The sequence below is a fragment of the Cydia strobilella genome, chromosome 1 (genome assembly GCF_947568885.1).
Source record: "Cydia strobilella chromosome 1, ilCydStro3.1, whole genome shotgun sequence".
NCBI classification, from domain to species: Eukaryota; Metazoa; Arthropoda; class Insecta; order Lepidoptera; family Tortricidae; genus Cydia; species Cydia strobilella.
The window spans coordinates 24,853,208-25,141,565 of record NC_086041.1 but is presented as its reverse complement, the minus strand read 5'-3'; the positions used below and the strand labels follow the sequence as shown (position 1 = coordinate 25,141,565).

The following is a 288,358-nucleotide window of genomic DNA, read 5'->3' as shown; positions in this document are numbered from 1 at the left end:
ACTTATTCATTGTCGTGATAAGGCTATTTTAATGGACGCATTGCAGATAAGGCTATTTTAATGGAGGTCGTAATAAAAATATAACAATTTATATTAATATCAATTGAATATAAATGATTACAAATACAAATAATAATGTAGAACTACTTACAGCTACAGAAAACGTGTAGGTACTTACTTGAGTAGGTAAACGTCCTCACGGGTAGACAGAGATTTGCCATGGCCCATGCCATAAGTGCTATAACCTCGTTTTTATAGCATTAGAAAAATGGTAAACATTCTTGACGTCTTTTTGATGAAATGAAATGAAAAATGAGTAACTATATATTACTTATGATATATATACATATATACATATAATCACGCCTATTTCCCGGAGGGGTAGGCAGAGACCACGGATTTCCACTTGCTGCGATCCTGACATACCTCTTTCGCTTCCTTCACTTTCATAACATTCCTCATACACGCTCGCCGGTTACTTATGAAACCAAAATAATATAAATATATAATTATCCTTGCTATACATATAATGAGTACAGGTTGGACGTGCTATAGTACAGGTTGGAGTGCGGGGTGAGACAGGGCGGGGGGGGGGGGGGGGGGGGTTGACTTCACCTACGCTCTTCAACCTGTATGTTAATGGACTAATCGAGGCGCTCAGTAGAACCCATGTCGGCTGTCATGTCAGATGGAGTTTGTGTCAACAACATAAGTTATGCAGACGACATGGTGCTGCTGAGCGCGTCGGTGTGTGGACTGCGTAAGCTGTTGAGAATTTGCGAAACGTATGTCTCAAATCATGGCCTTAAATATAACGCATCCAAGAGCCAGTTCATGGTGTTTGAGTGCGGTCGCAAAAAGTCAATGGATATTCCTGCTATTTGCCTCAATGGTGCCCCCATAGATAGAGTGGACCATTTTAAGTACTTAGGCCATGTTATCGCGACCGACCTTAAAGCCGACCTGGATATGGAAAGGGAACGAAGGGTCCTGTCGGTTCGGGCGAATATGATCGCCTGCAGATTTGCAAGGTGCTCTAAAGAGGTGGAAGTCACACTGTTTAGGGCGTTTTGCACTTCCCTCTACACCTGCAATCTGTGGGCGCAGTATACGCAACGGGCATACAGGGCTCTTAGGGTCCAGTACAATAATGCGTTCCGGGTGCTGATGGGGCTGCCTCGGTTCTGTAGCGCATCGGGGATGTTCGCGACGGCTCGCGTGGAATGTTTCTATACTACCATGCGTGCGCGCGTAGCATCCCTGGTGCGCCGGGTGCGACAGCATCCTACGAATGATAGCGGACAGGGTTGACTGTCCCTACTTGTCGCACTGTGAGGGATTGCATTCCCCCATCAAGTGTTGTTTTATTTTAAATCTAAGTTCGTTGTATATACTAACCCCTTAGTTTGTAAGTCCTACTAATAAAAATATGTGTCCATGTGTTACACGCAATAAAAATATTCATTCATTCGTTCATAATTGTTACACATTTGCTGTATGTAATTTCTTTTTCAAAAGTATTTTTCAATAAAAAGACACGGCAAGATTGTTTATACTTTTTCTAATGCTAAAAAATGAGGTATAGAGTCAGACCAAGATAACCGGCAGCGATCTTGATAGCACAGACTGTGCAAGTGTTATTTTAAACGTAAAACATCTATGAAATTATGACGTTTAAAAAAATTAATTCGTTGCCGAGTTAGCCTGGGACCGAGGACTTGCTGCTTGTTAGTCTTTTGTATCTCGACCAAAGACTTGTATACAAAATAATTCGTGTGAATAATGCAGGTACAACTCGAAATTAAAATTATTTTGACTCGTGTTTTATAATTTGTATCATAAATATCAGCACCTATACAGACCCATATGACCTGAACTACGAATTAAATATGCGTATAAGGAGTAATTGGCATAGGTGTTTAATTGTTTATAGCTTGTGGTTTTCCGCAAGGATAGCTGGCATTGTTAATGGTATAAAAATTTAAAATGATTCAAGTTATAAATTTAAAAGTGGAAAAATTACTGCCTTGGGTGAGACTTGAACTCACGGCCTCTGGTCTGGCTTTATACTCCAGAGTTCAAGTTTCACCCAAGGCAGTAATTTTTCCACTTTTAAATGTATTCTTAGCAAATAGAATCGTTCGCAGACGTTTCTGCTTGTTTAAAATTAATTTTGATTCAAGTTACTTATGTTTTACGTTTACAATGGTATTAAGTAGTTCAAAAATAATGAAAATCTAATTGGGTTACAATAAAATGCGGTGTTCATTTTGGGATTTCTTGTAAAATCATGCAGACTAATATTTAAATTTGCAATTTATCAGAACAAAACATTCAACAAAGTAAGCTATTGAAATTTATGATCGCCCATGAAATTGAATAAACCACAATGAGGTCCTGATACCTATAGCTATACGAGTTTAAATGATTTATTACAATTAATGAGTCTCATTGTAATGTGGTAGGTAAATTAATAGAATGTTTATCAATTACACAATTACAATAAATCGTAATTTATTACGCAAATGCGAATTGAAATACCTATGCAAAGGTGTTAATAGAGATGCTCAATGGCATATGCAGCGTGCAGAACAACATGTAACATATGTCTAATAGTGGACCTACTAAATATTATTATTATCATCAGTTGCATAGCATTTGCATCATGTATCGATTGGTTTAATTTTTCGTATATTAACTAATTTTTAGTGATATTTTTTAAAACAGTACAAGACTAATTAACAAAATATAGGTATATACATACATGATAGGTAAGTTCTTCATGGGAACATGGCAAAATTGCTACAGTTAGGTATATTAACAAAAGGCCATGTTATATTAACAAAGAATTTTCTATATACAAGCGGTAGTATCAAGGCGGAAAAGCAATAAACCGTTAGAGCTATTGGAAAATTACTACCATAACACTATAAAATTCAAAACACGCATAAAGGAATGAACACTGTTTACTCTACTCTAAGTATTCCTACAATGTGTCATCTCAATGCTATATATTCATAGGCAAGTACATATATCAAATCGGGCCTCGGGCATCGAAATAATAAATACACATTGCTTAATCTAGTATGCGCGCTCATTCATCGTCGACCTTTCAAACGACACAGAATCCCAAGTTAAAACATCGTTATCACTGTTCCCACTCCAAACTCGAGGTAATAAAATTTCGATGGCCCAAGAAAAACGAGGCAGCGCGATAACCATAAATTTAGGCCGAAACGGATGGGACAAATTTTTATAATGGGCCTCCCCCATTTGGTTCCCGAGTCGCGTTAATGATAGCCTAACAGTTTGTTTTAACATCATTATAGAAGCGTATCAGGCATTCCATCGCAGGTAGGTACCTGCGCGTACACATGTCGGGTCGACACGGTCGCTGTGATACGCTCTCGATACCTCCGGTGAGCTGCTGATAACAATCGCACAGATCCTTCACTTGTCGATAAATAGATAAATACCTCCCTCGATTCTCAGCGTGCCGCACATAATTACCTATATCGCGACGATATCATTTATGTAATTGGTATTAGAAAATATACTGTCGGGTTTAAAACTCCACTACAATAGTCAGTCATTTCGATGCTAGTGCGGAAAGTATGTCATTACCGCACGAGTACCGAGATATCTTGCCACGAGCCGCAGGCGAGTGGCAAGACTCGGGACGAGTGAAGAATGACATTTCCGCAAGTGTATCGAACGACGTTTTTTAATACAGTTGCGAAAAATTATAAAACGACAAGTAAGGAATAAAAACAATCCCATCAAAAACATTACATGTAAAAAGATGCCCGTCTCGCATCGCAAAGCAATACTTCTACTACAAAAAATTTAGAGATGTAATATGATACCAAGTCGGTTATTTTAGTCAGTGCCAGGGGGTGTTAAAACCGCATCAATATTAGATATCATTAATTTAAAATACGTTTAATGACTTGGCCATCGTACGGCTGCATAATGACATAAGGATCATCGTCAACTATTAAAAATAATTCTAATTGAACATATATAATAGGCCTTTTCATCTGTGCCAGATGTTTTAAGGAGCATCCCGGTAACGACACTTGCGTTGGTGGCTGTGTAGCCCTATGCGGGAGAGGATCCCTCGTCCACACACGCGGCAGGTGTATGCTCCCCCAGGTGGGTGGGGGTTGGAGGCCTGCTCGTGGCGCCCCAAGCGTTTCTCTTTCAAATAGGTAAACCAGACATCGTCGTGCTTGGATTGGCCATCATGGACAACACGACGCCACATGGGTCAGTCTTCGGCCAGTTTCTGCTATTGGTTGCATGGGATATTAAAGGCAACCATATCACGCTTGACACAATCTTTAAAGCGGAGCATTGGCCGCCCGACCGGTCTTTTTGCGTCTGCAATCTCTCCTAGCAGGATTGGAAACAAAACTTTCAAAAGCGACAATAATTCTTCCTTCATGCGCTACGCGACATGGAATGTCCGAACAATGAGGACAGGTTTTCCGAACACCTGCGAAAACTTTGATTGCGCGCAAGATCTGCGCAAAACTTAGAATATTGACGCGGAACTCAACAGGTTAAACGTCGATATTGCAGCTTAACAGGAAACCAGGATTGAAGATGAGGGCTCTTTGCGCGAAGCTAATTACACTTTTTACTGGAAGGGCAAAAGTTCTTCGGAAACACGGGAGCATGGGGTAGGATTTGCGGTCCGTAATCATCTTCTTGATGCAATTGAGACACCTGTAGGTGTGTCTGAGCGCATCATGGTCTTGGGTCTTAATACGAAAAGCGGCTACGTCACTTTTTGATCTCCGCTTACGCACCGACGCTCAACTCCCAACCCGAGGCCAAGGACCAATTTTATGACCAGCTCGATGAACTAGTTCCCGGGGTGCGTTCATCCGATAGGCTTCAGATTATGGGTGACTTTAACGCTAGGGTCGGCCAGGATAATACTGACTGGCCTGATTGCCTAGGTGCGCATGCTATAGGTACGCTAAACGACAACGGACAAGGACTGTTGGAGTTCTGTTCAAAATATCAACTTTGCGTCACCAATACATTTTTCAAGGGAAAATTGATGCGAATAGTCTCCTGGATGCACCCTCGCTCAAAACACTGGCATCAGTTAGACCTTGCTCTTACCAGAAGGAGGGACCTGCGGGAAACGCTCCATACACAGACGTTCCATAGCGCCGATTGCGACACTGACCATAGTTTTGTTTCCACCAAAGTCCGATTAGTCCCAAGAAAGATTCATTCTTCTAAGCCTCTTGGTCGAAGGAAGATCAATATTTTTAAGACCCGGGACTTGGAGGCATTGGAGTTGTTTGGGGCTACGGTCCGCGACGAAATATCGGCATGGGACAGTTCCGTATCAGCGCAAGTCGAATGGGAAAAAATAAAGTCCCTTCTCACAGACGCCGCAGGAAAAGTTTTTGGGTACCAGAAGGCAAAGTCAATTGAACATAATTAACGCTAGCGCTAATCACATGCAGCTTGAGCATTAAATATATTTAGGACTACGGTACGAGTAAAGCATTATGTGCTTATTATGTGCGATTGCCAAGTATGTATTAAGAATTAAGCATATCTAATATTAATGCGGTTTTAACACCCCCTGGCACTGACTAAAATTACCGACTTGGTATCATATTAAATCTCTAAACTTTTTTGTAGTAGAAGTATTGCGTTTCGAGACGGACATCTTTTTACATGTAATGTTTTTGATGAGATCTCATCTCTTTTTGTAGGCAATGCTTCTTTTCGGGTACTACTTCTTGTACGTCAGCTACCACTTTTCTCAAAGCTCATACTCATACCCGTCCCACACTATACTCGTACTCATACCTGTACAATACTCATGGCCATACCAAGCTATACTTGTATTCATCCAATACTCATACCCAAGTCCCCATCCCACACCATATCCGCACATGAGTGCCATAATGTATGGTATGAACCTATACCATATTCATATCCTTACCATACTCATATGCATACCATACTCATACTATACACATCTTTATACTCATCACATCGTACATCTTAGACCTTTACTTTACCTATTATTTGTTGGAACTGCAAAAGTAACTTTGCAATAGCATATATTCATATGGGACTACAAACTTACTTATGCAGTTCTTAAATCTTTAAAACGTGACTGATATGGCAATATTTTTAGGTTTTTTATAGCTTGTTAAGCTAAAAACTAATTATGTTTAAAATTTGAAGCTTGTTGGTTTGCTAAAAGTAGCTTAGAATTATGATGATCGGTGAGTGAGTGAGTGTGTCAGTGACAAAAGTAAGGAACTTTGACGTGCAATAATTCTTAAATTACAAGTTTAAATTGAATGTTCTTGGGAATATATGTAAGCCATATTATGCCCTATATGTCACTGAAAATTCAGAGCTCTAGCTTTAGCCAGCACAAAATTACAGGACGTCCAAAATGGCCTGAATGGCTTCGAGAAAAGGATGGTACGGCCGTGCCTCTTTGTTTTGCTCGACTTGGCGGGGGCACTGCCGTGGCCCCAGATATCGAATGTTGCCTTTGGAAACTTAAAACATGCTTGCACTTGCAGTAAGAATAAACGCCTCTTCTTTGACAGGCGTTTTGGCAGCTATTCCTACCTCTACCTTCCATAGCTATTCCGTTTCATTCAGATAACTTATTAAGAACGATTTTTCAATATTCAATATTAAAAAATAAACGTGTTATAATGATGAAGAGGTAAGTAATAAAATATATGTCATATGTATACATATTTTTACATTAGCAGTAGGTTTTTATGTTGATAACGCTGTTTAAAGGAAACTTATTTAACACTCATCAATAAGTAGTCATGAATTGGAACAAGCATAAATTTAAAAAAAATGGAAAAGTAAAAAGCACTAGTTCGCGAAAACCAACTTTCCGCACGCTAAACAGCTACGCAAAGTAGCACTTTCTGAGCAACTGTATTAAATACTTACTTTTTGGCTATCAGTCCTAAGAATCAATAGGCAACAACATCAGATTAAACATATTTCGACTATTATTATAAAGTAGTAATTAATACTACTATCGAACAAGTAAGTTTAGTTGATGAAAGTAGAAATAACTTTGTATAACAAAATTGTTTCAAATGTTGGTTAACATTCTCCCACTTGTTGAGTTAGAGTGAAGTGGTCGCAGGGCGGTCGCGGCGAGCGGCGAGCGGCGCGCGCGCAGGCACTTCCCGCGCCCATATATTCGAGGGACAGCTGACACGCATTTACAATTACCTTATCTCGCTTAAGGTTGGCTCCTGACATCACGCGACAAATATTCGTGACCATTGCTGATCGGCTCTGATTCAAAATTTGAATACCTACTTTTGTCTTACCTGTTAAAGAAAATTGAATTTACAGATTGTTTATACAGAAAAGTCTGATTTTAATTTACTATTGTCATCCTAAAACAAAATATAATTATTTTAACATACACATATAATTTTATACACATATATTTTAATAAGCATAGATTTAGAAAGTACTCACTCACATTAGAGTGGAGCGAAACAGCCCATTTTTTTTCTTTTTCCTGTGTTACCAGTCGTTGGCCGTGTATTAGTGGTGGCGTGTGTGGCAATTATGTGTGCAAAAATAAAACTTTTAGAGTTTTATCTTGAGGTGGCGGCGCACCACACTTAAGCTCTGGTTTCCAAGGATAGCGGTGCTGTCATATAGCGACCGTCTTCATACAAAATACTACCTACGCCATCAATATATTTTGTATTTGTATTTTGTAAAACAGAGCTTTACAGTCTTTCTGACTTGCCATTTTTTTGGTTTTAATGCAACCATGTCTTGCTTCCGGGCTACAAACTTTCGATGAGAATCTGTAACAAGTTTGACAAATCATTCTACTGCCTGCATGTCACAAGGACACCTTTCAAAACACATCAATTTTGTCCTGAAGAAGTCGTATCGGCTATATCTGCGACACTCTGTACCTCTGTGTGATTGGCCTGATTGATTGGTTCTGTGATGTTTTCTTTTGAACCAGTCTAATCATAATATCTTGTCGCGTTACAGTTGCAGACCCAGCAATGCTGGATTTGCATGTTTGCATGTAGCAAGCACACGAACCTTTACAATGGTCGTTGTGAATATTTTTCCAATAGAGCATTAACTCTAATCTCTTAATACTTTTGCATGTCGTGTACCTGGTAGGAAACTAACCTTACAACTACTTGCTGATGACTGACCGTGGGAATGGGAATAGATGCTAATTCCCATATTTTTTCAATATCAGTTGACACAATTTCACTAGTTTCGTAGATGCCCGGATCTTTCCCATTTGATTTCGTATCCACAAATAATATTTTTTAATACAGTTGCTCAAAAAGTGCTACTTTACGTAGCTGTTTAGCGTGCGGAAAGTTGGTTTTTACTTTCCAATTTTTTTAAATTTATACCTACTTGTTAAAATTCATGACTACTTATTGATGAGTATATATATTAGTTTCCTTTAAACGTCGTAATCAACATAAAAACCTACTGTTAATGTAAGAATACGAAAAATATATACATATTTCATTACTTACCTCTTCATCATTATAACACGTTTATTTTTTAATATTGACTATTGAAAAACCGTTCTTAATAAGCTGTCTGAATGGAACGGAACGCCTGTCAAAGAAGAGGCGTTTTTCTTACTGCAAGCATGTTTTAAGTTTCCAAAGGCAACATTCGATATTGTTTTTATAAATATACGATACACAAATAATCGTCAATAACGATATTTAGGTAATAATAGTACAATGTTTTAATATTTACAATTGTTTCTATCTTATAGAACATTCATTTGAAAAAAAAAACATTCATTGAAGTGGGTTCAATAATAATATCAAAATCTATTCTAGTCGAATAAAAGCTAGAAAAACACCTCTTCATAATGTCAATGTCAATGATGTCAGTGTCACAGAATTAATAATATAAAAGTTTCGAATTCCATTCCTTACTTGTTGCTTTTCTCATTTTTTCGCAACTGTATTAAAAAACGCCGTTCGATACACGTGCGGATATGTCATTCTTCACTCGTCCCGAGTCTTGATATCTCGGTACTCGTGAACTAATGACATACTTTCCGCACTAGCATCGAAATGTACTATTGTTCTTAAAAACAAATAATTACGTAAATAGGTACAATATTAACACTCATCAATAAGTAGTTATGAATTGATGAGTGATAACATAAGGTTCCTTTAAACGTCGTAATCAACATAAAAACCTACTGTTAATGTAAGAATACGAAAAATATACATAGGTATTTCATATTTTATTACTTACCTCTTCATCATTATAACACGTCTATTTTTTTTATATTGAATATTGAAAAACCGTTCTTAATAAGTTGTCTGAATGGAACGGAACGCCTGTCAAAGAAGAGGCGTATTTTCTTTCTGCTTTAAGTTTCCAAAGGCAACATTCGATATTGTTTTTAAAAATGTACGATACACAAATAATCGTAATTAACGATATTTGGGTAATAATAGTATAATGTTTTATATTTACAATTGTTTCTGTCTTATAGAACATGCATTAAAAAAAACTTTCATTGAAGTGGGTTCAATAATAATAACACCCAGCTAAAAACACCTCTTCATAATGTCAATGTCAATGATGTCACAAAATTAATAATATAAAAGTTTCGGATTCCTTACTTGTTGTTTTTCTTATTTTTTCGCAACTGTGTTAAAAAACGTCGTTCGATACACGTGCGGAAATGTCATTCTTCACTCGTCCCGAGTCTTGCCACTCGCCTGCGGCTCGTGGCAAGATATCTCTGTACTCGAGAAGTAATGACATACTTTCCGCACTAGCATCGAAATGTACTATTGTATGCCTAGACAAAATAACGGGTTGGATCTTAAAATAAGTTGCCTTGTTTGAGGATAACTGACGCTGTGGGGGGCTTTTTTGGGTTGTTTTTAAATGATTTAAAGCAATTTTAGCCGCTGGAAATAAGATTTTATTTTCTGCATCTTCATTCTGCTCTCTGCATTACAATCTTTGGCACTGTTATAACCTTAAATTATAACTATGAATAATTCAGAAATCAAGCATCTCCGCGGGGGGCAAATTGGAGGGGGGGACCACCCTCCCCCATCCCCCCACACCACTCCCGCCCTTCTATGGGCGACTTGTTTTAAGATTTTTACCAAAATAACCTAAACGTCTTGAAGCTTATCTTATTCGTATTAAGGTAAGACCAGTTTTGTTTTTGCTAATAACGCACCGAAAGTTTAGGTCCGAGTAATGAACCGCATCAGAAAGCAAGTCATGCATTAACTTAGCTGTGTGCTGTGTGGTGTTCATTAGCTGCAATTTCGTTTCGTGTCAACCTGATTATCGTATTTTTCCTATGGGAATCGTTCTTAATTCATTAATATAAGGTTCTCTACAAACATTTCCCAAACTTTTAGCACGCTGAACGCCGCCGCCGCGGCTTGGTACGAGAACGCCGCAAAAGAAATTGACATTTCAATAGCAAAAAAGAAAAGCGGGAGATGCACTCGCAACACGAGTGATTTAGCAGCCTCCTGGAGGGCCGCGGGGGGCAGTGGCGGGAGGGGGCGCGACGAGTTCCCATGGGAAAGCGTCTGCAAATATTGACACTACAGAAACATGTTTATATGCACTTAATGCATCGCTCACCTTTTTACATTTATTTGTTTTGAGCGCGCGAGGCAGACCGAACGTCGGCCTCTTGTTTAAGTTGTTTTTGTAGTAATTCTGTTTAACAGGTAGAGTCTAATGGCGGTTATGAAATGATGATGCTGAGATTATAACGGACGTACTTACAAGTACGTGTGATGTAAAATTAAAATGGATATGGCTGCCATTTCTAAATTAATTGCATTCTAAAATGATAAACGTTTGAATTTTTACTTTGTATATAAGTTTTAAATAACAAAAATAGGGGTGGTCCGTTTAAGGGCATATTCAGTGTCGTGTTCTGCTTAGAAATAAGTAGAAGAAAAACTTTTTGGACGCGAAAAATTTTTGGCCTTGGTATAGAGGATTGGCCAATTTGGACGACCTGACCCATAGAAAAAAAATATGGTGAGTGTCGTGGAACACTCGGTTGGAACGAAGTTAAGAAAGGCTGGTGACGTGTTCATGTTCATGCTCATGCTCATCATGCTCATGGTCATGTTTTTGTCTTGTCTTGTGTCTTGGGTTTTGTATTGTGTCTTGTCTATTGTGTCTTGTGTCTTGAGACTCTTTGAGTCTTGTATCTTGTCCTGTCCTGTCCTGTTCGGTTCTGTTCTGTTCTGTTCTCATTATTCTCATTAAATATTTCGCAGTTTTAGTTCTGTTTAGTTAAGTCTAGTCTCGTCTAGGCTTGTAACGCCAATATTTAACATTTGCATCTATCGCACTAGTATGGTATGTGACGCCAATATAAAACATTTGCACCTATCGCAGTTATAAATATTGTATGTGACGCCAATCTCAAACATTTGCATCTATCGCGGTAATATGGTATGTGACGCCAATATCAAACATTTGCATCTATCGCAGTAATATGGTCTGTGACGGCAAAATCTAATACTTTTTTTTCGCCTAGCCCCATCCGCAAACCGTCCGATAAGGAACTTCGTTCCAAAAATGTTTTTTTGCGTGCAATTTTTTTGTTCTTTTTCATAATCAGAACATCACACCGGTTATGCCCTTAAACGGACCCCCATCATTTTTGTTACACCTTGTATAAAGTTTTTTGTATACAGGGTGACCTTAGCCATTGGACAAACCCTGAAATGCCATGTAGGGTTACTTCTCAGGAATGCTCTAACATTAATATTTTTTTAATAAGAACAAAAAATTTAAATAATTATTTTCTAACAAAAGTTATTTCCAATAATCGACAACAAAAAGAAACATACTGTATTAAACATTGGCAGTGCTTTTGACAATCTGTTCGAACATTTAGACATTTGTCAAAAGTCAGAATCTTATTAGTGTCATAAATAAAAAGATAATTAACAAAGTCTATGAAGGTTTCATACTATGTATAACCTCAGGAGCTACTAACACATACAGGCTGCTCCAAAGTAATAAAATCGTAACTAGTTAATTTCTTAGTAACCGCTACAGCGGTTGTTATGATACTTTGTATACTGGTTCTAAATACCCTAATGGATATGTATATTTCGGCTTTGTCCAATGGCTAGGGACATCCTGTATATCTATTACCTATAAGAATTGTAGTATTATAGTTTAAAAAAAAGTGACCAAGCTCTCCGTTGGCTGATGCCGGAATCAAACCGGCGTCTTCAGCCTACGTAGCTGATGATATTGATAACTAGACCATTAGGTATACTACACTTGGCAATTAGCAACAGCAGCAAGAAATGCATGTTGTGCATGATATTAAATATTGTACACCATAAATTTAATATGGTAGACTGCGGAAAATGACTTGTCACCATTAGCATCTTTTATATTTTTACCTGTGTGAAAATAAATTATTTATATTCCTATTTGAAATAGAATGGCAATTTAGCCAATATTAAACGGAAGTAGCCCGCCGCCCGCGCTGATCCCATCATATTGGACAACATCTTACACCGACCTACCTAATGTGTTTGCGGGATAATTAACATCAAAATAGGATGTGGTTCACAATCATGATTCCATATAAAATAAATAAGGTCAGTACGGGTAAGTGTAGCTACGAGGCAAGTGTAACTGACCTTCATATAACGTAAAATAATTGAGATTTTGATACTGCTATAATCTGTTGTCATGAGTAAATAAACTATCAATTGTAATTTATTACTAAAGGTGACGTTGTCAAGCAATTTTGAGATTATCGTCATTTTGAAATCTCACAATTTTCTAAATACGAGTTGGAGCCTACACGTGGCATACAATGAGTGACTGGGAAAGTGTGTCTATCTCACTCCCGTATCAGAGATCGTAAACAATCATTTTTTTGTATCATCAATGACTAATAGCTTTCTTTTACCCGCGACTTCGTCTGCGTGGAATTATTAATTAAGGTACCTACCTTATTTTTTATCTCACTGGTATGTATTACCTATGTTTCATCTTCATCTAATAAGTCTAATAACCGTAATTCGCTGGCTGGGACAACAAGCGCCACAGCGTTATGAAGTGTGTTTATTCCTATAAATAGAAGGTCATTTTTGTTTTGTTCACATTTTTTTTCAGTCGTAAATATTTTTTTCTTAAAAGTGCATTTTTCATTAAAAAAATCCCATGTTGGAACATATATGACACAGTTACCCCGGATTATATTTTATATATTTTATCATAAATGATGATAACTAACTAAGTATATAGTATAGATCAAAATTTATAAATTATCATCGTTTAGTATCATGGTTAATTGCGTTTTAATATTAAAAATTGTTGTCTAGCGTGCACTAACAAAGTAGTCACACTTACCTCATTTTGCTGGAGAAGTGTGACCCAGACTCTACTTTCATTAAAGACCTTAAATACCATCTTTAAACCATACCATATTGTACCTTAGGGCACAGTTCGAAATCCAACTTTATGATATTGATTTATGTGTTCAAAGTAAACTTTTACAAAAGTATGTCACACACCCATATTGACATTAAAAAATAAAATAAATAAAAATATAAAGCTTGTTATTTCGTTGCAGATTACAAAAAAAGAGTAAAGAAAAAAAAATTCTACTAAGTTAGTAGTATCCATTTTTAGTCAAGTTATTAGTGTTTAAAATTAATTGTTATTTAGATAATTTTTACATTAATATAATTGATATTAACGTATGCGGAGTGAAATCTGGACAAAGTTTTGAACATGAAAAAAGTAAACAAAAACTACACTGAAATTATATCCAACTTCCAGTTTAAAGTCTATATATCTGTCAATTAATCAGGTAAGTTTCATGGGCATTGGATTCTTTCTCTTGAAATTGTGGTCAATCTAGAAGAACACCATCGCGAAACTGTATGTAATTTCTCCAGTACTATTTCCCTATGGCCGAAAGCGAAGATAGTGGAACATTTTGTGGAAGCGAGTTAGAGGTAACGATATGTTTATAATTTTTTTCCCCTCACTAGCTCGGAAAGCCGTCTATTATCCTTTAAAACAAGCGGGGAAAAACGCATTTTATCCACTAGTGGGGAAAGTAATTTGACCTTGGATGGAGCGTGTTTAAGTAGCTCGACAGATAACAAAACGTAAAACGCTCATAATAATGGTTCGTTCGATATTAATTATCATTAAATAAATGGTTTGAGAATCTAATAAAAATACCAAATTTAGCTTTATTTAATAATTTCAAGTCATAAACCTTAAAATTCCATAAGAAACGTTATATTTTTTATAATGATGTTAATATAATTCTGAACGCACAAGTTGAGTCGATGCAATTTCAAAACGCATCGTTGACATTTTATACGTCAGAACAGAAATGTCAACATTGTCAACAAAATTTTTACTGTTCTTCTCACCGACTCACGTAAAAATCAGAATTTTCGATATAGTGAGGGGAAAAGTTTTGTGTTACACACGGGTGCAAATGTATTTTACTTCTCGTGTGTTGAAACACTCGCTGGTAAAATACAACTTTGCACCCTTGTATAACAAATAACTATTACATCCTTGTTCTTTAAAAAAAACTACGGCTATAAAGTCTGGTTCAGGTAAACCTTCCAGCATTAGCCAGTTTCCTGGGAGAGATCGATTGAAGAAAATGACGGCCCGCTGAGACACAAAATCTTACAGAGAGGTTATGAGATTATTCAAATGTGGCAGTAAAACTGTTTAAAAATATCTTGAAGATATGGGCATCGGCAAACATACAAGAAAAATTAAGGTCACCGTATCCGAAAATAAAAATAAATAACTTGTGGGTCCGTCATACCGACCAAAATGTGTAAAAAACAGCTGTTTTTGCGTAATGGGATTTTTGGGGGACTAATCATATGTCACTTAAAATGGAAATTTATGGCAAGGTTACTATTATTTTGAGAACACCAATAGTCCAACGATGAGAATGAGAAATATGTCGAGCATGCGAAGTTAACTAAATAAGTTTTCCCAAGGAAGATAAAATTTTAACTAAAAAAATGCCAACATGTGTGTTTTCGACACCGATGACGTAAAAGTACCACAACTTCCGTTAAATATCTCGTATTTGAGTAAACTTTATCTTGCATTTAACGTTGTTAAATACATTATTAAAATACATGAAAATTTATGAAAAGTAACCACGTTGTTTTATTTAATACGACATTGAAACTATAAGGGTTCGCCATTGCCATTTTGGCTACGGAACCCTAATAAAACAGTCATTGGAAAAATCCAGATGTGAACCATTAGAACACAACGGGGCCATATTACGGGGTCTAAATTTAAGACCAGATCGAATTGGTTATAAGCAGGCATCGTAAACTGCGAGCGAAATCCATTTAAATGACGTATGACAACCATCAGTTATACGTATGAAAACCCTAGTACTTTAATGGATTTCGCTCGCAGTTTACGATGCCTGGTTATAAGTTTGAGAAAGCGATTGACATTTAATAGGCATTATCAGTATCTTGCTAGGTAATTAGTCTAGTCGGCATCGCGGTGTGAGAAGCGCTATTGCGGTCAAAATAATGGGTCAAAATTACGTGTTCTGTCCTTGCCGTGACCATGTGGGAATGTGCAAGCTATTGCGTCACGCGCCCCCTAATTATGTGTCGATGTGGATGCACAAATTATAGCCTGTTGAGCAGACCCGAGCCGCTCGAAACAAGGGCCCGCCGAATGACTTTGATACTTTTTGCTCCAATTATTTTGTGTAGGTACCTACTATGTTGAGCGGAAATCGAAGTGTATAAAACATAAATGATGTTTAATTGAATATAATATACCTAATAGGTATCTATATTAGTATATTGTATGCTGTCATAGGTTTTTAGGTTTCCGTACCCAAAGGGTAAAAACGGGACCCTATTACTAAGACTCCTCTGTCCGTCTGCCGTCTGTCTGTCTGTCATCAGGCTGTATCTCATGAACCGTGATAGCTAGACAGTTGAAATTTTCACCGAAGTCGAGCGAATTACATAACAATTTGTTTAACTTAACCCTTAAATCGACAAGGGAAAAAAAATCTCAAGTTTTTTTTTGTGTTAGTATGTGGTTGTATAATGTAGAAAAATCATGAAAAAAATCTATTTATGATAGTTCCGACATAAACATGTCAAGTATGTTGGACGTTGCCAGGTTCGGCGTAAAGTAATGAAATAGCCGCAAAAGAAAAAAGACGTACAGTATTTTGGACGTTGCCGAGTAGTTATAATGCAGCACTTTATGTTTATTAGTCAATTTCATGTTTTTTTTAAATAAATATAGAATAATTGCATTTTTTATTAGAAATATACTTACCGATAATGTCAACTTATGTAATGAATTTAAGTAAAACCTATTATTTTTTATATTTTTGTTGTTTCAACAATAACTTTATAGCTCGTAAGTGTTCAAAATTTACCAGTCATTAACGTCATTATTTAACATTAAATAAACTTACCGGGATATCGTAGGATGCAGTAACATCTGAGCAATGGTTTCCACAATAATGCAAGAGCTTTTATCGAAATTTTCGTAAGAAATTTCTCAATTGAAATCGGCTCTTTCTCTTGATGAACGAAAGGGAAAAAAAATCCGTAAAAAATATATTTTTATTGATTTGGTTCATGAAGTTGCCACACGGCTAGTAGGTAATGACTTTTTAAAACGTTTTGAATACCTAACATCCCTAGCTCTGTTTAATTTATTTACCACAAAACTACCAGAAAATTTAATCATTTTACTCTTCGCACTTGGCAACGTCCAACATACTGGACTTAGCAAAAGTGCCGAATAATCGACAACGGGAAAAATACTAGACATTACACTTTTTATGTGTGTTTTACCAATAAATACAACACATTTTTATGTAAATTATACTGCAACGTAAGAAATAGTTAGGAACCTATTACATGTTTTAACGCTGCATAATACTGTCATATAAAAAATGTATTATAAAAAAATGTCAGTCTGTCGGATGCTTCCTTGCAAGCTCTGCGTTCTGTAGGACTTTAACAAAAATATTATGTTCACACTGGTTCCCAATATTTTTTTATTTACTTAAAAACACCACATTATTTACTTACGCTACCAGAAATGTATCGCTATGCTTTAATATTTGGTGCAAAAAAAAATTCTTGGGATGTCCAGTACATTGGACGTGACAATATTTTATCTTTCGAGTCTGTGCAATACTTTAAGCAAGCAACTTGCTAGACTTTTTTAGTCATGTATGTTTATTATGGGTTCTAAAAACTGGACAAGTGACAGTCGGACTCGCCCACCGAGGGTTCCGTACTTTTTAGTATTTGTTGTTATAGCGGCAAGACAAATACATCATCTGTGAAAATTTCAACTGTCTAGCTATCACTGTTCATGAGGGACTCGCCCACTGAGGGAAATTGTGACAGATAGACGGACAGACAGACAGACGGATAGACGGACAGAGGAGTCTTAGTAATAGGGTCCCGTTTTTACCCTTTGGGTACGGAACCCTAAAAATCGATCTTCACGCGAAGATATGTGATGTTTAAGACATCAAAAACAATTATTATTGTCCAACTGGGCTTATCCTTTGAGTTATTTATCATTATGATGCTGATCACAAAACAAGAACCGGACGGAATAACTTATTTAAAGAGAACATGGAAAACTAGCCCTTGTACTGTAAGAGCGAGAGGTATTTTTTCTGTGATAGAGGGGTGCGTGTAGCTTGAAGCGATTTCGATTTGGGTTACATGAATGCATGCAAGTTTTAGACTGTTTATGGCTTCGTGGGTGGCTGTGGGCGTGGCAGCTGCCTTCCCTGTCTCTCCCGGGGCTCATCCCTATACGCTCACTCACCCCGGCCGCTCCCACAGGATAATTCTTGTTATTTTTGTTCCTAACTTGCTTTAAGGAATGGTCAGACGAGCAAATATTTACTCACGATTTCGAAATAGTTACTAGGAGCTCTTATCTTACTGTAAGCGACAATAATGAGTGGTGAATAAAGCTTCCGTTAGCTAGGTAGTAAGCTTCGATTTACCCACATGCTTAACTCCTACCGAAATGCTGATATGCCTATAAGCTTTTTACACAAGTTTGACCCAGAATTCTTGGAAATACTCGGCCATGTGTTAAGTGCGCCTACATCTAGCTAGACTTTAGATCTTTATTACATTATAATTATTAATGACATGATTATGAGGAGGAAGTGTCTACTCTTTACTACATGAACAGTTTTTATTCCCACGCGACATTCACATTATCCATAGGTCTGTAAGAACAAGAGAGTTAGCACAATTCTATCTAAACGCAAGTATTTCACAATCCACCCCCTCATTCCTATCTTTTACAAGACTTTAATGCATAATTCATAATCAATTTACAAATGCGTTTTAGAGTCCCGTAACAAAAGTGGCAGAAACGAAACCCTCCCAGGAATTTCATTTACCCGTAGTAACTACTGACTCTAGGATATTGATGAAATTTGGAGTGCATATCCTCCCATCCTGTTTCTCAATGTTGAGGGTCGTGAGCTCTACGGACTATTTCTCAGGAGTCTTCTCAGATCCGTCGAAAAGTAATAGGTATAAAAATAATCCAACAACACAACATATGATATACATATCTATGTTTTGATCGTTTTTGTACCGTATCGTAACAAAAGTACGGAACCCTCGCCGTTTTTATTCTTGTTTGCTTTATCTTCAAATTAGACTATTTAATTTTTTTATGACATAGTGGGCACACACACGGGCACACAAATTGCCTGATGGTAAGCGATTCCCGTCGCCCACGGATACTTGCAATTGCAACACCATGCAGAAAGGTCCAAGTGCGTTGCACTAAGATGGGATTAAGCTGTTTACTTGAAGGTTTGAAGGTCGTATCGGTTCGGAAATACCGCTGGCGACAGTTTCTTCCACAGATTAGCTGTGCGAGGCAAGAAGTTTCTGATCTAAGTGGTGAAGATGGAAATGTTGTCAGGTTGTCACGTCGTAAAGCGATGACGGAAAGAAGCAATAGGGATTAATCCGAACCTCGGAGCACTCCCCGTTATAAATGCGATAGAAAATGCAGAGCGGGTCTACAACTCTACGCAGCTCCAAGGAGTCAAGCTGATCTGAATCTGAAATAGGTGCTGGCAGCCCACAATACGAGTTACTCTCCGTTTAGTGTAGGGTGGCGGGCCAGAGGGAGAAGCTGGTACAGTTGTGTACTCGTACCTCCAATAAGCGAACGGGTTTTGATTCTCATAATAAATTTGCACAATTTTTCCCCTCGTGTGGGTAAGTAGGTATCTATCGTTCTCCAGAGTTTATTCCACATTTACTTGCATGAACTTTTTAGCATACACAACACAACACCATGGTACTTACATATAAGATAATGAGAGTATTGTTGAGTTGTTGTCGTGACATTAATGCTTCAAGACCACGTCATCAAGGCGTGTTACGATTCTTTAACTTTAAAATTTGATGTCGCCTTTACTTCAGGTCGGGCACAGGTTAATAGATTCAAATATGTATGTCAATAAACAAAATGCAATAGATTAACAGAATTACATTTAAAAAACATTTCATTGTTCGATTGAATTTAACAGAAAAAAAAAGATCGTTGATACTCCGGGAGTTCGGGAAGCGGTAAAGGCAAAGGGAGGGACCTCACGCGGTCGATAAAGAAATTATCCACTTTCGGCTAACGAGCGGCGATTCCCGTAATGTTGGTAATTGGGGCCTGTCCCATACTTATTCATTCCGGGCCGAGGCATTCAATATGCAATCGATTTCGTGTCTCACGCTGGAGATGCACTGTCGTATTTATAAAAATGGTAGGTACCTACCTACCTACCTTCCTACAAAATTGTACCAAGTTACCAACACACAAATCGATCGAACGAAGGCCAATAATTTTCATTTATACTGATCGGTATAAGGATATTCAAATATTGGTAGTACTTATTAAATATATTAATAACGGGTCACTCACGTATTTTAAATCGAAAACGCTCGACATGTTTCACTCTGTACCGAGGAGCGTCATCAGGAGCTTGCGTCGACGGCGACGGACCGGCGCAGACTGCGCAGACATGTCGAGCGTTTTCGATTTAAAATACGTGAGTGACCCGTTATTAATATATTTAATATGCCTGTGTCTCACGGAAGTTTTGTTATTAAACTTGGTAGTACTTATTCATAACACTAGCTGTGTATCGTTTGATACTGATAAGCATCGCATGCAGAATAACCTGCGCAACTTCATGTACTTAAAAAGATCTATCTATACTCGAATCTATACTTCTATACTTCTTGTATCTTTTCTTGTGCTTATGCCTTGAGATAGAGCCCGCTGCCCGCTGACTAGACGGATGGACGGGCATCGTAAGGTTAGTTTTACTAAGGGATCCGATTTTCGGGTACGGAGACCTCTAAATTAGTTAAATACCTACCTGACGCCTAAACGCCAAAAATGGACAAATTTGTCAAATAAAGACTTAAACGCGTTCACCCCGCACACAAGCATTGTGTTTTTTTAAATCTGGGGGCACGGCCGTGCCCCCGCCAAGACGAGACAAAGGGCAAAAGGCAGTTCATATCTTTTCTCGGCACGTTTCGCCGTATTTTCGAACTCTCGTAGCTTCGTCTTGGACAATGCTAGAGAGCTGTAATTTTTTGTATACCATGTACTCAGAAGACTTATCAAAAACACCAAGTTTTATTAAGCTACCTATTATACTTAAAATTTTATAGTATCTTAATTTTCACTGTACGAAACACATGAAATTCGCGTCATAGAAAATACAGACTACTTCCTGAAGTCTTAGAAGGCTGAAATTTGGCATGTCTGCATACAGACCCATATGGTGACCAGAAATCTGTAACTTTCGCCCTGCAACCCCTTCAAATGGGGTACCTAAAAATACCTCTAATCCTGAAAACATTGGTTTCTGAAGTCCTAGAATCGTGAAATTTTGTGTGGTAGCAGTGATCGGAATGCTAATACAAAAACAACAGTAAAAAAAACCAATAGGTTTTCGAAGTACCGATTTGAACCAGGTTCACGTAAACCAGCCAAATAGCGCCCTCTATATTGGCACTGTTTCTTGTCGTAAACTTTTCAAAACCTTACTTCAAACACAAGCGCTGGTGGCGTAGCGGTAAGAGCGTGCGACTTTCAATCCGGAGGTCGCGGGTTCAAACCCCGGCCCAGCTTAATGTTAACAGAAGGCTGGTTGGAAAAAGTGATCGTATCTACATACATACACTACGGATTGGTAATGAACTATTACATATAATGACATAGCTAAACTAAGCTCATAGAGTACTTCTGCAAGTACACAAGAGTTTCGCTAGATGTCACCTTAATTAGTTTAATTATTATATCATAGAATTGAGAAACTTAATCTATCTAGATTAGGTAAGTATTAGGTATTTGCTTTGGTATTTATATGGATATTATTTGGTATTTATTTGGTATTAATACCTACTTATTGTACCTTGTTAAGAAGACTTTTACTCTGTAAGTCCTAACTTTATTAGCTCTAACTGTATAAAGCCAACATCTTGGTCAAACGTACAGTACGGCTTGGCCGTTTCGTTGCTGTCAAATGGACAAATTGGACAATCCCTTAATGACACTCAGAATTTGAAAGACTTGTGTAACTACTTTGTACAACAAGTCCACCGAGTGAGTGTTTATGTGACTGCAACGAAACGGCCAAGCCGTACTGTACGTTTGACCAAGATGTTGGCTTTATACAGTTAGAGCTAATAAAGTTAGGACTTACAGAGTAAAAGTCTTGGTACCTACTACGGGATCTGATTGCTTTTGAGTGTAAAAGCTTTATGCGCCTAGTCCTGGCAACACTTTACATGAAATGTTTTTGGTGGGATACTACTTTACTTAGTACATTTAGGTAGTACCTACAAGATATTTAGTACCCAATTACATATATGTAACAATGTGACAGTTATTGACTAACATATTTATTTTGTTTTATCTCCTACTAGCTGTTGCCCGCGACTTCGTACGCGTGGATTTGTATGTTGGTGGTTATATATTTTACATGAGCATAGAACATTATGCAGAAAACATATAAAAGAAACCAGTTATTCAACTATACGTCACAGCTATAATTTTTAATTTCCGATAAAAACTGTGGAAGTTGTACCAAAAAAAGAAAAAAACTAAAGCGCGCCAACAATTCTACCTTAATGCGCTCATGTTATGCAAAGAATAGTCCTAATTATTGGGTATTAAATGAAAGAACATTACATAAAACACATGAAAACGATATTTTGGAGTGGATCTATAATTTATAAATTCACACACACACAATTCAATTGAGACATCAGCTTTAAGTTTGTAGTACATTGCCTTAACGTCCGACTTTTGGTTTGGTTAAAAAACCCAAATAATCGTATTTTTTTTTTCATCATTTTGATTTATTTATAAATTTCTCTTACACTATTGTATATTTTGGTACATAGTGTATTAGTGAAATATATAATATTTTATTGGCTTTCGTTTAATACCCCACACGTGTATGTGCAATGCATAGTTTGGGTGCAAAATGCAATGTTCGCAACGAGGCGGGAGTCATTTAGATGACGTCATTCCGCTGAAGTAGATGGCCGGCGCCGCTGTCTCCCGGCAGTTTTGGAAACCCAGTACCATGCCCAACAGCATACTAAAATTTGGTAGCGGTTTCCGGATCTGAAGTATCTCTTCGACCGTTTCCCATAAGGCGTAGTACTATTAGATTTTCAAGTCAACTATTCAAAAAAATGTTTGCTTCCGATGCAAACTTTATTAATACAAACTTTTCAAATACGGCGCAATCAGTTTCTGTCTATTTTAATATAATGCCCTTTTACAAAGTTTCATGTTCTTAGCTTAAACGAAAACTTGTACTGCATATAAACTTACATCCCCTTTTTAACCCCCTTAGGGGTAATTATTAAGAACGTTAAAATAACTCTTTTTTGTAATATTATATACAATGCCTTTCTAAGAAGTTTCAAAGCATTTGTAATGTATTCAAACTTTCAACCCCTTTTTAACCCTTTTAGGAGATGAATGTTTAAAAACACTTAAATTACTTTTCTTGTATTCTAATAATATGCCTTTATACAAAGACTGAAGTCCTGTACTAAAAAATTGGTTTGATCTCCATACAAACTATCAACCTCTTTTTTACCACCTTGGGGGATGAATTTTCAAAAATGCTGAAATAAGTTTACTTCCCTTTCAATTGAATATCTTTCTACGGAGTTTCAAGTTCCCTGTTTCTAGATTAAAATAAAATTAGGACCCCTACAAACTTTCAACCCCTTTTTAACCACTTTACGGAATGAATTTTTAAAAACGCTGAACTTACTTTCTTGTATTCTAATAATTTGCCTTTATACAAAGATTCAAGTCCCGCACTCAAAGAAATGTTTGATCTCCATACAAACTTTCAACCCCCTTTTCACCACCTTGGGGAATGAATTTTCAAAAACGCTAAAATTAGTTTTTTACTCTTAACGATAATATACCTATTTACGAAGTTTCTTATTCCTATCTTAAAATAAAATTTATACCCTATACAAATAAAATTTTTGATCTCCATACAAAGTATCAACCCCTTTTTCACCACCTTAGGGGAATAATTTTCAAAAACGCTGAAATTAGTTTTCTTGTTTTTTAATAGTATATCTTTTACCCAAGGTTCGAATATAAAGCTTAAAATAAAACTTGAACCCCATTCAAACTTTGGATCCTCATTTCATCCCCGTAGGGGATGAATTTTGAAAAACCCCTTCTGAGTGGATACTAACGTTATAAAAACTACCTATTGTGAAAAATTCAGCTCTCTAGGTCCAACGGTTTAAGCTGCGCGTTGATTTAAGTGAGTCAGTCAGTCGGGAGTTTTAAGTTTATATATGTGACGTTTTCAACCAAAAGGTACCACATTGTCGCTTGTCGATAAGGTTGATTTCTAATTGAAGCTATATGGAAATAGCGCGAAAATGGCACATATATAGATTAACATTTTTTATGAGCTGGTTTTTTTTCTAGGTTCCGAAATTAACCGTAATATGATAATTTAAGTAAGTATTGCGTGGTAAAAATAAGTACCCACTTAATAAAATTAGAAGAAGCCGTTTTAAGGGTTATATTTTTCTTACCCAGCTTAATTTTCAAATAGTCAATTTCTTGCCTCTTATTTGGTAGGATCACGGAGGCGTTCGCCTATCGTTACGTGTATATACAGCGGGCGAGGAAGGAAGAGTTTTTTTTATTTTTTTATTCTTCATTAAAGGGCTTTTTCGAGAAGAGTTGGTGATGACGACTGCCCGTTTTCGCATAAGTAGGTGTAGGTACCTATATACCCTAAATCCTCTCAGGGGCTTTTCACTGGGAGGCAATACTGATGATGCCGCCTCAACAAAGTCCGAGCAGGCCACGGCAGAGTATGCGAAATGCGATACAAATGGGGATGGAGTAAAAGTCAGTTGTGTGACTGATGCCTAGAAGACCAAAGTACCTGGTCTACGCAATTAACGCAAACGTCTATTTAAAAAATCACAAACAGACCTTATAATCATGGATACAATGAAAATCCATTAGCACTTTTTTCAACAACCAGAGCTTCAAACTAGTGATTTCATTTTATTCAGTTTCATTTTCAGAATGGGTTTTCACCTCTAAAACCTTTTAACGTATGAGTCACCTAATGAGGAACTGAATCATACATTAACCGCTACCTTCTAACGTTTCACTTAAACCCTGATAACGGCTATTGTGAGGACCATAGCGCCGGGATTCTGTATAAAAAATGATACAATTATCCTGCATAAAGAATGCCACAGAAATATGAACCGTAGAAAGTGATAATTAAGGGTGCTATTTTATTTTTCGAATGGCAAATAATAGTTGGCATTATCAAGTACCTGAGGTGTAGCGCTTCTACAGAAAGTTAAATAAGTGCTTCGTGTTTGAGGCACTTACACCCTATTGGAACGTAGTGTATCTAGAGCGTCCTTTTTGATGCCGATGGCGCTAGGAGACAATGGCGGTAATCTTCTCAGCGCAAACAAACAGAATGGACATTACACCGCGGCGAAAAATGGCTGCCAATGGAAAGTTAACAAAGGCGCTTTGAGATAATGCAAACACGTACCTTGAAAAGTATGCGATTTACGGTACCTTATTTTATTATGCACCTTATGTCATCCATAGGGCTGACAATAAACATAAGTGACGCACTGTTTACGTTTTATGTTTTTAATACTTAAAGATATTACAACAATTACAGTTTTTAAAGTTAAAACTGGTATCGTGCATAGGTAGGTATAATTTTGAAAAATGCAAAGCATGTACACTATGTACAAATTATACAATACGAGAATTCCACCAAATTATAGTACATATGTACACTAAATACATGTTTCAGAATCAGAATGCTTTATTTGTAATATATACCTAATTTGTTTCCTACGTGCTTCTCTGCACAATACACACAAACACACAGGACATAGGACAGCTCTACCGCAAAAATCGAGATTCAAAGAAAGTCTATCTCTTTCTCTATCGCCCTTGCAATATTCGAGTGACAGGTAACAGGTAAGTAAGTACGTTAGATATACCTACAATTGCCTAATTTCGATTGTTGCGGTAGTCCGTAGTCCCCCACTTCCCCCAGGGGTCCACCCTATTATGAAACGAGTCGCAGTTAGTTAGGTAATTCCATTTTTAGGGTTCCGTACCTTAAAAGGAAAAAACGGAACCCTTATAGGATCACTCGTGCGTCGTCTGTCTGTCCGTCTGTCACAGCCTATCTTCTCCGAAACTACTGGACCAATTAAGTTGAAATTTGGTACACATATGTAAGTTTGTGACCCAAAAACGGACATGTAACGTACACAAATGAATAAGTCAAGCGTGAGTCGGACTTAATTACTTAGTTTTTGGTCCGACCCCTACGGGTTTTTAAAGACATTTCACTCACGTTTCACATAAAATAGTTATTTATTATATAAGGGTGCAAAGTTGTATTTTACCAGCGAGTGTTTCAACACACGAGAAGTAAAATACATTTGCACCCGTGTGTAACACAAAACTTTTCACCTCACTATAGCGAGGAAAGTGCAACATCCACAGGCGTTAGATCATCTTCATCACTGGAATCACTAATTTTTTTACGATATTATAACAATAAACTCTGGAAGTTATGTATTTTTACGTGAGAAGTTTTAAAGTAAAAATTTTGTTGACAATGTTGACATTTCTGACGTATGAAATGTCAATGATGCGTTTTGAAATTGCGTGGACTCAACTTGTGCGTTCAGAATTTGCGCGTTATTTAACATCATTATTAGAAAACAAACGTTTCTTATGGAATTTTAAGGTTTATGACTTAAAATCAGTAAATAAAGCTAAATTTGGTATTTTTTATTAAATTCTCAAACCATTTATTTAATATTAAATCATTTTACGGTTTAGACTCACTTGTTTTAGTCACTCGCGCGACATGCTCGCACTATTAGTGCTTGAGAAAGGAGACCTAGGCTCTCCGAAACATGTCGCGCGAGTGACTAAAACAAGTGAGTCTAAACCGTAAAATGATTTAATATTAGTATGTCTCACAACAGTTTAAATTCGATCATTTATTTAATGATAATTAATATCGAACGAACCATTATTATGAGCGTTTTACGTTTTGTTATCTGTCAAGCTACTTAAACACGCTCCATCCAAGGTCAAATTACTTTCCCCACTAGTGGATAAAATGCGTTTTTCCCCGCTTGTTTTAAAGGATAAAAGACGGCTTTCCGAGCTAGTGAGGGGAAAAATACATTGTTAAAATTGTGTAATGTACGGAACCCTTGGAACGCGAGTCCGACTCGCACTTGGCCGGTTTTTCTACAGGTATAGAGTGAATTGTTAAGTGGTGATCTATTGTTGAAATAATAAATTCGCCTTTATTACGATTTTTTTACATATTTTTATGCAAATAAGCTAAAACATAAAAGGGCATTTCCAAATTTCACTAATCACTAAAATATTGACGCTAAAACGAAGAATGTATTCCATTTCCTACCATTCGGAACAGCAACATTTCGTACCATTTGGGACAGCAACATTTCCTACCATTCGGGACAGCAACATTTCCTACCATTCGGGAGAGCAACATTTCCTACCATTCGGGACAGCAACATTTCCTACCATTCGGGAGAGCAACATTTCCTACCATTCGGGACAGCAACATTTCCTATAACGTTCGTATAAAAATACCCGTATCTGAAGGATACAATCTTGATATTTTGTGTCAAAAACAAAACAAATTATACCAACCGATGAAAAGGCGCAGTTAAAGGGTTAAAGAGGTATTTCCCGTTCGATATATGGATATTACGTATCATTTTATGATTAATATGTACCGTATCTGCAGTATAGTTCCATAAGTCTCGTGAAATAGGTATTGAAGTAGAACTGTGTTACTTTGTAAAATTGAAATATTAAAAAAAAATTGTTAATGATATTATTTTTAAAATTGCTTTCTTGGGGTTAGATATCAAGATATTACGTATCATTTGTGGTATATTGTACAAAAAAAATCAGTAAGGTATATCGTAGCTGGAGGATACTACCTTGATATTTTGTGTCAATAACTAAACAAATTATACCAACCGATGAAAAGGCGCAGTTAAAGGGTTAAAGAGGTATTTCCCGTTGGATATATGGATATTACGTATCATTTTATGATTAATATGTACCGTATTTGCAGTATAGTTCCATAAGCCTCGTGAAATATGTATTGAAGTAGAACTGTGTTACTTTGTAAAATTGAAAAATTAAAAAAAATATGTTAATGATATTCTTTCAAAATTGCTTTCTTGGGGTTCGATATCAAAATATTACGTATCATTTGTGGTATATTGTACAAAAAAAATCAGTAAGGTATATCGTAGCTGGAGGATACAACCTTGATATTTTGTATCAATAACTAAACAAATTATACCAACTGATGAAAAGGCGCAGTTAAAGGGTTAAAGAGGTATTTCCCGTTGGATATATGGATATTACGTATCATTTTATGATTAATACGTACCGTATCTGCAGTATAGTTCCATAAGTCTCGTGAAATAGGTATTGAAGTAGAACTGTGTCACTTTGTAAAATTGAAAAATTAAAAAAAATTGTTAATGATATTATTTTCAAAATTGCTTTCTTGGGGTTAGATATCAAGATATTACGTATCATTTGTGATATATTGTACAAAAAAAATCAGTAAGGTATATCGTAGCTGGAGGATACTACCTTGATATTTTGTGTCAATAACTAAACAAATTATACCAACCGATGAAAAGGCGCAGTTAAAGGGTTAAAGAGGTATTTCCCGTTGGATATATGGATATTACGTATCATTTTATGATTAATATGTACCGTATTTGCAGTATAGTTCCATAAGCCTCGTGAAATATGTATTGAAGTAGAACTGTGTTACTTTGTAAAATTGAAAAATTAAAAAAAATATGTTAATGATATTCTTTCAAAATTGCTTTCTTGGGGTTCGATATCAAAATATTACGTATCATTTGAGGTATATTGTACAAAAAAAATCAGTAAGGTATATCGTAGCTGGAGGATACAACCTTGATATTTTGTGTCAATAACTAAACAAATTATACCAACTGATGAAAAGGCGCAGTTAAAGGGTTAAAGAGGTATTTCCCGTTGGATATATGGATATTACGTATCATTTTATGATTAATATGTACCGTATCTGCAGTATAGTTCCATAAGTCTCGTGAAATAGGTATTGAAGTAGAACTGTGTCACTTTGTAAAATTGAAAAATTAAAAAAAATTGTTAATGATATTATTTTCAAAATTGCTTTCTTTGGGTTAGACATGAGGATATCACGTATCATTTGTGGTATATTGTACAAAAAAAAGTCAGCCATATCGTGTCTGGAGGAGCCCAAACTTGGTATGTTTCGAAAATTCTTTTAGTTTCAATTTAAAAAAATGCCCGAAATGTAATGATGTGATATATTTTTACAATCGGCTCAAAAAGCCCTTTCGTATGATACCACACTCGATAGGTTTTGGATTTTTTTCCACACAAAAAAAAATGTTCTACCACTCCCCCCCCCCCCCCCAGTAAAATTCTTTTAGGAACTGCGGGTCAAAATTTTTGTTTCGACCTCTAGTATGCGTGTGCCAAACGGCTAACCTGTACATCGATTTGCGGTATTCCTTTGAAATTGGGGTCGAGCGGCTTCCGCTACTACCATTCGGGACAGCAACATTTGTACGCGCGTGCGTTAAAGATAAGAACAGGCAGGTCAATGTACGAAATTTTTCGCACTTAGCTTCCATACTTTAGTATATTTTTATATTAGCCTGAAAAACTCGTGAATTTAATCCGTTTAACATATAAATATAATTTGCGCCATAATAAACCAGCATTTACTTAGTCTTTCAGTGCATAGCATGCCTCATCAATAAATCATATTTCGATATTATACCAAATCCTACACAAAACTAAAGGTATTTGAATGGAAAACAAAAATCGGCCACATGGAATGCCAATATGGTGACGCATAGAAGGTAACATATTTGGGGGCACTTGTCCACCGCGATGTCAGCACTGCAGGCGCAGCCAACGGCGCTACGTGCGCTTCGCCTTTGTCCAGCTTAGCGCCATCACAAAAAAAAACACATTGACGGAAGTAAACTCACAAAGCAAATGCCAACGAGCAAAAACTGAACAAAAAAACTGCATAATGCGGTTGAGTTTGAGAGGCTGTGTGGCCCGACCGCTCTTGTAAAATTTATAACAGCTCTATTTTGTTTACCTGCTTGACTTCGCTTTTATTTTGTCCCGTAATTAGGGGCACTTGACGATGAGTTATTAATTTATGGGCCGCAGTTTCGCCTAAGTTTTTATAGAGGTGCTAAAACGTTCGTCACGATAGCTTTGTTTATAGCCAGGTACGTGGAATTTGTCGGCCGGGCCGGCCGGAGCGCGTTTAATTGTGGCACGAATAGCGTTAAATTCAACAAGTACTTATGTTGGCTAAGGTTACAAGATTCCTACAATTTTTTTTGTTTAAGATCGAAATCGCCTTATTTCATCGTAAAACTATAATTATCTAGCACAGCCAGGGCCAGGATATAACAGAAACTATGTAGGTTTGTATGTATGTATAAAGTATGTTAGGTACTATCTGAAGCTGCCTTGTTGCTTGCGACTCTCTTGCATCTCTTATGTCATAATATAAAATGCATACTAAGTAAGTACCCGTTATCTATCCGAAACATTAGGTGTCGAGAAACCAATTGTCATTTCACGCTGCAATTACGAGTATTATGTCGTTTTGGGATATTCATTAGATATTCATTGGATATCTAAGTAATATCTTAAGAAAATCTTAAAGGGATCGTTCAAATTTGACATGACCTTCTTAAATATATCGTTTTCGTTTCTTTTTCATATCTAGTGCCCGCTAGTAAGGTTTTGCTAGGAGTCTGTCCTTGTACAGATGTAGTGCATAAGTAATTGTTTTCCATCGTCTTTTCACATCGTATCTGTAAATATTAATCTAGATTCCGTGTTTTTTTTTTTCATTTGCCTTTGTAAAAACGTGTAACAATTCCATATAAAAAACTACAATTTTGAGTTGCCCCCTATTAAATGTTTTTTGGTTTAGCCATAGAATGGGTGACTTAATAATACGAATTTATTTTGAAAGTTAAGTTTTTTTGTAAATCATAGCCTATACATATATGTAGGTATACTAACGATCATTTTTGTAACACTTTTCTTACAAAATCAGTTTTACAGATTCCGAATTGCTTGAACGTTGATATTTATAACTCCCATAGGTTTACAGTTTCCTATAGGTGCACATAGTTTAAAAAAATCCGATTTTATTAGAAGCTTATTATTATACCCATTTTAAGGTACTTACATAACTACATCATTTTTATAAAGATTAAAAGATTGACAAAGTTTAACAATTTCATATCCTTACCTACAAGCTACTTAATCTTAAAAAAATCTAAACAAAATAAGGACTGTTTCTGTTTAGCCCAATGGTGAAGCAGTATGGAATGCCTGTAGGCGTTAAGTCCGCCATTTGTACTCCTTTTTTGTTAAATTGTACAATAAAGTAAAAAAATAAATAAGAAAAGCTATATGGAAGCTTCCTAAGGTTTGAATTTTCCAAAGATATAATCTAACCATCCAATGAGAATTTATATAAATAGTAGATTTTGTTAACCAAGGGATGAAATAAATTAAATAAATAAATAAATTCACCCGAATTAAACACTATACTTTTCATTTCGAATACGAGGAAAGTAAAATATATATATATATATGCATTCAAAAAAACCATCAAAAAATAATATAATATAATAAATAATAAATAAATAATATAATCTAACCATCCAATGAGAATTTATATAAATAGTAGATTTTGTTAACCAAGGGATGAAATAAAATAAATAAATAAATAAATTCACCCGAATTAAACACTATACTTTTCATTTCGAATACGAGGAAAGTAAAATATATATATATGCATTCAAAAAAACCATCAAAAAACACTAAGAAAAAAAGTCTAAGTATAAACTACAGTAGTATTTCTAGAGCAGCGGTTCTCAAACCTTTTTGGCGACGGAACCCTTTTGAAAAGCAAAATATTTGACGGAGACCAAAAAAAAAATAGTTTGACAAATTAACTGTGGACCAGAGATATAGGTGAGCTGATTATTGATTTGTTTTCACTTTTTCTCGCGGAGCCCCCACAGAGGCTTTGCGAAGCCCTAGGGGTCCGCGGAGCACACTTTGAGAATGGCTGTTCTAGAGGGTACTTTGAATTAACAATTTAGATAAAAATATTGTTATTTATGGAATGGGGAGTTTAATTATCAGAATATAAATTGTACAAAAAAATCAATTTTAAACCAAAACTTCAATTGCTTACAGGGGTCGAATACAGGTATATTTTTCATACAAATTAACCGGTATTCAATTTCGGTATCTCGGTTGTTTGTGTATATGTTTCCATTTCATTTAGGTGATCTGATAACTCATTGTCCTTACCTAAATACCATTCTACAATATCAAAGAAATATTTCGAATGCTACGTGATATTTTGATTTAAAGTTATATCTGTAACGATCCCTGATTGCTTATCGTAAAAAAAAGAAAAAAAAACATATTTAAAAACTACAGTGCCATAGAGCAGAAACGTATCATTTTCTGCACACTTTTTAGAAAAACAACGACCCACTGGCCAGTGGCCACTTTCAGAGCATGAGAAATTAAAAATACATTAAAAGCTGCTAGTCAAAACTATTAAATTTATCAAACTTCAAAAAAGGTACAAAGTAATTCGCATCGGTATAAAAAGTAATGAACGTTGCTCGGGACGGTTCAAGTTCATCTAGAAATAGTACGCAAAGGAACTGAAAGACGAATAGTAATTTAAAACTAATTATAAAGTTATTAAAGAGAATACATTCTTCAGAACGGCTATGGAGAGTTGGTTTATGTTAGAATTCGAGCCCCAGTAAATGATTACTGCCTTTTTTCTTTTTGGTCGGCCGTCTAATAGAATAGAAACGTTAAAACATTTTGACTCAAAGCTATGTTCCAGAAATAAAAGGTCGATGAAGTCAACACCGTCCTATAACGTAGGTATGAATGGTATAATAGAACATTATCTATTTACAGATAGATAGATAGATAAACCATTTATTCGTTTGCCACAATACACACATATATGTTAAAACAGAAGAAACACAGGAGATACAAAAAAGTAACATTAAGATAAATTAAAAAACAAAACTTAAAAAAATAAACCGTAGAATTGCTGTGTGCGTTGCAGCAAAACAAAAGGGTTCTGGCTCAGTTATACACTCCGCTCTTTCGAGCGAAGCACTGGTAATTCTGCTATCAATGTAGAAATTATAATGTTATAATAGTAATGAATAATTGGCCTATTTCTAATAAAATTTAATAAATTTAATTGGTCGTTAATGTTGACCCTCGAAATACCAGGTCGAAAATAATTTACAGTTTACTTGCATAGTTTGGTTACTTATCAGAATACCGAAAATTGATTTACCTAATGTCGAATGACCTATGCTCGATACACCTATTTTTTAAGATACCTAATGGTCAATTAACCTAAGTTCATAACACCTAATGAACGAAATACCTAATGCACGTTGCACCTAATATTGTTTTTCCTAAGCTCTGATTACCTATAGTCGATTTATCTAAAAATGACACACCTAATGCTTGAAATACGCCGATTACATAAAATAGCCGATTCACCGAATACACGAAATACCTAATGTTGATATACCTAATGCACGAATTACCTAAAGCTAATATACCTATTGCTCGAAACACCTAAAGCTGATATACCGAATGCATGAATAGCTATAGCTGTTATACCTAACGAACCAAACACCTAAAGTCGATATACCTAATGCACGGAATACCTAAAGTCAATATACCTAATCCACGTAAAACCGAAAGTCGATATACCTAATAGTCGATACCCCTAAACTTGATTTACCTATTGAACAAAATACCTAATGCACGTATATTGGTCGTTAATGTTGACCCTCGAAATACCAGGTCGAAAATACTATTGTGAATGAATCTATTGTTGTCGAGCAATGTGTAATAATTTGTCATTTTTATATTTTTTTCCTTATTTTGAGGATATATTCGTAGGAATACAAAAAGTATTTTTCAATACAGTTGCTCAAAAAGTGCTACTTTACGTAGCTGTTTAGCGTTTGCAAAGTTGGTTTTTGCGAACTAGTGCTTTTTACTTTTCCAACTTTATTAAATTTAATTCCGGCCGTAATCCATACGTCCATGTCAAGGAGTATGGATGTTCAAAAACTTTATATATTTTCTATTTCGGCCTTAGACATATTAGTATTATTACACAATATAAAGGAAATATTTATTAAAGTGAAGCTTTTATTCAATCGCCCAAATTTTTTGGGCTGTCTTTAGCATGTCGCGTTACAGCGCGTTACATTATTAGAGCATTAGTAAAATTCTACTTTATTAAATAAAGTAAATTTCTACAATATTTCACTAAAAACACCTTTTAATAAAAATTAATAAAAAAATAAAGAAAACGGTTCATATTTCGTTCATTAATAGGTAAAGCAGCCTTTCGTGCATTAGGTAATTAGGTATAACTTTAGGTGTTACGTGCATTAGGTATTTCGTTTAATAGGTAAATCAAGTTTAGGGGTATCGTCTATTAGGTATATCGACTTTCGGTACTTCGTCCTTTAGGTATATCGACTTTAGGTATTTCGTTAGTTATGCAGCTTTAGGTAGTTTATCCATTAGGTAAATCAAGTTTAGGTATATCGTTCATTAGGTATATCAGCTTTAGGTGTATCGTCCATTAGGTATATCAGCTTTAGGTGCTTCGTGCATTAGGTATAATAGCTTTAGGTGAAACGTGCGTTAGGTAAAACGTGCATTAGGTATATCGTGAATTAGGTGTTTCGTCCATTAGGTTAATTGAGATTAGGTATTATAAACTTAGGTCATTCAATGTTTAGGTAAAATGATCGTTAGGTAATTTAAAAATAGGTGAATCGAGCATAGGTGATTCGTCATTAGGTAAATCAATTTTCGGTATACTGATATGTAACCCATAGTTTAACTGATAACGGCCGTATTTTTTCCGTTTATACACTGCAGACAGCAGGTAGGTAGGTATACCTACTAAAAGTATTAATAACAAATATTTTTCTGATTTTTAGGGTTCCGTAGGAACCCGAAGGGTGAAAAACGTATTACTACATTTAGGGACTGCCTATGCCTACGCTGTCCGTTCGGTCGTTAGACCGTCTGTCTGCCAGCTGCTCTTGCCACTAGCTAAGTAGCTAGGTATAACAATAATTAATAAAAATTAAAAATTAATAGAACTTATTCGAAGATATGTTTTATATTGAATTTTTACACGTTTTACTCAAGGGCAAATGCCATGAAAAAGTTCACTCGGAAACTAGATTATAGTTGCGAGGACAGATTCTAAGCAAAACCGTAAAAGGTAAAGGATCGATAGAAAAAAATAACGAAATAGAATAGGTAATGATTAGTCCAATTACTTTGGTCCCATTGGACTAACTAAACTATAACTTTCCAAGTGACTGATAAAAGATAAAACTTCGTTCTTTTATTGATTAATCTAGAAATAAACTTTACCCATGCATTTGGTCAAATTGTTATAAAGTGCGTCATTACTTGGTTTAAATACTCATTTACATTTTTTTAAGGTAAATTAGATATTTGAGCGACAGACAGACTTAAAATTTACACATTTTTTCACTTTCTAAAAAATATTTATATAATTTTCGGACTCCCGCCCCAAGGGTTCCGTACCAGTGGGTATACTGGTACGGAACCCTTGTATTGGGGCGCGTGTCCGACTCGCACTATGCCAGCTTTTTTTCTACGATAAAATCTGGAGATAAATATGGTTTGTTATATTGACAGTGGCGATCATGTATGGGTACTTCCACTGGAAAGTCGTTTTATGCAACAGGTATTCCCCGAAAAGGCTAAAATTTGAGCATAGATCACGGTCTTACGGTACGATACTGGACTTGAAATGCACTACATACCATGTTTATTAAACGTTTTTGTATATATTTACCTAGGTAGATACGGTAGATAATAATATGAAAATGTCTTAGATAATGCTTATTTGCCCACGTATGACGATATATTATATTCAACCAATGCAACAGTTATGCACGTATGTACATTATCAATTTCCACATCGCCGAAGCACGATGTCGCCCGCTTGTCTCGGCCAGCGTGCACCTGTGACCCCAGCCGCGAGCAGCCACATCGCGCAGTTCCGTCACTAAACAAAGACCCGGTGTACAACGGCGCACTATCAACAAGACTATTATTGCTTCAATGTATCGACACAGCAATGTAACCACGACACACGTTATGCGTCGTAAAAAACGAATCTACCATACATGTACACGAGATTCAGGTTCTCCACGGCACCTGTAGACGAATGTGCCATTTACATCGTAATGCACGCTTTACTGCCTCCAACCTGTTCGATTAGGAGGAGAATGCTGTTCATATTCTGGCTCGGCTCACAGATAACTATAGTCATTGTACCAAACAACGTACGTGGTTTGCACAATGCGCCGAATTTAAACATTCTACAAGCGTGCTATACTACTTACTTTTAAGGCGCTTCGCGGAGTTTTTGGCCAAAAACTGTTACTTTTTAGAGCTTATAACTTCTAAATGAGTCACCAAAAAATTATGAAAAAATATATATATGCATCTTCACTCTATGCACAACAATTGTAACATATGAGTTTTTTCCTGAAATTTGTAGTTTCACCGAAAAAAAAATAACACGACAGGCCGTTTTGCGGCTAACTTGGCTTATAACTTACTAAACGGCTTAATCGATTAAAATTATTTTCAAACTAACAAAAATGTTTTAACAGGTTCTACAAATGCAACATAGCTTTTGTTAATCAAAAAATATTTTCTTAAGAAATCGAACGTTTTTCCACATTTCATGCGTATGCAGCCTGAAAATGGCGTGGCCGGCAGTCGTGTGCCAGCTTTGAGACGAGGAGGCTGTGTGGCTCATCGCTCCGTGCCTTCCTTGCACTATGTTCGCTTATGCACAAGCAAAGTGCTATAATATCGGAGTTATTGTGGCCAAAGAATAAATAACTGCAGAGCGCTGATTTGGTCGCGACGCGCATTAGCGAGCGCAACACGGTATTTTGCGGTCTATTACAATGAATGTAATGATAATATCCGTATATATTATACTATAATATACGTATGTTTGAGAAAACTTCATTTGAAATAAATAAGTAAATGTTTTCTAACCGACATATTATAATGTCATTCAAGTTTTACGTTTTGAATAATGTTCCATTCCATCTCGAAACAATAAATAATTGATTTTACATAAGCTACCTATTACCTATTACGTTGTATGTATGTATAGTACCTGTTAAAAAAATTGTTTTTGTAGTTTAAAAATAATTTTAATCGATTAATAACTAGCAAAACGGCCTATCGTATTTTTATTTACGGAAAAACTTACTATTAAGCTCGTCACAGACGGAGCGATAATCTGTCGCGCGTGTAAAGCGCCAAGTCGAGCTAAAACAAAGAGGCACGGCCGTACCATCCTTTTCTCAAAGCCACTCAGGCCATTTTCAACGTCCTGTAATTTTGTGTTGGCTAAAGCTAAAACCCTGAATTTAGTGACACATATGGCATAATATGGCTTAGATATATCCCCAAGAACATTCCATTTAAACTTGTAGTAAGTATAAGAATTATTGCACGTCAAAGTTGCTTACTTTGGTCACTGACACACTCACTCACTCACCAATCATCATCATTCTAAGGTATTTCTAGCAGACCCACAAGCTGTAATTTTTAGTTTTAATTTTAATTTTATTTATTTGGGAAACATACAGCACATAATAATACAATAAGGTAAAAGATATAGTAAGAACATAGGCCAAAAGAGTTTCCACTTATAGTTAATACAAAATTCCTTTGCTCCAAAAACATAAAAGTACAATTATTAGGTATTTTGAATTTAAAGTTGAATTTAACAATAACATTGAGTAATATTCCACGAGCACGATTAAAAATATAACAAGCATAATTTAGAATTTGGAAAATAACAAGCACAATTTTCAATTTAGAATTTGAAATCAAATAGGTACAATTACAATAACAATCAAAACAATACAACACAAGATTACAATTTTATTACTAGCTACGAGTTAACGAAATTTGCCATTTTTTATATTTTTTTATTTTGTTTGATGACAGAAACAAATCTATTACACCTATGCTGGAACAAATCAATGTGTGAATATTTCTTATTGTATATATTGCATGCTCTTGCTAAAAATTTGTTGTTTACATATTTTTTGTAAATTTCATAGTAAGTAGTTTTTAGCTTCTCAACCCATAAAAACCCTAAAAATATTGCAAGATCAGTCACGTTTTAAAGATTTGAGAAATGCATAAGTTATTTTGTAATCCCATATAAATATGCTACTACAAAGTTACTTTTGCAGTTCCTACAAATAGTAGGTGAAGGTCTACGATGTACAATGTGAGTATGAAGATGTGTATAGTTATAAAATGTGTATAGTATGAGTATCGTATGGCTATGAGTATGGTAAAGATATGAATATGGTATAGGTATGAGTGCGGGTATGGTGTGGGATGGGTAAGGGTATGAGTATTGTACGAGTTATAGTTTGGTATGCCCATGAGTATTGTATAGGTATGAGTACGAGTACCTATAGTGTGGGATGAGTATGAGCTTTGAGAAAAGTGGTAGCTGGCGTACAAGAAGTAGTACCCGAAAACAAGGACTGCCTACAAAAAGAGATGAGATCCCATCAAAAACATTACATGTAAAAGATGCAAGTCTCGCAACGCAATTCTTCAACTACAATAGTTATTTACGATACAAGTGCGGAAAAGAGGAAATTCGAAACAAGTGGCGATAAATTAAAACACGACCGCAGGGAGTGTTTTTAATCGACACGAGTTGCGAATTACCTATTCGCACGTGTATCGTACAACGTTTTACAGTACATATGGCCCTTTAAACTTTCGACATACGCACCAAACATGCTCATTTACGCACTAGTGCGAGAAAGCAGCACCATATGTACTGTAAAAAAGTTTTGAGATGTAATGTGAAACCAAGTCAGTATTTTAGTCAGTGCCAGGGGGTGTTAAAACATTGTATTTACAGAACTGTTAAAACATTTTTTAGTTTAAAGATAATTTTAATCGAATTGCCGTTTAGTAGAAATAGGCAAAAATACCTAGTAGCAAAACGGCATGTAGTAGTGTTTTTTACTAAAAAACTATAAGTCACAGGAAAAAAATAGTTCCGACTATAACTAATAGTTTGAAATTGAAGACCTATTTCATTTATCAACCAACTACTCGAAAAAAACAATAATTTAATAGTAAGGTAACGATTCTAAAAATGTAGTACTTAGTTTACAAGTTAACTATTAATGGCATTATTTATACTTATTAATTTATTAAAGAGATAAAAAACCTATAAACGCACTATTAATTAATATATTTTTCTTATAATTTTCGACCTCCACTTTCCTCCACGACAAAATAGCTGCAAAGCAGTCTTTGCAGTCAAAAGATACACAAATACGAGTATAGCGCCATCGGCGCGCCTCTGGACTGTCTTATTATTATATTCTTTGAACCTCGTTGCCGTGCCGCGAGTCAAAATTCACGTACAATCGCAGTGAGCGGAGTGCGGGGTGAAGCGGGTACATTTTGCCCAGACGCTCAAGGCCAAATCAGCGAGAATCGTCTTAAAGCATGCCGACCTATTTGGCATATGTTTGGACCCGCCATGCCAAGTTCAGTAGCCTGCATGGTTTTTAAATGACTGCATGTGAGTAAATAAAAACATGTTAGTTACCTATGCCATCAGTTGAAGGCAGTTATCTTGTGTAGTTACAAATTTCAAAGAGGTAGGTACATATACGTAAGGGGTGTTACGGACAGGAAACCTCCAAGAGTGCTGAGTCCCTTCTCATTGATCTTTATCAGCTGATCCGGGGGAAAGGGAAGGGCTGTAGGACGGTGTGTGTCTTCTCAATGAGGGAGAGTTCACCCGAGTGTGTGCTGGAGGGGCTTTTGGGCCGGACGGCTGCAGTCGCGGATGGGGCTTTCGGCTTTCGGGCCGGGCGCGTGAGGGCACAGGAATGCCGCTGACCTGTATAAAACTGCGGTCCCCGTAACTGTCTAGGCAGAGGGCCTATGATGATGGCCGAGGGGGTTGCCACTGCTGGCCGGTGTCGGCGTGTTGGCCACGAGGATGACCACCTCTATAAAAATCGCTAAGGCAACCTGAGGGGGTGGAACCCGGGGTATTTCCGTCTTCTCCCGGCGTGGAGGTTGTCATGAGGAAACTAGTGTGTGGTGTCGTCCTGCATACTACCTTCGAGAGGGGGAGCTTCGACTCCAGGGCCTTCGGGTCCAAGGAGGGGACAGCCTCGGCTGTCGCTAGCAGGCGGTGTTCGTGGAGGAATGCTCTGCGTCCGTTTCACCGCCACCATTGCTGCGAGACGGGCATATCGTGGAGGGTTTAGTCGGTATTTGGCCCCTTGGCCACGAGTCCGACCGACATATCCGTCTTAGTTCCGGCTAGGCGGAATGACTAAATGCATTACTCCACGTAATAAAAGGTACATAATATATAAGCATCGTTAGTATGTAAAATGGCTATGGCTCGGCTAGATAAGATTTGGAAGGATCGTAGTATATTAAGACAGACGAAGATTAGACTTGTGCGTTCTCTCGTTTTCCCAATTTTTCTGTATGGTATGGAGACATGGACCATCCGAGCCAATTTGACCAAGCGTATCAACGCGTTTGAGATGTGGTGTTGGCGCCGGCTTTTACGAATACCGTGGACGGCAATGCGTACCAATCAGTCCATACTGGAAGAGTTGCGCATAAAACGCCGGCTGTCAACGATATGCCAGGACCAAATGCTTACTTACTTCGGACACCTCTCACGTCGTTCTCCGGTAAGCCTGGAAAGAGTAATAATTACGGGCAAAGTTGAAGGCACGAGACCTCAGGGCCCTCCTCCCACTAGATGGTGTGCTCAAATTACGGCACCTATGCAACTAAAACTGCACGAGGCCATGCGCTTGCCGAGGAACAGAACCCTATGGAGGAACCTGGTCTTCAGCAGAAGGACATGATGTCACGATCCTCAGTATTGAGGGACCGACTGAAGAAGAAGTATGTAAAATAACTAAAAGTCACGTAGTTTCGTAGTATATATTTTTACCACTGTTTAATATAGTAATAGTACATTACGATACAAGTGGCGATACATTAAAACACGACCGAAGGGAGTCTATAGATAATCGGTGCCTATATTTAATTACATGTATGATTAACGATTTTTTTCGTTAGGTCCTAGGTTAGTCCCTAATCACTTTTTCGGATAATCTAGGCAGGCTTTGATGCTCACACTAGAACGTGCCCAACAAGTTCTCATTAGTGTATCCGTGCCTTTAGTCGTTTACGACGCGTACTTGTGACACAACACTCTGACACAAGTCTTGTGTCGTGTTTGTTGTTTGTGCGTGCATGTTAAATACACTTGTACAGCGTACTTACGTGATTGATCCCGGCAGGAGGGGGAAGCGGCAGTGACCGCCGCAGCCAGCTGCGAGCGGACATCGACACCATAAAATTAATAACCCGTCGAGCCTCCAACAAATGCACTCTTGAGGTTCCCATTCGCGGTGCATGTGCACAAGGTATGATTAGTGTAGATGCGATTTAACTTAAGAGGGGGCTAACGCAAAATTGCAGTTTTTATATTGAATTTTTACACGTTTTACTCAAGGGCAAATGCCATGAAAAAGTTCACTCGGACTATAGTTGCGAGGACAGATTCTAAGCAAAACCGTAAAAGGTAAAGGATCGATAGAAAAAAATAACGAAATAGAATAGGTAATGATTAGTCCAATTACTTTGGTCCCATTGGACTAACTAAACTATAACTTTCCAAGAGACTGAGACTTTCCAAGATAAAACTTCGTTCTTTTATTGATTAATCTAGAAATAAACTTTACCTATGCATTTGGTCAAATTGTTATAAAGTGCGTCATTACTTGGTTTAAATACTTATTTACATTTTTTTTTAAGGTAAATTAGGTATTTGAGCGATAACCATGGGTTGGCTAAACCCACGTCTTGAAGGATTTTACTTTCTCTTGGTGTCATTAGTTTGTCAGTAGTAGAAGCATTGCTATGGGTCATACCTACTTTACAAATTATTTACGAAACACTAAAAATTAATTGATTGTAATTAACTTTCTTCCTTTAATATCGTTTTAAATATTGATCCTAGAGAAAAGTGTTCAACTTGTTTTTTATAGAAAGATTTATGTAGTAGATTATTTATTTACAAGAACCTTTTTTGCTATGAGCCGCCGTTTACGAGTTATTTACGAAAAACAAAAAAAGGGACCTGGAAATTGAAATATGTTATACATGTGTTATTACACTGATGAACCGCACAACATTTATACACTTTGGTATTCATATTTAATAATACGAAATAAACAAATTATCTAATAAGCTCCTAAGGAACGCCTATAGCGTACGTTTTGTTTATATGACCTTGACGTCACTAGGGACGCCATGACACTTACAAGCGTTTTGGAGCGAATTTAAAATCTAAAAACTAAAATGTAGTTTTATCCTACTAAACCTTTATTAAATGCAGAAATATGTTATACATAGTAAATAATTTATGTTTCTTAACGTTATAGGACAGTTTTTTCAAAATCTGTCATCATGCCTATTTGCACTAAATAAACAATTGGACAATTTAGCCCATTAATTCCTTATTCTTCAAGTAGGCACTCATACATTTTATTGTAAAAAAAAATTTGCAGCGCGTTGCGATGACGACTTTCATATAAGGGACAAAATTAAATATTAATAATATTTTAAAAAAAACACTGAATATGGTATTTTAAAAGTATGAATACAATGTTTTAACGCTTGCTCCATACATTTTTGCCCTTTTTTGGTACAAATTTGTCGTTTTTTTTTTCATACAAACTTTCAATATCGCAAATATTATAAGGACAAATTGAGCATACTTTGAAAACTATAAATCTTAACAATATACTTCCGAAGACAAAATTGTAGAGAATTTTATGGAGAATATACTTCTCCTAGACATTTTTATTGTAGCTTTCACAGCTAGTTTTTCATGAAAATTTATAAGAACTGAAAATGGGGATATAAAAGTGGGGGGATGGAGGGAAAATAGTACATTTCGATGGTAGTGCAGAAAGTATGTCATTACTTGACGAGTACCGAGATATAAGACTCGGGACGAGTGAAGAATGACATTTCCGCACGTGTATCGAACGACGTTTTTTAATACACTTGAGAAAAAATAAGAAAAGCAACAAGTAAGGAATGGAATTCGGAACTTTTATATTATTAATTCTGTGACATCATTGACATTGACATTATGAAGGGGTGTTTTTCTTCTAGCTTTTATTCGACTAGAATATATTTTGTTTTTATTATTGAACCCACTTCAATGAAAGTTTTTTTTCAAATGCATGTTCTATAAGACAGAAACAATTGTAAATATTAAAACATTGTACTATTATTACCTAAATATCGTTATTTACGATTATTTGTGTATCGTATATTTATAAAAACAATATCTAATGTTGCCTTTGGAAACTTAAAACATTCCTGCAGTAAGAAAATACGCCTCTTCTTTGACAGGCGTTACGTTCCATTCAGACAACTTATTAAGAACGGTTTTTCAACATTAAAAAATAAACGTGTTATGATACTTCTAATGATGAAGAGGTAAGTAATAAAATATGGAATATGCATATTTTTCGTATTCTTACATTAACAGTAGGTTTTTATGTTGATTACGACGTTTAAAGGAAACTAATATTAACACTCATCAATAAGTAGTCATGAATTGGAACAAGTAAAAATTTAAAAAAATTGGAAAAGTAAAAAGCACTAGTTCGCGAAAACTAACTTTCCGCACGCTAAACAGCCACGAAAAGTAGCACTTTTTGAGCAACTGTATTAAAAAATAACTTCTCGGCGTGTTTCTACTTCTGTTTATTCTTATAAATCTAAAAGCTACATGCATGCCAAGTTTCGTGCTTTCTGCTTAATGGGACTATACCTCCATACTAAATCGAGCTAAGGAGCCGCAATAACTCAACTCAACTCAATGTATTTGCAACCGGTCGAGCCGCGCGAGATGAATGGAATTATACGTCACTTAAAGAACAAAAGTAGTCACGGCATCGACGAATTACCGCCTAAACTAATAAAGAGCTGCGCTGACGAATTGACATTGCCATATTACATGTTGGTTAATCAATCCTTTTCTATGGCCATGTGTAAACGCCTAAATTCATTTTGCGAAAAGTGCAACATCTATAACGAAAGTCAGAACGGTTTTCGAAGGAACCGATCTACTGTACTTGCCGTCTATAAATATATGCAGGACGTATACAATATTTTGAACGAAATAAAGGATGCAATTGGTATTCTTTTAGATATGTCGAAGGCTTATGATAGGGTGCAATATAAAATACTGCTTGACAAACTACATGAAATAGGAATTAGAGGTACCGCGCATAAATGGCTTACATCATACCTAGATAACCGGAAACAATACGTTGAAATACAACACAATGATATCAAAACAGGCATGATTAACTACGTAAGATCGGAGGTACGAGCAGTCGAACACTCAATTCCGCAAGGAAGCTGTTTTTTAATTTATATGTATAAACAATCTCCCAATGATCTTGAATGACTTGTGCGTACTTTTTGCGGATGATATCTCTGTTTTGATGTCATGCAAAAACGATCAAAACATTCAAAGCGACATATATAACATATTGACCAAACTTACAGACTGGCTCACTGACCACAATTTAGAGAGAAATTTCGCAAAAACTAAAATCATACAATTTAGGCCTTACCAAAAACAAGCATTAGATATAAATATATCATTTAACGGACAAACCCTAGAATGTGTAGATGCTTTTACCCTCCTTGGAATAGACATAGATTCTCATATCAACTGGAAATCACATCTAAATAAAATTAAAAACAAAATGTCCAGTTTTCGTCTTTTAAAGAGCAAGAGAATTTAAAAAATCTACCAACTTTCAATGCGCTTTGACTGTCTACTACGCCTATGCTTCCTCATGGCTCAGTTACGGGATAATTCTATGGGGAAACAGTACTGACATAAATGTTCTAAAAAAAAACAAAAAAAAAACAAAAAAAACATGTACATTTTAGAAATCTGCAAATTTGTCAGGAAACACCCGGAATTCTTTCCAAAAATTGCCGACCGTCCTCGACGTTTTGAAAGTAGATTTAAGAATAACCTGGCGCCACCGACAAGTTCTGTACTAAAGCTACATAAATGAAGCCCAAACATACTCGTAATGGCCATCGAAATTTATAATAAAATCAGGATGGAGTTTTTCCCACACCGCTTAAGAGATCTTTAGTTACACCGGTACATAAGAGTGGAGAGACGGATGATTATATTATATATATTAAGTTAACATTAACTTAAACACTAAAGTACCTACTTATCAGTTTTAATATAATAATTCTAAGAAAATATGACATTTTACTTTACAGTACCTATTGTATAAGAAAATACCTATTGTGTAAGAAAAGTACGATACATAGTTCTATGCTTTACAGTACCTATATATAAGAAGTGCCGATTAGTACATAACCTCACCACCTCATACGATCATTTTTTTTTATGTGATAGTCAGCAAACGAGCAGACGAGCCACCTAATGGGAAGCAGTCATCGTCGCCCATGGACGTAAGCAACATCACAGGAGCCACTTAAGCATTGCCGACCCTTGAGAACCCTAAATACCCGCTTCTTGAAGAAGCCCATGTCGTAGCACAAAGGACACCTATACCTCAGGAGACAACCATTCCACATTCTGCACGTTCTGGGAAGAAACGAGCGGGATGCTCGCTTATTCCTGGTGTGCCATGTGTCTAAAAAGTGAGGATGAGCTTTGCTCCTTTGGCGGGAGGTGCGGTGATAGAAACGAGACGATGGCACCAGATCAAAAAGTTCTTCGGAACATTCCCCATTGTACAGACGGTAGAACATGCAAAGAGAGCATTTCAGTCGTCACTGACGGAATATGCTCGGATTATAAGCCCATAAACGCTGGAGTACCCCAAGGATCTGTACTATCGCCTACCCTGTTCCTTCTGCATATCAATGATATGTTATTAACTAACAATATTCATTGCTATGCAGACGACAGCACTGGCGATAGCTGTTATACAGGTCGTGCAAACGCCCCCCCTGAGCAGGTGTCGGAGTGCAGGATGCGACTTGTGTCTGAGATCGAGACGTCCCTTGAACAGGTCTCCGAATGGGGTAGACGTAACCTCGTCCAGTTCAACCCCAGTAAGACACAAGCCTGCGCGTTCTCCGCCAAAAAAAAAACCCATTTGTCACGGCGCCAAAGTTTCAGGGCATTCCCCTTACCACCGCTAGAAGTATCGGGATACTTGGTGTCGACATTACGAACGAAGTCCAGTTTTGTAGTCATCTGGAACAAAAAGCCAAACTGGCCTCCAAAAAGCTTGGGGTGCTTAACAGAACCAAACAGTGCTTCACACCGGGCCACGATATGGAGTACTGTTCTCATCTCTGGTCTGGCGCTCCACAATACCAGCTCCTTCCCCTTGACTGACACACACACACACACACACACACACACACACACACACACACACACACACACACACACACACACACACACACACACACACACACACACACACACACACACACACACACACACACACACACACACACACACACACACACACACACACACACACACACACACACACACACACACACACACACACACACACACACACACACACACACACACACACACACACACACACACACACACACACACACACACACACACACACACACACACACACACACACACACACACACACATATATTATTAAATATATTGTATATTTAATTTTATAATTTTTGGTAAAATAAAATCAGTTATTGACTTTAGAAATAACTTTTTTAAATACATTTATTTACATACAAGATATATACAGTGGTACTACGTAAACGAAATTAATAACTAGCTTAAATCTAAAATAGGCCCTTGAGGCATTGTACCAAGGATGCTGGCGGCATTTCCCCGCTGTATCGCAATGCTGATACGTTGTGCGAGAAAGCCGCCAGCTCTTCGGTCACCAGTTACGTCAACCAGACGCTTCGCGATTTCTGCAAACAACTTATGCGCGCTGGGACCCCATGGACCTAGAGTTTCAACTCCAAATGGAACGAAATGATACTCTCTACCGAGGCTCTTATATTTATTACGTTTTAAAATTTCGGCGCTTTCCGCCGCTCCGCCCGCTTTTACATTAGTCCGTTGGAGGTGGGACGGTGCCAGTGTGTCTACGCAGGTAGCATCCCACACCAACATCCGTCCCAAGCTCCAAGGAACCAAGGACATCCCATCGGGCCTCTTTCCATCATCTCTGATAATGCCAGTCGGCTCAAGAAGAGCGGGTACATTGATGGTGGCAAGAGACCGACGGATTATGTCATTAAGCGACGCATGTCTTGAAAAACGGCCGGCACTTTTTTGACAAGATAATCCATGGTGTCCCAGTCGGTCCACGTCCGTGCCACAAGAGCATATGTGTGGCGTACACACCGAAACCCCGAGTCGCAAACCAGTCGCCAGTCTAAGGGAGGCCGGATCCAAGAAAGTACCAGTATTAGGCGAAGGATGGGCATGTAGCCAGTAACCCGCTTCCCGGGCTCCGACCGCCAAAAGCCTCGCGCGTTCTGGACCTGTACAGTTGTTTAGGAGAATATTGTAAGTTAAATCACAGTAAACATTATCCCAACTCCTTTGTGAATTTGGGTTGTCTGGAAATTGTTTTCCCGGGCAAGCAATTTTAAAAGCATTTTTGGCGTCCTCAAAGCCCGCAATCTCACAGTTTGTGGGCAAAGCCCTTAAAATATTTCCTATGAGACCAGACGTGCTATGAGTGGACGCCAAAAAGGCTGGGGAAGCCACACTGGAAATTTTGCGAATTCCTAAACCTCCAAACCGAATAGGGAGGGACGCTTGAGACCAGGAAGGCTCACTTAGCTGAATGTTTAGAATAGTCTCTAAACTAATTTTGATCAAATCATCTAAAGGCGACAATAAATTTTGATGTTTCCAAAAAGGACAGCAGCGGAGCACATATGTAAATTTAGGGACAAAAAGACAAAATTTAAGAATCACAAGAGCATAATGAGGGCTAATTTCGAGTAAGCGATTCGTGTGACTTTTGAATTTAGTTATAGAGTTAGAAATATAACCGGGAAAAGATTCTTCGTATATAGGAGATCCCAGGAGGCAAAGAGAATACTTGTCTACTGATTTGATATCAGGAGCCAGATCGTCAAATTTGGGTTGTAAGTCTGCCAAAGAACAAGAAGGTTTTTGAATAAAGAGTTCACATTTGCTGAAATTCAGTTCTAAACCAATATTTTCGAAACTACTCTTAATAAAAGACAAATCAGAGAGCACAGTATTCACGTCGCCTCCTAGAGTTCCGTCATCTAAATACCAGACATTGAATTTTGATTTTAAATTTTTAATAATTGGATTTATAGCCAAACTAAAAATTGCTGGCCCGAGAGGGTCACCCTGCTGACAGCCAACCTCAGAAGATAATTCATGTGACTTGTACATTAATTTAGATGAGTTTGAATAGCAAAAGAAAAGGTAATTGTATAGCTCTGGAATTTTGTCCTTTACTTCTGTCAGCAAAGTGTCCCTACTAACCGAATTAAAAGCATTTTTAACGTCAATTTTGACTACAATTTCGCAATCATTGAGTGAAAGGTAGGTCCTTAGGGCATGGACGGCTGCCTCGCACCCACCTTTCGTGCCGAAACCTAGCTGTATTGGTTCAAAAAGGGACTGCAATTTTGATCTAACGTGTCTAACCGCAATTTTTGATGCCAGACGTCTTAAAGTAGACCCCACAGCAATGGGTCTCACCCCTCCGTCCTTTTTGGTTAGGGCGATCAGGTTTGCACCGTATAGAATAGGGAGGATTTCAGTGTTAATTTTGCCTGAAAACATAAAATTTACTAATTTAGTAAGGGAACTGATAAGCTGCACACCTGCGTCGCCCACGGAATGAGAAATTAGATCCTTCAAATGTTGGGGCGAGATCCCATCCAGGCCGGCCGCCGACCCGTTTTTGAAAGAAAATATGGCGTCAATAACGTCTTTGTCTTCGATTTGGAGGCAGGCCCGGTCAGATGTAGGTGGGGCAAACAAGTGTGGTACTGAAGGAGCTGGGGGATGTTTAGAACGTAAAGCCGAGAGGGTATCAGGAGTATCTGGCGATAGCACGTCATTTGTGAAAAGAAGACGAGCGGCACCTTTAAGATCGCCGTCGCTAATTTTACTTTCAATTAATTTAGTTCTATTGAAAGTGGATGAGGCGCATCCAGAAGGTCGAGAAATGTGTGGAATTGTATTCGAAACGCAATTGTTTTTGATTTTTTGTGTTAAAGAAATTGTCTTATCCTTTTTGGCATGAAGGGTTTTGAATGAAAAAAGGAAAAGATTATGCCAATCATCAATTTGATTATTTTCCACACATTTTATAATTAGGCCTGAAAGGTGATTAGCGACTGTGATCCTGGCGCCGCGCGGAACTCTTTTAACAACGGGCACATTATTTTTAAGTTCGCTAAGGTATGAATGGAAAGGGATGGAATTTGGTTGGTCAGAAAGGGGGGTGGTCAAAAAGGGTTGGTCTAAATTTAAAACGGCATCATTTTGGCTGATACAAAGACGGTGTTTTTTGGAAATATGAATATTGAGGCCTCTCTGCGTTTTAAAAGAGTTGTCGCATTGTACACAATTAAAATTTAGATATGGTGTGCCATCGCCTGATTGAGTTGCGGCATGCATCCACTTACCGTAACAGTATCTACAATAACTAAAGCACAAAAAACTTAAACACAAAATAACAGTATTCACTAAAAATAAAATTTATAGTTCGTAATAGACGTTGACGTCGGCCGTCAGGACGACACGACGTAGCCGTACAAGGCCGCAACGTCTGAAACAAAAAGATATGTTATTATTTGTTCAGTATTGGGCCTGCCCACACTATTGCACAGTAATCTGATGTTTTTAGATAAGATAAAAGCAGTTTCAGGCATCTAGAGCCATGTATAATTTGAAAAATAAGCCAAAAATATCACTGTGCAAAGTGACAGACAGAAGGTTGACAGTTTCCATAATAACTATATATTATATAATACAACTATGAAATTATTAAAAGTTAAATAAGACACTGTCAAATACATTGTACATATATATAAATTAATCTTTAGATTTAAGATAATTGCCCTGCCCTACCAGGGCCCATGTGAAACAAACTATTATATATGTAACACCTGTGTCCCATGGATGCAATAAATAAATATGAAATATGAAATATACGAAATCTTTCTTGTAGGCAATTTTATGTAGATTATTTATGTATTAGAACATTTTTGCTACAGGCCATTGTTTACGAGGGACCTTCAAACCTACAAGGGTGTTTCACTCGGTAGCAAAGTATGTTTAACGCTCGTGCCTTGAAACCGCTTTTAGCTAAGTATGTAGTAATGTTATGATTATGACTTATGACACTGATGAAATTAGGATTTTACATTGCAATTTGACAATTTTTTACCATTAGACTACTTATTGTTATAACATAACCTACACAATAAGAAACGACATCAATAAATTAAAATAATAACTATTAATAATAAACTGACAAATCAATTCAATTAATCATTTACCAATATAATTATTGTTGACGATCTTAGATTTAGTTTTAAGATTTGCCGTCATTTATTTTATTTTATTTTTATTTTGTTTTTATTTAAATTGATTACTAATAAGTAAATGTAATTAGCCTAGAATAGAATAGAATAATATTACTATTGTGTGCCCTTACAGGGTGTCATGATTTGACTTTATATAATGTAACACCTATTATGTACATGGCAATACAATAAATAAATGATAACTACCTATTTAAACGACAGAGTAAAAGTATTAAGAGCTTAAAAGTTTAAAGGTGTTTTATATTTGAATAATGTAAGTAATCCCAATAAATGACAGAGAATGATATTGAATTATCAGTCATCGGTCCTTTGATTGAGGCGTAAAGCTGCGCGGTACCTATATACCTACGCTCATTCAGCGCGACGTTAGATTCGTATTTCATAGCGGCGCGCGGGAGACGAGCCGTCGAGGCGGCGGCGGCGCGGGCGCGGCGGCCGACGGTGAGTCTGTCTGATAAAGGAGCTTTTTATCCGCTCGATTTAGCATGAAATTGGAACACAAAGTGAATAAAGCCACAAGATTGTAAACATTATGAGGTTCCCCTTTTTTATACGCATTTGGCTTATTTACGGTGCTCTTTTTATTGGGCAGTGTCCGGTTTGAATACCTATTTATTACCTTGTTAAAGTATAGTTAACGAACAGATCGCTCAGTACGCGGTGCTGGCGATGTAGTTAATTGGATATTTATCGCTTTAGGTACGCGAACCTGTGTTCGGAGGTAAATTGATTTGCGCTGCGAACGCCTTCGGGAGGCGCGGCGGCGGCAGTGGCACGCACTCGATTGGATTCAAATAAGTGACAAAAAACCCATTGCAGATATCATCGTTTTATAACTAGTACCTATGTACAGAAAGGTACGGTCTTGTCTTGGTATTAGTAAATACTTATATACGGTCGGGCCAAGTCAAGCTAACTTAGCACGGCATTTGCAATGACAAAGTGTGGAATGTCGATCTTCTATGAGAATATAACGTTATAATCTGTCAAAGTCGGTGCAGAGCTTAGAAAGATTTTTATGCCTTTATGACAGCGTTAAATAATTATAATAAATCGACCCAGTTAAAGTACCTAGGTATAATGTAAATAAATTTTATGAGACAATTTTATGCAAAAATGTAGTATTATGTAGTATGGAGTTTCACAGTATAAATAATAAAACTTGTGAATTGGATACTAGATGTTAATATGTATATGTTATGGGCAACTTGATTAGACGGGCAGTATAAAAATGACCGGACATATTTAATATGACCGGTCATTGTGAATAATCCCCAAGAGCGACGGCCAAAGCGATAAATTTATTATTTTGGCCGGTCCATATTAATAATGCGCGACGGCCCGTGGTCCATTTAATAAATCAAGGTTTAAGATAGCTTGAATCACTTTTATCACTTGGACCGGGCAGTATGAATACTTCCCCATTTCTAGCCGGGCAATGAGATAAATTCGGTCGCGCCGTGGCGCTTTTCTAAAAACAGGTTTTTTCTGTGCAGGGATTCAATTGTAACCTAACCTAAACCTACTTTTCTATAAACAATTCTTTTCTGTGGGGGGTTGCAGTTCTAATTCTAACATTTCTAACCTTAACCTTCTTCTTCTTACCTAAACTAAACCTACACTACAGCTCATCTGTTTTATTACATTGCCCAAGGTAGGGTTGGTCATTATTCATACTGACCGGTCGAAGTGATTAATCATGCAGTTTTAATTACATTGCCTACTTGATGCTGGCGTTGTGCATACAGATCGCCCCATTATTCATAGTGACCGACTTATCAAGTTACCCGTAACATATATATGTCCATATAATATGTATATAAAATAGACATAATATTAAAATAGATACAAACACCACACAAATAAATGCCCTTACCGGTATACACACCGGTATGTACACGAGAAACACCAGCTTCGTAGGCAGCCACTATCAACCAGGCTTAACGTCATAGAACTTGCGTTCCAATTAGAACGCATTTAGGTCACGCTAATAAGTAATGGACACTAGTGGTATTAAACGAGAACCTATACTAGCCTTCAGCTCAGCTGGTCTGCTTTTACCGAATTCTATTTCTACAGTTCTTTCCATGTAGTTACTTACAGCTAAATTAATTTATAGTAGGAATCTAAGAAGATACTTTTAAGACAACCTACGCGTTAATTTGGGATTATTAGGGCAAATTACCTACATTGAAAACAAAATGCTTTTAAACTGGAGAAAAAACCCTCAGTCACGTATCGAGCTTGCGTTTAACTAGCTCCAGCTCGTAAAGCAGGACCGGGTGTAAATCATCAATGTTATGGGTTCCCACGAGTAGTGCGTTCCTTCAGAATGAATGACTCACTAAACCCGAAGCTCCATTTCCACAAGTCATAGTGCAATTAATAATATGCGGCATCCTGTCGAATTATCTCTCGTCGTGGCAGGGGTCCGAGCGGCTTTAATTTACCACAATGGAAGTTGGTTCTGAGAAGCGTTCGCCGGCGAGGCGGGCCGATTCTTCGACGAAAACAAACAGAAAATAATTATCATAAAGATGAAGAGCGGCCGCTCGAGCCTGGCCGCTGCTAATGGGAGCCCACCTGGCAGCCCGGGGCGCGCCCGCGCTTCGACCGCGCCGCGCACACTCGCGCACCTATTAGCTCTACACGCGCACCGGGGTTACCATCCTCGCTCGAGGATCGACCTGCCCGATTAACGGCTATATTCATCGGAACTAACTTAAATTTCAACAAATAATGGAGATAATATATCTTCGAGTGGCAGGCAGCCGGAAGTCAATCAAAATTGAATAGTACAGACCAGTTGTTAGGATGCAGAACGTTCCAAATATTAAACATTCTCTTCTTTTTTCGCACATATATAAAGTCTGTGCGAAAAAAGAAGAGTCCTGGAATATAAGGGAATCTATACATTAACTAGAATCTATATATGACTCTTTCCGCACAGACTCTAGTGAAAAACTTCTTCGGCCCTTTCCATAAATAAATATTGCTCAACCGACACCCTCCAAACGAACTTAAAAGACGAGAATCCCACTGATTACCAGTCCGCAGTTCCGGTTGTTCGGTACTGTCAACTTTTTGTTCTAACTGACAGGCTGATATCGTCCGGGCGGCGGACTGATAATCAGTGGGCCCCTTAACGCAGAACGTGAAAATCCAATGTCATTTTTGCTACTTTAAATGAGAGAGAAGCAAGAAGAGTCGTTAAGTTCCAAAGCCGTGTGAATGAGTGTACATATGAAAGGACTGAATAAAAACATAATATATATCTTTGAAAAATACTATGAGATAAAATAAGATAGACACGCATTTCATCTCATTAAGTGGTTTAATTACAAACCAAGCTTAACACATAACACAAATAAAACTTAATTGCGTTTTTAACAAATAAGTGGTGGTATCCCCACGCCGCACATTCCTTCGTGTGAATAAATATAACATCCGAACCAACTCATGCGCGCCGTGTAATAAAGACATGATTTGATTTTAATTATTCTCATTGTTAACCAGTTTCGACTCACTTTGTTTTTTTTTGTAATGGTGTAAGAAGTAGAAACTATTCATAAGGACTTATTAGAGACCGTGTGGTTCTTTGGATTAAACTTTATTTAAATAATTAAAATTGCTAGTATGCTATTGTTTATATAATAATGTTGACGGCAATGTTGAATACTTTTTCACGAAACGGCTTTCACATTTAAAATAAATACATATTATAGGACATTATTACACAAATTGACTAAGTTCCACGGTAAGCTCAATAAAGCTTGTGTTGTGGCCGGACTTGTGGGTACTTAGACAACGATATATATATATATATATATATATATCTACTTAAATACATAGAAAACACCCATGACGCAGGAACAAATATCCGTGCTCATCACTGAATAAATGCCCTTACCAGGATTTGAACCCAGTTGATATTACTGAGCTTCAGCTTTTGCCGATATTTTTCAACAAAGATAGTAAAAATATTACATGTAGTTATTATTTTGTGGTATAGTACGCAGAGGCAGTCCATATCACAGTTAATGTAGCCAATGTTGCCTACATTATTATGTGGCTTAAAGACACATATTATGGTAAAAAGAAGTGTGTGTACCTTCACTATGGTATATTTTTAATATTGTACCATTCGTCGTACGCTGTTTTTTTACTGAAAATTTAGGTAAAACCTGATTTTTGAAGGCAGTCCCGAAAGTACCGACAATACCGGGAAATCCCCGTTCCATTTTTGCCTGGTAGGTACCGAAAATCCCGGTTCTTTTAAACAGTACCGGTTCTGCAATCCCTAGTGGCGAGCGTCACAACCCGCAGCAGAATGAAACGCAAAATGAAATGTACCTAATGTGTAGGTAATTGAGGACCGCCGATTTTTTTAAACCAATTTGCCGGAGCCCGGAATTCACGAAAATTAAACATATATTTAGTATGAGTATATGAGTGAAACCCATCTAGAGGTAATCACCATTATGTAACCACAAATTAGCAAAGTTTTCGGAAAGCTTGAAGTTCCCATGTAATTCTTAGAACGCAACCGACGGTGATGAAAAAGACAGGCTAATGATCTCAATGTTATCAGTAGCTTATCCTATTCAACTTCTTGAGCCCTACCGTATTGTCTTTACTTTACCCCAGTTAAATGTGAATAGGACAGTTACGTTCATTGTGAAAACCGCCTATGACTTCTGTTTTTGTTTCACCAGCTTGCAGACGTCCGTCCTGTTCTGTTATATCTATTAGTCTTACGGTACCTTCTGCATAGAAAAGAAAGATTGTAAATGAGGGTGATATGAGAACGCATTATATTATAATATATCAATGGATTAGTTGTAAGGTTGTTTCAGAAGCTAGGAAATACATTAAAATAGTAGATTATTTGTAAATGAGGTATTGTGATAATATATTAACAATTAAACACATTAATGAATGAATGAATGAATGAATATTTTTATTGCGTGTAACACATGGACACATATTTTTATTAGTAGGACTTACAAACTAAGGGGTTAGTATTAGTATATACAACGAACTTAGATTTAAAATAAAACAACACTGATGGGGGAATGCAATCCCTCACAGTGCGACAAGTAGGGACAGTCAACCCTGTCCGCTATCATTCGTAGGATGCTGTTGGGACTGCCACGCACCCGGCGCACCAGGGATGCCGCGCGCGCACGTATGTTAGTATAGAAACATTCCACGCGAGCCGTCGCGAACATCCCCGATGCGCTACAGAACCGAGGCAGCCCCATCAGCACCCGGAACGCATTATTGTACTGGACCCTAAGAGCCCTGTATGCCCTGTGCGCCCACAGATTGCAGGTGTAGAGGGAAGTGCAAAACGCCCTAAACAGTGTGAATTTCACCTCTTTAGAGCACCTTGCAAATCTGCGGGCGATCATATTCGCCCGGACCGACAGGGCCCTTCGTTCCCTTTCCATATCCAGGTCGTCTTTGAGGTCGGTCGCGATAACGATAACATGGCCTAGGTACTTATAATGGCTTATATCAACAGATAAAAATAATAATACAATTAAAATACTTATTCTTAGGCACGAAGGCACGATACGAATATCTTTCTAGCCGTCATATATTTTAGAAAGAGCCCACAGTCATCGATTATAGATTACAGACCTTTTGTAAACCGCGACCCTGAAATGTCAAGTGAGAAGTAAAAGTAAGATAACAACCATACATTTTTTTTTTTTGACAAATTCACATCCGCAACGTAGGCTTCGTCATGGGTACAACCATAAATCGGCAACAGGCGTCGTCATTACACACAAACACTAAAGCTATCCGCAACAGGCTTCGTCAATATCCCTTATGATAATAATTATTACAAAGTCATTTTAAAGGACCGCCCCGAATCGCATCGGGCCCAAAAGTTCCCATCACGCTAGCAGCGTTTCCACGTTGTATAGCCAACGAAATCCCCTGTACCAGATACGACCCGGAGCGTGGATCGCAGCCCCTCTCTCTAAGCCGACGACCAAGTTCCTTAATGAACGCTTTAGCCTCCATTCCCCAGGGTCCCGCAGTCTCCACTGCAATCGGCACAAACTCGTACATTGGTTCCAGGGCATTATACTTAGTGTGCTTGAGTTTTGCCGCGTATTCAGCGGCTGACCCAGCAGACCTAAGCGTGAGGCTAAGGTGGGACGGTGCAAATGTACTGACACACGTGGCGTCCCACAAGAGGCACCGACCCTTCTGCCATGGAACCAATGTGAGACCGTCTGGCCTTTTGCCATCCGTACGAGACAACCCTGGAGGCTCTAAAACACAAGGAATATTGGCTGATATCAGAGCCCGGCGGACCGCATCATTGATTGAATGATGCCTCGAAAAACGCCCTGCACATCTCAGGCAACTAAGTCCATGGTGACCATCCTCCTCGACCATGGCTCCACAAACGCACCGGTGCGGCTCGCAGACTTTACTACCCAACCGCAAGGCAACCGCTATTCTCAGGGAGTCATTATCGAGCAGGGTACCCAACTGAGGGGAAGGCAAAGCCTGCAGCCACGCCCCCGATTCAGGCCTCGCTGCGGCCTTGAGACGCGCTAAGTCCGATCCGGCCGCGCTGCCTACTAAAGTTGCACAAATATCTTTGCACAAGATATCATCCCATGCTCTTTGGGAGCCGGGGTTGTCAGGACGCTCGTTACTCTGGCAAATCGTGGACCACCTAGAAAAAGCCTCAGCTACAAAAGGTATTTGGGTATTGTCACCATTACAGGACAAGATGCGAGCAACAAGCCCCAAAGTTCCATGAGCCGAGGCAAGGAATGCCACTACACCCACTTCCTGACAACGCCGTATGCCCAGCCCGCCATGGCGCACCGGAAGAGACGCCTGACACCACTGTGAATCGCTCAAATTCACATTTATAATGGTTTGCAAAGAGGATCTAAGAGTATCGTCCAACCTTAAAACATCATTTTCACATAGCCAAGTAGGAGATGTTCTTAGAACGTACAGCATACGTGGCATGCCAAAACAGCTCCGCAGCAGGACAAGCGACACGTGGGCTGACAAATTTTTTAAACCATACATTATGTGTTTTTTAGGTTTTGTATGTCAAATTGTCAATTTCTTTAGTGTGCCCCATGGGCTCACTGACCCTTACATTTGTTATATTATAATGCCTATGCAAAGAATTTAAAACATCTGAAGTAGATATGTACTTAGTTGTGATGACAATTTAGATACCTACTCTAGCATGCTCATACGTTTGCGAATTCTGACAAAATACCGCGAATAAGTGGTCCTTATCAACAGACAGCCTTCATCACAAGACTTCATAATGTCATCGACGGTCAATAACATAATCGGCGTCGACAGCTAGCATTCCAAGGCTTCGATCGGCCGCGATAACTCAGTTAAGGGCCCGCAATAATTTAACACTGTGACCGCCAACGAACTGTGAAACTTCCAGATAAATACCGACGAATTCCTCGGCTGTCTACCACAATGGCGGAATACGTTAGATTACGAATTCTTTTCGTCATTTTGTTTTTCGTATCCTTTTTTCGGTGCCGATATTTGGGAGCGGTCTGTGCCGCAGAGGCCGCGATCGGTCGGTGGTCCATTAGAACTGGAACAATGGCCCACTCAGTTTCTATTACCAGTTTTATCTTACTTGACACAGACTATGTGAATCCTGCCGGCTTTTTTAACTAAGCTACATGACGTGTCGTCATTCGGAGAACGATTGAAAAAGTCGGCTTGAGGAGTGCATATCTGCTTTTGTCTCTTAATGGCTTCTGCACTTATCAGTTCACAATCACTGTTCTTCTTGAGAAGAGAATTTGCGGCCTCCGTTAACTGAATGTTTTGTTTTAGAATAATTCTATTGTTGCGGCAATTACCTATTCAACTACACAATTAAGCTGCTCAAATATTGCCTCTGTTTATTTCTTAGCAGGGATTAGGTACATCTTTGTAAGTGATGAGCTTTTTAACGATGGTATTAAGCAATACTATTAGAAACATTTCGGTTAGAAAGATGTATTTTAGAACTAGGCAATTTCTTAAGAAATGCGGTAGGTGCTTAGAACAAAAGAAACTAATATTTGCTAGATTAAGTATGCCAAAGAATGCCGCCTAGGGGAATTACATGGAATAACTGTATGAGGAAAAGTAAAAAAAATGAAGATTGCGTTTCTAAAATATTAAGGAGAAAAGGCAATAACTACAATTGCTGGGAAAACAAATCGTGTCATCATCATGTATGTCAAATAAAAAATTGTAGCTGTTATGCCGCACGCGATGCCCATTTGCCTCCCCTCTATTAATATAATGTTTACACATTACACATACTTCTTTCCTAAATAACTTTTAAGTTAATCTCTAAGAGAATGTAACAAGAATGATGGTAAGTATGTATGAGCCTTTATTATCTACCGGGCCTAGCCGCGGGTGGCGCCCCCCTGTGCTCTTCTAGCGTTCAATTATGATAAGTTGATAAGTCCTTAAACGATGTCATAGTCATTTTTAATTAATTAATAATATTGTTTTACACTCGAAGCCGATTCAGGAATTTAATTAAATCTGATAGTCATTTCCATTACCTAGTTTAATTTCATTAAAACAAGTATTTTAACACACTTATATTAACTTCACTTGTAACAGAACTTTAGGTTCATAAAATTCTGTACAAAGCAATAGTTTTCGCGGATTTCCATTAACAAATTCATATAAAAAAACATCGAAATATATTCAGAGGGCCTAGCCAAGATGCCAATCGTTTGTGCCGTAGTGAACTAAACGGCAATTTCTCTATCACTGTTTCATATTAGTGGCAGAGAGACATTAGCATATCGTTCGCTATTACGGTGCAAACGATTGGCATCTTGGCTAGGCACCAAGTTAACATTTATAATACCACCTAGATTAGTTTATCTAAAACATCTACTGTTTATGTACAGTCGCCATCAGATATATCGGAGCGGCCGAGGTGCTCAAAAATATCTGAACACGCACTCTAGCGCCAAGGCGGAGGTTAAGGAGGTGGTTTTAGTGTTAGCAAATGTATGGAACAGTATGCACTTTAGTCTCAGGCGATGCCGCTTGGCACGATTGTTCCTTAGGTCAAACAAAGCTGATTTGGCCCGGTAGGCACGGTACGATCTCGTGTTTTTCTGATAGCATTTCGTTTCTGTAAGGGTCACAGCTCTAACCTAACCTAACCCACTTTTCTGATAGCAGTTCTGTTCTGTGAGAATCGCAGTTCAAAACCCACCCACCTAACCCACTTTTCTAGTAGCATCTCCGGGTCCGGGTCTGGGTCCGGATACGAGTCCGGGTCCGTGTCCGGCTGTCCGGGTCCAAGTTTGGGTCAGAGTTCGGTCCGGGTCCGGGTCCGAGTTGGGGTCCATGTCCAGACCCGGGTCCGGGTCCGAGTCCAGGTCCAAGTTTAGGTCTGGGTCCATAAGGAAGAGAACAAATCGCCAAACGTGAACTATGTATCATTGAAGATTTCCATTCTGATCAACATCAGCAGTTCCACTTCATCAAATGTCACTTTTTTTAATGTAAATGCTGGATTTGTTGATGAAAATACCAAAATCACTATATGTATGCCTTTCACATTTGAGGAGTTCCCTCGATTCCTCATGGATCCCATCATCAGAACTCGAGCTTGACAAAAATGTTTCTTGAAACCTAACTTGCTTAACAAACATAACGAAGAGGACAAATCGCCAAACGTGAACTATGCGTCATTGAAGAGTTCCGTTCTGATCATCATCAGCAGTTCCACTTCATCAAATGTCACTTTTTTAATGTAAGTGCTGGATTTGTTGATGAAAATACTAAAATCACTATATGTATGCCTTTAACATTTGAGGAGTTCCTTCGATTCCTCATGGATCCCATCATCAGAACTGCTTTTTGACAAAAACGGGACCAATCTGTATATATATACTGACAATCAAAAAAAGAATTTTCAAAATCGGTCCAGAAATAACGGAGTTATAGAGTAACAAACATTTACAAAAAAAAAAAAAAAAAACCCTACCGAATTGAGAAATATTTTTGTGCAAATAATGAAAATGTTATGTAACTTTTTGTAACGCTTTTGGCTGTTACAATCATAGTGTGGCGATTTACGTTATTTCCAAGGAGGCATTCCTACATTTTTTGTAGGAAAAAAATTATTTATAGCGCGTGGCGGTGACGATTTTCATACAAATGGAACTATGGCCAAAGTCAAAGATTAAAAATGTTTACAAAAACACTGAATTTTGCGTTTTTAATGTATGATTATAATGTTTTAACGCTTGTTTCATGTATTAAATCTCCACACTGTTGTTGTAATAACCAAAATCACAAAAAATTACATAACATTTTCATTTTTTGTACAAAAAACACTTTTTTTGTATGGAAAGATATAATTATTATTTCATACATGAATTCCTCGTCCCTAAATTATACGAAAATGATATATAACTTGCCCTAGTTGCTAAGAGCAGGTAGAAATATAGCATAGATTTGACCTGGGGAGCCGACCCTTTCACCCCCCCCCCTTTTTGGGGGGTATGCACGGTACGATATCGTGACTACCGGGCCAAATCAGTTTTGTTTGACCTAAGGAACAATCGTGCCAAGCGGCATCGCCTAAGACAAAAGTGCATAGATACTCAAGGCGCTTACTTGCCCTACTAAATAGTCTCTGGATTGTCAATTTAATCAATGAAATAAAGTCAAAAAAATTGCAGGTTCTCATATCCTAGGACATAACTATTAGATACTTGTAAACAAAATTACGCAAGTTAAATTTGAATCAAACAAACGAATATTCGTAGTAAAGAGAAGCGCGTAAAAAACGAATCAACTAAAACAAACCGTGATTCACTTTCTCAGGAAATTATTTAACGTTGTGTAAAATCAAAAACATATCGCGATGTTTGTAAACGAACGCGAAAACCTTGAGTCCGCTAACATGTTCCATCTGTAACCAACAAACCCACTTACGAATCCAAATAAACTTTGGCAAGGTGAAAACACCGCGCCGAGGAGAAAATCTTTAGCTACCTACCTACCTACTAGGTATACTTACGAAACATTCACTTTACGCACATCCAAAAAGAATCTTATCAGGTTTCATATAAGATTTAAATTAGATTGGCTAGATATCAGTTTGGAAGTTTCGGGATCCGGACACAGCAATTGTTTACACGTAAATCACGATCATTGTTTGAAGGGGCTATTTCGATGCATTTAGTTTGAAGCCGAGATTCGCGTGGTGTTCCCAGTAACGTAACCGTACTGCGCATTAGGTACCGAGAAAAGTTTTCCAATACTTGCTGTAATAATGTTGCAACACCACGTAACAACACGTAGCATTCAGCATATAATGTTTAATTCAAAAATAGAAGCATAGTAGGGCATAATAGTTACGTTTTTAGGGTTCCGTACCCAAAGGGTAAAAACAAGACCCTATTACTAAGACTCCGCTGTCCGCCTGTCACCCAGCTGTATCTCATGAACCGTGATGGTTAGACAGTTGAAAATTTTCACAGATGTATTTCTGATGCCTCTATAACAACAAATACTAAAAAGTACGGAACCCTCGGTGCGCGAGTCCGACTCGCACTTGGCCGGTTTTTATTGTAGTAACGGTTAATACGAAATGCATGGAAAGCATTGAAAATGTGTCGGAGAACGAAGATAGTATTAGCATGGATGAAATTATGAAAGCGTTGAAAGGAATGAAATCAGGGAAGGCTGCAGGGTATGATAGAATTTCTGTCGAGATGCTGAAAGCTGGACAAGGCATTGTAGCAAGTCAGTTGTACCGCCTTTTCAATATGTGCTTCAGAACCGGTCAAGTGCCCAGGGACTGGTGCAAGGCCGTCATTGTACCTCTTTACAAAGGAAAGGGATCACAACTGGATTGCAAAAACTACAGAGGCATTAGCTTACTCAGCGTCGTCGGCAAATTGTATGCAAAGATATTGATTGAAAGAGTAGTGAAAGAAACCGATGAGAAAGTATGGGATGCACAAGCGGGATTTCGAAAGGGTATGGGATGTACGGATCAAGTCTTTTCCTTGCGATGCATAGCCGAAAAGTATTTGGCCAAAGGTCAGAAGGTCTATTGCGCTTTCGTGGATTTGGAAAAGGCTTATGACAGAGTGGTGAGGAATGAACTTTGGTCGGTACTGTCGGTGTATGGATTGAGCGGCCGTCTCATTCAGGCACTGAAATCGCTCTATGAGGATTCCAGTGCTTGTGTGAGAGTAAACGGGTCGTACACTGAGTGGTTTAGCATCGAAAAGGGTGTTAGGCAGGGATGTGTAGCGTCACCGTGGCTGTTTAATCTGTTCATGGACAGTAGTTTGCATGATTTGAGAAATGATGAATGTGGGCTGAGAATGAGTGGGCTACCCATCAAATGTCTTCTTTACGCTGATGACCTGGTATTGCTAGCGTCAGCGGGTGAAGAGTTGCAGGAGATGGTAACTAGAATGCATGGATCTTTTGAAAGGAAAGGAATGAAAATAAATGTAAGTAAGACGAAAGTTATGGTATTTGAAAAGGAGGAATATATGACAAACTGTGGAATTTTGATTGGTCAAGAAAGAGTATAACAAGTGAAAGAGTTTGTGTATCTGGGAACATTATTCACTAGGGACGGTAAGCATGATAAAGATATTGAAAGGAGAGTGAGTGCTGGAAATCGCGTGAATGGGGCACTTAACGCTTTTATGAGCAGCCAGAAGGTGTCGCAAAAGGCACGTTTGGCTGTGCATAGAGGGGTGCTGGTGCCTACACTTATGTATGGTAGCGAAAGTTGGGTATGGCAGAAGAGGCATCAGAGCCAAGTGAATGCAATGGAAATGAGAGCGTTGAGAAGTGTGTGTGGTGTGAGATTACAAGATAGAATTAGGAACAGTGTGATAAGGGAAAAGTGTGGACTGAGCGAAGATGTAGTGACAAAAATTGAGAAAGGTATGTTGAGATGGTTTGGACACGTGGAAAGAATGAGTGAAAGAAGGCTAACAAAGAGAGTTTATATGGGAGAGGTAGAAACGGGAGTTGGAAGGGGCAGACCTCGGCGGACTTTCTCTGATCAGATCGGGGAAATCCTGAAGAAAGGCCAGGTCAAGAGCACCCTAAACCGGCGAGCGTGTATGAGGAATGTTATGAAAGTGAAGGAAGCGAAAGAGGTATGTCAGGATCGTAGCAAGTGGCTATCCGTGGTGTCTGCCTAAACCTCCGGGAAATAGGCGTGATTATATGTATGTATGTATGTATGCAATAATAAAAATATGGGGCGTGGTCGTGGCCAAATCTCTCCAATTGTCACAGGGACTGTTTAGTCATAGATACAAAAATATTACAGCACCTTTTCTTTATAAATCCAACGTAAGTTCAAGTTACCAATTTAAGCTTAGTGCCACCCCATGCACTAGCGTCTCCCGAGAGTCGACGTCTAATCAACTCTATGGCTGCATTGGCTGCTGCTTGACGCAACACGCAACTGCGCAGCGACGCCATTTTCCATAGCGCCTAGACTGACTAGACGCCGGCGCTCAAAAGACGCTAGTGTGGGGTGGTCCTGTAATAGGCCAATTATATTTTTAGAATGATTAAGGCATCTGTATCGATATTCGATATGTTTCATTACGTGACGAAACGTAATGGAAACTAAAATATAGTGCGGCTTTCAAAATGGAGGTCGAATGTCAGAATCCCGGCTCGTACAATGTGTTTGATATCAGGCAATATCGAAAGTGACCAACCCGCCGTATATCTCCTAAATACAGCTTTTCGTATTTTCAGTCACTAATAAACCTTACATTTTGGACTTTGGTCCAAGCAGCCGCTATGAATCTCAAAAATGGACACTTTTTAGGGTTCCGTAGCCAAATGGCAAAAAACGGAACCCTTATGGATTCGTCATGTCTGTCTGCTGTCTGTCTGTCTGTCGGTACGTATGTCACAGCCACTTTTTCCGAAACTATAAGAACTATACTGTTGAAACTTGGTAAGTAGTGTAGCATGACGCTACATCTGTCGTCATTCTTGGAAACTACTTGCTTGTCTGTCATGTCTAGTTTGCTTATTTGTTTAGTCGTGTCGTACAGTGTGAATTGATTCACGCAAGTACGGTTAGATGGAGCTTATATGGCGGTTGCCGAAGAAATTAGCCGTTTTGTGTTAAAGAGAGATGGCAGTTATAGATTTAAGAGAATGTTCGCGCTAATTTTGAATGAGAAATTTTGAGATGTTCGGGATTGTAAAAGACGTCAGATGGATCGGGGACTTAGAGAGAAAAGTCGGAACAGTGCAATTATCTTGTTCATTATTTTTGCTCCCTGGAATTGAGTGACTGAATCTGGGACTGCAGAGCGTTGTATTTTGTGCGCGCGCGATTTTTAAGTCGCGGAGTCAATATTTTTATTATATATTTTGATATCCAAAGTGATTACGAACGATTTTCATCTGCAAAAACATATGTGCTCATAGACCAGTTAGTTGCTGGAAAAGGTTTTGTGAAGCGTATCTGACGGAGTGCGTTTGAGCCTTCCGTTGGGAGGGCTCCGGTCTCCGGGAGGCGGTGCTAAGGAGAGCGTTTTAAGCCTTCCGTTGGGAGAGCCCCGGAGGGCGCTCGTGAGTGCCGATCTTGAGGGACGATCGGCAACCGTCATCAAAGGATTCGAGCCCGTGGTCCGCGCGGTTCGGTCAGGTAGAACTGAGGGTCTGGCGAGCTGCGGCTTGACGTGCTCTTATCGAACCCAAGTTTTTCAAGCTTCAAGATATTTTTTTTTATTTTAGTTTATTTTAATGTTATAAATCCGATACCTTTTTTTGTAACCAGTTAATTATTTTCCATAGTAATTTTCTTCTAGTTTTGCCAACCTTTGTCAATTAGAATTATAAAAAAAAAAACAATAAATTTTGGGGGTCCAATAAATGCTGACTGTACAATAAATCTTAGGACTGAATTTTTTTTATCAAACCCATACGTGTGGGCATAGAGTAACTTATACTAGAGCGGTACTATCATAGTAAATTTTGTAACCCCAGTAAATTCACTGCCATCTGTCGACACACTTTAAAACTAAAAATGAAGATTTATAAAAATACGATAGAATGTATTTAAATATAGATAAATGTTTTTTTTTATTTGCATTAATTATTTTTATGATTTTGACCCATGTTCTTTCACTGATATGCGTTAAAATTGTTAAATAACAAACGAAACCGTCAACGCCATCTATACGACTGTAGGCCAAAACTAGTAGCGCCCTCTGAACGAGAATCAAATTTTCTTGATTTTCGAGGCACGTTTTGTCCTTAGACTGTATCCATCTATTACGGAGTTATATCTATCTTTGGTGTGGGGTATAGTCTTAAAAAATGATATTGAGGTTTCTAATATCATTTTCAAGAGACACTTCCAAAGTGGTAAAATGTGTGTGTCCCCTGTAACTTCTAAAATAAGAGGGTGATAAAACAATGTACATTACAATGCAAACTTCCACCGAAAATTGGTTTGAACGAGGAGGTTTTTTATTTATTTGTAGTCCTCTATCGCACTCGTGAAATGTTCATGTGATATCTTCCCTTTTGCACCCTTTAATCAAAGATGTATGAAGTGTATAAGATAAATAAAGTCTAAGAAAAAAACGTAGGTACAGTCAAGGACATAAATATTTATATATACATTCCTAAAGTTTCAAAAATATGTGTACGCTCTTACACCTTAGACAATAAATAAATAAATAAAAATTTTAAAAAATTATACATGCTATTCATTATTTATTTATGCATCTATATTACATTTAACTAAAGTCGTGTTCACATATTTTTGAGCCATTTGTCTAGATCGATATTTCTGCCTTCAACTGTACCTCAGAAAATCTTAACTTCACAACTTAACTAGACTAGGCGGTTTGCCCTTCGGGCATCTGAAGCTACCTAACAAACCTAACCTGCCTATTAGTTTAGTGTGACGTCCGTGAAAACATTACACTTTGGGGAAAAAAGCGTACCGTAGAAAGTTACAACTTTGCCTTTTCAACATAGCTTTGCCCACCGCATCACATTTCAGTAGAAGCGAAATATCATAAAACTAGTAACAGATACACCTCCCTTTCAATCTGTGGTTTATAGCTAATTATATTGCTGGCAACACTGGCCTGTTAGTTGACGTGTGCCTAACTTCAGTCACGCGTGAGCCGGCTTCAAGTGTTTTTTAGCGGGCAAAAAAAAGTTAAAAAAACTTCGGTGAGATATCGATCCAGGAGAGTCCTACAGGGATGTAGTTTTAACTGTAAATAATATGCAGCTTAGAAACGATATAGACGAAGTTTCAACACGTTATATGCATTACTTTTGTAATTATGATCGTGGGCAATCTCATGATCGTATTTACGTATCACTTTTCACAACATTGCCCAGCACATTTTTACCGTTAGGGTTGTCACTAGTAGGTATGTTATTATTGACTTGCGAGGAGGCATTTACCATGCAACGTTGTTTAAAGTTTTTTTGCTAATTTTAAGAGGAAATATAAGCAACAACCGCTTTATTTATATTACTTTATACTTCCTTTGCAGTTTAAAAAAGTTTCTTGTTATGTTATCTGTAGTTACTTTTAATGCTTAGTAAAAATGGCAGTGCTTTTGAATAATTAATATTTTTGTTAATTTTTATATTATTGTATACTTCCTTTGCAGTTAAAAAAAATGTTGAATTTTGATTGTTTCTTTATAATTTGGGTAAAAATGAAAATTGACAACCCTAGCATATTTAGGATTTTGTATGAAGAATCGCAATTTTTTTTTATGACTGCCCACATAAGTTTGGAGGTGAATTACTGAACTTAGTGACTTAATACCTATACGACAAAACTATGCCATGTTTATTCTGGATTATAGGCTTTGAGTCATAACCATAAAGTTGATAATCGTGGAGTTAAGAGACTGTAAGTAAAAGTGGGCAATCTTGAATTTTTTTTATTTTTTTGGCCCGCGTGTTTAAGACCCATTTTCTACAGTACAGAAACTTATTTCGACTATGGTTAGCTCACTAACACAAAGAAGAGTATGTCAATATGTTATTGCCATAGATAAGTAATGCAATATGGACCAACCAACTTGAAAAAAAAAAGTAAAATACTGCAAAAAGCGGGCAAAGTGACGTCAACGACGTACAAGTGACGTCATTTATACGTCATAATGACGTAGCGGACGTCATAATGACGTATAAATGCTACCTGGGTGAGTAGGTTAGATGTTTCACGGACGTCACACTAAATCAATAGGTAGGTAGGTTCGTTAGGTAGCTTCAAATAAGCCCGAGGGGCAATCCGCCCGATTTGATGGACACCCCGTTTTAATAGCGCCACGAATGGTAAATTAAATTAAAGAACTAATTCGACCCAAAATGCCGCGGCAAAATGCAAACGGCGCCGTTAATGCCATAAGGTATTTTACATTATGCCGACGCTTCGCGTTTATAGTATGACGGCGCCGTTTGTAAGCGGCGGATTCTTACAAAATGCCTGCGACATATGTATATATATTTTAAGCATAAGCGTCATTCTAGATCTGTGCACAAAACATGGCGCCGAACAGCGCCATCTTTATCAACTGTCAAACCCGGGGGCACGATTTTTTTCTCAAACTTTAAACATTTTATACAATCAATTAATCTCTGGTGTAGGTATAAAATATATGTACACGAAATATCGAACAGGAATAGTAAATTGAATTAAATCCCATCAAACCCAACTCGGCCATTCGATTTCAACTGAAACTAAAAACCGTACTTAAATTAATCGAAACGATCAAAGAAACAACAGGCGAGTGATCAACTAACTTTATTACCTATAGAATTAATTACACTATTATGCACATTAAAACCTCTCTTCAATCAGGAATTCCTGGAGCGAGCTGTTGTAGCGCGGGGGGAGGGCCTGCCGCAGCTCGGCTCTTGTCAGCCAATTAGCTTTGGCTTTGCTGGGCGCCGTGCCGCTTTTGTAATTGGAGTAATAGAAGAACACCTGCAATTCGTTAAGTTTGGATAAATTATACCTACATAATGAAGAAGCTACATTTATTAAGAGAATAACGGAAAATACTTGTGGCACAGGATAATAGTACTACCATACAGAAAGGAAACTTCCTACAAATCCGAAGTTTGACAGCGGTTCAGGGTCGAATCATGCTGTCCCTTTCTAATATATGGCACTATCCCTTTCGACTATTTAGGGTTATCAAAATTCAAGTCATTAAAGTCATTATCTTATCTGTGGTCGTGTACGCAAAGGGACGTCAAATTGTGCCAACCCTAATAATTGCTCGGAGCAATCCTGAGCCGAACGGAGCCGAGTTTGCCCGAAGCGAGGAGTTTCGCACCCCTGCTTGTAGGTCTACTTACATTACCTTTAGTTAGTTAGGTATGTTGAAAAGAGTAAACATAGGTACTTATTTCAAAAAATGTTAGCTTTTGAACATGTGAGCCAGGAATGAAAGATATGGTCAAGAAAGTTGGGCTCGCGTAATAAAATAACACTATAAAGGAGTGTTGTGTTCCTGCCGGTGAGTAAGGTTGCCAGAGCTCAACGAGGGAGAGGAGTGTTAGGGTCGGCAACGCGCATGTAACTCCTCTGGAGTTGCAGGCGTACATAGGCTACGGAGACTGCTTAACATCAGGCGGGCCGTATGCTTGTTTGCCACCGACGTAGTATAAAAAAAAAAAAAGGTACGTTCGTTCGGAATAAATAAAGAATTAACAAGGAGAAAATTATTTCCATTTTTCCAATGCGTACCAGACCTACAGGAGAATTCATACCTACTATCTTTTAGCTAGTTAATTGTTTTTTTTATAGATTATTCCCTTCCATTCATATTCCAAATTAAAATGATTAAAAAAGAAGAAAATAAGGACTTACTACTTAGGGACATGCACAAAATAATCCTTTATCATCAGAGGCTCATGACAAAGCCTCATAAAAAACCCAAACAAAGGAATAAACTACATACACACTTCCAAACTTTAGTTTTTTAGGGTTCCGTACCCAAAGGGTAAAAACGGGACCCTATTACTAAGACTCCGCTGTCCGTCTGTCTGTCACCAGGCTGTATCTCATGAACCATGATAGCTAGACAATTGAAATTTTCACAGATGATGTATTTCTGTTGCCGCTATAACAACAAATACTAAAAACAGAATAATATAAATATTTAAATGGGGCTCCCATACAACAAACGTGATTTTTTTACTGTTTTTTTCCGTAATAGTACGGAACCCTTCGTGCGCGAGTCCGACTCGCACTTGGCCGGTTTTTTATAAGTCTTATCTTTATTTATATTTTGTTAATTTCAGTATACACATATTATTACAAATTATTTATTATTGATAATTAATTTGTAATAAATTATTTATAAAAAAATCTTTGTAGGTACCTTTGTGATATATTGATAATGAGAATATGATCTTAGCCTCAATTCTTTTTTTATTGCCACATAATAAATATTTGATTCGTTTTAGTGCAAATAATTGATTTTCTAAGTAGGTAGTATTAGCCATCATTACCGAGAATCGGAAAATACAATAATATTAAGACTACAATGGCGTCAATGCAGATTTTTTACTTAATAATACTATAAAGTTAAATTCATTTTACAGCTTGCTAAAATTGTGCCAGGGTAATTATAAATTCATAAACTTACCTTGGCGCCTACTTTCCCGTTGATTTCTGTGGGATATTTGTACTTGTAGAACCCACACGGTGCATTGGAAAGAAACTGTACTTTGAAGTCTGGCCCGCAGTGCTCGGCAATTATTCTTTCAGCAGTCTGAAATATTAAACAGTATAATTCTATTTACTGTTTTGTATCAGACAGTGCAAGTTGGTGTATTAAGTATACGCTCTTCATATAACTATTATATAATCTGTAGTCTTGTCGTTTAAAGTAAGCGTATTAGCGTATTTAGTTATAATAACAGAAAACACGAATAAACTTTATAACTCATAGTTGGAATCTGATGACAACTAGAGCTTAAAAAATATTATTGGCACAGAAAAAGGCAAATACAAAAAAAAACGGAAAAGTGGAAGAGGATTGACCAGATTCTACATATTGTCTTATTTATTCTAGATTCTAATCTTGTATTAAACCAACAAATAAGATCAAGTATAAGTTGTTCTAAAGAAACAAATTTAAACAAGTTGTGTGATTGTACAGAACTCTCAGAGCACATAAGTCTGACTCACACTTTGCTCATTTTATATATTTTCAACCCTGATACATAAAGAATTAAGTTGATATTTAAAGGATGCTGCTTGATATAATTATTCTTTTAATATACTTAAAATTAAACTGGCATACCAAACTTTCTCAAACCGTAGATTGTATATCTAATTGCCTAGTTACTATAATTCAACAAAGAATAACCTGTCTAAGAGTCTCTCCTTCTTTCCAAAGTCCTTGAGGTAGAATGTGTTTCTCATCTTTGCCTAATTTGTGATTAGTCACTAGAACCAAGTGCCTTTGAAGGCACCTGTCTAATGTAGTCTTGTCACCCTTATTGTCCGCTTCTAAAACAAATCAAATATAATTCATTTATTTGAAATTTTAAGAGGATGATGCGGCTCTTTGGACCTGCAATTATGACTCTTCAAGTTGCCCAAAAAATTAAAAGGTAGGGAAATTAGACCACTAAAATCACCTTTAGTACCTCTATGATACCTAAAACCGATGGTTTCTACTGTGGTTAGTTCTCTTATTCAAAAAGTTTACTAACCCCATGAGCATAATTTTAACTTTACTTCTTAAGGTGGTTCGATTTTCATACAAAATTCAATCTGCTTTAATTAAGGCACTACACACTATTACTACAGAAATATTTGCTCATTTATCTACTTTCGAATATTCGTTTGCGCTAAATTAATAGAAAAACTTTGTTTCATACAGAAATCATACATAAATCAACGTAATTTTTTCATCAATTTTACGTATGTGTGTGTCACAAATGTCGTGTACAAATACGTTGCGTGCGGCGTTGCCACTCTATGACGTTGGCGACGTTGCCTGGCCGACCTGGCAGGATTTGCAGTGCCGTCATGTTTAGTGCATTTTTATTTGACAGTGTTGACACTGACACATAGGGTCATGTGTATTGTGACATCAATTTGTTTATGAAATAAAACTATGAAAACGGATTATATCGCGTATATTGAATTTATAATACATCCCGACGTTTCGAACTCTTTACAGCGTTCGTGGTCAACGGGTGACTGAGGAAAAATTACAAAATGCAAAAATACCCACATACTAAAATAATGAACAATCATAGACTACAAACTTTAAGGCTGGTTGTACATGCGAAATCGGTTCATAAGGCTAGTTATACACTATAATTATTTTTCAAGTAAAGATATATATATATATACGCGATAAAAAACTATGCCGGCTCCAACCCTACACCACGGACCCGAGAAGATTTAATTCCCTCCTAAATTGTAGGAGGGTATCCCAATATGGGATATATCTTTACTTGAAAAATAATTATAGTGTATAACTAGCCTTATGAACCGATTTCGCATGTACAACCAGCCTTAAAGTTTGTAGTCTATGATTGTTCATTATTTTAGTATGTGGGTATTTTTGCATTTTGTAATTTTTCCTCAGTCACCCGTTGACCACGAACGCTGTAAAGAGTTCGAAACGTCGGGATGTATTATAAATTCAATATACGCGATATAATCCGTTTTCATAGTTTTATTTCATGAGTAACTATCGCGGTAACCGAAGACAATATTATCAATTTGTTTGTATAAATTGAAAATGATAGCAACGTCTAAATCAAGTTACAAAAATCATCGGTGTTCTGGTCCGCGAAAATCCAGAAAAATTCAGACTCAATTGAAGCGGAATTCATGATGGTAAAGTTTCGTAAGGTAGGTACAGTTTCATTCCTTCATTGTACATTGCAATTTTCTCGTGCCGATCTTTTTAGAAAATAATTCTCACTTCTTCCGTAATGGTAGATATAAGCAGTGAACAATACCTATATAATGTAATTATTACTGTTTTGGTTGCCGAATAGTCAATGTGTCACTAACTCTAGGTTTTTTTAAGGTATCGTGCAAAATGAAGAGGCATTCTTGGAAATAAAATGTTTTCCTTCATTAGCCAGAAAAAATCAGGACATCCTCACTGCAATAAAGTAAAATAAAACATTTCCTGGGGATGAAAATTATGGAATTTTGTCTATGAATGAAAAACACAATTATTACTAGGTAAGTAAATTATAACTTTATTAGAATCCATATTGTTGCATCATCTTTCTTCCTATAACATTAGAGATTTTGTGCTATCATGATATTATTTTTCTTTCAGGTACAGGGACAACTACGGATAACAAATATGAAAAAATGTTATTTCATTTGTTGTGTGAATCCATCTACACCAACAAGACATCCACTGCTGGACATAGGCCTCCCCAGGGATCTCCACAACGACTGGTCTTGCAAGACCGGCCAAAATATCGAGAAATAAATAATATAAATAAACATGATAAATATCCCGTTTACTATAATAGTTATAATTAGAAGGCCATGCAATGTTGTTACTCACTGTACCTACTTGAATCCAAAAAAAATATATATTTTTTTTTTGTTTATTTCACAATTACTACTTTATTATTAGTACATTACGATACAAGTTCGAAAAGTAGGAAATTGGCAACGAGTGGCGATAAATTGAAACACGACCGAAGGAAGTGTTTTAATCGACACGAGTTGCGAATTACCTTTTCGCACGTGTATTGTACAACGTTTTACATTACATAATTATGGCCCTTTACATTTTCGACATATGCACGTATTGTACTAATTGTAACGTATATGTAGCACCATATGTACTAAAAAGTATTTTACAGTACATATGGTGCAACTTTCTCGCCCTAGTGCGTAAAGAGCACTTTTCATGCATATGTCGAAAGTTTAAAGGGCCATATGTACTGTAAAACGTTGTACGATACACGTGCGAATAGGTAATTCGCAACTCGTGTTGATTTGAAACACTCTCTGCGGTCGTGTTTTAATCTGTGGCCACTCGTTTCGAATTTTCTCTTTTCCGCACTTGTATCGTAAATAACTATTTCAAACTGCAACATGATAGATCTCAATTCAATATAATTTTGCAACATTTGGCATTATTAGGTTATAAATTGTATGGAGATGAAATCTATCATCGTACCCTTCCTTATAATATATGTGGCGTTTTCAACCAAACGGGTACCTACTTATTGTTGTCATATTTCCATAAAGCTTCAAAGTGAAATCTACCTAATCGACAACCGACAATGTGGTACCTTTTAGTTCAAAATGTCACATATTTTTATAAAACGTTATAAACTAATTTATTAATAATACTGAATATCTGGGAGAAAAAGAAAACATAAGTAAAAACTCAAAAATGCTCGTTTTCCCAGAGATAAGACCGCTAGGTCGAACCCCTTACAGCAAATTTCATCGAAATCGTTAGAGCCGTTTCCGATATCACTGAAATATATTTCGGTTATATCGGAATCGGACAAAAATTCGAAGAATAAAAGGTATAAGAAACATAAGATAACACAAAAAGGACAAAAAAAAGTACCCCTGACGTACCAGTCTCGAACCCGAATCCATTGCAGCATACTTACACTGCATGAAATTGTCTACTACAAGCATCACGGAAACACTGTTTGCATGTGTGAGTAATAGTAGGAAATAGCATGACAGAAACACTCTGTCGACTTTAAAAGTGTTTTTTGCACTAATGAAGTATTCAATGATTATTATAATAGTTCAATATTTATGTAAAGAGTGCGCTAAACATACTTTTAAGTATACAGATACCAACACTATTCCACAAAAAAATAAAACCTGAAAATTTGCGAAAGTGACGCCATCTAGCGGGGTTTAAGCTTTGGGTAACCTAGTCGAACCACCTTAATAAGAATCATTCAATCCTCTTAGTAAATTCAGCTACGTGATCTGTCAAAATTTAAGAAAAGAAAACCATATGTATAATTTTTAGGGTTTCATTTCAGTTTTCAAGAATTTACCAAATGTACGAGATATTAGAAGTGCAGTCAGTGACATTATGCTGTTTAACTTTTGAAATTTTACACAACATGTGTACCTGTAACAATGTCAGCAAATTTGAATTTGGCATATTCTTCATTAGATGCATCCTCAAAGTCTTGCGCAGTTATCTTGCTCACTGCATCGGGGTCCACATCTGCAGACTCATTCTTCAGGAGTTCTGCTTGGATTCTAAAATGTACAGTACAATTATTATTATTAATACTTTATTTCAAGCAACATGGCTCATAAAAGCAGTAAAACATTAAAATTGAAATAAAAAATTAAGAAGAAAATTAAAATTAATTAAAATTAAAATACAAATTCTATTGACCTATGGGAAACATGTCAGAAAATATAATATAATTATTTCAATTTAATTTAATGTCAGAAGTAAAATCATTAACATACAAAAAAAAAATACAAAAATATTTATTGCCAGAAAATACATATATCTATTTATTATAAATATATCTCTTATTTCGCCCAATTTTGAGACACTGGTGCATGCAATGACAACCAGTGTCTCACAAAAGGAGAGTCAAGTCGGTCCGCGACAACCGCTAGTAGGGCGCTGCCACTGGTGCGCACGCGGCAGGCAGCTGACCAAGCCCTCTTGCGCATGGTGGCGTAAAAACAATCCACGCGCGCCTCCGCGAACATACCTGAGGCGCTGCAAAACCGCGGCAGCCGCAGCAGCGCCCTGAAGGCATCATTGTATTGGACACGGAGAGTGTTGTATGCCTTTTGTGTATACTTAACCCACAGGCTGCATGTGTAGAAAGATGTGCAAAATGCACGGAACAGTGTGACCTTCACGTTATTGCGGGCAATCATATTGGCACGAACTGACAATGCTCTCCGTTCCCTTTCAATATCAGAGTCGTCAATCAAATCATCAGTCAGCACATGACCCAAGTATTTAAATTTGTGGACGCGCTTCAAAGGTGTTCCGTTGAGATACACAGGAGGAACGCTAGACGGACAATTGGACCCCGCTTTGAAAATCATAATCTCACTTTTTATTGCATTATATTTTAGGCCATGACTGTTGGCAAATTGCTCACAGAGAGTTATGAGTTCTCGAAGGCCCCCCACGGACGCACTCAGCAGCGCCATGTCGTCTGCATAGCTGATATTTTTAAAGCAGTGATATTGTTAAAACAATAATGAATTAGTATTTTAAATTAATTAAATTACATAGCAATCATTATTGATTGTTTTATTATGAAATAAATAAATCAAAATTGTGCATCATTAAGGCCAATAACTCTAAATTGACATCAATATGTATATGTTACATAGGAATAAATTTATTTATTACAATAATTTAGCTGTTTGTATATCTTAAATAATAAAAATAACAATTTGATTGGCCAATTTACTACCCAATCAGCCTGCTTTTGTACCAATTCTGTGATAAAATTATAGAGTTGTTGGTGTGGGGTCATTGAACTGTCATTTTAGCATTCAGGATAAAAAACAAGGTTTAGATTAAAAACAAAAAAAAACAGCCAAGTGCGAGTCGGACTCGTGCACCGAGCACAGAAATACATCATCTGTGAAAATTTCAACTGTCTAGCCATCACAGTTCATGAGATACAGCCTGGTGACAGACAGACAGACGGACAGCGGAGTCTTAGTATTAGGGTCCCGTTTTACCCTTTGGGTATGGAACACTAAAAAAGGCATTCCATACAATATATATTGAAATATGTATGTATTATTAAAATCAAGTTATTTTAAAACAAAATTAATTTTGCATTAAACAGAAATGTCTGCAAACAATACCACAATGCTTGAAAATAAAGGAATAGTGGCAAAATTCACTCAGTCTTCTGCTTGTACGGACAGAGTCTAGGAGGAAACAAATAAGAATGTAACTTACTTATCAGTTTCGTGTCTCAATTCATGGTCCGATTTAAGGCTCTTCTCTATTTCTATAGTGTTAAGCAAAGACTTGTACTTTTTCTGGATTTCGTTGAGAGGTGGCGTGACCACTGGCAGCTTTTCCACACATACACTCGTAACTATATCCCATGACGAGTTAGACAAGCCTGGCAAAAATAGTTACTTTGTAAATAGATGAGTGCTCATCATTTTTAAGTCTGACTAGTGGCTAATTTTCCCATATAACTTAGGCAAACATCAAAATTATATCAAAGCCTACTTATTACTTAATTTAATAAGTAATAAAAACTAAGATTTAAAACTAACCTCTACCAAACAATCTTTGGCAAACTTTTAAATCGGGATGTAACAATGTTCTCATAAACATCCTGTGCTTTTTAGTTACACAAAAGTGTAAAATAAAATCTTATAATGAAACGAAACTATTAATATAATGTATATTTAATCTATCGCAACCGCAAAACCAAATCACAAATATCACAATTTATGTCACACTCACATCTCGCATCACAGTGACGGCCTGACGGCAAAGAATGAGTGTTTTTTTTTTTTTTCATTTATTTGGAGCATTGGCAACACGGCCATCAGCTCAAACATCAATACATCAGTACAAACTACAAACACATCCTTAACTACTTAGAAAAGAAATACACAAACAACTTAAAAACTACTAAAACACAAAACAAAAGGACAAAAAAAAGTGTCACCTATAAGGGGCCGAAAGTATTTTTAGCGAAATCAAATATTACTTTATACAATTCAAAATGTCTTAATAGTTCCTGTACGGATGCTGGACATGTTTTGTCTTTCAATATATCACTACAAGTACAAATAAACAACAATCTCTGTAAATTAAAATAGGGGCAATTAAAAAATAAATGGTCTAGATTACAATCTTCAGCGGGACAGAACTTACAGTGATTGATAATAAACATATTTTTCTAATATTTAGATAAGTTTATTCTATAGTTCGCTTCAGACTACGCGGCGCGAAGCCGCGATGCGCGCACGAGTGTGGAGGGGCCTTATTATATAGTGGGTCAAAACAAATTGTCAGTAAATAAGAACAAAAAGAAACTAAACGCATCCTTTTCTTTTGCGTGCTAGTACTAGTGTAAGACAAAGATAGTACGATTCTCTCTATGTTTGAAATTAGACAGTCCTTTGACAAACTATAAATAAAAGCTTGTCCAGACGAGGACAATTCCTAACCAATCAGATTCAATTATCCGATCATATCAGGCCGTGCGGACTCAAACGCCAATTTGGCTCGCCGAATTCGACCACCGATGCCGATTGTGACCGATATTTCCGATAAAATGGGGTGCGGACGCAATAAATAGAATTCGCGTTTGGGGGCATTTTTTTTAATTTAGTGCGCTCAAATATCACCATACATTTAAAATTAGTGAAGGTGGCTAAATTGGCGTTTGTGGACACACACGGCCTGATTTGATCGGACAATTTAATCAGATTGGCGAATAATTGTCCTCGTCTGGACAAACCTTTAATTATTTTTTCCGACAAGTTGAAGTATTTTCATTATGGATGGTATAGAAAGGATCGCAATCTCTTATGGCAGAATTGTTGTAAAAGTGACCGCGTTAAGCTTTAAATAATAGTTCCTAATCTCTCCGGAGGCGCTAGTTAGGCTCTGGGACATGAGTATAACATGAACCATATAAGGCAACAAATAACCCGACCAAATTACGTAGGTTGTTTTTGATAGTATTTCGGTGTATGGTGGCGCCGCCTAATTACTGTTTTTTGATGGACACTTTTCATACATAGAGATTTGGCTCCTAAAGGAGTCAAATAAATACAGTCTCCATGATTTTCATGATTTTCACAGAAATCGCGAAGCGTCTGGTTGACGTAAGGGTATGCACGCACGAGCAACTTTTGTCGCCGCGACTATTTTGTCACTCACATCAAGTCAAGGGCCTGACACTCTTTGATAGAGAAAGATAGTCTTATTGCGATTCCTATAAGAGGAAAGAGAAAATAGTGCCACGCTTTGTCCTTATCATTGACCGGGTTTTTTTTCGTGGTCGGGTTATGGCAGCATAGGTAGGAGGCGATGGCGAAATACCGAAATTTATAAGAGTGAAAGAGAAAAAGGATTATGCTGCCATACATTAACCTGTCAATACATGAATATGTCTTTCTCTTACCCCTGGTCGCTCGGTTTCATGTCTATAACTACTATACTATGTCTATGCATCAAGTCTATAAGCTAGTATGGAAGTGCGCACACGTAGCGACGTGACAAGCCCGCGACGAAACTGTCTCCTTCCCTATTGGTTTCAATGCAAGTGCGCGCACGGGGGACAAATAAGTCGCCGCCGCCGGTCGGCCAGAGGGCCTACCGCGAAGCAAGTTCGACGTGTTGCCTCTCTGTCGCACTTGTAAATTCGTATGTAAGTGTGACAGGGAGGCATAAGAAAGTCTCCCGTTTGTCACGTCGCTACATGCGCGCACTTTCATACTTACCCATAAGCCCCCTCCACACTCGTGCGCGATACGCGGCGCGAAGCGCGGAGCAGGCTATAGGCTTGATGTGAGAGACAAAATAGTTGCGGACACAAAAGTCGCTCTCGTGCGCGCATCACAAGCAACTAAGTCGCCAGGCGATTTATTTGTCGTAAAGAGCAGGTAAAGAGACAAATAAATCGCCTGGCGACTAAGTTGCTCGTGCGCATATCCTAACTGGTGATCCTAAAGTTCGCTCCAGACTACGCGGCGCGAAGCCGCGAACGAGAGTGTGGAGTCGATTTCGTTGATTAGCGAACTAGACTCCACATTCGCGTTCGCGGCTTCGCGCCGTGATTCGCGCACGAGTGTGGAGGGACCTTAAGAATATAATAGTAAGGACCCTTCACACTCACGGCGCATATTATTAATTTTAGTTTAGTAGTACCACTGTATATATCTTTTATGTAAATAAATGAAATTAATAAATACTATTAACCAACTATAATATTAACTATGGATGGTATAGAAAGGATGGCAATTTCTTATGGCAGAATTGTTGCAAAAGTGACCGCTTTCAGCTTTAAATAATAGTTCCTAATCTCTCCGGTGGCGCTAGTTAGGCTCTGGGACATGAGTATAACATGAACCATATAAGGCAACAAATAACCCGACCAAATTACGTAGGTTTTGTTTTTGGTAGTATTTTGGTGTATGGTGGCGCCGCCTTATTACTGTTTTTTGATGGACACTTTTCATATATAGAGATTCGGCTCCTTTATATAGTCTCGATGATATTAACATTAAGAATATGGATGGTATAGAAATGATGCCAATCTCTTATGGCAGAATTGTTGCAAAAGTGACCGCTTTCAGCTTTAAATAATAGTTCCTAATCTCGCCGGTGGCGCTAGTTAGGCTCTGGGACATGAGTATAACATGAACCATATAAGGCAACAAATAACCCGACCAAATTACGTAGGTTGTTTTTGGTAGTATTTCGGTGTATGGTGGCGCCGCCTAATTACTGTTTTTTGATGGACACTTTTCATACATAGAGATTTGGCTCCTTTATATAGTCTCCATGATTAAGAATTTTCGTCATGAAAGTACACCTCAGAAATGTCAGATAATTTGGCATGTTTGAGCTATTTCTAAAACTGTGTGATTTAAGTACCTATATTTTTAACGCATTCTGTGGATTTGACGTTTATACTATATTTATGACTGCTGGTAACACTCTTTAGCCCTTTTCCGGCTCTCTGTGTCAAAGAAAGTAAGCAATTTTATATTTTGCAGTGATAAATCCAATAAAATCTAGCAAAATATTAACAATTACTGATATACAGTGATTAATATTAGTGATATATTAAATTTCCAAGATGTTCCACACAATATTTATTTCACAAGTGACCCAAACGAGCGGACTCAGTTGTCAAACACTTACAGAGGTTAGGTTTATATTAAAACATAATTTTCGTTTTAGGCCTTCGTCATGAAGCAAATCGTTGCAAACCAGAAAGTGAAAATCCCTGAGGGGTTGACTGTTCACGTGAAGTCGCGGCTGGTGACAGTTAAGGGACCGCGAGGAGTTCTCAAGAGAAACTTCAAACACTTGGCTGTTGACATTCGCATGGTGAACCCACGACTCCTGAAGGTTGAAAAATGGTTCGGCTCCAAGAAGGAGCTTGCTGCCGTGAGGACAGTCTGCTCCCACGTTGAAAACATGATCAAAGGTAAATAAAGTTTGGTTTGTTTGATACTTACGCTAGTATACCTAATTAGTAGTCGATTTTTTTGTACCAACCACCTCCAGCACACAAGCTATTTAAAGTGAACAAAATTCTTACACTTCCTTCTAAGTGCATTTATGACGTAGCACGTAGCAAAACACGGCAATGAAAACATAACCACATTCCCTTGCAAACAGATCACTCGCACAAGACAGGGCTCAAAAAATCAACTCTGTACTCATCCTATTAGACTGACCGTCATCCAAAATCATGTCACATGTAGGACCTAGAATATACAATAAGCTCCCAGCGGAGATAAAAAACGCGGGTAGTACACAAATATTCTTGAAAAAATTAAGAAAATGGCTCTTAGGCTATTCTTTCTACGACATCAAAGATTTTTTTAACCTACCCAACAATTTATAAATTGAATTTAATAATGTGTGTAATTTTATAATGGAATTTAATTGTATAATTTAATCCTCATATTTTATTGAATTTTAATGTTATATACAAACTGAATAATGCTTGACATGTAATATTTAAAAATATTATGAATAAATGTCTATGTCTATGAACCTTGTCATGAAATAATTTACCACACCACCACCACTACTATGAAGTCCAACTCGGACACCAATTTTATAAAGTGGTTATTTTTCCAGTATTACTTATTTATGTAGTTTGTTGGCTTTAATTATCAGTTCGATCCAAAACTCTGATCAATCATTACCTTCCTGCTATGCTGAAGTGACAGCTTACTTACGTTGTTTTTTTTGTATTATAAATATTTTTAGTTTAGTGCAGTTATACCTGCACTACCTGCATCAAAAGGCACATTAATTGTAAGTTTTTATAATAATTAAGGACGTACAACAACAAGTAATTTAAGAAAGTGTTTTATATGTGTTATGGCCTCAGACAGCTAACTCTCGCCTGTATTGTTACAGGTGCCTTTTTATTTCAATAATAAATACCCATCGTCGTCCCTGGAACCTGCATTTTCATTACCACAACCTGTTGAGGGAGGCTTACCTACCTACCCCCTCACAAATACTAATCCAAACGTATCTTTATTCCAGGTGTCACCAAGGGATTCCAGTACAAGATGCGTGCTGTATATGCCCATTTCCCCATCAACTGTGTCACCACTGAAGGCAACAGCATCATTGAAATCCGTAATTTCCTTGGCGAGAAGTACATCCGGAGGGTAAAGATGGCACCAGGCGTCACTGTTGTCAACTCCCCCAAGCAGAAGGATGAGCTGATTATCGAAGGCAACTCACTCGAGGATGTCTCCAGCTCGGCTGCCCTCATCCAACAGTCTACCACTGTCAAAAACAAGGATATCCGAAAATTCTTAGATGGTCTTTACGTTTCTGAGAAGACTACGGTTGTACCCGATGAGATATAAGGACATTAAATAATAAAATACAGAATACAGAATTTTTATTACTAAAATATTTTTTTGTACAATAATTTGAATTTTTTTGATAAATTACTGAAAGGTAGGTAGACATTAAAAAAGAAACTTGCATGTCCCTTTCGTTTTTAGGGTTCCGTACTCAAAAGGGTAAAAACGGGACCCTATTACTAAGACTCCACTGTCTGTCACCAGGCTGTATCTCACAGTTGAAATTTTCACAGATGATTGTATTTCTGTAGAACTAGGGTCCTGTTTTTATCCTTCGGGTACGGAACCCTAAAAATAATATAATAAATATTTAAGTGGGGCTCCCATACAACAAACGTGATTTTTTTGCGTAATGGTACAGAACCCTTCGTGCGCGAGTCCGACTCACACTTGGCCGGTTTTTTTCGCACATCATAAAAAGAATAAGTATAATAATGAGTATGTAAACATACCTTTTAGCAATGAGCATATAATAGGATAGAGCGGTAGGGGTACCAGGGGGGTGTCACTTCGCAGTTTAGGTATATTATGGCAATGGGCTGCCGCTCGACTCGCGCAAAATTAAAAATTCATAATGCCTTCGATACCTAAATCTATAGATATTGTTCTGTTTACGGATGTCTGAATAAAAGGAAGAACAAGGAAGCAGAAATAAAAAAAAAAAAAATTCCTGACTATATTTACCGACATATTTTCAAAGGAAAATCAGACATACTATCTCCGGATAAAAAAATTATGTTTACAGATCTGATATACAAATCCACGCGTACGAAGTCGCGGGCAACGGCTCAGTGATGCCAGAGCACTGAAAACTAAAATACGACCCCGATCTAAAAAAGGTATGATTTTACCAAAAAAAGTACAATTTCAGTTTTTGTTCCAAAAAACAATATAAACAGCAAAAGAGTTTTAGAATGGTGATTTTTTTAAACTGATAATTCGCGAAAACTAGTAGTAAACTAGTAAACTAAACTAGTACGCAAAAAAGTTAGGTACAAAAATACCAAAACAAAAAGTCACAAATTTTTACGCAAATAAATCGTACTTTTTTGGTCTGTCACTATTATTTCTAAGCCATTTTGGCATATTTTTGAACCGCTCATACGAAAAGTACGTAAAATCGTACTAAAATGTACGGTTTAGCCAAAAAGTACGGTTTTGGGCGGGGTACGTTTTAAGTACGCATGCTGTTCAAAAAGTACGTAAAATCGTACTAAAAGGTACGATCTGGCAACACTGCAACAGCTAGTTTATACAAATATATGATGAATATTTCAATGAAATACTGTGAATTACAATAGGATACTGATCATATTACTAAAAAACCTCTAGTAAAAAAATGAAGTTAACAATACATAAAAAACAATCTCTATGAAAAAACAATTACATGAGACCAATTTTTCTCATCGCCCGTACAAAGGAATACTACTAGAGCAGTGGGGTGGAAGTGACTCACAAATATAAAAAAAAAGTTATGCCGTAAAAACATAAGAGGTGATATATTATTGGCCGGTACTGTATTTAAAACTTTGTGAATCCATTTTAAATGTAACACTAAACACCAACAGTCAAATGTCACACGCCTAAAAAGTATAAAAAATAAACAATTCAGTCAGCAAGCAACAGCACTGTCAAGTTCAACATCGAGAATTGTAGGCGGCTGAGATTAACCGTTATTATATCGTTCCACGAAAACAAAAACAAATCGTTCTCTCAGCTAACCGGTAAGAAGAAAGAACTAAATTTTAAAGTTCGCGTTCCATCAATTAACCGGTTTATTAATGAACGAAATGAAATAACGGTTTAGGAACGATATTAACCGATATTTCAATACCGGTTCCGAGCCCTATTTTGAAGGGAATAATGCAAGAATAACTGAATAAAAAAAATCTGCCGATTTGAGCAAGCAGAAGTGTCAAAAATCGTTTGTTAATCTGTCGCGCTCGAGTAAATCCCGTCTTGGGCTCCCTTACTATAAGTGTAATATAGTTGGTCAAACCAATTTGTCAGTCAATAACAACCAGGAATATACTCATCCCTTTCTTTTGGATGCTAGTACTAGTGTAAGACAAAGATAGTATGATTCTCTGTCTATGTTTAAAATGAGACAGTCCTTTGACAAACTATAATTATTTTTTCTACTCGTCGACTATAATCTGTGTATTACAACTTCATATGCAATAGACCAGCTATACGCGTGCGCCCGTAAGGGATAGACATAGATGACGTCATAAACGTGGGGATACCATATTGGTAAAAATTACCCCAATATTTGATATCACGTTGGGGCGATTACCCTGGAGGCAAAGTTAGCTTGTTTGACGGTATTAAAAAATTGTTAAATAAATGGCAATGGGCCGTTATTTTTAGGCGTATAAACAATGAAATACCTCCTATAATTCGCGCAGGTGGTACAAAACTAAACATGTTTAGTAAATAAAACGTAAAATAAAATGTATTATGGGTTTTAATTTAAAGAAATCACAAATCGCAATCACACCAATTAATGTACACCACATTTAATTTTCACAACATTTGTTTATTTATTTTTTAGAATTAGAAGTACGAAAAAACTTCCGAGGTCAAAATTACCCATAAAATTATGATATTTTCATCTGGTATCCCTAACATGATTGTTATGCAGCTAAATTAAGAAGAAGTTTAAAAATGGCTGACCTCAGACTCCTACCTACCTACGTAATTTGGGCGGATAATTTTACAAATAATGTTTTGTTAATTTGCGTAAATAATTGTGATATTTTTATTGAAATCGTTTGATTCTACATTGCTTTGAGTGTAACGTAATTTTACGATGTTATTCTCACATATTGCGTTAAGAGGAAGGTGTAAAATACCGTACTTACGTGTGAAAGGTTATGATCTCATATTTTTGCTCAGAGCGGCTATTACAGCCGATTACAGAACAATTCACCAGTATTTTATCAAAGTTCAAGCATTCAAAACGCTAACCATCACTATATTTCATAAGAGAAAGCACAATTTCATACAAAACAACGATAATTAAACAAGCAACGAACAAACATTACATGTCACGTACTTATTTGTTTGCCACAACCTCGGTTGTGGCAGCGGTGGAAAAGTGAAACTATGACAAGGACAAACAATAACAGCGCTTTCTCTGCTACTCCTACTGAAAGATACATAAGACTATCCCGTTCGGTCATTTTCCCCTCAGAATAATGACTAAAGCATAGAAGTCGGGCAAAAATGCTTCGCAAATATGTATACCCGTACTTTACTTCCTTACGAATTAGATAATGTGCCGAAAAGAGATGCATATATGCATGTTATTTCTCATTTACGTACGGTGTCATAAGTTTGATAATTTGCTAGGGATGTAACTGTGTCGACTTTTTATATCGATAAATTATGCATAAGTTTATGTGCCGTGTAAAATAATAATCACGAAATTGGAAAATTGATAATAGTCTGGCTAATGAAAGTTGAACCTGAAAAAACGCGGCAATTTCAAGAAATCTGTAGCAGGCGGCTCGTTGAAATGAAATGCGTGGAATACAAGGATTGCATAACTTTTACACTTTTTGTAATTTTCATATTCTAAAAATCATTAAAAAGTATAAAAATTATGCAATCCTTGGAATCAAAGAGCCGCCTGATATAAGGATTAATGCATGTACCTAATATAGCTTTTATCTCATTTGCAGTCTACCACTCAGAACCGTCTAACTATAACTCGTTTTTTATCAGTAGAAAGAAGGCGAGCGATCTTAACGTGTCGTTTTATCGAAAAACACTTTGAAAATAAGTCACAACAAATATAATATACGATCATTTACATACTTTTGCTTTCATAAGTAAAATATTGTTATATTTATAAAAAAACTTGTCAATAAAAAGACACGTGGAAATGGTTTACCGTTTTTTCTAATGCTAAAAGACTAAGTATAGTTTCTAGTCATGTACAGTCAGCTGCAGAGAAAAGGCATAGAAAAGACATACAAAGTTCTGTAAATTAGTATGGACGTGGGGTACCTTTTCTCTGCAGCTGACTGTACCAAATAGGAAATAATAAAAAAAAACGTTCGTGTAATTTTTTTTATATTTAATAATGGGGAATATTACGCGAAACTCGGCGTAGGTGGCGCCACTATCACAATCTGAGGTTCTATCGCGAAACAAGAAAATCGAACTTTCGTTATCTAACATCTCTGTCACTCTTGCGTATTCGAGCGATAAAGAGGCAGCTAGATAACGAAATTTCGGATTCGAGTTTTTCGGTAGGTCCCCTGAAAACTTGTCAAAAACCTGTTAAAGGTACAGTATGAATAAGTTACTCTACGGTGCACTAAAAAAGCTAGTGCTGCACTCTGGTGGCAGAACATTGCAGTAATATCCCCTATTCCTCGTCCTTTGGAAATCTGAAATAAAAAGTTGAGTTTTGTGACCAACAATATTAATAAAAGAAACATTCATCAATGATCATTAATGTCTTTTTTATTAGGGTTCCGTACCCAAAGGGTAAAAACGGGACCCTATTACTAATACTTCGCTATCCGTCTGTCTGTCACCAGGCTGTATCTCATGAACAGACAGTTGAAATTTTCACAGATGATGTATTTCTGTTGCCGCTATAACAACAAATACTAAAAAGTACGGTCCCCTTGGTGCGCGCGTCCGACCCGCACTTGACCGGTTTTTAGTATTAAACTATAGTCTGGCAAACACTATCTGTCAGTAAGTAAGAACAAAGAAAACTATAGGTACAGTCGAAGGCAAAAATATCGATCCAGACAAATGGCTTAAAAATATGTGAACACGATTTTATTGTCTGAGCGTACACATATTTTTGAGACTTTGGGAATGTGTATATATTTATGCCCTTGACTGTACTCACCAATTAAAATGAGACAGTCCTGGGCCAAACTATAAGAAAGCTGTAAATGTCGATAGGTTATTGATCTGAGGTCGATACATCACTATGCCAAAAATATAACCTTTCATACTTAGCAGAAAAGTTCGAAAATATATGCAAAAATCTATATAGACTTGAATGCAAGTAATAATTACATAAACAACATATCGATTTCTATGTTTAGGGTCAGGTCCTATAAATAAATTTCTTCAAAATTGAACAAAACTCACCGATTAAAGGTTATCGGTTCGTGCGTATTTTCTTTTCTTCCTGTATGCGATTTACAGCCCTCGATCACACAAGACATTATCACAAAAGGAACTTCAAACCATTACAAATAAAAACTCAGCACGTTTTCCAACAATCTTTCAGGAATAGCAAAAATATAAGTAAAATAAACCAAGATGACCGCTGAAACATCCCGAAATATTTCAACTAAAATAATACGACTATGTCAAGTTGTTACAGTTGACACCTACCTGTGAAATAACGAACATATATTTTATTTGGCTGGATTATATTATAGAACCACATAGGACCATTTGACATTTCCCTCAGTTTATCTTATGACAATACTAAAAAAAACGAAAGAACTTGCGGATTGTTGTCTCACTCACTCATAGACAAAAAGTAATAACGTGTTGTGAATACGATATCTTTTACCAAGCTTTTATTTTTGCCCGGCTTCTTTGCTTTAGTCATTATTCTAAGATTTTCCCCCTCCCCTCATGACCGATCCGTTATACTAGATTCATGTATGCAACACTACAACCTTACCCTTTTCAACGTTGTATAGTCTATGGCACTTCCGACTCGAGCATAAGAATTTTATCGATACGGTTTAGTCAATTATAAAAATTTTGAAAATAGAACTTCATACACAATTCAATGCAAATTAGCCTACTTAAACACGCTGCTGCGTCGCATCTGCTTTGTGATTGGTTGGCCAACACAAACATTTCATGTTGTAGTAGAAACAATTGCTTCATAGAACGCGTATGACACCCTTCATATAGCAACATACATACCCTACGAAAACCGCTTAGCGTTGCTTGTTGGTCTCCATAGGCTACGGTGGCCAAAATCGAGAAAAAAAACCGTCTTAAAATTGAATTTAGCGCGGAGCAGGTACCAGGGCCTCATGAGTTACGAAGAGGTGTCGTTGACCAACCCGCCGGGAGCGCCGGGCCCGGCGACCGGGGCGCGTACGAGTATGAAGGTATCGCGGGCCGCGGTAGCTCGCGTATCTTAGCTGTATACTTTTGGTTTGTTTACCTATATGAATATGATTCTAATAGTTGAAAGTATTATTTTTTGTCTCGTAGAAAAAGTATTGTATACAATAGTGATATAATCAAGCTTTTCAATCTCGTACCTTACTTAAGCAACTCAGCAAGCTTCGTTGCTTAAACACGGTACTCGACTGAAAAGCTCTCTTTTATATCAAGATTGTATAAAATACTATCCTGTAACTGATATGGAGGCCGAGTCTAGGCTAGCATAAGGATTCAACGCGGTTTTCTAATAGGTCTAGTCTAGTCTCTACGACGCTCGAGTTACTACACATTTAGCATCGTCGCCTCCCCTGCTATTATACTAGAACAGGGTAAATTAAACGAAGGGAGATCAGGTAAACTCAAATAGAATTTTCAACGTAAATAATTTTTATTCAAACTATTCTATTGAACATCACTAACTCATATACATTGTACATCTGCAAATATGGGTTCCTAATAAAATGTTAAGACCTCATTAATAATGACTAAATTAATAATTTACACAGGATAGCATGCTTCATTAATTCAATACCTACTTAACGCGATAAAATAAAATAAATACCTATTAAAATAAAACATTTCCATTATAATAATTGTTAATACAGTAGTCACATGTTAAAAATAAATTAAGATAGTTCTATTACATAGCATTGAACTGTTATATACATTATATCAAGATTTGATAATTATCAAGGAATCACGACTAGCTATCGCTAACTACCTAAATCTAAGTATGTATAATAAAACTTGAATTTTATTGATAGACCAATTACAATTTGAAAGACGATGTATTGCTAATTTATTGATATCTTTGGCAGGTAGCTATACAGGACCGACGAGGCGAATGCAGCGCATAATTACAATACAAGCTAGTCGCGATTCCTACCGTAAGTAACTGTCTTTAATATCAGTAGATAATATTTTGTCATGAAAAATAATAGCTATTTAACACATCAAACTTAAAACTAGTTTAAGTACGATGGGAATATTTATGGGATTCCCAGTATTCCATTACATTATGCAATAAAATGAAGCGACGTAAGTTGATATAACAGTAAAGTATTGCATCCTCAGAGTGCGCTTCGTGCCATATTTGCAGATGGTCATTCTATTATTCAGTAAGAAAATAAAATTCTCAATAAATAAATGTCAAATACTATTTAAATTGGTGAGACACTTCACACCAGATAACACAATTGCTTACTATAAAAATGATCAACAAACAACTTGCACCGCGCCTAATGTGTCGAGGAGGACATTAGTGCAGAATATGTCATGAGATTCAGTGGCTATAATATTTTGCCGCTTGAGCAAATAATCCTGATAATGCAACGACTTAGCCTAGCCATGGGCGCGTGAGGTGGGCGTGGGGCTACTCCTAGATTACACTAGAACACGACGGCCGACGTACCACCGGCCGTCCATAACACTAGCTTGTAATTATTACACTATGTCAACATCACCGGTGCACCGTGACTCGTCAAGTAATAGTAATAACTTCACTATTATTAAACTTTAATAACATGACGAAGATTCAAAATGTATCTAGCAACCTGAGTAAATTAACATGATAATACAATTTTAAATTTGTTTAATATACAATCAATTTACATAGGTAGTGGATCGAAGCGCATAATTATTAGTGGGATTCTCCGAGTAACTAAAATTAGTATAGAGATAAACAAGGGTACAACTCGATACAAACACCGCGTTTGGTCAACACCATCGCTAGTCAATAGATCCGCACGATAAACTTAAGCGTAGTGCACATGCTACAGCGATTAGCGAGTCATTGGTCAACTTTACGCACGAGTGATAATTTACATTAAGTAGATATTTAAAACGGTAACTTATGCTAAACGAACTCCGGGGGTGGGGTATCGACGAAGCGGCGGCTACTCGTTAAACTATAAAGGCGATTTTACCGAATGACGCTCGGGGCGGTCCTATTTCCTAATGATTGCTCATGTGGCCGGCGCCGGCTCGTGCGGTTGCGACTCGAACATTCATCTACCGCTGCAGGCAGGGAGCAGTCAGCAGGGGCCAGGGACACGTACTCGAGGCACACGGACGGCTACAGCGGCTCGCGGCGCGGCACCCACACGCTGGGGCCGCTCTCGGCCGTGATCACGGCCTTCACCTTCGAGTAGATCTCCTCCGGCGTGTCGCCCGTCACCACCGCTGCGAACCGACACTATGTTAGGCAAGCAGACTCGACACGGAACGGCGGTAAACGGGGGGGGACAATAATGTTTGGGGTTAGCGCTTATTTAATAAATCTTAACAACTCGTTTACTTACCAGTAAAGTATTCGGCGAACTCTTGTTCCATTTTCAGAGCGCGCTCAAAAGTTTTTTTTGCCTGTTCCTCAGTCATCCTCTTATTCATTTCCCTAAAAAAAAAGTATATTTAGCTCTCAATTTTTTCTTAGGACCTATTCCAACATTTTCTACAATATGATCATTTCATTAGATAGGTAGTGCATTTTAGTAAATAATGTCAAGTGACAAAAAAGATAGAAACGCGTGGGGAAGAATTTATTTATTACACGGTAATTCGTAACTTATTTCTATTCTAAGTATAAATAGCATAGTTAAGAAATACTCACATTATAGATTCTACACTCTTTGGTTTAATAAATATGGCTATTGGATAAAGTTGTGCCACTTGCAATCTCTTAATGGCATTTCCGCTCACGTCTAAAATGCAGTGTTTACCCTGGAACAAGTAAAATAAATAATTAGTATAAATACTTCTACTTGTAGAGCAAAACGACTGTTTTTCAAACCCATCCGAAATTAGACAAAGCTGCTACATTTGCCATCAATATGTGACTTATGTACGATTATTTATGGATTTGACCGACTATAATCGGCCATTCGAGTACCTTCTCGGCGACCTCCCTGACGGAAGCGACGGAGGTGCCGTACAGGTTGTCGTTGTACTGGCCCGCCTCGATGAACAGGTGGTTCTGTATGTCCCTCTCCATCTGCTCTCGGCTGCCTACGAAGTGGTAGTCCCGTCCGTCCACCTCGTAGTCGCGCCGTTGTCGCGTTGTGTCTGTAAACCAATATGCTTGTTGTATCAACACTGTACCGCAGATTCACTGTCATGGACCTTCTTTAGGAGATTTCTTCTCTAAAAACACTTACGGTGTTTGTAGTGTGTTAAATAAACTATTATACGAAAATCTCATACATACGCTGACATAAATTTATTACAAGAAAGCGATTATAAACCGCTTGCTTACTTGTGCTTGAGCGTATAAAAATTAAGTGTAGCAACTTAAGGCCTCATAGGCGTTCGAAAGATAAAAGTTCCGTCTTCTTTCAGATAACTTTAATAATAACTGGATACTAAGTTTTTGCTACTCGTACAGAGTGAGTAGTGTATTCGGGTAATGTCGAATGTAGGACAATGGTGTGCCAAGTCTGTCTTACGTTTTATTAATTTACTTACGCGGCACGCAGCTGCCGAACTTGTCCGGGAACTCCGATATGAGGTCGTCGTTGATGCGGTCCTTGAGCGGCCCCAGGATGATCACCGGCCGCGTGTACGAGATCGTCAGCTGCTGCACCGTCTCGTACGACAACACAGTCTCGTCTTGACCTGACACGCCAACCATCATCAATATAACTCGCAGACTAAACACTTAAATGACTGAAAACCATTCTAATCAATTAGTTTATGACTTGAATGAATTTAATTACGCACACTTGTAATTTAAGTGAATTTATTTATGTGAGGTTTATTCATTTATGAGAATTGTGACACAAATTGTCCAGGTTTTCGAGGGCCACATTTCGTGTTACTTAAATAAGCGGGTCTGTGGGTACGATTACCATCTTTCGATATCTTTGATGTTGCATATCCGACCACTTTCGATTAACAGGAAGCGATGAGCGAGTTTTCAACAGGTAAGATATTTGGGGGAAACATAGTCGATCGCTTTCTCGCTGTCGGTCAGACGGCGGCCTAATAAAGAAGATTGAAGTACCTACATTACATGTTTTCGTGTTTTAGGCACACCCATAGGTAACAAACTATCGTCCTCTCCGTGTGCGTACAAAATACAATCAAATTATTTCATTGATTGCAGACAACAATTATAGACCACGTAACCATAAAAGACTGGTAGTTAAAATAAAATTGACCGCTAGCAACAGTGTACATTTGAGCCTATTCTCCTATTATAGGTATTACTGCATATATCCTGACTGACGAACTTATCAACGCAGAGCCTAAACAACGAAATCTAGAAAGTTGATGTGATGTACAAACATCAGGTTTCACACACACACAAAATTTATTCCCTAAACAAACTTGAAACTTCGTAAAAAAACAATATTAGAACACAAGCAAAGTAGCTTTCAGCGTTTTGCAGCAATTTTAAACCAAAACCTAACGGTGTTGAAAGTTTGTATCGAATAAGACTATTTTTTTTGTTAGCGATTTGAAATTACGTTAAAAGAAGATAGAGTTAGACCAAGACAAGTCTGCAACGATTTTGATAGCACACGCAGTGCAAGTGTTATTTTAAACGTCAAACTTCTATGAAATTATGACGTACCTACCTATAAATTGTGTTGCATACGCTATCAAAATCATTGCAGACTTGTCTTGGTCTAACTCTAAGTCATTTTAGCATTATTAAAAATATGGGTCACGATTTTTTTTCTTTCAGAGCGATCACTTAATCATAAAATGGTTGTTGGAGACCCTTATTCATTTTGTATGGGTACCCTAAATAACGATTTTTTTTTAATATCCATGATTGGTTGATTTAATATCCATGCCAAATTTCAACTTTCTAGCACTAACGATCACGGAGCAAAGCTTCGGTCAAACAGACAGACGGACGAACATGGCGAAACTATAAGGGTTCCCAGTTGACTACGGAACCCTAAAAAGGTAAACAGAGTTAGGTACTGTACAGCTAAGGACATTAATTTATAGGTTACCGAAAGTATATACATTTATTATCCATAATCTTATAATCTGTTAGAGCCACTTGCACCATTCACTAACCCGGCCCGGGGATAAACGGTTAAACTTGGAGTTACCAAGGTTACCAGTACAATTTGACACTGGGTTAACGGGTTAGTGGGATGGTGCAAGTGGCGCCAACTGTATTAATAGTTATTTTTAGTCTGCTGAGGATTATTACTAATTGTTTAATTTTAGACGCCTTAAAACAGACATACCTAATACGTAAATATGGCCCTCACTAACCTTAACTTTATAGATCCGAAGCGTGCTGGATAACTATGTACGCAGTAACTCACAAACTATTTCAGGCGTGCAATACCTACTTCTACAAAAAAATTGGCTATTGGGAGTTTGCGATAGCGATATTACGATTCTTAAATGTTGACTTATGTCTAACAATGCCATGTAGACGCCGGTGGTACACAATGCTGTAAGTTATGGAATAGTTAAAATCGGATTATATTAGTTATTTACGATACAAGTGCGAAAAATAAGGAATTCGCAACGAATTACCTATTCGCACGTGTGTCGTACAACGTTTTACAGTACATAATATGGCCCTTTAAATTTTCGACGTAGTTACGTAATGTGCTTACCGGTGTCGTAAAGTAGCACCATCAGATGTACTGTAAAATTATTTTGAGTGTATGTTAGTATTATGTGTTTAGATGTAAATATATTACAGATATTGATTTTTAATGTTTTTGTTTGGTTGATATGCGTCTAGTTTTTATCAGTGAACATATTTTATACATAGTTTATAAGTACCTAATGGGTGTTAATTAATCGATCTGCAAAATATTCCTATTTTGAGCAACAAAAATATATATTTGGTCAGCCAAAATTTGTATTTGATCAGCAACTTAAGGTTAGCAAGTATTTCAAAATCAGTTCGCAATTAACGTCATAATGAGCTGCTCTAAATTGATTTGGTTGGCAAATTAATTATTTGATCGGCAGTAAGCGATCCACCATTAATCAAATTTTGTTAAGCAGTCAGTGGGTAAGCGGATTATTTTATTTTGGATTACAATTTAACTGATCCGCAAAAATTAGTTCTAACCTAACCCACTTTTCTAGTAGCAGTTGGTTTCTGTAAAGGTCGCAGTTCTAACCTAACCTAACCCACTTTTCTAGTAACAGTTTGTTTCTGTGAATCTCGCAGTTCTAACCTAACCTAACCCACTTTTCTAGTAGCAGTTGTTTTCTGTGAAGGTCGCAGTTCTAACCTAACCAAACCCACTTTTCTAGTAGCTAATATCTTCCATTTTACACCTATAATACTCTCAAAGTACCAAAACGGATAAATATCACCAACAAATACGTTAGAACACCGCAATGTGACTGCTAATAATCATCGAATTAAATGCACGCACACGATTCCGCTCCGCCTGCAACCCTGCCGATTTTTCAAATCAAACGCAACCCATCTTATTATATCAGATTACCATTTGTTTAATATGCATACATCTCAATTAAACTGCCAACCAATTTTTAAATCTTGCTGACTAAATAATAATTTTGGAGCTCAACTATTTATTAAGCAGATGGATATTGGTTTATAATGTTGACCGTTTGTGAATTATTTGCTGAACAAGAGTTGCAGCTCGATTTTTATTTATTGCCGGCAACATATTTGTATGCTGCCCAAATGATTTAATGGCTATTTTTTTTGCAGATCAGTTTTAAAAATCGGCCAAGTGCGAGCCGGACTCGCGCACGAAGGGTTCCGTACAATGGTACGGGAAAAAACAGCAAAAAAATCACGTTTGTTGTATGGGAGCCCCATTTAAATATTTATATTTTTCTGTTTTTAGACTTTTTAGTATTTGTTGTTATAGCGGCAACAGAAATACATCATCTGTGAAAATTTCAACTGTCTAGCTATCACGGTTCATGAGATACAGCCTGGTGACAGACAGACAGACAGACAGACGGACAGCGGAGTCTTAGTAATATGGTCCCGTTTTTACCCTTTGGGTACGGAACCCTAAAAATGGCTGACCATTTAATCACTTCCCGTACCTAATTACTTGTTTTCCTCATTGAACTGAAATAGAGTGAGTGCGCAAAAGTGTTGTAAAATGTATAAGAGCTTAGTTTACTTAATAAGCAGCAAAACTTACTTTTAACCCACACGGTTTCAGTCGGATGACGAATTGTCACTACCTACACTATTTCTATATCATGCTTGTAAATTTTTTCCAGAATACGTGACAATAAAATTCAGTCAGAATTAAGTAAAGCATACGGGAGGCGCTTTAGTTAATCCTCGCTGATAAAATACTACGAGACCGAGGTGCTCGAAGCGGTTGTGCACATCGTAATAGACACTTCGTTTGCTAAGCGAGTAAATAATTACAGCGGCCCTACTTCATAGAAGCGTATAACAAACTAAATCTAAAAACATCAGCACAGCATAATTTCTGAAAAACTAAAAAAATCAAGCTCGAATGGTATGTCGTGAAAGTCGATGTTTGGTCGGCATGCTGAGTGCGGTGCACGGTGGGCGTGACGCGTGGGTGCCATGCGTGCGGCGCCGTGCGCGCCTGCGTGCCGCGGTCCACGCGTGCTTCCAGTGGCCCCCCGCCCCCAATCCCCCCTCCCCCTCGCGACGAGCCGCGCCGGACCCTATCGGGCGCGGCGGGCCGATCGTTTATCACGTTGTATGATTGTAAAAATAACCCAACATAAAGAATGACAACATAATAAAAAAAACTGGAGTGTTATTGAAATGAAAACTACGTCTCTAATTGATGATCATAACCAGAATGCGGGAGGTAAGGTATCGGCTACGGCACTCGCAAGCTACGCCTCACTCCCAAAACTTACTCTCGTCCTCGAGATAAATGAGCGTTATCTCCTCCATCATGGGAAGTTCCACTCGGTACAAGATTTCCCCTACACGTAAAAAAATTAACGTTACATACATTAAAAAACTTTAAGAAGCGCCCGGGCCGCGCCGGAGGTGTAAACTCTAGGGGACTTTCTGGAGCGAGGTATCCCGGCCCGTAAGAGACCGACCGACTTAACGAGTCGGATGAGACAGAAAATTTGAAATCGTGTCATGAGTAGCTTTAGGAAAAAAAATGCAAAAGAATAATACGCGCGAGTAATTGAATGAACAGGTACGGCGGCGGTATACCTAGGTATATGCCGGCACGTAGGCAACTAGAAGCACGGGAAGGGTCCCGGCGCGCGCCGCTGACCCACATACACTACACGTGAACACATCGCATCGCCCACACTCTCACCACCCAACCCTGTTTATCTGTACTGTACCACTTGACGATTCTGCTCGATGTCATCATTGGGACCCAAATAAAAATAATATATATAATTATGCTCAATAACACATGGTTACTTTAATAATTGCGTGCACGAATTGTAATTTCGGTCGCAAAATAGATAAAAGTACGAAACGAAATATTGATTGTTATTCCATGATTTTGTGTTCCGAAAAATAGCCTAAGTATAATAAAAAAATGCGACGATTCATAAACCATATCTACATACGAACTATATGTTTAAACCATAGCATACGTAAGCACTAAACAAAGTTGTGTGGTAAAGAGGTGTTTGACAAAAAAAACTTAAATACTTTCTAACACGCAACGGTAATAAAGTACATAGCTTGTCGTCGGGTCGCTCACAACATCACAGTGTATTGGACAAGCGACTATGATGCCGGCACTGGAGTAACAACTAAAACCTATAATAATAAAGCACCGTCATGCTTTACCATAGACACTACAAGCGATAATTTACTCACACAGATCCAGGACAAATTTGAAATTCAATTTAATAGTAATAAGACCAAATGGACTACTTTAATGAAGTCTATTGAATCGTGTTTCAAATTACGCAACGAGCCCGAGCCGAGGCCTGACGAGACATCAATACCAGTGGAATACTTCGAGATATATGCACTATGAAAGTAATAATATACTTGGTAATATTTGGGATAAAATATAAATGAACATATATAAGTTTATTTCAAATATACATACACATTATATATAATTATAATCTTGTTAGAAGTTACTGCAGAATGCTAGCAAGTGTGGGGGAGTCAGATGATTCATAGCAACACAAGTCACATAATTAGTACGGTCTTGTAACATAGAGCCTATATAACTGTTATTCACGTTTAACTCGACGTGTGCGAAATATCTGTGGTTAGAATAAGCAAATAGCTTTTATAGAAAAACGTCCTATCTTTAATACAGTGGTTATTAGCCAGCCGCATGAAAAAAACTGCGTAAATGTCCTACGATACGATAAACAGCGAAATAGCGAATGTAATAATGTAGGGCGGTAACCATATGTGCACTTACCATCGGCGTTAGTGTCCTCTTGTGTATAACAAAGCATGAAAGCTGTAACAAAATGTTTTGATTGAGGTTTAGATAACAGGGGTGTAGGTAATATAACCCCGCTTCTCGATTTTATAGCACTACAAAAACTGTCCGCAAGACGTTTACGGTTTCTTATCAGACACATACCTACACAACAACTAGTGAACATAATTCAGTCGCATCAAAAGTTGTGACCTTACCAGTTTGGGTAGACATTCTTCATTATAACTGCGTGGATAAGCCAACACATACATTGAACAGCGTAATAGCTATTCCGCCCTAGAGGAATGCATAACTAAGTTATGAAAATTAACAACCCAACCCAAACTGGTTTACGGCGAGATATGTTGCATTTGTGATGGAACACAAAATGTAACCTACCCCGCAGGATTTCCGGATTCTCGTTTACGGAATTTGTAATGCTTTAAAATCGGGATATTTTAGTTTAATTTTAACTTTCCTAGACTCCTTCCAGAAGTTTCTCAGCAAACCCATTAGACAAGCCGTCAAGATTTTGAGAAATGTGCTACCAGACACGATTTGTGGAGATAGTTTCAAATTATATTGGGGAAAGGGAAACTGCATTTTTACATTAGGGGCAAAGCATACTTTGTGTGTTTAGTAACGAATATAAGCTTAAGTTTGTAACCGAGAATAGTACTTACGTTCCTGGTCGGATCCGTCTTCAGACTTGCCATCTTCTCTGCTTTTCATGAAGGGGAATCTCCTGCTAAAGGACAAGGTCCGTTTTTTTCTTTCTAAAGTTGACTGGCTCTGGAAATACGTATAAAAAATATTCTTAACTGCTGAACATGTACAGCTGCAGGACTGTACCTATACGAGATGTGTTCTCAGCCCATAGCCAAACTTTGTGAGGAGTATATGTAAGTTATACCGAGCAACATTTAGTACAGGACCAACCCCGAAATCACGAAAAGATATTAGTTATTAGATTTAGCTCTCTCAAAGGAAACATCGACTTCTTATCAACCGAAATGTAAGTATTAAACAGCCTTTTTTTTGGAAAAACGCTTTATATATTTCACATTTTTTTCAATACTGTGATTATTTAAATTAGTGAGCTGCGAAATTGCATGGACACATTATGAATGTATTTATTAAGTGGGCAAGTGGCCAAATTCCATAGAATCTGGGTCGCGAAGAGTAAGCGCAGGTATGGTCGTGCCCCACTGGCGGTGGCGGTGGTATAGTTGGGAGTCGGCTGCTGTACTCGTTTATAGGTTAGGTACTGACCGTGCTGACGGGCGTGCCCTGGCCCTGGAACTTGATCTGGCAGCCGCGGGCGCGCTGCTAGTTGGGAGTCGCCCGGTGTATATAGGTAGGTTAGGTACTGACCGTGCTGACGGGCGTGCCCTGGCCCTGGAACTTGACCTGGCGGTCGCGGGCGCGCTGCTAGTTGGGAGTCGCCCGGTGTATATAGGTAGGTTAGGTACTGACCGTGCTGACGGGCGTGCCCGGGCCCTGGATCTTGACCTGGCGGTCGCGGGCGCGCTGCTAGTTGGGAGTCGCCCGGTGTATATAGGTAGGTTAGGTACTGACCGTGCTGACGGGCGTGCCCTGGCCCTGGAACTTGATCTGGCAGCCGCGGGCGCGCTGCTAGTTGGGAGTCGCCCGGTGTATATAGGTAGGTTAGGTACTGACCGTGCTGACGGGCGTGCCCTGGCCCTGGAACTTGACCTGGCGGTCGCGGGCGCGCTGCTAGTTGGGAGTCGCCCGGTGTATATAGGTAGGTTAGGTACTGACCGTGCTGACGGGCGTGCCCGGGCCCTGGATCTTGACCTGGCGGTCGCGGGCGCGCTGCTAGTTGGGAGTCGCCCGGTGTATATAGGTAGGTTAGGTACTGACCGTGCTGACGGGCGTGCCCGGGCCCTGGATCTTGACCTGGCGGTCGCGGGCGCGCTGCTAGTTGGGAGTCGCCCGGTGTATATAGGTAGGTTAGGTACTGACCGTGCTGACGGGCGTGCCCGGGCCCTGGATCTTGACCTGGCGGTCGCGGGCGCGCTGCTAGTTGGGAGTCGCCCGGTGTATATAGGTAGGTTAGGTACTGACCGTGCTGACGGGCGTGCCCGGGCCCTGGATCTTGACCTGGCGGTCGCGGGCGCGCTGCTAGTTGGGAGTCGCCCGGTGTATATAGGTAGGTTAGGTACTGACCGTGCTGACGGGCGTGCCCTGGCCCTGGAACTTGACCTGGCGGTCGCGGGCGCGCTGCTTGCGCTCCCAGCGCTTCTTCGACGGAACGATGCCGATGGCGTCGGGGTCCGTCGTGTCTAGCCGTCTGCGAATATGGGAACGACGAGAGTTCAATCGACAACCGACAAAATAAAATCAACCGCAACTGTTATTGTGTAGGAGAAACTTGCCTATGTAATGTAGAGATGGGCTTTAGGTTAGGAGTTGGGACCATATGCATATAATGTTACTTCGGTTACCGCGATAGTTACTCAGGGAATAAATTTATTAAATTATTTTAAAACGGGTCACTCACGTATTTGTATGTTTTAAAGCTCAAGAAAAAGCTCATCGTTCGTTTTAAAATAAAAATAAACTATGAAAACGGATTATATCGCGTATATTGAATTTATAATACATCCCGACGTTTCAAACCCTTTACAGCGTTCGTGGTCAACGGGTGACTGAGGAAAAGCTACAAAGTGCAAAAATACCCACATACAAAAATTAAGGCTGGTTTCCCGTATTTTTTTTATAAAAAAAAATGTGATAAACACTAAAGAAACCAATAATACGAAAATATAAATTACCTGGCTTGCCACCATTCGTCGTCGGACGCGTTGGTTACGTGCAGAATGTCGCCGTATCGGAATGGAAGCCCCCGCGAGGGTAGGCCGTCGTCCTTTATCGGGTCGTAGTCGAAAAGTGCTCTGTACAAAATTAATGGCAAATTACTGTTAATTTACTCGACATCTAATTAATCCTTTTTATTCCATAGGTTCTTAACGCATTAACAAACTATATTCCGATTTACAGTGAAATGTTTCTTAACCACCTAATTTACACTTGAAGTCTTTGAACCATAGTCACCAAAGGATAGCATAGTAGGCAGAGCAGTTCAGAACACATCTAGGCGTCGATGGCATTTAAAGGGTTTGTTCAGGCCCTCGTGACGTATAAGCATCAAATCTAAAGACTCCAAAATTAGAAATCCCTAAATGATAGAGATCATTAGTTATTCTGATTCCTCACCTGACATACAAGGATCGTTTCTGTGACGTCCGCAAAAGAGTGTGATGCTGTTTCAGTTCATTGATTCGCGCTTCAAACTTGTTGTACTCTTGTGGTCTATATACAACTGTCAACTTTACATTCTGTCCCGTTCCCTAAAACCACATTCACATTGTTAATGTAAACATCACATTTAAAAACAAGCCACAAATATGAATGATCGTTTGTATATTAATCTATGGCCCATTCTTGACTGAACATTCATTATAAATATTATAATTTATTAATTCATTGCAGGATACAATTAAGAAGCTAAGTATTGAAGCACTATTTTCTTTATATAACTCGATGTACATGTATCGCGGACACCGGACAGGTTATGTTACCTTTAAAGCTTTAGCCGCCTGCTCGTGGGTGGCGTTGGTGATGTCGGTGTCGTTGACGGCCAGCAGACGGTCGCCGCGGCGCAGATGGCCGGAGCGCTCGGCGGGGCCGCCCGCGAGCAGGTAGGACACGTAGATGCCGTGCCCGTCCTCGCCGCCCACGATGTTGAACCCCAGCCCCTGCCCGCCCTTCTCCAGCTCCACCACGCGCGGCTCCTCCGCGCTGTCCGTCACGTCTTCCCGGCGGAGGGAGTTGGCGACGCTCGACGCTAAACATAGATACGATACATTATTGCGGGTGCGCCGGCAACTGACAGGATTGACAGGTGTGATAAGCGATGCGAGGTTATCGACAGAAGCGGCTGACGTTACTTCGACGATTACTTTATCGATCACATTCGGGTTTCCGGGTTAATCTTATTCGGATCCTTCCTAATCAAATAAAATGTTATCATATTACATAAAACTTCAATTTGTATGACTGATACATTTTCACTGTATAGTCTTATCAAAAATCGAGTTGACTCCAGCAGTTAGGCATTTGTTAGAAAACCAGCCAAGTGAGAGTCGGACTCGCGATCCAAGGGTTCCGTACATTTTTAAAAGTTGTATTTTTTTTTATGTGAAACGTGATTGAAATGTCTTAAAAAACCCGTAGGGGTCGGATCAAAAATCAAGTAATTAAGTCCGACTCACGCTTGACTGCACATTTCTAATAGGTTTTCCTGTCATCTATAGGTAAAGAACTATGGTGTGAATTTTCTTTAAAATTTTAGACCCAGTAGCTTCGGAGATAAAGGGAGGGGGGGGGGGCGTTGGTCATTTTTTGCGTCCTCGTGCGTCACGTTGGCAGGTTTACGTCCCCGCGCTGTATACAGAGGACACTCACGCGTGTTGGCGCGCGAGCTGCGTGGCGAGGGCTGGCCGGGCAGGTGCGAGTGGCGCGGGCCCGGCACTAGCACCAGCTGCACGCGCTCGCCGCACGCCTTCAGAGCGGCCACTGCGTCCTCGTGCGTCACGTTGTCCAGGTCCACGTCACCGCGCTGAAAACGACAATAGTGTTCATGTCCAACTGTTTATGAGCCAAACATAGGTAGCGAAAGCACAAAAGGCCTGAAATACATAATAATAATAATAAGCCCGCAGGGCAGCTTGTTGGCGAGCTTTTGGAGAGTGATGTCCCCACGGTGTTAAAGGGCATAACGCCGCGAGTAACTTCGGAGAAAGCGCAGCACACCTCTCGACACCCCTGAGCCGCTGACGCCGGTGTTGCGCCTGGCCGTCTTTACGATGGCGCATCAGGTGCCCATCTAACGAGTGGCGAGTCACCGCCTGCCTTGATAACTTGTGCAAGCAATGTTATGGCAGGTGTCCGGACTTCTTTGCAATAGCCCAGTCTTTTTTCCACCCAAACTTAAACCATAGACCAAGTACTCTGTCCATATTCTCTACAATAGCTTCCAATGCCTGCTGAAACCGGTTCAAGGGTATCTATTGATGTACCCGTGAATGGGTTCCAACAGGCGTTCTACATGGCATCAAATCTCTCCAAACGGTCTCTACGTGTTGGATCTATATCCCCACGCACGCCTTATAAATGACCGGGCTCGAAAGACCCGAGTTTTAAAACGGAGATACACATAATAATAATAATAATAAAATGCTTTATTGTGCACACTACATGAAAAAAGATACAGACATTGAGAAAAGATATAAATTGGTAGGTAACAACAGGCGGACTTATCGCTAAACAGCGCTCTCTTCCAGACAACCCTCAGATAGAGAGATGGCGAACGAAGCGGTAGCTCACATAGCTCAGATCGAACTTACGATGCAAGCGTTGTAACATAGTTCTTCGATTTTTTTGGTTACCTACGCCACAGTGTGCTCAAGTTATTTAAGGAAGCAGGAGCTAAATGTTTGCATTATTCTGTAGGCACATACATAGGTATATTAAAATGCAAGATTACCGGCAGCAACGGTCGTTTGTAAATCAGACATCACAGACCATGACCTGATTGTGACAGGTATAAGCACAAAAACTTCTAAACAAATCCAAAACAAACGATTTGTGAAGAAAATTGATACTGAAGGCGTTAAAAATGAACTTCGAAACTCTGATTGGTCCGGAGTCACTTCCGCACTCACAATGCAAGAAGCTGTTAAGGCCTTCAACCAACTGTTGCTTGACGTTATTTCCAGACACTCAGCATATGTAGCCACTAGCCGATCCAAGTTTACGATTAAGCCATGGATGACCCCTGGGCTCATCCGGTGCTCAAGGCATAGAGATCATCTCCACCAAAATTGTCGCAAAAATCCAAATGTTCAAATCCTGAAACAAATTTATATTCGCTACAAAAATTTCCACAACGGGCTTCTACGGAAACTAAAATATAACTACGAATCAGATGAGCTAGAAGAAAATAAGAATAACCCTAAAAAACTCTGGAACTCCATCAAGAACATCACTTACACGACGAAAAATGTACAAAAACCAACAGATCTAACGCAAATTAACAGTCTCCGGATCTCTCGATTACTGTAATCAGTTTTAAGCAAGAGTTAGCGAAACGGTGGCCAACGACGTGCTCAAAACCACTAACAAAACTCAAGAGGACCTTGCACGTGTAATGTCATCAAATATTTCTCCGCCTCAGTCTCTTTTCCTAATTGCAACTAGCGAATCAGAGGTTGAGTCGATAATAAATAGCCTGAAACCAGATAGCTCTCCTGGTCTTGACGGGATTACAAATCGTCTGATAAAGGCCATCAAAAGCTACATTATCACTCCCCTCACACACATTTTCAACCTTAGCTTGTCCGAGGGTATCTTTCCTGAAGTATGGAAAGAGGCGGCGGTCATATTACTACACAAAGCAGGGGACAAATCAAATCCTAGTAATTACAGACCAATTTCTTTGCTCGGGGCTCTTTCGAAAATCCTGGTCAGTAAGCGCCTGGTTAGTTTCCTGGAAAAAAAATAACATAATCTCAAAACGTCAGTTTGGCTTTCGCGAAAAAAGGTCGACTGAAGACGCGGTGGTACTTATGACAAAGTTAATATCAGGATACCTGGACAATAACGAAAGCTGCATTGGTGCCTTCCTTGACCTAACCAAGGCGTTCGACACTGTTTCATTCCCAATCCTACTAAAAAAACTAGAACTCGTAGGAGTGAGAGGGATCGCCTTGAAATGGTTTAGCAGCTATCTGTCAGGCCGAACACAACGAGTGAAGATAGACCAAGACATAAGTAATCCTATGGAAATCGGTTTCGGGGTCCCGCAGAATAGTGTTCTGGCTCCTATACTATTTAATGTTTACATTAATGACATAGCTTCAAGCAATTTACCAAACGCTGATATAATTTGCTATGCCGACGATACGGCAATTATCTTCCACGATTGCAGCTGGGCAAATGTTGCTGAAGCCGCAGAGAGAGGTCTGTGGGTTGTAGCTGACTGGCTAAATCGCAACTTGCTCACACTCAACACTACAAAAACAAAACTCATCTGTTTTCATAAAACAAAAGCCTCAGCTCCTACTTTTTCACCCAGTATCAAAATTCACACTTGCAACCGAACCCAATCACCAACATCTTCCTGTTATTGCCAGCCGATCGACAGGGCGACTTCCATAAAATATCTCGGGGTGGTAATTGACGAAAAGCTGGATTTCAAGAACCACGTAACAACCACAGCAAATCGCGTATACGCAAACTTATTTACGTTTTAAAATTTTTAAGAAACTGCAAACAAATCATTGCTTAGAACAGTCTACATTAGCATCTGCCAATCCGTACTTGCATACTGTATAACTGCTTGGGGTGGAGCATGCAAAACCCACATGCTTACACTTGAAAGGGCGCAACGAGCCGTTATCAAGGTCTCCCTTCGAAAACCAATTAGATATCCTACCAAACTAGTGTACAGCGATCTAGATGTCCTCAGCGTTCGTGGTATCTTTATCCTGCGTGTGGTGTCAAGGATTCACGGAGCAGTCTTGAAGTCCCCCAACTACGACTGCATGCTACAAAAACGCACGTTCAAAGTCCCAGTTCCCCCGACTGTATCAGCCTTCGCTCAACGTCTGCCTAACTTCACCCATCCTTTTGTCTATAACAAAGTCAATACTAAAGTCAGTTCAGAAACAAATATCCTCTTGGCTGAGCTCTCTTTCCTACGAGGACATAGAAGATCTTCTAAAAGTTGACAAATTAATAAATTTCTCTTTTCACATACACACACACACACATATACACACACACACACACACACACACACGCACGCACGCACGCACGCACGCACGCACGCACGCACGCACGCACGCACACACACACACACACACACACACACACACACACACACACACACACACACACACACACACACACTCACACACACACACACACACACACACACACACACACACATTCACTCGCAACAATTAACTTGATCGATTCGCACGCTGACAGATAACTAAAATTCCAATAAGTATAATTTAGTTAGTTTCAATATAATTTAAGATAGTTTTATAATGCTTGTTTCTTAATAATTTATTGTAAAAAATGTGAAATTAATTCTGTTTTCTATCTCCTCTTCTTATAGGCTTTAAGTTATGTTAATTAATTGTATAAACTCATTAGAGTCTGGGTTACCTACGAGACAGGCTAAGCCTAGTGTAGGAACCAGAGTAACCTGACTAGTACATTTCTATGCCAGGTACATTTTGTCAACTGTGTTTAATTAGGTTAATCTTAACAACCCTGTAAATATTTTTGTGTACCTATATCTATAATATACCAATATCTATAATACAAAATATTCAACGGGTTTCGTAGGTAGGTGGTACCTACGAGTATCTTTAACCAAGTGATACTTGTAAGGGCAACCCTAATAATAAATGCAAATGAAATCTTAAGTAGTAGGTACTTACCTATTCCTAATACAGTAGTCTCGACGTAGTTACATGTTGCCTTTTTTATTATCATAGCATGTATAACCTTGCGGCTTGCCTACACGCAAAAGTTTCTTTGACGATATCTAGATCCCCACTATGTAACAATAGCCCTTTCATTAACTTTCAAGGCACGCGACGTCGTACGTAGAGTACAACATGTTACATACAAATAACAAATTAAATACAATCGTACATGTATGCGTAATTGCGTATGAAATACTATTATGCTCTCTTACGAGTCGAAGATGGCGATAAACAATACAACATTTTTCTTAAAGTTAAAAGAGGTTTCTTACAGTTATTTTAGTGTCTGAGCAAGAGTGACCCAAATTCAAGCGAAGGCTTACGCCATTCTAAAAAGTACCTAAGCAGTTGTGGTCGGAACTGCTAAATAAATTAACGGTCGATTAACTAAAAAAAACCGGCCAAGTGCGAGTCGGGTTCGCGCATGAAGGGGTCCGTACCATTACGCTCAAAAACAGCACAAAAATCACGTTTGGTGTATGGGAGCCCCACTTAAATATTTATTTTATTCTGTTTCTAGTATTTGTTGTTATAGCGGCAACAGAAATACATCACCTGTGAAAATTTCAGCTGTCTAGCTATCACGGTTCATGAGATAGAGCCTGGTGACAGACGGACAGACAGACAGACAGCGGAGTCTTAGTAATAGAGTCCCGCCTTTCGTCGTTGTCGTTGCCTTTTGCCCGCTTGAGGATTTCACATTTATAGAAATAGAAATAGAAATGTTTATTTGCCAGAATACGTTACAATTAGGTCTTAATACAGTTTTAGAGTCAGTATTCAGTCGACATAAAGCCAACATGCAAAACGTTTGTAAATTACATTTACAAGTAGGGTACATCAGGTACATGCATATAATTTAAATAATCCTAATACAACAACGTAAATTCATTACAAATAAAATTAAAAATAGAAATACTTATAAATTGCACATTAAAAAATTAAGGTAAAATAAAATGGATTGATATGTCAGAGTTATGTCATGTAAAACTTTAATAGTACAATTGAAATTTAAATAGGCCTATTTGGTAAGTTCGCTGCGGTAATTAGTGTAACTCGTAATTAAGAGCCCATCAGCGTGCTCACTAGCGCCACTGCTAATTAATTGTGATTATTTAAATTTAACGATAGACTTTTTTAAAAGGGGGCCGGTACGTATTGTATTTTGTATTTAAGTACCTTTTGAATACATTAGGTATAATAGTTTTTACGTTGCTGGATTCGTCAATCTATGCGTCCAAAGTTAAAACGGCCGTTTTTGTTTTGAGTTCATAGTTCATAGATCGACGAATCCAGCAACATAAAAACTAGTTTGATGTATTCAAAAGGTACTTAAATACAAAATACAGTACGTACCGGCCCCCTTTTAAAAAAGTCTATCGTTAAATTTAAATAATCATAATTATTTAGCAGTGGCGCTAGTGAGCACGCTGATGGGCTCTTAATTACGAGTTACACTAATTACCGCAGCGAACTTACCAAATAGGCCTATTTAAATTTCAATTGTACTATTAAAGTTTTACATGACATAACTCTGACATATCAATCCATTTTATTTTACCTTAATTTTTTAATGTGCAATTTATAAGTATTTCTATTTTTAATTATATTTGTAATGAATTTACGTTGTTGTATTAGGATTATTTAAATTATATGCATGTACCTGATGTACCCTACTTGTAAATGTAATTTACAAACGTTTTGCATGTTGGCTTTATGTCGACTGAATACTGACTCTAAAACTGTATTAAGACCTAATTGTAACGTATTCTGGCAAATAAACATTTCTATTTCTATTTCTATAAATGTGAAATCCTCAAGCGGGCAAAAGGCAAGCATTTATCGCATCGCACGGCAGTAGCACTTTTGTTGTTGTGGGGGCGACAACACGAATACACTAACACTTCCAGATGTGTTCTTGACCATGAACAGCTTGTCGTTGAGCTGCACTTCTAATGCGATGATCCTTCCCCACGCCATGATCTTAGTGACACTCATAAATCTCGTAGCTCTGTCAAATTGCACGCCTCACGCCATTCATGTTGTTAAATGATACAAGCTTAAGTAGCAAGTGTTTAGATATGTACTCACAGAGGTGTTCTTGACCATGAGCAGTTTGTCGCCAACGCGCAACCGTCCGTCGCGGTGCGCCGCGCCACCGGCCATGATCTTTGTGACATAGATACCGTTGTCCCCGGGTATGTGTTGGTTACCCACGCCACCCGCTATGCTGAATCCTAACCCCGAACCTCCTTTTACTAGTTCTATTTCGACTGCATCCTCTTTATTACTTTGAGATGTGTTTGTAGTGTCTTCGGTGCCGGGCCGTTTTATTTTCTGTAAACAGTTATTAATATTAAAATTGTGGGATTATGTGATTCCATATATAAGTCTACCATAATCAACAAAGCTTGGTCTAACGTACCAGTCTCACAGTGTTCCCTGCCTTTTTCAGTGCGTCAACCGCTTCTGCATGTATCACATTTTCTACATTTGTTTCATTAACCTGTAAAAAAAATAAAGGCTAGTTCCGTAATAGGGTATTCTCCTACTAGTCAAATCAGTTTCTTTTTTAGAACTGTCAAAACGATTTGCTAATATGGAATTTATATGAAACATTACACAATGACGTCACGGTCAACTCAACTACTTTTTATACTTCAATCCGATTGATTAAATAGAAATTGTTTAAAAACAAGTTACTGTCAAAAAAATTGTGACACTTTTATTGCTGACTGAACTTCTTCCCATCAGCATGTCTATCAAAAACTTCTTGAGACCTTTCTAATGATCCCAAACTCGATGTGTTTGTATTTTTCCATCGAAGAGTTCTGTTTGCTACCTTCCGACTGCAAAGCTTTGGCTTTCCCACGAACTGTGATTTGGTTGAGTGCTAATATATATATATATTATTTATATATTATATATATATATATATTTATTTAATATTTATTTAGTACTATATATTTATGTATGCTAGTACATATTTATTTTATTGCATAATGCAATTGATGTATTTTAGTTATTCGTAGACGTTAATATTGTAGTTTTCCTTCTTAAATATTATTGTACGTTCTGTAAGTTTGTCTATCTATCTAATTCGAATTTTCCACTCATTTACTCTAAGGTTAGCTGGAAGAAATCCCTTATAGGGATAAGCTCGCCTTTGTACCTAAATTTATATGAATTTCATGTTATCAATTTTTGTTTTGTACAATAAAGTGATTTACTACTACTACTACTACTACTACTACTGCATTATCAGAATGTTAGCATATTATTGCATTGTCATCGGAATAACGGATGTGCTCCAAAATTCAACTGAATCAGACACCGGCAAGTGGTTCAAATTTAAGTTACAAGGTTTGAAGGACATAATATAATTATATACAAAGATAGTTTAAATATACGGGGTCAAGCTATAAATTAAAGTGTGTAATAACTGCTATCTATGTTTTTCTAATAATTATCTGGTGCTTTATTTCATGCATGGTGTGAAATAATTTATTTTAAATACAATGTAATACCATATTATTATTTAGCTAAATATGTTCATTTAGGTACATGAATTAATAATGTAATGGTTGTTAAAGTAAAAAAATATAATGATTTACTGATAATTACCTAGTAATACAAAGAAGACAACATTAATTTATGAAACCTATGTCAGAAGACAGATTGCTAAAGCGAAGAAAACAGAGGATCACCAGTGTCCGGCTAGCCGAAGCGATTACAGGCTTTTCCCGATTATTATGGTCCTTTCTTATATCTGTGTGAAAAATGTCCTTAGATTGGATAAGGTGGTTAACCACTTACTTGTAATATGGCGTCATTAATCTGCAACTGACTAGCGGCGGCTGCGCCCCCCGGTATTAACTTGGTGACGTAGATGTGCGGGTCGTCCCCGATGTGGGGATTGTCGGAGCCCCCGGCAATGCTGAACCCCAGCCCGGCGCCGCCCGCCCGGGACAACACTACAGTCAAGTATACATTCCCATCTTCACCTGTGGTACGCTCTGGACCACCACCTTCGATTCCATTTACCTGTAACTTTCAAGTTATCATTTGATTGGCATTGCATTGCAACATTTTAACAAATTAAACCTAGGTTACTTTTCTATAAGGACAATGAATTAAACAAATTAAATGATGTTTATTGGCATTTTATATTCATTTCCAATAACTGCAATCTTACAAAGGGACTGAATTCCAAGATTTCTATTTAGGTATATAATCAACCATTACTAAACTCTGGTATATTTCAGTGCCAACAGTACCAGTGAATCACTTGTTGTGTGATTTTTGTAAAAGTAAAAATAAGACACTAATGTGTAATGAGTGAATGCATTTGTTGTTGCAATATTTTCAGTTAACTTTAAATTAAATGATCACACCTGTACCTGCTGTAGCCAGTACTACAGTACAGTAATGTCAAAGTAATAGTTTTAATTTAAAAATATATGTTTCTATTACAAAAACCATCTAATTAGACTATATTGTGTCAGGATCCTTTTAACACCAAGTTACATTTATTAATAGTAGTTATGTAAGTCATGTAAGGGAAATAAGGGTAAGTGTGGCTGTGGGATAAGTTTGGCTATTTGCTACTTCAATTTAGTGGCAAATGTATGACACATGACCTTATTTAGTTCAGTAGATCTAGGTGAATTTGTAAAAATAAAGACATACACATTATTGTTGTACTATTTACCTGCTTCATTTCAGGTGTTGTAACATGAGCCTGTAAGCAAGAAAGAAGAAATGTATTTCAAACCAATGGTGTACTAACACTAAAAGAATTGTAAGTGATTTTAAACCACTTAAGATAAGAATGAATGCCTATGATTCATCTTGATTATTTTGAAATAAGTACCATAGTACCAGGACTAGATAGTACCTGTCATTAAAATTCTTAATTTTCTACTGGAACATAATAACAAGAGCCCGGAATTTTGTGTGCGACTACTGACACATGTATGGGAGAGAGCACCGCTTTTTATCGATATTATTAGTCTATCAATGCGGTTCATTTATTTAAATAAAATAACACTTGTATTGGCTCACCTACTTAGCTTATCAACTTGTTATAAAATATAAAGGTTTTTGTAAATATACTCATTACAATAAAGCAGATGAAACGGATAAAACTTTTTGATATTTCGATTTTTTTTTCATTATAGGTATTCCGTTGAGAAGTTATGTATCATCAGAAAGTTTGAGGTATTATTTAAGTAAGACAAAAAAAACTTGATTTATTAATACCACTGATAAACAGCAGTGTTCTCTCCCTAAGGCTTCTCAAAACCCGCACCCAAAATTCCGGGCCCTAATAATAACATCAACAAAACCTCTTCATGCAGTTGGTCCTTATACGTTTTAGTCTTTGGGGTCAACCAGAAACCATGGTGGAAATCATGTGATCGTTTAGGGGAAGGGGTTGTGGGGGTAAGAAAAATATCACGAATGATCACGATGGGGAGGGGGGGTCAGATAAGATATCACCTGTAATTTTTTTTAAAGCGGGAAAAATAGAACTGTCACAATTTGCGGGAGCTATGATACGTTTTTCCTCAATAATCCGCCATTGCTATCAAAACCGAATGAAAACATATGAAAGTAATGTATGTATATGTGATAAGCTGATTTTTACGATGCCTGTTTTTGAGAGATAGCATCTTTCAAAATATTTTGGTGAGAATGGTTTCACTCACTTGTATTTTAAAAAACAAGTGAGTGAAACTGTTCTCATCTAAATATTTTCAAATATGATCACATGATTTCTGGACAACCCCTTTAGTGAGACAGCAGCATGATTTTCACTCTCTTGTAATTGTTTGCTTAAATATTAATAATAACTACTAGAGATGAATTTGAAAATGGTTACAAAAGTTACAAAACCTATAGCTAAAGATCATATCATAACCAAACATGACCATTTGATCAAAAAGCCTGTACAGGAAAAAATGCAGTGATATTAAAGTAATAATTTGAAAATGTTAAATTTTAAAATGTTTTGATAGCAATGTCACACCAATAACAGTAAATATAAGGCTGTATGCAGCCACTATTGCTCTGTAAAGCTTGCCTGCATTGGCCTAAATGTAAATGTAGCCTATATGATAACAAATGAAAAGATTGATGACTTAAAACCTTATGAAAATAATCATATCAATCATCACATCAATTAACATATATGGATAGAATAATCTATAAATTAAACATTAATCACTTTCACAGTTAGAGCAGAACATAAATTAAACATTCATTTAATAATTTTTTGAACACATGTATGTATTTGGTAAAGGTGAAGGTCTTTTTATATAACTCAATAAAACTTGAGGGTTACTCACCGTGTCAAGATTGAAAAGGGAGGAAACCTTCCTTAGGAATCCATTATAAGATTTTTTCTTCCGTCTCTCAGTCATTTTGGAGGAAGTTATGCATAGCCTTTTGGTGTTCTCAGTTATACTATGTACACTGCATGCATTGTTAGTTACACACTCGAGTCCTCTTTCAGCACCTTATTTGAAGATCGTCGGCATGCACCATTCTCTACCTAAAACCCACATCTAACTTGCACCAAAAAAGTTTACATTTTGAATTCCTCATGTGGAAAGGTACCCATTTTGCATATAGTTGGCTTCAATGGCATCCTTAACAAGTAGATTGTAATTAGATTATTGAATATTGCAACCCTTATCTCATAATCCTCCAGGTCTTCGAGCCGAGCCCTTTCTGATAGTGATTTTTAGTAGATAATGTATGACTGTATGAGTGTGATTAAAAGCGTGTTACTAAACTAGCGTCCAATGACAGGATGGTATGAATGTCAAAGCGATGAACTTTAATTAGAATGTCCGTGTTACGTTATTAGTATGCGATTTATGTTTATTTCATAATATTATGAGCAGGTACAACAATCGGTGAGTAACACAGCGATTCGGAGCAAGCAAAACTAACTCGTAAGTCTCATTAGTCTCACCAAGAATCAGAAACGTTCCCAAGGTGTAAAGAAATTACTAAACGTTTAAAAATAGATCAGTGTTTATTAAATGGCCTTACTTGCGACGAATACGAAATATCAGCAGAATGAATGTCAAAATTTTGTTTGTAATATCATGTCACAATTCAATTACGACGAAGAGAATGCCTTCAGCTGATGCAAAGTTTATTAGGCATTGGCACAACGAAGAAATACAACGGCACTAATCCACACAACGACGAAACTTTAGCGTACATATCGCCGAAAACTTGTACTATATTTTAGGTTATAAATAGTACGTCGGGACGCGAAACAACCGTCCGCCATTACCGACCACTTGTATGTAGTTGTAGCGTTTGCAGACGTCACGTCATCACATCAAAAAGAAAAAATAAATAAAACGGAACGGAACCAGAAAGAACAATCGATTAAGTTCATCGTGTTACATAGATTCCACACTAGATGTCGCTTTTTTTCAAACCTACGATAACTATCTAGAACTAATAATAGTTAACAGACCCTAGTTACTGTAAATGCCCTTACCCTTACCCTAGTTACTGTAAATGCAGATACATAATTAGAAATTATGTTAAAACCTCTATCTATACTTAGTTGGTCATCGTAAAAAAGACTTTCACCTTTACCTTTACAAACAGGTTTCATTTATATTAAAAATGCAACTAGTTAACGCCTTAAAATATAAATAGGTACCTATCTAACGGCTATTATGAGTGTATCTTACAATTTTATACAGGCGTTCATAAAATTAAGCGCCCGCTACATTGGTCGGCAACGAGGCTTCCGACCACTGCGACCTTGGTAAATTCCGACTCATACCTCGGTCAGGGTGCCCTTGCCACTGTTGCCAGCCGTGTAGGTACTACGGGCTTTTTATTTATGTACCTACCTTTTTTTCTTGAATCTCTCCACTATCCGGGGCCATCGACTGCACGATTTCCATCTATAAAATTGGTTCATTAAGTAGGGTGCTAGCCTATTTTTAGGGTTTGGATGGGTAGGATCGGTAATTGATATAATAGGTACATGGCAGCATGGCACGTAGTACACATATATCTAATACATACATATATTATACATATATCTAATGAATATCTAGGCAATGGCGGAAATCAAAAAATGTGACCAACCCTGACCCCTGACCATAAAGCTGAATCCGCCTTTGTACCTAGGTAGGTATGTTTATTTAATTTTATAGCGTAGGTTTACAGGCAAAAACACAATTACTTATTACACTTGTCTATAAGTATGTGTAATGGTTTAACAACACTAGCCGGGCTAGCACATGATTGGCGCGCGAGTATCTCGCCGCGACATAGACTACCCGTCCCTCTATAATTCACACAGTTAGTAAAAGACGGGTAGTCTATCTCGCGGCGAGATGCTGTCTCGGCCTACTACTGGTTACCCTCATCTGGATTTGGATTCAATTGAAATTGTCAATGTGTCAACAAATCTACAATACTCTAATCTAACGTATTATGAAACGCAAAGGCACAAATTACCTTTGCTGAGTCCGGTGTATAGCTACTGCGATCTGATTTCCGGTTGCTGTCTTGAAGGAAGGCATTGGAGACTGATCTGTAATCGCTTTCTTCCGACTGAATCTGAAAAAATTAAAAAGATACATTCCATTGAATATGAATAATGTTGAGTAGGTACTTGGGTATCCGTCAAATAATTAGCTAATACATGAACGCCTTCCAAAATGGTATTTTCCCATTGTTGTGATTACTCATTATCATATAGATAGAGTAAATGGTTTTTGAACCGAAACTTCTAAACGATTCGATAATCAATAAGTAGGTGTACCTTCTAGTAGGTGCTGTAGCATGACGCTACATCTGTCGTCAATTTTGGAAACTACTTGCTTGTCTGTCATGTCTAGTTTGCTTGTTTGTTTAGTCGTGTCGTGATTCACGCAAGTAACGACACGACTAAACAAACAAGCAAACTAGACATGACAGACAAGCAAGTAGTTTCCAAAATTGACGACAGATGTAGCGTCATGCTACAGTACTTACTAGCAGCGAGTAAAAAAAAAGTTTAGGCAACTAGGCTGGAGCCAATTTGGCTTTCTTTTGCTTTATGAGCACCAAGACGAGCGCTCAACCGTCTGAAAATAGAGCAAGCCGGTAGGATTCAAGTTCCATCGACGCTCCGCCACTAGATGAGAATTGTGAGTGAAACTATAGGGCGAGTAATGTTTCAGCATAATATTTGTTACATGGAGACGAGAAGAAAGGTAATGACCCATAGAGAAGAGACAGACAAGGAGTGAGCGGTGCTATCTAGCTCAACCGGAACACACATAAATTATGAATGAATTCGAAAGCAACTGCTTATTTTTAAGAAGTCTCACTTTTATATTAAGCCAATAAAATTAGATTTTTCGAAAAAATAATTTCCAGCATGCTGGAAATCGTGCTCAATCCCAGGTGTGCATAATTTTCTGCTATATTTCAAGTTTTTTGCTTGTAGATCCAAAACGGTACGTCCGACTGTACATTTGTTCTAATCATGATGAAAATTGATATCTGAGGATCCGAAAGGTACCTTAATTTGAATTTGTAGTCTAAGTTGTAAAAAATGGCCGCCATTTTGAATTTATTTATTTTTGGTCAAATCAAGTTAAAAATTCGAAAACGCCATTTTAGTTTTTACCAACGTCTCATCCACCAAACCTGCCACGGTAGTGCCATTGTAACTGATGGTGGGTTTCACAGTAACTTCTACATCGAGGAAAAAATTATCTCCCAAGGCTCCCAAAATTAATGCACACCTCCTGGGATTGCGCAAACTCGGATTACACGCATTTAGGACCAAATAAAATTAAAGCTATTTTCAGCTTGCTGGGAATTAATTCCTACAAACGCTATTTTTGGATGTACTTACTTAATTTGATTGGCCAATATACTATTTTATATTATATTTCTATGGTCTCAGAACCAAACTCAGAACTCGTCATTCAGTTTATTTATTAGTTTTTTTTTCTAATTTTTAAGCAACACGATAAAAAGGCTAAATAATATTAGGTACGATAACGTCCGGCCTGTAGCCAAGGTTTAACCATCTTCCAAGGATCGTAGCGTCATGAAAATTGGCAGCTGTATGTAGTTCTGATGACAATACAATAATATGATACTGTCGAACTGATCTGATGATGGAGCCGGAAGATATGAATCTTCATCGACCTGTATATAACTAACTATGTAATCGAATCTAAGGTAACTAATTTAACTATCTTCCAAGGATCGTAGCATCATGAAAATTGGCAGCTGTATGTAATTCTGATGACAATACAATAATATGGTACTGTCGAACTGATCTGATGATGGAGCCGGAAGATATGAATCTTCATCGACCTGTATGTAACTAACTATGTAATCGAATCTAAGGTAACTAATTTAACTATCTTCCAAGGATCGTAGCATCATGAAAATTGGCAGCTGTATGTAATTCTGATGACAATACAATAATATGGTACTGTCGAACTGATCTGATGATGGAGCCGGAAGATATGAACTGGCACTACATGATGGAACATCGTATCATAGCTGTGTTTGGATTTGTTAGAAAAGTCTTGGAATGAACTTTGACCACGATTAGGTTTCAAGGTCTGATGATGAAGTCGGAAGATAGGCACTGGCATTCCATGATGGAATATCGTATCATATATAGTCGTGTTTGCACTTGTGAGAAAGGTCACGAAATGGACTTTGAGCTCGATCAGGTTTCAAGGTTATAATTATAACAAACCTACTACTACTAGTAATTGGTAATAGGAATTCTGTGATAAAACAACGCAACCTAATTGTTTTTGGGGTTTTTAGAATTGTCTCGATAAGTATTAGTTGCCTGTGGAAAGAAAAGTACAGTCAGCGAAAAAAGCGTGTACCAAAAATGAAATTTTTGCCAAAAACTTATTTAAACTGATCGCAGGCAGATTTTGGCCGTAAAACGTTATCCATAAAACAGAACGATAGCTGGTATAATGTGATAATGAATGAAACATTGCTAACGATTTGCTTTTAGATGACGTAGAGTAGGTAACCAATTAGTGGGCACGGGTCGGTAAAATAAATAACAGTCAAGCAAAAATTAAATAAAACATTGTTAACCGAGGCTTGGAAGCGACTCGGCTATTTTCCTGATTTTTATAATAATCGGTACCTAAGTACCTACATTTCGACTATGACAAAATAATGGTACATTTCGATGCTAGTGCGGAAAGTATGTCATTACTCCACGAGAACCGAGATATCTTGCCACGAGCCGTGAGGCGAGTGGCAAGGCTCGGGACGAGTGAAGAATGACATTTCCCCACGTGTATCGAACGACGTTTTTTAATACAGTTGCGAAAAAATAAGAAAAGCAACAACATTGACATTGACATTATGAAGAAGTGTTTTTCTAGCTTTTATTCGACTAGAATAGATTTTGTTATTATTATTGAACCCACTTCAATGAAAGTTTTTTTCAAATGCATGTTCTATAAGACAGAAACAATTGTAAATATTAAAACATTGTACTATTATTACCTAAATATCGTTATTTATAATTATTTGTGTATCGTATATTTATAAAAACATTATCGAATGTTGCCTTTGGAAACTTAAAACATTCTTGCAGTAAGAAAATACGCCTCTTCTTTGACAGGCGTTCCGTTCCATTCAGACAACTTATTAAGAACGGTTTTTCAACATTAAAAAATAAACGTGTTATATTATAATACTTATAATGATGAAGAGGTAAGTAATAAAATATTAAATACGCATATTTTTCGTATTCATACATTAACAGTAGTCTTTTATGTTGATTACGACGTTTAAAAGAAACTAATATTAACATTAACACTCATCAATAAGTAGTCATGAATTGGAACAAGTAAATATTTAAAAAAATTGGAAAAGTAAAAAGCACTAGTTCGCGAAAACCAACTTTCCGCACGCTAAACAGCCACGAAAAGTAGCACTTTTTGAGCAACTGTATTAAAAAAGTCATTTTCTAGCCACCGTGTATGCATATTTATATAGGTATTCCGGGGATCTCGGAAATTCGGGGGCAAAAATTCGAACTAGCTAGGTCTTATCTCTGGTAAAACGCGTATTTTTGAGTTTTTATGTGTTTCCGAGCAAATCTCGGCTCCCAGATATTAGGTTCTTAACGGATCAATTCGCAAGTTGCTCAAATTTTGGCCTTTTAAAGTTCCGTACCGAAAGGTGACAAGATGCTTTGTTTATGCTATAGCTGCTATAATATAAATAGTTCCTACATTGTTAAAGAGGCTAGAAAGCAATCAATAGATGGGTGAGTTAGTTTGAGGGCCGGCCCGTGAGTGAGGAGGGTCCATCTAGTTATAGATAGCACTTCGGTCTAGTCATTACAAAGTGCTTTTAACGACTACCGTGAGGAAATTAAACAAGTAAGTATAATCGCTTTACGGGCGACAACAATTTCATAAATGCTTCCTTGTTTTAACTAAAGATTCAAAAAAACTACGCAGTTGCTTTTTTTTCGTCAGGCGTATGTTACTAACACTTAATTACTTGTATTATTCGTTTTTTAACTAATATTATTGTATTTATTGTTGTATCCACACAATAAAAAAAAAAAAAAAAACCGACTTCAATGGGGGATGCCGTTGAAAGTTCACTTATTGTTGATGGTGCACTCTTAGATTCCAGACAATGAAATGAAAAAGACAGCACCTTTTGCCTAATTATGTAGAAAAGGAGGTAAAACCACCCACTTTTTAACCGACTTCAAGATTTCAAAGGAGGAGGTTCTCAATTCGGTTGTATGTTTTTTTTTTATGTTTGTTACTCCATAACTCCGTCATTTCTGGACCGATTTTGAAAATTAATTTTTTGATTGTAAGTATATATATACAGATTGGTCCCGTTTTTGTCAGAAAGCAGTTCTGATGATGGGATCCATGAGGAATCGAAGGAACTCCTCAAATGTTAAAGGCATACATAGCACTTACATTTAAAAAAGTGACATTTGATGAAGTGGAACTACTGATGATGATCAGAATGGAACTCTTCAATGACGCATAGTTCACGTTTGGCGATTTGTTCTCTTCCTTATGGACCCAGACCCAAACTTGGACCTGGTCTCGGACCCGGACCCGGGTCTGGACATGGACCCCAACTCGGACCCGGACCCGGACCGAACTCTGACCCAAACTTGGACCCGGACAGCCGGACACGGACCCGGACTCGTATACGGACCCAGACCCGGACCCGGAAATGCTACTAGAAAAGTGGATTAGGTGGGTGGATGGCTTTTGAACTGCGATTCTCACAGAACAGAACTGCTATCAGAAAAGTAGGTTAGGTTAGGTTATGTTAGAACTGCGACGGCAGGATAGCCGCTGCGGGGTCGCGGACTCATTGCGTGAGCTTCCCCGTAACCCCGCAACCACAGCGGCGAGAGGACACCATGGGGTTTAGTGGGTAGTGGAGCCTCTATACAGCCCTGAGTCCCACATAACCATCCGGGCCCGGCGGTATGCGTAAAAGCATTCCCCATGTAAAAAAAAAAGGTTAGAACTGCGACCCTTACAAAAACGCGATTTGTGCACCAGCGAACTGGCCCACTTCATAGTGCCCGTAAGGCCCGTCTTTACGAAGTAATATATACAAACATTTGTTTTTTTATTTTCCTATATTTCAAAATACTAAAGGCCTTTTTCATGGGGCCGGAAGGTTCTGGAGTGGCGTCCGCGTACCGGAAGACGAACTGCCGGTAGGCCTCCAACGAGATGGAGCGACGACCTGGTGAAGGTCGCGGGAATTCGGTGGTTGCGAGCGGCACACGATCGGTCGGAGTGGCGAGCCTTGGGGGAGGCCTATGTCCAGCAGTGGACGTCTATCGGCTGACATGATGATGATAATGATATTTCAAAATTGTGTTAACAGGTTGTTTTGCTGGGTACAAAATAAAGACTCACTTCCCGACGCGTGCCATCTGCCTCCCACTTGTTTGCGATGCGGATGGTTTCCGCCGTCTTCTGCTGAATAGATTTGGTGTCATCGAGTAGTGTTAGCTCGTAGAATTCTTGAATATCTGAAAATTAATCAAGAGTTACCCAAATGAGCTATTCTTATATCCTAACTAGCTAACTTTAGCTATTCTCTAGAGCAGGCGGTCTAGCATAAGTTGCGTTCTTGCGCGCGAGTCCATACTTGAAGTCGCACGCGAGAACGCAACTCATGCTAGCAGGCCAGAGGACGGTAAACCGCGACTCACGTGCCGCATGCGGCTTTTTGAAGGTACAATTGCGGCTCTACAAGCCACCCTAAAACTTGCCTAAATCAACATTTGCTCCTCTTTGAGGTTGCTCGAACTTGTAATTTGAACTGCGGTTGGCACGCTTTAAAAGTTTGCCGACCTCTGCTCTGGAGTCTAGACCAGGAGGGACACTAGGAATCCAGACACGGGGTAGCGTGTCCAGCCAAGTTCAAAGAAAGAGGAACTGGTGACGCAGCAACCGTGTAATATTACACGAACCATTTCGAGCTACTTTTGACAACTTGAAACCTATTTAACCTACATACATGAAATTTTGCACATTTATTCAAGCCCTTTAGCTTGTCTAGAATACAAAATTTTATAATCGTAGCTCAAACAGTTATTGATAAATTAACGTTTAAAAACCAGCATTTTTGTGACTGACTGACTTATAGATCAAAAACCTAACCCACTTCCAGGTGCCCTAGGAACTTAAATTTGGCATCAAGGTGGACTATTAGGTATACAGAGGAAAAAATCCGAAAACTGAAAATTATTGATAGTTCGATGGAAAAAATCATATATTGATAATATATATTCATAATTATTAGATTAATTTAGACTTATAGGTAGGTCAAAAACCTAACCCACTTCTAGATGACCTAGAAACTTTATATTCGGCATCAAGGTAGACTATTATGTGTACATAGGGGAAAAATCTGAAAACTGAAAATTATTGTCAATTCGATTGATAAAAATCATATAGGTATTGATAATTGTTAGATTAATTAAGACATAGATCGAAAACCTAACCCACTTCCAAATAACCTAGAAACTTGATATTTGGCATCAAGGTAGACTATTAAATAGGTATATATTGAGAAAAAAATCTGAAAACTGAAAATTATTGATAATTCGATGGAAAAAAAACATATATTGATAATTATTAGATTAATTAAGACTTAAAGACCAAAAACTAACCCACTTCTAGATGACCTAGAAACTTGCTATTTGGCATGAAGGTAGAGACTATTAGGCGTATACAAAAGAAAGTACTGAAAACTGAAAATTTTTGACAATTGACCACGCGTTAGCGAGGGTCTCCCTTTTAGATTGGGCAAAACTGCTTTCATCAATTCAATTCAGTTTATTTATTTAAAACAAAATGCAACGTTATAGGACTAGCCTAAGTCATGATGAAAGCTAGTAGTTTCTGTGCAAAAAGTAATGACATCCCAACAAAAACATAAATGTGAAATGAGAGAATTGACTCCACGACAAAAAAAAATATCTATGGGTGCCAAGTTCTGTGCTGTGTAGAAAATCCTGAAATTATGAAGGTTTTTTCTTGGCTAGTTTTTACGTAATAAATAGCCTATTATTTATTATATTTGTTTATGTTACTTTTATAAAATTTGGTTTGTTGGTAAAAACTAGCCAAGTCAAATCCTTTATAATTTCAGGATTTTCTACACATTATAACACGTTTATTTTTTAATATTGAATATTGAAAAACCGTTCTTAATAAGTTGTCTGAATGGAACGGAATAGCTATGGAAGGTAGAGGTAGGAATAGCTGCCGAAACGCCTGTCATTTTTTAAAAAACATTTATGGCCTGGATGCGAGATTTTAAGCCAAAACGCCTGTCAAAGAAGAGGCGTCTTTTCTTACTTTTACTACTAAGAGGCGTTTTAAGTTTCCAAAGTTTTTATTCCTTACTTGTTGCAACAAGTATTAAAAAAGTCGTTCGAAACACGTGCGGAAATGTCATTCTTCACTCGCCCGAGTCTAGATATCTCGGTACTCGTGAAGTAATGACATGCTTTCCGCACTAGCATCGAAATGTACTATTATAAGTTCGAAAATTTAGCTATTTTTTTATTTTAATTGTTAGCTTATAACGAAATTGTAATTTTGTTCACGACAAACATTGCAAAAAATCGTGCGAGTTGATTCCGCCAGATTCCGCTAAAGACACGTGGGAGGAACTAGAGCGCATCTAAGGAGGTTACCTGCTTAGACAAGAGATAATACATAGGTATGCCTGAAAAATTTAGTAGACAACCCAGATCCTATTCTAAATTTCCCTAATCACCACACTTAATGACTAGCCAAGATGCCATACAAAGGTGCTTAATTTCGTTCAATTAAATATGTATTTTAGCTGGCGGCAATCGCGTGAGCAGCAGGATCGATAGGTGGGCGGCCCCCCGCGCCTGGATGTTAGGTGACCACTTTGTAGGGGTCGTTGTGATGATTCCTATATATTTTTAACCTCATTAAGACGAAGTGACCAACGGGTCTCTTTACGACTATCCAGCAGTGCCGGCCCGAGTCCTTGATTAGGGTAGAGCGAAATCGGGTTTTGGCGCCCTTCGTTGAAGCTTTTTACCCAAAAGCAAAACGAACCGTATTTTGGGCCCGCGACACACTCTTTTAAAACTTATATTTTTTTTCTCATTTGCCATTTTGGCCCCCCTCCTTGCCATCCGGCGCCTAGAGCGGCCGCTCCACTCGCTCTACCCTAGATCCGGCCCTGCTATCCAGTATATTTTTTACCTCTATAACTCGAAAAATGAAATTTTACCTCTCTATAACTCGATACCTATATAGGAGTGTTGTTTTATCACATCTATATCTCGAATAATTTAATTAATTTACTAACAAACCTCTGCATGCAACTCGATAAAGACAATAGGACTTTACGCATTTGTATAATCATTAATCAAGTACCTCTCTAATACGAATTTTTCATGCGATTTACCTCTGTAACTCGATACCTCTTTATGGTCGGGGAGCCCAAGAGGGGATTTTAGACCAAGATATGGGGGATACCTTGCATCCTGTTGAGTACCTCCACCAAGTATGCGTCCTTGACACCGAGCAGGGAGTCAAGGACAGCCCGACAGAATAGTAAAAAAGAAATTGCCACGACGAATCTGACGATTTTAGCAATCCGTAAGCGAGTGGCAGGGTCACAGTTGCAAAAAAAAATCGCGACCTTGACTTACTCGAGCGCGTTAGATTTTTATTTTATTTTGAAGGGAATAATGCAAGAATAAGTAAATAAAAAAAATCTGCCGATTTGAGCAAGCAGAAGTGTCAATTGTTAATTTTACAGCTTAAATTTTAATAAATCTTGAATAGCAACGCACAAACACACTTCTTGCTTAGTATTTTCGGACTAAAGGTACCTACGGCATTCATTTGTGTGAAAAACAATGTAAAACGTCTGTATATTAACCGTCAGCTTGTTTACATACGTTATTCAGCTATGCGGACAGTTAAATTGCTATTACTCAGATATTAATTTGCTCTTATTCACATTAAAGGATTTAAAAATGTGCCCAATTTGCTTGAATAACAGCTGAGTAGACGTTTATACAGTCTTAATTCAACAGCTGAGTAGACGTTTATACAGTCTTAATTCAGCCTATCTTCTTAGCTTATATTTCGGCGGACAGCTATTACTAAACGTTTATACAACACTTCTGTGTTACTTAGGACATATACATATACATATGTATATGTATGTAGGCGGCCGATCGGAATATCCGCCCGATCGTCAAGTCCCTGTGTAATGTTTTGACGGTATTAGTCACATTAAAGCAATGGATAGGTAGGAAAGGTTCGTTAGGTTACTTCAGATGCCCGAAGGGACTCAGGGAACGAGACAATGATTTTTACGATTCACGATATGCCTAGGAATTTCATGATCTGCCTGCTTTTACATTTTGTCAGCATGATTGATTTAACACGGAGTAAAACCTCAGAAAGACGAACATGGCAAAACTCTAAGTGTACAGTCAAGGGCATAAATATATATACATTCCCAGTTTCAAAAATATGTGTACGCTCTTACACCTTAGACAATAAAGTGCACATATTTTTGAGCCATTTGTCTGGAGCGATATTTTTGCCTTCGACTGTACCTAGTTGACTAATATTAACTACCTACTTGTGACATGAAAATTATAAAAACTTAACTAATTATGAACAGACAAAAATAGGCAAGAAAGGCGCTGACCCCTGTAATGTTGCATGGCTGAACACTGGAGCCTTTACCCCCCTTTACCTTATCCTCGTAAGTCCTGTGTTTTTTTAACAGCAGTAGTCATATCTGCCGGCTGTACTATACCAAGTACAAACCAAGAATAGTGCTTCAGACCGAGACAAAAAGATGTCGGTTTTAGAGATTTTTTGAAGTGAGGTATTGTTGTCTGCATTTTTTACGGTATGTTTATTATTTTTAGCACCTCTTTTAGAAGGAAACTATTGAAAATATTGTGTACTTGTGTGAGTACATTCGGTTTCTACACGGTATAATAAAAACAATTTAAAAAAGTTAAAGGTATTATTTATTATCAAAAATAAAACATATTTTTCCTTTAAACATCACCTAAGTACATATTTTACTTTATTACAACATAACCAATGTTCTTCTTATAAAAAAATATATATAACACAGTCTCGAAGACACAAATTTCATACCATTCTACATCTCCGGGGGTTGGGTTTGGGTGTTCAAAACCTGGACTAGATCTTAGACTTTGCCCACGTCGCGCCCTCGTACTTGTGCTTCTACCACGGCCACGTCCACCTTGTTGGCCACGAGCACTTTGAGATCGACAACTGAATGAACGTGGATCTGTCCATGTACTGCAATTTCTATTTCTCGATCTTCAGATTCCGAAGACGAAGAAGAGTCGCTATTTGATTCTTAGTCGGGTTCAGGTATAAACAGATCTTCATCATCCGAGTCCTCGGAAGTCAGAGTTATTGAGAAGTTGTGATATTTGAATGCTAGAATTAAAAAAACAACACGTAACATAGACCGAACGTATTACCATAAGTACCAATTATTAACAGTTTTTATGTAACAAACGCCTAACGTACCACCAAAGATTAACTCCGTAATAGATGGATACAGTCTAAGGAAAAAACGTGCCTCGAAAATCAAGAAAATTTGATTCTCGATCAGAGGGCGCTACTAGCTTTGGCCTACTGTCGTATAGATGGCGTTGACGGTTTTGTTTGTTATTTAACATTTTTAACGCATATCAGTGAAAGAACATGGGTCAAAATCATAAAAATAATTAATGCAAATAAAAAAAATCATTTTTCCCCTCACTAGCTCGGAAAGCCGTCTTTTATCCTTTAAAACAAGCGGGGAAAAACGCATTTTATCCACTAGTGGGGAAAGTAACTTGACCTTGGATGGAGCGTGTTTAAGTAGCTTGACAAAAATAAAACTTAAAACGCTCATAATAATGGTTCGTTCGTTAATTATCATTAAATAAATGGTTTGAGAATCTAATAAAAATTTAATTTAGCTTTATTTAATGATTTTAAGTCATAAACCTTCAAATTCCATAATAAACGTTTGTTTTTTAATAATTATGTTAAATATAATTCTGAACACACAAGTTAAGTCGATGCAATTTCAAAACGCATCACTGACATTTCATACGTCAGAAATGTCAACATTGTCAACAAAAATTTTACTTAAAAACTTCTCACGTAACAGTACAGAATTTCCAGAGTTTTTTGTTATAGTATCGTAATAAAATGAGTGATTCCAGTTGATGAAGATGATCTAACGCCTGTGGATGTTGCACTTTCCTCGCTATAGTGAGGGGAAAAGTTTTGTGTTACACACGGGTGCAAATGTATTTTACTTCTCGTGTGTTAAAACACTCGCGGGTAAAATACAACTTTGCACCCTTGTATAACAAATAACTATTTCACCTTGGGCGTTAACACTTGAATCCCTCACTACGCTCAGGATTCTATGTTAGAATCCCTCGCTACGCTCAGGATTCTATTGTAGAATCCTTCGCTTCATTTAGGATTCAATTGTACGCCCTCGCCGTAAATATGTCATTTTGCTCCCTTGTGACACAATCTACTAATTATCATTCAGTACGAAAATATAGTAGGCACTAGGTTGATGAGTCCGTAGTATTATTTTATGCAGTGGTAGCATACTATTTAGCTGTGTAGGTATACATCGATGTACTGCGCCCACTACCGCCACCGCCATAGCCCATCCCCGTCATATATGTATAATACTTATACAAATACTTAAATACATAGAAAACATCCATGACTCAGGAACAAATATCTGTGTTCATCACACAAATAAATGCCCTTACCGGGATTCGAACCCAGGACCATCGGCTTCACAGGCAGGGTCAAGTGACCCACTAGGTCAGACCGGTCGTCAAACAATAACAATGTAGGTGTGAATAATTTTCATAATAAATAACCTAGCATGTCCATGATTAACTGATGTATTATTTAAATTCCTGCCTTTATTATACTAATTAATTAATAGATAATTACTGTCATATTTGTAAAATAGAAAGTAGGTATTTCTTAAAAATGAGGATTTTGGCGCCATTAACAGTTCAGCTCTTAAGGCGAGCGCAAATGTGCTTGTAAAAGCTATCGTACTAAACATAAGTATTTTGTGATATTTATAATTTATAACTTTTTAAAATGTGTAAACACATCATTTCCTTGTACTCTCTGTACTTTATTAATTAAACATTTAAATTAAAATTGCAAACACCGGCTGCTCTCCTTTCTTAGCCGCTGCATACATTAAAGAATAATCAGCTACTTTGTCCTTTGTAGCATTCATTACTTATCCAAAATTGTCAATCAAATTGACAAACAACACAAAGTGAATTTTATATTTGTCGTGAAAACCTTAAAACGTAAAATACGCCATTGCCAATAGGATGAGTTAATTAGATAGTGTGAGCGATTAACGTGCCTACTTATGTGTGAGCACAGAGCCAAAGGGATCACTGAACATAATGTACTCGGTTGAACAGAAACCCTCACTACCGTGAACGTAATACACCAAGTTGCACCAAAATAAGTAAATGAATTGTGTTTAAAACTGAAGATGCAGCTAACTCAATGTTTCAAAGTTTCCTATTTTTGGCTGATATTAGGTGGAGTTTGGTATCCTCGGACTCTGGATAATACTCGTATGTTATATGCAGTTAATATTTACAGAGTATTTGCAACAATTTTTATTAATGTCGGGATGTTAGCTATTCAGTTTATATATTTTTTTACGGTAAGTGAGTATTTTTAATCAATTTTACTGGCCGCGCTAAGAATATTATTAGATACAGTAAAGGATGACTCACGTTAAACCGGGCCGTGTCCGGGCCGGAGCTTCCGGCGCTTCGTTTTCTATGGAAAACATCACGTGATCACCTGTCATGTCACACGGCCCGGTCTAACGTGTCATCCTTAACTTAGAAAGTAACTGTGTTTTCATTGAATTCAAGTACCAGCTGATATAGTTGAGTGTATGTATAGTTAGTTAAAAAATACTGATACTTATAATTTTGTTTTTTGATCCCTTGGTAGTTCCAAGTTGGTAGTTGGATTAACTTGCTCATGAAAAGTTCCCGAAGGCAAGACACTTAATTTTTTCTTTTCTAGGTCGCTGGCAAGGACTTGGACAAAACCGTTGACGCCACCGCCTTATTTACGTTTGTAGGATATCTGTTCAAAGTAATAACTGTAATCAAAAACAGACAAAGGATCAACAAGCTACTAGATATAATTGACAGTAAATAAAACATTTATTATATTTAATTTATAAGACATAAAACTTGCAGTGATGGCAGAGAAATATAAATATTAGTAAATTGTTAAACAAGGGATGAAATCCCATTTCTAACGAGATATTTTGGCGCTCGGTGTTTCTCTCATAAAGCCACTAAGTATGTTCTCGGAAATTCCTAAAAATAAAAGATTACTTGCAAAATTTTAGTAACTGAAGGTGATATTACTAAACTGACCTTAAACTAAAATATTGTGTGCATTGTTCTATCTAATGTTTAATAATTTCAGATGAAACCGATAAAGACGACTTGTTACGAAATATGGCGGCCAACATAAATTTTATATCTGGTTTCTACAACGGGTGGGCTTGTCTGACGGCGATAATGTGGAACTTAATTCCGTTTACCAAAGCTACGCTCACTTTACCACTTTACTATCCTGATTTACCACCGTCGTCGCCATGGTGAGCGTTTCGTTCATATTATGTTATTCCAGCTGGGATAGAAGATAGAATACTGTTTAATTAAATTAAAAGGGTAGATAATATGAAAAACCGTTTAAGCGCAAGTCGAACTATGTACGTACTCTTAATGTTTAAATAGTTACTAAATTAGTTTTGCAGAGCTAAGATGACATCGCGGTCTAGAGGTAGGTTCCGTAGAGATTACCTACAGTGTTCTGAACATTTGCAAAAATAAAATTAAAAATATCTAGCAGTTATTAAAAACGAAAATTATTTCGTAGAAAAAAAATTGTATGTTTATCTGGTACAAAACTATGTTATATTACTTACCTACTCAAAAAGAAACACCGTTTAACTGTAACATTTATTTGCCCTATTTGTGCATTTTTTTTTCTCTTTTTGATCTCAGGAAATGGGCAGTAGCTCCCCTTAGAAGCAGTGTTCATTTTAAGTAGGTATTCGTAAATACCTACATTTTACTTCCAGGTTTGTTAGATGGTATATCTATCAAGCTACAATGATAATAATCAACGCGGTAGCCCAAACGAGCGCAGATCATCTGTTCGGGGGTTTAATGGCGTTCGCGGCGACTCAACTAAAACTACTTCAACACAAGCTTGAGGCTATTGGAGCTAAAACTGACAGCACAGTGGATATAGATGGTAAATTAAACACATACACAATCGAGATGGGCGCTGGCGGGTAAATACCGGAAAAATACCCGAAACTACCCAATCTAACCGATATTTACCCGTATCTACCCAAATTGTTGGGTATTTATAATTTGTTCGTACAATTGAAAAGATTCATTATATAAATTAGATATATCATTATTATTATCGTATAAATATTAAAATAAATATTTTTTAAGAAAAAAAACCGACTTCAATGGGGGATGCCATTTGTTGATGGTGCACTCCAGACAATGAAATGAAAAAGACAACATCTTTTGCCTAACTAAAAGGAGGTAAAATCACCCACTTTCCTGGTAGTATTTCGCTTCTGTAAGGGTCATAGTTCTAACCTAACCTAACCCAATGTTCTGATAGCATTTCGTTTCTGTAAGGGTCACAATTCAAAAAAAAGTCCAGGGCCAAGTTTGGGTCTGGGTCCATAACAAAGAGAATAAATCGCCAAACGTGCACTATGTGTCGTTGAAGAGTTCCATTCTGATCATCATCAGCAGTTCCACTTCATCAAAAGTCACTTTTTTAAATGGAAATGCTGGATTTGTTGATGAAAATACAAAAATCACTATATGTATGCCTTTCACATTTGAGGAGTTCCCCCGATTCCTCATGGATCCCATCATCAGAACTCGAGCTTGACAAAAATGTGTCTTGAAAACCTAACTTGCTTAACAAACATAACGAAGAGGACAAATCGCCAAACGTGAACTATGCGTCATTGAAGAGTTCCGTTCTGATCATCATCAGCAGTTCCACTTTATCAAATGTCACCTTTTTAAATGTAAATGCTTGATTTGTTGATGAAAATACTAAAATCACTATATATATATATATATACCTTTAACATTTGCGGAGTTCCCTCGATTCCTCATGGATCCCATCATCAGAACTGCGTTTTGACAAAAACGGGACCAATCTGTATGTATATACTTACAATAAAAAAAAAAGAATTTTCAAAATCAGTCCAGAAATGACGGAGTTATGGAGTAACAAACAAAATGGAGTAATAAAAAAAACAACCGAATTGAGAACCTCCTCCTTTTGAAATCTTGAAGTCGGTTAATTAAAATAAAGTATGTATAGAAATCACAATCACACGTCATTTTTAGAGAAAATTAATATTTTTTTTTCGATGAGTGCATTTTGTTCACTGTTTTGTGCTATAGGAATGTTAATTTGATAAAGCTATTTTATACCGTATTATTTACATTTCTTTGTTAATTAGTGCATAATTATTTGATATAGATATTTTTTTTACTTAAAATAGTATTTTATACAATCATGAAATAATAGAGAGCTTTCCATGTTTCCAGTCGAGTACCGTGTTTAGGCCACGAAGCTTGCTGAGTGCCCTAATGAAGGTACGAGCTTGAAAAGCTTGATTATATCAGTATTGTATACAATACTTTTTTTACGAGTCATCCAATTGAACTCGGAGTCTAGCAGAATAATATTTTTTTTTTTACAGCTCAAAGAGAACAGGAAGACTACGAGGAAATGGTTTCATGTGTTGAATATCACTTAAAAATAATATGGTAGATAATTCTATATACATTTTGCTAAATTAAGAAAGTTTTTGGGCAGGTATTTTGGTTGACTGCAGTGTAGTCACTGGCTTCTTTAGTTAATAAGTCTTTTTCATCCGTCCTATTTGGAAAATTCACCTTTCATAGGCTGATAGCCGGGTGGAAAATTGAATTGGATAGTATTTTTTTTTACTTTTCACTAACAGCCCTATATATGCCATCTTATTCAATTAAAAGCTCTCATATTAGCTTCCGCATTTTCAGACCAAGTATTATCGAAATTAAAAGCCTATTGCATTGCATTATTAAAAAAAAAATACTACTTGTATTTAATATTTAAATGTATGAAATAAACATAAAAATACTCGTATTTGTTCATAAATCAATATAAATAACGATGATTGTTTAAAATATTATCATTACATTATATTCATTCATTCAGTTTTACTTTTTTTAAGGCGCGTATATTAAGGCCGTTTTCAACACAACCCAATTTAAGATCGGATTGTCTATGGTTTTAGATTTTTTCCCGATCAAAATATAAATGGCGCTAATTCCAGTCCCTAATTCTCTTAACCGTCAAAACATTTTCTTGTGTTTGACTTTCCTTATAGTTGAAATGAAAAGTAGAGTGTTTAACTCGGGTAAAGGTAATCATCCCACCCTCAAACTATTGGCGCTCGAACGAAGTGAGAATGTCTCGGGTAATTTGGTTTACTTTCCACCCTTGGATCCAATCTACTATTTACTAGGTATTAGGTACTCTACATTGGCGAAGAGTCCGTTGATTTCCACCTCCTTGCTTAATTTGACACAGTTGAGCACCTTATCTTAAACGAAAAACCGGCCAAGTGCGAGTCGGACTCGCGTTCCAAGGGTTCCGTACATTACACAATTTAAACAATGTATTTTTTATGTGAAATGTCTTTACAAAACCCGTAGGTAGTGCACTGCCTTATGGGAATATAGTTCAGATCCGAAAACCGCTTTCAACTGGGTCTCCAAAACTGCCGGGAGACAGCGGCGCCGGCCATCTACTTCAGCGGAATGACGTCATCAAAATGACTCCCGTCTCGGTGCGTATATTGCATATTGCACCCAAACTATGCATTGCACATACACGTGTGGGGTATTAAACGAAAGCCAATAAAATATTATATATTTCACTAATACACTATGTACCAAAATATACAATAGTTTAAGAGAAATTTAAAAATAAATCAAAATGATGAAAAAAAAAAACGATTATTTGGGTTTTTCAACCAAACCAAAAGTCGGACGTTAAAGCAATGTACTACGAAATTAAAGCTGATGTCTCAAGCCATACACTGACATCAAAATAAAAACTTTTATAAAAAAACAGATAAACCGACTTCAAAAAGGATGAAATAAAATATTATCCTTTTTAGGGTTCCGTGTTTAAGTATATGCGTTACCAACTGATATGTTTGAAGTCGGTGCCAAGCCAAATTTTAAACCATATATTCATAGTGATTTTGGTGCAATTCGATAAAGATGCGGCTATATAAGTATGTACGTTGGATTACCTAACGCAGCGTACTACGTAGGTGAACAACACGCGAATGCGAAGCGGCGCGGCACGGCGCCTTAATTAATCCTTTGATACCTATATGTCCTATACAGAAGTGTCCTACGTGGGCGATCTCGTTGCGAACGCGAACGCCTTGGGGCGGCCGCGCCGTGCCGCGTCGCTTCGCTTCGCGTTCGCGAGTGTTCGCCTATGTAAGACGCAGCGTTACACGACGACAATAAACGAACTTTCTGTAGGTATTTAAGAACACACCTCAGAACAGAACACACGGTTGAACCTTCTCGGCGCAGTTCGTACCATGCTTGTCGGCACGTTAGTGTAAATCTAATACATTTTGTCGTCGTATTTTTTTAAAGAGCATTTCTTACTAATTCTTAAACAGTCATAGCACGCAAGTGTGGGATTGGGACTGAGTTATTTTCTGTCGCTTATCCAGAGGACTACATTTCAAAATATAAAACAATTCAAGGAACCTTCATTCAAAATTTCAGCTAAAGCGGTTCAGTTGTTTAGCCATGAAAAGGTAGCAAAGAGGCAGACATACTTGCTTTAACGTTTATAATATTTGTACAGTTGTAATGGGATTTATAGACATAAAGCTGATTATTTTTGACTGGTATTGTTACTACTTGGAGTACTTGGCTTGGCACCGACTTCAAACATATCAGTTGGTAACGCATATACTTAAACACGGAACCCTAAAAAGGATAATATTTTATTTCATCCTTTTTGAAGTCGGTTTATCTGTTTTTTTATAAAAGTTTTTATTTTTCCATTTTTAGTTTTAAGACATTGTTAAGAGCGTGACGCATGAATGAAAAACATAATCATGTTTATCTGTAAATTCGTAAACTTTATTAAATAATCAGAATTTTCCTCGAGTCCGTCTGGGAAATCATTCCTGTCAGTAAATCCATTCTCCGCCAAGCCACTGATCCAATCCCTCAAACCCCCGATCACTCAACCTCACAGCACATCAACCCCTGATCACTGAACCCCTCGACCCTAAACCACCAACCCTTCAACCGCCATTCCCCGACCTCTAACCCCAGACCCCTTAACTCCTAACCCTAACCCCCAATCCCTTAACTCCCAACCCCTCAGTCCCCGACCCATCAACTCACCTCCCCTCAACCCCCAACCTCAAACCCCCCAAACACTAATACCCTCTACCTTCACCTCTCAGTCTCTTTGGTTGTTTCCAACACTACCTACATCAAAAATCATAATACACATACGAGGGAAGTTATCAGTAGACTTACCACGAGTTTGACATTGATATATTCGCTATCATGTGCGTAACTTACTGTTTATGCATCTCGCTCGTACTGGCATATTAGTGTACAAAGTAAGTTACGAAGAATATTTAGTGCCAAACTCGTGGTTAGGCTACAGTTGCACTACATCAAATTGGTGGTTTTGGTGAGGAAATGCTTGAGTTACTTTAGAAAACACCGAAATTACCATACACGTGCCTTTAAAAATTGAGGAGTTCCCTCAATTCCTCGCGGATTCCATCATCAGATCAAAACCAAAAATATTACGGAAACACCTTGGAGAGGTAACTTCTTTAAAACAGAAAAAGAATAACTCAAATCGGATCATGGGTGCCGGAGTAATCGCTGAAATCATTATCATCAAAACAATCATCATCATCAGCTCCACTTCATCAAATTGATGGTTTTCGAGAAAAAATGATCAAGTTGCTTAAGAAAACGACCAAATCACCATACATGTGCCTTTAAAAATTGAGGAGTTCCCTCAATTCCTCAGGGATCCCATCATCAGATCAGAACCAGATTAATATGGGACCAACTTGGAAGTAGCTCCTTTCGAACAAAAAAAGAATTACTCAAATCGGACCACGGGTCTCGGAATAATAATAAATACCCGATAATTCGGACTATTCTTTGCATAATATGAGGGCATTAAGGTAGAATTGTTGGCGCGCTTTAGTTTTTTTTGTACAACTTCCACAGTTTTTGTCCGAAATTAAAAATTTAAGCTGTGACGTATAGTTGAATAACTGGTTTCTTTTATATTAGACGCAAAATTGTTATAACGTTTTTAGTTGAGCTATAAAATATATATACACGAACTTTTATCAAAAAAAGTGTTTTTTCTTTATTTGTAGCTCCTAAAATATACATTGTTTTTAATAAATAATGTATTAACGAATCATAATATATTTCATAACCTTTCGTTTGATATAGCACACGTGTATGTATGACTCATGGTATAGTTATAATTTAGATTTTGCAAATTTCGGTAGTGGTCACATGTATGACGCCATTATTTGTCACTCAGGCACTATAGAGATTGTCTCCCAGCAGTTTTATGATCCTTTTTATATTGCTAATAACATACTAGAAGCTTATAGACCTGTACCGCTGGCTATATTTTGACCCCTAGGTTATAAAAATATTAAAGTCAATTCTGTTTTCGCTTATGAATACTTTGTTAAGATGTAAATCTTACATTTTGTTTTGTGTCATATATATAATTTGCTTTTCTAGTAATTTGTTATTTTGTGGTAATTATTTTTTATTTTGAATTATCTTGGAGAAAAAAATATTCGAGAGAAAACATGTAACTGTGTTGCATTTAGGATAGTGTTTTTAGTGTGAAAACATAGTTTGTGTCAATTACGTCCACTGCAATCTGATACTATGTCATAATATTCTAAAAGACACAAAAAAAAATTAGAGTTAAAAAAAATTACTTAGGTCGAATTTAATCGTTTAAATAGGTCCATTAAATGATTTTGTGTCTTATTAAGGCATAGCTTCATAAGATATTTGATGATTTTGTTGTAACAGGCTGTCACCGTTACAAAAGAATATTAAAGATATTAGAGTTTACATCTTATTAATTTGAAATGCGGGATAAATAAGATGTATGAATTTGTGTCACTTTCATCCACTGCATAAACAAATATTACAAAAATATTATTTGCGTTCAAACGAAGCTAGCGGGCGGTCTGAATGGGCAACGGAGGCCGTGCAGGGTGGGGCCGCGGCGTGACCTTGCCGTACGCAACGCATGTTTACTTCGCCTGTGCGCCAAATTAACGCAACTTATTCAAAGAAGTTACGCAAACAACACAACAACAAGCAACAAGCAAGCAAAGAATGCGTCGAATTATCTTTTACCTATTTAAAACTCATAGATATTGTACAATGTCACCATTATGCAAAAGAACTGTAAGTACATGTTTGATTTGCGAGCGAGCTGGCAACATTGCGCAGGGAAATCTTAAAAATATCGCGTTTACGTGAACGCCACATACATTTGTGACAGTGATAGGGAAAAGGTACCACTAAAGTAAAATTTGGTTATTAATACCGTGACTTTCTTTCATTCTTTGATAAAAAAAATTGCTATTTATGCAACAAGTGCGGAAATTATCTTTACGCACGTGTATCATACAATGTTTTACTATGCATTGTGCGAGTAAATAAAAAAACATGTCATGGCAAATAAGTTTAATTATTAAAAGGAGTGTTTTAAATCGACACGAGTTGCGAATTACCTATTCGCACGTGTATCGTACGTTTTACAGTACATATGGCCCTTTAAACTTTCGACATATGCACGGTAAGTGCTCTTTTCCGCACTAGTGCGAGAAAGTAGCACCATATGTACTGTAAAAAAAAATTGAAAACAAAAAGCACTAGTGCGGAAAAGCAGTACTTTCCGCACGATATGGCTCCGTAGGAAACGCACTTTTCGAGCACATGCATTGTAAAAAAAAATATAGGACTGTATCTCCTAAACCATGCGTCGTAGCGCAAAAATAATAAAATTTTCGTTCCCCTTTATGTAACCCAAAAGTAATACATGAAAAATACAATGAAAAAAAAAAGAAACAAAATCTTTATAGGGCTGTATTAGCTGTATCTCCTATATCGTGCATCGTAGCGCAAAAATAATCAAATTTTCGCTCCCCTTTAAGAAGCCCCTAATTAAGATTTAAAAACGCAAAAAAGAAAAAAAAAGAGGAAAAAATCTTTATAGGGCTGCATCTCCTAAACCGTGCATCGTAGCACAAAAATAATCAAATTTTCGTTCCCCTTAAGAAATCCTTAATTAAAACTTTTAAAAAAACCAGGAAAAAAACTTTATAGAGCTATTATAGCTATATATATAGATATAATATCTCCTAAACCGTGCGTGGTGGCGCAAAAATAATAAAAATTTCGTTCCCCTTTATGAAGCCCCAAAGTAATATAATAAAAACACAATGAAAAAAAAGAAAAAAAAATAACAAAAAAACTTTATAGGGCTGTATCTCCTACACCGTGCATCGTAGCGCAAAAATAATTAAAAAAAAATCCCTTTAAGAAACCCCTAATTAAGATTGAAAAACGCAAAAAAGAAAGTGGAAAAAAAATCATTTTAGGGCTGTATCTCCTAAACCGTGCGTCGTAGCGCAAAAATAATAAAATTTTCGTTCCCCTTTACGGAACCCCAAAGTAATATACAAAAAAACCCAATGAAAAAAAAAAACTTTATAGGGCTGCATATCCTAAATCGTGCATCGTAGCGCAAAAATAATCAATTTTTCGTTCCCCTTTAAGGATCCCTTAATTAATACTTAAAAAAAAAAACAAAAAAAAAACAGGAAAAAATCTTTATAGAGCTATATCTCCTAAACCGTGCGTGGTAGCGCAAAAAGAACAAAATTTTCGTTCCCCTTTACGGAACCCCAAAATAATATACAAAAAACACAATGAAAAAAAAAACAACAAAAAAAATCTTTATAGGGCTGCATCTCCTAAACCGTGCATCGTAGCACAAAAATAATCAAATTTTCGTTCCCCTTTAAGAAACCCTTAATTAAAACTTAAAAAAAAACCAGGCAAAAAAACTTTATAGAGCTATTATAGCTATATATTAGAGATCCACGCCGCAGCCAAAAAACCCAGCGGCGGCGCGCTGGGTTTTGAACCCGGCGCGGCGCGGCGTCGCCGGCGTGAGGACATTTTTTAGGAGGAATAATAATAAAGGTGAATAAAAAATATTTTGTTCACCTTTGCCGGATTTAAGCGCGATCGCTTAGCAGTCAAAACCATCCCAGCTACAGAAAACACCCTTTCACTGGGTGTACTTGTAGCTGGAATGCTTAAAAGTGACCGCGCCAACCCTGCAAGCTAAGGAAACATTTTTTTTTGTTCCCAATACAATATCGCCTACCCTGTTCGTTCTGCATATCAATGATATGTTATTTACTAACAATATTCATTGCTATGCGGATGACAGCACTGGTGATAGCTGTTATACAGGTCGTGCAAACGCCCCCCCCTGAGCAGGTGTCGGAGTGCAGGATGCGACTTGTGTCTGAGATCGAGACGTCCCTTGAATAGGTCTCCAAATGAGGTAGACGTAACCTCGTCCAGTTCAACCCTAGTAAGACACAAGTCTGCGCGTTTTCCGCCAAAAAAAACCCCATTTGTCACGGCGCCAAAGTTTCAGGGCATTCCCCTTACCACGGCTAAAAGTATCGCGATACTTGGTGTCGACATTACGAACGAAGTCCAGTTTCGTAGTCATCTGGAACAAAAAGCCAAACTGGCCTCCAAAAAACAGAGCCAAACAGTACTTCACACCGGGTCACCGACTTTTGTTATATAAAGTGCAGGTTCGACCTCATATGGAGTACTGTTCTCATCTCATCACTGGTCTGGCGCTCCACAATACCAGCTCCTTCCCCTTGACTCCATCCAACGGCGGGCAGTTCGTATTGTCGGCGATCCCGAACTTACTGTACAATGGGGAATGTTCCGAAGAACTTTTTGATCTGGTGTCATCGTCTCGTTTCTATCACCGCACGCACCTCCCGCCAAAGGAGCAAAACTCATCCTCACTTCTTAGACACATGGCACACCAAGAATAAGCGGGCATCTCGCTCGTTTCTTCCCAGAACGTGCAAAATGTGGAATGAGTTGCCTCCTGAGGCAATGAGGTATTTCCTTTGCGCTTCGACATGGGATTCTTCAAGAAGCGGGTATTTAGGGTTCTCAAGGGTCGGCAATGCTTAAGGGCTCCTGTGTTGTTGCTTATGTCCATGGGCGACGATGACTGCTTCCCATCAGCCGGCTCGTCTGCTCGTTTGCTGACTATCACATAAAAAAACTAGTCAAGCCAAGCACTGCAATGAAGTGAGTGAGCCAGCGTTCGTTCTTTCACTTCACTCACGCGGCGTGATGGATAGATGATGCGGTGGGGATGGGGGTCAGTGGAGCGGGCGGGAGTGATGCATGCAGCGACCAGTCGCTAGCGCACGGAATGGCGACAGCGCATTGTTTGTTTTGGTCGGTTTGTTCATCATATTTATTCGAATTTCGAGGTCGGCGCGAAATTTTGAACGAATATAATATCTCCTAAACCGTACGTGGTGGCGCAAAAATAATAAAATTTTCGTTCCCCTTTATGCAACCCATAATTTATATTTAAAAAAAAAACGCAAAATTTAAAAAAAAAATCATTATAGGGCTGTATCTCTTAAACCATGCGTCGTAGCGCAAAAATAATTTAAAAAAACCCCTTTAAGAAACCCGTAATTAATACTTAAAAAAAAAAAAACAAAAAAAACCAGGAAAAAAAACTTTATAGAGCTGTATCTCCTAAACCGTGTGTGGTACCGCAAAAACAATAAAATTTTCGTTCCCCTTTATGCAACCCATAATTTATATTTAAAAAAACGCAAAATTTAAAAAATAAATCTTTATAGGGCTGTATCTCCTAAACCATGCGTCGTAGCGCAAAAATAATAAAATTTTCTTTCCCCTTTATGCAACCCATAATTTATATTTAAAAAAAAACGCAAAATTAAAAAAAAAACATTATAGGGCTGTATCTCTTAAACCATGCGTCGTAGCGCAAAAATAATTTAAAAAACCCCTTTAAGAAACCCGTAATTAATACTTTTAAAAAAAAAAAAAAAAACCAGGAAAAAAAACTTTATAGAGCTGTATCTCCTAAACCGTGCGTGGTACCGCAAAAATAATAAAATTTTCGTTCCCCTTTATGAAACCCGAAAGTAATATACAAAAAACACAATGTAAAAAAGAAAAAAAGAAAAAAAAAAACAATAAAAAAATCTTTATAGGGCTGTATCTCTTAAACCATGCGTCGTAGCGCAAAAATAATTTAAAAAACCTCTTTAAGAAACCCGTAATTAATACTTTAAAAAAAAACAAAAAAAAAACCAGGAAAAAAAACTTTATAGAGCTGTATCTCCTAAACCGTGCGTGGTACCGCAAAAATAATAAAATTTTCGTTCCCCTTTATGAAACCCCAAAGTAATATACAAAAAACACAATGTAAAAAAGAAAAAAAGAAAAAAAAAACAATAAAAAAATATTTATAGGGCTGTATCTCTTAAACCATGCGTCGTAGCGCAAAAATAATTTAAAAAACCCCTTTCAGAAACCCGTAATTAATACTTTAAAAAAAAAAACAAAAAAAAAAACCAGGAAAAAAAACTTTATAGAGCTGTATCTCCTAAACCGTGCGTGGTACCGCAAAAACAATAAAATTTTCGTTCCCCTTTATGCAACCCATAATTTATATTTAAAAAAAAACGCAAAATTTAAAAAAAAAATCTTTATAGGGCTGTATCTCCTAAACCATGCGTTGTAGCGCAAAAATAATAAAATTTTCGTTCCCCTTTATGAAGCCCCTAAATAATATACAAAAACACAAGAAAAAGAAAGAAAAAAATAATAACAAAAAAACTTTATAGGGCTGTATCTCCTAAACCGTGCATCGTAGCGCAAAAATAATCAATATCCGTTCCCCTTTAAGAAGCCCCTAATTAAGATTTAAAAACGCAAAAAAGAAAGAGAAAAAAATCATTTTAGGGCTGTATCTCCTAAACCGTGCGTCGTAGCGCAAAAATAATAAAATTTTCGTTCCCTTTTATGAAACCCCAAAGTAATAACAAAAAACGCAATGACAAAAAAAGAAAAAAAAACAACAAAAAAAACTTTAGGGATGTATCTCCTAAACCGTGCATGGTAGCGAAAAATAATCAAATTTTCGTTCCCCTTAAGAAGCCCTTAATTAAGATTTAGAAACGTAAAAAAGAAAAAGAAAAAAATCTATATAGGGCTGTATCTCCTAAAGCGTGCGTCGTAGCGCAAAAATAATCAACTTTTCGGTCCCCTTTATGTAACCATTAATTTATACAAAAAAAAACGCAAAAAAAATAGTTTTTTTTTATAGGGCTTGATCTCCTAAACCATGCGTCGTAGCGCAAAAATAATTAAATTTTCGTTCCCCTTTATGAAACCTCAAAGTAATATACAAAAAACACAATGTAAAAAAGAAAAAAACAATAAAAAAAACTTTATAGGGCTGTATCTCCTAAACCGTGCGTCGTAGCGCAAAAATAATCAAATTTTCTTTCCTCTTTATTCAACCCTTAATTTATATTTAAAAAAAAACGCTTTCACTAAACTGCTGTAACTTGGAAACTTAGAATCCACAAAGGGGACTTTACTAAATTATGACACATATTAAAGCCTGACCAGTAATATATGATCATTGTCAAGAGGGCGCTGTTCATTCTCATGTATAGGGTGACAGTTCAGTATAGTATGAAAAAATATTGTATTTAATGAACATCATCATCAATGTAATTAATGTTGCTTGCCACGGTTAAACATAACAAAAATCACAATAAATTGCGTCTTAAAATAAACTTAAAAAGTCTACTAAAAATCGAAACAAAAGTAATTTTTAAGTCGCTGTTGTGACATTCTCAATCAAAAGGTAGGTACCACTTTGTCGTTTACCATAATGACGAAATTTGATTATATCTTTATACAAATAACCTGTCAGAGAAAGTGGTACCTTTTGATTAGGAACGTCACAAATGTTGGTCAGTATGAGGAGTGCAGCCTACAGTTTATTTTTAATTATATTTATATACCTACTACGGTAAGATTAAGACAATGTAATTATGCCTACGAATGAAATAAATACACTGTATCGCAAAACTAAGTGGCGAGACAGCTCATAATGCCATCTCTTGGTTGGTCTTAACAAGGGTAAAGGAGATAGTATTAAGATCTCAGTCGCCAGCTGATATTGCGGCAAGTATAATAAGCACCCCACCCGCGTAGGTACCCTTCCCCGCGCACGCCCTTCTTGCTCAATTGAGTTTTATTTTGCCAGATAGTAAAAAAACCGTGGATCAAAATGACCCAAATTATGAATGATGTCTCAATGTGGTATTATAATATTGTAGACGTAAACTTAATAACATGAATTTTTTTTTGTGGCAGATACAGGGTGTTAATTAGAAAAAAAATTTTTTTAAATAAAAGCGGTGGGTGAATTTGACACAGATTTGTTTGAATAACATATAACAATGTTCTGTAAAGTACAACACTTCACTTACCGACTCTAATATTTTTTTAGGCGTTTTAGGATCAATATTAGGTATTTATTAAATGCCATTATACCCGTGGATGAAAATGACACAAAATGCTTTACAGGGAAACAAAGAATTTCGTCTCGAATATTTTTTTTACAGAATGCTGATTGAAAAAAGAAATACCTAAATTTTTACCTAAGCAAATACCTAGGATGACACAAAATATTATTTTTAAGTTTAGTATATGGTCTGGAAACTATATATAAAAAATAAGCAACATTAATATTCTTATAACCTCAGAAGTTATTGGTACAGGTCTATTATGCGGATTATCCTGAAAATGACCAATTTCGATTTATTTAACTTTAATGCATTTGCTTTAGCAAATACATATGCATATTTTGATGCATAATTTTCACATTTTTTGTCTGATTTTGATTATTTTGATATCAGTGTATGGCTTGAGACATCAGCTTTAATCTTGTAGTACATTGCTTTAACGTCCGACTTTTGGTTTGGTTGAAAAACCCAAATAATCGCTTTTTTTTATCATTATTTTGTTTTATTTTTAAATTTCTCTTAAACTATTGTATACTTTGGTACATAGTGTTTTACTGAAATATATAATATTTTATTAGCTTTCCTTTAATACCCCACACGTGTATGTGCAATGCATAGTTTGGGTGCAAAATGCAATATTCGCAACGAGGCGGGAGTCATTTTGATGACGTCATTCCGCTGAAGTAGATGGCCGGCGCCGCTATCTCCCAGCAGTTTTGGAGACTCAGTACCATGCCTAACAACATACTAAAATTTGGTAGCGGTTTCCGGATCTGAACTATCTCTTCGACCGTTTCCCATAAGGCATAGTACTAAGGGGTCGGATCAAAAACTAAGTAATTAAGTCCGACTCACGATTGACTACACACTATTAATAGGTTTTCCTGTGTAAAGGTAAAGAACTATTTTGTGTATTTTTTTCAAAATTTTAGACCCAGTAGTTTCGGAGATAAAGGGGGGGGGGGGGCGAATGGTAATTTTTTGTATATTTTCTTGAATAACTTCTAAACTGTTTATCCTAAAATTATAAAATGAAAATATATTTGAGTTTCTCACAATGAGCTCTTTCATTTGATATGTAACACGATATAGTTTGAAAAACTTTATTTTTTAATTTTCTCATTTACCCCCCCAAAAGTGGTCCCCATGTTTAAATTTTATTTGTTTACGTTACCTGTCCGTCTTTGGATCACAAACTTACATATGTATACCAAATTTCAACTTATTGGTCCAGTAGTTTCGGAGAAAATAGGCTGTGACAGACGGACAGACAGACAAACGCACGAATGATCTTATAAGTGTTCCGGTTTTTTCCTTTTGAGGTACGGAACCCTAAAAATGATGCGCCGCCACTGCTTATAGATAAAAGGCTTATTATATTCGCGGCGACAGAAAAATTAAAGAGCAGCAAACTATTTGCAACTAAAATAATAACTTGTCAGCGATTAAATATTTTGGCAATCATTAAGAGGCCGGTGTCGATTTTAGTCGCAAAAATGTAAAATTGATAGATTTCGTCGATGAAATTGTACACCTTTTGTTACCAAATTGAAATAACAAGTACTGCTTTCTATTAGCACGTCTTCTTATCTTGCCTTTTATCAGATCATTTTTTTGAAAACAGACTGACTAAATTAGTAATGATTTTTTTTCTGAAGGACGTTTAGGTAAAAGCGCGTAAAGCACTGATTTTGTCGCTCTTATTTGTAAATTTCGTAAAGTTTGGACTGCTAAAAATGGTAAATTTGTATTACACATATTCTGTACTTGACCTTTATCAGATTACATTTTTGTTATATGACTTAGAGTTCGAGAAAATGAAAGTTAAACGAATTCAATTTTCTCCAGAAATTACTTCAAAACAAGTTACAATTTCTCGGAAAATCGACTTAATTTCAACGTAATTTGGATACTTGAACAATCTTCAACATTTGCTGAAACTATTCTTATACATCAATTTGTATAATTTACCACCATAATTTTTTGATGAATTTTTAAAAACTGCCCCTTCTCTTCATATATTACCGGTGACGGATGCTCGCGACCTCATTATTAAAAGGCAAGATGAGAAAACGTGCTAATAGAAACCAATACTTGTTATTTAGATATTACTTAACAAAATGTGTATAATTTCAACGACTAAATCTATCAATTTAAAATTTTTGCTCCAAAATCGACTACGGCCTCTTAATATTAAATGAGCTTTAAACTAAGAATATTTTAAAATTCCAATAATGGCAGCTACTTTAAGGTAGCAGAAATAATAAACAAGATTACTGAAATCATAGGCGAGGTACTATAAATAAAAATGAACAATCCTAATTGGGCCAGAGTGGAATTGTTTGGTAAATAAGTTTTGTAACTGGCTACAAAATGGGAATCCAAAATTACATTAAATCAATAGGTAGCTTAGGTTCGTTAGGTAGCTTCAAATGCCCGAAGGGCAAACCGCCCAGAAATAGGAGCCCCGCGAAGCGGGGCTCCGTCTAGTTACGTTGTGAAGTATTTTTTTCTTAAAGAAACAGTTCGACGAACTCCAGCTAACTAGACGAAGCCATTCAGTCGCCAAAACAATAACTCGATGCTAGTTTATATTGAAACAAATCCGAAAACTGATTACTTAGCTGCTACTTTTTACTTTATACTAGTCTCCGCAATTAGTCGCCAACTTATTATTTTTGCTACCCCCTTTAATTTTTTATAAATCCCTAAATCAGATTAATTTGTCGCCGCGTTAAATACATGCTTAGATAAAATGGACACAAAAGTTGACAAAAGATTAATTTACCTTTAACATACAGGGATGACTTCGGGGTCGTGTAGCAAGAAAACAAGACATCATACGGAATTCACAGATGAGTTGATAATTAACAACACCATTAGGTGGTGTTGTTAATTATTGTTTCAGTTTTATCACCAATAATGATGATAATTTTTCAGATGACAAGTAAAAAAAAAACATTTTTGCATACAATTTGGTCACCCTACTCAATGTGAAGTCTTGTCGCTTTCTATACAGCGTATGTTAAAATTCATAGGCTGACCATGATTACTTAGTAGAAGATTAATTTTACTTGAAAAATATGGAAAATTAAACTAATTATCTTATAATCAAATACTACCATATGATAATGGGGATCATTTACAGTCAGAAAAAGTGGTTTTGGATCACGACCCAGAAATCAGCCTGTATTGGATAGAAGAATTTAATTAACTAATTCGTTTTTCATATTAGGTTTGTTGATGAACTCACGGATATCTTCGGAGGAGCCGCGTTTGGACAATTTCTATTAGCTGCACCGCTGATGTGCATATCAATGTTTATTGTTATGACCGTAAGATTATTTTTACCTAAGTAGGTATTAAGTATTTACGAATGTCAGAATATTGCACTATGATGAAAATTAATCCCCGTTAGTATTTTATGTGCCAACGACTATTACAGTATGGTACACTCGAAGGCAAAAATATCGATACAGACAAATGGCTCAAAAATATGTGAACACGACTTTATTGTCTGAGTATTGTAGATTGTACTAGTCTACACTAATCTTACACAGGCAATGAATCTTGGTAAATACTAAAACCATTTTGAACCTGTACTATTAATTATTGTGATACTACACGAAAAAGATATATGTCTCAAAATGCATAGTTGACGAAATATAATTTGAATTGATTGGGCATAATACTTTATCTTTACGAATACAAAAGGACAAAATAAAATGAATCTTAAAGAAAAAGTAAAACCGACTTCAAAAAGGATAAAATAAAATATCATGCGTACTGGTACGTTTGAAGTCGGTGCCAAGCGAAATCATAAAAGCTTTAACACGCCGTCAACCCAAAAGCCAACCATGGTGTAGTTTGACAAGAAAGAAAGAACCAGTATTCATTGTAACTATTTGGCTTGGCACCGACTTCAAACGTATCAGTAGCTAGCGCATATAAAACTGGATGATCTTTTATTTTATCCTTTTTGAAATCGGTTTAACTTTTTTTAAAGATTAATTTTATTTTTCAGTGATGCATCATTCTGCAAGACTTGTGGGGTTGCATTTGAATTACGCATTATTGAGAGGGGGGAGGGAGGGGGAGGGGGTAGAACCCCCCCCCCAGCCCTCCCCAAAGTTAGGAAGTCAATAGTTATCACGAAAAAAAAATATTTTTATTTTTTGAGGTTATGTTCAATAAAACAAGCAAATTAGTGGACTTGCGACCAAATTAATCTTTTTGGGGGTGGGAAAACTCGGTTCTGTGACTAATATTGTAAATCGAATCCGGTTCGTTACAGCCAAATATCATAATGCCCTTTTACATATTTAACTAAATCTCAAATTGTCTTAGTTGCAAAATGCCTAAATTCCCAAATTGACTTATTTTCAGTACAATAAAATGTCATAATAATATTTACACATAACATCCAACATCCAAATTGTATAGTTGGTAAAATGAACAATAACTTCAAATACCGAATTATTATTAAGACTGAAAGTGAAAATGTATTAGTTTCATAATTACCAAAATTCAAAAATGCCTTTTGTTGACAGGCCCAAAGATTAAAATGACACTGTCTCATAATACCTAAAATTTTAACCACGCAGTATAAAAATAGTAACAAGACGAAAATTGGAATGCCTTGATAATTAAAAATTACTCATTGCTTAAAAACTGTAAACTTCAACATAATTTTAAATATTTTCAATAGATAGTGAGTTTTAGATATTTTTTGACAATGTGACGTTTTTGTATCTATTTTATTTGATTTTTAGACATTTTGGGAAATGGTATAAATCATACAGCTCCGGCGCTGCGGGAAAGCAGCCCTATCGCCCTTGAGTAACAAATTATAGGCACTCAGGCCTTCGGCGACCAGCCTCAGCCGCTCCAGCTCCCATGGTGCCTGTAATTTGTTACGGCGGGCGAGGGCTGCTCTCCCTCTGCGCCTCCGGTTTTTAAAATACACTCTAGGGGTAGGGCAGACAAGACCACGTGGAGTCGGGGTGGGCAGATTCGGTTCTGTGACTAATAATGGTTGAGGTTTACGAAAACGTTCCACCATAAAATGCTACCCTTCCCCCCCCCCCCTCCCCATAATGCGTGATTCCAATGCCAACCCAGACTTATTACTCGTCACTAAACATTTTGCGCTTTGGTGCGTCCTGAGTATTAAGGTCTGGATCTGAAGCCATCAAGATTTGAGGAGTTGGACCTCATGGGACCTACCATCAGAACTAAACCTTAATACAAATGTTCCTTGAGAACTTACTTACTTAACAATCATAACAAAGAGGACAAATCGCCAAAACTGAAATATGCGTTGTTAAAGAGTGAGTGAGTGAGTGGTGACAGCAGTTCCACTTCATCAAATGGCACTGTTTTGGATGAAAATGCTTGCTTTGTTGACGAAAATACTAAAATCGCTATATGTATGCCTATAAGATTTGAGGAGTGCCCTGGATTCCTCATGGATCCTATCATCAGAACTAAGTTTTGGAAAAACGGGACCAACTAGGGACTATATACATAAAATAATTTTAGATAAAAGATACGACCAAAACGTTTTTGGCAAAAAACGTATATTACGACACAGTCAAGGGAATCAAAATTTATAGGGTGCCTACTTCCCGTTGACCTAGTAGGTACTAGTACGAAATTTGGGCAAGTAATATCGTCTTACACTACAAGTACAGGAAAAAATCTGAAAACTATAAACTTGTATTTTTTAGTTTAAACAATGTATTTTTTATGTGAAACGTAAGTGAAATTTCTTAAAAAAACCCGTAGGGGTCGGATCAAAAACTAAGTAATTAAGTCCGACTCACGCTTGACTGCACATTTCTAATAGGTTTTCCTGTGATCTATAGGTAAAGATCTATTGTGTATTTTTTTCAAAATATTTGACCCAGTAGTTTCGGAGATAAAGAGGGGGAATAGTCATTTTTTGCCTATTTTCTTGAATAACTTATAAACTGTCTATCCTAAAATTATAAAAAAAATATATATTTAAGATTCTCATAATGAGCTCTTTCATTTGATATGTAACACGATATAGTTTGAAAAACTTAATTTTTTAATTATCTCATTTACCGCCCAAAAGTGGCCCTCGTGTTTAATAGTTATTTACGATACAAGTCTGTAAAAGAGGAAATTCGAAACGAGTGGCGATAAATTAAAACACGACCGCAGGGAGTGTTTTAAATCGACACGAGTTGCGAATTACCTATTCGCACGTGTATCGTACAACGTTTTACAGTACATATGGCCCTTTAAACTTTCGACATATGCACGAAAAGTGCTCTTTTACGCACTAGTGCGAGAAAGTAGCACCACAAGTACTGTAATAGTACATTATGATACAAGTGTGCTAAGTTGGTCATTACACACGAGGCGATATTGTGCGCGCGAGCTGTAAGCGAGCGCGCAATAAGAAAGCCGATGTGTGTAATGACCAATACACATGCGTTTCATACGACGTTTTTCAACACACTTGCGAGAAAAAAAAGAAACTTTCATATTAATCAAATTTTAATAGTTAAAACAGTTAGTATTGTGTGTTTCATCTGTCATACTCGTGTCAAATTCATTTTGAACACACTTGCTCAAAACGACGTTTTTATTCCACCGATTTTTGGCTCATAATCCTAGATATTAAACACGCGTGCTCTTTCAGTGTATTATTCAACTCGTGCTTTTTCATTATATTATCCGACTGAGTTAAGAAGGTAACTGATTGCTAATAATATGCATGGAAAAGGAGCCCCGCCCGCCGCGCCGCCCGCGGCCGGGGCGAGGGGCGGTCGGCAGTATGACAGACAGGCGCGGATCCAGCCCTCAAAAAAGGTTGTGGTCACAGCCACCCGAAAACCGAAAATCGGCCAAGTGCGACTCTAAGTTCGCTCATAAAGCAATTATGAGTCATGAATGACTTTTGAATTTGATTACCTATTTCCTTTTTCCTGCGCATCAGGACTTTGGCTTTGAATTAATTCAGAGCTGATTTCGTCCAATTAAATAGTCAGTTTTGATTAAATTCCAAATCAATTTCAATCAATCTTTTTTTTTGTTTCCTATACTAGCCACAGCTAGTAAGCCAATAGGGACACTAAACTGGGCGGTGTCTTGACGGTGTCTCGGAAATTGTAGTGTGACCAGCAAGTGACATGCACCAGGCGAGACTTAATTTACAACTACTGAACCGATTTGATGAAATTTCGGCTACTTCAAATGATATCAAATTAAATTAAACGCTAGTATACATTTTACATTAAATAACTTTATTTACAGTTAGATGCTAAACCGAACCGCATTCTACTCTATAGGTACTTTGAAATGAATCTTAAATGTAGGTATACGAATTTGGTAAGCAATTATGTTTGCTGTAAATTATTTCTCATTTTGAGTAATTTGAAAATAGGATAATGAATTTTATCTTTAAAAAGTTATTACCATGTTTTGCACCAATCATAGAGGTATGATTGGCGGGTAGTCGGGTAGTCTATTTTTTTTTTCATAACAAAACTTCTAAGATCTTCATAAATATCCTTTGACATCCATCAAGTTATTATACGTACATGAACTAAAAATAGATAATTAGTTTAATTTTTTTTACTTAAATAGAAATTAAAGATAATGATCATGACTGATGATTAGTAATATAACTACTCCTTTTTAACCAATATAATTCAGACAAGTTGGTTTAAGTAGGAACTTTAAAAAAAAATATAGGATTTTTTTATGTAAATAGGTATAGTGCTACAACACTATACCTATTTACATTCCTATAAAATTTTATTATTAATTTGTTTTGTTATTGTAACGCGTCTTATAATAAACAGCAATTCTCTCAAATCTTAAATCTAGTAATTATTGCAAAAATAAATACTACGTGCAAAAATTAATCAGTGGTCTGCTTCATACATATTTATTTGCAATGATTCAGTTTTGCACCACTCTCTTTGTTTACAATAATTTTTTGCAAAAAAATATTTGAGCCAATCTGTTATATACTTATGTATACAGGGAGTCATTCGTATCGAGGTTATGAAAAAGTAAGAATTTTACATTTTAGCCTTTTGCGCAAGTAAATAAATGAATAAATATTATAGGACATTCTTACACAGATTGACTAAGTCCCACGGTAAGCCCAAGGAGGCTAAGTAAAAAATCATAAATGATAGACAGCTAATTTGTGGACTACTTAGTTGTCAGAGCTTTTCATAATCTATAAGTTGCATTAAAAGCAATTAAGTCATGCTAGACTATAATCAATATATATATATTTATTACATTTATTACTAAGGTACTACTTTTGACTCAGTTTTACACCTTTACCTACTTTCCAAAGTCAAATTTGAATAGGCTTAAGAACTTAAGATAAGAAATATTTTATGTTTATACCGTATTTTTATTAGTTAATTAGTACATTTCTAAATAAACGAATGTGCTATACTTCCAAAAAAGTGTACGAACATTTTACGTGACAGCTGTTCCATACAAAAATGAACTGTCATAGGCATCATCATTTTACGCGCGAGGTAACGAGGTATAACTGTGGGAGCACCCAAATGTAAGTTTGATTTTGCTATTGAAGTATATACTTAAATTACAAATTCAAGCTTACGTTTCTTTTTTGCGAAAACGTTGATTATTTGATCTATATCTAGGTTCGTATCTTTATGTATATTCAGGAGAGCTAGCCCGGATAACCTTTCCTCTGCCATTGAGGCCCGCAACCAAGATTTTACTCTGCGAAGAGTAGAAAAAGATCTCTCTGCGGTAGCAACGCTAATCGGGAGAGTTGCTAATATTTGTAAAAACATTTTGATGTTAGGGTACAAATCTTAGATAAATAAGTAAGCATAGAGTACTCCATATACCAGTTTCCTTAATTAATATATAGTATGGTAAAGTTTGAAAATTACTAATAATACATACGTATTATGAATCATTTTTAAACTCCCTTGAACCTAATACTTAGTAAACGTAGTTACGCTTAGCTGACTTATTTCCCTATAGTATAAGGTATTCCATTACTACTCAATCGACCACTAAATATGTAGGTAAATTATTTTATATTTGACTAGGTACATAAAGAATCTACCCAATTAAATTTTTTAAATCTAAATGTTCAGTCGAGATAGCATGATATGCCCCATAAATATATACCTATTGCACAGCTGCGTGAGTAGTTGTAGGATTTAATTTTCAAGATATTTACTTAGTCATTGACTAGAAGACGCCAAAAAACCCCCTCAAGAAAACAAATCACACACAACACGAAATATCATAGGCACAAATAATAAATCGATAAACAATGTAGGTAATGAATATTTTATTGGATAATTTGTAACTTTGTTTTATTATAAAAGTAATATACATAGAGTAGCTTACTTACACGTCGAGAAACAATCAGAGCGATAAATTGCTCTGATTGTTTAGGTAAACCCTGGCCGAAATGACCAAAAAACAAAGTTAAAATAAAGTTACAAATGATATATAGAGTAAGGCATTGCATTAGAGCGGTAAAATAGCAATAATTTAATTAAAATAACTTACCATTGTGTCGAAACAACAATCACACTAACAGCTATTTTACCCTGACTGACATTAACAAAAAACTTTTCAAGAATGGCGGCTTGCCTCGGAACTTTTGGCATTTTGGCGGGAATCTACATGTGCATGCATACAACTCAATACACTCTTGCTTTTAAATTAGTAGATCTGTCTATTGTCTATGGTCTGCGCGAGTGCGCGCTTCCAACCAGTAGTCATCTCTTTTTTTCTAATACATATTCATGCGCCAAAAAGAAACAGATAATATGTTGTATAAATGTGACAAAAAGTATCACCATTTTTGTCTATGGCTCTTTGCTGCGTTCCGAATCACGCACGATTCATTGTTTTTATTTTTTATTTTATGAAGGCCTATCGATCTCAATATACCGTGAAAGTGTAAAAAAGGTTGTGGGCATGCCCATCTTGCCCACAACGGTGGATCCGCGCCTGATGACAGATGCAACACACAATACTAACTGTTTTAACTATTAAAATTTGATTAATATGAGTTTCATTTTTTTCTCGCAAGTGTGTTGAAAAACGTCGTATATATGAAACGCGTGTGCATTGGTCATTACACACATCGGCTTTCTTATTGCGCCTCGTGTGTAATGACCAACTTAACACACTTGTATCATGTATTGTCTTGTAATGTACTATTACAGTACATATGGTGCTACTTTCTCGCACTAGTGCGTAAAAGAGCACTTTTAGTGCATCTGTCGAAAGTGTAAAGGGCCATATGTACTGTAAAACGATGTACGATACACGTGCGAATAGGTAATTCGCAACTCGTGTCGATTTAAAACACTCCCTGCGATCGTGTTTTAATTTATCGCCACTCGTTTCGAATTTCCTCTTTTCAGCAATTGTATCGTAAATAACTATTGTTTACGTTACATGTCTGGCTTTGGGTTACAAACTTATTTACATATGTATACCAAATTTCAACTTAATTGGTTCAGTAGTTTCGGAGAAAATAGGCTGTGACAGACGGACAGACAGATAGACAGACGCACGAGTGACCCTATAAGGGTTCCGTTCTTTCCTTTTGAGGTACGGAACCCTAACCCTAATTAGAACCTACTTGTCCGGTTTTTTAAAATAATAGACTACGAATTGAAAAGTTGGAATACTAGGAAAACTTAGAAATAAATAAAAATGTTGAAAAGTAACTGGGATCAAGATTGTTTAGCTCAAGTATACTTTAAGCAAAAGTAGGTGCTAATTGTATTTATTTACCCTATTGTTAAAGAGCCATTAGCGATAACATTCACCGGTGCAAATAATATTTCTTCGACTATACGTCTAAGCGGCGGGCAACAATAATAGTAACTATTTTTTTATTTACAGAGCAGTGATGTGTCAGAGATAGTGACCAGGAGTTTATATTTTGGATGCCTATCAGGACAACTTTTTATTTATTGTTTCTGTGGGAATCTGATAAAGACTCAGGTAAGCCAGATTGTTATTTTTTGATATATTGAATAAACTAAACATACATTAAGTAGGTCAATGCCCTATCCCACACAAAACCTTTAGGAGGCTTGTGTGCCCATAGGGAGATTAAAAAATAATTTTCTGCCATTTGTTCCTTAAGGCCGTTTCATCGGTTTGCCGCTGTCTTTGTCACATTTCGCAAGAAAGAACGGAAAAGATCATACGCGCCAAGTGTCAATTTTGATCGAATTTTGTCGTTTTTTATTTATTTTAAAAAAGTTGCCATACAATATCGAAATTCTAAATTACTATTTACGTTAAGATTGTGTTTTCTTATTTTTTTGTTTATAGTATCACATAATAAATAACCGAGTAAAGTAGGATTAAAAGTCCCAGTTAGAGAGGTTACTTTGGCAATTAATTGTATCGAGCGAAGTGTCATAATTCGGGTATCGGAAGCTATGTTGTTAAAGATAATATAGCCAAGAACTACATATATTTTTTCCACGTCTACGAATATCAACGCCTCTTAGAAAAACATGATTTAAAGCATGGATGTAAGTTTACCTACATCTATGATTTAAAGGAGATTTTTCGCCTTCTGGCTCAGGGAACCGCCTTAAATTACAGACGTATCTAGAAAAAAAATAAAAGTTTAATCAGTCGACATGAAATAAATCAATGCATTGTTGTTTCATGTTTTTATCTAAACACATATCATAAACCCTCTATGATGCCTTGATGCCTTCAAAATCCGTAAATAATAGCCAACATGAAGATAAATTGTTTTGTTACAGCAAATTTTTTATCTGTGAAAATGTTATTGTTGCTGAATAATAATATCGATTTCGATAATATTATTTCATTCAAATTTCGAACATCTCTGAAAAACAAAAAAAAAATGATTTGACCTCTATTCTAATATCAGTCGAGATAACGTTTTATTCGAAATGAAATGTCAATTGCATACAATTTTGACAAATCTCGCTTGTTAGTTGGTATCGAACGATATGGCAATCGACCCCCACTCTAGTTTGCGGACTACGGATGCGTGACATGCGTGAAAAAATTGTTCTTTGCCGCCATTTGACGTGAAGTTTATCTTTTAATTAGTTTGTAAGTAAAAAATAATCTGTTTTGTTGTTTTTAAGGTAACTAGCAAAAGTTTCGTGTAAAATGTGCCATAAAGATATTTCGGAGACGCCACCTCATATCCGCGAATTCCGCCAGAGAGCAACGATGCCCCATCATGTCGGCTGAAATATGCGGTTATTAGTGAATATATCATAGAAAGTTTATAATATGTCTGTAGATAAACTTTTTTTACGCGTTTAAATCAGTGTAACTGTATATAATTAGGCATTAAAACACTCGTGTGATCCTTTTATGAAACTCGATCACTTCGTTCGTTTCTTAAACCCACACTCGTATTTTAATGCCTTTCATTATTTAGCAGTCACATAAACTACTATATCTCCCTTATAACTATTTATTGCATACCCCACATAACAATGCAACTCAACAACAAACAAACCTTCAAACATCAAAATACGCCAAACAATTAAACATAAAAGTTTATATATTTCATGTGAAATGATTCATTTAATAAAGTTTAAATAAATAAATATATCCTTAAATACAGGCTAATATTTCAAGATCTATTTATTTTCCTGTTAAAGCCTACTTGGTCATATACCAAGATCTTTTGTTTAAAAAATAACAATTTTTTTTTCTAAATTAGAATTGTTTAATTGTATTTATAGAAATTATACAAAAACACGTTGTATATTGAGTAGGTAGTATTCACTATCAAATGTGGCAGTAGGTATATTGGGTTTCGTAGCACGTCCTTGGAGGAGTAATGCCTCGTAGCACGTAGCGCTAGGCTACGAAAAGAAATAAAATTCACTCGCGTTTTATAAAATGTCATCTAACAAAATATTGCATAAATATGAGTAGCTAGAAGCTAGGATAAAAAAAAGCCGTCACGTACCCGATGCTACTTATATATTATATGGCCAAAATAGTTAGTAATTTTTTTTCCTTAAGTATACACGGTGTTTTTTTAAGTCCGTTAATTTCAAGGGTGCATTCATGATCTTAGATTAAGTAGGTAACTTTCTTAAAGAAACCGGTATTCTAATTAACTCCACTTTGGAGATAATCAATGATTTATTTTTATCTGAAGGCGTCTTCGAACTTGTACACTTGCCTTAGGGCCTGTTTACATAATATTGATTACTCAGTGATTAGTATTTAGTATATTTATACATTTTCCCCTCACTAGCTCGGAAAGTTGTCGTTTATCCTTCAATACAAGCGGGGAAAAACGCGTTTTATCCACTAGTGGGGAAAGTAATTTGACCTTGGATGGAGCGTGTTTAAGTAGCTTGACAGATAACAAAACGTAAAACGCTCATGATAATGGTTCGTTCGATATTAATTATCATTAAAAAAATGGTTTGAGAATCTAATAAAAAATACCAAATTTAGCTTTATTTAATGATTTTAAGTCATAAACCTTAAAATTCCATAAGAAACGTTTGTTTTTTATAATGATGTTAAATATAATTCTGAACGCACAAGTTGAGTCGATGCAATTTCAAAATGCATCGTTGACATTTCATACATCAGAAATGTCAACATTGTCAACAAGTTTTTTACTTAAAACCTTTTCTCACCGACTCGCGTAAAAATACACAACTTCCAGAGTTTTCTGTTATAATATCGTAAAGAAATGAGTGATTCCAGTGATGAAGATGATCTAACGCCTGTGGATGTTGCACTTTCCTCGCTATAGTGAGGTGAAAAGTTTTGTGTTACACACGGGCGCAAATGTATTTTACTTCTCGTGTGTTGAAACACTCGCTACGCTCAGGATTCTATTTTAGAACCACTCACTTCGCTCGTGGTTCACCTATAGAATCCTTTCGCTTGCTCGTGTTTCAATTCTACACTCGCGGGTAAAATACAACTTTGCACCCTTGTATAACAAATAACTATTGCTACTAAACGCAAGTACACACTATCTCGTACGATCGATATTCGAAATGTCATTGATATGTCATAGTTTTCAATTGTTCGGTGGATTTAAATACATATACCTAATGTTCGTATTACAACAAGGCTACTGATTACATTTTACGAAAAAAAAACACTACTTATGTTATTCAGTTTCCTTAGATGTACTTAGCCATACCCCGAAGTTTACGGATTTAAAATAAAAACATCGTGTATTTACTAGTTGAAAACGGTATTTAGGCATTTTTGTGAATGGTATCAGTCGATCAGGTTTGTTTTGAAGATCAATGTTTGTATGGGACCCATTGTCTTAAAGCAATACAAAAGTCACAAATGATGGTCAAAGTCTGGCACCCGCACTTGACTGACACAAAATGCTTCTAAGATAATGGCATTACATTGTGACGTCACAATGTAACGTCGCCATTACTTAGAGATTAGAATTCGTTTCGATGTATATGGAAAACATGGAAATTGCGATTTTGTCGGTGAAATATTGCGTTTATTGTTGTTGTACAATATATTTTTTTATAAAATGTAAGGAATCGAATGGTACCACTATTTTTTTCCTATTCAGAAGTTCAGAAAGTTCAGAAAATTGAAATTATTATTCCCATAATATATTTTTTAAGCTTCCAATGTATTGTGATAAATTGCTCATTTACTATCTATTTAACTAGATTTTAATTATAGAATTCGACATATGTCAACAATCCTAATGCATTCCTAGTGCCTTTCCTTATCTGCATAACATTTTAACAAACGGAATCACTTGTATTCTTTATGAAGAGTGACCTCGTGGCAACAGCAGCATACAACAGCCATTGGACGACCACATCTATGCGCACCCAGAAGGCTCTCCACCTACTCGTTATCAGAGGCCAGAGAACTATCTCAGTGGTGGCAGGCAATCTATTCGAACTTTCTCTGGTCACATTTGGCGCGGTAAGTTCACAAGTAAAGTACGCTGTTCTCTGCCTGTTTTGCTATAATATAAGCATCCTTACTTTTGTATTTCTTGTTTCAGTTATTGAAATCTTCATATTCGTTTTTGGCGGTTTTGAGTAAACATCGCGATGAATAAAATAAAAAGGCATCCGTAGATACTAATGTATAGATAAGATAGCGGGAAATATAACGTAAGATACCGAGGACAAGTAGTGCACAGTTGTTGTAGTAAGTATAGTAGAGGGAAACATGGAATATTAGCTTTTAACACTTCTTTAACCGCTAAAGAGCAAACATACAATTAGGTACATAGTGGAACCGATGTTTACTTTTTACAATCTCATGCCGTATAATACATTTTTCGCCAAAGACAATACAATACAAACCAATTGCCAAAAAATGCGAATCAAGTTGTGTAAGTTGTGTTACAAATTAATAGTTTTCAATTATATATAGGTATTACTTAGGCATTGTATAACTATCATAAATATTTTACGTCGAGTTGCGGAAAATCGCCCGAACTAACTATAGGTACATGTCATATTTTGTAAAAAGGTAGGTGTATATATGAATTGGGGGTAAATAACTGCTGCTGACAAGCATGGTACGAACTGCGCCAAGAAGGTTCAACCGTGTGTTCTGTTCTGAGGTGTAAAGAAAGTTCGTTAATTGTCGTCGTGTAACGCTGCGTCTTACATAGGCGAACTCTCGCGAACGCGAAGCGAAGCGACGCGGCACGGCGCGGCCGGCCCAAGGCGTTCGCATTCGCAACGAGATCGCCCACGTAGGACACTTCTATATAGGTATCAAAGGATTAATTAAGGCGCCGTGCCGCGCCGCTTCGCATTCGCGTGTTGTTCGCCTACGTAGTACGCTGCGTTAGGTAATCCAACGTACATACTTATATAGCCGCATCTTTATCGAATTGCACCAAAATCACTATGAATATATGGTTTAAAATTTGGCTTGGCACCGACTTCAAACATATCAGTTGGTAACGCATATACTTAAACACGGAACCCTAAAAAGGATAATATTTTATTTCATCCTTTTTAAAGTCGGTTTATCTTTTTTTTATAAAAGTTTTTATTTTATGTATGTTCACCGATTGCTCCGAGACCCGTGGTCCGATTTGAGTAATTATTTTTTTGTTCGAAAGGACCAAGTTGGTCCCATATTAATCTGGTGCTGTTCTGCTGATGGGATCCATGAGGAATTGAGGGAACTCCTCAATTTATAAAGGCACATGTATGGTGATTTGGGTGTTTTCTTAAGCATCTTGAGCATTTTCTCTCGAAAATGACCAATTTGATGAAGTGGAGCTGATGATGATGATTGTTTTGATGATAATGATTTCAGCGATTACTCCGGCACCCATGATCCGATTTGAGTAATTCTTTTTTTGTTTGAAAGAAGTTACCTCCAAGGTGCTTTCGTAACATTTCTGGTTTTAATCTGATGATGGAATCCGTGAGGAATTCAGGGAACTCCTCAATTTTTAAAGGCACGTGTATGGTGATTTCGGTGTTTTCTAAAGTAACTCAAGCATTTCCTCCCAAAAACCACCAATTTGATGTAGCGCAACTGTAGCCTAACCACGAGTTTGACACTAAATATTCGCTAGCGTCTTCATAACTTACTTTGTACACTAATATGCCAGTACGAGCGAGATGCATAAACAGTAAGCACGCGATAGCGAATATATCAATGTCAAACTCGTGGTAAGGCTACTGATGATGAAGACCACGGACGAAATGTGGAACTTCCCTCGTATGTGTATTATGATTCTTGATGTAGGTAGTGTTGGAAACAACCAAAGAGACTAGAGGTGAGGGGTAGGTGTGAGAGGTGAAGGTAGAGGGTATTAGTGTTTGGAGGGTTTGAGGTTGGGGGTTGAGGGGAGGGGAGTTGATGGGTCGGGGACTGAGTGGTTGGGAGTTAAGGTATTGGGGGTTAGGGTGAGGAGTTAAGGGGTCTGGGGTTAGGGGTCGGGGAATGGCGGTTGAAGGGTTGGTGGTTTAGGGTCGAGGGGTTCAGTGATCAGGGGTTGATGTGTTGTGAGGTTGAGTGATCGGGGGGTTTGAGGGATTGGGTCAGAGGCGGGGCGGAGAGTGGATTTAGTGACAGGAATGATTTCCCAGACGGACGGACTCGAGGAAAATTCTGATTATTTAATAAAGTTTACGAATTTAGAGTTAATCATGATTATGTTTTTCATTCATGCGTCACGCTCTTAACAATGTCTTAAAACTAAAAATGGGAAAATAAAAACTTTTATAAAAAACAGATAAACCGACTTCAAAAAGGATGAAATAAAATATTATCCTTTTTAGGGTTCCGTGTTTAAGTATATGCGATACCAACTGATATGTTTGAAGTCGGTGCCAAGCCAAGTAGTAACAATACCAGTCAAAAATAATCAGCTTTATGTCTACAAATCCCATTACAACTGTACAAATATTATAAACGTGAAAGTAATTCTGTCTGCCTCTTTGTTACCGTTTCATGGCTAAACAACTAAACCGCTTTAGCTGAAATTTGGCATGAAGGTTCCTTGAATTGTTTTATATTTTGATATATCTGGATAAGCGACAGAAAATAACTCAGTCCCAATCCCACACTTGCGTGCTATGGACTGTTCAAGAATTAGTAAGAAATGCTCTTTAAAAAATACGACAACAAATAAACGCATCCGATTTACACTAATGTGCCGACAAGCATGGTACGAACTGCGCTAAGAAGGTTCAACCGTGTGTTCTGTTCTGAGGTGTGTTCTTAAGTACCTACAGAAAGTTCGTTTATTGTCGTCGTGTAGCGCTGCGTCTTACATAGGCGAACACTCGCGAACGCGAAGAGAAGCGACGCGGCGCGGCGCGGCCGGCCCAAGGCGTTCGCGTTCGTAACGAGATCGCCCAGGTAGGACACTTCTATAGGTATCAAAGGATTAATTAAGGCGCCGTGCCGCGCCGCTTCGCGTTCGCGTGTTGTTCGCCTACGTAGTACGCTGCGTTAGGCAATCCAACGTACATACTTATATAGCCGCATCCTTATCGAATTGCACCAAAATCACTATATATGCTTCAAAATTTGGCTTGGCACCGACTTCAAACATATCAGTTGGTAACGCATATACTTAAACACGGAACCCTAAAAAGGATAATATTTTATTTCATCCTTTGTGAAGTCGGTTTATCTTTTTTTTATAAAAGTTTTTATTTGAGTTTTTTTTTCGATGACATCTGTCACGTTTATTCGCGTAAAGTATTTACCTAGAATAATTCTGGCTCAGTTTTCGTTATATAGTTAGAAAGAGAACGTTTTAGGTGTGAAGTTAGGCATGTATCGAAAACTTACGTTAAAACGTTTGTGACTCATGGTACCAGTTGAATTTTTTAGTTTTTTACGTGACCGGTAGAGGCACTGTACAATTACTCCATATATTTTCCGTAACTTTCTCACTATCGACTGTCATTTACGGAACTCATGGTAGTGACACAGCTGACTAGCCTATTATTGGCTAAATTATGGAGTAACAAAACAAAGATAAGGATTTTTGCGTCATAATATCTGCATGTTATTGCTTGTTTTTATCGCGATTTACTTTATCTAAGAAAAGGTCGAGCAGAAGTTCATCGACAATCTTTGCTTTTCCGCGAACGCTGTTATGATTAATTGAAGAAATACTGTATCATACTCGTATCATGAGGTAATTAGAGAGTTATTCTTAAATAAATCGATAATAATTATCAATTATTGTATGTAGTAGGTACATGAAGTTCAATTATTCAGACGACAGCTAAAGCTTGCTGACCGATTAAAGGATGACTCACGTTAGACCGGGCCGTGTCCGGGCCGGAGCTTCCGAAACGAAGCGCCGGAAGCTCCGGCTCGGACACGGCCCGGTCTAACGTGAGTCATCCTTTACTCTACATTTTGTTTTTACCAGAAACTTAGTTTTAAGTATATGAAATATGATTTCGTATGTTAGGTATAATTATTTAATTAACCCCTTTTCTTCATCAGGTGGTGCCGTCAACGGATATATCTTCTTTCAGTTTAGTATTAAAAATAAATTTGTCTTAGCAGTCTCTTATTATTGAAAAGTTAACTTAATGTTCTACTAATGACGTGCATTGTGGTAAATTTGAGATTTTCATAACTGTCACTTATTGTTACCTACATGTATGGATGGTATAGAAAGGATGCCAATCTCTTATGGCAGAATTGTTGCAAAAGTGACCGCTTTCAGCTTTAAATAATAGTTCCTAATCTCTCCGGTGGCGCTAGTTAGGCTCTGGGACATGAGTATAACATGAACCATATAAGGCAACAAATAACCCGACCAAATTACGTAGGTTGTTTTTGTAGTATTTCGGTATATGGTGGCGCCGCCTAATTCATATATGCAGCAGCAGTGTTCAAAAGTAAAACTCTTTGCTCTGAATACTTCAACAAATACAACTTTACCCATTATCTCGCGTAGGTATGTACATAGTTAGAAACATTTCATAGAAATTAATGCTACACAGGCTTACACTTTATAAATGCAGTAGGTAACCGACACATGCGCTAAACTGTTGGAAATTACAATTTTTAATTAGAGTGGGCCTAAGAGTGAATTGTGTCAACGGGTGTACCTACTCGATGACCCGTGGCCCGATCTAGGTCATACGGTCCATCGCACAGATTGCAATACGTTTTCGTCGAACGTACGGGGTTGTTTGTGCTTGACACTCTATGTGATGTAGGTGTAAGTCCCCTATATTAATTTTTAGGTTTAAAGTTAAATTATTGGCTGATTTGATAACGATTGTTTGACTAACGCTGGGTAGGTACATTCGTTGTGACGCGTTTCATTGCATACGATAACGAAGTCTATTTTCATTGATTCCGCCCACTGAAAACACAAAAAAAAATTGCCAGTTTCATATTACCTACATAGGTAACACTGAAAATTCTTAGAAGGGGGATAATTATAACAAAAAGAGCTTATAAAATAACTCTAAATATTTTTTGAGGTACATATATGTATATAACGCAGTTATTATTTATATTTAAAAATTTCTGGATATTTGAAAGTTGTATGTCGAGCGTTATTCTAATCTTCTTCTTCTTCTTCTCGTGTCGATGGTTTCGTATACATTTCATATTAAGCGGGACCAGAAGGTAGCGACGCTTAACGCCCTGTGTGTTGCGTCCCGTAGATCTTGCTCGGAACATGTGTGCGGGATCGCTGGGCAGGACAGCATGTGTCTCATCGTTTGGGGAGCCGTGCCACATACGCATAGGGTATCTGCGCCGTTTAGGCCGCCCCACCTTACCAAATTCTCTTTGCTGCGGCCAACTTGGGAACGCAGTCTATTTAAGGCTTTCCAGATCGGCCATGGTTGTTTGTGTCCGACCGGGAGCGTTTCGGCGGGACGGACGTAGTCATCGGGAGGGGCGCGAGTACTTTGCCAGTGTGCCAGCCGGTTCTCGGGTGGCGGGACACTGATAGCGGTAGTGCACCGCATAAAGCTCTTTCGGCTCTTTAGACGCGACGGTGGTAGCTTGTGGCCGTGGAGAGGGTGTCTTGGGTCTTGCTCCTGCTTGAGTTTTTCGATAGCGCAGGCCACCTCCCTGCGGGTCTCCGGGGGCGCTATACCCGCCAGGGGGTAGAGCTTACTGAGCGGCGTGGGTTTCAGACAACCGGTGATCGTGCGGCAGGTGTCGTTGAGTGCTGAAGAAACTTGTCCTGCATGGGGGGAGCGGTGCCACACCGGGCATGCGTATTCACCCGCCGAATAGCAGAGTGCTAGGCCGGTTGTGCGGAGTGTGTGTGCAGAGGCACCCCAGTGCGTTGAAGTAAGTTTCCTCAGCAGGTTATTTCGTGTTGTGACCTTTTGGCGTGTTTTTAGGCAGTGACTATTAAAAGACAAAGTTCTATCGAGGGAAATTCCCAGGTACCTCGGGTTCGGGCAATGCTCAATGTTAACGCCGTCCCAGATTATGTTGAGCGGTCGATTTGCGTCCCGATTTCGCAGGTGAAATGCGCATTCTAATAGTGACCCGAGAAATGTTTCGTTCAAAATTTCTACGATTTTCATTGTGGGCTCAACTTTTTAAGGCTTATAGTTATTGTTAAAATGGAGCCTAGTTCCGTTACTACTACTACTTACATTACGTTTACATTTTAATTTTCGAATTTAATCACGAGTCCCCGGCAAGCTCGGCCGAATTTCACCTTCCCATACAAACGGAGTTTCATTCTCATTTTAAAACTACGTGTTAGATTGTAATGAAACTTTGCACATACAATGACATGAGGTATATCTAGGTCTGTAATGAGTTTATATAGCTCCAATTTATAAAACAAACGAAATAGAGCAAAAACAAGTTTTGTATGAAAAACTTAAATTCGCTGTATTTTTTTTACTATGGTAGGTGTCTGAAGCTACATAAACTAATTACAGACCTTATATACCTTATTCTATAATAAGTACAAAGTTTCAGAGCAAACTAGTTACTCGTTTTAAAATGAGTGCGTAACTACGTTCGTATGAAGAACCGAGCTTGCCGGGGACCCTTAAAGGATGATCATAGAGAAGCATTGTCATGCAACAGCGACGAAAGTTTGCATTGCAGTTGTGCGGATAATATAAAGACAAAGACCGGCAAAAAAGTTGCATATCAGCAGTTTCTGACACATCATATTAGTATTGCTAAGACACCAGTAAAAAAACATTTTCATATAAAACCTCTGAGGACCCATAATCATCATAAAAAACCGGCCAAGTGCGAGTCGGACTCGCGCACCGAGGGTTCCGTACTTTTTAGTATTTGTTGTTATAGCGGCAACAGAAATACATCATCTGTGAAAATGTCAAAAGTCTAGCTATCACGGTTGATGAGATACAGCCTGGTGACAGACAGACAGACGGACAGCGGAGTCTTAGTAATAGGGTCCCGTTTTTACCCTTTGGGTACGGAACCCTAAAAAGGGCTTTCAGATCAGAGTGATCCTAATATCCTAAATTGTACGCGTGATCAAAAATCAAGAGTGACGGCCTATTTACTACAGTTTCTCTATTCTATTAATAACTTTCAGTTTGCCCCTAATAGTTATATTTATATATATTAGTCAATTGAAACTTGTAGGTACTTACTTACGGACAGAAAATAGTACATTTCGATGCTAGTGCGGAAAGTATGTCATTACCCCACGAGTACCGAGATATCTTGACACGAGCCGCAGTCGAGTCAAGATTTCCGCACGTGTATCGAACGACGTTTTTTAATAAGTTGCGAAAAAATAAGAAAAACAAGAAGTAAGGAATTCGAAACATATTATTAATCCTATAACATCATTGTAATACAGTCGAAAAATAATGAAGTTGCCCAAAAATCAATTTCTGGGCCAAAGGGGGCGTGGCCAAAATAGGGGCGTGGCTTGGGACCAAAAGGGGCGTGGCCAAAATGGGCAAGGCTTGGGCCAAAATGGGCGTGGCGCGAAAGGGCGTGGCTTGGGACCAAACGGGGCGTGGTCAAACAGAGGAGTGGCCACAAAGGGTGTGGCTTGCGCCCAAAAGGGGTGTGGCACAAAGGGGCGTGGCTTGGGGTGTGGCCCCTCCCACCACCCCATCCCCTGTGCACTGGAACTCTCATTTTAGTAGGGTTACTACGGTCAAAATTAAATTAAAAAAAGCTGGAAAGTAAAAAGCACTAGTTCGCGAAAACCAACTTTCCGCACGCTAAACAGCTACGTAAAGTAGCACTTGTTGAACAACTGTATTAAAAAAAACACTGTTTGGAAGATAACAAGAAACAGCTTTTATTGATAATCAGAAAATTATATACATAAGTCAGTTCTGAGATAAAGATATAAAATTGCGTTCGCAGGCGGAGGTAAGCCAACCAAAGAGATACGCCACAATGTTGTATAACTGAAGAACGCGATAATAAAATAAAATACATGCGTCGGTAGAGATGCAATCATTACGTAGTAGCAGAGTAGCACGCAGAGAAGCCGCATTATACCTAAGGTCTGTTTTTTTATTTCGTAGACTAAAATGACGTTTCATGTGTAAGACACATTTCTTAGTACCGCGTGAAATGTCATTTAAGTGTAAGACATGACATTTCTTAGTACCGTCATTTTAGTCTACGGAATAAAAAAAACAGAATATATCATACCTAAGAGCTCTGCTGCAATCAAGTACACCAGGGCAAGGTAAATCCAATGTGGCCGTTATAAACAGAACAGATCCTTATTCTCTTTAAACATAATCATAACATTTTTATTCAAAATAGATTCTTACAGACCACTTTTTGAAAATCAAGAATTGTAGGGAATAATTAAAAATAATTGACATTGAATATACAGGTAAATAGTAAATACCTACATAAAATTTTAACTTAGGTATTTGCCACGCTTAATTGTAGATAAGGTATCCGACCGAGTTGATCTTTTAAATAATCGTCTACTTCATAGTAGCCTTTTTAATACAGTTGCTCAAAAAGTGCTACTTTACGTAGCTGTTTAGCGTGCGGAAAGTTGGTTTTCGCGAACTAGTGCTTTTTACTTTTCCAATTTTTTTTAAATTTATACTTGTTCCAATTCATGACTACTTATTGATGAGTGTTAATATTAATTTCCTTTAAACGTCGTAATCAACATAAAAACCTACTGATAATGTAAGAATACGAAAAATATACATATTTTATAATTATATACTTACCTCATCCTCATTATAACACGTTTATTTTTTAATATTGTATATTGAAAAACCGTTCTTAATAAGTTGTCTGAATGGAACGGAATAGCTGCTGAAACGCCTGTCAAAGAAGAGGCGTTTTTTCTTACTTTTACTACCTACTAAGAGGCGTTTTAAGTTTCCAAAGTTTTTATTCCTTACATATTGATTTTATTATTTTTTCGCAACTGTATTTAAAAAACGTCGTTCGATACACGTGCGGAAATGTTATTCTTTACTCGTCCCGGTCATATCTCGGTACTCGTGATTTAATGACATACTTTCCGCACTAGCATCGAAATGTACTATTTTGACGTGATAACGTCTTATAGGTAGCATGCACGAAAAAGTGTCAGTCACGTTGTGGACAAATCTCCATGGTAACGTTGTGGACAGATCTCCATGGTAACGTTACGGCTAAAAGCAAATAAATGTTAATTTATCGAAAAAATGTATTTTTCAATTAACTCCTTCTTTGTTTATTATATGTAAAGGTACAAAATAATGATAGTTATTAGTTTTACAAGAGGGCAAAGTTGTTGTTTAACCGCTCGTGCTAATATTGATATCCGAGCAAGCGAAAGATTCCAAATTTGAACCACGAGCATAGCGAGGGGTTCGAAAAGTGGAATCTTGAGCGTTGAAATTTTGCCACCGAGTGAAACAAAGTTTTTCACCACACCAACCTGAGGAAAATACTAACTGTAAAATGTCAAACAAAATTAAAACAAATCAAATACAAATGAATTTCATTAAATATTTGTCATTAAAAGTCAATTCCACCAGCCAGCATAAGGAAACAACTCAAAATTTGCATTAATCTACTTTGCCACTCCTGTGGATAAAACGCAACTTTCTCATTCGTTTTTGAATAATCAAGAGGGCCTATATACCAGCTGGTGTGGTAAAAAGTAATTTGGACGTGATGTCAGCGGCGCCGCCGTTCAGTTAGTGATACCACTGATACCTTTGTCGTTGTATCCATTCATTGCAGTCTAAATATAATTAATAGGATCAGATTCACAATGGCAGTGTCTCGGTCGGATCCAAGAGCATTCATGACGTGCGGTCACGCGTGTTTAGCTTATTTATAGAAGCGCGATCGTTTCACTGTTTTCTATCGATTCGTCATATATAATGATCAAGTCACTTGTTATTTCCTCTAGGTACACCTATACTTTTCTTTCTCTACGGTATGTATTTTGTGTCTATCGCCCCCTAAAGTTTAGTGGTAGTAAATTCCTTTTGGCAAGTATTTAGTTAAGTAGGTATCGTGCGTTTCGCTCGTACTTGTCCGTACATATATTGGCGAGGGCGAGACGCATGAATCGCATGATAATTAAATAACATGATTCAAATATCATTCTGATGTCAGTGTACGTTCTAATTGGCCTGTAAGAAACTTGTACACTCAGCGTCAAATACTTTGTAGCAGTCAAAGTGGCCAAATACTTCAGTACACCATACTTAATATACATATGGTGTACCGAACTATTTGACTATACTTTGGTTGCTACAAAGTATTTGACGTTGAGTGTACGTTTTATACAATGAGGATTAATGACGTTTAATACCTTTTATGAATAAATAAACATAATCGCAGAGGGTTAAAACAATTTGTAGATAATATTTAGCAGTTACGTGCATCAAAAATTAGAAAGTTGGGACAACTTTTGTAGCCATACTAAGCTATTAATAGCACTGTGCTTATTTATTCAATAGGTACAAAACACGGGGTAATGTTTAGGTAACACTTTCAGTTGAAAGTTTTTCTTGAAGTAGGTAGTTGATTTAAATACTGGTAACAATGACGATCAAGTTCAAGCTTAATCAGACTACAGTGCGTACACGTACTAATACATATGCCCACCTAACGTAGGACATTCATTACTTCATTACACCAAAGAGAATTTAAAATAGAGGCGTATTGTCAAAGTAAATTTTGTAGCCACAGTAAATGAAAATTTTTAGAACGCCATTTGACTTTGATCCTTGTTCTTTCACTGATATGTGTTAAATTTGTTAAATATCAAAAGGTGCCATCTACACGAGTATAGGCCAAAGGCACGAGACCATCTTTTCGAGCGATAGATTATTTTCTCTTTGCTAACACGAAATGTTCTTTAGGTACTGTAATCGAGATCTAATGTGACAATTTAATCTCATTTTAAATTCATTCGCACGAGCATTTGATGGAAAATTGTATATGTGTAAAATATTGCGAACAAGATAAGTGCAAAGTAATGAATGATACCTAGACCTATCAGCACTATAAATAGTCGAGGTTTAAAGTTACAGAGCTGCTACAATACTTAGTCAAACCTAAAATGTGTTTCCTATCAGGGTGCACATGTGCAGTTGTGCACCCATATTATGTTTCATTCGTAGGCTATAGGCTACACGGCATCGAAAACGAAGAAAATGTAGAGTCGAATCGAAACCTCTTCTTTAATTCATGTCGATTGGCAACGGGTTAGGTAAATAGGCCAGGGACTACTTTATTTATGATAATTTCCCGATAACTTGATATCATTCAGTGCGTCGCAATATCGTTGGGCGTACTTTTTATGACTAAGATATATAAACTTTTTTTTTGCATCTGAGCCCAGTGAACAGATAGACAACCGATTAAGTAACCGGTTAATTTGCTCCATCCAATCTAAGTGCTCAAGTTAAACACGTGAATCCTTTTACTATCTTTCGTTTTCCATGAACCCCTGAACTCTTTTTTGTATTCCCCTTACTTGGATACGCTATCACTTCCGATCTTGGTACGAAGGGAAGATAATGTTCTAAACCTCCCTAGATTGAATAAACTAACCATAAATTATAGTGGCAAACCAAACAGTTGCATGTTATGAAGCTTGACAATTAAATAGTGTATCACAATAGGTAGGTAACATATTGTAATATCCTTATAAATCAATTATATTGTATTGACACTCAGGTAATTAGACCGATAGTGGGACCATATTTTTGACCTTAAAGTTATGATAATTCTAAAGAAGGAAAAGTGATGCTTATATGGCAGGGGACATGTTTTTAAGCATATTTGTAATTTAAGACGAAAAGTAAGAACGAGCGTTAGGTATAAATTAGGTATTTATATATTTTGATTGATGCTTTTTGAATATTGAATTAAAGTGCAAAGTTTAAGCTTCATCGTTTAAATTATGTATGACTCTTTAAACTGTTACATTTTTAGAAAAAAATTTAACATGCTTCTTTGTCAAACTAAAATTAGCTTATTATTTTGTCGATATTGAATTAAAATTTTAAAAATCCACAATAATATCTCTAAATTCTTAAGTTAATAGACAAAGACGAAAAATTAGAAAAATAGGATTGCTGCTTAAATTTTAATATGCGTTTTTTGTCCTGTAAGGTCCAATATTGAATTAAAGTCTATAAAGATAAGTTTCATACTATAAAATAATATATGCAACCATATTATGAAAAGTAAGAAATTTCTGTGTGTAGCTTCCATTGTTATAGCCAAATCTATTTAAAAAGGCGCAAAATTCATACATAAGCCGCGCTGGTCAGTCAAGGTGCCGGCGCGGCACGCGGGAGCCTATCGCAGCATTCGTATCTATCTATACCTATAGGTACCTCGCCCGGTCGCCCCGTCCCCCGCTCAGCTTTGTAAGCGCTGCTTGACTTTTCTTGTCATTCATTAGTTTGTTTACCGTGCACATACATTAGATGCCGATATTACGTGAAATTAATGTAATTATGACTTCAAAATGAGTACAAAATGTTTGTTATGTGGACTGATTATTTGTAGTTACTTAGTGGTCCGAGAGCTGGTAGACATTTTGGAGTAGGTCCTTGAGGCAAGCTGAAAATTTGCCTGATACTTCTCCTATCATACCCTAACTCAGCACTGGAGGTCTGGCTGCAGGGTAGTGGGGCTAAATCAACCCTTATATTTTTTAAGATTTTTTAGGGCTCCAAAAAAGTTCGTGAGGCAAACTGTAATTTTTACAGGTTGAAGTTAAGTATCTAAATAGTCACAAAAAAATAAGCCTGAACATTTGGTCGGGTCTTTGACCTTGCCAGAAGATCTAAAAAGTAACGTATGGCACTTACTCGTACGCAAAATTAAGTTTGTCTACTATAGCAATTGTATGCATTACAAAGTTATTTTTGTAGTTCAGTAAATTAAAGACTACTAGGTAGGATGTACAGTCAGCAATACTATTCGCTTAGCACCGTTGCATACAAACTTCTTTACAGGGGTGGTATCTTTTCTCTGCAGCTGACTGTACAATGTGATTGTAACTATGACGATGGTGTATATTTATGATGTATGTTATTTATTGTGTTTTTTGTATCTTACTTAAGGGCTTCTGTTAAGGGAACGAAAATTTGATTATTTTTGCGCTACAATGCACGGTTTAGGACATACAGCCCTGTAAATTTTTTTTTTGTTTTTTTTTCTATTTGTTTTTTTTTTAATGTTTATTAAGGGTCCAGTGCAGGCGAACGAAAATGTTTATAATTTTGCGCTACGGCACACGGTTTAGGAGATACAGAATTATAAAGGTTTTTTGTGTTTTTTTTTAATATATTAATTAAGGGTTTCTTAGTGGAACGAAAATTTGATTATTTTTGCGCTCCGTCGCACGGTTTAGGAAATACAGCCCTCTAAAAAAAAATTTCTTTTTTTTCTTTTCTTTTTAAATGTTAATTAAGTTGAACGAAAATTTTATTATTTTACGCTACGACGCTATTATTAAATTATGTTAGATTTTGAAATTTTTATATTAAATATATCTACTTATATATAAAGCTGAAGTTTGGTTATGGAATTTTATATTATATAAATATACAAAAAAAGAAATATAGGGCTGTATCTCCTAACCCGTCCGTCGTAGCGCAAAAATAATAAAATTTTCGTTCCCCTTTAAAAACACTTTTAATATACAAAAAACACAATGAAACACAATAAGAAAAAAAAACTCTACACGGCTGTATCTCCTAAGCCGAGCGTCGTAATATAAAAAAATAAAAACAAACAAAAATACCAAAAAAATCTTTATAAGGCTGTATCTCTGAACCGTGGGTCGTAGAGTAAAATAATAAAATTTTCGTTCAACTTAATTAACATTTAAAAAGAAAAGAAAAAAAAAACAGAATTTTTTTTAGAGGGCTGTATCTCCTAAACCGTGCGTTGTAGCGCAAAAATAATCTAATTTTCGTTCCCCTTTGAGAAACCCCTAAGTAACATACAGAAAACACAATGAAAAACTAAAAAGAAAAACAAAGAAAAAAATGTTTATAGGGTTGTATCTCCTAAACCGTGCGTCGGAGCGAAGAGCAAAAATAATTAAATTTTCGTTCCACTTTAAGAAACCCTTATTAATATTTAAAAGATACAAACAACCCTATAAAGATTTTTTAATTTTTTGTTTTCTTTTTTGTTTTTCATTGTATTTTTTGAATGTTACTTACGGGTTTCTCAAACGGGAACGAAAATTAGATTATTTTTGCGCTTCAACGCACGGTTTAGGAGATACAGCCCTGTAAAGATTTTTTTCTGTTTTTTTTTCTTTTTTTTAATGTTAACTAAGGGTCCACTGCAATGGAACGAAAATTTTATTATTTTGATGCACGGTTTAGGAGATACAGCCTTATAAAGATTTTTTTTTAAATATAAATTAAGGGTTTCTTAAAGTGGAATGAAATTTTGATTATTTTTGCGCTACGACGCACGGTTTAGGAGTTACAGCCGTGTAAATATTTTTTTCGTTTTTTTTTTGTTTTTTCTCATATTAAAAAAGAGTTTCTTAGAGGGAAACGAACATTTTAATTTTTTTGCGCTCCGACGCACGGTTTAGGAGATACAGTCCTATAAAAAGATTGTTTTCTTTGTTTTTTTCTTTTATGTTTTCATTGTGTTTTTTGTATGTTACTTAGGGGCTTCTGATAGGGGAACGAAAATTTGATTATTTTTGCGCTATAACGAAGGGTTTAGGAGATACAGCCCTGTAAATATTTTTTCTGTTTTTTTTTCTGTTTTTTTTTTTTTTTAATGTTTATTAAGGGTCCACTGCAGGCGGACGAAAATGTTATTATTTTGCACTACGGCGCACGGTTTAGGAGATTCAGCCTTATACGGATTTTTTGTGTTTTTTTTATACCTATATTAATTAAAGGTTTCTTAAAGTGGAACGAAAATTTGATTATTTTTGCGCTCCGTCGCACGATTTAGGAGATTCAACCCTATAAAGATTTTTTCTTTGTTTTTCATTGTGTTTTTTGTATGTTAATTAGGGGTTTCTCAAAGGGGAACGAAAACTAGATTATTTTTGCTCTACAACGCACGGTTTAGGAGATACAGCCCTCTAAAGATTTTTTTTCCTTTTTTCTTATTTTTTAATGTTAATTAAGGGTCCACTGCAGTTGAACGAAAATTTTATTATTTTGCGCTACGACGCACGGTTCAGGAGATACAGCCTTATAAAGATTTTTTCGTTTTTTTTGTTTTTTTTTTTTAAATATTAATTGAGGGTTTCTTAAAGTGGATCGAAAATTTGATGATTGTTTTTGTGCTACGACGCGCGGTTTAGGAGATACAGCCGTACAAAGATTTTTTTTTCTTTTTGTGTTTCATTGTACGACCGGTCTGGCCTAGTGGGTGACCCTGCCTGTGAAGCCGATGGTCCTGGGTTCGAATTCCGGTAAGGGCATTTATTTGTGTGACGAACACAGATATTTGTTCCTGAGTCATGGATGTTTTCAATGTATTTGTATATTATATATATCGTTGTCTGAGTACCCATAACACAAGCCTTCTTGAGCTTACTGTGGGACTTAGTCAATCTGTGTAAGAATGTCCTATAATATTTATTTATTTATTTATTGTGTTTTTTGTATATTGAAAGAGGGAACGAATTTTTTTTTATTTTTGCGCTGCGACGGACGGTTTAGGAGATACAGCCCTATATATATTTTTTTATTGTTGTTTTTTTTTGTATGTTATATAATATAAAATTCCATAACCAAAATTCAAATTTTTATATATAGGTAAGTAGATATACTCAATATAAAAATTTCAAAATCTAACATAACTTTTAATAGAAATATCCTCATACATCATAAATATACACCATCCTCATAGTTACAATCACATTGTACAGTTAGCTGCAGAGAAAAGATACCACCCCTGTATAGGTTTGTATGCAAAGGTGCTAAGCGAATAGTATTGCTGACTGTACATCCTACCTAGTGGTCTTTAATTTACTACAAAAATAACTTTGTAATGCATACACTTTGTTTAGTAGACAAACATAATTTTGCGTGCAAAAATAACTGCGATGCATACGCTTTGTATAGTAGAGAAACTTAATTTTGTGTGCAAAGATAACTTTGTAATGCATACAATTTGTATAGTAAACAAACTTAATTTTGCGTGCAAGTAAGTGCCATACTTTTTAGATCGCCTGGCAAGGTTAAAGACACGACACGACCAAATGTTCTGGTTTATTATTTTTATGACTATTTAGATACTTAATTTTAACCTGTTAAAAATACAGATTGCTTTTAGAACATTTTTTTGAATTTTGTGAAATATTATTTTGCACGCGTCTAGCAAGGTTAGGTTACCCGCTAGCCCGTTGATCTATATACCGTTGATCTACCTATATATCAATACCGTTTGATCGCTGCCTCGGCGGCGCACAGCGCGGCGCGCGCGAACATGCCGCGCGTTTGAAATGTAACGTAAATATAAGCACGGAATGCATACGTATCAGTATTTAGTGACGCACAGATTTTATATTTCTAATCTTTTGTGTGGGAACTAAGATCATTGTCATAACCGTTTAATATTAACTCTACAAACTTTAATTCAATATTGGCTATACTGCTTAACCAGAAATCAATATCTAGAGAAGCACATTGTCTACATTTCTAATTTTTTACAAGTATAATAAGCTGATCCATAATATCGTAATTTTGCAATGTCAGCTACTCTAATTCTTTATTTACAAAATAATTCATGTTTTTAAGTTCACCAGAAAGCACATGTTCCAGATTTCTAAAAACCGAATATTGTGTATAAATTAAAGTGGTATTGAATATGTTAAAGTTTTTTGTAACTTTAATTCTATATTTACAAAGTTATTAGCAGAAATTAAAATATTTCAATATATCCGAACGCTCACCCTAAAAATTTCTAACTTTTTACGAAAGTCTTATTTAACATGCTAACAATGACATATCGAAAAAGAAAAAACTTTAATATTATCAAAACCCATTTTTGTTCCACCGCTGGTCTATAATGTGTCATATTAAGTATACTTTGAGTTTGTCAGATATAATTATGGTAACAAAAGTAACAAACAAGTGATTTTATACTGTGATAGTAAAACTGGAATCTATTAGTCAACAGACAAGTAAAATAAAAATAAAAGTTTGTATATAAAGTATACATACAGTCGAACATAATATCCTTCTTTCGAAGTCTTGTTAAAAAGGTACCGAGCCCTGATAGGCAAGTTTGACTTGCACTTATTGTCGTTTAAGTAATAAAAATCAGACTTCTTGCTGCGTGCCGTGGACTTTATCTTCCTAAATAAAACATAGCAAGACGTATCTAGGCATTAGGTACAGGTATATGTACGTCGGCATAACATCTAGCTCTAGCCGCCTTGAATTAACGCCGCTTCTGATCGATAGGCGTCGGTGCATACAACGGCCTGCCTTTATCCTATGAAGCCGTTGTGTTGTCTTTTTCATCTTTCGCACTGCTTTATTTTATACTAGCTGTTGCTCGCGACTTCGTACGCGTGGATTTGTATGTTGGTTAGGTTAGGATAGAATATGTAGGTTTTATATAAAAACCGGCCGAGAGCATGTTGGAAATGTTGGAATGGTCAGTGTAGGGTTCATCCTATTTCCGCTACGGCCACAAAGGTTCTCTCACCGACTCTCTGGAGCCTGGTACTGAACTCACTGTTGGAAGAACTAAACAAAGGCCCAATATATACGGTAGGGTATGCGGATGATTTAGTGATTCTTGTAAAAGGGAAATTCCCGGGAATAGTATCGTAAATCATGAATATACAGCACTGAAACAAGTGAAGAATGGTGCAACCGCCATCAACCCAGGCAAATCAGTGGTAATACCGTTTGCTAGAAAAAGGACCCTTAATGGAATGGAGCAACTGAAGCTCTACGGAAATGTCCGATGAAGTGAAATATCTAGCTGTAACACTAGATACAAAACTGAACTGGAAAAAGCATGTCGAACGTACCACAACCAAGGCACTGAGTGTTTGGTATGTGTAGATAACGGCATATGGCAAAACATGGGGTTTACACCCAAAGGTATTGCTAAAATGGATACTATGATGGTAAGACAAATCATTTTGTACGGATGCCTGGCATGATGGCCAAGGACATTAAAGACCGCATGCAGGGATGCCCTTATGAAATTATAAAGAAGGGCTCATGGCTATCACAGGCGCGTTCAGAACGACGCCAACAGCAGCGATCAGCGATGGAGGTACTGCTACTACTGCTAGACCTTCCGCCGCTACCTACACTTAGTGATACAATCTGAGGCGCGGAAATTGTTATATTTAGGGTTGCCTTGAACGGGGGCTATTAGTGGGTAAAGAGATGTAAAATTGAATAGACACATTATGATTGAGTTCATTTATAAAGTGGCCAACAATCTTATTATTTAGGTACTTATTTAAAATTACTTTTTTGGTTGATGTGGGTTAAGTTGCGAGCCATATATGTCACCACATTGTCGCTTGTTGATAAGGTTGATTTCTAATTGAAGCTATATGGAAACAGCGCCTTACTGACAAGCGACAATAAGTACCCGCCTTTTGGTTGAAAATGGCACATATATCGTAAGCAAACTGAGAGATGTGTTACATGTGTACTTGTGTAGGGTATGTATTTGTTTTATCTCCCTCATTAGGTATTATTTGTTTCCAACTATGGTTACATTTCTAACGGTTGTATTACCTATTTGTGGATGGTTTAGTGACTTGGTGACGGAATACGAGTCAACTCTGATTTAGTGAGAAGCGCACTTACTATTTCACCTTAGCCTTCGACTCGCCTTGGTATGAAATTAGAATGATTTAGCTACCCCTGAAATTGAAAGCCTCAATATGACAATTAACTACATCACTTACCAAGAAGAGCTTGAAAGAGGCGTGACTTGAAAATTCTGATGACTCTTTCGATCGCAAGTCGCAGTTGCCGGTCATTGGGTTTCACTAGTTTGCTGTGGTAGTCTTCCAGCAGTTCCAATGCTCGGTGGGCTTCTGTATAGACAAATTGTTTTGATAAAACTCGTATAAAATAATATTAACTCAATAGAAGGAGATGGGTTGTTATTTTATTCTGTTTTAGTAACAGATCATTTTAGACCTCTTATTGTTTAGTATCTGTAGTTTTGTTAAAATGGGTTAAAGTATTTACCAGTACGTATAATTTAAAGCAGTAGTTAGTAGGCGGTGTAAGTAAGGGTAGGTAAATATTTCATGAAGTTAGGTACTCGAAGGAGCATCATTAGTCTTATAACGTGTTAGTGTTTTCTTGCTCGTTGAATTTATATTCGTGTATAAGCTAGGGTTGCCACCTTTTTTCTATACACATATAGTATTTTTGTCAAAATATTGAAAAAATATAGTATTTACTGGGAAATTAAAAAAAGGCACTGATTTGAGGCGAATTAAAAATCCAAGTCGCATACTATGGATGGTATAGAAAGGATGCCAATCTCTTGAATTGTTGCAAAAGTGACCGCTTTCAGCTTTAAATAATAGTTCCTAATCTCTCCGGTGGCGCTAGTTAGGCTCTGGGACATGAGTATAACATGAACCATATAAGGCAACAAATAACCCGACCAAATTACGTAGGTTGTTTTTGGTAGTATTTTGGTGTATGGTGGCGCCGCCTGATTACTGTTTTTTGATGGACTCTTTTCATACATAGAGATTTGGCTCCTTTATATAGTCTCCATGTCGCATACGATGCGATATCGGTGACAATTATATACCCCATTCTTGAGTGATGAAAATATAGTATTTTTCGTACTATATGGTTTTTGTATAATATATAGTACAAGTGACTAAAATATAGTACGATACTATATATTATAGTATGGGTGGCAACCCTAGTATAGGCGGACGAGACACAATTCCGGTGCTGAGTTTCTGATAATTTCAGCCCACCTGGTGTGCTTGACAAACAAAGGTGCAAGTGACAGGTAATTATTTTAGGCCAAAATCGCATAGGACTTTATAAAACCCAAATCCATAGGTATATAATTACGAAACAGATTTTAAGAAAACTATACCTATGTGCGAACCCAACGCGAATGCAGTAGCAACCTACCTAGTGTAAAATCAAAAGATAATTAAGGTGCCTACTTTATATAATAAATTAAACATACTAATTACGTACTATTAGTTGGGAATTTTGTGATATAGGGTGAAAGGAAGGTTGCTGTGCGGGTCTGCGACACGCAACACACTTGCATCTAAAGTTTTAAGGAACCAATCCAAGTTCTACAGTGGCTGGCTTAAGGCCCATAAGGGTAGATATGCAGAAAGACGGGAGAAGGATGGGTATTTTAGATCTATATTATCAAAATTAGTTTTATTTGACAAAACATGGTAGGTGTAATGCCAAGGGGTCAGTGGCGATGGCAACACTACTATCGATACGAACGGATCAACAGACCAGAAGGGTGCTATTGTTTGCGCAACCAACCCCTGCACTGCCACTGTTCCTATTGGAATAATAATATAAGCACACATGCAAAAATATATTCGAAACACTCGTGCTAACTATGAAGCCTTATTTTTATTAAATTCACCTTGCTTACGAACGGGCATCACGGCACCACCCCTTAATGTAATTTCCCGAACCTATAAAATACACCTCCGAGAAAAATAAAACAACTAAAAATTATTCAAACCATTAAACAGAAGATATAGTACATTTTAAACAGTTTTAATCACAGCCGGATACATTTTTAACGGCACATATGGTTCGCACTGTGAAAACATTTAGAAGATATAGCGCTAGGTGATGTGCGGTAGTGATCCCGTGAAGGGCCAGCGAGTACTACCTACGCCCAACGGGATTGGTCGATTTCCACCGTGACGTCAGGGGGTGGAAGCATAGACAAAGAAAATGTAGACTGCCGGGTGTCGGAATAAAAAAAGTTTCGTACTGACTGGTGTTCTCTCTGCCAATGCTCAGTGCTCACAGTTGTTCACTTACTTTGATTGCCTTCATTTACCTATTTGATTGATTGATGAATAAAAACTTCTAGTACGTAGGTATGTATTGGTTGTATTTATTCATACGCCCTAATTATTTGATTTACTCCAGTATAAATATAAATATCGCATCAAACCGTAAAAATTACTCACTGGCGAATGTGCCCTGAAATCATAAGGTAGATACTCTCAGGACTGTGTGAACGGATTACTAGGTAAATAAATAGAGAACAAAATCAAACTACATTTTAAATGGGGTTGGCAACTGTCAAAGGTTTGCAGAGATGGCGCCATCATAGCTTGCCCCTTTTTTTATGAGATTTGGCTTAAAGGGCTGGCATCCGGGGCATTAAAAAAAACAAAAATTTGACACAATTCTAGGGATTGACAGGGCAAACTATGCTGGCGCCATCTGCTAATTATTTCGACCGGCCAACCCCATTGAAATGATTATTTCTAAGTATAATAAAAACGGCAGATTAGCCCTCGACGGGTGCACCCCAAAAAAAAACGTCATTCAAGATGGCTCAAGGTCAAGGGCAATATCGTTGTCGAGAACGGGGACATAACATTATACTTACTAATCTATGACGGGGACTACGTGTCATTGGGCCTTAACCATAATAAAAGTAAAAAATAAAAACCTTTTGCTTTGCCAGTTGTGTGAAAATCAGCATAAGCAGAGTAGAGTACTTCCTAGCTTAAAAGATTATACTATTTCGCGGAATTTCGCCTACAGTTAATTCTGTATTACTGGAGTACCTTCTGTAACATCATTACTTGCCAACAGATGGCGCTAGTAGTGTTGTCCTGCGTTAGAGCAACAGCCCCAGGGGGCCTAGTCAAAATGACAATCGTAGGTACATCGACAAACGTCAAACGAAAAGAAAAAATATATCGGGATGACATGCTACGAAAAGTCACGTGGCTATTTCGTAGGCTAGGCTCCTTGCAATATTTACGCCGCTTACCTACAGATAGACCATGGAGACTATATAAAGGAGCCAAATCTCTATGTATGAAAAGTGTCCATCAAAAAACAGTAATTAGGCGGCGCCACCATACACCGAAATACTACCAAAAATAACCTACGTAATTTGGTCGGGTTATTTGTTGCCTTATATGGTTCATGTTATACTCATGTCCCAGAGCTTAACTAGCGCCACCGGAGAGATTAGGAACTGTTATTTAAGGCTGACAGCGGTCACTTTTGCAACAATTCTGCCATAAGAGATTGGCATCCTTTCTATACCATCCATAAGATAGACGTTGCTGCCTGCATTTTAGATGACACTATATATATTATTGTCTGTTTCCTGTAACTTCACGACCCTCGAGGCTACCGCTGAGGAACATTTGGAAGAATTGCAATTAAAAACTAGAATACTGCACATTATAGGGTACGTTTCCTTCGTGTTTTGACATTTTACTAAGTATTAAGCCCGCTGCACACTCGTGCGCTAATCGCGGCGAGCAGTTGTACAGTCTGTGCTATCTCAATCGCTGCCGAGTTAGCTTGGTCTGGCTCTACTCTGGCAAGCCAACTTTTTCTGTAGAAAAGGGCGGCAAATTTGAAAAATGTAGGCACGAAGGATCGATCTTCCATACAAATTTTGAATTTCGCTCCTTTTTCTACTGACAAAGTTGGCTTGCCAGAGTGTACCTACGTCTCCGTACGTTTGTTGTCCGGGTTTCACTCTAGCATCTCATTAACTAAAGCTTCGCTTCATCACTCGCAGTCCCGCACGAATGTGACTGCTGGGTTATTTTGCGTTTCGTTATGGATTAAAAATTATTCTGAATCTACTCTTAATATAACAATATTTTTTTAATATATGTGGATGCAAAATGAAACAGTGTAAAAGGCGGATTTTTTCTTTTGATAAATATGATTGTCTGATTCGTTATAGAGCCTTTGATAATACGATAACTTGTTTAACTTGCGTTGCGTGGCATGTCACAAAACGCGACGAGACTTTGACAAATTGCTTGACCTTGAGCAACCTGCGCATTCGTGAAGCAAGAGTATCAGTCTCGATATATGTGTGGTCTGAATGTATCTACGTAACGTAGGTACGTAGGGTTTTAAGATAGTAGTAAATCCTATCCGGGATAGAGAGGCACAAAGATGCCTTTATTTGGGAAAAAAGATTTCGGCAGGAAATCGAAAAAGGATGGCCGAGACTCTGAAAAGCAACCGTCCATCGAAGATAAGTATGTGGTTAAAGATTTGTTGGGAACCGGAGCGTTTTCCGAGGTGCGATTGATAGAAAGCAAAGATAACGGGCAGTTGTTCGCTTGTAAAATTATCGACAAAAAAGCTCTTAAAGGGAAAGAAGATTCATTAGAAAACGAGATTAGGGTACTGAAGAGATTTAGTGAACAAGCAAAAGGCGAAGGGGAAGAGAAAAAGATGTTTTCGCACCCTAACATCGTCCAGCTGTTAGAAACGTACGAGGACAAAAACAAAGTGTATCTCGTGATGGAGCTGGTGACAGGCGGGGAGTTGTTCGACCGCATCGTGGAGAAGGGCTCGTACACAGAGAAGGACGCGTCCAACCTCATGCGTCAGGTGCTGGAGGCCGTGGACTACATGCACTCGCAGGGCGTCGTACATCGCGACCTTAAGCCCGAGAATTTGCTCTATTACAGTGCTGATGAAGACAGTAAAATTATGATAAGTGATTTTGGTCTGTCCAAAATTGAAGATTCTGGTATTATGGCCACAGCTTGCGGAACTCCAGGATATGTTGCTCCTGAAGTGCTCGCCCAGAAGCCTTATGGCAAAGCAGTGGATGTATGGAGTATAGGAGTCATATCTTACATCTTACTTTGCGGATACCCACCATTTTATGATGAGAAGGATGAAAATTTGTTTGCCCAGATATTGAAAGGCGATTTTGAGTTTGATTCTCCTTACTGGGATGACATTAGTGAATCAGCTAAGGATTTCATAAGGCATTTGATGTGTGTTGATGTGGACAAGAGATATACTTGCAGGTGAGTAGCTTTTTCCTTTGTATCATTAACCTTAATCATGTATGCACAGTATGACATATCTAAATGCTCATGGGATTATTCATACATGTCTGTCAAATGTAACAAACCCCTTCATAATTATTTGTCCACCATTGTGGTTGTAAGACAGATACAAAATTTAACAGAGGTTTGCTAAGTAACTCTACTGACAATATGTCAGTATTAAATGGTTAAATAATACTTAAAACATTTTAGCATTGTGAAGAGGGGCACAGCCGTATGAATGCCTGGCAGACAATACAGATTTAGACAGTCTTCACATTGGATGTGGATTCACACGCTGCATCGGTGTGTGAGCAGGACACAGCTTTTTGTGCGCATAGCACTGTCATGCACATACAACGTAGCAATGTGTGAATTTGCATTAGTGAGATAAAAGATTAAGGAGCAAGAGGGCCATTTGGACTGGGGAAATTTCAACGTATCGAAATATCTTCCATGTTTTACATTATTAACTAGGGTGCCATATATGTCCAGATAGCGAAAGAGATTGTTTATAATTTCGCCACAGACGGTGTTAATAGACCGAATGCTTTCTGAGTTAAGTAGCCATTTTGTTTTTGACAAAATTCATTGTGGGCATGTGCGAGTTTTTGATTACATACTTAATTCAATGATTGATACCCTATTATTTTTGTATATATTGACACTAATGGTGTTTAATACTGGCAATTATGTGTATCTACACCAGTGTGCTCCATAGACCCCTAGGGCTCCGCGAGAATACTTTTAATAATAATAATAAAAAAACAGCTCTTCTATAGGTTGGTCCACACAGTGAAAAAACGAAAAAATTTAATTTGGGGCTCCATCAAATATTTCGCTGTCCAAAAGGATTCCGTCACCATAAAAATTTGAGAACCGCTGATCTACACTATCCTCTAAAACTTATGAAGAAATAAATAATGATAATAATAATAAGGGCAGCTTGTGGCGAGCTGTTGGGGAGTGACGACCCCACGGACCCGAGTGCTCCAGAGAGTCGGTCAGGGTCTCCGTCTCCGGCGTGTCTTCGTCGGTCGGAGTGGACCTCAAGGGGACCCGCAGGACTCTCAGCTCTGGCTTGCCTTCATTGGCCGTCCAGAGGGGAGTCGTAAGAGCTATATGCTCCAGGGGTGGAAGTGAAAGATGCATAAGACGCGAGTTGGCACAGTGGCTGCTAACAGCCACTGGGTAGAAAGCGGCGCACACCTCTCGACACCCCTGAGCCGCTCACACCGGTGTTGCTCCTGGTCGTCTTCACAACGGCAGTTTCAGGGGCCCATCTAGTCAGCGGCAAGTCACCACCTGCCTCGACGTGTTTTAACATTGTTATGGCAGGTGTCCGGAGTTCTTTACAATAGCCCAGTCTCATTGTCCACCCAAACTTCAATCCATAGACCGGTATACTGTTCACTTTTTCTGCAATAGTCCCAATGCCTGCTGCGACCGGTTCATGGGTGTCTATTGTTGCGCCTGTGAACGGGTTCCAGCAGGCGTTCTACATGACATTAAAGCTCTCCAAGGGGCCTCTACGTATTGGATCTATATCCCCACGCAAGCCTATCAAAAGACCGGGATTTATAGGCCCGTGATATCGAAGGAGATAATAATAACTATGTTAAAGGAAAAATTAAAGTAAATTATCATTAAAAACTAGTACTAATAAGAAAATAATTTCAAAATAAATTAGCAAAGTACTGAAGTGCCACAGTTGCTTAATTCATTGTACTGTTATTTCAATTGTTATGTATTTACTTTACAGGCAGGCATTGGCTCATCCATGGATTTCTGGTAATGAAGCTAGCAGCAAGAACATCCATGGCACTGTATCTGAACAGCTTAAAAAGAACTTTGCCAAGTCCCGCTGGAAACAAGCATACCATGCAACAACTGTGATTCGGCAAATGCAGAAAATGGCGCTCAGTAGCAGTGGCTCCAGTCGCAGCACAAACTCCAGTGCTCAGCTCAAGCAATAGCTGCCCTCCCCATGACACGGCAAATCACTTTCCCTACTGACAAAGGTACTTAAGATTTATTTCATTTTTATTTTATTGGGTTGGTGATAACCAACGCCAACTAACTCCATCATGCTTATTACAATTGATAAGCCTGTTACATTAATTGAAATTCATTGTCAAACCAGTTGGCGGCAGACACGCCGAAAGATCTGTGTCATCGCTACGTTTATAACGTTACTTACGGATCTACAAGTACATTCCACTGGTAGTCTTAATACTGGAATGGATAGCTTGTTTAGCATATTAATAATAATCAACGAACTGTTATTAAGACATATTTCGGCTAGTCATTATATCTTATCTGCTTGAAAATATTAAAAACATACCTATAAAAATCTTATAGCAAATAAATATTACATTGATACTTCATTTTGAAACTGATCTGAAATATAGGTATAATCTCTTTCTTTATGTAACACTTGTAAATTTCAATTATTATTATTTTTATAGTAATAACTAATAACATAAATTGTTTCTAATTATTATTATTGAATGATAAATTTGATGGGAAGTTAAATTGAAAATTTGATTGATGATGTTAAATTAAAAATTAATTGAATTTAACTGCCAAATTTAAAAATGGTTTGACAACTTCCTCGAATCTTGTAGTAGTTAACAATAAGTAGTCAAGAATAAAATGATGTTCTCTTCAAAGATACTGATTAATAACTATTGCTTAGGTATGGTGATAATCACTTGTAACAATAAGGTCTGTTGCAAAATTGATTAGAAATAATTGATATAAAATGACAAAATATTTACAATTATAAATATGGTTTACATGTTGATATATTCATTTGAAATTTCGAATCTTCTCTAGTTGTTTTATATCTAAATATAGGTATGAATGTCGGGCAGGGTACTTGTTTTGAAATAAGACTAACTTGATATTACATTGGTTGAACCAAGATATCTTGGGCCAGGATTCGGTTGGAGTTGGAATAGTAATTTTGTTTAGAATGGTAGCTGTGCATAGATAGCTGTCTGGAGCTCCCATCACAGCTGGTAAATATCTCGTATTGATTATTATCAACTGTAACACATGTATTTCGACAGTCACCTACCCGACTCCATTATGCTATCTCTAGAGTAAGTTTTATGATTCTAAACTTGAATCCTTTCTACATTTTATCATTTTTATATTCCTAAATACCTATATCAAATACATGTATTAGCGTTTGTTATACAATACCGCATTACACTGATTTAAACTTTCACGATTTTACTCATTATTATTCACAACAATACTGCATTGTTGATTTTAATGTTCTTATAATACTCTGTAACCGTGACTAAATAGTTGGTAGTAGTTCCCTATATTACATAAAAAGGGCATTTCATACGTTACATAAGAATGGGCCTAATGTAAATTTATTTCAAGTACTTAGTAAGATTGAATGGAATCTTGCTTATGGACTGGCGACTAGAACCGCAATTATTTAATATTGTTGGATATGGATGGAAAAGCTATGGAATGGCATTCGAACTAAAGATCTGATCTGATTTGATATATGACATCGCTCTCTATTGGTGTGAGCGAGTGTGCAACCGTGCAATGCAGGGATGTTGCGGATGCAGATTTTTTGACATCCGCGAACGCGGATATTTAAAGGCGCGTATGCGGATGTCAATATTAGGTACCTACATAAAAACCCTCAAATATTACATTTTAGTATTTTTTATTTAAAAAAAAAAACGAAACTTTTAGTATTTGAACAAGAAATAGGTGCGTTATATTTAATAAACAGTAAATTGTCCGACTTTTCTGGATCTACACGATTTCGTGATAGATAAATAAATATTTACTGAACTATTCTAGTTGTACACTATTAAATAAAAAAACAAATATGTATGTCAAAATAATTGCTATACCAGTTTCAGATTTTAGCTAAAATCTACGTCAAACGGTCTGAGAAAAACGCATTTAACCGATTTGCAAGACCGAAGTTTTGTACGGAACTATAACCTGTTCCACATCCGCATTAAGCTCCGCATCGATTTTGTGCAGATGCGGATTTTGAAAATAATACGGAAGTTCCGCGGTTGCGGATGCGAATATTCGCGACATAATTCCAAATGACGTTCAGATTTTTATGTTCAAATGTCGCTCATCACATGCTTAATTAATGCGCGTTCTTTTTGCGAGACTGAAATAATTTGACATTTTTGAAGCATATTCAGTGTTCGATTGATGTACTTACGTTTTCTGCTCTCTCCTCTGCCCTATAAGAATCTCATAATCAAAGTGATGGATCTTTTGACATGTTGTTCAAGCTATTATCTTACATAAAACGACAAATGTATAATTGTGTAGGAATTCCGCTTTACTTATATTATATTATCAAATGACATATATATTTCCTATATCTGTATTTTACGAGGGTATATGAATATCATATCAAATGTTTTGACATTCCGATTAGAATAAATATATAAGGTATACCTGGATACGGTTAGATGGAGGGTAACATCGTATGATCGCAATTGCTGCGAAAATAGTAGTTATTTGGGGCATTTTCTATGAAAAGGGACCTTATTGTCGATGGCGCTTACGCCGCACAGCGTCGCGCGGCATTGTATTTATATCGTAGCATTGTTTGTAATGGCGTAAGCGCCATCGACAATAAGGTCCCTTTTTATAGAAAATGCCATATTTTACAGTACTATCAGTACAATGTGTGATGGCGTTTCACTAAGCCCCTCTTGCCACATTGTAGTAACCGCTCAGTCGTGTCAATCGTGTGTGACGAAAGCTTAAAAAAAGTGTCTTTTTACAAGTTTTAAGAGTCAACTTACAATTTTAAACCAGTTTTTTTGTTAACATTTGGTGTAATATTATAATTAAAATCAAATAATGTGAAGTTTAGGTATACGACGGCATGGCTTGTTTATTTAAAGTTGGCATACGAACGCTGTCAAACGAAGACACGATCTTTCACCTGTAGGTCAAAGATCGGACTATACCGGATAAAGACACTGGTTAAGTGTAAGTTAAGTGGATAAAGAAATAAATTCCCGCAATTTAAGACGTGAAATAGGTTGTTACCTATAACTACAAGGATCTGGAAGAGATCTCTTATAGGGATAAGTTCGCCTTTGTACTTCCATTACTGTAATTTATTTTTGTAAACCTGTGTTGTGTACAATAAAGTGATTACTACTACTACTGCTACATTGTTCTGTAGGATCCGGTCTTACACCCTTTACCAAGAAAACTTTGAGAACAACAAAATCTCCTCAATTTGTTGCCAAGGGTAAGATCGGATTAAAAAGAACAAAAAAAAAACTAGATGACATTTTTTGGAAAATAAACTTTATTCTCATAAAATATTTTTATTGACAAAAGACCGAACGTTTCCAACGTATGCAACACAATCTCTTTGCTTTAGAATTGGAATTAGCTATATTTAGTCCGATCTTAGTCCGAAGAGGTTTTTCGGTTTGGTGTCATAAAAAATGTAATTCAACTTTGAGCGTAGATTACTCCTAAACTATTTCATTTCAAGCATTGAGTTCATTAATAATAAAAGCTGGTTATCTTTTTTATCATTCGCATTAAACATTTGCAGGTAAAAGTTTGTGAGAATAGCGTAATTTTTTTTGACGTCCTTCCAACTCGCAAAAAAAGTCCTGTATTATCCGGGTATACCTTAATAGAGACTATGATTTTATTCTAAATTTAAAAATATACGGTAACATTCCAGTTTTCAGTATTACCTTTACAAATTATTTTGTACATATTTTAAAATGAAATAATGTACGTATGTATTCAGTTTACAAATTCGACTCGAATTTATTTATTATAAAAATGACATTATATAATTTTGCTACAAACATTAGATGCAATGGGGTTATTCAGTGAAAAGGGTTAACTTCGAAATTTTCAAAAAACTATTTTTTTTTATTAAAATATTAAATATCCAGTTGGATTTGTAAACACAAGTGTTTTCTCAATGCATTGATATCTACTGTGAAACTAAACGTTGACCAATATATCCAATAAAGCAATAATGGCATCAGTTTTATGAAAAAAAAAAACAACTTGTGATTTAGTTCGAGTACAGTCACGAATACACCTTTAGGTACCTATAATTCGTTTCCGTGTAGCGTCCACAAAATAAAATCTTCCGTCCGTGCTTTAAAATCCTGCGCAATTTATTTTCAAGTATAATATAATTATCTATATCAAGGTATGTCAGGTCTCTGCAAGTTATGTATATTATTATATTGTATATTATGTTTGTATTATATTTAACATTATAATATTTGCTATTTTTAGAAATGAGAGTGACAGTATCAGCAACATAATATTGCATCTTACATAAATAATAAGTTTAATCGTAAATTCAAAATGAAATTAAGAGTCCCCGGCAAGCTCGGCCGAATTTCACCTTCCCATACAAACGGAGTTTCGTTCTCATTTTAAAACTACGTGTTGGATTGTAATGAAACTAAACTTTGGTTAAAGGTATATCTAGTTCTGTAATTAGTTTACATAGCTCCAATTTATAAAACAAACTAAATAGAGCAAAAAAAGTTTTGTATGAAAAACTTAAATTACCTGTATTTTTTTTACTATGGTACCTACCTGAAGCTACATAAACTAATTACAGACCTAGATATACCTTATCTTATTGCAAGTACAAAATTTTCAGCGGAATTTAGCTAGTCGTTTTAAAATGAGAGCGTAACTACGTTTGTATGGAGAACCGAGCTTGCCTCGGACTCTTAATGGCTCGGAAAAAAATGTAACAATAAAAAGTTAAGAACATAATTCGTTTTGGTCCTTTTATATAACCAAACGAGTTTTGCCCAGGATACCAACAGCAACACTTAAAAACCTGTCAATGTGTCCGACGGTCAGTTTAGGTATTTACTTTAAATATCTTATTATATAACAAAAGTGTGTCATGCGTTTTCGTTAATTTGTGGCACCGGAAGATTTACAATTCAACATGCATATCTCCACTATACTAATGTATATTTCAATCAAGATTATTCTACGACGCAGCACGTCAAGTGATTGTAGGCTTGACGTTAGCAACGAAGTAAGAAAAGTAACGACGGCGTGGCATACCTAATTGTATTAACTGTGTACACTGTACACAGTATGTCGAACGAAAGTGTTACCTCTAGGCACAGTACTTAATAACCAAATGAACCCAGACCACCGTAGATATACTTACGTTTTAAAAATCAACATAGAAACTGGTTTCTTTAAGTTTTGTTTCATATAATTCTATGCTGGCCTTCGGTTCCAATCGGTTGATCGTATGCTTGTTATTGCGCTGTTGATACTTAGCCTTACTAGATCTATCTAACCCGAAAATGAGACTCAATGTGTAGGTTCTCTTGTTGAGGGACCTATATACCTGTATAGTCAGGGCCGGATCTAGGGTAGAGCGAGTGGAGCGGCCGCTCTAGGCGCCGGATGGCAAGTGGGGCGCCAAAATGGCAAATGAGAAAAAAAATTAAGTTTAAAAAAAGACACGAGTGTGACGCGGGACCAAAATACGGTTCGTTTTGCTTTTGGGTAAAAAGCTTCAACGGAGGGCGCCAAAACCCGATTTCGCTCTACCCTGATCAAGGACTCGGGCCGGCACTGTGTATAGTGATCAGAATTCGTGGTGTAAGTATCGGTGTGATGAAGGTAAATGTTGCGGGTGTCATTATTGACGAGAAAGACTCGTCCCAGACTGGCGCGGTATAGGCATTGACGACTCGTTTTTCTCGGTCTGGACCGCGAAAGTGGAGAGGCTGGCATCATTCCGGGAGATGTTTAAAAATAACATTTCGTAAAGACTGTCGTTGTTAGAGTATATTATCTGTGTCTCCAACAATGGGATCACTGGGATCATGTCTCTTGGTACTTGCATGTACACATGGAACACGGTATCTGCCTGGCTAACTAAATAATCTATTGTTAATTTTATGAAAACGGATTGTATCGCGTATATTGAATTTATATTCAATATACGTGAATTTATATTCAATATACCCATATTGAGATACCCTCCTACAATTTAGGAGGGAATTAAATCTTCTCGGGTCCGAGGTTATTTATTTATCGTATGGCATATGTACATGTCACTGGATTACAATTTAAAAAACAAAACTTATGGTTAGTTAGAATTTCGCCCTTCCCAGGTACGCGACTGCTTCATCTGACAGGATCTTAAAATCGTCTACATGGCCTGTGTATTTAGTAAGAGGGCATTCCAGAATGATGTGGTTGATGGTCTGATCCGGGTGCCCGCAGCTACAGGCAGAAGAGGAGCTCCAGCCCCATTTGTACCAGCGGACCACACCGGACGGGGTTCCTTAAAGTCTGCTGGGGGTACTCGCAGGGGTAGAGCAGAGAGTCCATGCCTCCTCCAGGGTACGGGTGGTCAGGGACTCTCCCATCAGTAATGCAGGGGGGTTTCGGGATTTAAGACGTTTTCTTCCGAAGCCCTCGAGGTCTTGGTGGATTGGTAGCTCAGGACTAAGTGCGCTTTCGCTAGTTCGCGTTGGAGGCATTTTTCTCTTCGCAGGTGCGCAGGGGCTATGTTGCTAAGAGAGGGGAGCCAGTGGGTGGGTGTTGGCTTAAGGCATCCCGTTATTAAACGTAGAGTCTGGTTAAGCTGCGTGTCGATGGCTGAGGTATGAACACTATTTATCCAGACTGGAGCGCAGTACTCGGCCGTCGAGTAAACCAGGGCCAGCGCTGTGGTTCGGAGACAGGAGGCAGAGGCTCCCCAAGTTGTTCCTGTTAATTTTTGCACTAGACTATTCCTGGTCTGCAGTTTAGCCGATACTTTTTGTAGGTGACACTTGTAAGTAAGGCTTCTGTCCAGAGTAACTCCAAGGTCCGGGTCAGGGTCCGAGGTGTAGGGTTGGAGCCGGCGTAGCTTTATTTAGCTACTTGAAAATGGTTGTATTGTATAACTAACCTTATAAACCGATTTTGCATGTACAACCAGCCTTAAAGTTTATAATCTATGATGGTTCAGTATTACATTTTTTTTGTATGTGGGTATTCTAGGTATTTTTGCACTTTGTGGTTTTTCCTCAGTCACCCGTTGACCACGAACGCTGTAAAGGGTTCGAAACGTCGGGACGTATTATAAATTCAATATACGCGATATAATCCGTTTTCATAGTTTTATTTCATGAGTAACTAATATCGCGGTAACCAAAGACAATATAATTGTTACCTGTTACCTTAGAATCTCTTTTAATCTGACATCTTTTTATAAATTTATAATAGGGCATTTCAATTATAATTGTACCTACTACATTTATAAGTAATGCTTCTGAATTTATCATAATTATAATTACAGCTTATTATTGTGAAGCATTGCACTGCTTTAAAGGTCCTTAGTATATAAGTGTAGAGATGTTCGATAAATAATATTAAACGTATGTAATCTGTAAATGCGCCTTAATAATCTGTGTAATATTAATAGTTCTGTCTCTCTTTGGTATTGTTAATACTATGTAACCAGGGGTGTCACTCAGGTCTCAATATGAAGAGGCTCATATTGAATTTGCATTTACCTTAAAATCGTTCACAATTTACGTGCCATTCTTTATTTATCCTAGAACCGAATTGAATAAGTACCTAGGATATATTTTACCAGGTGAATTATATATTAATGCGACCATCACTATTTTTTTACTAAATGAAATTGATGTTGAATTGTACCCAAAAACTGACGCGCATTCCATGTAGCGAATATGTAGACTGGCATACTGACGCGAGAAAACGTTACAGTTAACTCAAATGTAGGTAAGCCATGTTAGTCTCCATTGTATGTTTTTAAATTATTTGTGGCCATAATGTATTTTTAAAAACGATGTATACAGGGCGTCCTTAGCCATTGGACAAAGCCGAAGTGTACATATACATTAGGCCAGGATTACACTTGTAAGTTTTACTTACGTAAGTAGGGACAAAGCTATTTGCTAGAATGAGATAACGATATTCATATCTTATTCTGTAGTATAACTGTGTCCCTACTTACGTAAGTAAAACTTACAAGTGTAATCCTGGCCTTAGGGTATTTAGAACCAGTATACAGAGTATCATAACAACCGGTGTAGCGGTTACGAAGAAATTAACAAATTACGATTTTTTACTTTGGAGCAGCCTGTATGTGTTAGTAGCTCTTGAGGTAATAAATTGTATGAAACCTTCTTTCGACCTTTTTGATTATCTTTTTTACTTATGAAACTAATAAAATTCTGACTTTTGACAAATGTCATCATTGCCGCATATTTTCGAACAAATTGTCAAAAGCACTGTACAGTTGTTTCTTTTTGTTGTCAATTATTGGAAATAACTTTTGTTTAATATTTTTTTATCTTGTTCTTATTAAAAAAAAAAATTAACGTTATAGCATTCCTGAGGATTGACCCTACGTGGGATTTCAGGGTTTGTCCAATGGCTAAGGTCACCCTGTATATATGTTGACTTCAATGTTCATGAACCCAGGGAACTTTTTCTATAAAAGGTTTTAGTTAGGTAGTCGTGATCACATTATTTTCCTATGGAATGAACTGTTGGGATTTATAAATAAATATATGTTATTCACTCTATGTTAAAAACAGAAAATCCCGGCCGTGCCATACGAATTGAAGTAATTCTAGAATGTTTTAATTTTGTTAATAAAAGATCCGAATTATTTTTATAATATTAATACGCACAATGTTTTAAACATAAGTATATTATCTATATAATTTTATAAATGTTCTTTTATGTACAATTAATGTTAATTTAATGTAAGAAAACATATTTAAAATGTAGTTATCTCTAATCCCGTGCACAAACAGATAATTTCTCTTTACTGTATTGATACTACTTGTGTACGTGATATTTTTCGAATACTTTTTGGTGCAAAAGTAAACCAATGACTTACTGACATTGGAAAATTATAGAGGTTGATTCACTTTTTCTTCACTTTACAATTATAGAGGCTGGCACGAATGGAATGAACGAAACTTTCATTGTATGAGTGACAACGGTATCGGTTTACAGTTAGAGCCGCCATTTTATTGGTTAATATGATACACACATAAATATTTTCATTCACTAATTCATTCCGTTCGTGCCATCTCTTGTTAATCGACCTGCATGTATGTATGTTTACAATTCTCTTTAACATGAAAGCTTGTTCTTAAATTACTTTTTGGTTCTAAAATCTTTTACTGTTTATTATTATTTTATTTTTCTACTCAAGTAGTTACTGTCTTGGCCCTCTTTTGCTCCTAACTGTAAGTATATATTGTGAGTGGTCTATTATTATTATTATAAGTGTTATCACGTATTTTAGCATAATTACACATGTGCACTAGACGGCCCCGACCTGACATCCACTGCGATACGCACTTTACTCATTCGCTATTATTATCTACAGTAGAGGTGCCGAGAGTAGTCACCCTTGGAAACACGTTTTAATATCGATCTTCGTGTTAGTTTAGTTTTTGGAATCATTACTTGGTAATGGCGAACTATAACGTTGCATTCTTATTTTAAAAATTGATACATTATCTACTTAACTGTTTATTGTGTTTAATTGTGCCAAATCCATATCATGATCAGTGATAGAACTTGTATTCTTAATGTTTGTACTTGTTACCTTAGACTATTACATTATCTTGCCGCAACAGTTAATATTGTGGATGTTCAAGTTCCTCGTCACTTAAAGTTAATCATTTTGTTCGTTAAATATAGTGCTTAGTGTAATCGTAATCATATTTGCTATTTTTCGAGGGTTATTACAATTATTACGTTCTTAGTTGACACATTTTAGTTTGTAATGAAGCACAATAGCGTAAGGACCGGCAAGATAACGACACGGTTTACAGAACTGTCCCTCACCACGGAGGGCGATTGGTTGTGAAAGTTCTGCATTAATATCTATTTTTATTTCATTTTAACATTTTTAAACGGAAATAGCGAGATGAATATTTTGTGGGTCAAGATCTGATAACTATTAAATTACTACTATCTTGTGATTTAGATTTTATACTTCTTGTTCAAAACAATCAAAAATTTATTGGTAGATATTAGATGTTAGGTATATTTTCTGTGTCATTGTAAATAAAATGCCAACTTGTTGAAGTATTGTTTCATTGAACGCATCACCAAGATTCCATCACAGACAAGAAAGAACAACAATAAAGAACGCATATAAATATAGTCATTGATTAATATTTATTATTTATACAATAAAATAGGTTAAGTAAACTGGCAGTGCTGGGATTGCTCAGTGGATCTCTTCGCCCAGAAGTGACAGTTGCTTGAGGAACTGCGAGGCGTTGGGAAGTGTCGTTGCGCCGTAAATGATCTTTCGGGCAGTTCCACTCGTAGCTGGTTGCTGCAAATATCATTATACTAGTTAGGGTTTTCAAAAGAGTTATCATCATGATAAGTTCGTGATATGCAAAGATGTTTCTGTGTTCTTATCAATTGGGCGGCAAATGTTAAATTGAACAGAAATAGCGGGTACGCTACGCTGGGGACTTCTGAAAGGACTAATCCGCCAGAATATGGTTCAAAAGCCACCTGTGCATCTTTCATATGAATAAGATTTTCGCTTTATACGCAATGCCCACCGCAAGTATAAATTAATACAAGTTACCTATTGCGTGACAGATGCCTTAATTGCCTTATGCTCTCAAGGAAATGAGTGCAGTGGCGTAACTAGGGGGTGGGGGACAGAGAGGGCATGGGCGCCATCCAAGGAGAGGGGGGGGGGGGGGCGCCAAAATGGGCAAAAAAACAGCAGCAGGGACTATTGTCAGTCGTCAGGGGGCGCAAATTTATGACTGCCCCGGGCGCCATATCCTCTAGCTACGCCCCTGAATGAGTGAGGCAGCGAAACAGTACTTAACATAAGGCGGATTAACCCTTAAACCATTTGACATTCCTTTCTATTTTCTAACAGTCATACGATTTGTAAAAGTAATTCTTATTGTAGAAATGCGTTATTGTTTTAAATACGATGGCATGCATGCATGCATGCATGTTGCCGCTACGGACTTAAGGATTAAACGAAATGTTCGACTTTGGCTCTCAAATGCACGTCGTCGCTAGTTTAGAATCTAGAGGGCTTGGTTCTCAAATGCGCGTCGCCGTCGTCGCAAGTTGAATCCAGAGGGCCTACCGCGAACCCCTTCGTACGATCGTTCTTCTATTTGCCTCTATCGCTCGAATATGCAAGAGTGATGAGAGAGGCAGATAACGAAATTTTGATTTTCGCGGTAGGCCTTCAGTTTGCCAGCCTCAAGGCACACAGCTGATAGGTAAGGAGGCTCTCGGTCACCTTAGCTTAGGTGGTAGGTACTCGTACCTTAGCGAAGTCGAGGAGGTTGTGGTACTCGATGTAGTTGCCGCCGCCGACGAGGAACACGACGGCGTCGGTGGGCGGCGGGCTGCGCGCGCTGCGTGCGCGCGCGGCCGCGTCGGTGCGCGCGGCGCGCGGGTCCAGCCACGTCAGCTCCGCGCTGTCCGAGCTGCTCAGCGCGCTCTCCACGCACCGGCTCACTGGCAGCTTCTGTTGTCCCAAACGACACCCAAATGATCCAGAGCACAGACTAGTTCAATAGGGTATTTGACTACTAAGTTAATCAAATCAGTTTCTTTTTTGGACTATGGAATGAGGGCTATCGTTTTTTTGCTCACCAGTTGGCGCCTCTGTTGATGGTGGTCCAAAAGACTAAAGAACAGCTGTCAGTCATTGAAGTGACATTTGACATTTCGAACTATGCGAAGACCACCATCTACACTAGCGCCCCTAGCGGCGAATTCATACGCGTTAGCCCTCATTTATATGAAACATTAGCATGTAACGTCACAACCAAATTACCTACTCTATAGTTGCATACGGGTTTTAAAATAGAAACTGTGTCTAAAAATAACTGCTGTCTACGTTTCTTTATTAATTTTCTGGTGCTTTGTTTCTTGCATGGTGTAAAATAATTTATTTTAAATACAGTCAAATACCCTATTGCAAACGTTATGGTTTCTACCTATCTTGCGTTGCGTCTTGCGTCACCATGACACAGAATAACAAATAGTACTAGCGTACAGAAAATTCACTCCTTCACAAAAGTCAGATTTAGGCATAAAATTATACCTATGCTCGCCGCCTGCAAGCAAAATTGAAACTTATAACCGCGCACGAACCGTGAATCTTCTTTGTGCGCCGCAGTTTTATGACCGAGCCGTGTGTCTGCACGGGGTTGTCACTTGACTAGTTTTTAACCTATACCTACTGATTTATTATTTTTAAGATAAATATGTAGGAATTACAAACGTTGATTCTGTAAACATAATTTTTTTATCCGGAGATAGTTTGACTTACTTTTCAATATCGTCCAGAATTTAAAAAAATGTTATTTCTGCTTCCTTGTTCTTCCGTTTATTCAGACATCCGTAAACATAACAATATCTTTCATACGGATTAGATCGAGATTTAGGTTTCGAAGCCATTATGTATTTTCAATTTTGCGCGAGCGCCACGTGCGAGCCGAGCGGCAGCCCACTGACATACGCCTGCCCGGGAGGCGCGCCGGCCAAATGTACCTAAACTGCGCAGTGACACCCCCCTGACCATGATTGTGACACATTAAGCGGACCAACGCAAAATTGTGGAAAATTGCATTGTTTGTCCACATTCTTGTTAGTCATAATTTGGTTTTTCTCAGAAACGCGTAAATTTCCAGGATTGCCATAAAACAAACCTAACCTAACCTACGAGGGTTGATCCGTATGCACCACCCCTAACCCTCTTATAATGAAGCTACATTCAAGATTTATATTTTATTTTTCTACATAGTCTCCCTCAATACTAATACACTTATTCCATCGGTGCTCCAGCATTTCAATAGCCTCCTGAAAAAAAAATGTCCGACCTCTGAAAACCACTCCTCCTCCACAACAGATATCACCTCATGATTGTCCAAAAAAAATTTTCCACGTAAAAATTCCTTTAATTTTGGGAATAGCCTGTAGTCGCTGGGGGCCAAGTCAGGCGAATACGGTGGGTGCTCCACCAATTCGAAGCCTGCTTGGTGTATGGCAGCCTTAGCGACACAGGACATATGGACGGGAGCATTATCTTGGTGGAAGAGTACGCCACTTGTCAACTTGCCCCGGCGTTTCTCTTTAATAGCCTCTCGCAATTTTAGAATTAAGTTTGCATAATAGGCCCCTGTAATAGTCTCTCCCTTTTTCAAATAGTCAGTCAGGATTATTCCTTGAGCATCCCAGAATACAGACAGCATAACCTTTCCTGCAGAAACCACTGTGTTTCCACTGCTTACTTTGAATTTTAGTTTCGGGATCATAGTGATGTACCCAAGACTCCTCCATGGTTACGTATCTATAGAGAAAATTATCTTTATTTGCTTGGTACATATCCAACAGACGCTGGCAAATCAATACTCTTACGTCTTTTTTGATCAATGGTCAACATTCGTGGCACCCATCTTGCACTGATCTTGTTCATACCCAATTCTTTAGTATCTGTTGCACTACATGATATGATAAGCCAGTCTCTTCAACAATTTGCCTGATACGTATTCGCCGGTCTTGTAACACCATATCGTGAACTTTATTAATGTTTTCGTCTGTAGTGACCGTTACAGGTGGTCCACCGCCATGTTGGTTTTCACAACTTGATCTTCCGCACTTAAACTCTCGACACCAACGTTTCACTATGGTCATAGGATACTGCACACTCCCCTACAGTTGCCACAATATCTTGATGGATTTGAGTTGGTGTAAAATATTTTTTTTGTAGATATTTTATTACCGCCCTCTGCTCATCAGGATCCATTTTCATACAAAAAAACCACGACTCAACAATTACAGTAAGCTGTAGCTCAATAATAGTTCGACATTTAAAAATGTTTTTTTTTTTTTTAATAACCTCTAAATGTCTATAAACCTACAGCAAAAAGGTTTTAATAACCAAGTGACAGCAAAGAGGTCAGGGGTGGTGCATACGGATCAACCCTCGTATCTATGGGATAACCTGAGGAAAATCCTGATAAGTTAACGGTTTCAGAATTATGACTATCATTACATTATGACTTTCAATTATATTTCGTTTTTTTTTTTGGATTAGAAAAATATTGAAAAACCCTTTTAAAAAATTATTTTATATTACTTATGAAAGCAAAAGAATGTAAAATATCGTATATGATTATAATTGTAACATATTTGCTGTGACTTGTTTTTTATAAGTGATTTTTAATAAAAAGAACGTCAAGGTCGCTTACCTTTTTCTAATGCTAAAAAAAACTAAGTATAGGTCGCTCTGTTAGTTTTTATGCTTGCAACACATGTTGCAGACTTGGTATGTAGATACTACAGTTATTATTAACACTAACTATATAAGTTATATATATGTATAACATTCTAATTAATTAAAAAAATAGGAACATTGCTTACGTGTTTCTTAACAACCAAATTCTTGACACCTTCCATTACAAAGGATGATCCTTGGGAAACCAACTTTGAAAACATGGACACTGTTTTTGTACCTCCACCCTCGTAATGGCCAGACATTTTTGTGAAGCCCCTGAAAGTCCATGTTGATATTAGTATTTTCAGTAAGTTTATCTTTTTGTTATGTGTAGGCTGCATAAAAAGGCTTTCTATGCTCTAATGCATAAAGTAAAATCATTCTATTAGGCCCTTACTGACTTAGCAATAGTCCAAAAAACCTGCCATTTAATCACTGAGGAGGGTAGTGCGATCCCACTCCAGCAGGACTGACATACTAATTTATTTAGTCCCAGATTTAAACAGCATAATTTACGCTTAAATATATATGTGTCCGCGTTTTTTTTTCTCGCAATGCAGGTGATTAGCAGATTCTGTAACCTTTCCTTGCATAAATACCCATTTTATCCACTATTTGCTTCTGATAAAATGGGTTGTTTTATGATCTTGCTGTACAATCTTCTATTTGATATAGAAAGCCACAAAATAGTTATTTGTGCAACAAGAGAGGAAAGTTGGTTTTTCTTGCGAGTGTTTATTTTGAGTCCCGAGAAAGCGAAAGATTCTATAATTGAATCACGAGCGAAGAGAGTGATTCTAAGGTAGAATCTTGAGCGTAGCGAGGGACTCAAAAACACGAGATGTAAAATAACTTTGCTCTCGTGTTGCACACATAATTTTTCACCTCAGTAGTGAGAACATATTAAAGGTTAAAATGTATTTCGAATTACACAGAATAACCGTACCGTACCGTAAAAAAAATGTAATAAAAGTATGAAGTTCATGGCCTTCACTAAATTAAAAAGCTACATTGTTTCACTCCCTGGAGTGACGAAAGTCGCACTTTCCTCACTCCAGGGAGTGACGAAAGTAGGCTTGTTCGAGCTGCTGAGGTGAAAAGGATATTACTCACTTCCATCGCCGCATGTACGAGATAGGGTTGACATCACAATTGGCAGCCACCAACGCGGATTCCAGCTTCTTATAATCGTCGTCGGGTATTTGCGAAGTGCACAGATAGTAAATAATGAAGAGCCGCATCTTGTCCTCCGGCGTGCCTGCGCTGGGGTCTGCGATCAGGTCGATGACTGCCTTGCTTTCTACGCCGCTGCTTTTGCTCATTATCTTTTCCTCCAGTTCGAAGAATGAGTCTAATCGTCTTGATTTTATTGCGTTTAGAATAGCTGTAAAAAACACGTTTTATAAAAATTCAAATTAAGGTTCAAAAGTAGTTGACTATTTTTTTATAGTATCAGTCGATCAGGTTTGTTTAGAGGATCAAATGTCTGTATGGGACCCATTGTCTTAAAGCAATACAAAAGTCACAAATGATGGTCATAAGTCTGGCATCGCCACTTTACTGAGCAAGCGCTCTAAGGCATCGCCACTTTACTGAGCAAACGCTCTAAAACAAATGGAAACACATTGTGACGCCACTGTGTCACTTTGCATAGAAGCCGTTCCGATGTATGCAAAACAAGGAAATTGCGTTTTTGTCGGTGAAATGTTGCGTTTATTATGTATATTTTTGCTGTACAATATTTTTTTAAATAAAATGTAAGGAATCGAGTGGAACCGTTTTTTTTCTCCTATTTGAAAGTAAAAAAAAAGATTTTTTTTCGAAACTGGTCTTGTATTTTTTTATTACTTCATCATCATCATCATCATCCACCGAATTCCCGCGACCTTCACCAGGTCGTCGCTCCACCTCGTTGGAGGCCCACCGGCAGTTCGTCTTCCGGTACGCGGACGCCACTCCAGAACCTTCCGGCCCCGCCGGCCATCAGTTCCGCGAGCAAGGTTTTATTACTTATTCCCATATATTTTTTAAGTTTCCAATTTATTGTGATAAATTGCTCATTTTCTATCTATTTAACTAGATTTAGTTATAAAATTCAACATGTGTCAACTACCCTATTAATACTATACTATATTGAAATTAAACTCGGGTACGAAATCTATTAAATTCTTAGTCACATCCACATTATTGCAAGTAATTGCGCCAAAATTGGATCTCTACATTTATTATAGGACTATTGAAAGGGTTTGATATGTTCAAGAAATAGTTTATCTATCTAAATAGATGAACTATTTCTTGTTGTTATTCTGTCAGGGGACAACACTAGCACAGTTTGTTAGACCTGTTGTACTACTTACTAGTCTTACTACTAACATGATTAGAAGATGACCTGTTATAGAAAGGGCTTACAACTGACACAAAAACGCATTATTGTTTAATTTAAATGCCATAAAAATCGGGATTTTAAGAGTGACAAGAAAAAGTTGATACACCCATCTACCCTAATACTCAGAGGTGCCTGTAGAAGGTGGCCAATGCAAGTGCAAGCTTTTAATACCTGTGGCAATGGTGGTGTGCATGTCGATCAGCCTCTTCTTCTCCATGAGCTGTGGCAGGGAGTTGACGGCGCTGGTGAGCCGCTGGGTGTTGTCGCTCACCATGCTCAGGGCCAGGTCGCTGTCCGCGTCTAGGCCCATTGAGCTTTTCAGCTTCTTCACTTCTGCTTCCGAATTCCTGTAAAATCATAGAACATATTTTAGTTTATGACAAAGATTCATTGATTGTATAATAAAATCGTGCCCCCATGTTTGACAGCTGAAATAGATGGCGGATTTGTGGTAACTGAATTTACAACAAGCATCATCTTTTAACACCACAGTTTCCGCATAAGGTATAGAGCTGTGCAGCGCCATTTTAAGAATACATTAGCTTAGGGTTGCCATAGGTATAGGGACGTCGACCGGAACAATTGTTTTGCATGGTGAGGGGAGGGGCGGGGGGGGAGGGGGGGTTTGTGTAAAAATTCGTCGCTCATACATATGTACTCGTACAGTGTGAAGGTACAGAAGAGTGTACACTGTAGTGATATGACGAATACATAACCCATTCGTTTTTCCATTCCCACGGGGACAATTTTCGTATTGGACGGGACACCGGGACATCACGCTTCAATCGGGCACATGTCCCGGCATACGGGGATGTATGGCCACCCTACAATAGCTGTCAAATTCGAAGCACTCATTTGTCTACTCTACTGTACTGTCATACAAACAAAACAATGAATATTTAGTTTATCTACGCACATATCATTAGTGCTCTAAAATGCGTTCAGACGCCTCAAATCCAGGAATTCCTCGTGTAGCGTCGCCAAAAACCTAGCCGATACTCAATTAAATCTCAAACGCGAGTGGGCAAAATCGTGGGACTTGTTAATGGCCGAAAACTAGGCTCTGATATCACGCCTGGCTCCAGAATAACGGGATCGGACCTCCCTAGACGAGACTGGTGCAAACTTAATAGACTGAGTACTGGTCATGGTCGATGCGCCTACTACAAGTATAGGTGGGTGGGTGGATTCCCCGGCCTGCGGTTGCGGTGCGGAAGCACAAACCATCCAGCACATCATTCATGACTGTCCTATAACGCGTTATGTCGCCGGTCCTCCCGAAGACCTGATCACCCTGAGCGACGAAGCCATAAAGTGGCTGACTAGTCTATGTGCAGATCTTTAATTACTTACAATACTTACACTGTTTCTATTTTTACAATTATTATGTATGCCATACGATTAAATAAATAAATGCGTTCAGAAACCGTAGGAAACAAACAGCATTATTATCTACAACCAATTTTACTATGAGAACTTTCTTGTCTGTGGTAATAGGTAAAACTTTAATGTTATTAAAATACATTATACTATACATATAATGTCTGCACGATTTTATGTGCATAGTAGTATTTAACTGAAGAATTAACTTAACCTCTAAATCCGGCAATATAATATAGGTTTTAAATAAAGTTACTAACCTATATTTGTCTAAATCCTCTTGTATAGCCTCTGCTACTGTGGGAAAAGGACTACCTTTATGCTCCGTCCAAAGAGGATCCTTTGAGTCCAAATCACAAACGCGAATCTTTGTCTTTTGCCCTGGCACTGCTGAAGATTCTGGTACAGCAGCTCTAAAATAATACACATGTAGTTATTGAAGTAAGGAGAATGTGTAAATTTTGATGGCAGATTCAAAGTACCTCCCATAATAATGGTGATACATATATGAATTGTTCTACATTTTGAACCCTATTATTAAAATAAGAGATACTAGATTTCCTCAGAATAATGACTAAAGCAAAGAAGCCGGGCAAAAATAAAAGCTTGGTAAAAGATATCGTATTCACAACACGTTATTACTTTTTGTCTATGAGTGAGTGAGACAACAATCCGCAAGTTCTTTCGTTTTTTTCAGTATTGTCATAAGATGAACTGAGGGAAATGTCAAATGGTCCTATGTGGTTCTATAATATAATCCAGCCAAATAAAATATATGCTCGTTATTTCACAGGTAGGTGTCAACTGTAACAACTTGACATAGTCGTATTATTTTAGTTGAAATATTTCGGGATGTTTCAGCGGTCATCTTGGTTTATTTTAATTATATTGTTGCTATTCCTGAAAGATTGTTGGAAAACGTGCTGAGTTTTTATTTGTAATGGTTTGAAGTTCCCTTTGTGATAATCATACCCCGCAATCGAACTAGCAAATCTGTAGCAGTTGTACATCAGGGTTGTCACTGTTGCCAAATGAAGATCAATGTCATGTTGGTAGAAAGTAAGTTGCAAATATTATACTTTCTACCAACATGACATTGATCTTCATTTGGCAACAGTGACAACCCTGATGTACAACTGCTACAGATTTGCTAGTTCGATTGCGGGGTATGGTGATAATGTCTTGTGTGATCGAGGGCTGTAAATCGCATACAGGAAGAAAAGAAAATACGCACGAACCGATAACCTTTAATCGGTGAGTTTTGTTCAATTTTGAAGAAATTAATTTATAGGACCTGACCCTAAACATAGAAATCGATATGTTGTTTATGTAATTATTACTTGCATTCAAGTCTATATAGATTTTTGCATATATTTTCGAACTTTTCTGCTAAGTATGAAAGGTTATATTTTTGGCATAGTGATGTATCGACCTCAGATCAATAACCTATCGATATTTACAGCTTTCATATAGTTTGGCCCAGGACTGTCTCATTTTAATTGATGAGTACAGTCAAGGGCATAAATATATATACATTCCCAAAGTCTCAAAAATATGTGTACGCTCAGACAATAAAATCGTGTTCACATATTTTTAAGCCAATTGTCTGGATCGATATTTTTGCCTTCGACTGTACCTATAGTTTTCTTTGTTCTTACTTACTGACAGATTGTGTTTGCCAGATTAGTTTAATACTAAAAACCGGTCAAGTGAGGGTCGGACGCGCGCACCAAGGGGACCGTACTTTTTAGTATTTGTTGTTATAGCGGCAACAGAAATACATCATCTGTGAAAATTTCAACTGTCTAGCTATCACGGTTCATGAGATACAGCCTGGTGACAGACAGACGGACAGCGAAGTATTAGTAATAGGGTCCCGTTTTTACCCTTTGGGTACGGGTAAAAAAGACATTAATGATCATTGATGAATGTTCCTTTTATTAATATTGTTGGTCACAAAACTCAACTTTTTATTTCAGATTTTCAAAGGACGAGGAATAGGGGATATTACTGCAATGTTCTGCCACCAGAGTGCAGCACTAGCTTTTTTAGTGCACAGTAGTTTATTCATACTGTACCTTTAACAGGTTTTTGACAAGTTTTCAGGGGACCTACCGGAAAACTCGAATCCGAAATTTCGTTATCTAGCTGCCTCTTTATCGCTCGAATACGCAAGAGTGACAGAGATGTTAGATAACGAAAGTTCGATTTTCTTGTTTCGCGATAGACCCTCAGATTGTGATAGTGGCGCCACCTACGCCGAGTTTCGCGTAATATTCCCTATTATTAAATAATAAAAAAATATATTGCACGAACGTTTTTTTTTCATTTCCTATTTGGTACAGTCAGCTGCAGAGAAAAGGTACCCCACGTCCATACTAATTTACAGAACTTTGTATGCAGGGGGGTGCCTTTTCTCTGCAGCTGACTGTACATGACTAGAAACTATACTTAGTCTTTTAGCATTAGAAAAAACGGTAAACCATTTCCACGTGTCTTTTTATTGACAAGTTTTTTTATAAATATAGCAATATTTTACTTATGAAAGCAAAAGTATGTAAATGATCGTATATTATATTTGTTGTGACTTATTTTCAAAAGTGTTTTTCGATAAAACGACACGTTAAGATCGCTCGCCTTCTTTCTAATGATAAAAAAACGAGAGGTATAGTTAGACGGTTCTGAGTGGTAGACTGCAAATGAGATAAAAGCTATATTAGGTACATGCATTAATCCTCATATCAGGCGGCTCTTTGATTCCAAGGATTGCATAATTTTTATACTTTTTAATGATTTTTAGAATATGAAAATTATAAAAAGTATAAAAGTTATGCAATCCTTGTATTCCACGCATTTCATTTCATTTCATTTCAACGAGCCGCCTGCTACAGATTTCTTGAAATTGCCGCGTTTTTTCAGGTTCAACTTTCATTAGCCAGACTATTATCAATTTGCCAATTTCGTGATTATTCTTTTACACGGCACATAAACTTATGCATAATTTATCGATATAAAAAGTCGACACAGTTACATCCCTAGCAAATTATCAAACTTATGACACCGTACGTAAATGAGAAATAACAAGCATATATGCATCTCTTTTCGGCACATTATCTAATTCGTAAGGAAGTAAAGTACGGGTATACATTTTTGCGAATCATTTTTGCCCGACTTCTATGCTTTAGTCATTATTCTGAGTAGATTTCATAAACTTTTATACTATAAATAATTTATTCATCAAATAGTATGAATGAAAAAAAGTTTTTCTACTCGTCGAGTATAATCTGTGTATTACAACTTCACACGCAACACTACAACCTTACTCTTTTCAACGTTGTATAGTCTATGGCACTTCCGACTCAAGCATAAGAATTTTATCGATACGGTTTAGTCAATTATAAAAATTTTGAAAATGGAACTTCATACATTTTGATAAAATATTTCTTGTAAAAGCAAATTAGCCTACTTAAACACGCTGCTGCGTCGCACTGCTTTGTGATTGGTTGGCCAACAAAAACATTTTATTTTATGTTGTAGTAGAAACAATTGCTTCATAAGCGAGTGCTTCATAAGAAACGCGCATGTGACACCCTTTATATAGCAACATTCATACCCTACGAAAACCGCTTAGCGTTGCTTGTTAGTCTCCTTAGGCTACGGTGGCCAAAATCGAGAAAAAAACTGTCTTAAAATTGAATTTAGCGCGGAGCAGGTACCAGGGCCTCATGAGTTACGAGGTGTCGTTGACCAACCCGCCGGGGGCGCCGGGCCCGCGGCGGCCGCGCGGCGGCCAGGGCGCGCACGAGTATGAAGGTATCGCGGGCTAAGGCAGCTCACGTATCTTAGCTGTAGGTATAGGTACTTTTGGTTTTGGTTTGGTTTGGTGGTATGATTCTACTAGTTGAAAGTATTATTTTTTTGTCTCGTAGAAAAAGTATTGTATACAATAGTGCTATAATCAAGCTTTTCAATCTCGTACCTTAGTTAAGCAACTCAGCAAGCTTCGTTGCTTAAACACGGTACTCGACTGAAAAGCTCTCTATTATATCACGATTGTATAAAATACTATAGACCAATATAACTGCAACAATTTTGACAGCACAGACTGTGCAAGTGTTCTTTATGGGGTTCCTTTTTTTGACATAATTATTGAAAGTCATAATGTAATGATTGTCATATTATCATTAGTCATAATTCTGAATCCGTTAACTTTTCAGGGTTTTCCTCGGGTTATCCTATAGATAGGTTAGGTTAGGTTTGTTTTATGGCAATCCTGAAAAATTACACGTTTCTGAGAAAAACCAAGTTATGACTAATGATAATATGACAATCATTACATTTTATGACTTTCAATAATTATGTCAAACAATAGAGACCCGTTATTTATACGTCATAATTTTATAAAAGTTTGACGTTTTTAAATAACAATTGCACAGTCTGGGCTATTAAAATCGCTGCATACTTTTTTATTTTATTTTATTATTTAGCTTTATCCCACATTAGTGGTCCCCAAGGGTATAAGCCTCCTCCATCTGTCTCCACCTCTCTTTGTCGGTGGCAACATCCATCCATTTTTTTCCCGCAGCCTGTACAATGTCATCTGCCCATCTTTTTCTTTGCCTTCCCGCTCTTCTCTTTCCAGCTGGGCCTGGCCATTTTGTTACAAGATTTGTCCACCTTTGATCCTGATATCTTGCTACATGACCTGCCCACCTCCACTTTTGTTTCAGACTAAACTGCAGGGCATCTGTTATCTTTGTTCTCTTGCGGATGTCTATATTTCTTGTTTTTTGTATTCTTCTTAAATTTAAAATACTTCTTTCCATTGCATGCTGGCAAGATAGAATTTTGTTCTTCGCTCTTTCCGTGTAAACCCATGTTTGGCATGCATATGTCAAACTTGGAAGAATGCAGGAGTCCATTATGACCTTTTTCATGTTAAGATTGTAATTGCCTTTGAGAATTTCTTTTTGTGCCCAGTATTTCTTCCAGGTTGTGTTTATTCTTCTATCAATTTCATTTTCATTACTGGTTGTTGCGAAAGATACTAATTTTCCCAGATATACATAGTCTTCTACATAATCTATGGGTTTTTCCTCTATTTTAATAGTCTTCTTGTTGTAGTTTGACATGATTTTAGTTTTAGATGCATTCATGTGCAGGCCGATTTTTTTGCTTTCAAAGTCCAGTTCTTGTAGCATTTTTTCCATGTCTTTTGCTGATTCACTAAAGATGGCTATGTCATCAGCAAATCTTAAATGCGTTAGTTTTTTGTTTGATATCCATATTCCTTTTCGATTGCAGTCCATTTTCTTGAAAATATCCTCCAGAACCGCTATAAATAGATTTGGAGAGAGTGGGTCGCCTTGTCTCACTCCTCTCCCAATTGTGAATGGTTCGCCTTGCCTTTCTAGTTTAACTCTGCTTGTGCTTTTTGAATAAATATTCTTTATTATGTCTATATATGTGTTGTTGATATTATTGTTTTTTAGGGCAAGCAATATAGATGACTGTGTTATACTATCGAAAGCTTTCGAGTAGTCCATAAAAGCTATATATAGTGGCCTATTAAATTCTTTATATTTTTCAATAACCTGTTCCATGGTGTGGATGTGGTCGGTTGTAGAATAGTGTGATCTGAATCCTGCCTGTTCAACCGGTTGATTTCTGTCGATGTTTGGAGCTATTCTACTCAGAATTATTGATGAGAAGAGTTTATATATTGTTGATAGTAGGCTTATAGGTCTGTAGTTGCTGATGTCAAGCGGGTTCCCTTTCTTGTAGAGTAGTGTTATGTTCGATTCACACCACTGGTTTGGTACTTCCTTGTTTTTCAAAACTAGGTTGAACAGTTTTACTAGATATGTTATTAAAATTGGAGCACCTATTTTTAGGGCTTCATTCGAGATGCTGTCTGCTCCTGGGCTTTTCTCAGGTTTTTTTTATATGTTTTAGGATCTCATTTATAGTTATTTGCTCTGGGATTGTTTCTGAAGTATTTTCTTTATTACAGTTATAGTTAATTTCTTCCTCCTGTAATGGTTTTTTGTAAAGTCCAGCATAGAAAGTTGTGGCATGTTTCACTATATCATCTCTATCCCTAGTTTCTCCCTTTTCATCATTCAAAGATTGTATCCAATTTTTGCAAGTAGCAAGTTCTTTAGAAGCTCTCTTTGAGCTTCTGAACTTTGACATGTTCCTTTCTATTACTGATTGTCTATGGCTATCATAGTCTTTTCGGATTGCCTTATTTGTTTGTTTGAATATCACCTTTAATTCTTCTTTAATTTCTCTGGTTCTTGGCTTCATGGTCAATAGTTCATGTCGTCTAGAAGTTAGACTAAGTGTTTGATTGGTAAGAACTCTGTGTTGGGTTGTGCTTGGTTTTTTAGTAGATTGTAGACTTTTTGCTATTATTATTATGCTGCATAAGTATGCAGCATAATAATAACGAACGAAGTATGGTAGAGTTAGACCAAGATAAGTATCTTGGTCTAACTCTACCATACTTCGTTATTTTAGCATTAGAAAAAAAGTAAACAATCTTGCCATGTCTTTTAATTGAAAAATCGCTTTAAAAAATGAGTATCTATAAAGAATGTAAATTATATTATATTATTTATATATAATTGTTACGTACTTTCTGTGACTTAATTCTCAAGTGTTTTTTAATAAGAAGACACATCAAGATCGCTTACCTTCTTTCTAATGCTAAAAAAATGAAGTATAAGAGACTATAATTTCCTTACAACTTTAACGTTATTCCCTAGATCATAAGGCTGATTATCATTTATTACAACTTGTTATGATACATATGAACATAGCCTACCTGTTCAGTGACAAGTCCAGTACATCATGTGCCAAAGCCTGGTAGGTCCATGTGTGATGCAAGGGTGTCGCCATATCAATATTTCTATCCAACAAAATAAGCATAGGCCTAGTGAAACTGAATTGACCTGTGTTGCCATGGAACAAATTGTTTCTGGCATCCCATAGATTCTCTCTCAACTTTTTGTCTAGTTTTGTTGCTACCATTTCAGCTGCATTGCCTTTGCTACTTCTTATTATAGGCACATTACCTAAAATATAAATATTAGAAAAATATAAACCTCATAGAAAAAAATCATATGTATATTTTCTTTGATTAGCTCCTGACATAGTTTTATTAACACAAAGAAATACAAAAAATGGTTTATACATATACATAGTACATACCTAAAGTAACAAACACAGAGAATAAACTTTCTACAATGGTATCCATGATAGCCTCCATTTCAGTATCTTTAGTGTCACCTTTGTTTATTGCTGTAACAAATAAATTATTGTTTATATATACATTTATTATATTTTTGGTCTGTTTTCACAAAAAGTATTATTGAAATTGATTAAAACCTAATTTTAAAATACTGTATTCTTTTTTAGGGTTCCGTACCCAAAGGGTAAAAACGGGACCCTATTACTAAGACTGCTGTCCATCTGTCCGTCCGTCTGTCTGTCTGTCACCAGGCTGTATCTCATTAACCATGACAGCTAGAGAGTTAAAATTTTCACAGATGATGTATTTCTGTTGCCGCTATAACAACAAATACTAAAAAGTACGGAACCCTCGGTGTGCGAGTCCGACTCGCACTTGGCCAGTTTTTTTATTTTTATGTAGTGTGCACATTTTTATTGTAGGTATTGTGTAAATAAATGATTACATTTTCTGATATTTTATTTATTTAAGTTTTATTGCACAAAACATAAAAATAATGTACTTCATGCCCGATTTTTGTTTTAGAATCGTAAATTGAGTCTTACTACCTGCACTACATCACTGGTGATATTGACAACAAACACAAACCAATTTAATAATATAAGAAATATTTACCATAGTAAGATAATGAATCTGACTGTTGGTGCTTCATAATAAACAAATCATCCTCTAAGCAAATGAAGTTCAAATACTGATCAAAAACTTTGTGTATATGCATGACTGAGTTAGACTGGATGGCTGACGCTGCAAGGTCCTCTAGTTTCTGCCTCGTTATGGGTGATATGAAGTTCAAGTGGTACTGGTCGTAGATCCCATTGTCCAGGTCCTGGCAGATGCGGCCGAGGTTCTCTTCTGAAGGAGCACAGAAGTAGACGGCAGGCACTTCTGGAATGTTGTCTCTATCGGAATGCAGCTGACTGGGATTTTACAAATTAATTATTTATGAAAATATTGAAACATTTGTTATGGATAAGGTGGACATTATTTATATAAATTATGAGTTAAATTGGGATTTAGGGCCTTTGCTTTATTTACTTAGAATTTAGATATTTGATTACTTTCACACCAAATTTTCTTATTTATCAGTAAAATATAATAGGCGGTAAAAATCGAATGAAACATAAGTAGGTACTTACACGTGTAGAGTGACACCTAATTCCCTTAACTCTTTGATAGATATTAGCGGAGAAATAATGTCTTGGCCAATTCTGTCGTACACCAGCACTTTCCATGTCGGTTCAGTTGCCACGCCCTTAGTTAGCGGCTGGTTGAGGTTCAGCATCTGCTTTAAGGCATCTGGAAAAGTATATGTGAGTAATTCCCAACTCATTGTATGTTAACATGGAGTTAAATAGTCAATTAAGACTTACTGAGTTGGCGTTCTCTTAAGGTTGTCATTGTCCTGAATTAAATATCTTTCCATCAATTTGAGATAGTGTAGAAGATTTCTCACATGTGGAAAATACAAAATACCTCTAATATCAAAATAATTCCAATGTTCAAGAAAAAAATTGTGTTAGTACTCGAACTACACGGTCTATACACGAAATCTCAATAGTCAATACGTCAAATTAAACGTCAAGTTGACGTTTTAACACGTCGTCAGTTTCGTTCAGAAATCGCAAGTTTTCATGATGATGATATTGATGATTATTATGTGTTTGTACAGTCTTTATTTGTATAAAGCTCGCTCCAGACTACACGGCGCGAAGCCGCAAACGCGAAATCGACTTCGCTGATTAGCGAACTAGACTACACTCGCGTTCGCGGCTTCGCGCCGTGATTCGCGCATGAGTGTGGAGGGACCTTAAAGACTTATTTTTTTATGAGCTGTCTGCCGTGTCTGACGTATCTCTGCTATCTCAAAAAACATAGTTTTGAGTAAATCGACTTTAAAGTTTTTGGTGAGCGTGAAAACTAATAAACTCATATATTTCGTCAGTTTATTGAGTTAAGTCATTTTTTAAAAGTGTTTTGTGTTTCAATAGACGTGAAGTATAATATTTCTTTACTTTTTTTTTTGTAAAAGTACATAGTTTTTGAAATAAACGCATAAACATAGTTTGGCGTAACCACTGTTTCATACATTTGGTGGTTGCGCGTAACTATGTTAACTTAAAGTTAGACGAGTTCGTTGTATGAGCGCTCATACTATTTCGCGTGGCCACGGCTCGCGGGCTTATTGAGGTTTTCGTTTATCTAAAGTTAGAAGACTACATTGTATCAACTTCTAGTAAAACGTGTAACCAGGGCATGGGGAATATTGAGGTGGTCACGCGTAGTTCTTCTATCTTAAGTTGTAAGAGTTCGTTGTATTAGTGCTCCTAGTAAAACGCGTAACCAGACTACATAAGATAATCCATTTTATAATGTGCTAACTCACATTACATACAAGGAGCCCGAGATCCATCAGTCCTTACATCATTGGTTATAAAGTAGATCAATCGATTGGTGGAAAGAGCCTTATGTTTAATAGCGTATGCATGTTTTGCGTGTATGTATGTATGTATGTATGTATGTATGTGTGTATGTATATATGTATGTATGTATGTATGTATGTATGTATGTATGTGTGTGTTTGTTTGTATGTACTTTATTTAATATTGAATTCCAGTAAGTGTAAAAGGCGGAATTAACGGCAGAAGGTCAGTTACTCCAAAAATTTTAACCGCCTTAAAAAAAGGTTCTCAGTTTAACCCGTATGTTTGTCCGCGATTATCTCGCGTTTGGCTGAACCGATTTTGATGCGGTTTTCAGAAAAGTGTTTGTTACATTCTGGAGAAGGTTTTAGTATACATAGAGCTGAGCTGATGCTGAACCCTGGCTGTACCTGTGGCCTAGTGGAACTCAGGTTTGGTGTAACATAGGCAAACGCTGTTTTGGTCATCCGACACGCCTTGATGAGCACTTGCGAGAGTTGTACCTAATAGTGGAACTCAGGTTTGGTGCAACGTAGGCAAACGCTGTTTTGGTCATCCGACACGCCTTGATAAGCACTTGGGAGAGCAGTACCCAAGATAGAGCTGATGCTGAACCCCGGCTGTACCTAGTGGAACTCAGGTTTGGTGTAACATAGGCACACGCTGTTTCGGTCATCCAACACGTCTTAAATGAGCACTTGGGAGAGCAGTACCCAAGATAAAGCTGATGCTAAACCCTGGCCGTACCTAGTGGAACTCAGGTTTGGTGCAACGTAGGAAAACGCTATTTTGGTCATCCGACACGCCTTGATGAGCACTTGGGAGAGCAGTACCCAAGATAGAGCTGATGCTGAACCCCGGCTGTACCTATTGGAATTCAGGTTTGGTGTAACATAGGCAAACGCTGTTTTGGTCATCCGACACGCCTTGATGAGCACTTGGGAGAGCTGTACCTAATAGTGGAACTCAGGTTTGGTGCAACGTAGGCAAACGCTGTTTTGGTCATCCGACACGCCTTGATGAGCACTTGGGAGAGCAGTACCCAAGATAGAGCTGACGCTGAACCCTGGCTGTACCTAGTGGAACTCAGGTTTAGGTTCAGGTTTGGTGTAAATTTATTGTGGGCATTAGAAGATACCTAGTAAAAATATTAAGGTCAGTTACTCCAAAAAATTTATTCAGAATCAGAATCATTAACTATACGTTTCTATGTATTTGAAAATAACACACTCCAGCGATCCAAATATATGTTTAAACTAATATTTTGCCTCTACTGACACTGTTTAAAACTTTTTGTTGCTTTTAGTAATAAAAATAAAAAGAAGATTAAAAAAATTATGTTTTATAAATTATGTTCATAATTTTACTTACTTTTTATGCATTTATTAGTTATCTTCTACAAAAGAAAGAAACTACTACAGAAGTATGAAACAAGATAGTACTCGTGCATTACTTATATTATATTGTCAGGTATAACTATCATTCAATTATTTTTGAGTTTGTCACTTTTTATTTATAATTTACGTTAAGATTTTTGTAAGTAGGTACCTGTCGGGGCTTCTAACCTCCGTGGCGACCTGACATAGACCAACTGACTGACTAGCTGACTGACATACATATTTGGAATATTGGAACATTTGAAACGACCGACATTTAAATTCAAAATTAGACATGACAATCACAAGACCAGTTGAAGACTAGTTCATGACAGACAGCGGACGAAGATAAACAGTTCAGTACCTATGTAGGTTATCTTAAGATTTCAAAAAAAAAACATAGTTTAGTTTTTCACAGGGTTTTCAGCAATGATTACAAAGTGAGATTAGCTAAGATCATTAGTCGCACAACCTTTGTTTTCTACGACATTTCTATCACTACACATTCGTAACAAGGCTTTACTTCGTAAAGAACTCATTTTAAAGACTAATTTATCATATTTTGAACAAACAACATAAAAAAAACACCGGAACGCTAACTTAACCGGGTCAATATTACGTACGTAATGAAATGTAAATGTGACGTTTTCAATCAAAAGGTACCACATTGTCGCTTACCATAAGGACGAAAATTGCTTGTATCTTTAAAAGAAAAACCTGTCAGAATGTCCTTATGATAAGCGACAATGTGGTACCTTTTGCTTGAAAACGACACAAATAAACAAATACACGTGGCAAGGAGCGACGAGCCGCTCCCTCCGCGCCCCGCCTCACCGCGAACCGCCTATCGCCGTACTACCTGAGTGTGGTTACGCGAAACTATGATAACTCGAGATAGTAGATATCCAGTTTGCCGTAAAAAAACTGCGAAGAGTTACGCATAATTATTCTAACTTGAGTTAGAAGAGATACGCATAACTCAATGTCCAAAAATTCGAAAACGTCTATCTTAAAACATGAAATATCTCAGTAACTAAAGACATTTTTTGAAATTTTGTTTAAGTATTATGTAAAGCATAGTGTCTAGTTTCATTTTGCACTGGTTAGGCGTATCTCTGCTATCTAAAGATAGCAGAGATACGTCTGACACGGCAGCTGTTTTTTGCATGTTGTACTTTCCTCACTAAGTGAAGTGAAAACTTTTGTGTGTAAATGTATTTTACTTTTCGTGTGTTGAAACACTCGCGGGTAAAATACAACTTTGCACCCTTGTATAACAAATATAGTTGGTCAAACCAAATTGGCAGTAAATAAGAACCAAAAAACTATACTCATCCTTTTTTTGGGTGCTAGTACTAGTGTAAGACAAAGATAGTATGATTATGATGAAATGAGACAGTCCTTTGACAAACTATAACTATATATAGCTCCAGTTTATAAAACAAACGAAATAGAGCAAAAACAAGTTTTGTATGAAAAACTTGAATTCGCTGTATTTTTTAACTATGGTATCTGAAGCTACATAAACTAATTACAGACCTACAGACCTTCTTCTTCTTCTTCAGTCGGTCCCTCAATGCTGAGGATCGTGACATCATGTCCTTCTGTTGAAGATCAGGTTCCTCCATAGGCTTCTATTCTTCGCCAAGCGCATGGCCTCGTGCAGTTTTAATTGCATAAGTGCAGTGATTTGAGCACACCATCTAGTAGGACGAGGGCCCTGAGGTCTGGTGCCTTCAACTTTACCCGTCATTATAACATTCTCCAGGCTATCCGAGGAGCGACGTGAGAGGTGCCCGAAGTATATGAGTATTAGGTACTGGCATATTGTTGACAACCGGCGTTTTATGCGTAGCTCTTCCAATATGGACTGATTAGCACGCCTAGCTGTCCAAGGTATCCGTAAAAGCCGGCGCCAACACCACATCTCAAAGGCGTTGATACGCTTGATCAAGTTTGCTCGATTAGTCCATGTCTCACAACCATAGAGAAATATTGGGAACACCAGAGGGCGCACAAGTCTAACCTTCGTTTGTTTCAATATCCCTCGATCTTTCCAGATCTTATCTAACCGAGCCATAGCTCCCATCGCTATTTGAATCCTCCGGATAATTTCCCCGTCACAGCTACCATCGCTAGATATAAGTGAGCCGAGGTAGGTGAAGGTGCTGACACAAGTAAGTTGTTGTAGTTCTAGACTTCGTGGAGGAGGTTTTTTCCGGTACACAAACATCAGCTTTGTTTTAGCATGGTTGACGTGAAGTTCTAATTTGATGCTTTCGGCTTCTATTCGTCGAAACAGTCGGCTCATCTCCTCCTCATCGGAAGCCAAGAGCGTTGTATCGTCAGCATAGCGCAGGTTGCATATCATCTTCCCGCCAATCGATATACCGCCGTCCCAGTTCTCAGTGGCCTTGCGCACAATGTATTCGCCGTAGATATTAAAGAGCTTCGGAGACAATATACAGCCCTGTCTTACCCCCCCTTTCCGGTTTGAACTGATCTGACAAAGTATTCTCAATGCGTACTCTGGCAGTGCTTTCGGCATATAAGTTCTCTATAAGGTGTGCTAAATGAGCAGGGACACCCATCTCAGTCGTCTCATTTGTCGGTCCAAGAACTTCGCAAATCGCGAGTTTATAATGTGCAAAAATACCTTACTGGCATGCGATATGACTGATAGAGTCCTATAGTTGTCACGTTGAGCCTTTCTTATGAAGAGGTATTACCAAAGATTCAGTCTAGTCTCTCGGCCACTGACCAGTTCTCCACACTTTGCAACAGAACTGTGTTCCCTCACTTCCCAGATTTTTAAGGAGACTGGCACATTTACCGTCAGTTCCTACGGCATTAATCTTCAGGCGCTTGATGGAGTCTTCCACTTCGGAAAGGAGGATGTCCGGTTCGAGAGCGTGCTCTGCGTCATTTCGTACCAGAAGATGTTCAGGAGATTCTCTATAGAGTTGTTCCGAATAGTCTTTCCATCTGTCTAGCACTCTGCCTAAATCTGATAAAATCTGTCCATCAGTGTCGGCTATTTGCCAATTTTTGGGTTTGTAGTCGCGAGTAAGAATTTTGACTTTCTGGAGTCTTTGGTATGGGCAGTTGCAGCATGGGTTTCAATTTCCTCACACAACGCATGGATCGAGTTATTCTTATCACGCCTGCAAGCCCTTTTAACGCACGTGTATAGTCTCGAATACTCCTTCCTTTCCGTTTCCGTATTGAGGCCTTGTTCTCCAAGCAGAACTGTAGAAATGTTTCTCCTCGCTCATTCCTCTTTTCTAGACCATGTTTTCCGATGACTTCAGAGGAATCACCACTCTCGTCTCTCCCCACTTTGGCATTTAGGTCTCCTATGATAACTTTTATATCCTTGTTCGGAATTGAGCACAGAACCGAATCAATCGAATCAAGGTCGTTATAAAATTCTGTAATTTATTCCTCTGTTGATGCTGAAGTAGGTGCATAGACTTGAATGACGTGTAGAGCGCAGGGGCGGGTATCAAGTTTGAGTTTAATGATGCGCTCATTCTTAGTTTCATATGCGGTTACCGATTTGTACAGCTAACGGGATACTACAAAACCAACTCCATTTCGACTCTGCGTGCCGTTTCCAGAGATGAGAATAAAACATTGCCATTATTGGAGTCAAAATGACTCGACTGACGCCAGTGTGTTTCGCTTATTCCCAAAATGTCAACGCTAAGCCTCTTTATCTCCTTTTCTATTATATCAAGCTTCCCTGGTTGGTGTAGACCTCTCACATTCCACGTTCCTATTCGTAGCCTTTTCCTTAATGACGGTGGGTGGTGTGTTTTATCAGTAGCATACTTTCTACCGGCCTAGATATACCTTATCTTATTGTAAGTATAAAAGTTTCAGAGCAATCTAGCTAGTTTGTTTTAAAATGAGAGCGTAACTACGTTTGTATGGAGATTACGATTTATTATAGGGGTGTTTACCCCAATAATCTTTAACAAAATTTAAACAGAACAGACTTCATTCATTACACAATTTAAAATGCCGTCATTTTATGGTCTTCATCAGAAAGTCTACTTCCAAAGATGGGACCTACTTTCCGAGAGCAAATGCACGTGTTACTTTAAAAAATACTAAAATCTTTGTATTTAGGCACCTATGCCTATAAAATCTGAGTACTTTCCTCAATTCTTCCTGGATTTCGTCATCAGTTCTTGAATTGGAGACAATGTGTCCAACTAGAAAGACTATAAGTAGTTATAGACATGAAACCGAGCGATCAAAGACTCGTTATCCCGTTCCAGTCACCTGGCGTTTATAAGATCGATTGCAGTTGTGGTAGTTCCTACATCGGGGAAACGAAACGTACCATTGCGGAACGAGTTAAGGAACATATCGCAGCTGTCAAGAACCGTCAGGTGAACAAGTCTGCCGTTGCTGAGCATTTACTAGAGTCAGGGCCAAACCACTGGATTGAGCTTCACAACCCTAGAATACTTTCTACAGATCGTGGGTTTTATAGTAGAAAAATCCGTGAAGCCATTGAAATCAAGAAACATAGAAATTTCAATCGAGACGAAGGTTTTAAGATCTCATCCACATGGAACCCAGTCATTAGTAAGTGTAAGCGAAACCAAATATCGAAAGTTGAAAAATCGAATATTGTGAGTGTTGTGTGTCGACCCGGTAGCATCCCTAGTGCGCAAAACGTTCAAGTTAATAAACAAGACCAAGTGCGGGTAGTTCGAAAAACTCGCGCGCCTAGAAGATGTTGATGTCAAATTTAGCCAGTGTTCTCCGAGACCACGGGGACAACGCCGTCCTCGAAACGTCGGAGGTACATTTTAAAACTATTTTACGCGATTAAGTCCCGTGGAGATAAATAATAATGATGACCCTTGGTCTAATAATCTCCGGTCACAGAATAAGTAATAGTAATAGTACTACCGTATAGAATAGTACATTATGATACAAGTGTGCTAAGTTGGTCATTACACACGAGGCGATATTGTGCGCGCGAGCTGTAAGCGAGCGCGCAATAAGAAAGCCGATGTGTGTAATGACCAATGCACACGCGTTTCATACGACGTTTTTCAACACACTTGCGAGAAAAAAAAGAAACTCATATTAATCAAATTTTAATAGTTAAAACAGTTAGTATTGTGTGTTGCATCTGTCATACTGCCGGCCGCCCCTCGCCCCGGCCGCGGGCGGCGCGGCGGGCGGGCGCGCCGGTGCCCGCCAGTCTGACCAATTAAAGAAGGCTCCCTTTCCATGCATATTATTAGCAATCAGTTACCTTCCTAACTCAGTCGAATAATATAATGAAAAAGCACGAGTGGAATAATACACTGAAAGAGCACGCGTGTTTAATATCTAGGATTATGAGCCAAAAATCGGTGGAATAATAACGTCTTTTTGAGCAAGTGTGTTGAAAAGGACATTTTCTACATGTTTCCTACAAACCCGAAGTTTGACAGCGATTCAGTTCAGGGTCGAATCATGCCGTCCCTTTCTAATGTATGGTACTATCCCTGTCGGCTATTTAGGGTTGTCAAAATTCAAGTCATTATCTTATCTGTGGACGTCAAAGGGACGTCAAGTTGCGCCAACCCTAATTAATTGCACGGATCGGAGCAATGCTGAGCCGAGCGGGCCGAGTTTGCCCGAAAGTATGAGTGTCCCCCCACTGCTCCGGTCTAATATCACAGATTATATAATAGTTCTTACGGCGTAAGTCCCAGTCGCACTTAGGACTCTTAGGAGGTTTTTTATCTATACCTACAGCGGAAAATATTCCCATTTTTTATTTTTCGCATGCAGCCCAGAAATATTCAGAATTCATTGTACCCCAAAGACGTTTGTGATATTGGCTGAGGTATGGTCGATTATAGTAGGTATGGCTAGGGAATGGCATGCATGGTGAGATTCAATAGAAATTCCTCTTAGGTTGCTTGTCGATGTTGCGATGTAGTTGCTTGGCTCGCGAAATGCTGTCTGTGCATATTTGGCGTGTGCAGCTTATAGTATTGAAATGATTTGAGAAACGTATAACGGAAATACCCTACTAATATATATGTATTATTAATAGGTTTTGTATTACATCAGTAGAAGTTTCCATATTTCGTTTGTTGTTAAAAAGAGTGGATAAAACATGGCCCACCGATAAATGGTTTTGGCATCACAATATATTTTTTAAAGATGTTTTGAAAAGCGTTGGGAAGAAGATGGAAGAAATTAAATGACAAGTCGTAAACGGAGAGATAGCCCCGGAAAATAGTACCTATATATATTGATAATGACAGCAACGATACTAGATATATAAGTAGATAGGTATATTAGCTTGCAATACCTATACTTACCTACCTATTACTAGTAATATTCTTAACTGAATCCAGGCGTCTGGCAGCTCATTATCATATTCCATTATCCGGGGTTAGCTCTTATTTAGTCAATGGTTTGTTTCGGTAAAATGCGATCAAATTGCTATTATTTTGCAAAAGTCGCGTAAGTCACAAGCAGAAGCTAGTAGGTAAGTAACATTGGAAGTTTGTAGGTGTCAGTTGCGTAGAAGATTCGAGGGGATCAATCACATAGAAGATTGCATGAATTGGACGCGTCCAAAACGTAAACCGGTCAACGCTGTGTGAAGCTGGGTCGGCCGTCATGACTTAAGTCCTTATGTCAACATTAATTATTTGGCACAGTAGAAATACTAATAGACATTGCCAAAGTTAGGTAGGTACTAACCGTTTAAAACGTTACTTGAAACCTGCCTTGCGACATATTTAAGACGGAATGGTGCAGATAGTACAGTCTGACCCGCGGTATCACATGTTTTTGAAGTAAATAATAATGTTACTCTACCATATTTGGTTATCTACATATCACATATTACTACGTATATATTATATTAGGTATCTAAGTAAATAATATATAGGTATAATAAGAAAACGCAGGTAAAATAAATATTACCTATAATAAAGACCGTATCGTTAATTATGGGTACAGATAAAACCTGGTCTAAATGTTTACGTTTGTATTATTTTGTATTACGTTCTTAGGGTATGTCTGAGGGTATTTTTACGTCATAATCTGATATAAGAAGGTTTTACTTTTTTATTTATTTTAGGGACTTTATGATGCTTTCAATATCGTCTAGAAAATATAATTTGGACAAGCCTATCGAGCTTAATTTGAGACTGTTTCACCGACTCCTTGGTACGATTTAAATAAACAAGGTATGCTGCCAACGTGCCAACACATGTTATCTAAGTGTCCTCTTCATGATTGCTCAATTGAATCAAAAAACGACTTTTTACGCAACCTTTTGGATTCCCGTCAATTTCTGACGCAAACGGAATGAGGGAGACAGCTAAAATAATCTACCAAAACCCAAAGCCATTAACGGTCATTCATGGCGTTGAACCATGACAAAAGCAGGTCGATAGAAACGCTCCATGATAGTTATATTGGATACCAAAGTCGGAGTTGTTGTCGTAACTATATAATATAAACATGACATATTCTCTAAAAGGCCACCATATACAGATCCAAAACTTTTTTTAAAACTAAAGCTTTATAGTCCCCAAGCCCTCTCGCGCATGAGAGGAGGCCTGTGCCCAGCAGTGGGACGTATGTAGGCTGAATTATTATTATTATTTTAAAAGAAATGATTACACTATGTTTTGCTTTACGAATTGAGTGTAATTTCGGTTTACATAGTACGATTTTTTTGTGTAATATCGTCTTAAGAATGACTCACGTTAGACCGGGCCATGTCATAGAAAAGTAAGCGCCGGAAGCCCGGTCTAACGCGAGTCATCCCTTTTCGTAAACCGTAAATTTTCTTGTAGTATTTGTCCACATGCAATCGTTATTGTTACTCGGGAGGATTTGGTAAATTTTGTCCAAACCATATGCTTTACGTCGAGCTCTCAGGACGAAATGTGTACCTTATTAAAGCACAAATTAAACATGTTTAAATAAAAATATAGTACCAAAAAAAACGGATGTTGTACCCATAATAAACGATACGGCCGTTAAGAAATAAACTAAGTCATAAACCAATAATAGTTAAGGAAACCCATTATTAAATACAATAATATGATAATTGAAGAAGATGCTTGTGCTTATTACACCAAAGATGACTGTTTTTTTTCCGCAATGACAAGAGACGAGAGGCTATAGAGAAAGCCGTCTGCGGAGGTCGGCGGGCGATGGTCAGGGCCTCCTGGTCAATATGATTAACACGACGTGCTATCTCGATCGCACGGTTGTTTCGATGCCAAAGAGTGAAAGGGAAATAATGAGAATAGTTTAAATTTTCAATCGAGACCAGACCCCCAGACCGGTGCTGCGACGGCTGATGGGCCCAGGCGCAGCGGCCAGCGCGCAGTGCGCCCGCGACGGTGAAAGGTGCTATGTCGCGACTACACGGAGGGAACGCTCTGCGGATCGCCATGGCCGGTGTGCCGATTATGAGAATATTAGTTGTACTTACTATTTTCGTGAACGGTTAGTGAAATATTTCCTTAAATTCTTTTTATATCACCTTTATTTTTAAATACCGTCAGTTTCATGTGAATTGGCAATAAACAGCATGTTATTCGTTATGCGTAATCTTATGCAACGAATTTAACGTAACATTAACGTGTGATCAAATCGTTAACGTAACTATGATGCCGGAATATAATGAAAGCTATTTACGTGTAATTCTGCAAATTTGTAAAGTGCCGGATGTAAATGTGACATAACATTTGATCTAAACATAGAATTGAATCTTTTGTGACAGGTTGGTTTCTATTAATATTTATTTTAGAAAGTGGACAACTAGCGTATGACATAGATAGGTAAATTGTGAATCGACGAGTGCTTCGTAGTATGTTGAACACGTCCTATCTTTCACTTGACATTGACGCTTTTGGTCGCTTGCAATCGAGGATATTGACACTGTCAAGTGTGAATTACGGACTTTCAATTACGTTTATTTAGGTACCTACCTCAAATAAAGTACCCGTCTCTATATTTTTTATAATTTTGTCTTCACTCAATAATTATCAAAATTACATCTCGATCGGATTGTCTATTTATTTTATGTAATATAATTTTTGTCAATTTATTTAGGTTCTGCGATTAATACTCATTTAAATAAGTAAAACAATTGCAAGACTGCTAACTACTACAGATTAACTCTACAATTTACCCCGTGATCGTCACTACGACTGCTGAAAAGAACTCAACACGTCGTCGGGTTGTTTCCTTATTTGTTACCGTTTAAATTATATTAAGTACTTTAAAGTTGTCCTTTATTACTTTCTAAATCGATTTTCGTTTAATTTCTAGGAGAATTATTTTTTCAATTTTTCACGCAGAAGAAAACGAAGCGCATATTAAACTGATACCGGTAGGGTTCTGAAACTGATCTCGGCCCCCGCCCGAGAGTTAAATTAATTAATCATATAGTTTATTGGAATCTGTTTACCTATTGTATTCAGATGTCAAGTTGTACGACCTAATTTGTGTACCTATATTCGCCTATGTATTATTGATACTTAGTTTGGTTCAAGACAAAATACTGTAACGCCTCCGATAAAACTTATAATAGTAAAACTAATTAAAAACTGAACTTAATTACTAAACCTTCATATAAACTAAATGTGTATAAAACTACCTACTGAAACCCGTCCCGGGCTGTCCCCAACGCAAAGGTGCCCATCACTCCAGCTGCGTTGCCGCGTTGGATTGCGATGGACAGCCTTTGCATCAGGAAAAACCCGGAGCGGGAGTCAAGACCTCTATCAAACAGGCGACGACCCAACTCCCGGAGGAAGGACTTACCCTCGGCGCACCAGCATCCCGAAGTCTCGACAGCGAGGCGGACAAATAAATACCCGCTCAACGCCGAATATGTATCTTTTTTAAGGGACGCCGCGTGCTCAGCAGCCGCTTCTGCCGAGCGCATTGTGCGGCTAAGATGCGAGGCGGCAAAAGTACTAACGCATGTGGCGTCCGATAGTAAGCACTTACCTCTTTCCCACGGCACTATATAGGGTCAAGCCGTCAGTTCTTTTGCCGTCAGATCGGCTGAGGCCTGGCGGCTCAAGCATGCAGGGGATATTAGCTGATTAGGCTCTCCTAATAATATCATTAAGAGCATGGTGCCGTGGGAACCTACCAGCGCAACGGCAGCAGCTCAAGCCATGGTGGCCGTTGTCTCCACAAAGGAGCCGCAGATGCATTGGTGGGGTTGACAAACATCACATCCGAGGCGGAAAGCAACGGCCATACGCAACGAGTCGCTGTCTAGTAAGGTGCCTAAGTTTGGGGAGGGAACAGCCGAGCGTGTAGCCAGGCCTGGGGGCAGCGATAAGCCTAGCTCTGTCAGAACCAGCAGCTATGGATGAGGCTATCGAGCTATAGCCCCTTTACCCCGACGTCGTCCCATAAACGCTGGCGGTAAGGTTTTTCGGGAACTGGCGCATCAGAGTTAAGAGCCTTCCAAGCCGACAAAGTATCAGCGGCATAGTGTATTGTGATCTCGGCACCATCTAAATATAAAATGTTAGTGATAAGGTCCACAACCCCAGCCGCCGACGCAAGGAAGGCCGGAAGGCTCACAAATCTCGTGAGCGTCGTATACCCAGTCCGCCGTTGCGTATAGGTAAAGAGGCCTGGTCCCACTGGTCCGAGTATACATTTAAAAGACACTTAGCTGATTCTTTTAATGCCAGGTCAAGGAGTCCATGTGTGTGGGGTATAGCCAAGTTGGCACTGTGCGTAAGAAGTAGGTGATCCTGGGAACGGCAAAGCATCTTAGCAATGTCAGAGCTACATGTGCCGAGAGTTGTTTATTAAGCCTTTCTCTTGCTAATAAGAGAAGTTGTTCTCTTGTATTAAAAGCTCCATATTATAATTCCTAATATTTTTTGATATGGAACACAATACTCTGACCGAATCAAAGCTCGGTGTGTAGATATTTTTTAGTTTATGTATGTATGTAAGGTAATATTGTAAGGTCTGACATTTAAAATATTACTGGATTACCGGTTCTTGCGCTGTTTTCAATTCATGAGAATAATACAACTGGATTAACAGCATTATTAATTTTACATTACGTCACCTAATTTAATCTTGCCTACTTATTTTATATTACCCTACCTACATACTATATGGTGAGATGATTACTTTTGACGTACATTTTATTTATCAAATGTTGGGATAACTACGTAATTAGAAATTGATTTCTTAATTAACAAATTTTTATATATATTTTATATTAACTTGATGTGTAATATTTACACAAGTAAAGTATCAGTATGACGAGTAGGCATGAATCCTTCCATCCTGAAGTTCAAGGTATACCTATAATAGGTACTACGAGCTATAATTAAGTTGGTACTTTGCAGTAGGTACATAATTTTTTTCTGGTGGCGACATGTATGTAGTCTAATTACTATCTTTAATTGCTAAGTCGGAAAACAATTTGCATAAATTAACTTTCGCTTTTAATTGTCTCTGTCGAAAGTTTATTGTTTAGAAAGAATGCAATTAGTGACGCATTGGGTAGTTTAATATTTTATTTTAATGTTAATCAATACTAACATTATCATTACCTGTTCTGCTATTTATGATGTGATGTACCTACTAAACTATTAATTTAATATAAAAGTTAATTAGCCACATTAGTTGAAAGTTGCACCATATTTCGTAATGTAATAGTATTAGGACCGGGGTTCGTTACCGGTATAACTTAAAATGAAAATATCACGTAGCGTTTGAAATATTTCTTTGATATTGTAGAATGATATTTAGGTAAGGACAATGAGTTATCAGATCACCTAAATGAAATGGAAAAGTATAAATAAACAACCGAGATACCGAAATTGAATATCGGTTAATTTGTATGAAAAATATACCGGTATATATTCGATCCCTGATTAGGACATTAGGGTATAATTATCTTGATAAAATCGAACTATGCAAATCTGTTATAAATGTAGTGCATAGTTATTTTAATTTCTCATGCTCTGAAAGAGGGACATTGTTGTTCTAAAAGGTGTGCAGAAAATGATACGTGTCTGCACTAGAGCATTTTACGTTTGAAGTACGATTTTTTTAATTTTTTTACGATAAACAATTAAATTTTGAGTTTAAATGGATTTGTTATACAATTTCCATTCTGATACTTGACTCCCCATTCCATAAATAACGATACTTTTGCTTAAATTGTTAATTGAAAGTACCCTCAAGAAATACTGTAAAATTTATATATACTTAGACAACGAACGAACGTTTCCGAGAAAGTACAATGTAATGGAAAACAATTATGCACTACATCTGTAGTTTGATATTTGAGTTTTTATAGAAAAAGAAAACATAATTTAACTAATGGAGGCTTGTTAATATTTATTAATAGAGGGCTAATTCTATACAATTAGCCGTGAGATATGTCATGTTCGTACAAATCGCGTCAGAGCTGATAGATGCGCATTAGCTATCCAATACAATCAATTTTAATCTAAAAATTGTGTTCCTAAGCTATTGGGCAAAATTTTTATTAAATAATTGTGAATTGACATGAGTTGTGCGAGATAGAAGCGTTGGAATGTCTTAGTTGGTGTGTCTCTTTTCGAGATAAAGGGTCTGAAAATACATTTTATTACTCTTGCTGACCTATACTTATGTAGGTACTAGTCATGACTCATGAATGTCATGATAGAGTTATATCAATCATGCAATCATGTTGAAAAATAGTTTCGATAAAAACATCGAGCTACAAAAGTGTACACCCACTTTATGAATAGAATTCACTTTTGCAGCTGTATATGCGCAACCACTTAAAAGCTGTATAGCACTATCAGTTATATTGAAATTAGCCTATACTTATGATATTTTACTACACTATCTACAATTCTATACCAGCTTTGGAAACATGACAAAGTAAAACGATTCTCTAGGGGTGCCTGGAATGGAATGAGACTAGCTGCGTCCGCTACAAATTACCTAGGGGCCAATTCAAACGTATATTGCGAAATTAACATGATATCAACACGCGTGCATTTCGCTCGTACTTGTCCGTACGTGTATTGGCGCTCGCGCCACGCACTGGCGAGTGACATCATTTGGATACCATTTTGATATCACAATGTAAGTTTAAATTGACCTCCTAGTTGGTCCAAACACGCTTGGCTTCCACTGGGTAATAGCAACTCTCAAAGCCTATAATGGAATGGATACTCCCATCGAAACTCTATTTTATCCATCGGATTATAAGCTCAGAGAGGGTGTATAATTTTTTTGCATTGGTGAATCCCTGTAAAATACTGTACTTCGTAAAAATAACGAATATTGATTAAAATAAATATTTTCCTGCGTATATAATACCTACGCATACAGAACTCATGAATTTGAAAATACGTGTGATGACATATCCCGACAATGAAATGCTGGAAGAATGTCAGTACTAAGTTCATACTAGAATACCTAAAATTAATAAGGAATTTGTTTTTCAGTAAACTGTCAACAAAAAGAAAAGGAGGACTTTGTTTGCCCCGAAGGCACGACAGGCAACGGTAATTTCGCAGATCCAGCTACTTGCAGACGTTTTTATCAAGTAAGTTACCTAAAATCGATTCTGACTTTTTTTACGTTGTTCATAAATTGATAGTCCTCGGAGATCGGAACGAGGTAATCCGTGAAAAATCTCCTTGCGTAAATCCGCTCCAGGTGTCCGTTCATGTAGACTGACAACGTAGCTTTCTTTGAATCAGACGCGTATAAGATTTTACTATAAACTTGTCAACCGACCAAGAACGTGAAAGTGAATCTTGTTTTGTTTTCGGTATGCATTTTGTTAACAAGTAAGTTGTTGAGCTACTTACTTTACTTTTCTGTTTGTACAAGTTTGCTTCTGATTGCTCATACTGCTATAGATAGGAACTAATTAAGTACTTACAGCTTCCCAGCTTTAAGTACAGCGTCCTTTAAGACGAAAGGAGACGACCGCTTCGTCATACAAATTTAGTCCCCATTTTACTCACTGGATATTGACATAATGGATAATATTTTACGCAATTTGATGTGTACTAACCTCAGCTATGCCTTTTCGTTGATTTGTTTTAGTTTTTTTGATTATAAGTAAGTATAACATCTGTTTTAACCCCTAATTCTTATAATAATAATAAAATAGAAAAAAGTCAAATGAAGCTATGGTTAACAACAACATATTTTCCATAATGCGAATGTCCAGGAAGGAAAACGGGGACTATGTTTGTATGGAGAAGCGGTCGTCCACTATCCTCTTAATAACACACACAATAACAGAGTTTCCTATTGCGGTTTTTGGTTTTTTGGTTTTTTACGAAGCTTTGTAAATTCATAAAATTTTTCAAATACAAGCGAAATGCGTGAAATCCCAATTCAAACTAAAATTATGCAAACTTCTTTATTTGCCTAAAACTCGTTTATTTCAATGGACTTGCGGCTGCGGTTAGTCATAACAACGTGAGTCGACTTTTAAAACCAGAATATCGAATGAGCCTTTTTATAAATAACTCGTAGAGGATTTTGATATTAGGGTTCCATTGAAATTTCTAAACAAGTAAACAAACCTATTTATTATATTAATTTGCAGGCATTTAATTTACGTTCTAGTAGAGCTAATTCATGATAGCTTATGTCTCTCTGTCTGTAACCTCTTTATGCCTAAACCGCTTAAGGCGAACTCAGACGGTTAATTTTGTGTTCATTTTCGTCATAGACATAGTATAGTAGTTATAGACATGAAACCGAGCGACCATCAGGGGTAAGAGAAAGACATATTCATGTATTGACAGGTTAATGTATGGCAGCATAATCCTTTTTCTCTTTCACTCTTATAAATTTCGCTATTTCGCCATCGCCTCCTACTTATGCTGCCATAACCCGACCATGAAAAAAAACCCGGTCGGTGATAAGGACAAAGCATGGGACTATTTTTTCTTTTCTCTTATAGGAATCGCAATAAGACTATATTTCTCTATCAAAGAGTGTCAGGCCTTTGATTTTCGTGTTTCATTATTCATCTTTCACTCAGTGACACGTCTGCACACAAAATGAACCAAAAGTGAAAAATTAATTTATAAGTGAAATAATCCAACAGTGTTGGATATTTTCATTCAGCATATTTCACTCACACTCCGAATAGCTCGAATGAACAAAAAAACGAACAGTGCGAAAACAAAGTGAATATTCATTCCGATTTTGCATATTATATTTCTTGAATCCTGTTGGTTAAGGTAGTAGTTGGAAAAGTAGGATATGGTATTTCTAGGTACTCTGTAAAAATATTTCAGAGTTCCAATACAATCGCCAGTAGCAAGGTATCGCAGTAATATGTGAAGATTTATTCTTATTGATGTATCTCATTAAAGTATTTTCTTTCGTTATTAAATTCATAATTCATAATTTTTTTATTGCATGAAAGTGAGTACAAAAGGTGTTAGTATATACAAAAGTCCATCACAATCTGCCGGGATCCAGCACGCAATATATCTTAATTCTAAAACTACAAAACAAGGGATAAGTCCGCCTTTGTACATTGTATATATTTATGTTCTTTTATTGTGTTTGTAATCTGTCTTATGTACAATAAAGTGTTTACATACATACATACATACAAACTAAATTAATTTAGCTATAACTATAAAATAGCAAATTAATAAATAACAAAACAGTAAACAGTAAAGTAAAGGAGCAACTAATAGTAGAAGTTCTTCAAAATTACTTATATGCATCAGCAAATAATTGCGATACGATTCAGGATCTACAAAGGCTAGTTCGAAGCTCGCACCCTTCGCAAACTTATTCCAAGACGCACAACTTCATTCGACGCCATAGTGAAAGAAAATAAAAAGTGAATAATCTTACCAGCAGCCGTGTGAACATGCAATGAAAGAAAAATGAAACATTTAAGTACTCAAGCGAACATTCATTCGAGTGAACCCTCTGATCCCACCTTTAGTTTGAGTTCCGAGGTAGGACATAGGAGAGTTTCACAGAAATTATCATTATACGTAGGTACGTAATACGTAATCGCGGACAGAAGCTAATCATGAAAATTTTACTAAATTGGTTGCGTAATTTCCAGTATATATTTACTCAATCATAAATCCTACTCTATTTACCTCAATTTATCAGATATAAACATTTTTCTAAATTTCAATATGTATGCTTAAAAATTATTTTGACTGTAAATTATGTTTTACAAAAGCAGTTATGGAACAAAGTAAATTATGTACACTCAACTATAGCTCTATAGTTATTTATTACCAACGTATTGTTTTATTTTTTGTGTTCAAATTATCTTTTTATTGTTTGATTTTATTATTTAAAGTAAAATCAACTTTTAAATGAACTTAATGAATCAATCGACACTTTTAGATGGAACCGTACATATACAATAGTCGGAATTTAGCGTGCAGTCTTTACAAATTATAATATGTTTACTCTAGTTCATCAAATAGGTGTACATCTACATACATAATTATGGGTTCACCTTCCTTAAATAAACTAAAAACCTAATATACTATACGTAGGTACTTATGCAGTCTCTATCAGACTACGTCAACAATTGATAACAGATTTAACAGATTGATGAACTCGTAGACTATCGAAATGGACATTAAATCGGATCGTTAGAGCTGATTGATAGTGAGACTACGCTATTGCATTTCACCTTGTGTTTGTAGGAAGCGAACAAGCTTCTGCTTACAGGTTCCAGTAAAGGACACTATGAAATTGCATTGCTAGGCGTAGAATATCCAGATACACAATCGAAATACCTAGCAGTTTTGAATGATTCACGGCTAGTTTCACTAGACTTACTTACATTGACACCCACGCGATATCTTCAGTTACCTGTGAACAAGATGCATGTAGCTGCGTCGAAATATCGGGAGCTCGAAAACAATACAGAAGGTAATCACGGTCCATAATGTCCATATCCCGGTCAATATAAGTCTAGCGAAATACCTAGGTACTAACTTTGGTAGATGATAGGTAGTAGTTTATTGCGAAATTTAGTAATATGCTGATGTAGCTTTCAATTGATTTTTAGGGTTCCGTAGTCAACTAGAAAAAACGTTTCGTCATGTCCGTCCGTCCGATGGTCCTGGGTTCGAATCCCGGTAAGGGCATTTATTTGTGTGATGAGCACAGATATTTGTTCCTGAGTCTTGGGTGTTTTCTATGTATTTGTATATTATATATATCGTTGTCAAGCCTTTTTGAGCTTACTGAGGGACTTGGTCAATCTGTGTAAGAATGACCTATAATATTTATTTATTTATTTAAATTAATAATGAGTGAATAAATTACACAAATTGGTAAAAATAGTATTGATAGTGCAAGAAATCAAAATATAAACTGGCTTCACAGTTTTATAGAGAGAGAATGATTCAATCAGAGTAGGTACAGTCAAGGACGTTAAGTATGGACATGGGCAAAATGCCAACGACACGACACACTACTTTAATGTATGGGCAATTGGTCGTGCATACATATTTTTGGCACGATGTCCGTGTCGATATTTAATATCTTGACTGTACATGATTTATAAACCAAGGGATCGTAACAATCAATTGTAAGGTATACAATTTAATTTAATTTATGTCAAGTATAATGATTTTAGGTTGTTGATTCAGTGTTTTTATTGCAGTGCGTGGACGGATATCCATACTTGAACAGATGCCCTTCTGGGTTGTATTTCGACGATATTAGCAAGTTCTGCACATTCAAAGCGGAGGCAAGATGCGGTCCCATTGCTACGAGTGAGTTTCTAATTACTACTTCTACTTAGTATAAAATAAATAATACATTCATGCGTTACAAGGAATATTGACAACAACTCTATGTGATTACGAGAGATAGTCGAACTCAGAGTTGTCAAGTTACCATGACCGAATAGTCATTGTTAAAAGCAATTCAGTTTCCAGCTCTTAGTCGCATACAGGTACATGCAAATGGTTTAATGGAGGCACACGGTTTCCGTTCATTTCAGTCCAGTATACCGCTGAGTGAATGATCTGAGGAGCTTTGTGTAGTGTCGAGTGCTCTTGGTGACTCGTAGATACATTTCAATAATAACTAACCCCTTAGACTAGACTGATGGTAAGAAAGAACCCGAGGAATTATATAGGTGTAGACCTAACGGGAAATATGAACAGAAATTTATTTATTTACTACCTTTACTTACTCCTAAAGAGAATATGTAGGTACGAGTACGAGTATAATATTAATTTGTGTAAAATTTCTTCAGTGGGTTGGTAGTGGCTACGTAGTACCTAGTTAACCAATAGTAGATTGTGTCATTAGGGAGCAAAATTATATATATTTTCGGCGTGGGCGTACATTGCATCCTGAACGAAGCGAAGGGTTCTATATAATAGAATCCTGAGCGTAGCGAAGATATTTAAGCGTTAGCGTTTTGAGCGTTAACATATAAATCCCAAGTGTGGAAACAATTTTGCTACCATGTGACACATACTGATTACATATCACCTACGAGGAAATTATTACGTTTCAAATTATTATTTATAAACTAAAAAAATTGTATGCACGTAATCGATTAAATAAGTTGTAACTATCTTCATATTTAATTGTGTTAATATTTTAGCAATAAAATGCCCTATAACTGAAAAGTGCCCCCTAGCAGGGAAGAAAAAGGAGTTTTCTAAATAGGTTATGTAGAAAAGTTTGTATTATCAGGTATTAATTGTAAAAGTAGATCACTTGTTGCAAAAACAAACATGATAATTCTATTTTAGCACTAGTGGAAAGTAGAGAAGATTTAACAATGTTACCTAACGCTATAATAAATATGATGATAGGCCTTAAAGTCGTGTTTTCCTATGTGCAATTAAGATTAAACTAATTAAGCTGACCGTAAAAACGCAAATTATTTGCACCTACAACATCTTTTTCTCGACTTAGTTATTCAGTCCAAGATAGTCAATATAAAAATACTGTAGGTACTAGGTATGCTAGTAAATGGGCTTCTAGATGTTCTCTTAAAATAAGCTAGTCCACACACAAGTACCACTTTCATGAGTATCATGACCAAACACCTATGTAACTCCGTGTAAGATGAATACAGAAAGGAAAAAACGTGCCTCGGAAATAAAGAAAAAATGATTCTCGGATAGATGGCGCCTACACCTTTGGTCTATTCTCGGCTAGATGGCGTTGACTACCCCGTTTGATATTTTACAATTTTGACACATATCAGTGAAAGGACATGGGTAAAAAAATCATATGAATATTATAAATACTTAAATTAATTATAATTTTTGGTATTTTTATACATTTTCATTTTTAGTTTTAATCGTGTGTCGATAAATAGAAGTAAATTTACTGTGACTACAAAATTTAAATTAAAAATTAAATTACATTAAATTAAATTGTCATTTATTTCAGGCCTAATACACCCATATGTGTTAGTAACTTACATAGCTAATAAAAATAATGTTAGTGTTAGTGTGTACAAAACAAATTAACATGCAAATTAACTAATGACTAAGAGCTAACTTAGGGCTAGGAGACACCGGATGAGCCTTATAAATCTAACATATCACCACAAATTATCATCATTTTTGACTAGAAAATGCAACAAATAATTAAAACTCAACACAATACAATTCAAATTAAATAATTAAATTAAAAATTCAATAAATAAAATTCAAAAATAATTAAAATTACAATTATTACAATTAAAATTACAAGTATTACAATTAAAATTACAAGTATTCACATTTGTCAAACTTTATAAATTAAAAACACAAAAAATATTCAATAGATAAAAAATGCTAATTAAGACAACGCAATCCGGAGTGTGTTACCAGTTATAATTTACAAAGCTGGAGTGCATATTAATCCAGCTTTGGAGCATCGGTGAATCCCATCTCTCAGCAAACACTCTTAGGATGCTATTTGGACTCTCCTTCAGCCTACCGAGCAAGGAGGCACAGCGCTTCCTCATGATCGCATGGAAGCCATCCACGCCTGCCTCCGCAAACATGCCCGACGCACTGCCCTCCATCCAAGTCACCACCCTAAAAGCGTTATTGTACTGCACACGCAGAGCGCTGTTCGTTCTCTGCGTATATTTGACCCATAGATTGCAGGTATAGAAGCACTGGCAGTACGCCTTAAATAAAGTTATTTTAGCCTCCTTTGTACACCCTGCAAATCTACGTGCCAACATGTTACAACGAACGGACAGCGCCCTGCGCTCCCTCTCGATATCCATGTTATCACAAAGATCTTCCCTCATCATCATCATCAAAGGTGACCCAGTGACCCAAATATTTAAAATGATTGACTCTCTTCAGTTCGGTGCCACACAAAGTAATTGGTGGCAGAGTCTCATAGGTTTTAGCACCAGCCTTGAAGAGTAGGAGTTCGCTCTTTGTGGCATTATATCTGAGTCCGTGGACCCCGCATATCCCTCACAGATACCGAGAAGCTTTTGTAAGGCACCAAGAGACGGAGCTAATAGCACCATGTCGTCCGCATAGCTGATATTGTTCATACAAACTCCATCAACCGAGCAACCGACGTTGGCGCTGCTCAGCTCCTGGATCAGCCCGTTTACGTATAAGTTGAAAAGCCGGGGAGACGTAAGTCCCCCTTGTCTCACCCCGCATTCCAACCCATACTCATCGGAGCACACGCCGGCCCATCTCACACAGTTCTTCTGATTAAGGTACCAGTGCTTGAGAAGAGAGGTAACCTCACAGGGAAGACCAGCAACGCTCTGCATCTTACGCCAAAGAACTTTATATGACACTAAATCGAAAGCCTTGGATAAATCTAGAAAACAGGCGAATACCGGCGTTTTCCTAGAGGTATAATACTGAACGGTTTGCTTGAGACAGAGGACAGCGCTTTCAGTTGAGAGGCCCGGCCTAAAGCCAAATTGCGCATCGTGTAGGTGAACGTGCTTATCCAACTGTCGGTCAAGCAAAGCGTCCAGCACCTTGGCTATGATGGTTGCCAATGAGATGGGTCTATAGTTGGCAATATCTGATGCATCTCCCGTCTTATTCTTTATTATTGGGACCACAACAGTAAACATCAGCTCATCCGGTAGGAAACTATGGCTAATACAGAGGCTGTACAACATAGCCAACGCTCTTGGCAACTGGCTGCCCGCGTATTTAAGGTGTTCTATACTAAGGCTGTCATAGCCAGGAGACTTACCTCTCACCATCTTCTTCAGTACAGCGGATACTTCTTCAGAGGAGAAATTGACGGAAACCTCCTCGCTATGACAGTCCGACTCAGGCGATTGTAAAGTGGGGCCAAGAGGCGACTCCACCCTAAAATGCATTTTAAAAGCATTGGCTATGCGAATGGGGTCGTGCTGACCATCGACGCTCACAGGTTGACTGGTCTTCGGATTTAATTTATTTGTAGTTTTCCAAAATTTACAAAAATCTTTCCTTGAATGATGTTCTGCGATTATATCTAATTTAATTTGATTTTGATTTGCTTGGCAGAATTTTAATTTTGTTTTAAAAAGTCTGCGCGACTCACCCATTTTATTATATATGGGTCCCGCAGTAGGTTTACCACATGCCATGAAATTTAAAAAATGAACCCTCGCCGTCCTGTGAGCGTCCCCCACATGCTTATTCCAGCCCGTCACATATTTATGCTTTCTACGTCTTGGTTCAACATAACTTAACACAGCACCGGCACTGAGTGTATCCACAATCGATTTATACATTTTTGTTAAAGCTAATTTATGACCCTCATCACAACTCACAAAACGGCTGGTGGATGGGACCGGAGATAAGAGAGCTGGCAGCTTCCTCGCCCAACGCTTGAGTATGGCGATCCAGCGCGGAAATGCTGCCAGCATCCTCGGCGCCATGCCACGGGGGCCCATTTTAGATTTAGATTTTTAATTTTATAGTAGTTTTAGTTTAGTTAATTGTAGTTTATTTTTTTCTGTAAGGCTTTATTTATTGTTTCTATTCCAATTGTCAACAGTTTAGATTGTGCCTTTCACTTTAATGACTGATGTCAATCCGATATATTCTCTTTGATCATGACCATTTCACCCGATTCTGAAATGGATTTTGTATTTGGAACTTGTTTACTATTCTAGAAATTGAACTGCTGGTTGTTCACGTAACGCTATTCGTATGAAACCCATGCAGTCTTGTATATGATGCATCTGTCGTTCCTCTGTAAAGTTTCGTTTGTGTGTGTTACGTTTGCCGAAGCATTTCCCCTGAGAGTGCAAATAGGGACACCGTGTCACCCTCACCTCAAACGAGTACGTAGATGCTCTTACTGATGTTCATAAATAGAGATGCTAACGTTTACAAACGTTTGCCTCCAGTATGTAATGTTAGAATGTGACACGTATCCTGTTACACGTCGTTTATAGACAAGCATCAATGTTATTTCCAATTATACGAGTAAATGTACTGTAGATGGAGATGAAACATTAAATAAAGGGTATGTTTTTCTATAGAAGAGACGGAATATAAAGTATCTTTAAACTGTTTAGATAAAAATTCAAGTTAAGACGGAATTTGATACTATTAAAAAAATCGCATTGCCCACTGGTGATTGCTAGGTGTAAGACTACTTACATTAGTTATTATTCAACGGTAACTATTTATATTTATTTAGAATATTTTTTTGTGTCTGCAGCTCCAGCCCCCATAACAGAGGCTCCCCTGGACTTGGCCACCAAGTGCGAGCCGTCTGAGTGTGAGTTGCCGCAGTGCTTCTGCTCCAAAGACGGAACTCTAATCCCCGGAGGCTTAGACCCTGAAGACGTGAGTACCAGTTATGAAACTTTAAGGGTCAGTTGCACCAAACCGTCTGTCACCGTTAAAGCGTTCGCCAAAGTCTATATTTTTTAATTTTTTATTATTATTTTATATCATATACTTATCTTTATTTTGCAATTTTCGTGGTCGCTGTCATACTCGTATGCGCAAAAATACAGATAGATTTTATACGTATAAAGCTAAAATTAAAAAAAATGGTAGTAAAAATAGGGGCGTGAGAAACGAGGTGTTGTATGGAGGTATGTCTTGGATATTCAATTATTCACTAGTCTCTGGTACTGTAACTGAACTGTAACTGTCATCACTCACCACCTAGGTAGGTGCTTACTTTGATACGTTTTACAATGATGTCAAAGCGAAGCTCCTGAAACAAAGCGGTTTTCTAATGTACCTAATATTCTGTTTCCAGACTCCCCAAATGATAATGCTGACGTTCGACGGCGCCGTCAATTTGAACAACTTCGAACTGTACAAGAAAGTTTTCAACGGCATAAAGAACCTAAATGGCTGCCCTATTCGAGGGACGTACTTCCTATCTCACGAGTACAGGTAATTTTCTAATACAACTTGTAGCGGCGAAAGACGAATAGGTAAACTTTGTGGGACTCGTGGTTTAAGATACGGCTCCTACCATCATGCCGGCAATACCTAGATGTAGTGAATAATAGATTTATGGCGTTATTCATAAACGCGTTACTGGCCTGAATTAGCTATGAATCGTTTATCTTTATCTGTCATTTTGACTTATGTATTTATAATAAAGGGATTAAACATAATTTAACTAAATCAGGCCCGTAAAGTTTTATGAATAAGGTACCGTAATGCATAAAATAATTTATAACTTTATTGTTGCAAACTTTTTTGTCATAATTTTGTTTGGCATAATAACTTTTGACGGCTATGGCGGAGCTTCTATTTTCCGCTCCTAGGGACACATGGTAACCCAGAAAGAAAAAAATTGGGGTTTAACGGATTGTCCTTCACCCCAGCTTCCCCCCAAGAAGGGACAGGGGGGGCCCCTGTCCCTTCTTGTAGTTGTTTCATTCTTCGTTCTTTTGTTGGCCTTCTTGTAGTAGATACTAACAAAATTCCTTCTCTCCCTTATTATTCCTTATAAATATGCCTTCTAATATATAATATTCTAATTAAGTCTCATATACCTAGCTTATTTTACTCTTACTCCTATGGCGCATACATTGTATGTATGCGCATTTTACGGAATTTATAATAAATTACAGTGGAATAACAAACGTAAATGTATAGAATGGAACGTTAATGGGAGCTAAAATCAATTGTATAGCTGTTCTATTCTCAGAAGCAGAGCTTGATGTTGTTGTGGAAAGTTCACTAGGAGACAAATAAAACAGAATTACAGTGATATTAATTTTACACTCAAGCCTGTTTTAGTTATGTAGGTATCTAATGTTTCCTGGAATGTATCCAGAAAACAAAGTTCCTTGTTATTTGATAGATATTAGGTACGTATTGTAGGTTATGACAGCAACAACAAATAAGAATTGCCAACGCTAGTGTTCGTACTTCGTAATGAGACTGGAAAAGAGCTGATTTTCACCAAACTGTTGGATCGATTTATATTAAACATATTTAGCTAGAAACCACCGCAAGGAAATTCGCTTTCACGTAAAAAAAAAACGCAACGAAATTGGTCCATCCGTTAGAGAGCTACGATGACACAGACAGACGATTGGCGTCTAACATATAATAACCGTCTTTTTGCGTGGGGGGTTAAAATAGTATTTTATACAATCGAGATATAATGGAGAGCTTTTCAGTCGAGTACCGTGTTAAGGCCACGAAGCTTGCTGAGCAAAAGTATACAAGCTAAGATACGCGAGCTGCCGGGGCCCGGCGCCCCTGGAGGGTTGGTCAACGACACCTTCTCGTAACTCATGAGGCCCTGGTACCTGCTCCTGGCAAAATTAAATTTTTAGACAGGTTTTTTTTCTAGATTTTGGCCACCGTAGCCTATGGAGACTAACAAGCAACGCTAAGCGGTTTTCGTAGTCTATGGATGTTGCTATATTAAGGGTGTCACATGCGCGTTTCTGACTTATGAAGCAATTGTTTCTACTATACAAACTAAAATAAGTAATTAATTTGAGCTATCGTTTTGTTTCATCCTCTCGACCGCGGCGACCTGTGATTGGTCAATTTCATTATAGTCGAATAAACCGTTTCGAAATGAATATTATAGTTGAATTGGGAATTAATACATGAAAACTATCCAATTAAGGTTTGGTATACGAAATCTTAATTCAACAATTACAGTCGACGAGTAGAAAAATACATGTTTAAAGACTGAACGAATACCTACCTATATAAATAAGTTGAACAACGTGCAACGACGACGCCGTTTGCTTTGCTCGTGAGTATAGGTACTTATTATAGACCGAACTCAAACAACAAAATAGAGAACCTATTTCCACAGAATGTACACGTTTAGTCAGCTGCTAACGATTTTCAACCATCTACCAGTAACGATTTTCCAACAATAAAGAGCATTTTACCAACGTCGACCATAATAAGAGTGGTTTTCTAGTGCCTTCCGACACATATATACTTTAACGAGGCGTTAGTCGCATCTTAGCTTTGTGTAAAGACGTTGCAGAATGTCTCAAAATAAGCTTTTTAAAGTCCGTCAGCAACGAAAAGTGTATTAGAGAAGCAATTTCGTCTACAGTGTCCGAGGCGCATCCACGTAATAAAGTGCCCGCATGGAAAATGATTAAAGCAACGTAACGGGATGGCTCGTAGAAAAATCTCTAATGTTATGCATGAAAGTAATACTGTTGAGCATACCATTATAACTGTGACGAGAGCTGGGGCCCGTTTGTCAAAAGCTTGTAGCTTTTGTAGAAAGGGACTTCCACTTGTATTACAATACATTGTAATACAAGTGGAAGTCCCTTTCTAACAAAAGCTATCAAAAAGTGACATCCGTTTGTTTTACAAGTTACAAGCTTTTGAAAAACGGGACCCCCTGAGCGTAAGTTTAAATATAGTTGATAAGTGTTTTTCTACGAGGATAATTACAAGTACTTGTTATAGTAAAGATATGAAGAAATAAAATACTTGCATACATTAAATTAACACAGCATCCAACCGGGAAAGCGATGAAATGGGAGCAAACCAAAAACAAAGCAACACATTTTGTGACTAGTAACAGTTGCTCCGTATAATCGCATATTTCAGTTGGATGAACAAAACTGCAAATATAATTTAGTTAATCAGATATGTAAACGCTGAATAAAAGCTATGTTTAAGTTTATATTACCCTAACGCAAAAAGAAAAAAACGATGTCTACATTATTAATTATACTTATATTATATATTTTAATAATGTTGTATTTTTCAGCAACTACGCAATGGTCCAGGCTTTGGCTCACGAAGGACACGAAGTAAGTTATGCGGAATAACGGGAGGATATTTAATTATAATTTATAAACTGTCTTATTGATTTACATACAAATAATGTTATTGGCGCGAAGCATGATTGTAAGTACCTACAGTGACCGCTCACGACCGCGTACGTGGCTTTATTGTCTTACAAATGAAATGTAAACCTCGGGGAAAAGTTTCAGTTTTTAGTAAAAAATATTCCTAAGCGTTTAAAGTACGACAAGATATAATTATTTCGATTTTAAAGTACCATCCATTAATCTTTTGGGGTTTGTTCATATTTAGGGGTCACTAAAATAAAATAGGTAAGTAAAAGAAACATACTTATTGTCAAATGTTTCAGTTTTATTTTTGCTATCCCATAATTATTTGAGCAACCTAACTTTATGTGAATAGTATTAGTGTTCTTATTGAAAGCATCTTTTACAGATCGCTACGGGCACTATATCCCAACAGCAGGGCCTGCAGGACAAGGGCTACGAGGAGTGGGCAGGCGAGATGATCGGCATGCGCGAGATCCTGAACAAGTTCGCCAACGTCTCCCGTGGTGACGTCATCGGCACGCGCGCGCCCTTCCTCAAGCCCGGCCGGAACACGCAGTTCAAGGTCAGCACATTGTCTTATTCTTACTTATCTTCATATTTGACCCAGTGTAAGTAAAGGTTTTCGTTTCAGCTTAGGCAAAAATACATTCGTAAATCTGTCCGGATTACTCCGGATGATCTCCTCTACAGTTCTAACGCTTCGGGAAAACTAGTTTTAACTGGAATATTTAAGTCAAAACTAGTTTTCGCATAGTGCCTTGGTGAAAACTAGTTTTGAGTAATTATTCAAAATTAATTTCAGTTAGAACTACTTTTGACTAGGGATAACGCGTTTTCACTAGTTAAAACTTCTTTTCACGGTATTCTGCCAGACTAAAATCCTAGTTAAAAGTTCACCAAGGCACTGCGAAAACTAGTTTAGGCGATACGGAAAACTAATTTTAACAAGGGAAAATGCGTTTTCACTTAAAACGGGTTTTTAGGGTAACGTATATATTTTTTCGGAGTTTGTGATTTTGGATTACTTTCCAAATGGCGGAGCCATGGGTGTTCGCGAGATTTGCAGCTGACTGAGATCGAATAGTTACAAAGTAGACCGCAAACCTTTACTCTTGGTTGCCAGTCTAAAGACTCTAAAGATGTAGCTGGGGCCCATTTCTCGAACGATATTAGTCTAATATTATTAGTGTGTTGTTATGGCAACCCATACGATTTGACAGTTCGTGGACTAATAATATTAGTCTAATGCCGTTCGAGAAATGGGCCCATGTACACTCTTTTTTGAAGAACCCCATACTGTAGACCCTCGGGATATAGTTAAGGACTTTAATTATTTATTTGTCTTATTTTAATTGATTATATTTTCACTAGATTTATATTGACCGGGATATAGGCCGTAATTACCTTTTGTGTAAGTCTAATGAAACTAACCGTGAATCATTCAAAACTCTTTTTTTGATTATATTTTGTTACCAATTCAATTCGAATTAGTAAGTTTTAATTTATAGTACTATAAATAAAAACTTAACTTAAATTAACTTACTTACCTATATTTGGCGTAAGTTATAACCCAACAAAAACATAAATGCGAAATGAGAGCCAAGTTCAATATTAAGAATATGTGTCATTGTTCACTCGCCGACAAAAAATGAGATCTTTATGGGTACCAAGTTCTGTTCTGTGTAGAAAATCCTGAAATTATAAAGGATTGGCCTTGGCCTGAATTATAAATGATTAACAAGATATAATTTTTCTTCATCGAATTATCAATTATTTTTTAGTTTTCTGATTTAGTCCTCTATATATACCTAATACTCTACCTTAATGCCAAATTTCAAGTTTCTAGGTCATCTGGAAGTGGGTTAGGTTTTTGATCTATAAGTCAGTCAGTCATAAAATGCCGGCATGTGTTTAAAGTTGTGAAGGGGTCAAAAGTAGTTCGAAATGGTGTGTGTATTACACACGGTTGCTGCGTCGCCGGTTTTCTTTGAACTTGGCTGGACACGCTGCCGCGTGTTTAGATCTTGTATGTGCGTGAAATTAATATTATAAATTAATAATATATATTAATAATACAATTAATATGGATAACTTTTGTAAAACAATATTAACGGAATGTATAATTCATACAACTGGCTGCGGGGCTACATATTCTATCTTCTATCTTGTATTAAATAGGTTTAGCATTGTGTCTACGGTCTGTACTCAAAGTACCCGTATGAATCGTTTAAGCCTGGTAGATTTTGAAACTGGGAGTATTTCGTGCCCGCAGTCATGTGTTCATCTGAAACTAAAACCAGGCGCCCGCACAAGGCCTTATCGCTGCCTGCCAAACCGAGCACCAACTTTAGGGCTTCAATTGTTTTCATCACTGCTTATTCTACAGTTTCCACAGTTCTGAAAATGAAAAACAATTGGGTACCTATATATAACATTTGTAACGCTTCTTCACTCGGGATTTATGAAAGGCTTTAGTTTAATTTCGGTTTGATTTATTTTAAAAGAAACTTTGTTTGGTTTCACTTGGATGTTGTGTACCTATTAAAATTATTTTCACTCTGAATAGGTATTAGATGAAACCCCAAAACTACTCAAATTGTGTATGTTAGAGAGAGCAAAACAGTTTTCAAACTTTTTTCAGTTTCGTCTGACGCTAAGGACTGTCCAAGGCTAAACAAACACGGACACATGATATATGAGTGGGAACTTAAAGAATTTAGATCAGTGACATTTTCACTTCTTGTTAAAGGAGCTGTAAATTGGGCAGATATTCCATCACGCAGTTCATTTACCCTAAAAAGTTTTTAAATCTAGTGTAAAACCAAGTTGACACATTCGATACCGCCGCAGCGCCAAACCCAAACTCACTGCCAGTGCTTTGCGAGTCATACTTATACTTCCCGTGTGAAAAATGCCTGATTTACTTTACGAGCTACATTTTCCCGTACCATGTCCTGACTTTTTAAAGGTCTCTACACACCTGGAATATTATCGATTAGAAATAAAAATCATTCTGTATATCCTTGTGTATATACAGCTTAATTTTACGGGAGTAAAATTGCCTTTGCCGCACTAATACTTGTAATATTGTATTGTAGCACGGAAACCTGCCTGTGCTACAATACAATACAACACGATACTAGTGATGGGATACTAAAGAATCGATAACAACTTTTTAAATCAACAAAATATTTGATTGTCTTTATTAATCTCATACATTTTTTATTTCTTACGGAGCGATTATTTCCGAAAATATTTACAATGTATAGGTAATATCGAAAACCGATTGTTGAAGAACCCTATTCGTTTTGAAGGACTTACCCAACGACATCCCACACCACAGGGTTAAAGCGAAAAAAAAAATCATCCTCACTACTCGTAGGGGAGGTACCCTAAATTTTTTTTCTAGTTCTTATTTAACCATTTTTCGGCATGATTGGTTTACGAGTATATATCCTATCCATGCCATATTGCAGCTTGCTATCACTAACTATCACGTAGCAAACAAAGCCACAGACGGACAATCAGACATACAGACGGACATCGCGAAAACATAAAGATTCCTAGTTACCTACGGAACCCTAGAAAATATACCTTAATGACGCTCATTATAATATGATAATAAAACTACTAATCCAATGTGGCCAAAATGGACCTAGGCAGAGATAACTTCGAAATAAACAAAATATCGTAACATCGTAGTACTTAAAATCATCGGTGGCCCATTGTGCTAATCTTTCCCAGATCAGTATGTGGAAGTTTGGTTTGTATTTACGTTTATTAATTTTGCAGGTGTTAGAAGATTTTGGGTTCGTGTACGACAGCTCAGTCGGCGTGCCACCGTCGCCAGTGCCGGTGTGGCCTTACACGCTCGACTACAAGATCCCGCACGAGTGCAAGTCCGGAACCTGCCCCACCAAGACTTTCCCTGGTAAGCAAGTAGCTTACTCGCCTTTTCTTAATGTTATCATAGAAATACGTAGGTAGGTAACTATGCAAAAATATCTTAACTATTATACGTAGGTAGATATACGACGAATCCGCATAAAAACGCAATATAGTTACCTAGTACCAAAAGTAGGTATATGTAAAATAATATTATAGAGATATTGCAGGTTCATGACTGCGTGCATGTCATATCCAGGCGCTGTTGTGTTGCTTCAGGGTAACGTCAATCAATTTTCGTTGTAGCGAGGTATCGTGTCAATTTCGGCCCATAGGTCTGCGTCAGCAAAATACGTGAAACAAATTGCGGCGACATTAATACATAGTAGTACAGGGCGATATGGCCAAAATCGTAAATAAAACCAGATGTCGAAAAATCGAGTTTTTACGCCGTCTTTACAATGTTTATATCACTCGGCTTACAATCAAATTTTCACTACACAACCTCGTTTAGGCTCTCTTTATACTTCAAAAACGAATGAGAAAGTTGCATTTTATCCTCAAGACTGGCAAAGTACTTAAAGGATGCAAATTATGAGTAAGTATCTAGTTTCGTCAAGTTGGCTGGTAAAATTGACTTGGTCATGATTTTGAATGGCAAATATTTAATAACGTTCATTTGAATCTATTTGTAATGTTTCACAGTTATATTTTCTTCGCGTTGGAGTAGTAAACATTTGTGTTACACTCGGAAGCACAGTTTGTTTAACCCTCGTGCCTTGAAACCCTCGTAACGCTCAAGAATTCACTTAAAAAACCACTCGCTACGGTCGTTATTCAATTTTAGAATCTTTCGCTTGCTCGGGTATCACTAGGGGCTAAGCATTGCTTTGCCCCCTTGTAAAACAAATACTTAACTTTCAGATTTTCACCCCGCTTGCAAGGACATTTTTAGGGTTCCGTACGCAAAGCGTAAAAACGGGACCCTATTACTAAGACTCCGCTGTCCGTCTATCCGTCTGTCTGTCACCAGGCTGTATCTCAGGAACCGTGACAGCTAGACAGTTGATATTTTCACAGATGATGTATTTCTGTTGCCGCTATAACAACAAATACTAAAAAGTACGGAACCCTCAGTGCGCGAGTCCGACTCGCACTTGGCCGGTTTTTTCCGGTCCGTATCTTTGACGGTAGGCATGGAAGGCATAACGAATGAAGAAATAAATAAGTAAAATAATTTTGACACTAACTAATTATATCTCTATAACTTAGGTATATCGTTATGGATACATTTCAAATGGAAATATTAATTAAGATAAGATAAAATTTATTTCATTGAAAAAATACGCTTAAATAGTGCTTAAATAAATGTACAAACACGGTTTAGAAAAGTAAACATAAAATATAAGATCTTGTAAGCAAAAATTGTAACTGGCTCTAACATATTTTACATCATTACCTAAACTAAGTAACTGAATACTTGTAAGATACAAGATAGTTCGTGTTAGTAGGTCAATGTAGTGTAAAGGATGACTCTCGTTAGACCGGGCCGTGACCGGGCCGGAGCTTTCTATGGAAAGCATCACGTGATCACCTGTCATGTCATAGAAAAGTAAGCGCCGGATGCTCCGGCCCGGTCACGGCCCGGTCTAACGTGAGTCATCCTTTAGTCAGGTGCTTATTGAGCAAACACAATAAAGATTATGTCAGTAACAATAACGTATGTAAACAACAAGTGAATTAAACGTTTCACCTTTAATATAAATAACAAAATGGGTAGTTTTTTTTAACGACTTCAAGATTTCAAAAGGAGGAGGTTCTCAATTCGGTTGTGATTTTTGCATTTTATCAACAAATCCAGCATTTCCATTTAAAAAAGTGACATTTGATGAAGTGGAACTGCTGATGATGATCAGAACGGAACTCTTCAATGACGCATAGTTCACGTTTGGCGATTTGTCCTCTTCGTTATGTTTGTTAAGCAAGTTAGGTTTTCAAGACGCATTTTTGTCAAGCTCGAGTTCTGATGATGGGATCCATGAGGAATCAAGGGAACTCCTCAATTGTGAAAGGCATACATATAGTGATTTTTGTATTATTTACATAAAAAAGTGACATTTGATGACGTGGAACTGCTGATGATGATCAGAGTGGAACTCTTCAACTACATATAGTTCACGTTTAGCGATTTATTCTCTTCTTTATGGACCCAGACCCAAACTTGGACCTGGACTTTTTTTTAAACCGCGATCCTCGCAGAACCGAACTGCTATCAGAAAAGTGGGTTAGGTTAGGTTAGAACTGTGACCCTTACAGAAACGAAATGCTCTCAAAACCTTGGGTTAGGTTAGGTTAGGACTGTGACCCTTACAGAAACGAAATGCTACTAGAAAAGTGGGTGGTTTTACCTCCTTTTAGTTAGGTAAAAGATGCTCAATAATAAGTAACCTTTCAACGGCATCCCCCATTGAAGTCGGTTTTTTTCTTCCTAAAAATGATTTCTCTCTAGAGATAAGTAGTGAGGCGTTTTAGGCACCCCGCCCTCATAGTCTATGGTATTTTGATATCTTATTTGGGCACTTTTTTTCGCTGGGTACTGCTCATCTCCAGTTTTGTGGTCAGATGGTTTTTTGAAGCACAGACACGTAGCGCATTTCGGAGGTTCAGACAGTTTTTTGCATTCCTTGATTGTGTGTCCTGAAAATCCGCAGTGACTGCATGTGGATTCAGCTTCTCTGCAGTACTTGGCACAGAGTGAGAATAGAGCTGACACTTGAACCATCTGGTCAAGAGAGTGTAATCTCGTGCAGGGCAGCGGGTCCAGTTGATAAATACACGCTGTTGCTGAATGAGTATTCCTCTTACTTCGTCTGAGCACTAATATATAATTACATGGCTAGGTCCTTTTTGCCAGATTAGTGGCTTAGTTTGATTGAGCTCATAAAATTTTCTCAAAAAATATTTGGATGCTGATCTACAATATTTTGTTCATCAATTTTACTTTCAAATACCTCGTTTTCTGTATAATCGAAGGAACGCCTTTCAACATAATTTTGTGTCTCCTTTTAGTAGTTTCTTCCAATTTTAATCCTGATTTTTGAAGTTGCTGTGATACTTTTATCTTTTCTAGGTCATCCTTTCGATCGTTATTTATAATAACGTCTCCGTTCTTCGTCCTTTTTATTCTGCGAACATGTAGTTTGAGTGCTTCGGGTTTTATCAGATCCTGACTGTCCTGTACAAGTTTTTTGGTGTCCTCGCTGGATTTGTCCTTCTCCGCAGGGTAAATTACAATAGAATTGGTCTTGGTAGGTACTATAGATGAGTTGTTACCTGTTCTCACTTTGTCGGCGAAGGATACTTTTGACTCTATTTTAGGGGCAACTTGTAGACTTTGCTCAAAGATAGATATAACTCCGTAATAGATGGATACAGTCTAAGGAAAAAACGTGCCTCGAAAATCACGAAAATTTGATTCTCGATCAGATGGCGCCACTAGTTTTGGCCTACACTCGTATAGAGGGCGTTGACTGTTTCGTTTGTCATTTATAATTTTAACGCATACCAGTGAAAGAACATGGGTCAAAATCATATAAAAATAATTAATGCAAATAAAAAAATCATTTATCCATATTTAAATACATTTTATCGTATTTTTATAAATATTTATTTTTAGTTTTAAAGTGTGTCGACAGATGGCAGTGAATTTACTGGGGTTACAAAATTTACCATGACAGTACCGCTCTAGTATAAGTTACTCTATGACTTTGCTGGAGTTCTTTAATTTGTTCTCGGATGTTCTTCTGCTCGGATAAAGCTTTAAAATTGGCATATTGGGCATTGTGAACTATTTGCTGCTTAACGGCCTGGTCCACCTGCCACATTCGTGCTGATTTTATTTATTCTTAGCTTCTGGTCCGAATTTTATTTTCCTTCATTTGCTAAATAGTGCATATGTCGTTACATTAATACTAACATTATTTTTATTGTTTTATTGTTATTCTGTTACTAACCACTGTTATGGATATTTGTCTCAAATAAAGTTTTTCAATTTCAATGAACTTTTTTACAATATTGAGAGCACGAGTTTCAGAACTTCAATATCGATGCGATTGCTTACTTAGGTACTTACATTTTATATTTGCATTATTTCATAAAACAAATAATACACTATCCTTTAATAACGTCGTCTAAACGAAAAGGTACTTAATTTAATTTGAGGCCGAATTCCAGGCATTGTGAATAAAACGGAGCCAATTTACCTTTTTGATTTTGTTCATTTCTAAGTTATTTTCCTACAAGCAAATGTATGATGAACGTTATTGTCAATAGATTAAGGTATGTTTTGGTTCGCAGGGCTGTGGGAGATCCCGTTCAACGCCCACTACGTGAAATCGTTTGAGGGCGGGCACTGCCCATATTTGGATCAATGCGTACTCCACAACCACGACTCTGAAGATGTAAGAATAGATTTGATATTTTATAGTAAGTTAGGTCAGATTCATATAAGTAATATGAATCCAATATGTTCAGTGATTCAAAACAATATGGGCTAAATACTACCGTTTAAAAACTTTTATTACCTTTGTAATAAAAAATAACACTGTATCATTTTTAGGTACTAGAATGGTTGCAAGAAGATTTTAACAGACACTACGAACAGAATCGAGCACCGTACATGATGCCTTTCCATACAAATTGGTTCCAAATTAAGGCATTAGAGCGAGGATTACATAAATTTCTTCAATGGGCTAATACTCTGTAAGTATTGGCTAATAAGTACGATGTGTATTTTATTTGTCCGTTAATGTAACAAAATGTAGATTGTTAACCAAAGGATAAAGTGCTTCCATTTCTGACGAGATATTAAGTTTGAGTAGAAATAGGTGTTTTAAACCTAAGTTTAACACAGTACAACCTCATTTCTATTACGTCACTTATTTAAGTATTCCTATATTCCAATGTTTTGCGTCAACATTGTTTTGACAAGTTATCACCATTCTTTAATTAATTATATTTCCAGTCCCGACGTATGGTTCCTAACAATGACGCAAGCACTCACCTGGATAACGGACCCACAAACCAACAAGCAAATGAACAACAAGTACGAGGCGTGGCGATGCGATAAGGAGCTGCCGCGCGCGCCCTGCAACCTGCCCAATAAGTGCGCGCTGTCGTTCAAGCCCCCTGACCTTAACTTCACAGACACCCGCTACATGGAGACCTGCCATGAATGTCCTAACCAGTAAGTATCTACCTATTCATGGCTGAAAATAAACAAATATGAATTCTAAATGATACGCCCGCGCTTCGAATATACGCAGTTTCTTCAGTAGTTACAGAACTCATAGGTATTGTGTTCTCTAACTACTCTCTCTTTGGTAATATATATTTACCGTTTAACTGAGGCGGGAGGTAAAAAGTTATTATGGTCAGCTACTGACTGTGGCTGGTCGAAAGCTTGGCTGCATGAAGCTGTTATGTCAAGTAGTTAAGTAAAAATGTGAAATATATAGAAAATCTTCGGGCAACTTCTTTACCAACAGTCTAAGATAAGTGGTAGCTTTAGCTTTTTCCTTAGTAATTATAACTACGGATGTGCTAGTTGCAGAAAGTTTCATAAAAGTTGGAAAAGTTCTCGGAAATTTCAGGAAAATTTCAAAGGAACTTAAGGTAACTTTCATTTTGGAGCGGAACATTTCGATCCCCATACAAAAATATGAGAAGTTTCTGAAAAGTTTCAATGTGAATTTTGCAATTTTGGAAACTTTCTGACAGCACATCAGTAATTATAACCAACGATTATTCTATCAGTATAGCAAATTTTTGATCAATAAGATTTATCAAGAAAAAGTATTTAGCTGTGGTATGATTATTAAATGTTTGCAATAATATTAACCAAATATAGTAAAAAATACTACTTTGTCTTACGTTTGTCTTTCATTAAAGTTATTGCAACTATACCTACTTAAATTATTGTCAAATATAAAAAAATGAACAAATACGCGTTACGCTCTTGGTTAGTTTTAAGACCTCAATTTTTAAATACTTCTAATTCTTATAATAATGAAAACATCGAAAAAAAGAACAAACGGTCAAATCAAATGATTAAAATACACCAACTTGTGTAAAAATATTTTTAATAATGTTAATATCCTGAGAGGAAAATGGGGATTACGTTTGTATGAAAAGGCGGTTTTGGGGCAGACGCCCCTTTCGTCTTAAGAGATTCAGATTTATGAGGTTAGATGATTTTGTGGGATTATTTAAAGATATAAAACTAAAGTATAAATTACAGCGTTGATTTAAATAAAATAAAAAAACATTTTGAGAAGTTAAATTAGATATTGAAATTCGAGACGAGTTGTTTGTGTAAATGTCACTTTGTTTGTAACATTTTCATAGAAGTACAAAAGAAACATAAGTATATTAAATAAAACCGGTTCAAAGCAAATACGAGTAAAATAGAGTTAATTGGTACTGTCAGTCCTTTTATTTCATAACAAGCAACGAAGAACAAGCCATTATTTCGTGCCTGTGAATAATATTACGATTCCAAATAAGTTTAAAGCGACAGTGAATAAGCATTTTAGTTCAAACTAGCCAGGACAATCAAATTAGATAAAGAAAATAGCGTTTTGAGGAATTAATTCACAGCAAGCTGGAAATAGTTTTAATACCTTCATTTGGTCCTAAATGCGTGTACAAGCCAAAAACTGAAAAAGAGCAAAAATGTATGCACACCTGGGATGGAAACTCGGACTACACGCATTTAGGCCAAGTGAATTTCTAGCTTGCTGGGAATTAAAGCTGTGTATGTTGTTTTTTATTAATTAATAAGATCTATGTCAGCAAGTTATTTTTATGAGGTTTTGATATGCTTTTAAATGGAAAGTGTTGTTTTTAGGGTTCCGTACCTCAAAAGGAAAAAACGGAACCCTTATAGGATCACTCGTGCGTCTGCTGTCTGTCTGTCTGTCTGTCTGTCTGTCCGTCTGTCACAGCCTTTCCCCGGACCAATTAAGTTGAAATTTGGTATACATATGTAAGTTTGTGACCCAAAGACGGACATGTAACATAAACAAATGAATTTTAAACATGGGGGCCACTTTTAATAACAAAACTTCCGTGAGACACAGACATATTAAATATATTAATAACGGGTCACGGGACCCGTTATTAATATATTTAATATGGGGGCCATTTTTGGGGGGTAAATGAGAAAATTAAAAAATTAAGTTTTTCAAACCATATCGTGTTATATATCAAATGAAAGAGCTCATTGTGTGAATCTCAAGTATATTTTTTTTTATAATTTTAGGATAAACAATTTAGAAGTTATTCAAGAAAATAGGCAAAAAATGACCATTCCCCCCTTTATTTCCGAAACTACTGGGTCTAAAATTTTGAAAAAAATACACCTTTTGAAAAAAAATCATCTTTACCTATAGATTACAGGAAAACCTAATACATTGTCTAAATTGTGTAATGTACGGAACCCTTGGAACGCGAGTCCGACTCGCACTTGGCCGGTTTTTTGTAAGATTAAGTAATTAATAGAATATATAATGAATAATGAATTACAACAAATAAATTTTTAAAGTTACATGTCATGATGGTTTTTATATCATTAGGTAGGTACATATTCAATTTAATTGTTACACATTTAACACATTTTAATTGGTACATTCAAATACATTGAATTGGTACTTTTAAGGTTGACTCACGTTAGACCGGGCCGTGTCCGGGCCGGAGCTTCCGGCGCTTCGTTTTCTATGGAAAGCATCACGTGATCACCTGTCATGTCATAGAAAAGTAAGCGCCGGAAGCTCCGGCCCGGACACGGCCCGGTCTAACGTGAGCCATCCTTTATAAAGGTGACTACAATAGAATAAATAATATTTATATGTTCGAAGAACTCGTCTATGGAATAAAAATGTATGACTAAGAAGCCACTTGCGCAAACTTAACCTAAAGGCCACCGCAGAAGCTGCAACTTTTGATACCAATTTTGATATAGGTACATATACAAATGTATCACAATTATAGCCTTCCGAAGGTGGTTGAATAATAAGTTAAATAGGTAGGAGTCATGTGCTATTTGCTAAAAATAAAACAGTCTAAGTATTTCAAATCCTAAACTAAAATAAAAACGTTTTATTTTGTCTTAACATAAACCTTTAATTATTTCAAAGTTAAAAGCAACAAATGCTACTCGTAGTTAATAATGCGTCCAGTTCTTACGGTTTTAAAATGCGAACATAAGGTCGTTGAGAATATTAATTAAATTTCCAGGTACCCGTGGTTGGGAGACTCCGGCGGCACAGGCATTCCAGGCAAAGACAATTATTTGCCCGACAACTTCGAGAGAAAATAATGTGTGAACTAGTCGTACAACAGGTTGTATGAAAGTCCGCTATGTTTAGCGAACTTTTGTGTAGTCTGACATTTAAGTGTATACATAAGTAGGTACAGCTTAGTTGTAAACTTTTGATATGCCAGGAAAAATTACGAAAATGATACCCACCTATGTTCATTTAAAAAATATTGTCCTAGACAGTGGACTAGTGTGTAATTTTGTTTTGTTACTATACTGTATCCAGGTGCCAAAATAAATAAAAACGTTACATATACATTCTGTTTTAGGAGAAACATATTGGAAACGCAATAAAGAAAGTGTTATTTTTATTTTACGTTCATACATAAGTAGGTAATGAAGTTATGATTTGTAAACCTACTTGTTTCGTGGCTCAACTTGTGTATAAATATCATTTGTAATTTTAAGCCTCGTTTAGCAAAGCCATTTGAATTTTGTTTAATTCTAAAATTATTTATAAACGCCGAACGATTCATTACGTACGCAAATAAATTGTGTTATTGTTATTTTTAACGAAATCAGTTTGTTATTAATTTTCCTTGGCTAGACTGGTGGTGCTATTTGAATGAATTATAGGTGTAATAAATTTTGTATAAAATACTTTTGCAGTTTTAATCCTTGGGGTCAGTCATACTCGGAATGCTAATTACAATTTGTTAATTAGTTTACCAAAACATTTTCTCTAATCTCCGACCTGGTTAAGTATTCATGCAAATAAAAATCTGGGTTTATAGAATTATGGCCACAACCAAACAATCCGTTAATTTAAAAGGCTTTCAATTTCAGTTTACTTTTTCAATCATATTGTAGCCGCCGTGCATGTCTCGACGACAAATAAAAAGACTTCGAATTGAAGTAAACTTATAATCTTGAATAGGTGCTGGTTACGTTACAAGGTACAGTTGACGAAAACGGTTAAAGGGTGTAGAAGTGGTGGTTATAGTATGGAGGCTGATGCGAGAGTGCTTAAGCGTGAATAGTAAAAAGGTAGTTTAAATTTAGGTGCCTCTAATTGGCTGCGATACATGTGGAGCGCTCCTATTGGTGCTTTAAAAAAGCCTCCGCATACTAACCGAGCCCGACGGCTGCGTTTAGCTACTGCATTATACAAATAAAAGGTTGCGTTCGCAACACATATTGATTATGGTACTATATGGTTGTTGCAGTTTTACTCATATCAAAGAGAATAGATAGTAGAAAGGGTTATTGTCATAGTAAATTGTGTACTCAGAGTATTGCCATCTTCATTTTTAGTTTTAATTGTGTGTCGATAGATGGCAGTAAATTTACTGTGACTACAAAATTTACTATGACATTATTGGGCTATCCCTCTATACTATCTATTCTCTTTGCTCGTATGTAGGTGAAGTTGTGTGGGTGTAGGGTGTATTTAGACGTATTTTTACCTACAAGATGAGCAATCCAAATAAGAGAGTAAGGGAATGAAAATTCCAGCGAGAAAAGTTTAGCATCGGAAAATGTCTCTATAGTTTGCCAACTGGCATGTAAAATACATAAAATAATAAGTACATAATTGCTGGCCGCTATTATATCGTTTGAAATTATAGCGTACAAACTTAGTAGCCTTATTATCATGACTTAATATTCAACGCGAGAGTTTTTAATGTTGCAAATTATAAATTGTCAACGATTCGAAGAACAGAGTTAGCAAAAGAGTCAATTCATTAGGTTCCCTAATAGCCCAACACAGTTATATTCTAAGGAAACCTAATTAACTGTTTTTAAATTAACAAGGGGCATCTCTGAAATAATTTTTTACAAGCTTTTATTGTATGTATGTAACATGTTTGTAAAGGTCAAATTTTGCAAGTTTAATTTGACCCACTTCCCGGTTTCCGATGAAGCTGAAAATTTGCATACACATGTAAGTCGGGTGACAATGCAATATTATGGTACCATCGAGCTGATCTGATGATGGAGACAGGAGGTGGCCATAGGAACTCTGTGCGCAACGCAACCTAATTATGTTTGGGGTTTTTAGAATTGTCTTGATGATTATTCGTTGCCTGTGGAAAGAAAAGTACAGTCAGCGATAAAAGCTTGTGCCAAAAATGAATTTTTTGCCAAAAACTTATTTACTGTAGGTGCTTGTAGGAGTTTAGATGTAGTCTGCAAGTACTACTTATTTCTTGAATAGGATAAATGTACGAGTAAAGCATTAGCATCCCTTTGATTCTGCTTTTACAATACACAGGAACGTGATGTTCCGTCACCCTTGATCCATTTTCCTGTATATTCTTGATCCGTAATATTAATAAACTATATTCTCTCAGCGGGTGATGCCGTGCTGAGCCCAAAGAGAGTATGAATATAGGAATTATTAGGGTTAATACGTCATTTCTTGCGCCGGCGGCGCAACAGTGGAGCTGCCTGGTAGCCTGAGAGCCGACGTAGATTTAATTTGAGATTGCGCTGCGAATGGCGGCTCGGAAACTTTCTCCATATTCACATGCATTAGCTGCTCTTACTGAGATTTGTTGTTATATTCTGTTCTGATATTGCCTTCAGCTCATTTTGTTCACATGTTTGATGCATTTTTAGTAATTAGGTATTTATTTTGGTTTAAGTACCTACGTATATGAAGTAGTTCCAATCCCGATTAGTAAATACCAATCAATCTATCACCTTTTGAGATTACAGGTTAAGTAGGTAGTGTTTATTGTATTGATGCAGAGGAGTGGGAAATGTACAGAGAGGGGCTTAATTTTTTAAACTATGCATTATCTATTATCTAGAAAATAAGGCCCTTTCGCCAAAAGGCTTTCTGAAATATACAAATATACTCGATCATACTATATCGCGAAAAATTAAATAAGAAAAGTAGGTACAAATATGTAAATCAATTATAAATTTGATTTAAAGTTGTGGTTATATGCCAAAACTTTCTTTAAAAAAAAATCCTTTATTTTCGTACATTTATTTGTACACACATAAAACAACTCAAATCAAGTCAATGTTTGCACGACCCGCAAGTAAATGAAAGTTCGCCTCTATTGTCAGTGTTCGGCCGCATATGCCAAAATATCGCCAAAGATTTTGGAAGTAATTAAAGACGAACATTAATTCACGTGATTTAATTGACCAGACATGTATTCTGTATCAGGTACAAAAATAGCATTTGCCAAAAATTACCTGTTTAAAAACACATTTATTTGCTGAGACCTGTAGGTACTTAACGCTTCCGAAGAATTGGACTCATCAAAGTGAATTTGATCAAACATCTTTTTGGAATATAATACTAACGATCTCTTCCAGACATCCTTTTGGTAGCAGAAATTATTAAATTTATGTCATGTCATTATGTGTTCCGATGCAATAAAAGAAATCTAGCACAGAATATACCTACAGAAAACACAACAAAACGATATACTATAGACATAAAAATAAAATACATATAAAAAATTAGTACACGTAACAATAGTTATTACACGTTCTTATAAAATTTGTCGAAACTGAGTTACTTGATTTCGGCTTAGGGCAGCCGAGTTACTTTGTATCATTTGAAGTACCAACCATCGTCCACACTGTTAACTGACAATTCCTAAACCTTATTGAAAAGCTATAAGGTTCTCCATTGGTCAGTTAAAAGTGTTGCTATTTTGTAGATAGGTATCCCTGTAATTCAAACCTTTTTCACAGGCCCATAACGAAGTAGTATTAGTTCATATCAACTTCACATCAGAAGGACAATGTCATGACATTAAAAAGCATTTCTCACATTATTTGTACGTTTAGTCAATTATTAAATAATTACTTAAAAGAACAGCGTATAAAAATAATGCAACTCGTAGGTATAATATGTAGACGGAGGCGAATCGGATCACAGGGCGAATCGGATCACGATGAAAATCCGTTGATATCTGAAATATTGCATTGATATGAGCACACTAAAATTTCACCGTACGAGGGTTGATCCGTATGCACCACCCCTAACCCTCTTACAATGAAACTACATTCAAGATTTATTTTTTATTTTTCTACATAATCTCCCTCAACACTAATACACTCATTCCATCGGTGCTCCAGCATGTCAATAGCCTCCTGAAAAAAAAAAATGTCCGACCTCTGAAAACCACTCCTCCACAACAGATATCACCTCTTGATTATCCAAAAATTTTTTTCCACGTAAAAATTCCTTTAATTTTGGGAATAGCCTGTAGCTGCTGGGGGCCAAGTCAGGCGAATACGGTGGGTGCTCCACCGATTCGAAGCCTGCTTGGTGTATGGCAGCCTTAGCGACACAGGACGTATGGACGGTAGCATTGTCTTGGTGGAAGAGTACGTCACTTGTCAACTTGCCCCGGCGTTTCTCTTTAATAGCCTCTCGCAATTTTACAATTAAGTTTGCATAATAGGCCCCTGTAATAGTCTCTCCCTTTTTCAAATAGTCAGCCAGGATTATTCCTTGAGCATCCCAAAATACAGACAGCATAACCTTTCCTGCAGACGATGCCACTTTAAATTTAGGTGGTGGCGGAGAACCACTGTGTTTCCACTGCTTACTTTGAATTTTAGTTTCGGGATCATAGTGATCAGAAATTCAGAAATCAGAAATTATTTATTTGCATTGATACAGTATGGAGATGTTACAATACATTAGGTTTACAGTACATGTATCTAGCTTGCATGCAAGCGTGCAAATTTAATGTCAATGAAATTACATACAATAAATTGAAATCAATATAAAATGTCAAATAAAAATACTTAATTGAAAAAGTTAACAAATACAATTATAAAACTGAGTACTTATGACTAATTTAAATACTGCTGGTATTCGAGATACGACTTTACGCTATAAAAACAACGCTCTAAGAGCCAGTTTGTCAGACTGCGTTTAAAAGTGTTTCCCTCCAGCAGCTTTAGCTCCTCAGGGAGATGATTATATACGACGATGCACATATTAAAAACATTTTTCTTGTATATCATCTTGCGACTTTGAGGGTGATATAAACGGTTCATAACGTTTACCCTGGTTCGCCTTTCAAGAACTTCGCCACGTGTTTTAAAGTACGAGTGATGTGATTTGACAAAATTACATATTTCTCTCAAGTATAGACATGGTAAAGGAAGGATTTTTAATGTATTGAAAAGGGGCACGCAACTAACGTCCTGCCACGAACTACTTATGACCCTGACACACTTTTTTGTATTTTAAAGACTCTGTCCACTTCCACTGCGTTTCCCCATAATATCAACCCATAACCAAGGACAGATGATACGTATCCATGATAAGCGGTCAGAGCAGCTTCAACGGACACTGTATCCCTTAGCCTTTTGAGTGCAAATACAAAACGACCTAGTTTGTTGCAGATTTTGTCAATATGTGCCTCCCAGTTTAAGTGCTTGTCAACTGTGATTCCGAGAAAATTAAATGAGTCAACTTCATCTACTGCATTATTATTATGGTTTATATTTAATGGTATACTATTTGCGTTATATGATGTAAATTGAAGTAATTTAGTTTTAATTATATTTATATGAAGATCATTGTTATACATCCAATTAATTATAGCTTGTAATGAATTATTTATGTCATGTTCGAAATTTAATTTATTATCACATTTTACTACAAGAGTTGTATCGTCGGCGGTTTTTTGTGTTGTCGCTTTCGATAAATCATTAATGTACAGGAGAAATAATAATGGGCCCAAAATGCTACCTTGTGGCTCCACTTTTATTAGTTTTAAATTCAGACCTATAAACATTTTTAGTGATGGCGTTGTTTGAGTAGGCAATTCTGTCAACTTCAAGGCATTGCAATCTGTCCTTTAGGTAGTCCTCAATCCAGGCACGAGCTTTGCCTCTTACTCCATAATTTTCAAGCTTCCGCAAGAGTTTGTCGTGGTTGACGAAATCGAATGCCTTGCTCATATCGAGAAAGACGGATGCAACTGGAGTGTTGTTGTTAATACACTCCGTGATATATTTGATCAGGTCAAAACAGGCCTGGGCTGTTGACCTACCTTTCCGAAAATCATACTGTTCAGGTCCAAGTACGCCATATTGTGTCAGGAATGATGTACCCAAGACTCGTCCATGGTTACGTATCTATAGAGAAAATTATCTTTATTAGCTTGGTACATATCCAACAGACGCTGGCAAATCAATACTCTATGTCTTTTCTGATCAATGGTCAACATTCGTGGCACCCATCTTGCACTGATCTTGTTCATACCCAATTCTTTAGTAAGTATCTGTTGCACTCCATGATATGACAAGCCAGTCTCTTCAACCATTTGCCTGATACGTATTCGCCGGTTTTGGAACACCATATCGTGAACTTTATTAATGTTTTCGTCTGGAGTGACCGTTACAGGTGGTCCACCGCCATGTTGGTTTTCACAACTTGATCTTCCGCACTTAAACTCTCGACACCAACGTTTCACAATGTAGTAGGATACTGCACACTCCCCTACAGTTGCCACAATATCTTGATGGATTTGAGTTGGTGTAAAATATATTTTTTGTAGATATTTTATTACCGCCCTCTGCTCAACAAAATCCATTTTCATACAAAAAACCACGACTCAACAATTACAGTAAGCTCGACATTTAAAAATGTTTTTTTTTTTTAATAACCTCTAAATGTCTATAAACCTACAGCAAAAAGGTTTTAATAACCAAGTGACAGCAAAGAGGTCAGGGGTGGTGCATACGGATCAACCCTCGTACGTTTCTTCTTACGCCTGCGACGTCAGTCGTAAGAAATAGTTTAAATATCAACAGATGTTTAGTCTGATCTGATTCGCCCTGTAATGCGATTCGCCTCGGTCTACCCTTACATTATTTACACCTATATCGCATTTAGACCACAGTTACTAAAGTTCCTTAAGAACTTCAGTTTCCTTTTGAAGTTTCGAATGTCAAAGGCAACCCGACGTAATGTTTTACTGAATTAACGTTAAAGATCAAACTAACTTTCGGGTTAATAAGAGGCTAGGGACAGTCCGTCACAAGGATCAAAGGGCTAAATTAGCTCCCTTCAAAATAGGGTGAGAAACTTTAAGTAGTTATGAACCAGTTACACCATTTATCCTTGTATGTTCTGTACATTTAAAGCAAATAAAATTATTATATATTATGGCAGTTCTGTAAGTACTTATACATTTTATAATATGTTATAAACATTCACACTAGGTATACAATTGGAAGGCTTCATTTCCTTAAATTAATTCAATACAATTTTGACAGTAACTCACGATTTGTCAAGTATAATTGATTTTTTTTAACTAAGATTTTAACATTTGAATACAATTATTAATTACACGTATTTCACAAATTACACGAATCCAAACAAACAATCAACTTACCTTTTCACCTCAGCAGCTCGAACAAGCCTACTTTCTTCACTCCAGAGAGTGAGGAAAGTGCGACTTTCGTCACTCCAGGGAGTGAAACAAAGTAGCTTTTTAATTTAGTGAAGGCCATGAACTGCCACTTCATACTTCGGGGTCTATTACAAATTCGAAATACATTTTAACCGTTCTCACTACAGAGGTGAAACATTATATGTGTCACACGAGGGCAAAGTTATTTTACATCTCGTGTTTTTCAGTCCCTCTACCAACCAACCAACCAACCGGTTTAACTACTTTAATACACTTGCTCGTAACATGCAAGTTATTAAACCGTTTTTAGGCTCATAATCCTAGATATTAAACACGCTAGCTTTTTCATTATATTCTAGAACTTTTTAGGTAATGAATGATAATCCGACTGACTTAAGAAGGTAACTGATTGCTAATAATATGTATGGAAACGGAGCCTATTTAAATTTGTCGAGTAGATTTTAGAACACGGACTGGCCGACCGACCGCCCCGCCAGCGGCTGGAGGGGTGGGGGAGGGGGCAGGCAGTATGACAGATTACTTTTACTAACTGTATTATTTCCTTTTTTCCCTCACAAGTGTGTTAAAAAAGTCGTATAAAACGCGTGTGAATTGGTCATCACACACATCGGCTTTCTTATTGCGCGCGAGTTGTAAGCGAGCTGTAAGTTGTATTTTAAGCTAGGAATTTGAAACTTCGGGAAAAGATATATTATTAAAATACAAGGAAAATAATTTCAGCGTTTTTGAATATTCATCCCCTAAGGTGGTGAAAAAGGGGTTGAAAGTTTGTATGGAGAACAAAAATTTTTTCAAGTGCGGGACTTGAATCTTTGTATATGGGCATATTATTAAATATAGGAAAAGTAATTTCTGCGTTTTTTAAAATTCATCCCCTAACAGGGTTAAAAAGGGGTTGAAAGTTCGAATCCATTAAAAATGCTTTGAAACTTCTTGAAAAGGCATAATAGCCGATTACAACAAAAAGGGATTTCGGAGTTTTTGGAAATTCAACCCCTAAGGGGGTTCAAAAGGGGACGAAAGTTTGTCTTGGGGTTCAAATTTTATTTTAAGCTAGGAACTTGAAACTTTGGAAAATGTTATTCTATTAAAAAACATTGAAACCGATTTCAGCGTTTTTAAAAATTCATCCCCCAAGGTGGTGAAAAAGGGGTTGAAAGTTTCTATGGAGATCAAATATTTTTGTAAGTGCGGGACTTGAATCTTTGTGTAAGGGCATATTAGTAGAATACAAGAAAAGTAATTTTTAGCGATTTTGAAAATTCATCCCGTAAGGTGGTGAAAAATGGGTAGAAAGTTTGTATGGAGATCAAAACATTTTTCAAGTGCGAGTCTTGAAACTTTGTATATGGGCATATTATTAGAATACAGGAAAAGTTATTTCAGCGTTTTTTTAAATTAATACCCTAACAGGGTTCAAAAGGGGACGAAAGTTTGTCTTGGGGTTCAAATTTTATTTTAAGCTAGGAACTTGAAACTTTGGAAAATGTTATTCTATTAAAAAACATTGAAACCGATTTCAGCGTTTTTAAAAATTCATCCCCCAAGGTGGTGAAAAAGGGGTTGAAAGTTTCTATGGAGATCAAATATTTTTGTAAGTGCGGGACTTGAATCTTTGTGTAAGGGCATATTAGTAGAATACAAGAAAAGTAATTTTTAGCGATTTTGAAAATTCATCCCGTAAGGTGGTGAAAAAGGGGTAGAAAGTTTGTATGGAGATCAAAACATTTTTCAAGTGCGAGTCTTGAAACTTTGTATATGGGCATATTATTAGAATACAGGAAAAGTTATTTCAGCGTTTTTTTAAATTAATACCCTAACAGGGTTTAAAAGGGGTTGAAAGTTTGTATAGTGTCCTAAATTTATTTTAAGCTAGGTACTTGAAACTTCGTAGAAAAATATTTAATGAAGATAGAAGATAACAAATTTCAGCATTTTTGAAAATTCATCCCTCAAGGTGGTAAAAATAGGGTTGAAAGTTTGTATGGAGATCAAACCTTTTTTTGAGTGCGGCACTTCAATCTTTGTATAAAGACATATTATTAGAATACAAGAAAAGTAATATAAGCGGTTTTTAAATATTCATTTCTTAAATGGGTTAAAAAGGGATTGAAAGTTTGAACTTTGAATCTATTACAATTACTTTGAAACTTCTTAGAAAAGCATTGTAAATGATAACAAAAAAAGTTATTTCAACGTTCTTAGAAATTCTACCCCTAGGGGAGTCAAAAAGGGGATGTAAGTTTATATGTGGTACAAGTTTTCTTATAAGGTAGGAGCTTGAAACTTGGTAAAAGGGCATTATATAATTAAAATAGACGAAAACTGATTTCACCGTTTGTGAAGTTTGTATTAATAAAGTTTGCATCGGGAGCGAACATTAAAAAAAAAAGTGGACTTGAAAATCTTTTAAGAGGGTTGAGTGGGTATCGAGAACATTTTTTGTTAGTTAGGGGCTTGAAACTTCGTAGTTTGTGAGAGACAAATTTCATGCATTGTATAATTATTAACCAATGATTAACCGTCCCTAATGTTCTATGCTTATGTAAAAGACATATAACCACCAACATACAAATCCACGCGTACGAAGTCGCGGGCAACAGCTAGTTAAGTATAATTGTATATTAGTCACTCATATTAATATGTTCTCTCGTAACTGAAAAAGGGCTAAACCCGAGAACTATCAAAACTCCCATCCACACGAATCCATATCCATACTAATATACTAATTATACTAATATACTAATAATATTATAATTGCGAAAGTCTGTCTGTCTATCTGTCTGTCTGTGTGTTACCTCTTCACGCTTAAACCGCTGACCGATTTAGTTGAAATTTGGCATAGAGATAGTTTGAGTCCCGGAGAAGGACATGGGATAGTTTTTATCCCGAAAATCATCCCTTAAGAGGGTCAAAAGCGGGGTGGAATTGAGATAATTAATGAATTGCTTGATAATTTGTGTAAGCAATTAAGCATATACTCAAATTGAACGATTGCCATTAGACTTTATCCAGGCGCTATTCCTACTTTAGCTGCGGTTACTAAGTCCACGCAGAGGAAGTCGCGGGCAAAAGCTAGTAATAATATTATAAATGCGAAAGTGTGTCTGTCTGTCTATCTGTCTGTCTGTCTGTTACCTCTTCACGCTTAAACAGCTGAACCGATTCAGTTGAATTTTTTTACAGTTATAGATTGAGTCCCGGGGAAGGACATAGGGCAGTTTTTATCCCAGAAATCATTCTTTAAGGGGGTGAAAAGGGGGTGGAAGTTTGTGTGGGAAATCGATAAAAACCAGATTGTATAAAAAATAAGCTACCAAAATTACTAACTCTACGCAGACGAAGTCGCGGGACAAGCTAGTATAATAAAATTCTAGAGATAGTAGCTACAATTACAACAAACAGTCTCGTGCAAGCGACTCTGCAAATTGCTACATTTGAAATATCAAGGCTTAACTTAAGCGCCCGTTAAATGTATCTGCGGGATGTATTTTAAATATAGATAATACAATAAACACCTACCTTTTAATAATAAGAAAGCAAAACATTGCAACGAACGAGTCATAAATAAACATGTAAAACCTGCGTAAACAGCAACGTATGAGGGTAATAAGGCCTAAAGATATATTACCAGCATGGCGCACGTTACAGCCCCTCAAGCATGCAAGAGAGCTTCATAAAATATAATAAGACTATTACCTAGAGGCATGACGAAAACAGGTCAGCGGTGGCCGCAGGAAAACACATGCACGTATATTAGAAGCCGAGAACGAAACGGCACCACCCTGTCCCATGCGGTGTGAGGCGTGAAATCTTTTACAGGCTCTTTTATAACCCTATTGCCTTGATATAATGATGCCGGACTTTATGTTGCTGTATGTTTCAGAAAGCGACAGTTATTTCTCGAAAGTAATAGTATCAAAAATCTAACATCAAACTTCAAAAATGAATTAGTGTAACATTTCACTTTTATAAGTATTACAACAATTAGTAACACTAGAAACTAACATCAGACAAGATCTTGATGTAAGAGCGGACTTAATTAACTTGGCACAAACAGCGCCTTAATCACAATCGATCCAATAAGTCCGTTCATTATTTTCCTTTATCAACGAACATAAGAAGATAAAAGCAGCAACTTATCCTTGCGGACGACATTTTTATGTCGTCAGAATAGGGAAATAATGAAGTCATAAATGAGAGTCGGACGATAAACAAGCTATAGCCGCCAAGATAAGAGTGCTTTGCGAACTGATGCTACAGCGATTGGTGGATAACACCATTTACCTATACCAACAACTATCAGCAAAAGCTTAAGTTTATTTCGCTCTCTAAATTAAATACAACTTCAGTCGGAGCCTCGGAGATACTATGTCGCGCTCGGCATGAGTCTAAGATGGCACACGTTTTACTAATTCTCTGTCCATGTGCTTGTGCGTTGGTCGGAAAACTGATACCTACATGCCTTAAAACCGCGCCGCGTAGGCGTATTCAGAAACTGCTATGGGTATTTTCATTCATGTACAAAGTTATTTACACGTACTTATGCGAGCACGACGCTTTGTTGTCATTTTTGAGTTGGTATACCTAAGGGTGAAGTAAAAATATGGTAACACATGCCAGCTTAGCCTTTTTTTCTGTAATACCTACTGAGATTGCCTATTAGGGCATCGACTCTGGTTTTACCCTGCTGGCTCGATGTGATATGACATTAGCCATAGCCATTATTGAATAGTTAAGTATAATTAAGGATATTGCTATTTTTAATTTGGACGGTACCTAATATCTAGGAAGAGGTACATACGTTGGAGGAATAGACCGGTATAATAAGATTGAGACAAATTGACTTACATAAATATAATATTTAGAAAGGATTTATTCAATAGTCTTTTGAGTTTGAGTAGCGGAGTGAGCATCGCGTCGGCTGAATGGAGCAAGTTTCAAGTGAACGGGGATCTGCAGGCGTAACGTCAAAAGATGGCTCCAGCCGGCGACCTAGCTCGAGCACTCCGAGAAAATGTCCCAACAAGAAACCTTTTCAGACTAGATTATAATTGAATAAGTACGGTATTAGTCACTGAAGAAAAATATTATTTGCATTGCTAGTAAGATTCTATTTATACGGCGCAACAAGGTAAAGTAAAAACGATGTTTTTTTGGATGAATAAGTATGTATAAAAAAGTCCACTTAGAAAAACAATATATCCTAATTGCTGATTGTTATTCCAGCGATTGTGATTTAGCAAGGTAGATAACTAATAAAACCAATAAATACCAAACTAAAACGTTTGTAAAGAAGATTAAACATAGTTTTTTTGCTTGCAACATCACATTGGATATTCTCGTCGGCTACAGCTTCAAGCTGTCCGGCTCAAGTTGTGCGTTTTCTTGCAGATAAATAACATGTTTCATCTGATAAGAGGCTGTCGTCGGCGCGGCTCGTGCCTCCGCGGCCAATACTTGCGGACATCCTTTGTTATTCCGTTTTGTTTTTATTGCTCGCGGAACTGGAACGTTTGCTCTCCCGACAGGGTATTAATGTTATTCTAGATAATGCAAAAGTTGGAAACTGTTTACCCAAAGTCTTTGACTTAGAAATGTTAGGACAATGAGTACAGTAAACAAACTTAATGACCACAAGGAAAGAAAACTTCTCATACTTTCATTATTCTACTACTTTTTTGTACTAACGGATGCGGAGTGAAATCTGCACAAAGTTTTGAGCTTGTAAAAAGTAAACAAAAAATTAAATTGAAATTATATCTAACTGCCAATTTAATTGCAATTAACCATTAACTAGTACAAATTAACCGTAAACTATAACAGACGATTACAGTTTACGGTTCAAATTGTACTGGCTAATTGTTAATTGCATTAACGTTTCGGCCAACACTACCACTGAGTCACAAAATGTTATAGAGAGGTCATGAGATTATTCAAATGTGGCAGTAAAACTGTTTAAAAATATCTTGAAGATATGCGCATCGGCAATCATTCAAGAAAAGTCAAGGTCACAGTCTCCGAAAATAAAAAAATGACAGAAAATTTGGGTACGTCATACCGACTAAAATGTACAAAAACAGCTGTTTAATTGCGTAATGGGTCTTATGGGGGACTAATCATAAATATGTCACTTGAAATTGAAATTTATGGCAAGGTAAATATTAATTTGAGAACACCAATGGTCCAACGGACGAGAATGTAAAATATGTCGAGCATACGAAGTTTCCTAAAAAAGTTTTCCTAAGAAGATAAACTTTTAACTTAAAAAAATGCCAACATGTGTTTTCGACGCCGATGGCTTTAAAGTACCACAACTTCCGTTAAGAATCTCGCATTTAAGTAAACTTTATCTTGCATTTAACGTTGTTAAAAACATTATTAAAATACATGAAAATGTATGAAAAATAACCATGTTGTTTTTATTTAATACGATATTGAATTTTGTCCAGATTTCACTCCGCATACGTTAAGTAGTTTTGTTTTGTACTTCTCATACTTCTTTTTGTTAGTCGTTTTCTATAAGCGCAATAATAGTTATAACATTTTATCCCTAATTGTTGCAAACAAGTAAACTGTAAGAAAAGCGAGCTACTGATTCATGACAACGAAAGAAGCGCCTTTTACACGCCGCTTTGAATCCTTTCATGCTCCGAAAAGGGGCTGAATATCAAAAGCACAGTCATACGCAGAGTTCGCATCATGTTAATGACTTGCGAAAATTTACTTTGTTATTGAAACTCGTTCAGGTTCAGCTGAAAAGATGACCAAAATGTAATAAACTGGCAACATAGCAAGTTATATACAGGGAGATTCATTAGACGTGAGCAGGATCAATACTGAGCATTTCGTAAATTACAAGCAAATGTTTCGTATCAGTATTATTAGTTAGAGTAACGTTAATTTTATGTCGTGTTAAAAAAGGGTTATTTATTGGTTTTACGACATGCATGGTCGCCCTACAATTAGAATAAGTACTAAACTACCCATATTCTGTGTCAAATTGAGTGTCATCACCATTTCATCACTGTCATCAGTCTGGTTACTTTTGAAAACTCGTATCTCACTCAAGTTTGACAGTTTATTTTCTTCATAATCTTCATAAAGAGGTTTTATGTTTATTAATTAGGTGTTGTAGGGTAACCATGATTGTAGAGAATTAAATTTGTCCTCACCAAAAAGTTAAAAAATCAGAAAAAGTGTGGTATGTTTCAACTAAATACGACAGTGATGGATCAATCAACACTTACTGCGGCTCACATCTCATGCATCGCCCTGTATATATGCTGTACAGGGTTTTGTGTTCAAAAATTATCAAAAATACCCAACCCTTAAAAATGGCATACAATTTTTTTAGTTGAAATTATAACTTTATGTCCATTAATTAAATTTAAAACAAACATTCCCGGTGCGGGAACTTGCCACGCAAAGCGCTAGCTAGACAAAGTAAAAAGTGACATGCCCATTTATTCATATTTCTCAGACTTCCATTTGGTCTGAGAAACCAAAAGCTTGGTCGAAAAGTAACTTTCTTGACACACATGTTATGGTTTATTTTAACATAATTTTGTTTTGACATAATTTTTTTGAGCATTTAACATACATACAAGATATATACAGTGGTACTACGTAAACGAAATTAATAACTAGCTTAAATCTAAAATAGGCCCTTGAAGCATTGTACCAAGGATGCTGGCGGCATTTCCCCGCTGTATCGCAATGCTGATACGTTGTGCGAGAAAGCCGCCAGCTCTTCGGTCACCAGTTACGTCAACCAGACGCTTCGCGATTTCTGCAAACAACTTATGCGCGCTGGGACCCCATGGACCTAGAGTTTCAACTCCAAATGGAATGAAATGATACTCTCTACCGAGGCTATACTGTTATACTTTATTTATACTTCCTACTAGTTATACTAGTCCGTCTTGTAAGCTCAAAGTACAGTTAGGTATGAAAAAAATCCTAACAATATAATCCAGTAACTGTATACATTTAGCGTTTGTGTCAAATCCGGTAGTTTAGATTTTTTGCAGATGTTTATGATGTTGGCCCAATGAATAATCCAAGTTTGTGACCTAGAGCGCCGAACACAAGTTAGTCAAAAATATAAAAAACCGCGAAAATATCGGTGTTTTTTTAGATTTGGGCGATTATAACCCAAAAGGACAAGTTTTTGATAGTACTTTCTCAAGACGTTTTTAAAGTAGTACGCGACTAGAATTGTCTCTGTAGATTTAATAGTTTTCGAGATAAAGTCCTTTAAAATGTATAATTTTTTCGAACTTGTATTCGTAGGCTAAGTATATATTATGATTGATATGATATGATATTTATTTATTTCATAATATTACATTGCATCATGAATTATTATGTCAATATAGATATAAGAATTAATATTATGATGGTCAAGAGTACATTATAAAATACGAGATATTAAAACAAACAAGTTCAAGGTTTCAGGAATTCGTCCATACAATATATAGTATTTTCTAGCAGTATTTGCTTTAGTTGGGACTGAAATTCCGACACACTGGCTATGTCTTAGGTAACTTTTCATAAAGGGATGGTCCCATTACCCGGGGATCCTTTGTACATAGGGCCAGCCTTTTACGAATGTTCGTGAAACGATGAGCATTTCGTGTGTTATAATTGTGGACTTCATTGGCTCGTTTAAATGTCTTCAAGTTTCGCTTCACGTTCATCACTGTGTCGTGTATATACATCGAGCATACAGTTGATATTCTTTTTGATTTAAATAAATCTCGGCACGATGTATTTCTGGGTACACCCGCCAGGATTCGAAGGGTTTGTTTTTGTAAATTTTGCACTCTTTTAATATCCGTTGAGTTACCCCAAAGGACAACACCGTAGGATATAATGAAATGTATATAGGTATAATACACCTGCAGGAGAGTTTTTGTCGACACCAGTTTGCTGAGCTCACTCAGTGCATATATAGAGGTAGCCAACTTGTTACATACTAGCTCGACGTGAGGCTTCCATGAAAGCGTGTTATCAAATTGGAAACCCAAAAACTTTACGAGCCTAACAACCTGGATGTCTCCACACAGAGTCAGTTGTGGGTGGTTGACGGTGCAACCACTGAAGTTTGTTGTTTTTTCAGTGTTCAATTTGAGACCGTTTGAGTTAAACCAAGCTTGCAACTGTTTAATGACTAGTTTTAGTTTAATCTCAACTATCTCAAGTTCTATGTATGTTTTGCCAGTCACCACGACACTGGTGTCATCGGCAAATTGTATTACTTGGCCTTCCGTGAGAGCCCGAGGCAAGTCATTGACGAAAATGAAGAAGAGAACATTTCCCAGGGCTGAACCTTGGGGCACTCCTATGGTGATACGAGCGGGTGAAGACCTGAATTTTTCATCTGGACTTTGTACCTCTACGACTTGCGACCTATCGTCTAAAAATGTAGATAGCAGATTGTATGCTTTGTTTTTTATGCCCAGCTTGTTTAGATTAATTTTAAGTAGGCTATGGTTCACTGAATCGAAAGCTTTCGATAGATCGCACAGTAATCCGACCACTTTTAATCCCTCATTCATAGACGCCACTACCTTATTTATTAGCTGCATAGAGGCTGAGATTGTAGATTGGACCTGGGGAGCCGACCCTTTTTCTCCCCCCTTTTTGGGGGTAGGCACGGTACGATCTCGGTGCTACCGGGCCAAATCAGCTTTGTTTGACCTTAGGAACAATTGTGAAAAGCGGCATCACCTGAGACAAAAGTGCATACTAACTGCACTTAATCATAATCATAATTTTGCACATAAAAAGGGTTTTACATAGATATTATAAAAGTTACATTGGCCTAGCCTACCTACCTACCTACCAGCTATTATTATTAGGTATTGGCTTACCTACTTAGCCTACGAATTCATGTTCCAAAAATAATTTATTTTGAAAGGCTTGATCTCGGAAATTATTAGGGAAACTATTGCATCTAAAGAGACAATTCTAGTATCGTATTGTAGCAAATTTAATCTAAAAACGTTTTGAGAAGGTACTATCAAAAACTAGTCGGATTAATCATTTGGCTAACATCATAAACAAGTCAGCAAAAAATCAGAACTACCGGATTTGACGCACCATGCCAACTCGCCATTACTATCGTACTTTCAGGCGACAAAGTTACCGGATTAATATATTTCAAATGCAATTATTGTAGGGAATATAATTAATAATATATTGTAGTTTTGTTGTAACTTCAATCATTAAAAAAAATAGAAAACAACAACTACATACATACATATTAATTGGCTCATAAATTTGATTCCACGCTTAATGTTACCGCTGAGACTAATTTCTTTGCAATTGCGACTATATAATTCAAATTGAATTATATTTAATTGTATTTAAATATGTAATTTTTAATTTCAGTAAACATAAATAAACTTTCTTTATCTACAACTTCCATAATTAATGACGCAATAGGCTTCCATGAAAGCGTGTTATCAAATTGGAAACCCAAAAACTTTACGAGCCTAACAACCTGGATGTCTCCACACAGAGTCAGTTGTGGGTGGTTGACGGTGCAACCACTGAAGTTTGTTGTTTTTTCAGTGTTCAATTTGAGACCGTTTGAGTTAAACCAAGCTTGCAACTGTTTAATGACTAGTTTTAGTTTAATCTCAACTATCTCAAGTTCTATGTATGTTTTGCCAGTCACCACGACACTGGTGTCATCGGCAAATTGTATTACTTGGCCTTCCGTGAGAGCCCGAGGCAAGTCATTGACGAAAATGAAGAAGAGAACATTTCCCAGGGCTGAACCTTGGGGCACTCCTATGGTGATACGAGCGGGTGAAGACCTGAATTTTTCATCTGGACTTTGTACCTCTACGACTTGCGACCTATCGTCTAAAAATGTAGATAGCAGATTGTATGCTTTGTTTTTTATGCCCAGCTTGTTTAGATTAATTTTAAGTAGGCTATGGTTCACTGAATCGAAAGCTTTCGATAGATCGCACAGTAATCCGACCACTTTTAATCCCTCATTCATAGACGCCACTACCTTATTTATTAGCTGCATAGAGGCTGAGATTGTAGATTGGACCTGGGGAGCCGACCCTTTTTCTCCCCCCTTTTTGGGGGTAGGCACGGTACGATCTCGGTGCTACCGGGCCAAATCAGCTTTGTTTGACCTTAGGAACAATTGTGAAAAGCGGCATCACCTGAGACAAAAGTGCATACTAACTGCACTTAATCATAATCATAATTTTGCACATAAAAAGGGTTTTACATAGATATTATAAAAGTTACATTGGCCTAGCCTACCTACCTACCTACCAGCTATTATTATTAGGTATTGGCTTACCTACTTAGCCTACGAATTCAAGTTCCAAAAATAATTTATTTTGAAAGGCTTGATCTCGGAAATTATTAGGGAAACTATTGCATCTAAAGAGACAATTCTAGTATCGTATTGTAGCAAATTTAATCTAAAAACGTTTTGAGAAGGTACTATCAAAAACTAGTCGGATTAATCATTTGGCTAACATCATAAACAAGTCAGCAAAAAATCAGAACTACCGGATTTGACGCACCATGCCAACTCGCCATTACTATCGTACTTTCAGGCGACAAAGTTACCGGATTAATATATTTCAAATGCAATTATTGTAGGGAATATAATTAATAATATATTGTAGTTTTGTTGTAACTTCAATCATTAAAAAAAATAGAAAACAACAACTACATACATACATATTAATTGGCTCATAAATTTGATTCCACGCTTAATGTTACCGCTGAGACTAATTTCTTTGCAATTGCGACTATATAATTCAAATTGAATTATATTTAATTGTATTTAAATATGTAATTTTTAATTTCAGTAAACATAAATAAACTTTCTTTATCTACAACTTCCATAATTAATGACGCAATAGATAACAAATAGACAGTTACTATTTCAATGGGTTACGAAAAAGAGAAAGAAAAAGCAATGTTCTATTACCCACTAGTTTATTTTTATAGCAGGTATATTGAAATTACATGAGACTTTTACTGTTGAAAATATGAACTTTTAAAAAAGGTTGTCCAAATCATGTTGTCCTCTCCTACAGCTTGTGCATGCATGGGGTCGAAGCAAAATTGTCAGTACCTACATTGACAGAGACATGTTGCATTTTTGGTAATAGGCGTAATAGCCCTTTCTACATGTCTTATATTCCTGCCCGAAAAACTAGCCAAGTGCGAGTCGGACTCGCGCATCGAGGGTTCCGTACATTACATAATTTTAACAATGTATTTTTTATGTGAAACGTGAGTGAAAGGTAAATTGCGGTTTACGATTTATGACGTATTAAAAAAAAACTACTTACTAGATCTCGTTCAAACCAATTTTCGATGGAAGTTTGCATGGTAATGTACATCATATATTTTTTTCAGTTTTATCATTTTCTTATTTTAGAAGTTACAGGGGGGGACACATTTTACCACTTTGGAAGTGTCTCTCGCGCAAACTATTCAGTTTAGAAAAAAATGATATTAGAAACCTCAATATCATTTTTGAAGACCTATCCATAGATACCCCAAAAAATTTTGAGTTTCAGTTCCAAGTATGGGGAACCTCCCAAAATTTATTGTTTTTTTTTTCTATTTTTGTGTGAAAATCTTAATGCGGTTCACAGAACACATCTACTTACCATGTATCAGCAGTATAGTTCTTATAGTTTCAGAGAAAAGTGGCTGTGACATACGGACGGACAGACAGACAGACAGACAGACATGACGAATCTATAAGGCTTCCGTTTTTTGCCATTTGGCTACGGAACCCTAAAAACCCAAGTCACTCATCACTCTAACTCTAACTTGCCCTAATAATATATAAAACTAGCTTTTGCCCGCGACTTCGTCTGCGTGGAGTTAGTAATTTGGGAAGCTTATTTTTATGCAATCGGCTTTTTATCGATTTCCCATACAAACTTCCACCCCCCTTTACACCCCCTTAAAGGATGATTTCTGGGATAAAAACTACCCTAATGTCCTTCCCCGGGACTCAAACTATCTCTATACCAAATTTCTACTAAATCGGTTCAGCGGTTTAAGCGTGAAGAGGTAACAGACAGACAGACACACTTTCGCATAATATTAGTATGGATATGATGATGAGCCACAAACGGTAGTTAGCATGGGAAATCTTTATCTCAAATAAGTAAACCATAGCTTTGGTTTCAGATTAAATTAATAAGTATTGCATTCAAAACCTTGTAAAATCTTTACCTAGTTCATACCGTTGAAGAATAGATAAGGAGCTAAGGAAGCCTTTATCTGCAATTAAAATATTGTAGAATGTTAACCAAGGGATGAAATGATGCCTTTCACCCGAGTTAAACACTCTACTTTTCATTTCGAATACGAGCAAAGTAAAATGCATATGTGTTTTAAAAAACATGACTAAGTATACATTTTTATAGTATTTCTTGAGGGTACTTTCAATTAACAATTTAAGGATGACTCACGTTAGACCGGGCCGTGACCGGGCCGGAGCTTCCGGCGCTTCGTTTCTATGGAAAGAATCACGTGATCACCTGTCATGTCATAGAAAAGTAAACGCCGGAAGCTCCGGCCCGGTCACGGCCCGGTCTAACGTGAGTCATCCTTTAGGCAAAAGTATTGTTATTTATTATTATAATATTCGAACGTAAAACACTCTAGTGCAGACACGTATCATTTTCTGCACACCTTTTAGAACAACAATGACCCTCTTTCAGAGCAGGAGAAATGAAAAAATTATTTAATTCACTCTTGTGCTAGTTGTGCTGTAAAGAGTACTTAAATTAAGATTTTAATATTACCTACTTGACTTTTGCAACTGTCACTGTCGCACTAATATGGAAGAGTGATAGAGAGACGAAAAGCGCTTCGTTATCGTAGCGCAAACGATTGTCACCGTAGGCACCCAGCAGACTACGATTCAAGCGTCAAAAGTTATCTCTACCTACTCTAAATAACTTAACAAAAAGAGGTTAACAATTATATTGTGACAGATGCTTTTGGAAGAAGCGCTGGTAGCCTAGCGGTAAGAGCGTGTGACTTGCAATCCGGAGGTCGCGGGTTCAAGCCCCGGCTCGTACCAATGAGTTTTTCGAAACTTATGTACGAAATATCATTTGATATTTACCAGTCATTTTTCGGTGAAGAAAAACATCGTGAGGAAACCGGACTTATCCCAACAAGGCCTAGTTTCCCCTCTGGGTTGGAAGGTCAGATGGCAGTCGATTTCGTAAAAACGTACGAAAACGTACGCCTACGCCAATTCTTGGGATTAGTTGCCAAGGGGACCCCAGGCTCCCATGAGCCGTGGCAATAATGCCGGGACAACGCGAGGAAGAAGAAGATGCTTTTGGACGAGAACTGTAGGTATTCCAGGGTGGCAGATACTTTTGGTGCGTTTTTGCAGTTGAAAAGGATATTTCGATGCTGATAAGCATTAATGTGTTAACCCGGGGTCCCTTTGTTTGACATAGTTATTGAAAGTCATAATGTAATGATTGTCATATTATCATTAGTCATAATTCTGAAACCGTTAACTTTTCAGGAGTTTCCTCAGGTTATCCTATAGATAGGTTGTTAGGTTAGGTTTGTTTGATGCCAATCCTGAAAAGTTATGCGTTTCTGAGAAAAACCATATTATGACTAACGAAAATGTGGACAAACAATACATTATGACTTAAAACTATATGGGTAACAATAGAGACCCGTGTTAACCCACATGAGCACTATTTTGAGAAAACGGCGTCTAAAGGTTTTTTCGTAGTTTTTGAGTGTTTATTCTAAAAATTAAAGATTTTGTTCAAACTGTTGTAATTCTCAGTTTAAATACAATACTAGTGATTTGTAATTATAATATCCCCTTTTTGTTTATTGCGAATTGCATAATGACGTGAAACTTTCTCAAGAACGTGTCATTATACTTAACACAGTTTTAACTTATAATCAACATGTTATATAGCATATGAACTTGTGATTGTTAAATACTAACTTCATATAAAATTTGCTTTGCAATCATCAATCAAGCCCCATAATGCATTGATATGATATTTTTTTCGATTTGCAAGAATGATTCAAGTCTAACAAATTATTTAAAAATCATTATAATTTTAATAATAACATTGTTTTACGAATGTATATACATTCAAATTGTTTAACTTGGCATTTAAAATGAATTGCTAAGAAAAACAGCATTTTGAGGTTTTGTTTAATTTATTTCGGCAAACTTACCTAAAAAATAAAACCCTTATAAACTAGTGTGATTAAGCTTTAGAAATACCTTATTTCGATCAGCATTCGTATTTACCTCTTGAAAACCCCAACAATTAACAGATTTGTGCACTATATTCGTAAAATTACTCATTATAAACACAACTTTTAGCAATACTTACCTTCAAAGCACTTTTGGTAAAACAGAACTAATTTAATGTGATTTCCGCAATAATGAGTTAACCTCTCTTAAAACATTATTGATATTTTAGTATGCGTTCTGCCCATTACTGCAATAAGTTAAGGTACTAAACGCAAATGCAAAACAGACACGTGTTAACAGATTTGTGTTAACCTTTTTCCTTCTCTTGGAATATTTATATTTCAAATCACTAAGGTCATTTTTGCAAAACGAAGTCGAGCAAACCAGCTACAAAATGGCATTAAAATGTATTTTTTTAAGTTTTTGTGGGTTGACACATTATCGCTTATCAGCATCCATTTGGTGAACAGTTCAAACTAGGATTTCAAAGTTGCGTAATATTCAGTTGAGGTGTGTCACAACAATGCAATCTGCGGTGTCGTAGGGTCGCGGCGGCCGGGGCTGGACGCGGGTGGAGCCCGGCGGCCGTAATCGCGGTCCGCGGCCCGACCGCTGCATGCTGCATTATGAATTTGTACTCTTTTGTTCGCAGGTTTTAATTCCACCGGTAAAATGTATTGTTCATGAAACAAAGACTACGATGTCATTGTTGTTGGCCAAAGTTCATTTAAATTCCGTGCCCGTGAGTGGGAACAGTAGCAAATATGAATTCCTTTAGTCCTTTTGTCAAACTGTTTTTGCTCGCTTTCGAGTAATACTTTTGGATTGTACGCCACGCTCTTGATACGATAGCCGTGGTCTATTAAAATCTGTCTGTGAGCACTTCAGCTCTCTTTAAGTATTAAACGGATTGTGTGATTTGGGTAGAGATTATTAGGTTTAGATTATTAGATTTATGCTGTTTGTATTGGTTAAATGAATCTAAAATAATTTTGCTTTCGGATGATTATGCATCAATCAATATAATTTCAATTGGTTTACGTAACTTAACGTAAACTAGCTATTTGTGGTTTGATTCGGTTTAGAAGTTTGAAAAACTATTTATTTAAGATTAATAATAATAATTATCTTAATGTAATGGGTTGATACCTAAATTACATTTTTATTTTATTTATCTATTTATTTAAAATTATTCCATTTTCCTTCCTACTCATATGTATACCCATAAAGTTTCACAGAGAGCAGTTGTTTAAAAAAAAACGAGCAGTGAATACGGAATGATGCCAAGCTTCAATACAACCGGAGCAAATTTAAAATAGAGGACAGTGTCCTTGTTAACAATTCGTTAAACAGCAATCGAAGCTTGTGAAAGTTTGGTAGCGACGAGAGAAAAGAACTCCTCACCCTGGCACCCATCCAAGATTGTCAGATCTCATCACACATCTTGCAACAAGTTACATGTCTTTGTCTTGCTATAATACCTACGAAAATGCAATTGGAGACTTGTGTTCTGTTAATTTGAAAGTTTACTCATTCTACCAAATATTAAATTTAATTCCCTATTTAAATATATAGGTTTATATATATGTCTCCCTATCATTTGGCGAGTATAAATTAAATATATTATGTGTTGTAAATTATTTTCTTTTGACTGCGGCTATTCATCTTAGCTGTATCGAGTTGTCAATTATCCATAATGAAGATTACAATAAAACAATGCGATGTCCAATCAAATTGTACAAGTTCAAATAGCTGGAAGCATAATTCGATTGGAATAAAGTCCATTTTCATGATTCCCCTTAAGAGGCGACCTGCGCGAGGCCAAAGCAATTTTATTGTGGGCTAAAAGAAACTTGAAAAAAAAGAAAATTACACAATTTGCTAATGGGCGTGGCTCGGATAATAATTTGGCACATTTTTTTGTACGAAAAGAGATATTAATGAAAATTGAAAATATGACTTTTTATCGTGAATAATTTCAAGGCAAAAGTAAAATTCTGTTTGATTTCCTTTAGTAGGAAAAGTTTCGTTTCGTTTTGTAGGAAAAGCCCAAATATTTTAAATAATGGGTGTATTTTCAAAGTGCGATTATTAGGTGTCACACGTGTGTTATTACTAAACCAGTTACATAAATACTTCACACTATTAGGGTTCCGTACCAAAAAGGTACAAAAGGAACCCTTATGGTGCGACTCTGTCCGTCTGTCTGTCTGCCTGTCTGTCTGTCACATTGCTAAATATGTCGAGAACTACTGCAGCTATCGATTTGAAATTAGGAATGGTTATGAACAACGCTAACCCAAACACACTGGTAGTGTAATTTTTTAATTTTTTTTTTATTAACTATGAAAAATGACCAATATAAAGAGGGGGCAAAATGTCAAAGTCTAGTTACTAGGTCGAGTAGGATATCATTTAAAAGAACTCAAATTGTACGTAACAAAACAATTTTTTATTTGTTTTTCATAGTAAAAAGTGACTTATGATGGAAAATGTGAAAACAAAATACCATTCCCCCGTTATAATAAGTTTACTAACGAAAAATTATAAAATTTTTACATAATAAAAACATTATCATAAATATTACAGGAAAAATCACATCTCTATCTTGAAAACTTATTTTTTAATTATCATAAAACATGCACCATAATTATGTCATGCATGCATCTTAGTTCAATAATTTCCTGACTAGTCGCACTTGTTAGTAGTACAGATATTGTGTACATGATGTATATTTTAAATGTATCTCTTACCATGTGTTGAAGACTATTATCTATCTATCTATCATTTTCTAATTTAATTTGCAATTTAAGCCCATTTCCGGGTGTTTGTTATACTTGAATTGTCTATGAGATTACACTAAATACACTTTCTTTCAAATAAAACAAAAATTGTTGAAATCGGTTCACATGATAAGGAATTATTATCCCTGAAAAACCAACATACATAAAGGTCGCGCAAATTAGTTAGCAAATTTGCCGATAGATGGCGCTGTACACAGTTACGCTTAGTATACCTTCTGGTCAAAAGTATTTCGTAAGTTTGGAACCCTCGGTGCGGGAGTTAAACGAACTCGCACTTGACTGTTTTTTTTATTCATGTAATACTTAAAATCAGAGAGGCATAGTAAAATTAACACTGTGATAGCTACTATATGCTAGAAAAAAATATATCCAAAGTTACTTTCTGAATATACTCTAGTACTCTAGTACTCGCCTTAAGCAGTTTTAAGATAAGTAAGTATAATTAGTAATTAAAGAGTACAAAAATTGTTAAATAAAAATGAAACTTCCTGCCTTGCACAGCTAAACTGTGGAATTTCCGGACCGATATGACCTTCAAACCTTCAAGAAAAGAGCGTACTCCCATCTTAAAGGCCGGCAACGCACTTACAACCCCTCTGGTGTTTCGGGTGTCCATGGGCGGCGGTAATCGCTTACCATCAGGTGATCCGTCTGCTCGTTTGCCTCCTATTTCATAAAAAAAATAAAAGAACATTTGTACAGAATTTTTACATACAGTATAGGTAAAGTGGATCGATATCATTACAATGGGATCAGTTTTATAAGACCGTATTACGGTTCGGGGCTAAGAAAGCATTTAGGGTCAGCTGGGTTGTATAAATCCACGATTTGGCGGCAAATTTACAACTTTTTCTCTGCTTCGGGCTTCGGAAGGGGCAGTAAACTGAGAAGCAATCTCGCCGCGGCAGCCGTCGAGTTATTTCGCAGAATATTGCCGGGCGCGTGACTAATAAAATGACAAATAGAGGACATGTGGTCTCCCCAAGTCTCTCCGCGAACATACGGATAGCACAACTGTCGAATTGTTTGAAAATAAAATTAGATAATGTTTCACAAGCAAGAAGATGTATAAAAATTAAGTTTACTGATCTGTGCATAAGGCGCCCTTTTGGCATGGAACGCCACAAATTTGATAATAGTCTAATGTTTACTGATAGTAATAGCCTGACTAGGTAGAATTAGAACAAGAAAGTCTGCAACGATTTTGATAGCACCCGTAGTGCAAGTGTTATTTTATACGTCATAATTTCATAGGTTTGACGTTTAAAATAACACTTGCACTGCGTGTGCTATCAAAATCGTTGCAGACTTTTCTTGGTCTAACTCTAGGTATTATTCGACCGTAATGAGAATGGGACTTTAAAGTACCCGCCGTTATAGCACAACGTAGCATAACAGTACTTAGGTACTATTTATAATTATAAGTAGTCTTAGCCGCGCCGATGGTAAACGACCCGATGGCCTAACCCTAGTACCATGGGAACGGGGGCGGTGTTTGGTGTGGGACGCTACGTGCGTCAGCACCCTATTGCCACCTCCCACATCAGCCGTACCTCGTGCACGGCCGGAGCGGCAGCCGAAACTCAAGCAGCCTTAAAGAGGCAAAACTATGCACCTATTTGTTCAAGGTACTTATTCGTCCCGTTTGCGGGAGAAACAGCGGGCTGCTGGGGAGCGGACGCGAATCGTTTTACACACGAGCTAGGCCGTCGTCTCAGGCAGAAGGCGAGGGCCCCCGCTCCGAGTCGTTCCTGGTGCAAAGGCTGACCTCGGTAATCCAGCATGGAAATGCTGCGAGCATCATGGGCACCTTCGCACCGGGGACGACGGAGAGCGGTTTCTTCGTGTACATTTTTAATTTTAATTTAAAGTTGTAATGTTTAGTTGTTATTTAATTGTTAAATCGTCTTATATTGTTAATAATGAATAAATTTTAACGTACCAATTTTTATACATATATTTTTTATGGTTGTATCAGACTGTTTGGGTTTATCGCTCGATTATCCAGCGGCTCTTAGGACTCAGAATCATGCAACATACAAGTTCTGTCTAAAAGTGAATTAAGTAGGTATAGCACTTGTATTATTATTATTATTTACTTTTATAACGTCATTTATTGATATAAGTAATTATTTATATTTATCTGCATCCTCTACCATGTCAGTCACCATTTCAAGTTTTATCCAGCAACTACCTTTTTGGTCAATCCGATTCTAATCGCGGTATAATAAAATGGCTTGTTTTGCGTTGTTGCACTGCTCTTTATATAAATTAATTATTATAATTTGTTACATGTATACGTGATTTAAGAAAATGTATCTGTTCCTGAAACCAATTCCAACTTATATATTGACATGAAAATGATATCTTAAGGTGACTGTCCATTTGTAAAAGCCGCTGCACTGCAGTTGCGACGTTACGCGGTGCCGCCCTACTGTAGCAGCACGACTGCGGCTGTTGCGGCGTGCAGTCGCGACAGCGTTCGTTGATGGCTTGTCAATGTCAAGTCATATAATGTCAGACGTACAAATAAAATACTAATTTACTTTTGTATTTTTTACGTGAAGAAGCGAGTGACGATAATGCTACATGCTACATGAAAAAGAAGACCAGTTTGCCTTTCTACAATAGTCAGAGTCCGACGACGGCAGCTACGCAATATTAATAAAAAATCTGATATTTAATGGTGATCCTTTATTCAGATAATATTGCCGATTAAATGAAAAGCAATTCAACATTGAATGAGACTTAATAATTGACGATATACAATCAAATTACTCAAATAAAATTAATGCAGACGAAAAATTATTCTTAACATTAAGGTAAGTTCACAATGTGAAATTTTCTTCCCCATCCTCTTGCCTAAATGCGTGACCACCAGGTGACCACCGCACACAGCAATCCGATGCGATGAATAAAATTATTTGTAAGAGCTATAAGTAATTGCGCAATTTACACTTCATATTGTCAAGTTTCCTATTTGAAACTGAAACACAAATTAAAATCCCTCTTGTGTTGCAGTTGTCCATGGGCGGCACGGCACTCTTTATGATATGACCGTGCATCTATATAAAACTTGATGGGCGAGACAAGAAATCCTTTATGAAGAAAGCTATTGCCCTCACCTTGGCCGATAGAAAGAACTTCAAATAAATTAATTTGAATAATAAATGGTTTCCTCGTGTTGGTGTGATGAAAAATTGCGTGTTGCACTGTAACAAAGTTTGTTTAACCCTCATGCCTTAAGACCCCCGCAACTGTCAATATTCTAAATTTTAAACCATTCGCTTCTCTCGTGGTTGAATTTTGTATCCTTTCGTATGTTTGGATATCAATATTTTACCAGGAGGTATTAAACAACATCTTTGCTCCTTGTAATAAAAATTAATGATTGCTTCGTTTATTTAGCTCAGGAATGGCTTTGCAAATTTTGCAATAACAAAATTAGAAAGTGTCGCCATAAACGACATTATATAATATGATATTACGACTAGAGTTGCCAGGAATATTCGGCAACTATTCGGCCTATTCGGCCACTGCCGATTATTCGGTATTCTATTTGCCTCTCTATCGCTCGTGCCCTGTCGAGCTTATAGCTATCCTCGCAAAACTACGAAAAAATAAAAGAACAGTTTATTTAATGAATTTATCATGAAATGATAAAAAAAATCACGTAGGAAAATATAGCTTGGCCAGGATTAGGGAATATTACGCGAAACTGCGTAGGGGGCGCCAGGAGGCTACTAACACAATCTGAGGGTCTATCGCAAACCAAGATGAAAATCGAAATTTCGTTATCTAACATCTCTGTCACTCTTGCATATTCGAGCGATAAAGAGGCAGATAGCGAAATTTCGGATTCGCGTTTTCCGGTAGTTCCTCTGTAAACAAACCGCCTTGATGCATCAATGTCATATTTTGTTATCTCTGAAAACTTGTCAAAAACCTATTAAAGGTACAGTATGTATATTACAGTATGTTAGTATGTATACGTGTATGTAGTGGGTACAGTGTGTTACTCTATAGTTTACTAAAAAGGCTAGTCCTGCACTCTGGTGGCAGAACATTGCAGTAATATCCCCTTTTGTCTTAGGCTAGTATACTAGTACCTAAAGGAAATGGATGAGTAGATTTTTGTTTTTTCTTATTTACTGACAAATTGGGACACTATTTCCCCTCTGCCGAGGTACAAGATCAATTGTGCATGCATACAACTAGCGCGGTGCGTGTTGTACACAATTATTGTGTACAACACACACGTTTCCTAACTGGCTCTGTGATATGGCTCAATACATGAAGTTATACCCTAAACAGGAGCGAGCTGTCACTTTTTTTGCCATACTAAATTGAACCTTATCACCGAGCCAGAAAGGTGTTCGTACCAAACTAGAGAAAACGGTCCACATGAGATAGCAAAAGTGGGTCGCGGTGTCCCACTCGCACATGTTGCCAATGTTAAAAAAATACCATTTTGGTAGTATTTATATCAATAACTACTAAAATTAAATACCTTCTTATATTATTTAAGTGCTATATTCAGAGTGCGGTTCTGATATCTTTTACGAAATTTGTAAATAGTTATAATGTCAATAATTATTAACTTATTTAACCAAGCATGTGCACAACAAAAAATACATTAATTTTAATATGGTAGACATTGTAGTAACTTTGAATATTAATTGGTATCCCCAACTTGATAAAGAAATTTTCAAAATACATGAATGGCGGCGCTCAAGATTTATTTGCGAAATAAAGTATAAAATGGGTAAAAGATGTTGTGTGAAAGGTAGCAGAAGTGAAAGTTTTGTTGATTGTGGTATATATTTTCACAGGTAAGCCTCAACTATTAAAGTTTACGATAAAAATACAAGAAAACATTGTCAAACTCATTAGGGTGACTATGATGTCGGCACGATGTGAATCGGCCTTACAGAGTTCTTATTACCTACGTACTTACTTAATGTAAAAATAAGTTTACCTAAGTAAGTATATCTTTATTTCGGCATGTTTAATTATTTAGTTGATAGATAGATAGATAAATGATTTATTTGTGCACGTAATGAGAGCTATATAATTGCCAAAATTTAAATCCAAAATCCTTAAATATTACAGACACATTTATACATAATATTCTATATAAGTTGAACACACATTTCCGTCAGTACACGAAGGTGGCAAATAAAAAAAAATGCTGCAATTAACTACGATGACGCTTAAAGAATAGCTGAAGTGTGCAAAAGAGAAGCCATTACGTATATGAACATACCATGAGTGCGAAAGAGGCAGACTACAAATGTAAAAAAGTGACCATTTTTAGGGTTCCGTACCCAAAGGGTAAAAACAGGACCCTATCACTAAGACTCCGCTGTCCGTCTGTCAGTCTGTCTGTCATCAGTAACAGCTTTTATAACGACTAAATTAAGTAAGGTTTTGTGAAGCGTTTTACAGAGGAGAAAAAAACTATATCCATTCTCTCTGACTTCCTATGCATGAATGAAAATAGATCTTGGCCAAACTATACATTCCAACTTATCCTAATATCCCACATACATATGACTTATGGTCACCCTAATTAGAAAAAGATGCAACCGCCCACTTTGACTTCTAATGTGGACACACTTTTTGGCCCGTGTACTCCATCCGGTTTATTAAAATCTAAATCCGTGGCTCAATATAGATTAGCAAAAAAGTTTACAGTAGGGACAGTCGCCATCAGATATATCAGAGCGACCGAGGAGCTAAAAATATCTGAACACTCTAGCGCCTTGACAATAAAGGCGTGTTCAGATATTTGTGAGCTCCTGGGCCGACCCGATATATCTGCGATATATGGCGACTGTACCATCGGGGTTGTATATCCTTGGGTGTAATAAGCTCCTTATTAGAACGTAGTGGTTATATCCTCTTTGCTTAGAACTACTCATATCTGTGACCCAAAGACATTTCAGTGCAGGTGACAGATTTGACGTGCGGTCTGCAGCCGCAGTTGCAATAATACACTAAATACGCAAAAATGGCCATGCTACGTGCAGTCGGCCTTGTCATTAATTTTACTATGGAAATTGACAATAACATCGACGTGTCGGAGCAGTAGTGCAGCTGCGGTCGGGAAAACGTTAAAATTACCATATTACGTGCAGTCGATATCGTCATTCATTTTACTATGGAAATTGACAATAACACCGACGCGTTCAGGCCGCTGCAGTAGTGTCGGAGCAGTAACGCAGCTGCGGTTGGAAATGGACAGTCACCTTTAATATTGTCAATTTGTCATCATTCGCGCCGCGCCGCGCCGCCATACAGTACATGTATTGGCATCATTTAGATATCATGTTGAATTGGCCTCCATGGGTCAAAGCGTCCGCGGTGTTCAAAGTAAAGGCATTCAAGGCAAAGTGAATACACTTAAGGGTATTGGTATTAATGGTAGTGGCTGTTCGCATGTAATAATCAAGTGAACCTGCTTGAATATCGGTATTGACCGAACCGCTTTTCCGCCGCGTCGCACTTATGTCTCGGTCCCGGTGTAAGGCAAGCACTAGACGAGATTCTCAATTCCAACCTTTGAATTGTGCAGTCCCGTTACCTGTCGGACCTGATCCAATCTTGGTGCGCTGTTCGCATGTGTTAGTTATAGTACCCGATTTATGTGTCCAACCAATCATATGGGCAGGTTAAAAAGGTTACGGGTTTAGTGGTAAAGTTCTTGTAAATCGTAGGTCAGAACGAACTTATTATTAAGATTATAATTTATGTAATAGACGAGTAGGTATGTAGTTTATTAATAAGTATAGTTTGCTTTCTTTTAATGAATTTAATATACTTTCTCTCTGCACCAATTGCTTGTATCTCTGTTTGGCCCTAGGGTTGATTGGTAGAGAATGTCATTTGGCATTAAGTCCGCCATTTGTACATTGTTTACATTTTGTGAAATATAATTTAAATTACACATTTATTAATGCGATTTATTTGGTCGATCCATTTGAACGAATGAATCAATTAATTATATATTTTATTGTGTAATAAGTACCACAAAATAATAATAAAGTATTATTTATATTATAGTCTTATATATTATAATAATTGTTTTATTTGTCCGTACTTCAGTAAAGAACATATTTTAAATAGAGTATATATGTATGTGAAGTACTATTATATAATAAGTTAGTAATTTATAAGATATAAGGAATGATTTTTAAGGTTTTATTTTAATTTAGTGTATTTGTAATTTGTAAGAGGTCAATTTGTAAACATATATTTTGGGTGAATAAACGATTTTAAGCTAGAAGTTCCTAATCACTACATAGTTAACAAAGTCGCTTCCTGCTGTCTGTCTGTCCCTATGTATGCTTAGATATTAAAACTATGCAACCGATTTTGATGTGATTTTTTTTATAGATAGACCTGATAGAGTGATTCAAGAAGAAGGTTTATATGTATATACATCAGCATTGCACTCGTGCGTAGTTGGGGCGGGTCGCTACTCGCTAGTATGTTAAAAACAATGAAACGTCAAGGGTTTTTATCTTCATAATTTAAAATATATCGATATACTCTTTACTTAGTAGGTTATACAAAATATATGGTTATCTGATGTATTCACATATTCTGATTAGGCATTTAGTATAAGACACTTTTATTATTCAAAACGTATAATCATCTTCCGTATGTATTTAATAATATGTAGTAGGGATTAGTGTTCGTTAGAGGATATAATGAAGCCTAGCCATTTACACTGCCTTGTAGCCACCAAGTTTTGGTGGGTTCGTTTGTCAACGGTTATTTACGAGACACTGCAGCTAACTGCTGCGCCAAAATCACTTTGAGAGAGCGAAATAGCTTTATTATTCCGGCCGCTTAACCAACTCTAGCGTTTCGAAACATATCAAACAGGTGTAAATTGGCTGTATATAGTCACTGAAAATAGTTTTGAATAATAAAAATACTATGACTAGAAAAGGGCAGAAAAATGAATTTGTAATAGGTTTTAGCGAAATGAAAAGAACTATAATAGTGTGAAAACCAAAGTTTTTCACGGTCGATTAGTAACAAAAATATCGCACATACATCAGTCAGAAGGAAAGCGTAACCAATAAAATGAAACAACAGAGCTATCAGGAGCAGACGCAAGCGTCACTGCTGCCCTGACATTGACAAATAAGCCATTCAGAAAAAGAACCCATTTTCCCTAAAACCCCTACTACGATCATTAGTAACAATTAAGAAACGTTCTAAGCAAATGTTATCAACGCAAATAACTATTTTGTAACTGATTATGTGACAGTCTGGCCGTAGTTATTGATGAAATATATTTAATACATATAACACATATTATGAATTATTTTAGAACTAAACATTTAAAAAAAAGAATAGAATATTTTTTTATTTTGCTTAAAAATGTGGTACAAGGGATGTTATAAAAAATATATCGTGGTCACACACATTCCACCAGAAACAGGCATGCAAAATTTAAAGTACCTAAATATTAAAAAAAAGCATGCAACGGTACGCATTTAGAGTACTTACAACTAATATTCTAGTGCTCTTATCTAGCGTATTACTAAAATGTCAAAATTACAATTATATTACCAATATGCCATAACTACAATACAGATTCAATAACTAATTATATCATAAAATCTCAAGTTTGATGTCTAAAGTAATCGAAATATTCTTCAACAGAGTAAAAACATTCTTGAATGAGCCAGTTCTTAAGTTTACACTTAAATAAACTAATAGGCAGATCTTTAATGTCATCATGCAGGCGATTAAAAATGTCAATGGACTTACAGTATACGTTATTGCTGTACAATTGTGTCTTACGGCCAGGGCCAGCGAGACGATCTGGGTACCTTGTAGGAAAGTTGCATATATCTTTAAATGTTTTGAAGAGTTCTGGGTGGGCCTTAACGAATAAACAAACTTCATATATAGACACATGGCACAGTTAATAAATTCAGGTTTATGAATAGCGGCCTACAAGATGTTAAGACATCTACGTTGCAGATCGCACAGATGCACTGTTTTTGTGCTAAAAGTGCGCGTCTTGCATGGCTTGAATTTCCCCGAGAACGCCGTATCTGAGCAGTGAGCAAACATAACCATGATAAGCCTGTATAGCGGACTGTTTGGTGCTAATCTTAGCCAGTTTCCAAAGAGCATAAGCAAACGTGTTAATTTTACTACATAATTTATTAATATGCTCGCCCCAAGAACATTTGTCATCTAAGCAGATGCCTAAAAAAATTGTCTGACTTGATTCCGTTATTACCTGATCTGCGAATGTTAAAGTCAGTTGTTGTTTTTTGCCATTTCTATTTATAAACTGGACGTGGTTTTTGATATATTTACTTTAAGATTATTCCTATGCAACCAGTTTATTACATCAGCGATTGTTTTATTTATGTCACTATTATACGTTTTGTCATCACTACACGCGACCATCTCCGAATGTATCACATTGTGCTTTTGGGGATGGTATCCGCCACGTGCATCCTTTGTGTTTAGATTAAATTGTCTTAAAGGGCATCTGCGCTATTCGCTTCGGCCCCACGCACGCCTCCCAAAGGTCCGGGACCCCATGGTCCCGGGATATGGAAAATACATATAAATAATAATAATAGTATTCTTTATTGTGCACAATGAAACATGATTAAATACAGCAAATTAACATAAAAAATAGGCTAAGTGCGAGTCGGACTCGCCCACAGAGGGTTTCGTACTTTTCAGTATTTGTTGTTATAGCGGCAACAGAAATACATCATCTGTGAAAATTTCAACTTTCTAGCTATCACGGTTCATAAGATACAGATTAGTGACAGACAGACAGACGGACAGCGGAGTCTTAGTAATAGGGTCCCGTTTTTGCCTTTTGGGTACGGAACCCTAAAAACTAAGCAACAATTTATCGTTATCGCGGTCTTATCGCTAAAAAGCGATCTTTTCCAGACAACCTTCAGGTAGTAGAAATTACCGCAAGGAAGAAATATGTATAAGGGTAGCAAAAATAAATGGAGAACAATTACAGGGGAAAAAAAATTCAGCACAACTAAATATATCAATACATGCATAAATGTAATATATAAATAAATATATAAATATTATACACAGACAGACAGACAGAATCTAATGATTAGCGAGTTTGAAGAAGGGACAGATAGTGTATTTTGAGTGGGTAGAGATTTAGCAAAAAAATAAAAATTAAAATATGTAGTTAAATTTGTACGATTTTTAGTTGAATAGAAATGCACACTATGGTAATATGCATTTTCCCCTACTAATATTTTGATCGTGTTTTGTACCGTGTGGCACATCGTATGTATTTCCAAATAAAATTTGACAGGTTTCAAAACGAACATAAAATAGAGTAGCTCTACATATCTGTAAAATAAGTGCGTGCTAAATGAATCAATAAAGTTTACACACATTGTACCTTTCCGTCTAATTACCTACCCAATAACTTTACATATTCAGACTTTGTAATTTGTTGGCAACTCACGGTCGTGGGAGGCGTCAGAGCATCGCGGCAGATTACCCGCAAGATTCAGTACTCCCTGTTTGTCACGTTAATAACTTTAACACTTCGCCGATTACCAAGTGATACCGTTTCCATCTTATTACCTACATAGGTATTGGTACGTAACTAGGTACGTATGAAGGTTACAAAGCGAGTTTACATATTTTTAACGGTATGTCCTTACACTACGTCCAAGTCCACCAGTGGATGGGCAGCAGCATCCCTCAAGTACGGCAAAATATACTGCGATCGCCAACCCGCCTGCCAAGCGTGGCGATTATGGCATTTACTCTCCAGTATGATAAGCACAACCATACCACTTGTTGTGTGCTCTGGCTATGGTAGCGGTCAGGGCACTGGCGGAGTCAGGGGTGCTAAGAATCTCCGGCAAAGATCCGGCTACCACCATCGACAACCCTTGGCTCTGGTAACATATATACAACACGCGCACACTGCGAACCGACGAGAAGGTCATAGAACTTGAGGAAGAATTTAGCAGATTGCGATGGCACATCACATTGTTGGATTATCTGAAGTCCGAAGAGAGGGGGAGGATTCGATAATTCTGAAATCCGGCAATTTACTCTATTTCCGGGAGGGCGACCGGCAGTCCCAGGGTGGTGTCGGGTTTATCGTCTACAAGTCTCTCGTGAATAACGTGGTCAAGATCGAAACTGTGTCGTCGAGGGTAGTGTACCTGATACTCAGAATAACCATACGGTATTAGAACAGGTCTACGCTCCAACTTTGGCACACCCTTTGGAGGCTATGTATGAGGATATTTCAAAAGCCATGCATACTTCGAAAACTCACATCACCGTTGTCATGGGGGACCTAAATGCAAGATTGGGGGACACGGTGATGAGCGAAAGGTGGGGCCTTTTGGATTTGGAGATCGGAACCCACGGGGTGAGATGCTTGCGGATGGCTTTCAAACAGTAAAAAACGGTAAAGTGGCGGGTGGTGACGGAGTTACGTCACAGCATTTCATTTCATTTCATTTATTTTATCGGTAAAGTCAAATTGACTATCGGTATATCGAAGTACTACGGTGTCTGTATGAGAATGCCACTATGTCAGTCTGTCTCTAGGGCCGGGACATGAAGCCTATCCGACTAGGGCGGGGTGTGCGACAGGGAGATGTCATATCCCCTAAATTGTTCACTGCCGCTTTGGAAAATGTCTTTAAGCTTCTGGACTGGGATGGGCTCGGCATCAACATAAATGGCGAGTACATCACCAACCTCCGATTTGCCGACGATATTGTAGTCATGGTTAAGACGCTGGAAGACCTTGGTAAAATGCTTAATGACCCCAGTAGAATTTCACAACAAGTGGGTCTTAAAATTAACATGGACAAGACGAAAATTATGTCGAACTCTTATGTTGTACCCACTCCCTTGAAAGTTGGAGATTCTAGTTACTCTTGAAGTTGTGCATACCTAATAATGTATACCTAGGACACTTGTCCTCCAGCTAGGTAATTTCTTGAAAGAGGTCACTCGTCGAATCCAACTCGGATGGGCAGCGTTCGGGAAGCTACTAACATCATGCCGCAGTGTCTTAATACGAAGGTTTTAAACCAGTATGTGTTGCCAGTGATAACTAACGGAACAGAGACGTAGTCGCTCACAATGGGCCTCATAAGAGGGCTCAAGGTCACTCAAAGAGCAATGGAGCGAGCTATGCTCGGAGTTTCCTTGGGTGATCCAATCAGAAATGAGGAGATCCGCAGGAGAACCAAAGTTGTCGAAATAGCTGAGAATTGCCAGACTTAAGTGGCAGTAGGCGGGCC

General features: G+C 37.1%; 7 protein-coding genes across 20 annotated transcripts; 4 read left to right on the top strand and 3 right to left on the bottom strand.

The window, feature by feature from the left end:
• Positions 1-68,531: 68,531 nt before the first annotated feature.
• Positions 68,532-77,230, bottom strand: LOC134742806 (large ribosomal subunit protein mL46). Of its 2 annotated transcripts, none has more exons than XM_063676003.1 (6): positions 77,024-77,230; positions 76,695-76,863; positions 74,865-74,998; positions 71,127-71,266; positions 70,401-70,526; positions 68,532-68,728 (listed from the first exon to the last, which is right to left on the bottom strand). In XM_063676003.1, the coding sequence occupies exons 1-6, from the start codon at positions 77,082-77,084 to the stop codon at positions 68,582-68,584; spliced, it is 777 nt and encodes a 258-aa protein (XP_063532073.1). In that variant the 5' UTR covers positions 77,085-77,230; the 3' UTR covers positions 68,532-68,581. The 2 variants fall into 2 exon arrangements, with proteins under 2 accessions (XP_063532073.1, XP_063532066.1); XM_063675996.1 differs by having other exon boundaries at positions 71,127-71,269; positions 77,024-77,228.
• Positions 77,231-80,330: 3,100 nt separating this feature from the next.
• LOC134742154 (large ribosomal subunit protein uL6) lies at positions 80,331-82,361 on the top strand. The gene is made up of 3 exons (XM_063675126.1): positions 80,331-80,465; positions 80,676-80,925; positions 82,005-82,361. Exons 2-3 carry the CDS (start codon positions 80,685-80,687, stop codon positions 82,334-82,336), a joined length of 573 nt encoding a protein of 190 aa, XP_063531196.1. The 5' UTR covers positions 80,331-80,465; positions 80,676-80,684; the 3' UTR covers positions 82,337-82,361.
• Positions 82,362-88,873: 6,512 nt separating this feature from the next.
• LOC134742364 (disks large 1 tumor suppressor protein) lies at positions 88,874-177,718 on the bottom strand. Of its 12 annotated transcripts, XM_063675467.1 has the most exons (23): positions 177,610-177,626; positions 177,486-177,537; positions 175,795-175,926; positions 120,383-120,498; positions 114,930-115,031; positions 114,314-114,367; positions 111,136-111,165; positions 110,241-110,474; positions 108,850-108,930; positions 108,516-108,761; positions 102,328-102,481; positions 101,442-101,707; positions 101,077-101,210; positions 100,635-100,754; positions 100,027-100,150; positions 98,520-98,628; positions 97,834-97,875; positions 96,329-96,397; positions 91,967-92,116; positions 91,395-91,567; positions 91,116-91,225; positions 90,808-90,899; positions 88,874-90,688 (listed from the first exon to the last, which is right to left on the bottom strand). In XM_063675467.1, the coding sequence occupies exons 2-23, from the start codon at positions 177,502-177,504 to the stop codon at positions 90,582-90,584; spliced, it is 2,664 nt and encodes an 887-aa protein (XP_063531537.1). In that variant the 5' UTR covers positions 177,505-177,537; positions 177,610-177,626; the 3' UTR covers positions 88,874-90,581. The 12 variants fall into 12 exon arrangements, with proteins under 12 accessions (XP_063531537.1, XP_063531528.1, XP_063531546.1 ...); XM_063675458.1 differs by having other exon boundaries at positions 177,486-177,718; XM_063675476.1 differs by having other exon boundaries at positions 110,241-110,468; positions 177,486-177,718.
• LOC134742702 (odorant receptor 49b-like) lies at positions 127,497-157,067 on the top strand. The gene is made up of 9 exons (XM_063675895.1): positions 127,497-127,757; positions 128,132-128,261; positions 128,546-128,720; positions 129,207-129,382; positions 130,878-130,944; positions 145,168-145,267; positions 152,844-152,945; positions 156,741-156,896; positions 156,979-157,067. The coding sequence occupies exons 1-9, from the start codon at positions 127,581-127,583 to the stop codon at positions 157,033-157,035; spliced, it is 1,140 nt and encodes a 379-aa protein (XP_063531965.1). The 5' UTR covers positions 127,497-127,580; the 3' UTR covers positions 157,036-157,067.
• Positions 177,719-179,901: 2,183 nt separating the features above from the next.
• Positions 179,902-183,379, top strand: LOC134742736 (calcium/calmodulin-dependent protein kinase type 1). The gene is made up of 2 exons (XM_063675927.1): positions 179,902-180,894; positions 182,678-183,379. The coding sequence occupies exons 1-2, from the start codon at positions 180,023-180,025 to the stop codon at positions 182,889-182,891; spliced, it is 1,086 nt and encodes a 361-aa protein (XP_063531997.1). The 5' UTR covers positions 179,902-180,022; the 3' UTR covers positions 182,892-183,379.
• Positions 183,380-193,030: 9,651 nt separating this feature from the next.
• On the bottom strand, positions 193,031-209,802 carry LOC134742528 (protein sly1 homolog). 2 transcript variants are annotated; one of them, XM_063675747.1, is made up of 11 exons: positions 209,622-209,802; positions 209,388-209,547; positions 208,867-209,168; positions 208,212-208,301; positions 207,826-208,075; positions 201,257-201,409; positions 199,788-199,963; positions 198,344-198,614; positions 197,377-197,506; positions 194,270-194,473; positions 193,031-193,294 (listed from the first exon to the last, which is right to left on the bottom strand). In XM_063675747.1, the coding sequence occupies exons 1-11, from the start codon at positions 209,647-209,649 to the stop codon at positions 193,184-193,186; spliced, it is 1,875 nt and encodes a 624-aa protein (XP_063531817.1). In that variant the 5' UTR covers positions 209,650-209,802; the 3' UTR covers positions 193,031-193,183. The 2 variants fall into 2 exon arrangements, with proteins under 2 accessions (XP_063531817.1, XP_063531825.1); XM_063675755.1 differs by lacking the exon at positions 194,270-194,473.
• A 10,598-nt stretch (positions 209,803-220,400) lies between these two features.
• On the top strand, positions 220,401-251,205 carry LOC134742635 (chitin deacetylase 1). The gene is made up of 12 exons (XM_063675815.1): positions 220,401-220,546; positions 225,544-225,644; positions 229,728-229,839; positions 234,737-234,864; positions 235,289-235,428; positions 238,256-238,298; positions 238,729-238,905; positions 242,136-242,274; positions 246,585-246,688; positions 246,847-246,989; positions 247,252-247,473; positions 250,524-251,205. Exons 1-12 carry the CDS (start codon positions 220,453-220,455, stop codon positions 250,603-250,605), a joined length of 1,485 nt encoding a protein of 494 aa, XP_063531885.1. The 5' UTR covers positions 220,401-220,452; the 3' UTR covers positions 250,606-251,205.
• Positions 251,206-288,358: the final 37,153 nt, after the last annotated feature.

Coding starts and splice junctions, on each gene's coding strand:
- LOC134742806 (XM_063675996.1), bottom strand. CDS start 77,084: ATGTTTATGAGAACATTGTTACATCCCGATTTAAAAGTTTGCCAAAGA. Junction 74,999..76,694: donor TTGAGACACGAAACTGATAA/GTAAGTTACATT, acceptor TGTACATTTTAG/AATCCAAGCAGAACTCCTGA. Junction 70,527..71,126: donor AAGGAGAGACTCTTAGACAG/GTTATTCTTTGT, acceptor TTAATATTTCAG/ACTGCTGAAAGAATAATTGC.
- LOC134742154 (XM_063675126.1), top strand. CDS start 80,685: ATGAAGCAAATCGTTGCAAACCAGAAAGTGAAAATCCCTGAGGGGTTG. Junction 80,926..82,004: donor CGTTGAAAACATGATCAAAG/GTAAATAAAGTT, acceptor TCTTTATTCCAG/GTGTCACCAAGGGATTCCAG.
- LOC134742702 (XM_063675895.1), top strand. CDS start 127,581: ATGCAGCTAACTCAATGTTTCAAAGTTTCCTATTTTTGGCTGATATTA. Junction 145,268..152,843: donor CAATGTTTATTGTTATGACC/GTAAGATTATTT, acceptor TTTTATTTACAG/AGCAGTGATGTGTCAGAGAT. Junction 156,897..156,978: donor CTCTGGTCACATTTGGCGCG/GTAAGTTCACAA, acceptor TTCTTGTTTCAG/TTATTGAAATCTTCATATTC.
- LOC134742364 (XM_063675458.1), bottom strand. Junction 102,482..108,515: donor TCATGGTCAAGAACACCTCT/GTGAGTACATAT, acceptor TGTCGTTTTCAG/CGCGGTGACGTGGACCTGGA. Junction 92,117..96,328: donor CATTTATCTCGAGGACGAGA/GTAAGTTTTGGG, acceptor TTGGCGTGTCAG/GTCAAGACGAGACTGTGTTG.
- LOC134742736 (XM_063675927.1), top strand. CDS start 180,023: ATGCCTTTATTTGGGAAAAAAGATTTCGGCAGGAAATCGAAAAAGGAT. Junction 180,895..182,677: donor GACAAGAGATATACTTGCAG/GTGAGTAGCTTT, acceptor TTTACTTTACAG/GCAGGCATTGGCTCATCCAT.
- LOC134742528 (XM_063675747.1), bottom strand. CDS start 209,649: ATGACAACCTTAAGAGAACGCCAACTCA. Junction 209,548..209,621: donor CTTAAGAGAACGCCAACTCA/GTAAGTCTTAAT, acceptor ATACTTTTCCAG/ATGCCTTAAAGCAGATGCTG. Junction 208,302..208,866: donor AGATTCATTATCTTACTATG/GTAAATATTTCT, acceptor TATTTGTTACAG/CAATAAACAAAGGTGACACT.
- LOC134742635 (XM_063675815.1), top strand. CDS start 220,453: ATGTCGCGACTACACGGAGGGAACGCTCTGCGGATCGCCATGGCCGGT. Junction 225,645..229,727: donor CTTGCAGACGTTTTTATCAA/GTAAGTTACCTA, acceptor TTTTTATTGCAG/TGCGTGGACGGATATCCATA. Junction 247,474..250,523: donor TGCCATGAATGTCCTAACCA/GTAAGTATCTAC, acceptor TTAAATTTCCAG/GTACCCGTGGTTGGGAGACT.